Source organism: Thalassophryne amazonica, chromosome 6 (assembly GCF_902500255.1).
Source record: "Thalassophryne amazonica chromosome 6, fThaAma1.1, whole genome shotgun sequence".
Classification (NCBI taxonomy): domain Eukaryota; kingdom Metazoa; phylum Chordata; class Actinopteri; order Batrachoidiformes; family Batrachoididae; genus Thalassophryne; species Thalassophryne amazonica.
In genome coordinates this window covers 48,644,865-48,856,137 of record NC_047108.1, presented here as the reverse complement: position 1 = coordinate 48,856,137, position 211,273 = coordinate 48,644,865, and the positions used below count along the sequence as shown (strand labels likewise).

General features: G+C 42.1%; 2 protein-coding genes across 2 annotated transcripts; one reads left to right on the top strand and one right to left on the bottom strand.

Annotated features, from left to right (window-relative positions):
• Positions 1-12,936: 12,936 nt before the first annotated feature.
• LOC117512163 (transmembrane protein 81-like) lies at positions 12,937-16,515 on the bottom strand. Its single transcript, XM_034172141.1, has 5 exons — positions 16,297-16,515; positions 15,977-16,122; positions 15,620-15,735; positions 14,540-14,724; positions 12,937-13,184 (listed from the first exon to the last, which is right to left on the bottom strand). Exons 1-5 carry the CDS (start codon positions 16,513-16,515, stop codon positions 13,089-13,091), a joined length of 762 nt encoding a protein of 253 aa, XP_034028032.1. The 3' UTR covers positions 12,937-13,088.
• A 15,145-nt stretch (positions 16,516-31,660) lies between these two features.
• On the top strand, positions 31,661-197,931 carry LOC117512161 (collagen alpha-1(XX) chain). The gene is made up of 42 exons (XM_034172138.1): positions 31,661-31,858; positions 48,975-49,085; positions 55,589-55,693; positions 64,455-64,598; positions 78,448-78,618; positions 88,055-88,234; positions 90,673-90,840; positions 95,988-96,107; positions 96,246-96,410; positions 100,940-101,098; positions 103,755-103,927; positions 108,577-108,706; positions 114,627-114,772; positions 114,925-115,054; positions 123,752-123,891; positions 128,285-128,411; positions 136,286-136,425; positions 136,526-136,658; positions 137,572-137,717; positions 142,879-143,008; positions 145,389-145,505; positions 145,621-145,767; positions 145,923-145,979; positions 146,409-146,447; positions 146,548-146,686; positions 160,906-161,048; positions 163,547-163,656; positions 165,732-165,890; positions 166,133-166,210; positions 178,906-178,992; positions 179,094-179,147; positions 179,269-179,364; positions 179,909-179,962; positions 180,150-180,203; positions 180,327-180,380; positions 182,012-182,083; positions 182,185-182,220; positions 182,357-182,423; positions 182,568-182,756; positions 182,917-182,994; positions 184,915-185,076; positions 196,704-197,931. Exons 2-42 carry the CDS (start codon positions 49,028-49,030, stop codon positions 196,730-196,732), a joined length of 4,686 nt encoding a protein of 1,561 aa, XP_034028029.1. The 5' UTR covers positions 31,661-31,858; positions 48,975-49,027; the 3' UTR covers positions 196,733-197,931.
• The last annotated feature ends 13,342 nt before the right edge of the window (positions 197,932-211,273 follow it).

Here is a 211,273-nt window from a genome sequence, read left to right as displayed (position 1 = left end):
CACACCGTTGAACCTCGAGACCACGTTGAGGAATATGGCGGCGAGTGGTCAAGCTCTTACTGTAGCTTCCAGTCGAAATCAGTTAGCCCGGACTGATGGTTTAAGGGTTTTATTGATTTTTTGCCGTTCTCAAACCAACGTAAGAGCTTGTAGCCACTTTCGACCGAAACTAAACTTTCTCTCCCCGTTTGAGCTCCATCACGTTTCTCCTTACGTTTGCTCACCCTCCTCGTTTTTTACCTTGTGTCAAGTTACCTTCCGACACTGTCCTTTTCGATACACTTCCGGGTTGAAAGGAAGTACAAAAATAAAAGCACAATAAAACATCTAATGGAAATAAACTTTACCCTTGGGTCATCACAAGAGGTCATCCATGTCTTTATGTCTGTAAGACAATCCTGCAGTTTAGCTAATTGGTGTGTGTCCTCTGGCTTCATGGATAAATAAAGCTGGGTATCATCTGCGTAACAATGAAAATTTAAGCAATACCGTCTAATAATACTGGCTAAGGGAAGCATGTATAAAATTGGTCCTAGCACAGAACCTTGTGGAACTCCATAATTAACTTTAGTCTGTGAAGAAGATTCCCCATTTACATGAACAAATTGTAATCTATTAGACAAATATGATTCAACCACCGCAGCGCAGTGCCTTTAATACCTATGGCATGCTCTAATCTCTGTAATAAAATTTTATGGTCAACAGTATCAAAAGCAGCACTGAGGTCTAACAGAACAAGCACAGAGATGAGTCCACTGTCCGAGGCCATAAGAAGATCATTTGTAACCTTCACTTATGCTGTTTCTGTACTATGATGAATTCTAAAACCTGACTGAAACTCTTCAAATAGACCATTCCTCTGCAGATGATCAGTTAGCTGTTTTACAACTACCCTTTCAAGAATTTTTGAGAGAAAAGGAAGGTTGGAGATTGGCCTATAATTAGCTAAGATAGCTGGGTCAAGTGATGGCTTTTTAAGTAATGGTTTAATTACTGCCACCTTAAAAGCCTGTGGTACATAGCCAACTAACAAAGATAGATTGATCATATTTAAGATCGAAGCATTAAATAATGGTAGGGCTTCCTTGAGCAGCCTGGTAGGAATGGGGTCTAATAAACATGTTGATGGTTTGGATGAAGTAACTAATGAAAATAACTCAGACAGAACAATCGGAGAGAAAGAGTCTAACCAAATACCGGCATCACTGAAAGCAGCCAAAGATAACGATACGTCTTTGGGATGGTTATGAGTAATTTTTTCTCTAATAGTTAAAATTTTGTTAGCAAAGAAAGTCATGAAGTCATTACTAGTTAAAGTTAATGGAATACTCAGCTCAATAGAGCTCTGACTCTTTGTCAGCCTGGCTACAGTGCTGAAAAGAAACCTGGGGTTGTTCTTATTTTCTTCAATTAGTGATGAGTACAAAGATGTCCTAGCTTTACGGAGGGCTTTTTATAGAGCAACAGACTCTTTTTCCAGGCTAAGTGAAGATCTTCTAAATTAGTGAGACACCATTTCCTCTCCAACGTACGGGTTATCTGCTTTAAGCTACGAGTTTGTGAGTTATACCACGGAGTCAGGCACTTCTGATTTAAAGCTCTCTTTTTCAGAGGAGCTACAGCATCCAAAGTTGTCTTCAATGAGGATGTAAAACTATTGACGAGATACTCTATCTCACTTACAGAGTTTAGGTAGCTACTCTGCACTGTGTTGTTATATGGCATTAGAGAACATAAAGAAGGAATCATATCCTTAAACCTAGTTACAGCGCTTTCTGAAAGACTTCTAGTGTAATGAAACTTATTCCCCACTGCTGGGTAGTCCATCAGAGTAAATGTTATTAAGAAATGATCAGACAGAAGGGAGTTTTCAGGGAATACTGTTAAGTCTTCTATTTCCATACCATAAGTCAGAACAAGATCTAAGATATGATTAAAGTGGTGGGTGGACTCATTTACATTTTGAGCAAAGCCAATAGAGTCTAATAATAGATTAAATGCAGTGTTGAGGCTGTCACTCTCAGCATCTGTGTGGATGTTAAAATCGCCCACTATAATTATCTTATCTGAGCTAAGCACTAAGTCAGACAAAAGGTCTGAAAATTCACAGAGAAACTCACAGTAACGACCAGGTGGACGATAGATAATAACAAATAAAACTGTTTTTTGGGACTTCCAATTTGGATGGACAAGACTAAGAGTCAAGCTTTCAAATGAATTAAAGCTCTGTCTGGGTCTTTGATTAATTAATAAGCTGGAATGGAAGATTGCTGCTAATCCTCCGCCTTGGCCCGTGCTACGAGCATTCTGACAGTTAGTGTGACTCGGGGGTGTTGACTCATTTAAACTAACATATTCATCCTGCTGTAACCAGGTTTCTGTAAGACAGAATAAATCAATATGTTGATCAATTATTATATCATTTACCAACAGGGACTTAGAAGAGAGAGACCTAATGTTTAATAGACCACATTTAACTGTTTTAGTCTGTGGTGCAGTTGAAGGTGCTATATTATTTTTTCTTTTTGAGTTTTTATGCTTAAATAGATTTTTGCTGGTTATTGGTGGTCTGGGAGCAGACACCGTCTCTACGGGGATGGGGTAATGAGGGGATGGCAGGGGGAGAGAAGCTGCAGAGAGGTGTGTAAGACTACAACTCTGCTTCCTGGTCCCAACCCTGGATAGTCACGGTTTGGAGGATTTAAGAAAATTGGCCAGATTTCTAGAAATGAGAGCTGCTCCATCCAAAGTGGGATGGATGCCGTCTCTCCTAACAAGACCAGGTTTTCCCCAGAAGCTTTGCCAATTATCTATGAATGGGGGTGATGTGCTCGTGCCTGCGCACCCTCATCAGCACCCTGGCAGCGCTGTTTTGGACATACTGGAGCTTTTGAATGCTCCTGCCAGAGATCCCGATGAGGACTGCATTGCAGTAGTCCAGCCTGGAGGAGACAAAGGCATGGATGAGCTTCTCTGCAGCAGGGAGGGAAAGAGAAGAGCGAAGTTTGGAGATAATACTTTAAAACTGACTTACTTTTTACATTTCTCCATGTAATGTGGAGTTGCGTCAGGAAGGGCATCCGGCGTAAAACTTGTGCCGATTCAACATGCAGATCCACCTTGGATCTGCTGTGGCAACCCCGAGTGCAAACAAGGGAGCAGCCGAAGGGACTTACTTTTGCATATGATTCCTGCTTCATGAGCACTTAATGCGCAATTCAACCAAATTCGCAGTATGTGTGAAGGGGCTCTAATGGAATATTAATCACACACACTCATCTTCAACCGCTTATCCAAGATCAAGTTGCCGGGGGCTAGTGCCTATTCCAGCAGTCACAGGGCGTGAGGCGGGGTACACCCTGGACAGGATGCCAGTCTGTTGCAGTGCCACATATGGACAAAGACGTACACACCCCCACGCACACCTACGGACAATTTTAAAGTTTCCAATCCAGCTAACTTGCATGGCTTTGGAAGTGGGACAAAGTCAGAGCACCCGGAGAGAACCCACGCAGACACAGAGAGAACATACAAACTCCACACAAACAAGCCACAGGTGGAAATCGATCCCATGACCTTCCTGTTGTGAGGCAACAGTAAGCATAATCTTGGAACATATCACTTTAGTGCAGCAGATAGGCAAAACGATTGTGCATCCGAAAGAACTAGATCGCAGGTACAAGCGGCTAAAATGGTCTTCCTTAGGAGGGTGGCTGGTGTCTCCCTTAGAGATAGAGCGAGAGTTCGGTCATTTGTGGGGAGCTCGGAGTTGAGCAGCTGCTCCTTCGCCTTGAAAGGAGCCAGCTGAGGTAATTCAGGCATATGGTAAGGATGACCCCTGGGCGCCTCCCTAGGGAGGTGTTCCAGGCACGTCCATCTGGAAGAAGACCCCGGGTAAGACCCAGGACTAGGTGGAGAGATTATATTGCCACACTATACTGGGAATGCCTTGGAATAGACCAGGGAAAAGGAAGCTTGGGGTCCCCTGCTGGAGACGTTTCCCCCGTGACCCGATCTCAGATAAGTGGGTGAAGATAAGTGAGTGAATACAAAATGTAAATAAATGAGTGCTCAGATTTACCCTTTATTTAGTGTCATTTATGTGACCTTTACAGAAGTTCTGTTTAAAAGGAGTGCTGCTCTCGTTGGCGACACACGGCCACTCAGTTGTTAGCACTGCTGTCTCACAGCAAAACAGTTCCAGGGTCCGTATTCACAAAGCATCTCAGAATCCTCTCAGAGAGCTCCAAACTTAGCCTAATAATTCCTAGCAAGGAATCTTAGTGAGTGATCAAGGAAGTGTCTGAGAGCAACTCTGAGCAAGGAGTGCACAAAAATAAATGGTAAATGGACTGCATTTATATAGCGCTCTTCCATCTTCATCAGATGCTCAAAGCGCTTTTCAAATAATGCCTCACATTCACCTTGATGTGAGGGTGCTGCCATACAAGGCACTCACTACACACCGGGGCCTGTATGCTCGGTGCATCTCAAAGTCCTCTCAAAGAGCTCCTAACTTAGCCTAAAATATCCTGGCAAGGACTCCCAGCCTAGAGAGACCCAAGAGGTGGTCTGAGAGCAACTCTGGGCAAGGAGTTGACAGAAACCCCTATCTTAGTGAGGAGGCGGGGTTGACCCCATTGCTAGGTATGGTGTGGTCCTGTAAGAGCTGTGATTGGCTGTCACAGAAAGGGAAGAGGAAATAAAATAATAATGCGCTCAGCGCTCCTACATATGAACAGTAAAATCAACCGATCATATAATTGCTAATTAAGAAATGCGTAATCGTGAAAATAACTTAATGTCATGATGATAACACTCAGCATAATTAATTTGGAGTGATTGCCGGGCCGGTCGCTAAACCTGTAAATTCTTGTGCTGCAATGCATTATGGGATTTCTGGGTTTGGGGTTTTAAATGTTGTTGTGGTTCAAGTTAATTTAAAACTGTTTTTGTTGTTTTGTTGTTAAAATGTGTTGTTGATTTATTGTGTTTTTGTAGTTCAATTGGCTTAGTGAGTTAAGTGTCACCCTGTTGTCACCATTAAGTGTATTGTGTTTGATGCTGCCCCTTCACCGTCTGTGTTGTTTTATGTGAAAAAAATATATATATGCAGTTTGTCAGGATATAATATATATATGCAGTTTGTCTTAGGAATTCTCTTGAGGTCTAAGATGCTTTGTGAATAACTTTCATCTTACTGAGGGAAAATTCTAAGAAATGTCTAAGAATTCGAGGAATTCTAAGATGTTTCTTAGAATGATGTCACTAAAATAGCTGCTTTTAGCCTTAGGGTGCTTTGTGAATATGGGGCCAGGTTCTCTTCTGACCTGGTCCTTTCTGTGTGAAGTTTACATGTTCTCCCCATGTTTGTGTGGGTTCCCTACAGGTGCTCTGGCTTCCTCCCACTTCCAGAGAAGCAGTGGCGGCGTCAAGGCGAAGCTTGGGGGGCTTTAGCACCCCCAATAATTAGCCAAGCCCCCTCAGCCCCCCAAGAATTCTGCCAGTAATGTGAATAGCGACTGATATATTTATGGATCTCAATTTCAGTTTTGCGCTGAGAATGTCTCAATATTGCGTAACTGAGCAAAGTGATGAATGTGTGTGTTCAGTGATCCACCAATGCTGAATCACCCTTCACAAACAGAATTTTCATTTTTTTGCAAATAAACATTTATTTGTAAAAACCCCACACATGTTACAAATCAGAAATTTGTGTTTGTGGATCACAAAGCACGTGTATAAATCAAAGGATATTTGTAAATCACCCTCTGTGCATTTGCAAGTATTAATGAGACAATTTAACTCCATACTCCAAAAATTTAGGTTTCCCTAAATATTTATTATGGTCCTACTCTTAAAACTTCACTACACTAAGTTTCTCAGGCTATATCTTTTACTTACTTTTATTGAATCGTTATGACCTCGGTGTTAATTGGGCAATAAATCTTTGACATAGACGATTTGTGTAAGGTTGATTCCATGCATTGTCACTGAGCACCCATTTCAATGAATTCAGTTTGTATACCTATGTGCAAGTTTACTGAACTTGCAATCATTCTAAATGATGTTTGTGTGCATTGATACCACATTTTAGAGGAGCATGGGTGACTTAAAACATATACCTTAGTATTTATAAAGCAATTTACTATATATTGTCATTTCAACGACATTTGTGGAGCACCTCCAACTTTTCCCCCAGCCCCCTTAGCCCCCCCAACAAACATTTTCTGGGCGCCGCCACTGCAGAGAAGTGCAGGTTTTGGTGAACTGGCTTGATGGATGGATGGATGGAGCTCTCGTTTTCTGTCCTGAAACAAGTTTCTGCTGTGCAGTTACTGTGATCCCAAAAGCTGCTCCAGCAACTCACAACCAGGGGTAGGTATTACACTTGTCTGTACACATAGTGAAGGTTACAAATGATCTTCTTATGGCCTCAGACAGTGGACTCATCTCTGTCCTTGTTCTGTTAGACCTCAGTGCTGCTTTTGATACTGGTTGACCATAAAATTTTGATTACAGAGATTAGAGCATGCCATAGGTAGTAAAGGCACTGCGCTGCGGTGGTTTGAATCATATTTATCTAATAGATACAATTGTTCATGGTAAATGGGGAATCTTCTTCACAGACTAAGGTTAATTATGGAGTTCCACAAGGTTCTGTGCTAGGACCAATTTTATTCACTTATACATGCTTCCCTTAGGCAGTATTATTAGATCGGCAGATTGCGTAAATTTTCATTGTTACACAGATGATACCCAGCTTTATCTATCCATGAAGCCAGAGGACACACACCAATTAGCTAAACTGCAGGATTGTCTTACAGACATAAAGACATGGATGACCTCCTAATTCCTGCTTTTAAACTCAGATAAAACTGAAGTTATTGTACTTGGCCCCACAAATCTTAGAAACATGGTGTCTAACCAGATCCTTACTCTGGATGGCATTACCCTGACCTCTAGTAATACTGTGAGAAATCTTGGAGTCATTTTTGATCAGAATATGTCATTCAATGCGTATATTAAACAAATATGTAGGACTGCTTTTTTGCATTTACACAATATCTCTAAAATTAGAAATGTCTTGTCTCAGAGTGTTGCTGAAAAACTAATTCATGCATTTATTTCCTCTAGGCTGGACTATTGTAATTCATTATTATCAGGTTGTCCTAAAAGTTCCCTGAAAAGCCTTCAGTTAATTCAAAATGCTGCAGCTAGAGTACTAACGGGGACTAGGAGAGAGCATATCTCACCCATATTGGCCTCTCTTCATTGGCTTCCTGTTAATTCTAGAATAGAATTTAAAATTCTTCTTCTTACTTATAAGGTTTTGAATAATAAGGTCCCATCTTATCTTAGGGACCTCATAGTACCATATCACCCCAATAGAGCGCTTCGCTCTCAGACTGCAGGCTTACTTGTAGTTCCTAGGGTTTGTAAGAGTAGAATGGGAGGCAGAGCCTTCAGCTTTCAGGCTCCTCTCCTGTGGAACCAGCTCCCAATTCAGATCAGGGAGACAGACACCCTCTCTGCTTTTAAGATTAGGCTTAAAACTTTCCTTTTTGCTAAAGCTTATAGTTAGGGCTGGATCAGGTGACCCATGAACCATGTCTTTTTCCTGGTTCTCTCCCTCAGCCCCAACCAGTCCCAGCAGAAGACTGCCCCTCTCTGAGCCTGGTTCTGCTGGAGGTTTCTTCCTGTTAAAAGGGAGTTTTTCCTTCCCACTGTCGCCAAGTGCTTGCTCACAGGGGGTCGTTTTGACCATTGGGGTATTTACGTAATTATTGTATGGCCTTGCCTTACAATATAAAGCGCCTTGGGGCAACTGTTTGTTGTGATTTGGCGCTATATAAATAAAATTGATTGATTGATTGATTGACATATGAGGTCTGCGAGAAAAATAACGTACCTTGTTATTTTTTCAAAAACTATATGGATTTGAATCACGTGCGATTACATCAGCCAACCTTGAACCCTCGTGCGCATGCGTGAGTTTTGTCACGCCTGTCGGTTACGTCATTCGCATGTGGGCAGGCTTTGAGTGAGGAGTGGTCCACCCCCCTCGTCGGAATTCCTTTGTCTGACTTCTTCCTGAGAGACTGGTGCTTTGCTTTATCAAAATTTTTTCAGAACCTGTGAGGCAGATCGAAGTGGACACCATTCAAGCAATTCAGCTGGTTTTCGGTGAAAATTTTAACGGCTGATGAGAGATTATGGAGTCTTACTGTCGCTTTAAGGACTTCCCATGGAGCGGGACGTCGCGCCGCGCTCTGAGGTGCCGTCGTCAGCCTGTTTCGAGCTGAAAACCTCCAAATTTAAGCCTCGGTTGACCCAGGACGTCGTGAGAGAACAGAGAAGTTTCAGAAGAGCTCGGGATCAGCAGTTTATCCGGACATTCCACTGTTAAAGGAGATTTTGTAATGAAAGACGTGAGGATGGATTGGCTGCCGGCGCGGCGCGCCGCCACAGGAAAAACACCTCCGTGTTGATAACCATTTGTAAAAACCAGGCGGCTTTTGATGGCTTTCAGTAGAGTGAGTATCTGAGAAATTGTTTAACAGCTGGACATGTTTCAACTTGTCCTTAAGGCTTCCAACAGAGGTGTTTTTCCTGTGGCGGCACGCCGCGCCGGCTGCCTGCCGACGCGCCAATCCGTCCGCACGTCTTTCATTACAAAATTTCCTTTAACAGTGGAATGTCCGGATAAACTGCTGATCCCGACCTCTTCTGAAAGTTCTCTGTTCTCTCACGATGTCCTGGGTCAACAGAGGCTTAAATTTGGAGGTTTTCAGCTCAAAACAGGCTGACGACGGCGCCTCAGAGCGCAGCGCGACGTCCCGCTCCATGGGAAGTCCTTAAAGCGACAGTAAGACTCCATAATCTCTCATCAGCCGTTAAAATTTCCTCCAAAAACCAGCTGAATTTCTCGAATGGTGCCCGCTTCGATCTGCCTCACAGGTTCTGAAAAAAGTTTGATAAAGCAAAGCACCAGTCTCTCAGGAAGAAGTCAGACAAAGGAATTCCGATGAGGGGGGTGGACCACTCCTCACTCAAAGCCTGCCCACATGCGAATGACGTAACCGACAGGCGTGAAAAAACTCTCGCATGCCCACGAGGGTTCAAGCTTGTCTGATGTAATCGCATGTGATTCAAATCCATATAGTTTTTGAAAAAAATAAAAAGGTCCGATACATTTCTCACAGACCTCGTACATCTGTCTTCACTGTCTTGTTGAACTTACACTTTAGAATGTTACAACAGGAAAACTAGTATTTTTTGTAAAAGTGATCTGTTGTGATTATGTTTTTTATTGGTAATTTTTTTTTTTTTTAGTTAAAAAGAAGCTCAAGTCCTCCTGGTGATTGAAAATAAAAGGATTAATAAATGGAATAGTTTTGACTGTGTTGAATGCTTCGTCTCCAAAGTAAAGTTCTATGACGTATGACATACGAGGTCTGTCAATAAAGTAATGGTCCTTTTTATTTTTTTCAAAAACTATATGGATTTCATTCATATGTTTTTACATCAGACATGCTTGAACCCTCATGCGCATGCGTGAGTTTTTCCACGCCTGTCGGTGACGTCATTCGCCTGTGAGCACGCCTTGGGAAGGAGTGGTCCCGCCTCCTCGTCGGATTTTCATTGTCTGGAAATGGCGGAATGAAAAGGACTTTTTTCCATCAGAATTTTTTCAGAAGCTGTTAGAGACTGGCACCTGGAAACCATTCGAAAAATTTATCTGGCTTTCGGTGAAAATTTTACGGGCTTCACAGAGAATAAGGTCTGTTACTACAGCTTTAAGGACGGTTTTAAGGACGCTAGGCGCGCCGCGCTTCGAGCTGCGACAACGCGGCACAAGCCACCGGACCATTTCTAAATGGATGGCTCTGTGGATACGAGACCGTCGTGTGCTCTTTCTCTGGTTATCACAAGAGCTGGATATCAGCGATTTTCCAGCTGATTTCACTTTTAACAAGAGATTTTGTCATGGAAAGCCGCGCGGAGGCTTCGCGTGTAAAGACCGATTCGCTTTGGAAGCGAGACAAAGGAACACCTCTGTTTCTGCATGTCAGAGGACAAGTTTGGACATGTCCAGGTCTCCACAATTTCACTGATACTTACTGGATTGGTAAGCATTGAAAGCCGAGATAGACATGTCCAAACTTGTCCTCTGACACGCCGTAACGGAGGTGTTCCTTTGTCTCGCTTCCAAAGCGAATCGGTCTTTACACGCGAAGCCTCCGCACGGCTTTCCATGACAAAATCTCTTGTTAAAAGTGAAATCTGCCGGAAAATGGCTGATGTCCAGCTCTTGTGATAACCAGAGAAAGAGCACACGACGGTCTCGTATCCACAGAGCCATCCATTTAGAAATGGTCCGGTGGCTTGTGCCGCGTCGTCGCAGCTCGGAGCGCGGCGCGCCGAGCGTCCTTAAAGGGGTCCTTAAAGGGGTCCTTAAAGGGGTCCTTAAAGGGGTCCTTAAAGCTGTATTAACAGTCCTTATTCTCTGTGAAGCCCGTAAAATTTTCACCGAAAGCCACATAAATTTTTCGAATGGTTTCCAGGTGCCAGTCTCTAACAGCTTCTGAAAAAATTTTGATGGAAAAAAGTCCTTTTCATTCCGCCATTTCCAGACAATGAAAATCCGACGAGGAGGCGGGACCACTCCTTCCCAAGGCGTGCTCACAGGCGAATGACGTCACCGACAGGCATGGAAAAACTCACGTGTGCGCACAAGGGTTCAAGCATGTCTGACGTAAAAACATATGAATGAATTCGATATAGTTTTTGAAAAAATAAAAAGGGCCGTTACTTTATTGACAGACCTCGTATGTTACAACATCATAACTAAGCATGACAGATGGTGCAAACTATTCCTTTTAAAAATGCTATTAACTCAACCAATAAATTGCATCATTTTTTACCAAAATTGGAGCAACTTTAACTTTTGACCCCTGTACACACTGAAACTGACCTTTGTCATCATTTTTGCTGTTTTTATCCCATAACTCCATGGAATTCAGTCTTAGATCGTCAAAACTATACGTTTTTTGAAATGATCAGACAAATAATGTGGTATAGTTTACAACATGATTGGAGCATTTTACATTTTGACCCCTATGTAATTCTTTGTTGACCCCTGTAGCTCATTAGAGGTCAGCTCCAGGATGTCTCCATATCTGAAAGTAAACAGTTAATTTAGAATATGTGTGCCAAATTCCATGCTTTTTATCACAAAATGATCATTTTTTATCATCATGTTTTTTGCCTTCTTGCTCTCGGTCGGGACGGTCGCATTTTTCTTTCCTCCTCCCTCCCCAACTTTCCTGCTACTGTAGCGTGTTTGTCTGTGAGGCTGCCAGCCCTGCTCCTCTGGAAAACGGCAAAATGGATCTGATCAAGTGGTCTCTGAACACAATTGACACTATTTTTTCTACAAGACACTCGGGAGCGGAGGACCCGACCTGTCCTGCTGGGACACATGTGGCGGGTTACGTGATGGACAGTTGATGGAGGTGGCAAGTCATGTGCCTGTACACGTTGTCTGTGGAGGACGTTGAAGATGTTTACTTATTTGGAGCTGTGGTGACCAGGTTTCTGCTGTGTTGAGCGGCCATAGCACTGGTTTACTGGAAAATTAAGAAGGTGGAGGCGACATTAATTGGCCCGTCCAGGCTGCCCCACATGATTGATTCGATTGGAAGGGCAGTGTCAGCTCAGTCGGCGGGTGTTAACCGCACATTGGAATCCATCTCGGGGAGAATGGCTGCACTGGAAAACCGCTTTGATCGTCAGTAATGACCACATCTCCTCTCCTCTATTCAGATGTATTTGGGAGCCACTCTGAAGTTTCAGACGGTGGAATCTTTCAGGCGTCTGTTAATCTGGATATCTATTTGGTTTCCAAACACCAGCTGCCCTTCAAGGCCGCTGGGATAAAATCCTCCCCCCGAGGAACACTCCTGATGCCTCGCTCCTCGTCTCCCCCACCTCTTTGTCTTTTCCCTCCTCCCAGTCCTGAGATGTTGACTGTGGGACCTTGTGGACTGATTCAGGACTGGGATCCCCCCCAGGATGGACAGACAAGGCCTGTCGATGGCGCCAAAGGCGGCCTCCCGGGCTGTCTGTCTGAACACTGGACACATTCAAGTCTCGGCTGTCGTCTGTTGTCCGCTGTGATTTCTTTACTGTTTTCCTGTGCTATGAGTTTTTTTCTCCAGTGCTGCTGCGTGAGTTCAACACAGCAGCAATGGAGGTTTTTCTTTTCCCAATTCTTCCCTTGTGTGTGCTTTTATATGTGTTCATGTACCGGGCTGGCTTATGTGTGTTGTGTGTGTTATGTGTGTGTTGTTGTTTGTTTGTCATGAGGCCGGTCAAGGTTTGCTCAGCCCTGCTCGTGACCTAGGGCAGGAATGTACATCTGGAGCTGGTCCCTGGGCGCCCCCAAAAGGCGACCTCTGCTCCTAACTGGCAATTAGTATGGGTAAAATGCAGTAAACACATTTCATTGTGCAGGGAACATGTTCCTATGTGCATATGACAATAAACTTCTTTTGAATCATTTGAATCCTTTGAATTGAAATTTTAGCTAAGGTGCTCCACTACAAAGCTCTAGAGATGATAAGTTTTCTACAGCCAGGTGGAGTCATGCCATTTAAGCACAGGACGTCTGTAATATTTATGGGTTAGGGTTAGCTTTAGGGCTAGGTTGATGTCTAAATGTCTTTAGGGTTTATGTCTAGATGTCTTTAGGGTTAGGTTGATGTCTAAATTCTAGTTTGTGTTCAGTTAGTCATCCTCTCTGGTTGGGAAATGACAAAGTGTCATGATGTGGGTGTATTGTGATGTTACGGTGATGCATTGTTCCATGGCAACTTTACACTTTCTATTCTGTCACTGAACAAAGAACCCTTTGGTAAGTTTCATATTTTTATTCACACTGTTATTGAACTCATTGACATTTTCACATGTGGTGGAGAACAGAAATGAAGAAATAAGTCAACTGAGTTTGGTGGAACCTTTAGCTTTACATTTCTTCAGTCCTCCAGCTGGAACATTCAGGACACTGGTCCTAATCTTCTTGATCATCTGGTCCGTTTCAGCAGCCGTCTGCTCATCCTGAACAGGAGCAGGAGGACGAGTCCGGCTGTTGTTCCAGCGATGACAAAGCTAATCACCACCTTTATATTCACACACAAAAACATGCACTGCTGCTGAGTACTCTGGTTACTTTTACACATAATAATAACAATAATAATAATAAGAATAAATAACTAATTATCCACCACATTTTAAAAAATAATAATTGCTTTCACCAAGTAAAATTGTAAAGACAAACAAACAAACAAACAAAAAAATCCATGAGTTATTAGTAAAATGGGATTGATTTGAATCATGTTGTTAGCTGTTACATTTATTCAGTGATGTCCATCACTCTATTTGAAATAATATGATCATCTGGATTTTGTCAACAGAGTGTTTGAAATTATTTCAGTTCCACAAATGAACAGTTTTTGTTCCCCACAATCTGAATTCCACCACAGAAAACATGTCTGGACTTGTTGTAATTACATATACTGGCCACTTCTTTGAACCTACCGGTGCTGGACATGGCCACCTATGGATTAAAGACCCAAGATGGACTGCTTCTTAGTTTCAATTAAATACTCTGTTTTTGTTGCTTTTCTGTTAAGAAATTCTTGTACAATCTGTAAAAACCTTGTAACTGTTAGAATTACCTAAACAGTGGGTCACCCTTCTTGAGTCTGGTCTGCTTGAGGTTTCTTCCTCATTATCACCAGAGAGAGTTTTTCCTTACCACTGTCACCTGTGTGCTTGCTCGGGTTTGTTAATATAGTACTTTGATTTTCTTTGTTTCTTTCTTTTTCACTTGTTTAAAATTTGGATAGTGAAAACAAAACACTCTGAGGAGCAAAAACCTCCCACAACTCAGACATTCAGCCTGTTATGAGGACTCACTTTATGATATCATTCATGATTTCAAAAGTGGAAAATATCCTCATTTTAAAACACATTGATAAGGTGATAGTGAAAATGCTCGATCCATCACTGGATGGGAGACCAAATCACGTTTTTGTGTGCCCAAATCTGGCACCCACTTCCAGAGGTGTGCTGCGCCTTTCTGGAATTGGACCAAGACTTTAATGTGATGTCTCAGCGAGCTTGCAATTGACTTTATCATGTTGTGGTTTAATTTTTTAGGAATGCACAAAAATCCTTGAAATTTTTAAAGTACATACTGTACAACATGATCCAAAGTTCCCGAATTTCATGTGGCAACTTCGAGAACCGTACAATGGCTTTGCCAAATTTTGAAGTTCTGTGCAGTATCAATTTTGTGATAATGGTCTGGATACATTTCAGAATTGGATCAATTATGATATTGCGTGCAAAAAAAAAAAAAAAAAAAAAAAAAAATCAGTTAATTCACCGGCCTAAAGTCCTCCTGACAGACTGAGCCTCAAACAATCAAGAAGGATGACAGTAATCTGAAATAATTCAAATTAAAATGTACCACTTTAAGTGCAGTTCTCTCCTTGTGTTGCTGGGTTGAGCTCACAGTCTGGTTCTGCTGGTCCCAATCATCCTGAGAGCTGCCGTACTGCAGATCCACAAACCCGACAGGCAAAACCCGGATCCCCCAGTCGATCCTCTTAACCCTGCGGAAGGCGGTGTCCTGCAGAATACAGCGATAGGTACCTGAAAGTAACAAGATCGATTTTTAGCAAACAGGATGCTGTTCAGTGTGTGTGTGTGTGTGTGTGTGTGTTTTAGCTGTTGAATTTGAAGAGCGCCACAGCAATATTTCAGTTTGTATAATTTGTTGTGCTGCCAATCAATTAAAGTTTTGTTAGTTGTGGTTAATTGCATGATTGTCTATAGTTACTCACACTGATTTATCGACAGTCTTAGCCACTTATTAATGTTTGTAATCATTATTTACTTTTAAAGCAACTAACGAAACAGGGGTTTGTCTCATGAAGTCCACTTTGTGCAGAATTGTAGTAGTAAAACACTGAGTCAGAGCAACTGAATTATATTTTTAGTTGTGAAAAATAGATTAAAAATATATTAAGTGTCATTGTAATTATTGTTATTGTTGTTTTGTTACTGCAACGGTGGGGGAGGGAGGGGTCAGGCCCTTTTGACACCTCTGTGGCTCAGCACCTGTGTGTTGTCGATGGTGAGGAAAAACTTTTTAATTTGTTTGTGGAAATCGGTAGTTGATTGGCCAGGAAAAAGGTATAGTAATATGACCAGAAAAGTTTGTTTCTGCTGCCATCCACACTGTTACTGTTGCGTGGCTCCCTGATGTCCAAAGCTGACACAGGCTAAGGGTAACAGGAAGGTGCTTGCTTAAATGTGCGGCAAAAAAATTAGTGGCCTTTAGGAATTTGAGTTAACACATTATTATCATTTTGACAGCCCAAATAATTTGAGATTAAACCTACCCCTCACACCCGTCAACATGTTGACAACAAGGCCTCTGACAGAGCATCAGTATTTGAAGGCTCCAAGTGACAAAGTGCTGAAATTGAACTGTCTGCTGAATGTGACGGCATGAGTGTGACTGTGCACCTCTATGTGTATTTACCTGCATCATTCTCTCTGACTGGATCTAGAACCACCCGGTCTATCAAAGGAGCCTTCAGACGAGCAAACAGAGCATCCTCCGAACTGATTACCCCTTTTGCAAAATGCCAAATCACCCTGAAACAAAACGTCACATTGCCCTGAATAAAACATCACATCACACTGAAAGAAAAGGTTACATCGCCCTCAGAGTTTTATCCTTTTATCTTTCTTTGTCTTTTGTGTACTCACTTTATAACATCACAAAGGATAAAGATGGGATAAAGACTGAATTCTCTGAGTGCCCTTCAAGTTTTGAAATAAATTGTAGTGAAAAGACACCACTGCATCCTTCCATTCATCTCCTCTCAGACCTTACCTCCAGGAGAACCTCCCCTTGTCTTCTGAGGCCTCTTCCAGGCATTTGAGCTCCACTCTGTCTCCTGCAGTCACAGTGAACGTCCTGAGTCCACACTGCCATGTCTGCAGACATTTCACCTTACGGATCCGACACTTGTCTGATACCTTTGTTCCAGATATTTCCACAGCAGAATTAGTCATGAGGAGAAACAAAAACAAGGTTTTCTATTATAGCATCATTAAAGTCAATAATAATTCCATCCTTATGTTCCTGGGCCAATTATTGCCATGAATTATGATCAAATGTAAGAATGAAAAGTGCAGAGCTTTGCGTCAGACCTTAGGTTCACTTTGACCTCCTGCTGCATCATGGAGGACTTTCTCTCCACCTGTGAGGAAACACAGCGTCTCAGTTGTAAGCCCCACCCCACAGGTGGCACTACAGGGTGTCCTGCTGACCACGACCTCCATGTCCACCTCCTTTGCCTCCTTCAGGCCAGCTGAGCTCAGAACATGAAGCAAGAGAAGGAGACCAAAGCTCACAGGGACACGAGACATGTTGATGTATGATAATCTGTGGGGGAAAAACAGGGTGCAATTAATAAACATTTACATTTGAATAATTATACGTGTTTGTTTGAGTCACAACACATGATGTCATGAAGTAAATCTGCTGTCTTAAGATGCTTTTAATATCATGAATGACTCAGAGGATACAAATCTGTTACTTGCATCTGATCTGTGAATAATCTATTAAATGTATTATTTATCAATCTGGATGGAAATATAAGTACTATCTCAAGACTATGACTTGTAGTAAATTGCTATATTTGACGCTGTGTCTCATAACTCTGACTTAATGTGAGTAGTTTTATATTTTCATGTCACATTCATCAGATTTCAAAACCTTCATGGAGCAAATGTCTTTCTATACTTGTCATATAACTAAGCTCTGACAAATGAAACTGTTTCCTGAAACATCAACTCGGATAATATTTGCAGCATTAATTTGCAGAACACACTCACTCGTGACTTTCTGATTGGCTGCACCTGCGCTGCCTGACCAGCAGGGGAGCAATTCAACCGCCTTTGTTTGCTAATTAAGGCAACAAACATCACACACTGTATGCTCTGGAAATCTCTGTATGTACTGTATTCTGGAAATACAGTAAGTCTTCCGTTGAGACTTTTTTGTTTACCCATGTTAAATAAGAGAACCTCAACCTCATACCATTCAATGAGGTGAAGCTGAGTTGAATAGTGTGTTCCAGCTTTCACCTCATAAAATATTCATACCATTGAACTCATGAACATTCATTATTTGTGTGTATATATATATATATATATATATATATATATATATATATATATATGGGTTTTTAATTTTTGTCGGGTCAAGACAGCAGCAAACTAATTGTCTCCTACTGTCAATCATTCAGTTAAACGCATTTGTCCACTAGGTGCAGAAAGTCATTTTAATAACCTTGTGATATGTATTTGTTCAAAATAAATAAATAAATAAATAATAAAAAAAATTCAGTTCACTTTGACATTCAAATCTTTTGTTAAAATATAAATACTTGACAGAATATCCAGCCCAGTGTAAAATCAATGGATAATCAAATGAGAACAAACTTATCGGTTTTCTCTTCAGACTGTTTTGATTCGGCTGTTCTGCTCTGATGAGATTTATTGGAGCTGTTGATTCTCTGCGTGTTGTTGTGCTTAAATGTTGTCAATCTTACAAACACAATGTCTATGTTCTTTGTGATGAAAGATAAAGCTCTTTATGTTTGTGCCTTTGCCTACATGGGCTTTATGACGTCATCAGGCAGGGAGTCTGGAAGGTGGGTGGGTGGGGTCTATGTTGAGTAATACTGTGGGCTATTGGTTTTTGCCCTATGGGCACAGACCAGTAACTGCAAGGCAGGAAAGTTTACTAAACAAATGATTTTTAAAATGAAATTTTCTTCTGTTTTGATTGTAAATCCACTAATCACTATTATTATAATATTTTCTTTTCTTTTCGTTTTATTACTTTGTATTTTCTGTGCTGTCTGTCTTGGTGGTTCTCAAACGTTTCTACTTTAAGACCCACCTATTCAGCCTTGTCAAGGGCCATGAAACAAAGAAAAAAGATCCGCAATTAAAAGGAAAGCAAATTAACTGAATAAAACATCATTCCCTGGAACATGGGAACCCAGGAATTGAATAAATAAATGAAAAAAAGCATACACCCCCCCCCCCCCCCCCACACACACACACACACACATAATCTGGATTTGCAAAACTTTAGTAATTTTAGATAAAATAACATTGTTATTTTTTTCCACTTCAGGAACTTTTCGTGCTCTATCCTCCTGACATCACAGTATTGTACATTCACTTGTCAATCTGAAAATCTCAATTTGATTATGGATGAAACTGAATGACTCATTCATTATTTTCTATACCTACTTCCAGTAATCAAGGGCCGCTGGGGGGTTGGAGGCTGTCCCAGCAGTCAGAGGGGTAGAGGCAGGGTACACCTTGGAGAGGATGCCAGTCTGTTACAGCACACACGCACGCACACATCTGGTCAATTTAAAGTTCCAAGTTCAGCTAACCTGTGACAGACTGGCGTCCTGTCCTGGGTGTACCCCGCCTTGCGCTCTATGACTGCTAGGATAGGCTCCAGCCCCCCGTGACCCTTGATTGGACTAAGTGGTAGAAGATGAGTGTGTGTGTGTGTGTGTGTGTGTGTGTGTGTGTGTGTGTGTGTGTGTGTGTGTGTGTGTGTGTGTGTGTGTGTGTGTGTGTGTGTGTGTGTGTGTGTGTGTGTGTGTGTTCAGCTAACCTGCATGTCTTTGGAAGTGGGAGGAGCCCAGAACACCCAGTGGGAACCCGTACAAACACAAGGAGAACATGCAAACACACACATAAAAAGGACCAGGTAGTCTTCTTGCTTTGAGGCAACAGTGGTAACTACTAAGCCACTGTGCCGCCACAGCATTTCATATGAGGTTATTATATCATATCTCTCCATGCCATAAGACACACAGGGCTTTGACATTCTCTTTCCACACAGTACGATTTGCTCAAGGGCTCTGATATTCGCCCACAACTGCCACCTAGCTGTTCATCTTTCATCTTCAACCAGCCTCCTCCATGTTGTTTTTGCTCGACCTGCTCTTCTTCTCTTCTGGCCTCCACTCCAAGGCTATGATGCAATGTACCACCCTGTCTTTCCTCATTATATGACCAATCCAGTTCCATCTTCGACGTCTGATCCAGGTGTTTTCCTGGATTTGTTGGTAGGAGATGGTCTGGGACCACCTATTCTTAGAATCCTCTTCATGAACTTGTACTGGAAACTGCCCAGCTTCTGTTTTCGGAAGTTTCCAAGTTTCACAGCCATACATCAAAATTGAGCTAACAATTGTACCTTCATCTTCTTGCCTATCTCACTGGTGTCCAAAATTCTTCGCATCCTATAGAAAGCCTGACTGGCTTTACTTAGCCTATGCTGTATGTCCTTGGTCGTTCCACCTTCTTTGTCCAGCAATGCGCCTAAGTACACAAACTCTTCCACCTCATCTACCTCCTCACCATTTATCTCTATTTGGCATCCACTCGCATGACTTTTGACTTCTTTGCATTGATCCTAAGACCAGTGGTTATTGGTTATTATATTATAGCCAAGATTTTCTGTCAGATTTTGACCAAATTTTGACTGATTTCCAGCATCTCTGTTGATTAAGACAGTTAAGGGCTTAAAAAGTGAGTAGTAAATTATAGTTACAGTCTATAAATAATTGAACATGTTAAATTTACCTTTTGGCTCTGTGCAATGCATTTGAAATAGAATGTATATTTTTTTTTAAGGTGGAAATGTTTTTCTCAATGTGAAGATATTTATATTAAAACAGATGGAAATGTGCAGGAATTAGAGTAATTTATAAATTAACCCTCCATTTGAATGGACAAAAATAATACAAGAATCTAAACCTGTAAATTGCCAGTTTTAAAATATTTTTTCATCAATAATTTGCAGCCAGTGTATTCTGGAACATTTAAACATCATCATAAACATTGCCCTGCACCACTGAAATCCATGTTGAGTTGAGGTCAGGTGACTGAGTTGTTCCCAACTCAACTTCTTTGTCTGTTGCAATTTGGATTGTTGTGAGTAAATAAAAATAGACAGCATCAATAAAATATTTTTTCAAAGGAGCAACACACTACTGAAGTGCTTTAGGTTTATGTCAAATACCACACAATGATCACATGTCATACTGAACTATTCTACCTTGAATTCCCACATCAGTGAGAAGTTATAGGTCCATAAGTATTTGAACAACAGTGCTAAATTTATTTTGTTGCTTGTGGAACATCCAAATGGATTTGAAATAAAAAGTGTGCGTAGGTTTTTTTTTTTAAGTCTCGATTTTATTCTATTTTTCTGTATGAAAGCTTTTGGAAATCTCTGATCTGTGCTCATTTTAGCACATGCTGATGCATGTGTTTATGTTGTTTGTTTGTTTTTTTTTATCTGTGATTTATTTCTAGATTTTAAACAAACATAAGTACAGGAAGGGCATCCAGCATAAAACCTGGCTACCAAGAGTGAAAACAAGGGAGCAGCTGAAGGGTTTTACTAACTCAACCCCTCATGCTGAAATGTGTGTAAAATACAGGACAGAGAACACTGATAAAACTGAGAACTCAGTCAGGAAGTGCAGGTTAGTGGGGTGGTTTCTCTGATTTCAGCTGGTGGGAGCTACACTCAGCCTGAGTGAGCAAACATGCTCCAGGAAGGGTTGTCATATTTCTAAACAATTTTCAATTTGAACCATTGAGGGAATGTTTGATTTTCTTCCATGTCATGAAAGGCAGTACTACATCTTTTATCCAGTGGGTATGCGAGGGAGGCTGAGGATTGTTCCAGTGCATCACAATAACCTGCCTCATTAACAGTGTGAGAAAGAGATTTGTTTTTTTAATTTGTTTTTTTTCACATGTATTCATTCATTAATGTTGTACTGCTCTAGCAAGGGTGGTTAGTCCACTTGGTTTCAGTCCGGAAGTTTCCCAGTTCAAACCCCACCCCTGCAACATTCCTTCATCTAATGTGGAGTTGTCAGGAAGGGTAACCAGTGTAAAATTTCGGCTGATTCAACATGCAGATCCACTTTGAATATGTTGTGGCAACCCAGAGTGCAAACAAGGCAGCAGCCAAAGGGACTTATAATGTTCTACTGCCCTGCAATAATCTGGCGTCCTGTCCAAGATGTACCCCGCCTCATGCCCTGTGACTGCTGGGATAGACTCTAGCGCCAATGGTACACCTCTGTTTATTTAACTGCACTGAATTCAGTGTAAGATTCTGACTTTTAAGGCTCTACATGGTGAATTACCTGCTCAGATTGGTGAGGTTTTCCAGCCGTACGTCACCACGCGGACTTTGAGGTCCACTTCCTCCCATTTCCAGAGACATTCACAGTTTTGAATTGGGAACTTTAAATTGACCATAGGCCTAAATGTGGCATCCTGTCCAGGGTGTACCGTGCCTTTTGCCCAATGACTGCTGGGATAGGCTCTGGCTTCCTTGTGACCCTTAATTGGAGTATGTGGGTATAGAAAAATAATGAATGAATAATTAATGCATTTATTGTGGCTTGACCTCCTGTTCCTCCATCTCCTGAGGTGATGTTTGCTGCTGTCACACAATGTGTCAATTTCACTGAATTATAGTACAAGATCCAACAGTAACAATAATGTATGATTTTGGGGATTCCAAACATTTTTGACAGTTAAATTTTATTTTAAAAAGTTCTGGAAGATAATTGTTCCCAATAGTATCCCAGGTGCAACACACCCAGAACTGTCCGCAGTTTGCATGCCGGGCAGGTGTTGGTGTGGAGGATGCCATCCTCTACCTGCTACACAGAGTCCACTTGCACCTGGATAAGGGAAACGGCACAGTGAGGATTCTCTTCCTGGACTTCTCAAGTGCCTTCAACACTATCGAGCCCCTTGTGCTTCAGCACAAACTGAACATGATGGAAGTGGACCCCTGCCTGGTCACTTGGATCTCCGGCTACCTCACCGACAGGCCACAGTATGTAAGGCTGAGGGACACCACGTCTGACAGTGATCAGCAGCACTGGAGCACCCCAGGGCATGGTGCTGGCCCCTTTTCTCTTCACCTTGCACACACCTCTGACTTCTGTTACAACTCTGAGCTGTGTCACATCCAGAAGTTCACAGATGACACAGCCATTGTGGGATTGATGCATCAGGGATGACAGAGAGGAGTAGTACAGGAGCCTAATGAAGGAAATTGCTGTCTGGTGCCACACAAACCATCTACAGCTCAACACCTTGAAGACAAAGGAGCTGATCATTGACTTTTGGAAGTCCAGACCAAGACCGTGATTCATTCTGATCGAGGGAGTTGAGATCGAGGTTGTGGATTCCTACATTTACCTCTGACTGTGACTGGACAGCAAACTGGACTGGACAACCCACAACAACCACCTGTATAGGAAGGGACAGAGCAAACTGCACTTTCTGAGGTGGTTGAGGTTGTATAACATCTGCAGGAAACTCCTGTGGCTGTTCTAGCAGTCCGTAGTAGCCAGCATCCTCTTTTACACTGTGGTGTACTGGAGGGGTGGCAGCACAACCGAGAAGGACACATCTAAACTGGACAAACTGATCAGGCGGGCTGGCTCTGTGGTTGGCATGAAGCTGGGTTCTCTGGAGATGGTGGCACATTATGGACAATACCAGTCACCCTCTGCACACAGTCATCAGCAACCAGAGGAGCCTCTTCAGCCACAGACTGCTCCTTCCCAAGTGCAAGACCAACAGACTGAAAAAGCTCCTTTGTCCATCAGCCTGCACAACTCCACACTTAAGGGGAGGAGTAACAGGAAGACAGAGGATGGGAAGGAGAGGAACAGTAGTAACCAGTACTGATCAGTAGGTCTGGTATTTATATTTGCAAAGTGTTCTGTTTTGTTTTAAACTTTTGATACTCTGTGTGCTGCTATATAATGCTGCTGGAACCCCAATTTCCCTGAGGGAGTCTTCCCAAGGGATCTCTAAAGCTCTGTCTAATCTATAGGTTTTCAAAGTTGGTTAAATGGTTTATCTGATCTAGCTTCACTAACATGAACCAGGCTGCTTTGATCACTATCAACGTGCAAAATATTAAAGTATTTGAACACACCATTTTCATGTTATTGATGTAAATCTGTGCATTTTCAAATGTGTTTTGCTGTGAATTCTTCAATTTCATTTTCCCCATTTGAGAAAAATGGATTTACAGTGTCTTGCATCTAAACACTTCAGTTCAGAGTAATAGTGATATATATATCAATCAATCAATCAATCAATTTTTTTATATAGCGCCAAATCACAACAAACAGTTGCCCCAAGGCGCTTTATATTGTAAGGCAAGGCCATACAATAATTATGTAAAACCCCAACGGTCAAAACGACCCCCTGTGAGCAAGCACTTGGCTACAGTGGGAAGGAAAAACTCACTTTAACAGGAAGAAACCTCCAGCAGAACCAGGCTCAGGGAGGGGCAGTCTTCTGCTGGGACTGGTTGGGGCTGAGGGAGAGAACCAGGAAAAAGACATGCTGTGGAGGGGAGCAGAGATCGATCACTAATGATTAAATGCAGAGTGGTGCATACAGAGCAAAAAGAGAAAGAAACAGTGCATCATGGGAACCCCCCAGCAGTCTACGTCTATAGCAGCATAACTAAGGGATGGTTCAGGGTCACCTGATCCAGCCCTAACTATAAGCTTTAGCAAAAAGGAAAGTTTTAAGCCTAATCTTAAAAGTAGAGAAGGTGTCTGTCTCCCTGATCTGAATTGGGAGCTGGTTCCACAGGAGAGGAGCCTGAAAGCTGAAGGCTCTGCCTCCCATTCTACTCTTACAAACCCTAGGAACTACAAGTAAGCCTGCAGTCTGAGAGCGAAGCGCTCTATTGGGGTGATATGGTACTACGAGGTCCCTAAGATAATATGGGACCTGATTATTCAAAACCTTATAAGTAAGAAGAAGAATTTTAAATTCTATTCTAGAATTAACAGGAAGCCAATGAAGAGAGGCCAATATGGGTGAGATATGCTCTCTCCTTCTAGTCCCCGTCAGTACTCTTGCTGTAGCATTTTGAATTAACTGAAGGCTTTTTAGGGAAGTTTTAGGACAACCTGATAATAATGAATTACAATAGTCCAGCCTAGAGGAAATAAATGCATGAATTAGTTTTTCAGCATCACTCTGAGACAAGACCTTTCTGATTTTAGAGATATTGCGTAAATGCAAAAAAGCAGTCCTACATATTTGTTTAATATGCGCTTTGAATGACATATCCTGATCAAAAATGACTCCAAGATTTCTCACAGTATTACTAGAGGTCAGGGTAATGCCATCCACAGTAAGGATCTGGTTAGACACCATGTTTCTAAGATTTGTGGGGCCAAGTACAATAACTTCAGTTTTATCTGAGTTTAAAAGCAGGAAATTAGAGGTCATCCATGTCTTTATGTCTGTAAGACAATCCTGCAGTTTAGCTAATTGGTGTGTGTCCTCTGGCTTCATGGATAGATAAAGCTGGGTATCATCTGCGTAACAATGAAAATTTAAGCAATACCGTCTAATAATACTGCCTAAGGGAAGCATGTATAAAGTGAATAAAATTGGTCCTAGCACAGAACCTTGTGGAACTCCATAATTAACTTTAGTCTGTGAAGAAGATTCCCATTTACATGAACGAATTGTAATCTATTAGACAAATATGATTCAAACCACCGCAGCGCAGTGCCTTTAATACCTATGGCATGCTCTAATCTCTGTAATAAAATTTTATGGTCAACAGTATCAAAAGCAGCACTGAGGTCTAACAGAACAAGCACAGAGATGAGTCCACTGTCCGAGGCCATAAGAAGATCATTTGTAACCTTCACTAATGCTGTTTCTGTACTATGATGAATTCTAAAACCTGACTGAAACTCTTCAAATAGACCATTCCTCTGCAGATGATCAGTTAGCTGTTTTACAACTACCCTTTCAAGAATTTTTGAGAGAAAAGGAAGGTTGGAGATTGGCCTATAATTAGCTAAGATAGCTGGGTCAAGTGATGGCTTTTTAAGTAATGGTTTAATTACTGCCACCTTAAAAGCCTGTGGTACATAGCCAACTAACAAAGATAGATTGATCATATTTAAGATCGAAGCATTAAATAATGGTAGGGCTTCCTTGAGCAGCCTGGTAGGAATGGGGTCTAATAACATGTTGATGGTTTGGATGAAGTAACTAATGAAAATAACTCAGACAGAACAATCGGAGAGAAAGAGTCTAACCAAATACCGGCATCACTGAAAGCAGCCAAAGATAACGATACGTCTTTGGGATGGTTATGAGTAATTTTTTCTCTAATAGTTAAAATTTTGTTAGCAAAGAAAGTCATGAAGTCATTACTAGTTAAAGTTAATGGAATACTCAGCTCAATAGAGCTCTGACTCTTTGTCAGCCTGGCTACAGTGCTGAAAAGAAACCTGGGGTTGTTCTTATTTTCTTCAATTAGTGATGAGTAGAAAGATGTCCTAGCTTTACGGAGGGCTTTTTTATAGAGCAACAGACTCTTTTTCCAGGCTAAGTGAAGATCTTCTAAATTAGTGAGACGCCATTTCCTCTCCAACTTACGGGTTATCTGCTTTAAGCTACGAGTTTGTGAGTTATACCACGGAGTCAGACACTTCTGATTTAAAGCTCTCTTTTTCAGAGGAGCTACAGCATCCAAAGTTGTCTTCAATGAGGATGTAAAACTATTGACGAGATACTCTATCTCCCTTACAGAGTTTAGGTAGCTACTCTGCACTGTGTTGGTATATGGCATTAGAGAACATAAAGAAGGAATCATATCCTTAAACCTAGTTACAGCGCTTTCTGAAAGACTTCTAGTGTAATTAAACTTATTCCCCACTGCTGGGTAGTCCATCAGAGTAAATGTAAATGTTATTAAGAAATGATCAGACAGAAGGGAGTTTTCAGGGAATACTGTTAAGTCTTCTATTTCCATACCATAAGTCAGAACAAGATCTAAGATATGATTAAAGTGGTGGGTGGACTCATTTACTTTTTGAGCAAAGCCAATAGAGTCTAATAATAGATTAAATGCAGTGTTGAGGCTGTCATTCTCAGCATCTGTGTGGATGTTAAAATCGCCCACTATAATTATCTTATCTGAGCTAAGCACTAAGTCAGACAAAAGGTCTGAAAATTCACAGAGAAACTCACAGTAACGACCAGGTGGATGATAGATAATAACAAATAAAACTGGTTTTTGGGACTTCCAATTTGGATGGACAAGACTAAGAGACAAGCTTTCAAATGAATTAAAGCTCTGTCTGGGTTTTTGATTAATTAATAAGCTGGAATGGAAGATTGCTGCTAATCCTCCTCCCCGGCCCGTGCTACGAGCATTCTGACAGTTAGTGTGACTCGGGGGTGTTGACTCATTTAAACTAACATATTCATCCTGCTGTAACCAGGTTTCTGTTAGGCAGAATAAATCAATATGTTGATCAATTATTATATCATTTATCAACAGGGACTTAGAAGAGAGAGACCTAATGTTTAATAGACCACATTTAACTGTTTTAGTCTGTGGTGCAGTTGAAGGTGCTATATTATTTTTTCTTTTTGAATTTTTATGCTTAAATAGATTTTTGCTGGTTATTGGTGGTCTGGGAGCAGACACCGTCTCTACGGGGATGGGGTAATGAGGGGATGGCAGGGGGAGAGAAGCTGCAGAGAGGTGTGTAAGACTACAACTACTATATATATATATATATATATATATATATATATATATATATATATATATATATATATATATATATATATATGTTGGGCTTGAGTCCAGAAGATCATGGGTTCAAATCCCCACCTGACTGGAAAATCACTAAGGGCCCTTGGGCAAGGCCTTTAATCCCCTATTGCTCCCGGTGTGTAGTGAGCGCCTTGTATGGCAGCACCCTGACTTCATTATGTTTGCATTTTCTTTCATCTATATTACAGGAAATGTCACCATGTGTAGCTATGGTTTAATTAATTTAAAAAATTAGCATTATTGTTGTTGTTGTTGTTATTAAGCCATGGTTTAAGGAAAATAGTGATGTTATTGTTGTTTATTCCTATATATATGAAAACTGTTGCTTATCAGTAGCAGAAACACACATATGCTCATGTATTTATTGCAGCTGTTTTTACTGATTACTTTTCCTCTTTCTGTTCATTCACTCAATGTCACAGTTAATCATAATTACAAATCAAAAACTGCAGTTTCATAATTTATGCTGCCTCATCATTACCAGTAGAGGGTGCTGTTTATCTAATTGTATTCGGACTATTTGCAGTGAGTCAATCGACTTTCCACATTCCTTCCCTTCTCATTCTGTCCTGCAGCCTGAATAGTGCAGCAGATAACTGAAATAATCGTTCAAATGGTGAAGTAAGATCCAAATTCAGCACAAATGTTCCTTAGACATTTTGAAAAAAACCCACTGGCCACTTGAATTTTCAATAGGGAGCCAGGTAGGGGTCAATTGAGGAATTATACAGGGGTGAAAAATTAAAAATGTTCCAATCATATTGAAAACTATACCACATTATTTGTCTGATCATAAATATTCCAAAAAGGTATAGTTTGGACTATCTACAACTGAATGTTCTGGAGTTATGGGGTAAAAACAGCAAGAATGGTCACAAAGGTCAGTTTCAGTTTCTACAGGGATCAAAAGTTAAAGTTGCTCCAATTTTGGTCAAAAGTGATGCAAATTATTGGTTGAGTTAATAGGGTTTCAAAAAAGGAATAATTTGGAGCATGTGTCATGCTTAGTTATCATGTTACGGGTTGACATATGTGACATGTCATAGAATCCAATGGACGTTGAGCTTGTTTGACCTTTACTTTGGAGATCATGCATTCACCACTGTCAAAACTATTCCATTTATTCATCCTAGAGTTGTTTAGAGGCTCCCATGTTGCCACTCATTAGAATAGATGCAAAGAGGAGAAACATTTGCAAATGGCCACCTTAAATACCCTTTCTCATGATTGGATTCACCTTTGTAAGGAGGTCAAGGGTCAGTGAGCTTACCAAACCAATTTTGTGTTCCAGTAATTAGTGCTAAATGTATTCAAATCAATAAAATGACAAGGGTGCCCAAATTTATGCACCTGCCCAATTTTGTTTAAATAATTATTGCACACTTTCTGTAAATACTACAAACTTCATTTCACTTCTCAAATATCAGTGTGTTCATCTACTATATGATATATTTAACTGAAATTTCTCATCCAGACAACCAAAGATTTAGAACCCCAGTTCCAATGAAGTTGGGACATTGTGTGAAATGTAAATAAAAACAGAATATAATGATTTGCAACTCCTCTTGAACCTATATTTAATTGAATACACCACAAAGACAAGATATTTAATGTTCAAACTGATAGACTTTTTTGTTTTTGTGCAAATATTTGCTCATTTTGAAATTGATGCCTGCAAAGACATTTCAAAAAAGCTGGGACAGTAGCAACAAGACTGGGAAAGTAGATGAATGCTCAAAGAACACCTGTTTGGAACAATCCAGTGAACAGGTTAATTGGAAACAGGTGAGTGTCATGATTGGGTATAAAAGAAGCATCCCCAAAAGGCTCAGCCATTTACAAGCAAAGATGGGGCGAGGATCACCACTTTGTGAACAACTGCATGAAAAATAGTCCAACAGTTTAAGAACAATGTTCCTCAATGTTCAATTGCAAGGAATTTAGGGATTCCATCATCTACAGTCCATAATATAATCAGAAGATTCAGAGAATCTGGAGACCTTTCTACACATACGTGGCAAAGCAGAAAACCAACATTGAATGCCCGTGACCTTCGATCCCTCAGGCGGCATTGCATTTAAAACCGACATCATTGTGCAAAGGATGTTACCGTGTGGGCTCAGGAACACTTCAGAAAACCATTGTCAGTTAACACAGTTCATCGCTGCATCTACAAGTGCAAGTTAAAACTCTACCATGCAAAGTGAAAGCCATACATCAACAACATCCAGAAACCCTGCCACCTTCTCTGGGCTCGAGCTCATTTGAAATGGACAGACGCACAGTCGAAAAGTGTGCTGTGGTCTGATGAGTCCACATTTCAAATTGTTTTTGGAAATCATGGATGTCGTGTCCTCCAGACAAAAGAGGAAAAAGACCATCCAGATTGTTACCAGCGCAAAGTTCAAAAGCCAGCATTTGTGATGGTATGGGGGTGTGTTAGTGCCCATGGCATGGGCAACTTACACATCTGTGATGGCACCATCAATGCTGAAAGGTACATCCAGGTTTTGGAGCAACACATGCTGCCATCCAAGCAGGGTCTTTTTCAGGGACGTCGCTGCTTATTTCAGCAAAACAGTGCCAAGCCACATTCTGCACATGTTACAACAGCGTGGCTTCGTAATAAAAGAGTGTGGGTGCTAGAATGGCCTGCCTGCAGTCCAGACCTGTTGCCCACTGAAAATGTGTGGCGCATTATTAAGCACAAAATACGACAACGGAGACCCCGGACTGATGAACAACTGAAGTTGTACATCAAGCAAGAATGGGAAAGAATTCCATCTACAAAGCTTCAATAATTAGTGTCCTCAGTTCCCAAACGCTTATTGAGTGTTGTTAGAAGGAAAGGTGATGTAACACAGTAGAAAACATACCACTGTCCCAGCGTTTTTGAACGTGTAGCAGGCATCCAATTCAAAATGAGCAAATATTTGCACAAAAACAATAAAGTTTATCAGTTTGAACATTAAATATCTTGTCTTTGTGGTGTATTCACTTGAATATAGGTTGAAGAGGATTTGCAAATCATTATATTCTGTTTTTATTTACATTTTACACAATGTCCCAACTTCACTGGAATTGGGGTTGTGTAAAGGAAAATCATAGAAATTATCAGGGGTGCCCAAACATTTGCATACAACTGTATATGGTGCACTAAAGTAGGTTACGTAATGTTACAAACATGTGACAATTAAACCCATTTAATTATGTTGAATTACCATTATTTGTTGATCTTCAATTCAACAGATTTATAGACAACAGTGCTGAATCTGTTTTTTTTAGCTTTTTGAAAGTATATTTATTTGCGAACTTTAAAATCAGTTTAGGGATGAAATATACACCATAAAATAATATAAAGAGGTTCAGACTAGTGGACCAGTGGACCCTCCCCTTGCAGAATGGAGCACAGGTAGTTTGGAACGGGGATGATTTTGTTTTGGAAACAAAGACACTGCTTGCACCACCAAAAGTCCCTGTCTGTGAAAGGGTGCTGATAATTCTTAAATGTATATATTTTATGTCTCTTTATTATTTGGCAATATGGAGGTGTTTTTTTTGTTTAATAATGTATGACCTTTTATTAAATATTCTGATTTTGCAAAATATTTTAAATGCTGTACTTAAAATACAAGTCACATATGTGTTATTGCACAAACAGAGCCTATGCCGACTGTAGCCATTCTGTTACATTTCAACCAGCCCAGTCTCACGTTTTTTTGTTTGTTTGTTTGTTTATTCGTGCTCCCATGACAAAATTAGTCAAATTTTTGTGACAGGGTTTTTTTTTAAACTCACTATTCCTAACCCTGCTCCTACCCACAACCTGAGGCGCTTTTCGTCACAATATCACAAACCAATAGATTAATGTATATTTTGTGCTGCTGAATCATGACTTGCTGTGAGACCAGGTTGGTTTCAACACCAGAGAGACAGGAAAATCAGCATCCACCAACCATCCAATATGTGTCAGACATATCTGGGGGATATTATGTAGGAAACAAAGTTGCTTTTTTGGTTGATCTATTGCATCAAAGTAAACCAAAGTATAATGACTTAATCCTCATAATATTATCATTAAATATGGTAAGTTACAAGATGATAGCAGTTTTTATTTGTGAGTTACTAGTGGCTGAGACTGACAAACACCCAGTCACCTAAATTTATGCGGTATAGAGTTTATGATGTTACCATAGTGGGGAATACGGGTGCCAGTATGGGGTAACAGATTCAAGACACAATCGCTGTATTCTGGCCTCTGAAGGCAATTTCTATGTAAATAGTGTCTAGTTTACCTTTCGCAGTTGCGGCGCCTAATGATTTTACTTTATTTTGGACTAAAAAAAATATTCACTGCATGTGATACTTTGTTTTTACCCACCAAAACAGCGTTTGCTACAAAATGAACTTGGAAAATCATCATTAAACTCATGACCGATGTCCAAAAAACTGAAATAAAACTGGCATTGTGGTTCTTAAAACCTGATATTAGAATTCTTTTACTGAAGTTATGACTGATAATACTGTCTTTTGGCATATTATCATGCTAGTGTTCACTAAAGCGCTAATGTTGTCACGTTATTAGCATAGTTCACCTGCAATTTGAGCTAACATTTGCTAATTATGCAACAGAAAATTCTGAAGATTTTTATTTTCCTATATTTTTGTTTCTGGGGCTGAACTGGACAGACATAAATTTCCAGTAATTATGCCGGTTAATAATGAAAATGAAGATAATGTGTTCTTTGAGCTGACTTGTATTTTGGCTTTGTCTGCTCTGAAGAAGGTTTTTATAGAGTTCTTCAGACTCCCACACCCTTGCAGGGGCAGGAGGAGGCTCCTGTTTCCAGGAACGTGTCAGATTTCAGACTGAGGTCTGGTTCAGATAGGACCTGATTTTGGGGGGAGCTGGTTGCAGAGTTTAGAGGAACTGGAGCAGACTGACAGTCCCCCTCCGCAATGCTCTTCGCTCTTTGAGGGATTAACATCGATTCACCCCACAGACAGGTAAGAGCTCACCTGAGCCATTTAAGACTTTGCTCTCACATAGTTTTTCACCATTTCAGGTTTGTTTGTCAGGAAACATTAAAAGACATGAGAGTCCTGAACTGCCACAGGCTGTATGTGGAGGTTGGAGACCTGAGGTCGACACACCTGTGTGCGCTTCACTGACGACATTATAACGTTGATAACTCACTGCCAAAATCAGCTTTTGTAGTAAGCTTAAGCATGCAGGGCTTATTTGGAAAAATATAAAAGTTAGAGCAGGTCCACAGGTAGTTGGAGAGTGGAACACTTTTTGTAATGTTGCCTCTGTAGTCCACTGCAGTGGAACCATCAATATCCTGTAGGGTGCTTCCCACTAGTCCTAGGGTCCACTAGTGCTCGCATTAAGGAGATCATGTTGAAGTTTTTACATTTGTGGTAGGCTATATCTTGCACTAAAGTAGGTTAAGTAATGTTACACAAATGTGACATTTAAAAAACCCCATTTAATTATAGTGAATTACGATTATTGATTTTCAATTCAACAGATTTATAGACAGCAGTACAATTAAAGGAGATTAATGGATATGTCAACAGAATCATATGTTGAACAAAACTGGATCTAGTATGTTAACTATTTGGAAGTATTACATTTATTTGTGAACTTTAAAATCACTGTGGGTTTGTAATGTACACCATCAAATAGTATAAAGAGGTTAGGACTAATGGACCCTCCCCTCTTGTATTGTAGACTTTTTGCTTGGGGTTTAACAACACACCCAGGACAACTCCTTAGGGGTTTGATTCTTCTCTGGCTGTGGTTATTGCACCTCAAGTCACAACGTCATGGTGGTGTGGAACAGAGGAGGACTTCTGTAAAACAAAACACATCAGCTCTGGGCTTCAGCCTCTGTTGTGCCTTCTGGTAAACTGCAGCATTTCAATTATTATCTTGAAGAAAATCCTTCTTGAAGCTGTGTAACTGGTGATGCAGTGGACAAAGTTGCAACGTGCACAGTTTCTACAATTACAGCTACAAAAGCCTCCTCAGAACTTTTTCATTTTGTCATGGGTGTCTTGGTGGCTTCCCTCACTCATCTCTTTATTTGTAGGATCACTCAGTTTTTGAGATCTACCTACTCCAGACAGATTTTCCACACAGTACCATGCTGTTTGTATTGACTGATGTAAATGAAGGCCAAGACATATTTCGTAACTTGGAAATATTCATGTATCCATCTTCTGACTTCTCTAAAGAAAACTGGATGTAAAGGTGATGACTTGCATTTACAGTCATTCGTATTTTTTATTTTATGGGGTCTGAAAACAGAATAAGTATACAAATAGCTGTAATTCCTAAATAATTAATGCAATATTTTTGTTAAATCCCTTGAACTAAAGCCAACAGTCTATGCTACAGGTATAGCTTGATTATTTCATTTAAATGGTCTTGTGATGGTCTGCAGACACTTGTATTATATTTGTTAGTAAACTACACACACACACACACACACACACACACACACACACACACACACACACACACACACACACACACACACACACACACACACACACACACACACACACACGATATATGTATATATAGTTGTATAATTATCTAATCATATACAACTACATCTACATATATCACCTTGGCTAAAACTGAAACACAGACAAAGTCATTACTCTAAAATGAACATTAAAATACCTCAGAAGTTCAGAATGAAGGCAGGCTTTGGTGACAAGAACTCTCTTGAAGGGGGACAATGTCACATTTCTTTCTGATACTTCCACCTCCTTCATTGATTTCTTACTTATGATCCTGAGGTTCTTGTGAATGTTTACAGCAAACGTTTAATTCCTGTTTGTCAATTTGGGACTCCTTCCTCAATAACGTATTGCAAAAGTATTCGGCCCCTTAGTATACAAAAAGTAAATCAGGCTTCTCAATATAAAAATTTGTAAACTTCCTTAAGCTCAAAGCAAACCTCTACAATCTGATATAAATTAATTAAAATAAAGTAATCGGCCCCTTTGGTATAACACCTGTAAATAAACAGTTTTATTGCCAGTTTTCTTCAGATGTAAGGGGATGGATATGTGATCATTTCCAAGTCACTGAATATGTCTTGGACTTCATTTACATCAATTATGAAGAAATGCAAACAGTATGACACTCTATGGTAAATCTGTGTAGAGTGGATAGTTCTCAAAAACTGAGTGACTGCGCAAGAAGGAGAAGAGTGAGGAAAGCCACCAAGACACTTAGAAGTTCTAGGCTTCTTTGGCTGTGATTGGAGAAATTGTGCGTCGTGCAAATTTTGCATCACCACTCTTAGCTTCATAGTGTAGTAGAGCAGAGAATGATACTCTTTCACCAAAACAGATCAAATATAGGTTTGCATCTCAGATGTACCTTCTGGCAATTTGTAGCTGAACTTTCAGGTCTTCTTTTTAAGAAAAACCTCCTCTATACCACTTCATCATGAAGCTGTATAACTGGGGATACCTGGGAGAAACCTGATTGACTTTTTGCCTTTGAAATGGTATAAATGAATGAAAATGCGTGAAAGGGGCCGAATACTTTATATAGTAAAGGTCCATGAATATTTTTGAGCTTAACAACCATGATTTGTAGATGTCAAAATCTTGTAATTCTTTCACTTTTATACATTTATTTTTAATTAATTTAATTTCTTTATTTTGTTTTTAAATACAAGAAAGGCAGTGGCTCTAAAGCTAGGCCAGTCAGAAACAATTGTCCAGTTAACCCTCAATTATGCAGTTGGACATTGAGATGCTTTTACAAATAATTCTATCAATTTGGGAATCGTCTGTTATCTTTCATGCTGTTTTCAGTTGACATTGATTCATCTTGGTCTATATAAACCGCTAATCCACTGAAAGTCTGATGTAGTGGGAAAAGGGAACACTGTAAATCTACCTTGTAACTGTTATTTTTAAATACCTTTATGAAATTAAGCAGACAGTGACTTAAGACATTTTTTGATGAATTAAAAATGTCTTAATTTCTAAATAGCATTCAGTGCCAACTATTGTCACGTAGTAACTGGGACACACTGGTTTCATGCCAAAGAAGTCAAACACAAAGTTCATTCTCTCTGTGGGTACTCTTAAAAAACAAACGAACAAAAAACACTAAATATTAGCAGGGCTTGTTTTTAGTCTATGTTGAGTTATTTTTTTAGTATTTGACTTCACTGATTGCACTGCTTTCTGGACTCCTTTAGAATTTGTGGGATCCCCACGACATTGCTGTTCATCACTGACCTGTACACTGTTAATCTTGAGTGATGTGCACAATGAAACCAGAATCTCTGATTTCTTCTTATTAAACTCTGAGGTCCATCAAGGTGTGTTCTGGCACCGACTCTGTTCAGTTCAACGCTTGCACTGACTGGGTGCTTGGCAAGGTCATAGAGTCCAGTGACCTGGATGACTTTGTGAAAGAGGAAAGGCTGATTGATTTTGAGTTTGCTGTGGTGTTTTTTTAAATCAATGGATGCCCTGGTTGTAGCATTCGAGTAGTGAAGTGTCTTGGTTTGTGACTCAAGATTAAGGGCCCCTTCACACATAGTGTGATGTATGGATGAAGTGCGCACTTAGTACGCATGACGTGGGAATCGTGTGCAGCCGTGTATATCGTCCCTGTCGCCAACACCTTGTACAGTAGTGTTCAGAATAATAGTAGTGCTATGTGACTAAAAAGATGAATCCAGGTTTTGAGTATATTTCTTATTGTTACATGGGAAACAAGGTACCAGTAGATTCAATAGATTCTCACAAATCCAACAAGACCAAGCATTCATGATATGCACACTCTTAAGGCTATGAAATTGGGCTACTAGTAAAAAAAAGTAGAAAAGGGGTGTTCACAATAATAGTAGCATCTGCTGTTGACGCTACAAACTCAAAACTATTATGTTCAAATTGCTTTATTAGCAATCCTGTGAATCACTAAACTAGTATTTAGTTGTATAACCACAGTTTTTCATGATTTCTTCACATCTGCGAGGCATTAATTTTGTTGGGTTGGAACCAAGATTTTGCTAGTTTACTAGTGTGCTTGGGGTCACTGTCTTGTTGAAACACCCATTTCAAGGGCATGTCCTCTTCAGCATAAGGCAACATGACCTCTTCAAGTATTTTGACATATCCAAACTGATCCATGATACCTGGTATACGATATATAGGCCCAACACCATAGTAGGAGAAACATGCCCATATCATGATGCTTGCACCACCATGCTTCACTGTCTTCACTGTGAACTGTGGCTTGAATTCAGAGTTTGGGGGTCGTCTCACAAACTGTCTGTGGCCCTTGGACCCAAAAACAACAATTTTACTCTCATCAGTCGACAAAATATTCCTTCATTTCTCTTTAGGCCAGTTGATGTGTTCTTTGGCAAATTGTAACCTCTTCTGCACATGTCTTTGACAATGTCGGACTCTGTAGTTTTCTCTGGGCCCCTCCCCAATCGGACCGGGAGTGACATGTTTAGCCGCATGTTCTCCTTGAATTGCTGGCTGTCTGAGTGGTGTCCAAAAAATGAGGTGGGCTTCATAGATAATTGGCAAAGCTTCTGGGGAAAACCTGGTCTTGTTAGGAGAGACGGCATCCATCCCACTTTGGATGGAGCAGCTCTCATTTCTAGAAATCTGGCCAATTTTCTTAAATCCTCCAAACCGTGACTATCCAGGGTTGGGACCAGGAAGCAGAGTTGTAGTCTTACACACCTCTCTGCAGCTTCTCTCCCGCTGCCATCCCCTCATTACCCCATCCCCGTAGAGACGGTGCCTGCTACCAGACCACCAATAACCAGCAAAAATCTATTTAAGCATAAAAATTCAAAAAGAAAAAATAATATAGCACCTTCAACTGCACCACAGACTAAAACAGTTAAATGTGGTCTATTAAACATTAGGTCTCTCTCTTCTAAGTCCCTGTTGGTAAATGATATAATAATTGATCAACATATTGATTTATTCTGTCTTACAGAAACCTGGTTACAGCAGGATGAATATGTTAGTTTAAATGAGTCAACACCCCCGAGTCACACTAACTGTCAGAATGCTTGTAGCACGGGCCGGGGCGGAGGATTAGCAGCAATCTTCCATTCCAGCTTATTAATTAATCAAAAACCCAGACAGAGCTTTAATTCATTTGAAAGCTTGACTCTTAGTCTTGTCCATCCAAATTGGAAGTCCCAAAAAACAGTTTTATTTGTTATTATCTATCGTCCACCTGGTCGTTACTGTGAGTTTCTTTGTGAATTTTCAGACCTTTTGTCTGACTTAGTGCTTAGCTCAGATAAGATAATTATAGTGGGTGATTTTAACATCCACACAGATGCTGAGAATGACAGCCTCAACACTGCATTTAATCTATTATTAGACTCTATTGGCTTTGCTCAAAATGTAAATGAGTCCACCCACCACTTTAATCATATCTTAGATCTTGTTCTGACTTATGGTATGGAAATAGAAGACTTAACAGTATTCCCTGAAAACTCCCTTCTGTCTGATCATTTCTTAATAACATTTACATTTACTCTGATGGACTACCCAGCAGTGGGGAATAAGTTTCATTACACTAGAAGTCTTTCAGAAAGCGCTGTAACTAGGTTTAAGGATATGATTCCTTCTTTATGTTCTCTAATGCCATATAACAACACAGTGCAGAGTAGCTACCTAAACTCTGCAAGTGAGATAGAGTATCTCGTTAATAGTTTTACATCCTCATTGAAGACAACTTTGGATGCTGTAGCTCCTCTGAAAAAGAGAGCTTTAAATCAGAAGTGCCTGACTCCGTGGTATAACTCACAAACTCGTAGCTTAAAGCAGATAACCCGTAAGTTGGAGAGGAAATGGCGTCTCACTAATTTAGAAGATCTTCACTTAGCCTGGAAAAAGAGTCTGTTGCTCTATAAAAAAAGCCCTCCGTAAAGCTAGGACATCTTTCTACTCATCACTAATTGAAGAAAATAAGAACAACCCCAGGTTTCTTTTCAGCACTGTAGCCAGGCTGACAAAGAGTCAGAGCTCTATTGAGCTGAGTATTCCATTAACTTTAACTAGTAATGACTTCATGACTTTCTTTCCTAACAAAATTTTAACTATTAGAGAAAAAATTACTCATAACCATCCCAAAGACGTATCGTTATCTTTGGCTGCTTTCAGTGATGCCGGTATTTGGTTAGACTCTTTCTCTCCGATTGTTCTGTCTGAGTTATTTTCATTAGTTACTTCATCCAAACCATCAACATGTTTATTAGACCCCATTCCTACCAGGCTACTCAAGGAAGCCCTACCATTAATTAATGCTTTGATCTTAAATATGATCAATCTATCTTTATTAGTTGGCTATGTACCACAGGCTTTTAAGGTGGCAGTAATTAAACCATTACTTAAAAAGCCATCACTTGACCCAGCTATCTTAGCTAATTATAGGCCAATCTCCAACCTTCTGTTGTATGGCTGGGGGGCCTGGCTGCCTTTTTGTTTCTGTCTTTTGTTTTTCCTTCCAGGTGGCTTGCATTTGGAACTGAGTGGCTGTGTTGCTGAGTTTATCAGGACCTCACCCTGATCACCTGAGGCTGATCACCTGCGGCTCATCAGGACTCACAGCTGTGGTGCATCTGCATGGATTGGAACATGGTGGCATTTAAGACTGGAGTGCACAGTGTGTATTTGCCAGAGACTCGACCTTGTGACCAGACGGGTGAGATCGTCGTCTCGGGAGCCATCTCATCATCAGTGGATGCAGAGAATGTCCAGGTTTGATGCACGGTCTGTGAAAGAGGAGGGGGTGAGGTCTCACGCTCGTCAGCACACTTCCTGAGGTACGTTAGATTTTGTGACTAACATTTATACAGTCAGTAAATGTGGTGTCCCTCACACCTTTATTATATTGAGCTGTATGTTAGTCATGTATCGGCTTCCACTGCAGTGGAGTTTTGTGAACTGGATGTTCCATGCCTGCAGGTTGGGAAGCTGATTAGTAATCAAGCCAGGAAGTGTTTGCTGTTTGTACACCTTTAAGTGTTCTCTCTGTGTGTAGAGTGTGGACTCACATAATGGTTCCTTCTTTCACAGACTCGGTTTGTTGCGGCCACCTGGGGGGTGTCGGCGGGGTCCTTGGGTCCGAACAGCTTCTGGCTCCGGACCGTTAGCGCTGCTGGGAGCGCACCACGCCAGACCGCACTTTTTGTTATTTTTGTATCACTGTTATGTATTAAATTCAGTTAGCCTTTGTACCGTGCTCTGCTTATTTCATACTGGGTCCTTCAAACGCTGGTCGGTTCTCCGAGCTGCGTCCGACACATAACACCTTCCTTTTCTCTCAAAAATTCTTGAAAGGGTAGTTGTAAAACAGCTAACTGATCATCTGCAGAGGAATGGTCTATTTGAAGAGTTTCAGTCAGGTTTTAGAATTCATCATAGTACAGAAACAGCATTAGTGAAGGTTACAAATGATCTTCTTATGGCCTCGGACAGTGGACTCATCTCTGTGCTTGTTCTGTTAGACCTCAGTGCTGCTTTTGATACTGTTGATCATAAAATTTTATTACAGAGATTAGAGCATGCCATAGGTATTAAAGGCACTGCGCTGCGGTGGTTTGAATCATATTTGTCTAATAGATTACAATTTGTTCATGTAAATGGGGAATCTTCTTCACAGACTAAAGTTAATTATGGAGTTCCACAAGATTCTGTGCTAGGACCAATTTTATTCACTTTATACATGCTTCCCTTAGGCAGTATTATTAGACGGTATTGCTTAAATTTTCATTGTTACGCAGATGATACCCAGCTTTATCTATCCATGAAGCCAGAGGACACACACCAATTAGCTAAACTGCAGGATTGTCTTACAGACATAAAGACATGGATGACCTCTAATTTCCTGCTTTTAAACTCAGATAAAACTGAAGTTATTGTACTTGGCCCCACAAATCTTAGAAACATGGTGTCTAACCAGATCCTTACTCTGGATGGCATTACCCTGACCTCTAGTAATACTGTGAGAAATCTTGGAGTCATTTTTGATCAGGATATGTCATTCAAAGCGCATATTAAACAAATATGTAGGACTGCTTTTTGGCATTTACGCAATATCTCTAAAATCAGAAAGGTCTTGTCTCAGAGTGATGCTGAAAAACTAATTCATGCATTTATTTCCTCTAGGCTGGACTATTGTAATTCATTATTATCAGGTTGTCCTAAAAGTTCCCTAAAAAGCCTTCAGTTAATTCAAAATGCTGCAGCTAGAGTACTGACGGGGACTAGAAGGAGAGAGCATATCTCACCCATATTGGCCTCTCTTCATTGGCTTCCTGTTAATTCTAGAATAGAATTTAAAATTCTTCTTCTTACTTATAAGGTTTTGAATAATCAGGTCCCATCTTATCTTAGGGACCTCGTAGTACCATATCACCCCAATAGAGCGCTTCGCTCTCAGACTGCAGGCTTACTTGTAGTTCCTAGGGTTTGTAAGAGTAGAATGGGAGGCAGAGCCTTCAGCTTTCAGGCTCCTCTCCTGTGGAACCAGCTCCCAATTCAGATCAGGGAGACAGACACCCTCTCTACTTTTAAGATTAGGTTTAAAACTTTCCTTTTTGCTAAAGCTTATAGTTAGGGCTGGATCAGGTGACCCTGAACCATCCCTTAGTTATGCTGCTATAGACGTAGACTGCTGGGGGGTTCCCATGATGCACTGTTTCTTTCTCTTTTTGCTCTATATGTACCACTCTGCATTTAATCATTAGTGATCGATCTCTGCTCCCCTCCACAGCATGTCTTTTTCCTGGTTCCCTCCCTCAGCCCCAACCAGTCCAGCAGAAGACTGCCCCTCCCTGAGCCTGGTTCTGCTGGAGGTTTCTTCCTGTTAAAAGGGAGTTTTTCCTTCCCACTGTAGCCAAGTGCTTGCTCACAGGGGGTCATTTTGACCGTTGGGGTTTTACAATATAAAGCGCCTTGGGGCAACTGTTTGTTGTGATTTGGCGCTATATAAAAAATTGATTGATTGATTGATTGATTGACTGTAACAATGAAGGTACGCATCATAATCATCTTCCTATGCCTGTATGTGGTTTCTTGAGCTAGCAGACTGGGCTTAAGAAATCTCTTCACTCTATCTCAGACAAAAACACCAATTATAAAGCACTGTGCAAGCATTTGAGCATGGTGGAATAACATCTCAGGCATATGGAATCTGCTTGAAGTTTCTTCCTGTAATCAAAACGCTGCAGGTGTTTTTCCTTACCAGTGTTGCCAATGTGCTTGCTCAAGAGGTGTATGGTCAAGACCTTACTTGTGAGTAGCTCTTTCTCATTTATGTCTCGTGTATATAACTATGTAAATAAATTTTGAAGAGTAAAATTTACTCTGCTAGGATAACATTTGGTCCCAGTCTAAATAGAGTAAAATATACTCTATCACAGGGCTAAATCAACTCTGTCACAGTGTAAAATCAACTCTTATTGGAGTAGAAACACTTGATTTGACAAGACGGTAGAGCTGATTTCACTCTATAATAGAGTGTACTTTACTCTATTTCGACTGGGACCAAATGTTATCCCAGCAGATTAAATTTTACTCAGCAAAATTTACTGTGTATGTAAATTAGAAGGAAAAAATGAAATCCCACCGTGACTGGTTTTGTCAAGTACCTGTATTGCATAACAATATTCTTCTTATGTCTGACAGGTAGCCAGCTAAGTATATAAGACATATAGCTCAAGTGTAAAGTCAGACTTTGCAACATTCAGGCAAGCAGGTACATGTGAAACATGGGACACAGCAAGAGCACATGTTTACATCAGATTCTTGCTGTGCTTCTGATTATCTGCAGAACTCTGAAGCAATTCACATGGTTATTTGAAACAGTCTTCAGGGGTGGTCTGTCCAGTCATAATTTCAAGGTATATCACGTAAGTGATATACCTGTTTCAGTGCAAACAGGCATTTTTATCATCACAAAAGGATTGATATTGTAATGTGAGAGAATAGATTTAATATGAGAGTTTTCTGTAGCTATAAGGAAATTGCAGTAAAATCTTGGATGACAGCTAATATGCCAAAATTATTCATTATGTAGCCATTACATAACAGTTTCACTGAGCAAAGGTTCATTTAAGGTTCACTTAGTAGGGGTGGCTACTTGTAAAAAAAAAAAAAAAATCTAAAGCAAGCTTTGCAACATTCAACTAGTTTCAACAACCATGTCGATTGGAAAGAACAATGGAATTTAAAAGGCAAGAAGCACTGCAACTTCTGTACTATTCTGAGTAAATTTGAATAATTGCACACACCATACCATTTGCAGTATATCGTGGTTGAACACCCTGTGGTGAGTCTGATGAGGGTTTTTAAAATACATGGACAAACATAATACTGGAAAGCTGTGGTGGTGTGTGTGTGTGTGTTGTGCTTGGCTAATGTAGTAACTTGCTCTGTGTTGTATTTTTTGACTAATCACATTCACTCCCCTCGGGATGCAAACTCACAATCTCCAGCATGGGAGGTGGACGCTCTGACCAGTCGGCTAAAACCAGGGCTCTGGTCTGAGTGGCTACAGCATCCTTTTGCTGTTGAGGGAGTGAGGCCCATTGACTACTATTGCACAGCGACTCCTGTTGGGCTCCATCACACTAACTGGAAGTTCAACTTTTGTGCTTCTTCCATTTGTCATGAGTGGCTGTTTAAAGTGAAATTGAAGTTCTTCCTCCCACACAGCTTCCAACACTTCATGTTTCAATTTTGCCCCATTTGTGGTGACAGTCTCACAGCGTTCTGTGTCCATGTGACATGCATAGACATTATAAATGTTATGTGTCGACGCGGGTTGAGGAGCGGACCTGCGTCAGACGGAACCCAGCGCTAAAATAACCAGAAAGTGGTTCCAATAACAAAAACAATTTATTTATTTCCCCCGCTGGTGCATAATAAAGTGTAAAAACTAAAATAGCGTCCTTCTGGTGGAGTGAAGGCTGGCACGCTCTCCAGCACCCAAAAGGATCGAAGCCCGGCGCTCCTGGACTCACCACTACCGCCAAACACCCCCCAGGTGGACACGACAAACCGACTCTCTGCGAAGGATAGAAGAGGTGAGGTAAGTCAGCAGTTACAACTAATATCCTTCAAAAGACACACACTATCAGCAACACATTCAGGTCTGTATTTTAAGCTTTATGCAAATGAGCGGCTTCTCACAACAGGTGGAGGATCACTTGTCCGCACACCACAGCAGTGAGAAGCAAGCTGCACAATTCTCATCACAATTCAAATATACTGCGTAACAAAATACCAAGTTACTATCAACAATTAGTCAAACACTTAATCACCTCTGATGTGTGCTGACAGCATGTGTCCCTCACCCTTCCTCCTTCACGGGCTCGATGTGTCAAACCCAGGCGCGGTCCTCAGCGTCTCACAAACGAACATCACAAGGTCGAGTTCCCGGCAGTTCTGCTTGAATCACACATGACTTAAATGCAGAACGCCATCCAATTATCTGCTTCAGCTGAAAGTCTTTAAGGCTGCACGTGAGCACCATTCACAGGTGCTGCACATGATGTTGATGAGGGTGAAGGACTCTTCAGCCAGCACCTTCTCCACAGACAAATCAGTTCTCATGCCACCTGGAGAGCAAAGAAAAGAAAAGAACACCAAAATGTCCAGCCACATCCCCCAACACACAACAATAAAGAGTAGACGCCGCATCAATCGCATCTGCCTATTAGCGCTGAGGAGCCGTGGGGCCTCCATCTTGGACCGGTCACCCGACCCGCTCCATTCAGTGCTGTTCAACAGGCACAGAGTATTTAATCCATCGCAACTCTCTGAATACTAAACTGATTTTCACGTGTTTTTTTCTGCGAACATCATACATGTAGCTATGATACAGGACAAATGGTTCGTCATATTTTAATATTCATAGAGGCATTAACAGTAATAGAATATTCTGATATAGCCTAGACTGTAGACAGGTATTTTGCAAACACTGTAAACACAAAAATAAATAAATTACGAAGCAATGAGTAAACAAACTATCACAAACACGAAACAAAACCTGAAGCTGACTCAAGAAATAAAAGCAGAGAACTAAGGAACTCAAAAATGGATAAAGTGTGAACGAGGGAAAAGCCACATGAGACAAACAACAAAACACAGAGACACAGAGTACAGATCAAAATGAGGACAGACCACCAGGAGGTCATACAGGAAAGACAGCCACAGAAGGACACACACTAAACACACACAGAGTGACAACCAAAGAAGGTATGAGAAACAACCAGGACAGAACACAAGTGCACCTGGGCTCCACCACACACACACACACACACACACACACACACACACACACACACACACACACACACACACACACACACACACACACACACACACACACAGTCATACACCTCCTCCCACACGCCCACAACAGACTAAACCACACACCTTCACCCACGTATTCTCACGCAGACATCCACAAACACAACCGACAGGGGAAAGGGTGTCCAACACGCTCAGACTACAAAACCAACATAGGACTCAGGAATTGCTCAAATGCACCAGGAAGACACAACACCACTGACAGGTGAGGATGCAAAGGTGGAACACTGGGGAAAGACACACAATTGCAAATGACTTACACTCACAGACACGGTGAGACAGGACAGGTGAGAGAGATGAAAGGGCATTGGTACAAACCCACATACAAAGAGCCCCAGAAACACCTAAAACTAATCAAACCCCAACATGGTATCCTTTATCGACTGACAAAATTTGATCCAGATTACAGATTTTGTGGCCATTTAAATTTAACATTGAAAACTCCATTTAATGTATATTTTACATTATATCTTAATTAAACAGGCCTCAGTCACACTCATATTTGATGAGGTGCAGACTGGCACTCACTATCATCTGACAAAGGTTGATCCGGATTGTGGATTTAATATTGAAAGCTCATTTTGTGTACATTTTGCATTATATTAATCAAAAGTGCCTCAGTCACGGATTTACCTGCTCCACCAAAATTCAAACACACATTATACATACACCCACCCACACACACACACACACACACACACACACACACACACACACACACACACACACACACACACACACACACACACACACACACACACACACACACACTAATGGGAGTAAAGTCAACTATTTTAGTAATTTGAAGAGACAATATATGATTAGGCTACATATAAACATTTACATACATAAACAAAATACTGACTAATTAATACATTACATTTCTATATAAAACATAAAAATAGATATGTTATCAGAGAAAATGAAAATATCTATAGAGTGTGTGTGTATATATATATAATACTCCAATACACCACAAAGACAAGATATTTTAATGTTCAAAATGATAAACTTTATTGTTTGTTATTCGTTTTTGAAACGTGTTGCAGGCATCCTTTTCAAAATGAGCAAATATTTGCACAAAAACAATAAAGGTTATCAGTTGAACATTAAATATCTTGTCTTTGTACACCACAAAGACAAGATATTTAATTCAGTTGAATATAGGTTGAAGAGGATTTGCAAATCATTGTATTCTGTTTTTTATTTACATTTTATACAACGTACCAACTTCAATGGAATTGGGGTTGTACTACTACTAATAATGAATTATATTTATATAGCGCTTTACACAGTGCTAAAAGACGCTTTTCAGAACACGGAAAATAACACAGAACAAAGCAACTTTATTATAGAAAGATAACAAATAAAAATAAATAAGAATATAATATTAAACCTTCACTGTGCGTTGTGATGGAATCACTATGATGACCGGTCCAAGATGGCGGCCGCATTTCTTGCGCCTCAGCAACCAATGCAGCGTCTGCTCTTTATAATGTCTATGGTGACGTGCCTTCATGTTACACTTGCACATATAAAGTGCATGTATAAAGTGCAGCTGTGGACGTCTTTGGTTTCTCTGTGTCCTGTCCAGCTCCACATGTAATATGTCCATAGTTGTCCTACCATTATCCTTCAGGAAGACTTGACCCAGCCAGCAAAGGCAACAACGTTGGTGGAGTAAGGTTTACCCCGATTTGATGAACTTCTCTTGCCAGGAGATTCCCATGATGCAGCACAGGCATCTCATTTGGAAGGATTGGGAGTTTCCTTTCCTCTGTGGGGGCTCTCTACCATAGAGGAGTCCTGTGCTCTCTAGAGGTGGCACCGCCCTGGTTTTACAACCATGAAGATGGAGATTATAACATCCCATGCAGGCAGCATCAGTAATGTTAACTATGACACTGTTTGTACAGAAATGCTGTCACCCTTTTCTCCTCATATTTAATCTTTGGAGAGACTCATAAAGGACACCTCACCACAAAATTAGATCAAATGCAGGGGAGTCACATGATCAGCTAAAGTAGCCAAAGGCCCCCGCAGGCTCATCAAAACAAGAAGCCATCGCTTAAACTTGGTTGTCATTTGGGTTCTTTACATGTGGTGTGATGCAATTTTCTATCTTTTTTACATCTCTCAGCAAATAGAAGGAAGCAGGAAGTAGATTGGGGTTATGCTGTGAATGTTTTTTCCAAAGTCCTTGATAGCGAAGTACACATTAAGATTAGATTAGATGGAACGTTATTGATCCCTTGGGAAGACTCCCTCAGGGAAATTGAGGTTCCAGCAGCATTGTATAGCAGCACACAGGGTAAGAAGTACACAGAGTATCAAAAGTGAAAGTAAAGAAAACGTTTGCAAATATAAATACCAGACATACTGATCAGCACTGGTTTACTGACTAACACTGTTCCTCTCATTCACGACGTCTGTCTTCCTGTTACTCCTCCTCCCCCTGAGTGAGGAGTTGTACAGTCTGATGGCCTGAGGTACAAAGGAGCTTTTCAGTCTGTTGGTCCTGCACTTGGGAAGGAGCAGACTGTGGCTGAACAGGCTCCTCTGGTTGCTGATGACGGTGTGCAGAGGGTGACTGGCATCGTCCATAATGTCCAGCAGTTTATTTAGTGTTCTCTTCTCTGCCACTGTCACCAGAGAGTCAAGCTTCATGCCAACCACAAAGAACATTTGAGAACATTTATATAATGAGAACAATTCAGTCAATCAAAATTTATGCCAATCCATTCACAGGAGTGGCAGCAGTGTGTTTGGTGAATAAATCATACGTGTTCGTCAAGGATGCAGGCACAGTGTGGCTGGAGACAAATGCAGGACTCAGGGACACAGACGTTGGAGTAATAAAAGGCTTTATCTTTAAATACTGCAGAGGTACGGTACACAGAATGGCAGGTAAAGAGGTGGAGGTACAAACAGTCCAGAGGCAGAGGTGTGGTCCAAAACAATCAGAGGTTAAAAAAAAAATGCAGTGTGGAAGAGTACAAGGACAAAGACAAAAGCATAATCCAAAAAATACAGAGTAAGGTCAAAATGCTGTGAGACAACTGGACAGGAACGGCTGGAACAGGCTAACAAGATCAATGAGCTGGCAGCGGAGTGAAGAAAGTGAAGGGCTTAAATAACCAGCAGGATAATCAGGGCGTGAACGAAGAACAGGTGTAAGGAAGGTTCTGTAAGGGGCGTGACCGAGAAACACAAAGGTCGGTGCAAGAGCGTGTGGTGGTGAGAGGAAAAACAAAGCAAAACAAAGCAGACCAAAGCAAGAGGAGTAAGTGATAGAAAAAACCAATGGTGAGAAAGACCAACAAAATAAACGTGAACAAAGCAAAAGGACAAACTAAGAAATAAAGTGACCTACCTACCCATATGGAAAAGATATAGATAAATTTTATAAAGTTTGTATATGTTCTGTCTGGAACTTGTAAGTAATGCATGTGACAGCCAAACCAGATATAAGATCCTTAGTAAATTTGTACAATATGTAACTTATATAAATTGGGAACTTAAAAGAACAATATATGACAGTAATTCCACATACAGAATCCTTAGTAGATATGTGTAATATCAAACTCAGACTTATAAGAACAACACATGCCAAACATAAAGATTTATTACTGGAATTGATGTAACTTCTTGTAAGTTTTTTCTATTTCTTTTCCATATGGATAAAGGGAGAACAACAAGAAAAATATAAAAGACCATAACCAAAACGAGACCAGAACTGAACATGGCTGAAATGTACAAGTAACAACATACAATGATAATAAAATAGCAAAACAAACTATAGGCTAAACAGAAAATAAATGACAAAACAACACATAAGCGATAAACCGAGAACAACACTGATGACAACAGAACATAACTAGATAATAAAACACATAATATAACATAATAAAACAGATAATAAAGATAAATGAGAAACAAAACATAACACAAACCAATGAAAACAAATGGGCAAAAAGGAGGGTGAAAGAAGGGGAGACAGATGCCAACAGGGGACAAATACGTACATAAACTCGACCCTGGCCAGGGCAAAACCTGACAGCGTTATGCTCTGCTTGCAGGTGCATATTGATCAGTCTTCTGTCTGTGTCCTCTTGCTTGTTTGAAATGTCCCTCACTTTGTTACAGGATTCGTTCAGCAGCTCTGTCTGTAACTCCAGTTTGAGTTTTTCTTGAACAATGGTCGTATTCACAAAGACTAAATGCCAAAGTCTGTGCCCTTGTCTTCCAAATTTATCCTGCCTACAGAATTTTTTGCCATCATTTTATACACGTTTGGTCAGTGAGTCAGAGCAGATACAGGGCCAGTTGTAGTGTACAGTCAGTTAGTGGGTCTCTTAGGCACAGATGTGTTACATTTGCAGCTTCTTAACCCTCAGGAGTCCAGAAACAGAAAAAAAACAAAACAAAAAAAACATTGCTTTGTACTTGCTGGAGAGTCCATGGGCCCCAGAGGGTGAGTACAGAGGTGTGCATGCGTGTGTGCATGCGTATCCAGGGTTGCCCATAAAAAAGTTGTAGGAATGACCTTTTAGCAGGAAGGTGGTTGCATGCAAACATGTCATAGTAAAGAACTCCTGCTGCTCGACTTTAAACGTGCATGCACTGTGATGTACATGAAAATATCAGTTATCAAGAGTAGCTTATGGCAATGAAGCTGATATATTCTAATATTCATGTAACATTTTCCTGTTTCCAGGCCCCAGGGGTCTCCTCTCCTTCAAGCTTCATCATCGGCATCATTTTTCGCTAATGCTGTGTTTACTCTTCAGTTTGGTCCTGCTACTGGCCTCAGGTGTCCATATGCAAGGTACAGTGCATTTCATGTCCAGTACAGTATTGATTTCTAGATACCTTTATATGCATTGGGTTGTCAAGGACCATTGAGGGTCGAACTGTTTCAGATTTACAGGAGATGCAGAAGATTTTCATTTAATTTTTTTTAATGTCCCATAAATACAGTGCATCTGGAAAGTATAAAGATTTATCCTGAAGGAAATTATTTTGCCAGATCACAGAAGCAGTAAACAATGGTTCGTTAAATATACAACTGCAGAAAGTGTTAGTAGTTAAATAGAAAAAAAAGCCAACAACAATACAAGTTCAAAAAGCAAATGTAGTATAGTGTCTAAAATAATAAATAAAGTACAATAAGTACAACAACTTTATGTGAAATAACTGGAAGATATATTGCAAATGTTTGAATAACTCTGTTCATTATGTTCGTTATGCGGGGGGGAGAGTTATACAGTCTGATTGCCACAGGTAGGAAAGACCTCCTCTGTTGTTCTGTGATACAACTCAGAGGTCTCGGTCTACGAGTGAAGGTGTTCTGACAGGATCTCAGTGTGGCGTGTAGGGGGTGGGAGGTGTTGTCCAGGATGCTGAGCAGCTTCCTCAACATCCTCCTCTCTGACACCTCCACCACATACTCCAGCTCAACCCCCAGGACAGAGCCAGCATTCCTGATGAACTTGTTGAGTCTGTGTGTGTCAGCTGCCTTCAGCCTGCTGTCCCAACACACTAAAGCAGGGGTAGGCAACCTGTTCCAGAAAGAGCCATGAGGGTGCAGGTTTTCTTTGCAGCCACTGACTCCACCAGGTGATTTCACTGATTAACTGATTCCATTCCATCCTTCCCACTGTGGCCAAGTGCTTGCTCATAGGGGGTCGTTTTGACCGTTGGGGTTTTTCATAATTATTGTATGGCCTTGCCTTACAATATGGAGCGCCTTGGGGCAACTGTTTGTTGTGATTTGGCGCTATATAAGAAAAAGTTGATTGATTGATTGATCTGCTCAAAGTGATATTAATCAGTAAAATCACCTGGTGGAGTCAGTGGCTGCAAAGAAAACCTGCACCCTCATGGCTCTTTCTGGAACAGGTTGCCTACCCCTGCACTAAAGTGTAGAAGATGAAGCTGCAGACCACTGAGTGATAAAAAATCTGCAACGTGTTTCTGTAGACATTGAAAGATCGGAGCGTCCTGAGGAAGTGCATTCGGCTCTGACCCTTCTTATACACAGCATCTGTGTGTACAGTCCAATTTATTCTCTATGTGGACAATCAGGTACTTATAGTAATCCACAATGTCCACCTCTGTTCCACTGATAGTAACTCGGTTCGGATGGGTTTTCTGTCTTCTGAAGTCCACCACCAGCTCCTTCGACTTAGATACATTGAGCTACAGGTGGCTGAGTCCTCACTACTCCACAAACCTGTCCACCACACTCCTGTACTCAGCCTCCTGATCCCTGCTGATGCAGCCCACAATGGCAGAGTCATCTGAAAACTTCTGTAGGTTGCAGGACTGTGACCAGAACCTGAAGTCTGAGGTGTAGAGTGTGCACAGGAAAGGAGACAAGACCATCCCCTGTGGTGCCCCATGCTGCTCATGACAGTGTCAGATGTAATGTCCTGAAGGCGGCCTGTGAGGTAGTTGGTAATCCAGGCCACCAGTGGAGCATCCACCTTCATGTTCAATAGCTTGTCACTGAGCAAGTCAGGCCGGATGGTGTTGCACGCACTGGAGAAGTCAAAGAACATGACTCTCACAGTGCTGCCTGCCGCTTCCAGGTGAGCATAAGCTCTGTGCAGCATGAAGATGATGGCAGCCTCCACTCCCTTGTTAATCTGGTATGCACACTGCAGGGGTCCAGCAATGGTTCAACGGCTGTGCAGAGGTGCCTCAGGACGAGCCTCTCCAGTGAATTCATAGCATGTGATGTTAGGGCCACAGGTCTGTGGTCACTAAGTGTGTTGGGGTTCTTCTTTTTGGGCACAGGGACCAGACATGAGGTTTTCCACCACTCAGGAACAACCATCTGGCTCAGGCCGAAGTTGAAGATGTGCTGGAAAATCCCACACAGCTCCACATCCCTTCAGCACTCTGGAGCCGAGGCCGTCAGGACCCACAGCCTTTCTTGGACACAGACTACTAAATTCTCTTCTCACATCCTCAGCAGTGATGGTGATGGGAGAGGATGGAGAAAGCCCCGGTTGAGATGGGGGTGTAGGGGGGCTGATGTGTCTGGTTATGAGCAAGTGGAGGCATCGAGGAGAATCAGAGTGTAGGCGAGGAAGGGGAGTGGGTGCAGGTTGGAGGAAGGAGGGGGGTAGTAATAACAGCGGTGTGAAGTGAGTGCACAGGGGAGGGGTGCAATGGGAGGAGCTGGGTTAGGGTGGGAAGCATCCATGTAGTCAAATCTGTTGAAGAACAGGTTTAGCTCATTGGCCTCATGTAGCTAGGTCTCCTTCCATCGTCTGGTCCGCCTTCTTACCATGACCAGTGATGGTTCTCATCCGATTCTACAGCTTCCTTCTGTAACTGTTCTTTCCCTCTGCGATCTCCCTCTGTTCAAACTGCACGCGCTTCAGCTTCTCTCTGCCTCCACTCCTGAATGCAGCCTTCTTCCTGTTCAGTGTCTCCTTGATGTTTGTAGCACTTCACTTTTTCCATATGTCACAGTGTTATTAGTATTCACAGTGTTTCCCATGGCACTCAGAATTGTGCCCAGGTGCATCCTGTTTCTGCAGATCTTCCTTGATATGTTTCTACAGCTTAACTGTAGTCCACCTGGGGTAAATTCAGTTGTTTGGACATGATTTTGAAAGGTACACACCTGTTTACATATATGCTTTGAAGGTTGCAGTGAGCACAGTGGCCTTCAGAAGTTTGGATCCACCAGGAGTCAGGACTCTTCGTAGAGCTGGCCACCCATCTAAACTGAGGGATCGTGGGAGAAAGGCCTTAGTCAGGGAGATGACCAAGAACCTACTGGCCACTCTTTCAGAACTCCAGAATTCCTCTGTGGTGAAAAGAGAACCTTCAAGGAGTACAACCATCTCTGCTGCAATCCACCAATCAGGCATGTATGGACGGAAGCCATAGCATCCCACATAGTCATGGCATCCCACCTAGAGTTTGCCCAAAGGCACCTGAAGGACTCTCAGACCATGAGAAATAAAATTCTCCAGTCTGAAGAGACAAAGATTAAACTCTGTGGTGTGAATGGCAGGCATCATGTTTGGAGGAAACCAGGCACCATCCCTACAGTGAAGTATGGTGGTGGCAACATCATGATGTGGGGATGTTTTTCAGTTCAGGAACTGGGAGACTAGACAAGACTGAGGGAAAGATGAATGCAGCAACGTACAGAGACATCCTGGATGAAAACCTGCTCCGGAGTAACTTGCTCTTGACCTCAGATTGGGGCAACGGTTCATCCTTCAGCTGGACAATGACCCAAAACACACAGTCAAGATATCAAAGGAGTGGCTCCAGGACAACTCTGAATGTCCTTGAGTGGCCCAGCCAGAGTCCAGACCTGAATCTGATTGACCATCTCTGGAGAGATCTGAAAATGGCTGTGCACTGACATTCCCCATCCAACCTGATGACACTTGAGAGGTGCAGCAAAGAGGAATGGGCACAACTGCCCAAAGATAGGTGCATCAAGCTTGTGGCATCATATTCGAGAAGACTTGAGGCCATAATTGCTGCCTAAGGTGCATCAACAAAGTATTGAGCAAAGGGTGTGAATACGTATGTACATGTGATTTCTAGTTTTTTTTGTTTGTTTTTTTCCGAAATTTGCAAAAAACAACTTTTTCATGTTGTCATTATGTGGTGTTGTGAGTATAATTAAAGCCTTATTCCATTTTGGAATAAGGCTATAACATAACAAAATGTAGAAAAAGTGAAGCGCTGGGAATCCTTTCCGAATGCACTGTATGTACATGGCAAAAGATGTACAAGATGCCAGTGAGTCAAAGCTAGAATTTGAGCAGTATGGTAGGTCAAAATTCATATTTTATTTACATGGCATAAATAAGTGTGCAGGGAGCAAAAGCATTGTTTTTCACCACCTAATTAGTCATAGCCATGTTTTGGGTGTGACATGAAATAAAGTAATCAGATTATCTTCTGTCATCATCACCTTTAAGTCACAAGTGCACCTGCATCTATCACATTGCTGTTTAGATGGCAAACTCTGAAGTGAGAGGTTTTCTGGTGAGGAAATGATTCTGCAAGTGGAACCAGCAGTACAGCGATGTGGGCAACACAAAATTTCCTGTCAAAGTACCACAAAATGCTGGAAACCGTGCCAAGCCTAGTGATTGTTTTGAGACTTAGATAAACACTTGGTACATCCACTGCAATGTATGAAAATACAATGTGAGTATTGTGGAATGTCTTCATTGACCACCATCACCCCATGCACCAGGTCAGGTCAGGTCTGGGAGGATGCCCTGTTATAGTCATTCCTTCCAATACTCAGAACTGCCTTGGATCCTGGATGGCAACCACCTGGGCAGACAGCCAGTCCATTCCCACCTCTCAAAAGGAGCCATCTACCTACTGTAGCCAGGTGAAATGTGGACATCCCGTGGTTTTTTCCAGTTGCTGAGGTCCTCACCACTGAGGCACTTGCATGCTGGATCATGTCCAAAGGAATAGACCACATGGCTGCGTTGTGGCAGCTGATGTTCTGTCACAACATAAGAGGTTGTCTTTGCGTCTCCCTATGTAGCTGTTTGACAAAAGTCATTCCTGTGCTATGATCCTCAAAAGGGGCATAGTATCAAAGGCATTCAGTTTTTGTCTTCAGCCACTGATTAGCATCCGAGTATCACAACTGTACAGTGAGCCGACACAGGACCCTAAAAACTTGGGCCTTCGTTTACTACAAAGGTATCACTATCATCAAACACGTCTGTCCAGTGACCTCATGCCTCCATAAGTTCTTCCCAAATGTCCTTTAAGAAATAACTGCATGAAGAAGCTTGATTTGACAATGATGGTGCCAATCATCATTGGCACCATCATGTATTTACTCTGTCAGAGTAAATACATCAATCGTCACATTGTTAAATTTGCTGATGACTCTGTCATTGTGTCACTTTTAAATCATGAAGACCTCGAGCATGGTCCTGTTTTATCAGATTTTATTGACTGGTGCAACACATCCTTTTTAGATATCAATGTGACCAAAACCAAAGAAATGGTTATTCATTTTGGCAGGTCACTTTCTGTTCTCCTTCCAGCTCGCATAAATGACCATTGTGTAGAGCGGGTCCAGGAGTACAAATACGTGGGGACCATCATTGATGATAAACTGTGCTTTGAGCCCCAAGTGGATGCAGTTTGTAAAAAAGCCAACCAGCACATGTTTTTTTTACGGAAACTTCGGAACACTTCCTTTATGAAAATATTTTATTCATGTTTTATCGAATCTATTTTAACCTTTTCTTACATTTGGTGGTTTGATTGTTTGTCCATCAAGCAGCGAAATCGTCTTATGGACATTGTGAAGGTGTGCTGTAAAATCACCAGAGGCTCACTTAACGATCTTAATGAAATTTTTATGGTCACATGTCTTAAAAAAGCTAAGGCTATTATAGCTGACCCTTCTCATCCTCTTTGGCGTGAGTTTTCACTGCTCCCATCTGGCTGCCATTATGTTGTCCCTCGGTGTAGAACTAACAGGTTTAAAAAGTCCCTGATTCCAAATGCTATTCGTTGTCTCAATGCACATTTGTAAATGTTTTAGTTGTACTGTTGAGTTTGTAACTGCTGCTGCAAACAAATTGCTCCACGGGGACAATAAAGAAACCTTGAACCTTGAACCTTGATTGTTGTTATTTATTGTATTCTTTTCGATTTTGTGTCATTAAAAGTAAGACCAAGGACAGAGTATTTTTATAAGCACTGTACATTTGAGTAAGAGAACATCATTCTGTTGAGCGCTGAGGATCATGCGGCAGCAGTAGAGATCAATGGTGTCTTTCATGCTTCCATTTTTCAATTTTCCCTTTTACCCTCATCTTCCTCTTCTTCGATTGCCCCTCCACAAAGTACAGACAAAATGTACCACACTGTAACACATCCTCTGACCCAACTTTTAACCTTTCAGCCTCAAACAGTTTCCAGTTCCTGTTTCTATACCCGACTAGGACAAGGCATGCTTTGATGGAAGGAGGAGCAGCTGGAGAGGGATGTGGATGGAAGGAAGGAGATTCATTAAGAACATTGACTGCAATGGGATCATGAAAGACAGTGCTTGTTTAGGAAAAACCCTGCTTGAAACTGTGGTGATGAATAAAAAAAGATGTATGAATATAATTTGAGAAGAAAATTAAAGCATAATTTTCTAGACTAGGATGGATCAAGAATATTGCACTGATTTAAGAAGAAAGAGATATACTGCATCTCAAGTGTGAAACTTTTATTTTCTGTTGACATAATTCAGACGTTTCTGACACACACTTCCCTTGAAGCCTGAATTGTTACTGTTTTTGTCTGAATGCAAAGGTCGTCTGAAGCTAACAGTTTTGTCAGAGGACAGACTACAGATGAAATGGAAGGAGGCCGACGGACCCATTCAGGGTTACAAAGTCCGAGTGAGACCTATCTCAGGTGAGATATCCACAGCTGTAGTATTCAAAGCTCTGCTCTGTGGGATCTACAGATCATACTGTTTCAGTGTCATTTGCTTTCTTTTTGAGCCTCTTCCAAGAGCTAATTCTTGAAACCACTCAACACCCTTTTCAGATAATGTTTTAAATAATTCAAAGTTGCAGTGACGTAGTTCTTGGTTCTAGATTTCACAGCTTTGCAATTACAATCCAAAAGTGATTTTAATGACAACTGTGCAAGACATCACCCTGCAGGAGCACACAATAGAGGACAGACTTTGGGATGACACAGTAAACTGAAATGGAGTAGCAAAAATATGAACACTGGACAGATGAAAAAGGAAGGTAATCGATGACATACAGCAGGACACCGAAAAGCATCACCACCAACAATGATACAAAGACGACATGAAAATACTAAGAAAAATCCAATACTCGTGCATGGATAAGTGATGAAACCCCACTGCAAAGATCAGACAGACATATGAATTCTTTTGCCTCACTGACTGATTTGGTATCAGCCTTTTTCACTGAGACAAGTCTACACCTTGATGTTCTCTTTTCAATTATCCCATCAGTGGGAATGTTGGGCTATATGTGTTTTTTTTTTTTAGCTGCAACATTTCTGTCATTGCCTGTTCTGTCAGTAACCTCAGCAAATGGTCACCTCACTGACTGGTTCACTTGAGGTTTTTCCTTATCACCTTTGCCGATGTGGGTGCTCACAGTACAAAAGCCCTTACTCATGTATACCACCTTGAGGTAATTCCGCCTATAATTTGGTGCTGTATGGAGTAAATACGCGTGAACTGAATTGAGACAAACAGAAAAGACAGAAGGGGAAGAAAGATTGAGTAAAGAAGTGACTGGAGAGGAAACCAAAACTTAGAGACTTTATTTGCCATTTGTACTTCCTCACAAGGTTTGGATACATAGGAATGTTTGTGCAGAGCTCTTGAGTACATAAATATAAAAAATACAAGGTATAAAATTATATAAGGTATTACCCGATGCTCCTAAAAATATATATTACAAAGTACCAGGTTTATGATGATTGTGAATACCAGTTGTTGCAAAAACAATCAGAGTTGATGCTGACCACCAGACGAGGCCAAACAGCACTTGAGTGGGTGTACATTTAACAGACAACAGAAACACAGGGTTCAAAATACAGATCTAAACACCAAAACTAACAAAATACATAAAAAGGCTAACACCACTTACACAGCGGGGCATACCATGATGATAGATCTCACACTACTGTCCCACAGTAGTACTGTCTCCCACTCACAACAAAGGAGGTTGTGGGTTCTTGGATGAGCGGAATGCTTTTTAGTGTGTGTGTGTTGTTCAAAGTGAACCACGGATGAGAGCCCGTTCCATAAACTCCACCTGTGCTCTGAAAACTGTTAAGATAGACACACACAGAAGTTATTGGGTGCATTAAAATCTACAAAGGAGTAGCATCCTAATTTGAGCTGTTCAGCCTCTCTCGTGTCATGTATCTGTGGTTTCATCCTGCTTCAAACCTGCCATGATTGTTTTGGTTGAATAACACCAACACACATCATCAGTAAGTGCTTTGAAAGACATGCAAAGGATTTCATTAACCTCCGCCAAGGAGGTTATGTTTTCGGTCGCGTCCGCTTGTTTGTTGGTTGGTTTGTTAACAGGATTACTCAAAAAAAATCCTCAACGGATTTCAATGAAAGTTTTACCAAGGGTGTATCTTGGGCTAACTTAGAAGTCATTAAATATTGGTAATGATCCGGAACACGATCCGGATCCAGTAATTTTTTAAGGATTCTTTATCATTGCAGGATAGGGCCAGTTTCAACATTTTTGCATCTAACTTCATGAAGACGGGTCACAAAGGCTGAACAAAAATTAAGTTACGACACAACAATAATTTAGCATTTGTTTCTCCTCATTGAATAAACTTGTTATTAGAAAATTTTAAAAAACGTGTAGTTCATGCAGTTTCTCTTTATAAATACATTTGCTGAAGATCTAAGGGTTTAACCCTCTGGGGCTGACGCCGTTGTACGAGGGCTGTCAATAAAGTTACGGTCCTTTTTATTTTTTTCAAAAACTATATGGATTTCATTCATATGTTTTTACGTCAGACATGCTTGAACCCTCGTGCACATGCGTGAGTTTTTCCACGCCTGTCGGTGACGTCATTCGCCTGTGAGCACTCCTTGTGGGAGGAGTCGTCCAGCCCCTCGTCGGAATTCCTTTGTCTGAGAAGTTGCTGAGAGACTGGCGCGTTGTTTGATCAGAATTTTTTCTAAACCTGTGAGACACATCGAAGTGGACACGGTTCGAAAAATTAAGCTGGTTTTCAGTGAAAATTTTAACAGCTGATGAGAGATTTTGAGGTGATTCTGTCGCTTTAAGGACTTTTCACGGTGCGAGACGTCGCGCAGCGCTCTCAGGCGGCGTCATCAGCCTGTTCAAGCTGAAAACCTCCACATTTCAGGCTCTATTGATCCAGGACGTCGTGAGAGAACAGAGAAGTTTCAGAAGAAGTCGGTTTCAGCATTTTATCCGGATATTCCACTGTTAAAGGAGATTTTTTTAATGAAAGACGTGCGGACGGGTCCGCGCGTCGGGACGCAGCCGACGCAGTGCGGCGGCACAGGAAAAACACCTCCGTGTTGATAACCATTTGTAAAATCCAGGCGGCTTTTGATGGCTTTCAGTGGAGTGAGTATATGAGAAATTGTTTAACAGGCAGGACATGTTCCAACTTATCCTTAAGGCTTTCAACAGAGGTGTTTTTCCTGTGGCGGAGCGTCGCGGCGGCTGCGTCCCGACGCGCGGACCCGTCCGCACGTCTTTCATTAAAAAAATCTCCTTTAACAGTGGAATATCCGGATAAAATGCTGAAACCGACTTCTTCTGAAACTTCTCTGTTCTCTCACGACGTCCTGGATCAATAGAGCCTGAAATGTGGAGGTTTTCAGCTTGAACAGGCTGACGACGCCGCCTGAGAGCGCTGCGCGACGTCTCGCACCGTGAAAAGTCCTTAAAGCGACAGAATCACCTCAAAATCTCTCATCAGCCGTTAAAATTTTCACTGAAAACCAGCTTAATTTTTCGAACCGTGTCCACTTCGATGTGTCTCACAGGTTTAGAAAAAATTTTGATCAAACAAAGCGCCAGTCTCTCAGCAACTTCTCAGACAAAGGAATTCCGACGAGGGGCTGGACGACTCCTCCCACAAGGAGTGCTCACAGGCGAATGACGTCACCGACAGGCGTGGAAAAACTCACGCATGCGCACGAGGGTTCAAGCATGTCTGACGTAAAAACATATGAATGAAATCCATATAGTTTTTGAAAAAAATAAAAAGGACCGTAACTTTATTGACAGCCCTCGTATACAACGGCTGAGAACAAGCTTTACTAAATTATAAATAACTTTTTAATGATATGAGATAAAAACTTACTTTTGTTTTTGCTGAAAAGTTAAACTCTGCCGACTTTCGAGCCACCGTCCACCATCTTTGTACTCCTCATAGAAGCTGTGTGATGACGTGAGCAATGTGAGTGTCCAATTGGAATTGGTTCACCGTCACATGGTTTTCCAAAATCCAATCGTAGGGCAGATTCACCTCACGTGACACACCAAAGATTGTTTTTAGGAGTGATGTGTTACTAGTTGGCCCGCTTTAATAGCCCCCTGGCTGCTCCAATGCGCCCTGCGCCATTACGCACAGCGAAAGTGAAAGTGAGCAGACGGAGCAGACGGAAAGCCTCTCATACAATCTCACGTGCTCAAACAGTGTGTGAATATCAGGACTGCTCGACTAGTTTTCCTGTGAATGTTACTGGATAAGGCTGTGGCAAGCTCTCTCGCTCCGGCGAAAAGTACTATTTATCATATCAATGGAGCAAGGGGGAGGGGCTGCTCCTCAAACTGAATGAGCCTCAAAGTGTGAATGTTGCTTTCAGAGCAAGAGAGAACAAACACACAGTCAACTTCATAGTAGAAGTCTGTGATGTGACCTTTGTGTAATAGCAGACAAAAATTGCTTTGAGATGAAGACAAACACAACGCATAGACCATTTTGTATATATTGTTCAAAATGTGCATTTGTGTTTATTGTTTGAACCTTTTTGTTGTACAGACTTTCACACAAGAGCAAGAGCGGGGTAATTTGGGTAAACTATGAAGGTAACCTTTATAGTTTGCTGTGTGTTTTGAATAAATGTGTGTGGAAAATTATTTCTGCTTTACTTTTTCCTTTCTTATTTCTGATTGTAAACCTGTATTTCACTGATAAAACACAACTATAGCATATTTATTTTGAACGTACAGGTTGTTTTGAAAAAAAGAGACATACAACTTTATTGTGGTATGCAGGGAGAGCTGTTAACAGCAATAATAATACATTTATGCCAGGCGAGTGAACTGTCCAAAAAATGCCCTCAGACCCCAGAGGGTTAACCACTGAATCTGAAACATGACGGTAGATGCATGAAATGACGTGGAATAAGTCTCTTTGCCAAAGGGTATTCCATGTGACGTCAGTGACCCTATGGCCTTGGCGGAGGTTTGCGCTCCCCGAGTGCTTCTAGTTTGTAATGAGTTACCCATCACTCAAGAGTTCTTCAATTTTAGGAAAGGGGCAACAGCTCCACAGATGATGCCTTTCTGTGGCACTCCACACTGCACTTGCGCACCTGAGGAAAAACTAACATTTGTATGAGAATGCTCTTTGACTACAGCTCAGCATTCAATAACATAATTATGTCTAGACTTAAGCTCAAAGAACTTGGACTCAGTCTTATCTCCTGATCCTCCTATCAAGCAAAAACCAGAAGGTGAAAAGGGGGACTGTCACCTCAACCATTGATCCTTGTTAGAGGTCCCCCTAGGCTTTATGCTTAACCTTCTCTTCTACTCACTTCACACGTCTCACACAGTTTCAGCCTGGTGATTTTTTTTTTTTTTTTGCTGGTGACCTGACAGGCTTGGGCCTGATTGCTCTCCTGTGAAGATGAGTCGGCCTACAGGAATGAAATTCACACACCCTGACACGTTGGTTCAAACGGTGCAATGTAAAAGATTAGGAATCTAAAACAAGCAAAGAATTTAAAAGGAACGAATGTATATATAAATGAATACTTGACCAAGAAAAATTCAGATTTAGCAAGACAGGCACGATTTTTAAGAAAACAAAACAAGATACAGGCTACATGGACATTTAACTGTAAAGTTTATATTAAATTAAATGGAACACCTGAAGAAGCTAAAACCTTATGGATTAAAGATGAACATGATCTTAGTAAGTTTAACTGATGTAAGTTGTGAAGTAATACATAAAGAAATGTACTGGTTGATTGTGATGATGGAGGAAAATCTGTATATAATATAATGAACACGGTTAATAATCAGTTTATTTCTGCCAAGGAGCTCTGTTTGGAAACATTTAATTATAGTCATCCTGCCTCTCGCCATTTTGAACTTGAATCAGATCCAGATTATTTTTTTAGTGACAATATCGAGCGACAATGTAATTATTTTACAGAAGAACAATTTAATGATTATAAAATTAAAGATGGAGATTTTTCAATAATACATTTTAATAGTAGAAGTCTTTCTCTGAATTTTTCAAGGATAAATGATTGTTTAGATACATCTAGAAAAAGTTTTTCAGTGATCGCTATATCAGAAACATGGTTAACTGATGTCAATCAAGATCTTGTACAGTTAGAAGGTTATCAATTGTTTCAGGTAAATCGACAGAAGAGAAGAGGCGGGGGTGTGGCATTATATGTAAGGTCTGATTACAACTGTAAATTAGTTCACAATATGTCATTCACAGTTGATAATATCATGGAATGTGTTACGGTTAAAATTACATCCATAAATTCAAAAAATACGGTTGTTAGTTGTTTATACAGAGCTCCCGGAGCAAATATTTATACTTTTGAAGAAGTAATTATGGGAATGTACAACAAAATAAATAAGAATTCACATTTATTTATCTGTGGTGATTTTAATATTGATTTTCTAAATCCTCACAATCATCCACAAACCACTTCATTTATAAATTCTTTATATTGTTTGGGAGTATTTCCGACCATCATTCATCCAAGTAGAATAACTGTGAATTCAACAACCCTTATTGACAATATTTTAACTAATGTCATATCTGGTAATCTCAGTGCGGGATTGCTGGTAAATGATATTAGTGATCACCTGCCAGTATTTACTGTTTTTGCATCACATGATTGAGTGTTTCAAAAGGATTGTAATAGATTGAGTAGAAATGTCACACCAATAACTGTTGATAATTTAAGGGTGGATTTATTATGCCAGAATTGGAATGATGTTTATGTTGATGATGTTGATGAATCTTATGATGGTTTTATTTCTATCATTTCTAAGTTATACGATAAACACTGTCCTCTTGTTAACAAGATATATACTAACCAATACAGCAATAAACCATGGATAACCAAGGGTCTTCAGAGGGCATGTAAAAAGAAGAACTTACTGTATAAACAATTTATAAAATCGAGATCAAAGGAAGCTGAAAGTAAATATAAAATATATAAGAATAAATTAATTCATATTATGAGATTTAGTAAGAAAAGATATTATAGTGACTTACTTGTTAAAAATAAGAATAATATAAAAAATACATGGAATATTTTAAATGAAGTAATAAAAAAGAACAAAAATGGTAGAGATTATCCTTCTTTTTTTCTTTCCAATAATACTGTGATAGAAGATAATGAGACCATTGCTGACCATTTTAATGAATATTTTGTCAATGTAGGTAAAAATCTTGCCAGTAATATTGATTCATTGAGCGTTAAATCTTTTGAAAATAAGATAACATTTAATAAATCTGTGTCAATGTTTGTTGGTGGAACAAATGAAAAAGAAATAATTGATCTGGTGCAGAATTCTAAAAGTAAGAAATCAAAGGACTTCAATAATTTGGATATGGCTTTGTTGAAAAAAATCATTGATTGTATAGTAAAACCTTTCACTTATATTTGTAATATATCATTAAGTTTTGGTAAATTCCCTTCACAGATGAAGATAGCCAAAGTAATACCTTTGTTTAAAACTGGTGACAAACACACTTTTTCAAATTACAGACCTATCTCACTTTTACCCCAATTTTCTAAAATATTAGAAAAAAAATTTGTAAAAAGACTGGATATTTACTTACTAAAGCATGAGATACTCTGTGAAGAACAATATGGATTTAGAAAATCTAGGACTACTTCACATGCATTGATGGATTTCGTGGAAAATATAGCGACTGCAGTCGATAACAAGCAATATACAGTAGGTATTTTTTTTTATTTACAGAAAGCGTTTGACACTCTCAATCATGAAATATTGCTAACTAAATTACAGAAATATGGAATCAGAGGATTAGCATATGACTGGATAAATAGTTATTTACATGGTCGGTATCAGTATGTTCAATACAATAACATTGATTCCAAACTTCGGGAAATTACGTGTGGGGTGCCCCAGGGTTCGGTGTTAGGTCCTTTGTTATTTATTTTATATATAAATGATATATGTTATGTGTCACGGGTACTGAGGTGTGTTCTTTTTGCAGATGACACAACTGTATTTTGCAGTGGTGATAATCTTGAACAGCTTCTGGACACGGTGGTAAACGAACTGGATAAATTTAAGGCTTGGTTTGATGCTAAGAAATTGTCACTTCATCTTGGGAAAACCAAATGTATGATTTTTGGAAATAAACTTGTGCCTAAATGTAAAAGTGTAACCATTAACAATATGGAAATACAGATAGTAACTGAGAACAAATTTCTAGGTGTTATAATTGACAATAAACTCAGCTGGAAACCTCATATAAATTATATAAAATTTAAAATGTCAAAATCTATCGCTATCATGTACAGGGTCAAGGACATATTGTCCCAGGATGGGCTACTCAGATTATATCATTCTTTAATTGTACCATATATGACATATTGTATCGAACTCTGGGGTAACACTTACAAATCAAATACCAATCATGTATTTCTTTTACAAAAACATGCCATCAGAATCATCTGTAATAAACCTTATCTTGAGCCAACGCATTCTCTGTTTATGACTTTAAATTTACTGAAATTTAGAGATTTAGTGGATTATATCACCATACAAACTTTGTACAAAGCTAATAACCAGGCCTTGCCACTTTATGTCCAGAGCCTGTTCAAGATCAGGAAATCTGAATACAGTTTACGAGGATGTATGGTTTTTAAGAAGCCTCCCGTACGTACTAATGTCAAGGGTTTTTGTGTTTCAGTTAAAGGGGTGAAGATTTGGAACAAATGTCCTGTGGAAATTAGATTATGTAGTTCTTTAGTCTGTTTTAAGAAACATTATAAGAAATTAATAATTTCTGGATATAAAGAATCTGGTAACGGTCTCCAGGAAGCAGGGATATTGGATTTGAAAAGTGCATAATCTGGGTGTGGGTGGGGTCAAAGCAGACCATGGAGGATAGAGTCCACTCTTGAGAGGTTCAGCAGGTTCAGGTTCCTCAGATTTGACATAACTCACAACCTGACCTTGGATAGGCACACTGACTGATCCTAACCTTCAGCTGGAGTTTGTCTAAATCTTATCTTCATTCAAACCCTGGCTCAAAGATACACATTCCTGTAATATTGGCTTTGCTTGTAGTTACTCCATCAGTAGAGGTATGAAGAGGTATGAGTTCTTACTGCCATTGTAGTTTACTTTGCCATATTTCTGTTTTCCAGAGGTGCCACAGCCAGAGTTGATGCTGACCACCACGCGAGGCCGAGCAACAGTAGCAGGACTGGATTCTCATCAGGAATACACCCTGCAAATCCTCATTCTCAATGGAACAATGGAGAAACTCCTTGCAAAGAGGCGATTTACCAGTAAGAACCAGTTAGAATTTAAGAATTTACCCCATTTTGAAATAAGGTTGTAACCAGTGGTGGGCACAGTTCCGCTAATCCACTAATTATCGAAGCTAACATTTTCATTAGTGGATTAGCTTTCCAGATAACTTTGAAAACCATCAGCAGACCAATTAGCTTCAGATAAATTTAGTTCTGATAACTTTTAGAACGCTCACATATTTTTGCGGGCATAGTGAATAAAACTTAACAGATAATCAAAGATTTCAGACATCCATGAATGGTAGAGCTCTATCCTCTGCAGGAAGAGGAGAGCTGACTACCACAGAGAAAGGAAGAGGGAGGGAAGAAAAAAATTAACTAATGTACCCATAATGCAATGTGCCATGTGTGTCTAAACGCTAAAACCTTAGTGCATTACTTTAAAGCTAAAACATATAGCTGATATTTTCACTTTGTAAAACGACAGACGCGATGTTCATTTCAATAGCTTGTCCATAATTAGTCTGTTTAAAATTCTAATCATAAGTCAAAACTGTCTGCCGGTGCAAGACTCTAGTGAAATGACCGGCAGGTCTGTATGGAAATTATCTTTTTTTTTTCCCTCTCTCTTTTCTGTCTGATCATCAGGTCTCTTTTGGTGAGAGAAGGCCAGTCTGAGACAGAAGCGCTGACTCGTTGTGTCAGTAGCTGCTGTGTACTGAAGTCAATACTGAAAGTTATCGGTTTAGCTTTTATCTGTAACTTCCGCTAAACCTTTTAGGGATTTATCAGTTCAGATTTATAAAAGTAAACTTTTCAGTTAGCGGGTTAGGGCTGTAACATAACAAAATGTGGAAAAAGTGAAGTGTTGTGAATACTTTCCGGATGCACTGTGGTCCTGGTGTTGTGCTCAATTTGTCCTGCTGCCATATTTGTCATGTCCTGCTGCGAAATCTTGTGAGGCTTTCAACACTGCCAAATAGCTTTGAACACTGCCAAAGTCATCCTCCTGAGTCCTCTATTGATCATGAAGTGAAGTAAAAATCCCCCCTATCCAAAGCAAACATTAAATTGTACGTACTTGAGCAAGGAAATGTAAACTCCAGTTCCTGTGCTAGGAAAGGTGACGGTCTAGTTGTTAAAGGACATGTCGCACCAAAATCATAACATTTTAGATTTAGGCTGTTAGCGACTATCCGATGATCCACCGGGATTAGTTTGTACACTTCCGTGTCCGGTTTCAAAGTATACGGCATTTGCAACAAACAGCTATGGAGACTTCTGGAAACAAAGTACTCAAGTGTTTCCAACAGCGGTGACATAGCTTTTAGAGATGTCCCAGCACACGCTTGAATGGACTATATCTGCTAACATTAAGAACTGAGCCACAGATTAATTCCAAAGTTTACATAAGTGTGATGTCATGTGATATGATGACTCGTTTTTAAGTGATAACTGTTACTTTTGATGCAGTCACAGTAAAAGCAGCAGCCGTGAGAACATTTGATGCACCTGCACGGCCATTAGTCATAAATGCAGCCTGTTGAAAACAAAACACTTAGAAGTGTTGTATATAACTGCGAAAATTCTAAAAATGTAAATTTGTGTGATCAGGCAGCCTGTGACAAATGTCACGGAGACATTCCACGTTCACAGCAGCAGTAAAACAGCTGAGAGGTGCACGTTAAAACAGCGTGCTGCGCCACACAAACACATTCCACATCAAAATTCCCACCGTCTCTCTCAAAGTAAAATAAAAATAAAACCAACCAGCTCCACTGAGGAGAACTTTATGACTGAACATGCCACTCACCCATTTGTAAAGATTTCCAAATGTAAGTCCACACCATCAAAGAAGCCTTGTGCGTGATCGCCAGTCTGAAAATGATAGAGGTCCACTGTAAGTCTTCACTCATGGATGGCCCGCCGAGAACATGTCCAGCTCCACTACAATTCCTCACATGGATCGCCAGCCAGAGAACATGTCCAGGTCCACAAGTCCTCAGGTACGGATCGCACGTGCAATCACCGGCCAGAGAATGTCCAAATGCAGCTCTACCTTCAGCTGAAGCTCTCACAATTGTGGCACGTTATATAAGAAGGACACTATGTATTTTGACTGTAAGAAATACATCTGCATGTCCAAGCAGCCTGTGAAAAACGTCATGGAGATGTCCCACGTCCATGTTCACAGCAGCAGTAAACCAGCATCCTGTCACACAAACTGCAGCATCACCACACAAAATCTTACAGACTCTACAAACGTTCAGAGTTTCAGGGTGAAGTGTGTCGTCTACTGTCTGTTTATCCTCTGTAAATCTGAGCCATCACTTTCGAATGACAGCTCAGAAGCTTTATCGGATGTAGCAGGTTTGTTTCAGTTTGTCTGCCGGTCATCAGGATGCTTCGGCTTTTACTAAAATGTACGTCACATGTCAAGAAATACAGAGAATTGCCAAACTAACTTTCCGGAAATGTACCTACTAATGCTCAGAGTGAGAAGAATAATTACCAACAAAAATTCATCCGCGACCACTAATTCTTAGTGTACGTGCGCAGAGAGACTTACAATCATGAGTACTGTTGTGTTGTCTTAACTGGGACGTTAAATAACGTACGACATGTCCTTTAAACATTGGGCGTCAGACCAGAGGATCCTCGGTTCAAAACCCAACCCACCAGAAAATCACTAAGGATTCTTGGGCGAGGTCCTTAATACCCTATTTGCTCCTGGTGTGTAGTAAGCGCCTTGTATGGCAGCACCCTGACATTGGTGTGTGAATAGGTGAATGCGAGGCAAGTGATCCTTGCTCGTTGTTCTCATTTCTCTGTTGTCATCATTACAAAAATTCCAAAACAATTGTACAGCACTTTGAGCTTCTGATGCAAATGAAAAAGTGCTATATGAATGCAGTCCATTTACTGGGCTGTGTTCCAAGCATTGTGCCACCTCAAAGACCATCAAATGAATCAGAATGACTAATCTGACGACTCTCCGTGCATACACATGAGATTTCGCCATGCGCAATACCAAATATCGGGACATATTTTGATGGTGACATCTGTGGCACGACATTGGGCCACACTGGATTACTTTCACCCCTGCTTCCATTGTTTGCAGTGTCAACCCAACCCAGCAGCTGATAATGCCTTTCTACATACACAATAAAGATCTCTCACTGCCCTTGATTAAAGGGCAGTGAGAGAGTAACAAAAATGTGCTGTATGTGCCATCCTTTTTTGAAGATGTGTTTGTCACTTTTATTATCACGGATTAAAACAAGAACACTCAGAGCACAACACCTTACATGTGTGACACATTCATGCATTTTCACTCTTTGTGATTCAGTAATACAGACGGTTGCCCAGTTCCGGATCACCTTTTTTAAAGTCCCGCTATACGGAGCCATAATGCAACTGAATGTACTTTATTGTGTATTGTTGTATTGGGTATTTGGATGTTATTTAGCTGAAAAAGTCTGGGTGGAGTAGCGCTTCTACTTAAAGTGTGAAGCCACTTTATGTGTGGTGCAAACATTTGCTAGAAACGGATCACTTTTGCCAGTTCCGGATCACAACACTCTGTGTCACTTTGGGTTCATTCCTGGCATCTGGCTGGAGCCCTTCTAATGCAGAATGTTACACACTGTACCCGAGAAAGTGTTTTGAACACAAAATGATAGAAATTATACTTATTAAATGAGAATTTACTTAGTTTCGAAAAGCGCCGTTATACATTTTTACGAGCAAAAAATGAAGTGTGGAGGTGAGATTTCTCACGAATTAAAAAGTAAAAGCCCCTACATTCATGCCCATTCGTGATTTTGAGATGAGCCCCAAAGTCCACAAGGCTCACAACTACAGACACGAGGCTGCTGCTTCAAGTGATCCGGAACTGGCAAATTTTTGCGTCGGAGATAAATGCGTGCAGAAATTAAATAGCAAGACATAACACACTGACATTTTTTACCCAAGTAAGTAAGTGTTTTCCCACTCTAGAACCAAAAACACCGAACGGCTAACTCACCTTTGCTAGGTTTTAGAGATCGTTACTTTAAAACTTGCAGGAATGAGTGAGTCAGAAAAAGCGCAGACACCGGGATGTTTTGATTCCTCTGCTGATCACAAGGATGGCTGGATCCGGTCGAGCTTGTAGTCGTTTGTAGACAAAACATCAATCTGTCCATTGGTACCAAGTATTAACTTATTTGTGTTGATAATGAGAAACGGCGGCACAAAAACTACAGCAGTGATCCAGAACTGGGCAAGTGACTGTACCATTAAGGCATGAATCTGCAGAGCCTTGATTTTCTTCAGTTGTGTCTAAAATTGAAATGGACTGCTTTTATATAGAAGGTTTCCATCTATATCAGAAGCTCAAAGCACTTTACAGTGATGCCTCACATTCACCCATTCACACACTGATGTCAGCATGCTGCCACGAAAAGCGCTCACTACACACTGGGAACAACATGGGGATTAAGGACCTTGAACTGCACGACTGTTTTACCATGTTTATTCCATATTAGCTCCAAACTGTACGAGTTAACCTGTTATCATCTTCAATTTGATGGTTCAAGGTCACCTAAGGTCAAAAGGTCAAGCAATCAATGGAAAGGTGATATGACTTTATATGCGATGTATTTGCAAAAACAAAAAAACAAACCAAAAAAAAAACAAGTTTTTTCATGTTGACATTATGGGATCTTGGGAGTAGAATCACATCATATATATATATATATATATATATATATATATATATATATATATATATATATATATATATATATATATATATATATAATATCGCCTTTGTTTTAGTCACACGACCTTTGACCTTAAAATTCCAAACTCGCTGATGATGGTGACTGTAAGAATGTTTATGAGTTCAATCATACAAATATTTACAATTGTACAAATACAAAGATGCAGCATTCAAGCTTTCACCTCCATGAAATATTTGTTACATTGAAAGAATGGAAAAACATTCATTATTTGCTTTATATAACGGCAAAATGAGAACCTTGTTATTTGATATTTTATTAATTTATAAACAACAGAAAAGGGACTTACATTTTGGTATTCCATTGGTGCTTAACAGTCTAACACAAACTTTAAATTGGAGTCCAAAATTGCGACGATGTCGTGCACTGACTTTGGGTACTTTAAAAAAAGACATTGTGTAGTTCCTCTGTACAGCGAAAAATCACACCAGACATTTCTCCAGCTTTTCATCCTAACAGCTCTTCATGCCTCCAGATGGCTTACAGTGTAGTGGATTTGTTTTTAGGTAGTCAATGTGGCAAGGGAAAGGGAAGTCTGGGTTCCCCTGCTGGAGCTGTTGGTCCGCGACCCGAACCCGGAAAAGCGGTTGAAGATGAGTGAGTGAGTGATTTTAAGTGATATTATTATTATTTTAGCAGCGTGAATTAGCTCATTCAAATTGTCGTCTGCCAGCAAAGCAAACTCCACCATGTTTAGCTAAATGCTGCCCCCGGTAGTGTGAACACACAGTGGACGGGGTATAAAATAGCACATTTCATATAGCACTAAATTGTTTAAAAAAGTCGTCTTTTTTTCCACTAGATTCAGTACAGAATCACATCACATTAAAAATATTATCAAGAAAAACTGGAATTTACTACAATATGATGCTTCTCTGGGTAATGTGTTTTTGGAACCCACTATATTCAGCTTTAAACGTGCGCCTACTTTGAGCGATAAACTTGTTCATAGCTACTTGCCAGCACCTTCAAAAAAATACTTGGCTTTCAGTCAAAAGGTGTGGCAGCTTTAAATGTGGCCAGTGTAACCATTGCTCTAATGTGGTTAAATGTAATACATTTTATGATACACATGGAGATAATACTTATGAAATACAACATTTTATTAATTGTAAAACTACTTTTGTGATTTACAAATTAGAGTGTCCAGTCTGCAATGTGTTTTACATTGGCAGAACTAAACGCCGTTTACAGGATAAAGTCTCAGAGCATAAGTATGCCATAAGAACTAAAAATGACAATTATCCTATGGCTCGTCATTTTAAGGATAAACATAATAGTGATCCTTCTACTTTAAGGGCTATTGGCAATGATCACATACCACAAACTATAAGAGGAGGCAATAGGATAAAACAGCTGAATCAACGCGAGACTTTTTGGATTTTTAGATTAATCTAAAAATCTTCATTGAGACCCGGGTCTCAATGAAGATATAAAATATTGCCATTTCTTTTAAAGAGTTTATTGTCCTAGTGATATGCAATGTATTTATATGTTTGACAGATTTTTGTATTGCTGGGCAGACACTAGGCCCATTTTTGGCCACTTTTTTTTTCTTTTTTTTTCCAGCTTTGAATACCCTTTATCTGACTTTGTTCTCATTGGTTAAGTGATGATCCAATTGTTCACACCTGCTGACCCACCTATTTTGAGGTTTTTAATTAAGACTTGTCTCAGAATGAGTGTTCACTTCCTGATGAAGGCTTCTAGCCGAAACGCGTTGAAGAAGTGCATTTTTTAATTATGATTTGCCCATAAAATAAAGGCATTTTAGCTTTTTTATTAGATGAGTGCCTTGGTATCTAATGTTTTCATTATCGGATTAACTTTTCAGATCATTTTGAATAATTTTTAGACCGCTAACATATTTTTGCAGGCGTGTTGAACAAAGCTTAATACTTACAAACATTTATGAAGTCTGATATCAAAGATTTGAGTTGTTAAGTTGAGTTGTAGGAGATGTACAGTTCTATCCTCTGCAAACAGAGGAGAGCTTGTTCCAGAAGAAACCGCTCTATCCTCTGCAGGCAAAAAGAACTGACAGAAAAAAAAAAATTCTTTTGACCCAATACTGATTTGCTGGCAATATCACCCAAGTCATCCATAGGCATACAGTTTTAACTTATGGTTAAAATTTTAACCAAACTGTTCGGACAAGTTATTTAAATCAATGTCACGTCTGAAGTTTTATAAAGTGAAAATATCAGATATATGTTTTAGTTTCAAAGTAATGCACTAATTTTGAAGGTTCTAGTGTGGACATGGTGTGTCTAGTGCATTATGGGTAATCTCAGTGCATTCACGACAGGAGAAATGCATTTGAGACGCTCTGATCAGGCTCCACACGGACAACAGTATTAAACCCTTTGTACATTGTGCCTAAAACTCTCATGAATATAATCCCTTTGACATCTGTCTGTGTTTGTTACAAAACTACAGAATTAGTACATTATTTAAAATTAAAAGATATGTGTTATATTTTAACTTTGTACAAATGACAGAATTGACATTAATGGAGTTATTCATCCGGATTCATTCGATTTGTAGAATAAAAACCATAAACGATGCTACAGACATACTGTGTGTGTGTGTGTGTGTGTGTGTGTGTGTGTGTGTGTGTGTGTGTGTGTGTGTGTGTGTGTGTGTGTGTGTGTGTGTGTGTGTGTGTGTGTGAGTGTGAGTGAGAGACTGTGTTTAATAGTCACCATAGGTGTATCTGCAACTAATTTCTCAAAATAGACATTCAAAATGGGTTTGACCTTTCAAGGTCAGCCAAAGTGAAAGATCATGTGACCAATAGAAAGGGATGTATTACTTCATATTAGTGTAACTATAAGTTTATTTATAACCAGTCCCTCAAATTAACATTCTAAATAAATTCTTTACATCAGTAGTCAGTTCAGAATTTGATGATGGCTTCTGACCTTCATTTAAGTGATATTATTATTATTTTATTTTTTATTAATTAAACCATTTTTTCCTTGTGTGAACCTCAGTAATTCCACTAAGAAGGGCTACGTATTTGTACATTCCTCGGATTAATAAAGCAAAGTGTACGCATGTTCCTCTTTTAACTGTGCATACAGGCTTCATCTTGATCTGCACTCCCACAGCTGGCCTTTTTATGGATGGTGGTATGCCCTGAATTAAGTACTTGCATATGAATATATTAGTTGGCTTCACTTATCTCTCAGTAAATACAGTGGCAAGAAAAAGTATGTCAACCCTTCAGCTATTGCACATCTGAATGTTGCAATGACATCAAATAAAGAATCAGGCTTCTGTATTAATACGTATATGTGGCGGACATGAATGAGCGGAGCTCTTCAGCATCTCACCATGTCATTTAGGGCCTTCAGACTTTTTTTGAGCAAATGCTTCAGGGGAGCATTAGCATGGCTAAAATCTTTCACCTTCAGTGGTGGGGGCTCCACCCCCCAGACCCCCCTAATTACAGCCCTTTTAACCCTCTGCCACTTTAAGCATTTTTTTAGATATAGATGTAAATTAATATTAAACTTTTCAGCTAGTTGACAGTAGGGCTGTATAATCTGGCCAGTTACCATATCTCAATATTGTCAGATCAATATGATATATGATATGACTATGATTTCACACAAAGTGCAGCACCAGTGAAAATTAAACATTCTTAAACAAAATAGTAATAATACCACACTCATTTAAACACTCATCATAAGGTTAGGAAACAGTGCCCTCCAAAAGTATTGGAACACTTGGTATTTCACACATTGGAATTTGTTTATGCAAATACAAAAAAATATAAAATACAAATACATTATTATGCAAGTACATTATATATATTATGCAAATACAAAAAATATAAAGAATAAAAATTTCTAAAATTATCTTCCTCAAACTCTGAAAGCAAATCTCTAAAATGTGATAATACCTGTAAATAATAATCAGTTTTATTGCCAGTTTTCTTCAGACATGTCAGGGGATGAAAACATGAACATTTCCAACTCACTGAATATGTCTTGAACTTTATTTACATCAATTATGAAGAAATACAAATGTTTCTTTCACCAAAACATCAAATCTAGGCTTTCATCTGAGATGTACTTTAGAGCAAATTGTAGCTGAACTATCAGGTCTTTTTCTTTTAAAGAAAATCCTCCTCTAAACCACTTCATCAGGAAGGTGTATTTTATATTTTTAATTATTTGATATCAATTTGTAGAGATTTGTTTTCAGTTTGAGTTTAAGGTAGATAGTTTTAGATTTATTTATCTAAATTTGTGTCACTCAGACAGCAACATTAAGACGTTATTTAAAAATAAGTTGCCCGGAATTAAAATGGCGACCATGCCTCCTTGCCGGGACATGGCTCAGTGCAACCGCGTCCTCTAGTTCTCATTTATTAACCTCTTTGGATGACGTCCAAGTGGAAAAACAGGGAGAACTTCATTAGTTTTTTTTTTCTTGACCTGAATATTGAGGTTTGCTGACTACAGTAACAGTTTCAGTGAAATTTACTTAAAGCAGCAGCATTGTGCTGTTATACTTGTTTTCTCTTACAAACCAGCGTATCACACTGGGATCAGTCCGGTAAACATTGTGCCTGATATGTGTACATAAGGTGCTAATGTTTTCACCACATCACCTTCTTTTCCAACATTCAAATTGTTGGTGGAAAACTGACCAAAATTGTTGCTGATTTTCCATGCACATTGTTTCCATTTGGTACGAATGTGTGGGAAAATGTGTAAAGAAATGTTTCAATTTTATTGATTAGCAGTGGGATTGGAACTTGCCTTTATTGTCCCTCAGGTGGTCTCAGATATTTCTGTCCCAAATATCAACACTCTATTGTTTCCTAAAGCAGACATTCAGCTCTGTCTCTCTGTTTGTGGGCTCTTTTGACTTTAACCGTATGATTGAGTGTTGCACAGTTCTGGGGTTAAAATGGGTTATCAGTTGCATAATGAGCGACTGTAGTGACTTGTAAGCGGCACAGGCGAGAGCAGTTTCCTGTGTGGAGTAAAGCTTGTCCAGGCAGGCCAGACATGTTGACTTGGATATTTGTAACATTGTGCGTCATGCTGCAGGGATGGCAGTCTGGGAATTCCTTCTTACGCTTTGATTTTACCCCCCTCCGGGGCCGCTTCTTATCTCAGACTGCTGTAGAAGTTGGTAGGTCAGTGTATTTCCTTGTACATTTTACCCACAGTTTGTAGTTTCTGACCTTTAACTCATGACCCCAGGCAAGGCTTTTACCAGTGTTTTTACAGTAAAACAGGAAAGGAAGGGAGTGATATGTTGTAGTAAGGGGATTCATGTTCAGTCATTACACCAGTGCCCAGCGGCAACACATACTGGCGTATTGATTTAGGGCCTGTGTGTCTGTTCTTCTGTCTGTGTGTGAACAAAATAACCCCAAGAGTTTTGATCCGATTTAGACCAAACTTGGTGAAATGAGTGGATTTTAGCTAAGGATGAAATTATTTCATTTTAAGAACTGAATGATTAAATATCAAGGTTGCAAGCCAAAGACAATATTTGGGCCCAATGCTTACAATGGGGGATATCTAGAATACTGATATAAATCATATATCGTCTTTGTTTTAGTCACGCAACCTTTGACCTTAAAATTCCAAACTCGTTGATGATGGTGACTTTAAGAAATTAGCTCAAGCTATGTTACTGTGCAGTCATATACCACAGTTCTGTTAATAACATGAATATTCTGTAAAAAAAAAAAAAAATACACCCCCCCCCCCCCAAAAAAAAACCAAAAACAAAAACAAAAAAGATCTGCCAGGGTATGTAAACGTTTGAGCACAACTATATTTATTTATTTATTTATTTATTTTTTACCTGGAGAAACAAACACAGCCCCTTGTGTTCCAAAGAGGTTTCCCATCCAAGTACTAACCAGGCGCCACACTGCTTAGCTCCTCAGATCTGACAGGATCAGGCTGACACAGAGATGAACCTTTGGTATATATTGAATGAAAACTTGAATATATTGAATGAACCTTGAGAATATTGAATGAACCTTGAGAATATTGAATGAATCTTGAGAATATTGAATGGAAGCTTGAATGTATTAATGAACTTTGAGAATATTGAATGAACCTTGAGAATATTGAATGAACCTTGAGAATATTGAATGAACCTTGAGAATATTGAATGGAAGCTTGAATGTATTAATGAACTTTGAGAATATGGAATGAAATCAAACTTGAAATTTTGTCTGAAGCTATATAAGCCTTTTGATCATTCTCATATCTATGACACTGCAACAAAGGACACGCGCCTAAAAATGTCAGCATAGGAAATATATCAGTACTTTATTGAATTAGGTTTTTTTGGCTGGAGCTAATCAGATTCCAGGTGATGTCAATACTTTAGAACATACAACACGGCAATTTGAAGATCACATTTCAGTAACTGCACTATTCCTAGTTATTGTGAGCAATCGAGCCCCACAAAATCTTGCTGAGATAACTTTATGTAGTATTCTTGAAGGTATTTATATGGCTAACACAATGGCCAGCAGGTCGTCGACCAAACAGAGTAAAACTTCTTCATCAGAAGAATGACATTCCGTTAAGTTACCTCTATTACTTTGGGCAGCGCATGCACTTACTAAGGTGTCTTCATTACTTAAGATTGCTGCCACAAAGTTGTCTGCTGAATTACTCTTTTTGCTGCCATGAACCTGAGCTGGCTGAACTGCAAACAGCAGATGGCAGGAGTGGGTTGAAATTTGGTTCCAAATTCACAAGTTTCATTCAATATACATTCAAGTTTCCATTCAATATTTTCAGATTTTCTTGTTTGGCATGCCATATATATATATATATGTGTGTGTGTGTGTGTAGAAACATGTCAAGGATGATCTGAGCTTCATGGCAAAGGGTGTGAATACTTGTATAAATGTAGTTTCTTAGGTTTTATTTTTAACCCTCTCATCACTCATCTTCAACTGCTTATCCGGGATCAGGTCGCGGGGGCAACACGTCTAGTCGGCTACCCCAAACTTCCCTTTCCCGGGCAACATTGACCACTTCTGACGGGGATCCCAAGGTGTTCCCAGCCCAGAGTGGAGCTGTAATCTCTCCACCTAGTCCTGGGTCATCCCCGGGGTCTCCTCCCAGATGGACGTGCCTGGAACACCTCCGTAGGGAGACACCCTAGGGAGGTTTGTTATTTATAACAATTTGCAAAAATCTAAAAAAAAACTTTTCACGTTATTGTTGTGTGTAGAAATTTGAGGAAAAGAATGACTTTCATCCATTTTTGTATAAAACTGTAACATAAAATGTGGAAAAGTGAAGGTGCACTAGTTTTCTATCTATCAGCAGATTAATATATAAACAAGATAATTAACCATTTGTAATAGAATGTTTCTTCTCCATTAAAGCTCCTTAACCTCCTAAAAACATGCACATTAGTGTCTGTTCCCAGGCACCTGACCGTGGCTGACCACTGCTCCTAGTGGTTGAATTGTGCCTAACTGTAATTAGGATGGACACATTTCATGGTATGTACAGTGACAATAAAGGCCTTTCTTACATCTGCAGGGCCGTATATAGGAATGTGAAAGGGAGGTTCAAATCCTTGAGTTGGGGGTCCAGTGGGCCGCAGGGCCCCCGGTGGGGTCGAGGGGCAACGCCCTTGTGGGGGGCTCAGGGGGGCAAAGCCCCCCGAAGCAGAAGCTTTTTGAGGATTTCGAGGGGTAAAAAGCTACATAAATTTCATTTGAAACCCAAAATGTATCATTTTAGGAAATACATTTTTATACACAAATAGTCCTTGCTTGGGATTGGATCAGTTGCCATAAGAACCACCCAGGAAGAACCAAGATAACATTAATGCAAACTTTATACCTGCCTGTCGGTTGCGAATGACGCAACCGACAGGTGTGAAAAAACTCACGCATGCGCACGAAGGTTCAAGCTTGGCTGATGCAAGCGCACATGATTCAAATCCATATAGTTTTTGCAAAAAATAAAAAGGTTGGATAGTTTTCTAACAGACCTCGTATTTAGCAGTATTAATATTCGCGTTTACATTATGAATATGTACGTATATGTACATTATGTATTAAAATAGCGGTATTTAATTTGGCGACCTTGTTTAACTCGCAAAATTCGCATAATAAATCCCACGCGAATATTTGCACCTTTACAGTATTTGCAACAGGAAGGAGAAACTCCCTTTATTTCTCAGCTTATACATACAAACATGTTTTTACAAACCAGAAAAGTGTAATTGTGTGTCTACATGGGTATTTACAAGCCTACTAATCTGTTTGATATCAGAGGAGGATAGGGACCAGGGAGCAAAAATTCTCAACCACCATGGGAAAAGTTTATCTAGCAGTTTCCCCTTTCATCACATAAGGGATTACTCTGGCAGAGGAAACTGAAACTTGAGGGTGTGTGATAATAGCTGTGTAACAGTTAGTGCTTGTTGCTTATTATCAATGAAAAGAAAATACAGAACATTGATATCCAGATCAGAAAAAAATCAGCAGAAAAAAATCAGCAGAATTCTCGGGGGGTGGGGGGGTTCGGTTGAACCCCCTGAACCCCCTCTATATACAGGCATGCATCTGCATCCCACATTTGTGTGGTCAAAGATGTTTCACATGAATTTTCGATATCTGGCTGGGAATCTTTGTTGCATGTCAGCTCTCTTTGTCTCTCCTGCAACAAAATACAGACATTTGACCACTTTGTTAATGCAGGTATTTCATCTCCCTTGTTTTTCCTTTTTTGTTACCACCATTTGTGAATACCTGCAAGCAGCTAGTATGGCAAAGTAAACTTCCTAACAGATCTCTAGTTGAGATGTGATTTTTATTTTTATTTTTTTTAGTCTGCATCATTGAATGTTCTTGACTTGTCCTCTTCAGTTACAGAAAACAGAAGTTACGAGTATGTGATTTGTAGTTTTTTTTTAAAATATTGTGGATATATATCCATTTGATTTTAGAAAAAAATCTAGTTTTTTTCCCCACAAACATTTGACTTTCTGTGAGGTACTAGACTTCTGCATCACAGACAGTATTAAAAGCATTATTGTGTGATTCCACCACTAAAGTTGCACCTTCTCTTGGTCTTCTCCAGTGAAGGGTCTGCGTGAAGAAGAGGTGATCCGTAGCGGTAGTCGAGAGCAGAGAAAGAAGATGCTGCCTGGTGCGTCAGGATCAGGAGACTTGGATGATGTAACAGAGGCTGTGATGGGCCTGCCAACAGTTATTTACGAGGACACTATGGTCACCACCACTACTCGTGCAGGTAGTGCACAGAAACAACCTGGTACGATTGCAGTGTGACTGTTTGGGTCAGTACAGCACAAGTTCACACCAAGCCTCATTCATGGTAATTACCAGTGACACAAATCAGTTTGTGTATAACTGCAGGCTGGATCAGGATGAATGGTCACATCCAGGAGTCGTTCATTGAGAAATAGCAGTTTGGGGCTTTAGGCTTCTGAAGCCCATAACTCTCCTGGTGCCATGTCAAGATTTGGAGCCACCAAGCTGTATTTCTACCAGACTGATGATAAGCTGAAGAGCTGGTTGTACAGAATGCATGCAGTTTTATGGTGCAAGTACCAGCTGAGTAAACCTTGCACACCGATCAGTACACAACTGACATCTGCTGCCAGTAGAATGCAATTCTTCTTCCCCTGGCTGAGGGTTAAAAGCTGCCAAACTGATAAGCTAAAAATGAGCTGGTAGACCACATGATCTCACCAGAGGAATCGGAATTTGAAATACAAACAGTCCTTGGCAATGGACATGGCATGCAGCTCACCAACAGCAAGGAGATAAACAGTATTACTAGACAACGGTCTCAGACTATTTTGGTCCAAGGGAGGGCAAGGGCCATAGGCATGCCCCATGAAGGCACTCATACAATGTGTGAGGCCTTAACCGGAAAGCATCTGTCAAACAACCGAAGGTTAAGGATGCCAAATAACCCCCCCATCCCCCAGCTGTGACACGAGATCCCAGGTACTCTGTGGAGAAGCTGATGAATCACAGGGAACAAAGGAGTATTGTGTGGTTCCTTCAGTCTGTCCTGTGAAGTGTCAGCATGAGCAATGGAAGAGGTGGGAAAGCATATATAGGACATTCTCGTCCTGTCGGTTCACATGATAAACTGTTGAAATGAACAAGGACATGTTTTCCATCTAAGAAAGGAAGAACATCAAATTCTCCTGGCTGAGGATCAAATTTAATGTGTCTAGCTCTAACACATTTATGTGCTGGAGCTTGTGTTGAAGGCCCCAGGTGCCCCTGACGGCCGTTTGATTCCACACCGCCACCCAGCCTGTGACATGGGATCTCGGGATGGATACTCATTTCAGATGAGTATCCGCTAGGGATAAAGCATTTTTGACGGGTACGAGCATGATACGAGTACTGTCTTCACACTTCTTCACACTCTGCGGTTGGCCAGTCACACACAGCGCCTGCCCCTCCCTACACAGACACGTCTCTCTGCAGCCTCTCGCACACACATAGACAGGGACTGATCTCTCTGTGCTTGACTCTATCTCATGTTGCTCTCTCAGTACTCCTTAAGATTTCTTCAGCTCGCCTCTTTTTCAGTTTGTATGATATTTAAAGTTACTTGATAAACTTGTTTTGTAATGTACGCGGTGCTTTTGACAAGACAGAGCTGAAAATGGGTTGTGTCGCGTCGGTCACAGCCTCCACTTCGGCCGGGTTTTGTATTTTTTTTTCTTTTTAACCATTTGTTTGCTCTTTGTTTTGTTGGTGATATAAAGTCAGTTGGAAAACTTTGCTCATACTGAACGCGGTACTTTTGAGAAGAATACAGTGAACAAGGCTGACATTTCCCTGTTTGCCATCACTGGATGTTTGCATTAATCACCAAGTTCACACAGATCATCAAAAAAATAGTCTTGTACTTACACACTTACACACGTACACACATATCGCTGAACACACAAAGTAGCCAATATTAATATTTTTATTGAATATGGCTGCATGCAGTATCTGACATTTTCTCACTGCAGTTCATAAAAATAAATTGGTCATAAATTGAACAACCTCTCTCCCTCCCTCTAACACAGTTACTCAGTCACACACACGTACACACGCAACACCTTAATCAATATTGTTTAACTTTGTGTGGAAAAAAATGCGAAGAACGTTAGGTAGTAAAAATAAATAAATAACTGAAAAAAAATCACAGTTTGATCATAAAATTTAAAAAAAAGTTGTGTTGAGACAACTTTTGTTCATGCATACTTAGTTCATAATTTCTGACGACATTGAATGTCAATTCTGAGGCTGTTCTGTTATTCATTCATACACTTAAGAATATTCATGTTCTGAGTTTATAAAAACAACTTGTTCCATAAATAGTTCTTTTACTTTTGTGATCAAAAACATTGAATGTCAATTCTGAGGCTGTTCTGTAAATATTCATTCATACATTTACGAATATTCATGTTCTGAGTTCCTAAAAATCTTGTTTTGTAAATAGTTCTCTTACTTTTGTGATCAAAAACATTGATTTGAATCACACTTTTGAGGCTGTTCTGGAAATAGTTTTCAAATAAACAATAAATATAGCAACTTCTGATCAATCCAAATCAATTTCACACTTAAAATAATGTACTGATTTAAGCCGCAGCCATTTTGGGTTAAATCATGCCCACTTCCGGTTTACGCTCCTCCTACTACGAGTACAGATAGGGATACAGATCATTTAGATGGTTGAAAAGATACAGATAAAGATAGTGGTGTACTTGCCCATCCCTAATGGCATCTGTTAATACTCTGACCCAACAGGAAGGACTTGAACCCAAGGGTACACTGCTGCACAGATACAGTATGCCCTGCTTGTCCGTGGATCTAGGGAATGAAGGCATTGGCTCAAGACTTTTACCTTCCTGTTCCAGTGTCTCTTGAGTTTGATGTCCCAGACTGTTGACTGAAAGGACCCTCAAAGGTTCACCAGTTGTTGTTGCTGTTAATTTTCCTAGCAACTGGAGGAAGAGTCTGGAGTTCAGCTGTTCACCTCTCTGAAACTGTGAGACAAGACTGAGAATGTCATCCATACTCTGGGGTGAGGGAAAGGTGCTCACTGATACCAAATCAAGGCCATCACAAATTACAACAATCTGCTGGGTGGGAACTATTTAAAGCACTTTTTATATTCCTAGTGAGTCCTATCAGGGTCATGTGGGTCAATAGAGCCATTGTGTCACAGACTGCCTGCTGTCTGGAGGACATACAGTTGTGGAGGGATGTTTCATAACACTTACCATGGGCATGAATGTCATAGTAATTTTGGGCTACTAATGATGTCCTTGACCTGTTCTTTTGTCAGGGTGGAATGATTGTACAGCATCTATAATATGTATATTTCGCGGACATGAACGAGCGAAGCTCTTCAGCATCTCACCATGTCATTTAGGTCCTTCAGACTTTTTTGAGTAAATGCTTCTGGGGACCATTAGCATGGCTAAAAACCTTCAGCCTCAACTGTGGCTCTCTTAACCCCCCCCCCCCCCCCCCCCAAAGCGTTTTTCTTTAATTACGTCTCACATGCCTGGGAAGTCCTCACCCTCTCACTTAGATAATTCAGTTTATTTTCACACTGTATTTAAGTCCTTCACACTTTATTTTCAATAAATGCTTCTGAGGAGCATTGGCATGACTAAAAGCCTTCAGTGAAGCTCCCCAGACCCAGACCCCCTGCCTACAGCTTTCTGCCATTTTAAGCATTTTTTTTTATGTGGATGTAAATTAATATTCAAACCTTTCAGCTCATTGACAGTTTGGCTGAACAATATGGGCAAATTATTACATCTCAGTATTGAAGCTAAATATTATATCTTCATCGATATGATATACGATATGACTATGATTTCATACAAAGTGTAGCAACAGTGAAAAATAAGCATTCATAAACAAAACACTAACAATACCACACTCATTTTGCACTAATCATAAGGTTAGGACACAGTGCCCTCCAAAAGTATTGGAACAGTTGGTATTTCACACATTTTAATTAGTTTATTCCATTTCAAATCCAAGAAATACAATTTTTTATTTTAATTAATTTATATCAAGTTTTAGAGATTTGCTTTCAGTTTAATTTTAAGGAAGAGTTGTAGATTTATTTATTTATTTTGTATTTGAAATAGCATAAACAAATTAAAATGTGTGAAATACCAAGTGTTCCAATACTTTTGAGGTTAATTGAGAAACACTCAGTGAAATGCATTGTCTTGGTGTCACTCAGAGAGCAAAATTAAGAGGTTATTTAAAAATAAGTCCTTCAGACAGCGAAATTAAGAGGTTCTTAAAAAAAGTCCTCCAGAGAGCAAAATTAAGAGGTTATACATGTTTTATGCAGAACAGAGGAGGAGTAAATTAGCTGTATTTCTTTCAGCCTGAGCATTCTTCACTTTATATCTCATATAAGCCCACAGAATCAGTTGCTGTGTGCTTGTTTTATTCATCTAAAATCTCCCGAGAGACACGTGTATATATAAGACAACCCGAAATAAAGAAGAAATGCCACTTTTAACAACTGGGACCTCATTTCTGGCATAAAATACTGTCATTTATTCACCAATGTAACTTTGGTGTCATTAGGAGTCCGTGGTTCAGACGATGTGTTTAGGTTCAAATCTGGCTTGAAGATTATTCTTCTTCTACTAAAGTGGATTCGAACTTCTTGTGGTACACAGTGCCAGTGACTGTACAGGAGGGACCTAGCAGTCAATATGTGTCACCCATTTCAAAATGCAGCTCTTTTCAACAAGACTTGCAGTGCCGTAACATGTCAATCATCTGTGTCCAATCAGAGGAGGCAGGGGGAGTCCAGTGCCACCCTGACCCTGGCTCTAGTGCTGCCCATGCCAGGAAGTGCTCGACATTTGATATTTCCTGTTTCACTGTGAACTCAAAATTTGACACTTCCTGTTTCAGTCTCAATTTGCCACTGAATTCCCATGAGATGCCATGAGATCTCAAGTGTCATCCAGGACATGTTCAACATTTAACATTTCTCTTTTTTTAATCACAAAAAGGCTACTTTACTTTAGCTAGCAGTGTAAAAACTTTTTATAAGAAAACATTTGACATTTCCTCATTCACTGTGGACTCAAAATTTGGCACTTCCTGTTTCAGTTTCAACTTGCCACTGAATTCACGCGAGATTCTATGAGTGTGGTAAGTCATCTTTATACGAGCGAAATGACGCGCAGCAGCGCGAAGCTCGCTCATGGTACACTGTGGCCCAAACAGGAAGTGCCAAATTCTTAATCCGAAGTGAAACAGGAAATGTCAAATGTCAAACACTTCCTGGATCGACAGATGAGATCACATGGAATCTCGCGGGAACTCATTGACAAGCTCACCGAGGTCCTCAGGGCCTTCTACAGCAGGAGAGTGTCCTGTCCTGCTGCCTCCCTGTGTGGTATGTTGGCTGCACGGTGGCAGAGAAGAAAGCGCTGCAGCGGGTGGTGAAGTCTGCACAGAGGACCATCGGATGCAGCTTACCACCCACTGGGGACATCAACATCTCCAGATATAGAGACAGAGCCACCTGCATCCTCCAAGACTCCACCCACCCTGCGCACAGTCTGTTCACACCCCTTCCCTCTGCAAGGAGGCTGTGCAGCATCCAGGCAAAAACATCCAGACTGAAAAACAGCTTCTACCCGAACGCTGTCAGACTGTTGAACAGTTCAACATCCACCACCAAACTGTGAACATTGCACTACATGCACATTGTCACCTTCTTAATACTCTAATGCTGCTGCTGACCCCGTGCCTTGTATATATATTCTATGGCCACAGGGGTGCGCATATTGCACATTGCAAAAGTTTATACTGCAAAAGTTTATACAATAGGTTAGGTTTAAAAAAATTCTCTCAGTTAACTACACCAAGACCTGGAGAAACTGCATTTCGTTCTGCCTGTAAGCGTCAAGTGACAATAAAAGTGAGTCTGAGTCTGAGTCTTAGACACTACACTTAAAAAAAACCAAACAAACAAACAAACAAAAAAACTGGCCTCTTGAATTTTTGATAGGCGGCCAGGTAGGGGTCAAATGAAGAATTACACAGGGGTCAAAATTTAAAAATGCTCCAATCAAATTGAAAACTACATCACGTTACTTGTCTGATTATAACGATTCCAAAAAGGTATAGTTTGGGCTATCTGTAACTGAGTGTTATGGAGTTTTGCGGTAAAAATGGCAAGAATGGTGACAAAGGTCAATTTCAGTTTGTACAGGGGTCAAAAGTTAAAGAGTTGCTCTAATTTTGGTAAAAAAAAAAAAAAAAATACAATTTATTGGTTGAGTTAAAAGGATTCATAAATGGAATAGTTTTGACAGTGCTGAATGTTTGATCTCCAAAGTAAAGGCCAAACAAGGTCAATGTCCATTGGATTCTATAACATGTGACATATGTTACCCTGTAACATGAACTTAGCATGACACATGATGGAAACTGTTACTTTTTAAAATCCAATTAACTCAACTAATAATTTGCATCATTTTTTACCAAAATTGGAGCAACTTTAACTTTTGACCCCTGTACAAATTAAAACTGACCTTTGTCACTATTCTTGCTGCTTTACCTCATAACTCCATAACATTCAGTCACAGATTGTCCAAATGATACCTTTTTGGAATCTTTATGATCAGACAAATAATGTGCTGTAGTTTTCTATATGATTGGAGCATCTTTTAATTTTGACCCGTGTAATTCTTCAATTGGCCCCTACCGGGCTGCCGATTGAAAAATTCAAGTGGTCAATCAGTTTTTCCAAAAGAGTTCATGTCTATGGATTATTTGTGCCAAATTTGATGCTTGTATCATCATTTGCAGGATTCCACTCTAAATATTCTGCTGCACTATATATGAGATGTAAGATGCTGCTCCTCATTGTTTCTCAGTTGTCCTCAAAAGTATTGGAACACTTGGTATTTCACACACTTTAATTTGTTTATTCCATTTCAAATATATTTTTTTCTAAAATTATCATTAACTCAATATTAACTCAATCTGAAAGCGAATCTCTACAACTTCATATAAATAAATTAAAAACATAAAATCCAACTTCCTGGTGAAGTTGTGTTGAGGAGGATTTTCTTAAAAAGAAGACCTGAAAGTTCAGCTACAATTTGACAGAAAGTACATTTGAGATGAAAGTCTAGATTTGATGTTTTGGCAAAAGAAACTTTTATATTTCTTCATAATTGATGTAAATAAAGTCCAAGACATATTCTGTGACTTGGAAATGTTCATGTTTCCATCCCCTGACTTGTCTGAAGAAAACTGGCAATAAAACTGATTATTATTTACAGGCATTATCAAATTTTAGAGACTTCCTTTCAGTTTGAGTTTGAGGAAGATAATTTTAGAAATTTTATTCTTTATTTTTTGTATTTCTTGTATTTAAAATGGCATAAACAAATTAAAATGTGTGAAATTCCAAGTGTTCTAAAACTTTTGGAGGGCACTGTTTCCTAACCTTATGATGAGTGCAAAATGAGTGTTATTACTGTTTTGTTTAAGACTGTTTCATTTTCACTGGTGCTGCACTTTGTGTGAAATCATAGTCATATGGTATATCATATTTGTATTACAATATTGAGATATGATAATTTGGCCATCTTGTACAGCCCTACTGTCAACTAGCTGAAGACTTTGAATATTAATTTACATCTACATTAAAAAAAATGCTTAAAGTTGCAGGGGTTAAGAGGGCTGTAATTCGGGGAGTCAGCTGAAAGGCAAAAAAGAAAAATGCTTAAAAAGGCAGGGGGTCTTAAAGGTTTTAGTCATGCTCATGCACCCAAGAACCATTTTACTGAAAAAAGTCTGAAGGACGTAAAGGACATGGTTAGATGGTGTGGAGCATATGAGAGGCAAATAAAGAAAAATGCTTAAAAAGGCGGTGGGGGGGCTCCAGAAGCTGAAAGGTTTTAGCCATGCTAATCTCCCCTGAAGCATTTACTCAAAAAAAGTTTGAAGGACCTAAATGACATGGTGAGATGCTGAAGAGCTTCACTCGTTCATGTCCATGACATATACATACTATTAAAAGCGTGAGTGATTTTAAGTTCAATATATGTACATAATGGGCAGCACGGTGGCTTAGTGGTTAGCACTGTTGCCTCACAGCGAGAATGTCATGGGTTAGATTCCTGTGGCCTTTCTGTGTGGAGTTTGCATGTTCTCCCCGTGTTTGCGTGGGTTTCCTCCGGGTGCTCCGGTTTCCTCCCACATCCAAAGACATGCAGGTTTGGTGGATTGGAATCTTTAAAATTGTCCTTAGGTGTGCGTGTGGGTGTGTCTGTGTTTGTTTGTCTATTTGTGGCCCTGTGACAGACTGACGTCCTGTCCTGGGTGTACCCCGCCTCATGCCCTATGACTGCTGGGATAGGCTCCAGCCCCCCGCGACCCTTAATTGGACTAAGCGGTAGAAGATGGATGGACGGATATATGTACATAATATAATTGGAAATGTGTTAAAAATACATGGATGAGACAAGAAAGTGAAAACACTTCTTTCCATTGTGGTCTATTTAAAAATCTAATGACAAAATAGAAGTAGAAATGAAATAATAATAGTGTATATGATAATAAGAACCAAAACAATTTAGAAATACATTAAGACAGTAAATTAAATTTTAAAATTACATAATTAACAGGAAATAAAAAGGTTGAGTTCTTCTAAAAATTCTTTAGCTCTAAAGTTCTAAAAAACACACACGCCATTCCAACTCATTATACAAGCTTTGCTTAATTTATTACCAACCTTACCACAAAAATATCATCTACCTATTTTATAAATATAAAATACTACCCAATCTACAACCCATGGATCCCCACGGGCAACACACTAGTACATCATTAATGACAAAAAAAAAAAAAAAGAAATATTTATACCTGTGTGTGTGTGTGTGTGTGTGTGTGTGTGTGTGTGTGTGTGTGTGTGTGTGTGTGTGTGTGTGTGTGTGTGTGTGTGTGTGTGTGTGTGTGTGTGTGTGTACAAACTACCTTTTTTTATATGTATCCACATTAAATGTTCTATATGCTAGCATAATCCAGTAGCAGTTGCTCTACAGATATTAAGTGAACAAGAAAGAGCACAGGAAAGTGAATAATGGTGCCAAGATTGAAGGATTCTGAAGAAAGTGTGCCTGTGTGCTGTTTTGATCCATGGAAGACAGAAAGATGATTACTTATGAGAATAATATTGATATTAGAAGACACCCCCCCCCCCCCCCCCCCCCCCACTCCCCAGTGGTGTTCAAGAGATAAACATAATCTAGTGTCAAATGGGTTAATGTCAGAACTGGATTTCCTGTCTTATTTGTCTTAAGTGAACATAATATTTGCTTAGTTTTGTTGGTGCGTACTACTTGTGTTCACGACAACATTTTGGCCATGTGGCAAGCTTCTCTATGTATGAGCCAGTGAACATGTGCCATAGTATTGAGACATCCATCAACTGGAAAAGGCCAAGGGAATGCTCTTGCATCACATGGCAGTCACAGGTACATGGCTACTTTTATAAGATGATGAAGCACCGGTTGGCTTTCTGGTGATTGGCATCCAATACCCAAGGCGATTCCATAGTGGGTTGGTGACACACTGCACCAGTGCATGCTCTCATACCTGACCTGAAACCCAACTATCTTCTAAATGTCTTACTGCAGAGTCTGCAATGACTGAAAACCACTCTCAGTTCCCTGAAGATGCTCCAGACAAAACAACTCGAGAGAAGAGAAAAAGAAAGAAAGAGCGGGATCGCCCAAGAGTGGATAATAAAGAGGAGCAAGGGATGGCACAAGAGGAGAAACTCCAGAAAACCTCCGTCTCTACACACCCAGTTACAGGTAACTTTGATTCCCCAGTTTCATCTTGGCATTACATTCTGAAATAATGTGACTTTGTCATTTTCCTTCACCACAGAGCAAATTTATTGAACCCAATCCTAGTGGTATAGTAAGGATGACTAACAGTTAAGATTCCCCTGCATTTAAGCAGGACATCATACAAGTTATTTTAAAGAACATCTGGCACCTAAGATGTTCTCTTCTTTTGATGAGAAAAGGAAGAAGTGCCTTGAGAGGAGTAAGTGTTCCTTTGAAGTGCAAAAATAATGATTATACAAGGAAAGGACATGGAAATGAAAGGATAATTACAGGGCATTGTTTTCAGCTGCAGGCTGCTACCTGCCATTTTGCTCTAAAATTCTGGAAAAGATGGTTTCACAGCAGCTTGTGGACCACCTTACTGAGAATAATCTTTTTGAGCCACTGCAGTCTGCTTTTAGAAAATATCATTCCATACAGACGGCTCTCACTAAAATGGCAAATGATTTTCTGCTTTCAATGGATCGGACACCACTACGGTTCTGGTGCAGTTCGATCTTAGTGCTGCGTTTGATACCGTGGATCACCATATTCTACTCAATAGGCTGGAGAGTCATTTTAGGATTACTGGGAATGCCCTTGCATGGTTGACATCATACCTGACCAGTCGTTCCCACTGTGTTTTGTACAACACTACCTCTAACCTTAGTGACATGAAATTTGGGGGTCCACATGGGTCAGTCTTAGGCCCCCTGCTTTTCTCCCTGTGTATAGCACCCCTTGGGGACATATTGCAGCGTTTTGGGATTACCTTTCATTGCTATGCTGATGATAGTTACACATGCTGATAACTGCTGGTGATCTCATCCACATAAAATCCTTAGACGATTGCCTTGCATCAGTGAAAAGCTGGATGTCTAGTGACTTCCTACTTTTAAACTCTGACAAGACTAAAATGATGGCTCTTGGGCCAGTGGGACATCAGCATCAATTTGACCAGCTAACGCTTAGCCTAGGCTTGTGTGACATACATCACACTGACAAAGTGAGGAACCTTGGGGTAATTTTCAATCCTACGTTGTCCTTTGATCTCCACATTAGAGATATTAGAGAAGTATAGCAAAGATTCATCCCATCCTGTCTATGGCTGATGCTGAGACCCTGATTCATGCATTTGTCTCTTCTAGACTGGACTATTGCAATGTTCTTTTTTGTGGTTTACTGCAGTCCAGCATTAAGGGTCTCCAATTGGTCCATAATGCTGCTGCCAGACTTTTGACAGGAAGCAGAAAGTTTGACCACATTACACCTATTTTGGCATCTCTTCACTGGCTTAAAAGGTCTGTGGGTCACAGAGGTTTCTCTTATTGTGCATCTGTGAGAATTTCAAGTCCAGACTTAAAACGCACTTATTTTCCTTTTTGTATGGCTAGCATAGTGGCATAGTATGTTACTATGGTTTTACCCTTTTAAATTAATTTTATTAGTAAGCAGAGCGGACCACGGCCTAAAGTCTATCTAAAGTCTGTGTCTTTTAGTGAAGCTTAGGGTTAGTGGCCGGCGATCACCATAGCATTTCTTCTGTTTTTCTTTTGCTTAATACTGACAAATTATACTGTATTTGTTGTCTTTCTGCCACCTGATTTTGTTTTTTCTCTCTGTTTGAGGTGCAGCCCCATCCAGAGATGGGAGTGGGTGTCTTCTTCTGCAGGTCTCCCGTCCTGTGCACCAGGGACTCCCAAAATTTCCTGTACATTCATATTGCCAATTGTGTCAGTAGCATGGCCCAAGCAGATGGTCACTCCTTTGATTCTGGTCTGCTTGAGGTTTCTTACTCAAATCATCAGAGGGAGTTTTTCCTTACTACTGTCACCTGTGTGCTTGCTCTTGGAGTTGGTAAGGTTAGAACGGGGGTCACCAACCCTGTTCCCAGAGAGCCCCTGCCCTGTATGTTTTCCACATCAACCTCCTCAAGTCACACCTGTTTTTTTTAAGTGGTGTCTTCCAGCTGTTGATTGGCTGAGCACACCTGATAGAGTTAATTGCCTGAGAGTAGAACAGGGAGAGTTAGAAAACATGCAGGGCAGGTGCCCATCCAGGAACAAGGCTGGTGACACCTGGGTTAGACCTTACTTGTGTGAAGCACCTTGAGGCAACTTTGTTGTGATTTGGTGCTATATAAAATTAAATAAACTGAACTGAACTGAACTTGGTTCATATGCTTCATGTTGGCACATACGCAATTTGCCTGTTTAAATGTGTAGAGCCAACTGCTTACTGGTTATTGGTTTGACACTTAGTGTGTGCTCACTTTTATGCAGTGCAGCATGTCATCTTTTCGTTTGTAGCTGACTCCGTACCCCTGCACACATGAGTACATGTGCTTTCACACATTTGACCACCTACCCCCTATTATTCCTAATCTTAAGGCTGTTTGCTTTTTACATTTGTGTATGCAGGCATATCTCCAAGGAAACCAATGGAGTGTGACAGCAGTGCTGCAGCAGACATTGTGTTGTTGGTGGATGGCTCGTGGAGCATTGGGCGCACCAATTTCAGAAGGGTCAGAGACTTTTTGGAGGGCCTGGCGACATCCTTCCACATTGGGCCGGAGCACATACAGATTGGTTTGTACTCACACTGATATAGTTCTAGAAGGTGTATTGCAGGGGTCACTGACCCTGTTCTTGGAGCATCCCTGCCCTGCATGTTTTCTAACTCTCTAGTCTATCTTCATCTCTTATATATATATATATATATATATATACAGTATGTTGAATCATATAAATTATTTTGTTTTTCTGGCTGTTCTTCACATGGTGACTACTGTCTTTAGTTGAGTCTCTGTAACACCATTATTCCACAGTGTGATGTTTTAATATGATCATCCACAATCCAAAAATGTGTAAAAATGGGATGAAACTGTTACAGTTGGGAGATATAGCAGAATCAGTTCGAATGCCAAAAGCAAGGAACCGGGGACCAGGAAGTGTAGATGCAAAAGAACCACTATGCTTTAATTAACCAATGTGGAACAGACTTCAACATACAGAGACACGGTGGATGACAGAGGAAGGATCCAGGAACAGATTACAAGGAACATGTGGCAGGAACACAGTGGAGGATAACCAAACTGACATGTACTTATAAACCAGGAAATCACCCGATGACACAAACGAACAACCCTTAACAAAACATCAGCATTAAAACACAGGCATAGGTGAGGTACAACCCCAATTTCAATGAAGTTGGGACATTGTGTGAAATGAAAATAAGATGAGATGAGATATACTTTATTGATCTCATAGTGGAGAAATTATGTTTACACTCCAGTTACCTCAGACAGCAATTAGTCCACAATTATTACTTGTTTACCGTAATAATGGCACACATCAGAATTAAAGACACCACATACACATTTGACATTGTTTATGTGCACTAAGTTTGAAGAAGTCCGTTATCCGAATTGAGGCAAGTGGGTGAAGGTCACGCAGCAACCCTGAGATGCGCCACCGTCAGCTTGGGGGGAGGAACGGGGGCCAGCTGTAGCTAAAACTGCACTGCCCCTGCAGAAGGGGGAAGGAATGACGTGAACAGAAGCCGGAGTGGGGGATGTTTGATGGGGGGTAGGAGGGGGGGGGGTAGAGCATGCTTCAGTCCTATGAAAACAGTTTATTGTCTTTGTGAGTTGAGATAAGAAACAGCTAAATGTTCCCCAGACCGAAGACATTCCTCTGGAGGAAAACAGTCGGGAAATTTGACCTTCAGGCTTGATAAGCCTGTAGTGTTGTGGTTTGAGCAATGAAAAACACTTTTAACAGTTCCACTTGAACAACCAAATCCCAATTATGAATTAAGAATATTCCCAATTATGAATTAAGAATATTCACCAGCCTCTGAAATCTTCAACTTCACTGCAAGGCACGCATCTGCTCCAAGATGTCATCCAATTTGAGTCTGAGTTCAAGAGTCATCGCAGTCTGAGAATGCACTGCCTTACCAACCTTGTTAAACATGACAAGTGAGGGGCCGTGGTTCTTGATGCCGCCGTCTTGCCAATTTTCCGGTAGATCAGGGTGGCACATAAGCCAGAAAGTACCAACCCTGCTACCATAAGACCAAAAAATGAATAAATCCTCGAAGTCCTCAACGGAGAAAGGCGCCAAGCATGCAATATGCCAAGACCTCCAGGAGTCGAGAACATAGCCCGCAGGATGCGTTCCATCTGGCCAGGTAGGATACCCCGGTCCTGACCTTCTCGTAGAAAAAATGGTGTCAATAGCATACAGAGACCAGCTGATCAATTCCATGGTTAATCCAATAGCAGTCCAATAGATCCAGTATCCAATATAATTTGAGGAATTCACAGTCTGGTGAAGTAGGGACTTGAAGGTTAAAGCAGAGAACAGAGATAAGGGAGAGTGGAGGACATGCGACCGCCCTCGTCAGAGTCCCAAGCCAAAATGCCAAAAGCCAATGATTTGCAAATCCTCTTCAACTTGTATTTAATTGAATACACCACAAAGACAATATATTTAATGTTCAAAGTGATAGACTTTTTTGTTTTTGTGCAAATATTTGCTAATTTTGAAATGGATGCCCGCAACACATTTCCAAAATGCTGGGACAGGGGCAACAAAAGAATGGAAACGTTGATGAATGCTCAAAGAACACCTGTTTGGAACATTCCACAGGTGAACAGGTTAATTGGAAACAAGTGTGTGCATGATTGGGCATAAAAGGTGCATCCTCAAAAGGCTCAGCCGTTCACAAGCCAATATGGGGCGAGGATCACCACTTTCTGAACAACTGCGTAAAAAAAATAGTCCAACAGTTTAAGAACAATATTTCTCAACATTGAATTGAGGGGAGGTGATGGTCCTGTGGCTAAGGCATTGGGCTTGAGACCAGAAGATTCTTGTTTCAAATCCCAGCCTGACTGGAAAATTACTAATCCCCTATGAGCGCCTTGTATGGTAGCACCCTCACATCGGGGTGAATGTTAGGCATTATTTGTCAAGCGCTTTGAGGGTCTGATGCAGATGGAAAAGCTATATAAATGCAGTCCATTTACTATTTATTTGCAAGGAATTTAGGGATTCCATCATCTACAGTCCATAATATAATCAGAAGATTCAGAGAATCTGGAGAATTTTCTACACGTAAGCGGCACGGCTGAAAACCAACATTGAATGCCCGTGACCTTCGACCCCCCCGGCGGCACTGCATTAAAAACCAACATCATTGTGTCAAGGATCTTACTGCATGGGCTCAAGAACACTTTGGAAAACCATTGTCAGTTAACACAGTTCGTCGCTACATCTACAATTGCAAGTTAAAACTCTACCATGCAAAGTGAAAGCCAAACATCAACAACATCCAGAAACGCCACCGCCTTCTCTGGGCCCAAGCTCATTTGAAGTGGACAGACACAAAGTGGAAAAGTGTCGGGAGGAGGAGGGTTTCCAGTTTGGTGGGCACAGGATCTCATCACTGCTTTTTGCAGATGACGTGGTCCTGTTGGCTTTATCGTCCGGTGACCTCCAACACTCACTGGATGGGTTCGCAGTCGAGTGTGAAGTGGCTGGGATGAGGATCAGCACCTCTAATTTTGAGGCCATTGTTCTCAGCAAGAAACTGATGGGTTCCCTGCTACAGGTAGAGAATACGGTCTTGCCCCAAGTGAAGAAGTTCAAGTACCTCGGGATCTTGTTCACAAGTGAGGTGACAATGGAGCATGAGATTGGCCGGAGAATCGCTGCAGCGGGGCGATGTAGCATTCACTCTACTCTACTGTTGTGATGAAAAGGGAGCTGAGCCAAAAGACAAAGATCTCAATTTACTGGTCAGTCTTTGTTCCTACTGTCACCTATGGTCATGAGGTTTGGGTCGTGACTGAAAGAACTAGATCCTGGGTATAAGCAGGCTAAATGTGCTTCCTTAGGAGGGTGGCTGGTGTCTCCCTTAGAGATAGGATGAGAAGTTCGGTCATCCGTGGAGAGCTTGGAGCAGAGCCGCTGCTCCTTCGTGTTGAAAGGAGCCAGCTGAGGTGGTTTGGGCATCTGGTAAGAATGCCCCTTGGGCACTTCCCTAAGGAGGTGTTCCAGGCACATCCATCCCTGAGGAGTCCCCGGGAAAGACCCAGGCCTAGGTGGAGAGATTACATCTCCACATTGGCCTGGGAATGCCTTGGGATCCCCCATGCAGAGGTGGTCAATGTGGCATGGGAAAGGGAAGTCTGGGGTCCCCTGCTATAGCTGTTGCCCCCACGACCCGATCCCGGATAAGCGGTTGAAGATGAGTGATGAGTGAGTGAGGATTCATTAAGTTCATCATAGAAGACGGTCACCAAATGTGGTACAACTGCAAAGACAACAAACACCAAGATGTAGTTGTCTTCACTGTCAGCAGTGAGATGGTGAACTCTGTCTTGACCTGCACACCTGTCAACAAGAGAATACTTTCCATTTGTATTGCTGCATGGCCATGTAGCATTATAGCCACTCAACTGCATGGTCCCACATCAGAGTAGAAGAACTCATTGATTAATTGCAAGCTGTCATCAAGAAGATTCCAAAGAAAGAACCTCCCATTGTCGTGGCCGATTAGAATGTTAGGATAGGAATAAGAATAAGAACAGTTGGACACTTTGAACTTGAGGAGCTCAACAACCATGGATTGAGACTGCTGGAGTTTGCCAGCAGCAACAAACCCCTCCTGGAGCTGACACTGGGAGTTACCATGACATGGTTTGGATGACTTTAGAACTGCAGTCCTAATCGCCCCATGTCAGATTCAACATGGAGAAGCTTCAAAACTCATAGGTCACTGCAGTATTTCAGTCAAAAGACAGTGCAGCAGTGGTCCCCACCTACTAATGACTCATTAGTTGGTGGGGACCACTGCTGCACTGTCTTTTGCAAGATGATATTAACACCCTCAGGAATGGCATCAGTTTGATGTTACAAGAGGGAACAACAGGGATTCAAAGGAAGCGCATGCACAATGCCAGTCATTGATGATGTATTGGGCCTATTTGGCAACCTTATGGAACTCAAAAGGAAGAGAAAAAAAAAACAGACCAGCAGTAGCTGCACAGTACAGTCCACTCAACAAAAAGTATCAGATTCAAAATGAAGGCATCCCAAAAGAACTATTTACTGAGCAATGCAAAAGTATCAACAAAGGCATGAATAGCAAGATAGCCTTTGAATGTGTCCCTCCTTTCTGACAAAAAAGACTTTGAGAAGATTGACTGTATGCAGCCAAGAACTGTGAAACTACAAGCGAATGTCATATATAAGCTTCCTGTAGAACAAGCTCAACACAAACTGGAATACAGGGGACATACCAATACTGCTGGAAAAAGTAAAGGAAGCATTTTGCTTACTGAAGGGAGACAGAACACCAGGTGGTGACAATGTACCAGCAGACATCTTGAGACTGAGAGGCCCTGAATTCAAAAATGGTCAACCTGCTATCTGTCAAAGAATTTGGGAAAGGAAGAACTGACTGAAATATTGGACCTGATCTTTAATCATCTTTATAAGAAAGAACCTGAGACTCTGCCAGAACTATAGAATAATCAGCTTGGACACCCCAGTAAAGTGTGCTTCAGGTTTTCCTGAATCTAATGCACTGGCAGCCAGTGAAGTGATGTCTGGACTGGAATGATGTGATGTCATCTGTATACTGCTGGAAAAATTATGTGAAAAGTTCTAAGATGGATGCAAGACAACATGTTGCATAATTGACTTTAAATATTTTTTCTCAGGTCTTACCCAGTATAGTGGAGATCCACGGACAGAGTGGCACCTCAACAGTTTCACCACCAAGGACCAGTTATTGGAAGCCATAAGGAATTTCAGGTATAAAGGAGGAAACACTTTTACAGGTAAATGCACTTACATATTGTACATTTGGTAATGTTTGTGTCTTATATGTGTTAACATATCCCAAGAATATACACAAAAAGCCAATTAGTTCCTCTGTGTTTGTAGAGTGTATCACCATGTATCCATCTGTCTTATAGGCCAAGCACTGTTACATGTCATGGAGGAGAATATGAGGACGGAGTCTGGTGCCAGACCGGATACACCATTTTTCTTGGTCCTGTTGACCGATGGCAAATCACAGGATGATGCCATTGCTGCAGCAACTCGGCTAAAGAATGCTGGTGTGGAGATCATCGCTGTAGGTATGGCTGGCAGTAGTGGGGGGGATTAATTCTTATACATGTCAGGGGTAGGAATGTGGGTGCTGGCTACCATTAATAAACTCTTTTAATGTACTTTATGTAAACCTGGATTTCTACTTTTGACTCTAGTAATTTTTTGAGCCTGTAACGTACTTATTACTTAAGTATGTTTTGCCATACAGCTTAGATATAGAGTGAAAATGTGTAGAATCTGATGGTGACAGTGTGTGGCGCAGCTGCAGGTGCTGAGATGCACTGAGAGATGAAATGGAAAAACTACCTGTTTTTGGACTATGATAAATGTGACACACCACAGAACAAGAAGCATCTAGTGACAAATTGTAGCTATATCTGAACGCCATTTACTTCAAAATCTAAAACCAGACAGTTATGCGATTTTCCAAAGCACTTGTTGTGCCTCCAAAGAAAATCACTATTTTCAAAATTCTTCACCCTCCACCAGCATCTTTAAATGTTCACCTGTAAAGGCCCCTTCACACATAGTGCGAATATGTACAACTCCAGGGCGACACCCGTTGGAGCAGCAGGTATGTGCACACCACGAAACATCGTGCCGACGGGCAGGTGTGCACACTGCTGGTGTGACGGTTCAGCAGCTTTCCCCAGCAGCTGCAGCAGCTGAAAAAAAAAATACATGTCACTCATGGGATTTGAACCCGTGCCTTCCAAAAGCTCTGATTGCAGACAGAAACTTTACCAAGTGAGCTACCATTACTGTCCTGTAAAAGCTTCTGAACACTGCCTTATATCAGGAAGCACATGGACGTATTTAAAAAAAGTCAAAACGACGTACCATATAAAACATTGCATTGTATTAAATCCCTCTCATGAAGCAGGCTGTTGTGAAAGTGTAGTGACACGGACCCACAACAGGGGGCGCAAATGAACGGCCAATAGAAATATGATCCGTTTTATGATCCATTTTATATGATCTGTTCCTCTGTAGATGACTCGTGGTCACTGACGTACAGTCATGGAATCACATGAATGAAAAGCAGTTTGCTCATCTCATTCCTGCCAGCCCACGCGCATCTTGCCGACACGTGTCTTGTGGACGGCGCGCCGCAGGACACCACATCATGTGGAATAGAGCTCACGTGGGTGATGTGAAAGTCAGATCGCCTGCTGCGTGGTATGATCTGATGGTCTGCTTCAACGTGGGGCCAGCCTGTCCCTGTGCACGCCATGCGCGTGCGTGCTCGCTTGCCGCAGCCGTCACCACAGTGATATATGTTTTTATTTTTGTCCACTTGATGACAACAAAACACACGCATGTCAAAGTGGTCAGTTGTTACTCCATGTCCATCCAAACACAGTACTGTTTAGCTGGGATGTCCAGAATGACAGATCTCCACAGCCGCTTCTGTCATAGCCACACCTCCTGTCAGTTCAGTGCACACACCAAAGCCACACTCGTGGGGCACTTACAGAAATTTCACTGAGAGTACGACAGTGATTGTCTGCAGACGTCTGTGCCAAGAGTGCGAATGGCCACACATTTTCTAAGTGTCATGTGAGCGGTGTTAAATGTTCGTGTGTGTCACCTGGAATTTGGCCTACACCTGCCGTGAGAGGGTTCAATGGGCTCGCACAGCCCACACTCTGTCAGGCACTGGTGTGCACAAATAGTTGTAGCAACAGGTGTACGAGGTGTTGGAAGCAGCTACGAAATTACACAGTTTGCATACGATTCCTGCTTCATGTGCACTTAATGCGCAATTCGACCAAATTCGCACTATGTGTGAAGTGGCCATAAGCAAACTAATAATCTGTTTCATGAAGGACAAAGAAAGAAGCCAACTAGATTATTCTGCACAAAATGTTAGGCTCTTATTATCCTGCTATTGTTCATGTGAATAGACTGTAGAAATTGCCCCAGTGTTGCCAATAATGGCAAAATAACATAAATGATAAGAAATAAACATAATATTAAAAATAAATTGCATAAAGTGCACTCACCGGCTTGCAGAATGAGAGATGAGATGAGATGAGGGAGGTGATGGTCTAGTGGTTAAGGCATTAGGCTTGACACCAGAAGATCCTCGGTTCAAATCCCAGCCTGTCTGGAAAATCAGTAAGGGCCCTTGGGCAAAGTCTTTAATCCCCTATTGCTCCCAGTGTGTAGTGAGCGCCTTGTATGGCAGCACCCTCACATCGGGGTGAATGTGAGGCATTATTTGTAAAGCCCTTTGAGCATCTGATGCAAATGGAAAAGTGCTATATAAATGCAGTCCATTTACCATTTAACTGAGAGAGATGAGATGAGATTCATTGTCATTGTCATTACATGAGTGCAACAACAACAAAATTATGTTTACACTCAAATTACCTCAGACAAAATACAGCAATTAATCCACAATTATTACTAGTTGGATGTAATAATGGCACACATCAGAATTAAAGACAATCAATCAATCAATCAATCAATCAATTTTTTTATATAGCGCCAAATCACAACAAACAGTTGCCCCAAGGCGCTTTATATTGTAAGGCAAGGCCATACAATAATTACGTAAAACCCCAACGGTCAAAAACGACCCCCGGTGAGCAAGCACTGGCTACAGTGGGAAGAAAACTCCCTTTTAACAGGAAGAAACCTCCAGCAGAACCAGGCTCAGGGAGGGGCAGTCTTCTGCTGGGACTGGTTGGGGCTGAGGGAGAAAACACAACACATATACATTTCACATTGTTTATGTGCACTAAACTTGAAGCAGTCAAGTCATCCAAACTGAGGCAAAGTGGGTGAAGGACACAGCAGGAGGGCCTGCACCGCTCAGCTTTGGGAGTTGAAGGCTGCAGCAGTAAAAACTGCGCTGCCTCCAGGGTGGCAGGGAGGAAGCCAGGGTGAGGGGAGTGGAGAGACACAGGGGGGTAATAAGAATGGAGGGAGGGAGACATGCATCCTGTGCAGATGAGTAAGTTTGTGTCAGTTTCTGTCCGTGTGTGCATAAAGTCTGATGTTGCTAGGGCAGCAGCAGGCTTGGGGGGGGGGGGGGGGGGTAGATAGATAAGAAGGGGGAACCGAATTCCTCACCAGGCCGTCAATCCTTCGGGGGAAGAGCAGGGCATTTGACCTTCAGGAGCCGATAAGGCTGCCATGTTGATGTGAGGCAGAGAGATAGCAGATTCCATTTACTGCACCTCTGATGGATGGTGAGATACACGTGGTAGTTTCAGATGCTAAGCTGCGTTGTGATCTAGGCACGTGGAGGAGGACAGGCTCAGAATGAAAAAGACTTAACAGGCTCAGGTCTGGGCTGTGGATGGGTCACTCAAGACATCCACAGGGTTGTCCTGATCCCCCTCATTTGACATCTTGGCTGTTTTGCTCCGGGTCATTGTCCTGCTGAGAGAAAAACCGTCGCCCCAGTCTGAGTTTAAGAGTGCTCTGGAGCAGGTTTTCCAGGATGTCTCTGTACATTACTGGATTCATCTTTCCCTCAATCCTGATTCGTCTCCCAGTTCCTGCCACTGAAAAACATCCACATAGCATGATGCTGCCACCCCCATGCTTCACTGTAGGGGATGGTGCCTGGTTTCCTAGAAAACATGATACCTGGCATTCACGCCAAAGAGTTCAGTTCTTGTCTCATCAGACCAGAGAATTTTGTTTCTTATGGTCTGAGAGTCTTTCAGGTGTCTTTTGGCAAACTCCAGCACAAACTCCAGGCTGCCATGTGCCTTTTACTAAGGCGTGGCTTCCATCGGAGCTCTGACAGCTCTGAACATCAGGTTCTTGGTCACCTCCCTGACTAAGGCCTTTCTCCCCAGGTTGCTCAGTTTAGATGGGCGGCCAGCTCTAGGAAGGGTCCTGGGGATCCGTGACTTCTTCCATTTACGGATGATGGATGCCACTGTGCTCATTGGGTTTTCTGTATACTTCCCCAGATTTGTGCCTTGAGACAATCCTGTCTCAGAGGTCTACAGACAATATCCTTTGACTTCATGCTTAGTTTGTGCTCTGACATTGCACTGTCAACTATGGGACCCTTATATGTAGACAGATGTGTGGCTTTCCAAATCATGTTCAATTAACTGAGCTTGGCCAAAGCTCCAGGTTGTGAATTCAGCACAAGGGGAGAGAGGACAGACCTAATTGAAGACAAAGACAGTGCAGCTGTATGTGTGTATCTGGATGTGCACAAATGCAGTGAGAAAGATGATCTAGCCACATTGGCATTCAGATGTTAGACGAATCCCACTAATATCTGGGCACCCCGGGCGGAGTGTGCTATATCTGTCTGCATATATGTCGTTCTGGCCAAATATGAGCTCTTTGTGTTGCATGTGGAAATATGACGTTATCCATCTATCAAAGCTCCACTCCACAGGAGACCAGGTGATTAAGTGATATTTGCCACTGGACAATTATTCAATCTGTTACTAATCAGTTTACTTGAACACTCACAGTGTGAGAACACCTTCAAACACTGGCTCAGCAACCAACTATTAATTTCATGTCAGTGTACTGTAAATAGGCTTTCATAAATTTGTGTTCCTTATTTAGGGTGTGAAGAATGCTGATGAAGTTGAGTTGAGGCAAGTGGCATCGGATCCAGTGGAACTGAATGTCTACAATGTCATTGACTTCCCCGTACTGAGCAAACTAGTGTCACGGCTGGTTCACATTCTGTGCAGGAGGATAGAGGACCGTGGCATTGCAAAACGTATTAAATGTGTTCTACATCTGTTGATATTTGTTACTTTTCTTGTAAAATTGTCATACAGACATAATTACACAATGAGCTTGGCTACAGTCCAGGTGTAATGGGCCTTTCACACTGAAAGCATTGGAAGCATCAGAGGCATCAGGAATCAGTCTAAAAAGCATTATTTTCAATGAGACGCATTGCTTTTTAGAGGCGTCAGAAGCTTCGCGTCAAAAGCTGAGCTAAAGCGACGCTTCTGACGGGAGCGCGCATTGCCGCTTTTCGGCAGGCTGACGCGGTCAAAATTCAACCCAATCCAACTTTCGACGCTCTGAGCTGTGACGTATAGCTTCGCGTTGTCCAATAGGAATGACGCGTCAGGCCAAAACACGGAAGACTAGTGGCAGAAACCACTGATGTATACAAAACAGAAACATGCCACAGGATTGCTCATTTATAGAGCAATTTTCTGAAGAAAAATCCTTGGAAATGTTTTTTTTTTTGTTTGTTTGTTACCTCAAAATTTCTGATTACAAAAAAAGTTCAGAACACTTTTAATTCAAATAGCTAAATACATCAATAAATGGTTCTTTAGAAACCTTTCATCTGTAAATTAAAACCACCTGTTATTTCAGATTAGATAATTTCTTAACATAAGGAACCTTGGACATTTATTTTTAGACAAATAAAATAACATGGAAATTTGTACATTTTTAAGTCTGGTAGATTATTTATATCTCATTTCAACCAGAAAAACAGACACTGTAAATAAATACAAATGTTTATTATAAATGCAACAGGAAATAATTTAACAATTACTGCAGTGTGATTGTAAAGTAGGATTTCTGTAACATAAACCTCACGATGATTTTTTTTTCTAGTCATTTCAACTTGTAATTTCGTTAAAATATGTAATTGCCTTTAATGTTGTTATCAGGACAGTCATTTCTAAAATATGAATTTGAGCACAATAAGTGGAGAGCGTCTACCTGTCTACAATGTCTTTTGACTTTGATTTCGTGGACATTTTTAATGATCCATTTATTGTTAAAATATAGAATGAAACAGCTTTTAAAAAATAATAAAATAGTTGCTGTTGAAAGAGCCTTTTATTTAGAAGCAGGTGATGTTCTGCTGGATTCTCGGGACCAGATGAGGGTCTCTTCTGCAGCTTTGAACTCTGGTGGTGTTGCTGAAGACACTTTTGTCCTATTTTGAAGAGCAGAGATGTTTTCTTTCGACTGGACTTCATGGTGTTCAGCTCATCAATGGAAGTTTGGTTGTCTGCACAGCAAATGTGCCTGATTGGGACAAATAAAAATATTTCTTAAAATATAAAGAAACACTAAACAGTTTATACATAAAAAAGAAAAAAAAAAGAAAAACAGGATGGAAAAAAAAAAACACTGAAAAAAAAGTTATTTAAAGTTGAGCTTTTGTGATCAAACTGGGACTTCGCATATATCCAAAAAGTGGGAGATTCGGACCTGAGTGGAGTTGCTCCATCAACCCCGGCTGCCTGTATTGCTCTGCCCAGTGATGATGCCCCAAATCCTGGCATCTCCTTGCGGGGCCAGCCCGCTGTCGCGGTTTGATCGATATCCCGCCAAATCGTCAGTCCTCCCTCGGTCGGCGTCACTCCGAAAAGTAGCTGAAAAAAGCTTCTCCCTGCAGGGTGATGGGAGAATCGTTCTACTGCTGTTTTTTAAAAACTTTTTTGTGGTTCAGGTGACGCAAATTCAAGATGGCGAGCGCTCAACCTTTTTCGGGTTGTGGAAACAGCTAGAGTGTGACGTAGCAATTTCCGCCCCCTTGACGCTTCCGAAGCGAAGCAACTGACATCAAAGAAATGCATCGGCCTGGCATTACGATGTGTTGGAAAGCTTTTGACGCATCGGCCTGACGCTTTCAGTGTGAAAGGGCCCATAAGAGTATGCTAAAAATTCAACTTTAATGAATTATTATTTTTCTATGTCATAATAATTCTCAAATGATATATTTATAGGAATTAATTGCAATTTTGAGTGTCCGAGTCAGAACTTTTGTACTTATGAAGCAATTAATTCATGCCAGGTGTACTGTAAATAGGCATTCATAAATTTGTGTTCCTTATTTAGGTGTTTATATTTACAACATATAAGGTAGCATAAATTAATCAAATGTATGTTTTGTGTATACTGCAATAAATCACATTTAGGCCTCATACTATAAGCATAAAGGCTTTCAGCTTTTCTTACATCAACATTTGAAAAAATGAACCTCCATAACTTGATTTCTTTTTTTACATTTTCAATCATATTTCCCATCTGAATAATAACTGCTATTTGATGATGTAAGTAATATAATATCCCTCTCAATCTGAATGACATCCCAATGTCCTCACTGTATGTCGTGGTGGTGGGCGTATATTATACTTGCACCCGCACCCTCCCCAAATGGTCATATCAAAGTTGACGTTTACACAGTAGTCAAAATTTTTGGGGTCCATATATATATAACACCGGATCATGTAACTTTCACACCTGATTGTAGACAAGCTGAAATGTCACCTTTTTTTCCCCAGGTGATCCTTTAATTAATTTATTTTTTAAAACCTAGTATTTTGAATGGAATCCATGTCTAACTGAGAAGCACTAAAAACTGACTTGCCTATCTCATGTTGCTGTTCCACTAGGAATGGACACAGAACCTACCACTGACCCAGTCCTCATCTACCCCAGTCCAACTGACCTGCGCTTCTCTGAACTGAGCTCAAAAGAGGTGAAGCTCCACTGGACCAACCCTGCCCGGCCTGTCCAACAATACAGAGTGGTTTACCACAGCGCCGAGGGTCAGAGTCCACAGGAGGTCAGGCATAAACCATCATTTTAATTTCACAATTTAAGTAAAACAGTTTTCTTGTCTGTTAGATCAGAGCATGCACTGGTGTTGTGTATTGCAGTATCTACCACCCTATGGAACCACACTCTTTGCCACATGTTCTTTTTCATCACTTTCTGTAAAGCACAAACAATTTGATACATTTTTTCTTCATGATTTGATTTGGAATTGAATGTGCAAGGTTCCCAGTGCATTTCTGTGTATGAAAATAAAATTATTATAAGGATTTTGAGGCTTACTCACTTTTTTAAAGACACTGCTATTGTTTGAACACATACATTTTGAATACATAATCAACCTCTCTCGTATATGTGTATGATTAAATAAGTCAGTTTCATTTTGGACATTGTATTAAGCCATGGTCTAGCATGGTCCTGCGGTGCACCCCCCCCAACCCTATACATTTGGTATCATTACAAATGTTAGGAATGTCCACATTACCAAAATAACTAGAAACAGTAAAAATATTGTGCTCACTTGACATATGAGCACTTTCAATTGACCAGCCAAATGAACATGTCCATTATAGAACAGCTGATATTTTTTTCTGCACAAGTTACCAAATCATCATCTTTTAAGCATATGGACATATAAGACAACCAAATGGAAGCTGTCTTTGTATAGAATCGACAACATTTTGAATTATGTGCACAGCTTCTTGTTCAGAATCAGAGGGTACAAACCCCCATGTCAAAGGTTGTAATGACATACTCTTGACCTACTTCAAGTGTGGCCTCTTCTGCTACTCGCAGGCATTCTTTGATAGTTTTGTATTCCGTAATGGGGTGGTTAATGACACTGTAGCAATACATTATTGTCATATGTCATAGTGAGGCCCAGTATTTTTACTGTTACCAGTTACGTTTGTAATCTAGACATCCTTAGCATTCAAACTAATGATACCAAATTTATAGAGTTGTTGGTGGGGGTGCACATGGGACCATGCTGGCCCATGGCCTATATACAGACTTGTTTTTAGTCTACCTTTACAGTTTCATATGGTTGGGATGTTATGCTAAACTTCTTCAAAGTTCCTGTTATATTCAAAATGAATGAATGAATGAATGAATGAATGAATGAATGAAAACTATTTGAATGAAAACTATTTATTTCGAACATTTGATACAACAACAATTACAAGATAGATCAGTAAAGACAACAACAAAAAAGTTCCTACTGTGTACCCAACATGTCCGAAAAGGGGTAGGGTGAAGCATCAGCTTATTTATCCCTACCCCTTCTTCCCCACAACCAGTAATACCCTTTGCCACATATACACATAGATTCCTACACACCTAAACCGATATCAATATATATCAATATATATAAATATATATATATATATCAATATATCAATATATATATATATATATATATATATATATATATATATATATATATATATATATCAATATATATATATCAATATATATATATATATATATATATATATATATATATATATATATATATATATATATATATATATGTATCCATCAACATACATACACATATATATACATATATACACACATATACACACACATATACATATATATACATACACACACACACACATATATATATATATATATATATATATATATATACAGATATACACACATATACACAAACATAAATATACACCTACACATACCTACTTACATACAAAATACTATATATTTACAAAATTAAGACTTAGATTAGATTAGATATACTTTATTGATCTCACAATGGAGAAATTACTTTTACACTCCAGTTACCTCAGACAGCAATTAGTCCACAATTATTACTTGTTTACCGTAATAATGGCATACATCAGAATTAAAGGCAACACATACACATTTGACATTGTTTATGTGCACTAATTGTGAAGAAGTCTGTTATCTGAATTGAGGCAAGTGGGTGAAGGCCACGCAGCAACCCTGAGATGCGCCACCGTCAGCTTGGGGGGGAGTGACGGGGGCTGCAGCGAAAACTGCACCGCCCCCGCCGAAGGGAAAAGGAATGACGATAAGCAGGCACCAGAAAGGGTGGGTGTTGATGGGGGAAGGAGGGGGTGGGGGGGGGGGAATGGAACATGCTTCAGTCCCGTGAAAAAGAACAGAGATAAGGGAGAGTGGAGGAGATGCGACCGCCCTCGTCAGAGTCCCAAGCTTGAAATTAATTGTTTTAGGGCGGCACAGTGGCTTAGTCATTAGCACAGTTGTCTGACAGCAAGAAGGTCCTGGGATCACCTCCCACCTGTTCTTTCTGTGTGGAGTTTTCATGTCTTCGTTGTGTTTCTGTGGCTTCACACTGAATGCACCGGCTTCCTCAAATATCCAAAGACATGCAGATTAGGTGAATTGGAAACTATAAATTTACTGTACGTGTGAGTGTGTTCGTCTGTCTTTATGTGAACCTGTGATCAATTGGGCATTACAGTCTCGTTTGAGGGCAGGTGCTAAAGGGTTAAAATATGACGCATATGACATAATTCCTCTACTTCCGGGGGCAGAAACATGACACTTTCTCTGAGATTTCGGGCAGATTACATGCAAAATGAAAATACAAAGAAAAAGTGACGATGCAGTGGAAAGTAGATGTGTTGCGGTTTGTTTATGACCTGGAGCTCAAATGTGTCAAGGCGGTTGTGCAGGCGAGAGAACATAGCTACTCTGGTTAGCTGTGTAGGCAAACACTTGCTGACACAACATCTTCCCTTCTCCACCGGCAACTGAAAAAAACCCCTGCACTTTTCGCGACTGCTTCAGTGATTGCAGCTGAAAACAAAACGGTACACCAGAGTGGCTGTCCCATCAATTTCTATTCACTCACTAGATGGAGGACCAGGGCCATCCACTCATTCGTTGGCTGTTGCCAGAGTGCCGCCATCTTGGTTAGTGTTTAATAACCAGACATCAAGAGAAATCAATGTGGACATGATCAATGTTTTTAAGAGAGAGTTTCACCATAAGTCTGCATTTTTCGTGCTATTATTATACTGTTACATTTATTCAAACTCAGTCCCACATTTGTACAGCCACTATTTGTCAAAACAAATACAGAAGAGGATCAGACTATTTATATAATAGACTTGAATTAATTTGTTCGTCCCGGTCCAGATAAAAAATAATACCATCAGTTTGTCAAACACATTATGTCTGCCCCGACATGAGATACTAGTCTGATCCTTAATTAATTTCATTATGAAGTTAAGTTAAAGATGGGAAATAATCAGGGATGAAAGTAAGTTTCGCACACTTGCATCACATCAAAGATATTAATATTAAAGCCTGCTCTTAACCCACCTGCGGCGCAGCTTTTACAGAGCGCTTCTCCACAAAAATTTCAAATAAAATAAATAAAATGAAACAGCCACGCCAGCCAGGGTGAAAGTAAGATTATTCAATCATTTCTAGACCAAGTTGAAAGAAATCTGAAAACACTACACTGGAATATGGAGTGTATATCACAGAGAAATTAATCTCATTTTTGTATATTCTTATATTCATAAAATATACAATGTCAAAGTTACCCACCAAATTGAGTTAATTCCATTCTATGAATTTGTTCTGACAGAATATCTCAGAATGGAAAACTTGATGTGAAGAAAAAACCGAGGCTAATTAAAAAGGGATAAATTGAGACTTATGAAAGTGAGACTTCTAATTGAATCGCTAAATGAATGATGTGATATTTATCACGACAAAGCATTCAGGCAGTAAAACTGAAGTCACTACTTTACAGAATACATATTGACACAAAATAAATCATTTTCTGACCTTTATTCAGCAATTTTAGTCATTTCCTCAGATCATTAATGTTACATATAATACACACTTATGAAAGCTCACTCCACAGTCCTTTGTCAGCTTGTTACTGCACCCGAATGCTGCACAAAACAGCATTTTCAGATCACTTTAACCCAAGTTTAACTTGGCGCATCATCGATTTCTTTTTAATTTAATGTTTGACGACGCGTAATAACACTAAGAAAGATGGTGGCTGCCTGGCAACAGCTCAGAGGCCGCGTCTGCCATCTAGTGGATTAAATAGAAATCAATGGGCTGTCCCCATAAGTGGTCAAATCCCACAATATCACACAGGGTTCAAACGAGACTGCACTGCCCTATTAGCAGACAATCTGGGGTGTACCCTGCCTCCATTGGGTCAGTGCTTATCTCTGACTTTCGTGGTGTGCAGGGACCGTGAGTCCACAACTCCACCTGGATGGACTCAGGTTCATTGCAGGTTAATACCATTTACAGCTGCATGGACTGAGACAGTACATATAAAGTGTCTTGTCCAAGGCATGAGCGGGATTCAAACCCATGTCTGTGTACATATTTGCAGGCCGGCTCCTTATCCACTGAGCTACCTGCTCTGTTTAGTTTGAATAAGTAGGATATAAAGTGAATGATTGAGTTGTTTTAAAATTCTGTTAGATATGTAGTGTTCAGTGAGCCACTTTATTCTTTGTGAAATACATATGGTTTGACTGAACAGGAAGAAAACCCTGTACCATTTTCCTCTTCTTGGTCAAGTCATTCATGCGCCGGTATTGTCCCTTTACTCTAAATTTTGAGGAAAACAAATGAAATGTTTGAGTTTGTATGTATGTCTGTCCCCAGGTGGTGGTTCCAGGGTCGGAGTCCACTGTGCTGCTGGAAGGGCTGTCCTCTCAGACACTGTACCATGTGTCCATCTTTCCTGTATATGAGCACAATGTTGGCCTGGCACTCAGAGGAACTGTCACCACACGTAAGATACATAAATGTAGTATTTAGAAATGTGTTTTACAGGATATAATGCTGAGGAAGTGTCAACCAGCTGTTGTGAGATTGTATGGTAGTGTTCATTTGTTTGTTTGTCTGATGAACAAACAATCACTGATGATCAGACAGTGATAGTACATTGGAGGTAAAGTCAAGTCCATAATTATTTGACAGTGAGATAATTTTAGTACTTTTGCGCCTGTACACCTCCACCATAATGGAGTTGAAACAATGAAGATGCACAAGTACTGTCAGTTTACTGTATTTTCAGTTTTAATTCAAGGTGTTTAAAAAATATCACATTAAACTTTTAGGAACTGCAGACATTTGAATACATAGTGCCTCCATTTTCAGAGCCCATACATAATTGGGCACACTTATATCCCCTTCTGGCAGAAGGCTTTTACTCCTTTAGTGCCAGCACTTCAAATTCAGGTACCTTATTTTCCAAAGTATAAATCACATATTTTTTGTTTTGTTTTGTTTTTGTTTTTTTGTCATTTGGAGGCCCTGCGACTTGTGCGGTGTGTGACATACTCTAAAAATATGGTAATCAGATTTGGTCAGTTTGATGTTCTTCCTTCATGTTTTCATCAAATTTCAGTTTGACCGCTTTCGTTCTTTGTCGTCAAGGCTTCAACAATTTTACAGTGACCATGTCTACTGAAAGTTTGTTCCAGAGTGGCAGCTTGTGGACAGAATGAGTTCTTCCTGATGTTCAATTTGCAGAACTGATGATTAATTCAGAAATAAAGAATGTTTTTCTTTTCTTCTAGTTTTCTTGAGACAAGGATGGATACATTAACATTTCTATGTCACTGAATATACCTTGGTCTTCATTTACCCCAGTCATGAAGAAACATTATGGTTCTGTATGGTAAACCCATTTACAGCATGCATTTATCAACAACTGAGTGACTGTGCAAGAAGGAGACAAGTATTTTGTTTAAAAATAAATTCTGACATATGAACTTTGCAAAAATGGCACTCTATGTGCAGACTGAGTATGATCTATTGCTGGACAACAAAGTGTACTTTAAAATATTCTTTACCATCTAAATTAAGGTAGTATTGCTGTATGATGTAGAAATTTCACTTTGTATATTGAGTTTTTTCCCCTAATATTTTAGAATGCAGTTGTAATCCTGGGATATTACGTTTCATATCTGGAGGTTCTCTAAATATCATCCAGAGAAGTCGTAGTGCAGGGCTTGATGGAACTTCTAGGCTCTATTGGAAGCAGAGAGAGCAGGCTGTGATGGCCCTGAAATGGGAGAAGAAGCCATTTGTTCGAGGAAACCTTAATCAGATAATTCAGCATCTGTTCTTAAGTGATCCTTGAACTGCTTACAGAAGAATCAAAGCACTTTGTTCCTCTCCACCTACACCTCATCCCACTGCAGCTATGGTGGAAGATGGTTCAGTCCTGACAGATGCCCCTGCTGTCCTGTCACCCTGGGCCAAATACTTTGAGCTGTTTGAGCAGGAGATGATCCTCCTGCTGGAATGTTAGATATCTCCAGCACCAGGGTTCATTTGGCTGCTTCTCCAATCAACTATGAACCACCAAATGTTGGTGCATTTGTAAAGGCCATGAAATTGTTGAGGTCTGAGAAAGCTCCAGGTGGGTGGAGATGCTTTTCTGAAACATTCTTTGTTCCGACTGGAGACGTGTATCATCCCTACAGAGTGGGAGAAAGGACTTGTTGTCCCTGTCTGGAAAGGAAAGAGTGAGCCCATGGATTGCAACAACTATAGGGGTATTACACTACTCTCTGTGCAAGAGAAGGTGCTTGCAAGGATTATTCCACCTATTTGCTACTCTGCACTGAAACAATCGAGATTCTATACTATGAAGTATGAAAAACCATCAGACTGCATTCTAGTTCTGTGAAAATCGGAGAATGCAAGCATAAATATGGGCAGCTTCTTTGCAGCCCATGTTGATTTTCACAAAGCATTTGATTCAGTTGTTCAGACTGCTTTCTGAGAAATCCTTAGAATTTATGGGATCCTCAAGAAGTTGCTAGACATCATAGTCAGTTCATAAATGTGTGCTGTTACTAAGGCAGAGAATATACAGTAAGTCTTTTCCATTGAAATTGGTGTTAGTCAGGAATGTGTTCTGGCTCTTGCACTGTTCAGTCCTTGCATGGACTGGGTGTTGGGTAGGGTTGTGGAAATAAGTGATGTAGCTGCTTTTGTGAAAGGTTTAATGGAGATGCTGTGATCTTTGCAAAATCAATGGATACCCCGATTGCAGGATTTACAATCACTTTAAAAAGTGTTAAACAAAAACAATCCTTATATTTAGTTTGTCCATATTTTTATGGTCTCTGAAATTGGAACAAGTATGTTTGCAAATCAATCAATCAATCAATCAATTTTTTTATATAGCGCCAAATCACAACAAACAGTTGCCCCAAGGCGCTTTATATTGTAAGGCAAGGCCATACAATAATTATGTAAAACCCCAACGGTCAAAACGACCCCCTGTGAGCAAGCACTTGGCTACAGTGGGAAGGAAAAACTTCCTTTTAACAGGAAGAAACCTCCAGCAGAACCAGGCTCAGGGAGGGGCAGTCTTCTGCTGGGACTGGTTGGGGCTGAGGGAGAGAACCAGGAAAAAGACATGCTGTGGAGGGGAGCAGAGATCGATCACTAATGATTAAATGCAGAGTGGTGCATACAGAGCAAAAAGAGAAAGAAACAGTGCATCATGGGAACCCCCCAGCAGTCTACGTCTATAGCAGCATAACTAAGGGATGGTTCAGGGTCACCTGATCCAGCCCTAACTATAAGCTTTAGCAAAAAGGAAAGTTTTAAGCCTGAATTGGGAGCTGGTTCCACAGGAGAGGAGCCTGAAAGCTGAAGGCTCTGCCTCCCATTCTACTCTTACAAACCCTAGGAACTACAAGTAAGCCTGCAGTCTGAGAGCGAAGCGCTCTATTGGGGTGATATGGTACTACGAGGTCCCTAAGATAAGATGGGACCTGATTATTCAAAACCTTATAAGTAAAAAGAAGAATTTTAAATTCTATTCTAGAATTAACAGGAAGCCAATGAAGAGAGGCCAATATGGGTGAGATATGCTCTCTCCTTCTAGTCCCCGTCAGTACTCTAGCTGCAGCATTTTGAATTAACTGAAGGCTTTTTAGGGAACTTTTAGGACAACCTGATAATAATGAATTACAATAGTCCAGCCTAGAGGAAATAAATGCATGAATTAGTTTTTCAGCATCACTCTGAGACAAGACCTTTCTGATTTTAGAGATATTGCGTAAATGCAAAAAAGCAGTCCTACATATTTGTTTAATATGTGCTTTGAATGACATATCCTGATCAAAAATGACTCCAAGATTTCTCACAGTATTACTAGAGGTCAGGGTAATGCCATCCAGAGTAAGGATCTGGTTAGACACCATGTTTCTAAGATTTGTGGGGCCAAGTACAATAACTTCAGTTTTATCTGAGTTTAAAAGCAGGAAATTAGAGGTCATCCATGTCTTTATGTCTGTAAGACAATCCTGCAGTTTAGCTAATTGGTGTGTGTCCTCTGGCTTCATGGATAGATAAAGCTGGGTATCATCTGCGTAACAATGAAAATTTAAGCAATACCGTCTAATAATACTGCCTAAGGGAAGCATGTATAAAGTGAATAAAATTGGTCCTAGCACAGAACCTTGTGGAACTCCATAATTAACTTTAGTCTGTGAAGAAGATTCCCCATTTACATGAACAAATTGTAATCTATTAGACAAATATGATTCAAACCACCGCAGCGCAGTGCCTTTAATACCTATGGCATGCTCTAATCTCTGTAATAAAATTTTATGGTCAACAGTATCAAAAGCAGCACTGAGGTCTAACAGAACAAGCACAGAGATGAGTCCACTGTCCGAGGCCATAAGAAGATCATTTGTAACCTTCACTAATGCTGTTTCTGTACTATGATGAATTCTAAAACCTGACTGAAACTCTTCAAATAGACCATTCCTCTGCAGATGATCAGTTAGCTGTTTTACAACTACCCTTTCAAGAATTTTTGAGAGAAAAGGAAGGTTGGAGATTGGCCTATAATTAGCTAAGATAGCTGGGTCAAGTGATGGCTTTTTAAGTAATGGTTTAATTACTGCCACCTTAAAAGCCTGTGGTACATAGCCAACTAACAAAGATAGATTGATCATATTTAAGATCGAAGCATTAAATAATGGTAGGGCTTCCTTGAGCAGCCTGGTAGGAATGGGGTCTAATAAACATGTTGATGGTTTGGATGAAGTAACTAATGAAAATAACTCAGACAGAACAATCGGAGAGAAAGAGTCTAACCAAATCCCGGCATCACTGAAAGCAGCCAAAGATAACGATACGTCTTTGGGATGGTTATGAGTAATTTTTTTCTCTAATAGTTAAAATTTTGTTAGCAAAGAAAGTCATGAAGTCATTACTAGTTAAAGTTAATGGAATACTCAGCTCAATAGAGCTCTGACTCTTTGTCAGCCTGGCTACAGTGCTGAAAAGAAACCTGGGGTTGTTCTTATTTTCTTCAATTAGTGATGAGTAGAAAGATGTCCTAGCTTTACGGAGGGCTTTATTATAGAGCAACAGACTCTTTTTCCAGGCTAAGTGAAGATCTTCTAAATTAGTGAGACGCCATTTCCTCTCCAACTTACGGGTTATCTGCTTTAAGCTACAAGTTTGTGAGTTATACCACGGAGTCAGACACTTCTGATTTAAAGCTCTCTTTTTCAGAGGAGCTACAGCATCCAAAGTTGTCTTCAATGAGGATGTAAAACTATTGACGAGATACTCTATCTCCCTTACAGAGTTTAGGTAGCTACTCTGCACTGTGTTGGTATATGGCATTAGAGAACATAAAGAAGGAATCATATCCTTAAACCTAGTTACAGCGCTTTCTGAAAGACTTCTAGTGTAATGAAACTTATTCCCTACTGCTGGGTAGTCCATCAGAGTAAATGTAAATGTTATTAAGAAATGATCAGACAGAAGGGAGTTTTCAGGGAATACTGTTAAGTCTTCTATTTCCATACCATAAGTCAGAACAAGATCTAAGATATGATTAAAGTGGTGGGTGGACTCATTTACTTTTTGAGCAAAGCCAATAGAGTCTAATAATAGATTAAATGCAGTGTTGAGGCTGTCATTCTCAGCATCTGTGTGGATGTTAAAATCGCCCACTATAATTATCTTATCTGAGCTAAGCACTAAGTCAGACAAAAGGTCTGAAAATTCACAGAGAAACTCACAAATGTATACAAACATATACACACACACACTCACACATCTTCAACCGCCTATCCAAGAGCAGGTCGCGGGGGACTGAAGCCTATCTCAGCAACATGAGGTTGTGAAGCAGTGTACACCCTGGACACGACGCCAGACTGTCGCAGGCCCACATGTAGACAGACAAACACATTCACACCTGCACACACACTTACGGACAATTTAAATTTTCCAATCCACCTAACCTGCATGTGGGAGGAAGTTGGAGCACCCAGAGAGAACTGACGCAAACATGGGGAGAACATGCAAACTCCATACAGAAAGGTCACATTCGGGAATTGATCCCATGACCTTCTCACTGTAAGGCAACAGTGCTAATCACTAATCCACTGTGCTGCCCCAAATATATACATATGTAGATAAAATGAGATAAAACGAGTTACAGACAGCACACAAAAAGGAATGCTTTTCAGATGCTTTTCATTAGCCTTAAGAGGCTAAACTCAATTGGACTTTCTAATACCAACAGGCAAACTATTCCACAAAATGGGAGAATGATATGCAAAGGCTCTAAAGTCTGCCAACGTCTTCTTTGCTGCATTGAGTCCCACTTTTACTGATAAACTCCAGCCAGCCTTAAATCTGTCATCCTCTCTCCACAGTACCTTTGGCAATGCCTACCAACCTGCAGGTGAGTCCGTCCTCCTATAACACTCTGCGCGTGAGCTGGGGTGCAGCACCAGGCACCACACAGTACATGATCCTTTACTCAGCCCTCAACCACGGAGAGCCTGATGATGCCCAGGAGGTGAGAAGAAGTGTCTCTGTGCACGATGAGAGTCTGTGGAGACTGGCTGCATGTCTCTATATGACTTTTGTTCCACCCACTACCAATTTGGTTTTATAAAGCAGAATTATTAGTGAACCAACAATTTCTTTTTTCTCTCTCTCTCTTTTTAGGAGACGTTCAGTGCAGATCAGACAGTTGTGGAACTGTCAGGATTGCTACCAAGTACAGACTATTCTGTCACGCTCTATGCGCTATTTGACGAGGATCCCAGTGACCCCGTCACTGCCGTTGCCACCACATGTAAAGCATTGAGCATACTCAGACCTTTTCAAACTACTTCTCCCTTCTTCTTTCTTTTTTTATTGTATCTCCAAATTTCACATGTATGTAGTAATCCAGGCTTGTTTTCATTCTCAGCTCAGCTTAATGTCACCTGACATACTCATTCATTCTTCCTGTTGATAGTACAACCCCAATTCCAATGAAGTTGGGACGTTGTATAAAATGTAAATAAAAACAGAATACAATGATTTGCAAATCCTCTTCAACCTATATTCAGTTGAATACACCACAAAGACAAGATATTTAATGTTCACACTGATAGACTTTATTGTTTTTGTGCAAATATTTGCTCATTTTGAAATGGATGCCTGCAACACGTTTCAAAAAAGCTGGGACAGTGGTATGTTTACCACTGTGTTACATCACCTTTCCTTCTAACAACACTCAATAAGTGTTTGGGAACTGAGGACACTAATTGTTGAAGCTTTGGAGGTGGAATTCTTTCCCATTCTTGCTGTCAGGATTTGGCCCATTCAGAGGCCTGGTCATGGTTTTATTATTTTGCCTCACTTCTGGTTTTGATTATTCTGTCTGTGGTTTCTGTTCATCTTTATGTTTTGTGTTTTATCATCTTGTTATGCTCTGTTTATGATTAGTTTTGTTTCATTTATTTTCTTTGTATCACCTGGTTGACATGTATTTAGTTTTGTCTTTGTTCCTGTCTGATCTGTACTTTGTTTTCTTTATTTCTCATTGTGATGCATTTGCATTATTTTACTCATAGTCCCTTTACTTACTTCAGTCCCAGTTTAGTTTTTGTTTATCACATTTATTGCTTTATACATTAGTCACTGGTTTTGGTTGGTATTTATTTTCAGTATTTTCTTCTGGTTGTGTTCCTTTAGTTATTTATTGCTTTTGCTGGTTATTTATTATTCTGTGTTGTCCTTTATTGTATTCCTTTGTCACTGGTTTAGTTTTGTGTCTTTTATTTTTCTGGTCAGCTGGTAATCAGTTATTGCATTTACTTTCATACTTTAATCTGTATCAGTTCTGTTCTAGTTTAGACTTTGGTTTTATTTTCTTGTTGTATTTGCACTCTGTCTTGCACTATAATCATTAGTTGTTTTTCACTTTATACTTTAGCCACACGGTGAGTTCTGTCTTAGTTAAGTCTCTGCCTTTTATTTTCGGGGTCCTGACACAGGAGCACATTAGTTTGTGATTTTCAGTTCTTTTTATCTCTGTTGGTTGAGGGTGTGTCACTGGCACTTAGTTGTTTTGTCTGTCACACCCACCTGTCTTGTCTGGCCACTCCCCTTCCAGAACCATCCCCACATCTGTTTTACGTCATGCCCTGATTACTCCCCTTGTATTTAAGCTCTCACAGTCCCTCACTTCCCTGCTAGTTTGTTGATTGTGTGTCACATCCCTGCCTTTTGTCATAGTCTGTTTGCCTCGTTTTTTTGACCTTGCTTGTTTGCCTTGATCTCCGCCACGCTGTGAACCTGACCCCAGCTTGTGAACTGAACTTCGAATCTGCCTCTCCTCTGTCTGTACCGCCGCCCTGCTGACTGCCTTATTGTGTACCGAGCCATTGCCTGCTTTTTTTGATAAAGCCTATTTTTACCTCCACACCTCAGCCTGCAAGTCTGCATCGTGTGTCCTACCACTTTCTGTGCCACGCCACAGCCAATCATGACACTTGCTTGATGTACGACTTCAGCTGGGTCTCTGTTGTCATATTTTGCACTTCAAAATGTGCCACATTTTCAATGGATGACAGGTCTGGACTGCAGGCAGGCCAGTCTAGTACCCGCACTCTTTTCCTACAAAGCCACGCTGTTGTAACATGTGCAGAATGTGGCTTGGCATTGTCTTGCTGAAATAAGCAGGGACGTCCCTGAAAAAGACGTTGCTTGGATGGCAGCATGTGTTGCTCCAAAACCTGGATGTACCTTTCAGCTGATGTACCTTTGATGGTGCCATCACAGATGTGTAAGTTGCCCATGCCATGGGCGCTAACACACCCCCATACCATCACAGATGCTGGCTTTAGAACTTAGCACTGGAAACAATCTGGATGGTCTTTTTCCTCTTTTGTCCAGAGGACACAACGTCCATGATTTCCAAAAACAATTGGAAATGTGGACTCATCAGACCACAGCACACTTTTCCACTTTGCGTCTGTCCATTTCAAATGAGCTCAGGCCCAGAGAAGGCGACGGCATTTCTGGATGTTGTTGATGTATGGCTTTCGCTTTGCATAGTAGAGTTTTAACTTGCACTTGTAGAATTAGTGACGAACTGTGTTAACTGACAGTGGTTTTCTGAAGTGTTCCTGAGCCCACGCGGTAAGATCCTTTACACAATGATGTTGGTTTTTAATGCAGTGCCGCCTGAGGGATCGAAGGTCACGGGCATTCGATGTTGGTTTTCAGCCTTGCAGCTTATGTGTAGAAAGTTATCCAGATTCTCTGAATCTTCTGATTATATTATGGACTGTAGATGATGGAATCCCTAAATTCCGTGCAATTGAACGTTGAGAAACATTGTTCTTAAACTGTTGGACTATTTTTTCATGCAGTTGTTCACAAAGTGGTAATCCACACCCCATCTTTGCATGTGAATGGCTGAGACTTTTTGGGATGCTCCTTTTATACCCAATCATGAGTGTCCTCAGTTCCAAAACACTTATTGAGTGTTGTTAGAAGGAAAGGTGATGTAACACAGTGGTAAACATACCACTGTCACAACTTTTTTGAAACGTGTTGTAGGCATCCATTTCAAAATGAGCAAATATTTGCACAAAAACAATACAGTTTATCAGTTTGAACATTAAATATCTTGTCTTTGTGGTGTATTAGATTGAATATAGGTTGAAGAGGATTTGCAAATCATTGTATTCTGTTTTAATTTACATTTTACACAACGTCACAACTTCACTGGAATTTGGGTTGTAGAAGTTTGTATTATGAATACCTGCACAGTGACCTGCAGGACCATTTAACAAACCTTAAATGATTTTTAAAATAAGGAAACTGGTTTAAAAAAAAGGTTGTCAGATAATTCTTGAATGCTGACTTGTGTTTTACTACAGACAATCATTCATCTTTTTCCCAGTGAAGGGTCACGGGGGAGCTGGAGCCTAACCGAGCTCAGCTGTCGTGCGAGGGCGGGGTACACCCTAAACAGGTCTCCAGTCTATCACAGGGCCACTGGCCAATGTAGCTGAACTATCAGGTCTTCTTTTTAAGAAAATCCTCCTCTGCACCACTTCATCAGGAAGAAGAATTTTATATTTTTTAATTAGTGTATATCAAGTTGTAGAGATTTGCTTTCAGTTTGACTTTAAGGAAGATAATTTTAGATTTATTTATCTAAAGTTGTGCAACTGGTGTGTCACTCAGACAGCAAAATTAAGAGGTTATTTAATCAACAGCTGCCTGCTCAACATTATTTCATTGCTTCTTTACGTGTCTAATGCTGCAGTCTGTCACATTAGGGTGCAACAATACCAAGTGTAATTCTGTAAAATATGAGCTAACCCCTCATATTTTACAGAATTACACTTGGTATTGGAAGCTTGATTCTGCAGCTGTTTTGTTTTTTGTGTGAAGTTGATTATAAAAAGGCACAATTACAACCCCAGTGTTAAACTGCTTCAATAAAATTAGTAATTTGACAGCAGGCCATCATAGCTAATAAGTAAGCACTTGCTGTCCACAAAGGCAGTGGGTTTGCATTATCTAATGTAGTCTTACAGCTCTGGAAAAATAGGAGTCCATTTTGAGAGTAGTTTAGTCAGCCAGCGGATCCCTGAGGTCAGCTTTGTCAACATCCATATATTAAAAGCGAAGTGACCTCTGTGTGCATGTGTGTGTGCATGTGTAACTTTGATCACAGAGAAACTAGGGAAAGCTAACATTTGCCATTTGGTATCCATATTTATTATATGGCTACAACCCCTGGCAATAATTATGGAATCACCGGCCTCGGAGGATGTTCATTCAGTTGTTTAATTTTGTAGAAAAAAGCAGATCACAGACATGACACAAAACTAAAGTCATTACAAATGGCAACTTTCTGGCTTTAAGAAACACTATAAGAAATCAGGAAAAATAATTGTGGCAGTCAGTAATGGTTACTTTTTTAGACCAAGCAGAGGGAAAAAATATAGAATCACTCAATTCTGAGGAATAAATTATGGAATCACCCTGTAAATTTTCATCCCAAAAACTAACACCTGCATCATATCAGATCTGCTCATTAGTCTGCATCTAAAAAGGAGTGATCACACCTTGGAGAGCTGTTGCACCAAATGGACTGACATGAATCACAGCTCCAACACGAGAGATGTCAATTGAAACAAAGGAGAGGATTATCAAACTCTTAAAAGAGGGTAAATCATCACGCAATGTTGCAAAAGATGTTGGTTGTTCACAGTCAGCTGTGTCTAAACTCTGGACCAAATACAAACAACATGGGAAGGTTGTTAAAGGCAAACATACTGGTAGACCAAGGAAGACATCAAAGCGTCAAGACAGAAAACTTAAAGCAATATGTCTCAAAAATCGAAAATGCACAACAAAACAAATGAGGAACGAATGGGAGGAAACTGGAGTCAACATCTGTGACCGAACTGTAAGAAACCGCCTAAAGGAAATGGGATTTACATACAGAAAAGCTAAACGAAAGCCATCATTAACACCTAAACAGAAAAAAACAAGGTTACAAAGGGCTAAGGAAAAGCAATCGTGGACTGTGGATGACTGGATGAAAGTCATATTCAGTGATTAATCTCGAATCTGCATTGGGCAAGGTGATGATGCTGGAACTTTTGTTTGGTGCCGTTCCAATGAGATTTATAAAGATGACTGCCTGAAGAGAACATGTAAATTTCCACAGTCATTGATGATATGGGGCTGCATGTCAGGTAAAGGCACTGGGTGTTGTGTGGGCCGCCAGAAGAGGAGGTACTGCTGGCCCACCAACAGAGGGCGCCCTGCCTGAAGTGCGGGCTTCAGGCACGAGAGGGCGCTGCCGCCACGGACTCAGCCGGGAGTGACAGCTGTTACTCATTACTTCCTGACAGCTGTCACTCATTCTTCATCACCTCACTCCATAAAACCCAGACGTCATCTCCACCTCATCGCCGAGATATCGTACTTCATTGAAGGTAATATCCTCAGCCTTTTTGTGTTTATCTGTAATCTGTACATTGTGAGTGTTTGCAGGCGTACCGGTCCCTTGTTTTGTGGAAGCTGAGTGAGTGCAGGACGGCACTCTTTTTCTCTGAGGGATCACTGCAAACACATCAGCATATTGAGTGAGAGGTGGAGGTGGCATTCCCACCGTTGTTGTTACTGGGTGTACACACACCCACACTTGACTGTCTTTGTTCTCGCCAGCAGTACCAGATACCGACAGTCGGAGACGGTGATCACCTGGGAATTCGGGACTTGGCGGCTCCAGTATTCACCAGGTTCGGTGGTGGCAGAAATCGTGTGGTTCCTCGAGCCTGCCCACATGTCACCTTTGTAATTTGACTGTAATCATATTCTGAGATTGTCTGTATATTCGTTGTGCACATTTCACAACATTAAATTGTTCCTTTTTGGCTCATCTATTGACCGTTCATTTGCGCCCCCTGTTGTGGGTCCGTGTCACTACACTTTCACAACACTGATGGCTGTCATTACATCATCAATAAATGCACAAGTTTACATTGATATTTTGGACACTTTTCTTATCCCATCAATTGAAAGGATGTTTGGGGATGATGAAATCATTTTTCAAGATGATAATGCATCTTGCCATAGAGCAAAAACTGTGAAAACATTCCTTGCAAAAAGACACATACGGTCAATGTCATGGCCTGCAAATAGTCCGGATCTTAATCCAATTGAAAATCTTTGGTGGAAGTTGAAGAAAATGGTCCATGACAAGGCTCCAACCTGCAAAGCTGATCTGGCAACAGCAATCAGAGAAAGTTGGAGCCAGATTGATGAAGAGTACTGTTTGTTACTCATTAAGTCCATGCCTCAGAGACTGCAAGCTGTTATAAAAGCCAGAGGTGGTGCAACAAAATACTAGTGATGTGTTGGAGCGTTCTTTTGTTTTTCATGATTCCATAATTTTTTCCTCATAATTGAGTGATTCCATATTTTTTTCCCTCTGCTTGGTCTAAAAAAGTAACCGTTACTGACTGCCACAATTTTTTTCCTGATTTCTTATAATGTTTCTTAAAGCCAGAAGGTTGCCATTTGAAATGACTTTAGTTTTGTGTCATGTCTGTGATCTGCTTTTTTTTCTACAAAATTAAACAACTGAATGAACATCCTCCGAGGCCGGTGATTCCATAATTATTGCAGGGGTTGTATGACGGTACGTGCGCTCTGATTGGCCGATTTCCGGTCTGATATTTTCCCATATCAGACTGTTACCATGGCAGTCAGTCTGGATTGTGTATCAGATTTGCGACATTGTTTACAATTTTCATGGAGTGAAATAAAACAAAACAAAAAGTGAACAAAAGAATGGAGGAATTAACAGCAAATGAGCTCAAGGTGGACGTGCAAAGACCAACAAGATGAAAACACAACTCCAAACAGTCAAGAACAGATTGAAAACAGACATGAACATAAATGTGGGTGATTCTTTAACTACGGGCACTATTGGCCTTGTAAATGTAATTTACACCACACCATTGCCTTACAATATAAAGCGCCTTGGGGCAACTGTTTGTTGTGATTTGGCACTATATACATGTGCTCTGATGTCACTATTTATCTCCATAGAAACTACCCAAACAATCTTTCATACAAACTGTTTAAAGGGACATTACAGTGTTGTGGTGGAAATTACGGCAATAGTGTGGGACAACTACATTTTGTTTAAAAAAATCACAACAGTTGTATGACATTGAATACCCAATTATGTTTTGATTATTTTACTGATATTTTATTCAGAGATATTTTAAAACATTAGAAAAAACGTTTTATATTTGCATATAATGATGCTGAAAAAAGGTGAAAAAGTCATCATAGACTACTAGAACAAATTTCTTAACACACTTTCATTGTAAAGATAACTATAAAGTGTGAAATTTCCCCTTTTTTCTGTTTTTCATGCAGTATGATCAAAGGACATAAGTGCCCGTAGTCTAAGAATCACCCATGTATGGTTTTCTTCAGGGTGTATAAAGCCATATTCATTGGTAAAACAACTTGATAATGATTTTATCATGTACCTATAAATGATAAATGCACGCAGAACACAATGCGCATGTTCTCCCTTCGCTCACTGCCTCTGGGGTACAGATGCGGAACCCGCAAAGAATCCAAGTCATGGCCACGGAGCTCTGCGGCTGCGGTTACCGAGACCATGCAGCGGGCGCTGCGCATCAAAACAGCGAGTGTAGTCTCTGGACATGGTGCTGCATGCAGCTTGGCACAGCAGATAGGGGGGCAGTGTGAGTGGCCCGCTGCGGTGCTTACCGAGCCCGCAGACTCAGTAAGCGATTCGGAGGCAGCGAGAGCAATCGCCCGTCTGATAAGGACGCAGAACACAATGCGCTGTTAAAAAAAAAGAAAAAAAAGAAGAAGCAGCAGCATGCAAAATTGCACTAAAAAAAACTGCGAAACTGTGAGGCCGCGAAAGGGAGTTACGTTCTAAAAATAACCCATGATAGGCGAAATCCGCGAAGTAGTCAGCTTTATTACAATTATTATAAATGTTTTAAGGCTGTAAAAACCGCTCACTACACACTTTATACACTTTTCTCAAACAGGCATTAACATTTTCTCACTTTTCTCTCCTGTGTAAACACTCAAAGTTCAAACCTTAGTAGAAAAAAAATAGAACATTTTCCTATAAATAATTATGATGGCTTTTAGAACTAACGAATTCAATTTTAACGATCAACCTACGAGGTTGGACATGTAAGAAATTATTAATAGTGACTCACCAGTATTTCACAGTTCCTCTGACGGCGCCTCTTCAACGTGGCGCCACTCCGCTGTCCGGATTGGCTGATTACTCGGGTGGTATGAAAAATATTACCCGTCCGCAAAAAGGGTGTATTGCTATTTATTCTTTAGTGTTTTATCCAATCATATTGGCGTATCATTTGTAGGCATATGGTAACATCATTAATCAGTCCCTGGTAACGAGACAAGCTCTGAACAAAGGAAATATATCAGCCTGGCCAGTTGTAAAACAGAACATCAACTAAATGTGCCAAATAATAAATACAATTACTCACAAAACATTCTCATTTTAATTTCCTGTACTTTCAGTTAAAATCATTCTACAAACTTTGCTTAATTTATTACCATTCTAGAAAAATCTCAGCTACCTGTTTTATAAACACTACCCAATCTAGAGCCTGTGGATCCCCACGGGCAACGCGCGAGTTTGTGGAACAATAGCTACGTTTACATGGGCACTTTATTTCTGATCTGATTGAATTCTATCCGATTGGTGGATCAGATTGTCCTGTTTACAAGAATGTGCCCTAAAATGATCCGCTTGCTGTGCGTGTTTACATGCACCGTGATTACGATCAGATAATTTTGACATCTTCCTTCCTTGTTCTGTCTGCCTTCAGAATTTGCTTTTGTAAACCCAATGGCTTGGGAACACACTGAAACATTATTGTTTATTCTCCTTCTCCTTTTCCATCCTTGTTGAATTTTCTCCTGTCTCATGAAGTCCCACTCCCACCTCCGGTGAGCATTCAGTTCCCTCTGGTCACCCACAGTATGCTGAGGGTGAGCTGGATGCCTGGAGCCACAGACGTCCCCAGACACAGAATCACCTACAGCACCAACCACGGCAGTGTTGTCAAGCAGGTAACTCAAAGTTACATTTCAATTTAAAACAATGCTGTCTTTGCAAGGTTTAGACAAACATTCATGAACAAACTAGAGCACATGGTTCAATGCTTCCTTTTTTATCTGTCCTTAACCCTTAACCAAGTTAAAGTGCAGGTGTTTGGGGGGAAATGTTTCACTGCAGAAAAAAAAAAAACCATGAAAATTAAAAGGGTACCATCATAAAAATAATATGTATATGTCACAGACATGAACAAGTGAAGCTCTTCAGCATCTCACCATGTCATTGAGGTCCTTCAGACTCTTTTTGGGCAAATGCTTCAGGGGAGCATTAGCATGGCTAAAACCTTTCAGCTTCTGGAGCCCCCCCCACCGCCTTTTTAAGCATTTTTCTTTATTTGCCTCTCACATGCTCCACACCATCTAACCATGTCCTTTACGTCCTTCAGACTTTTTTCAGTAAAATGGTTCTTGGGAGCATGAGCATGACTAAAACCTTTAAGACCCCCTGCCTTTTTAAGCATTTTCCTTATTTTCCCTTTATAGGGGATAATAGGGGATCTGGGGGGGGTGGGTGGACCCCCCCCAGATCCCCTATTAAAACAGCCCCCTTAACCCCCTGCCACTTTAAGCATTTTTTATGTAGATGTAAATTAATATTCAAAGTTTTCAGCTAGTTGACAGTAGGGCTGTACAATAAATCATCATCAATAAATGCACGTTTATGTTGATATTTTGGACAATTGAAAGGATGTTTGGGGATGATGAAATCATTTTTCAAGATGATAATGCATCTTGCCATAGAGCAAAAACTGTGAAAACGTTCCTTGCAAAAAGACACATAGGATCAATGTTATGGCATAGGGTCAATGTCAACGAGCAGATCTGATTTGATGCAGGTTTTAGTTTGGGGGATGGAAATTTACAGGGTGATTCCATAATTTATTCCTCAGATTGGTGATTCCATAGTTTTTTTCCTCTGCTTGGTCTAAAAAAGTAACCATTACTGACTGTCACAATCTTTTTTTCTTGATTTCTTATAGTGTTTCTTAAAGCCAGAAAGTTGCCATTTGAAATGACTTTAGTTTTGTGTCATGTCTGTGATCTGCTTTTTTTCCACAAAATTAAACAACTGAATGAACATCCTCTGAGGCCGGTGATTCCATAATTTTTGCCAGGGGTTGTAATTTTAATTTTCTAATGGATTTGTTGCCCATCTTTGCTCCTCAAAGACTCAGACTTTTGCTGCTTTAGAACCAAATCATGGTTACAATCACCTGTTGACATCACCTGTTTGAAAACACCTTATTTATTTATTTTAACTTCATTACTAGCCTTAAATTGCCCCGTCCCAACTTTTTTGGGAAGTGTTGCAGGCCTTAAATGCATGAAAGGATGTATATTAACAAATCAAATGAAGATGGCCACATAAGACATGAAATATGATTGAGTTCACACTGTCTGCAATGAAATAGAAGTCATATTCAATGTAAAAATCACTGCCGTGTATACCGCCCAATTGTTTAAGGAACAAACCATGAAATCCTTTGAAGAACTGAGAAAGGAATTTGATCTAAGAGCTCATGACTTTTATAACTATGACACTATCTTCAAAAAACATGAGTGGGAATATCTTATAAAGATCCATCCAAAACTGGAGAAAATATTAATTACATTCACAGAAATGGGTTAAAAATGCATAACATTAAAAATTATAATACTTTCCAACATGAAAGAAATGAGAAAATAAAGATTTACAAGTCAAGTGGGAACTGGACACAAATAATATAAGACGAAAAATGGGAAGAAACATTCAAGTAGGCCATAGACTACAATTATCCCAACATGGAGGAATTTGAGTGGAAAAATAAAAACACACATCTATTACTTCAAAACACAGTAACACATCAGAAACTATGTTTGAGAGGGGGTGTGGATTGAGTTGGGACAAACACACACCTACTTGTGGGATTGTCCCAAAGCTTCTGAATTTTTGGAAGGATATTTAAAAGGAGATAAGAAGATTATTAAACAGATTCTGGTATCAATTTTGCTTTCGCTCCAGCACTTTACATATTAGATATACTTCCTGATTGTATGAGTGATGGAAAATTGATTTATTTGTCAAGAATTCTGCTTTTCACTGCAAAGAAAACAATAACTTGCTTCTTGGATGAAACCGGAAGCTCCTAGCATAATGACCTAGCATAATGTCACCATAATGACACGGGATAAAGAAGGTCTTTATTTTGGAGAAAATCACTGCAAGACTACAACTGCAAACAGAAATGTTTGCTGATATATGGGCAGTATTGATACAGGCAATACCAGAGCTTTAACCACCACTTTTATTTTTGTTTTCTTTGGTGCTGTTTGCTTTTTTTTTTCCATTGTTTTTTTTTTTTTCTTCTGTTTTCTGAATTCATTGGATCCCCAAGAAGTTGCTCGACATATCGAGCTTATACTATTGAAGTGCTCAGTGGTTGGGGCAATATCTGAATTTTCTCAATGAATAATGGTGTTTGTCAGGAATGTGTTCTACCTCCTACACTCTTCAGTGCTTTGCATGGACTAGGTAGGGTTGTGGATCCAGCAGCTTATGTGCCTTTGTTAGTAAGGAAATATTTGCTGACATTAACTTTGGGGATATTGCCAGACTGCGACAGGCAGTCAGGCTTTCAATGGATTTCTGGGTTTGGTCATCAGAAGTGTATTTGAAGAGTTCAGGTGCAAAACCCTGTATCTCCACCAGACCACTTTTGTTTTAAATAAGGATATTTACCTGATGGAAGTTGTACATCTCCAGGAATCATTCTTTCTAGTTATGATATGGTTATGGTGCACTGAACAAAATAGCAGAATCTCAAAAATCAACCTTGATTCAGAAATGTGTTAATTAGCAGCCTTTAAGATATTTGGCTGCAAAACCTGCTATCACCACCTTCAGTTTGTTTGCAAAACTCAGTAAGTCCATCACTTTAACGTACACTAGGATAGAGAGCCAAGTCGGCTAAAAGTTTCGTTCCAGTGCCCTCAGCACTCTCCTGCAGGTGTTCCACCTGCTGCGTGCCTGATGTTTAGGAAACGAGCGAGACCAGAGCCGCGTGAAGCCACACATCTGGCTCTTTCCATCTCCTCCTCCTCTCCGCGCCATTCCATGGCACAGAGCCCAACTAAGCATGCAGTCACAAAGTTCTTCTGCTGTGGAATTAAAGGAGCAAACTGGAGCGATCTGAATTGTTCATCAGCAGATGGATGAATATGGGGGTGTGTGTGGAGACAATTTGCCTCATTAACGTGACAGAACTTAACGATGCGCAGTTACGTGGTAACAGGTTGCAGCAGTTCCTAAGGATGCCTGACGCCTCTGCCTCAGATCATCACATTCGTGATCAGCAGCCAAGAATGTATACTTCGTGGCATTCGTGACATGCCGTCGTTATGTGTAAATGCAGCATCAGAGAAGCTCTCGTGGGCACTGCTGTCTTTGTGTCATGTGACCGAGATACATGCCAGTGAGTGGTGCGCTGTTCACTGTGTGGTTTTGCACACCAACTGGGATGGCGCATATGAGGTTCTGCATACAAACCGCATCCTAACTTGCATTTACCATAGGATTTATTGGGGTGTTGCAGCAGAATTTGATTTTGTTATCAGATACGAGCCTCGTAAGCTTTCACTTGCATGGTTTTCCTCATTTTCCGTGGGCGTGGCATTTACGGGGTTTGCACCTGAACACTTCATTTGTAGTGATGACAGTGTCAAACTTGTATAGACATTCACTTATTTGGCAGTGATATTCATATTTTAGGGTCCTCAGCATCTGTGACCCTAAGACCTCTAGGGCTGGACAGAGGTGTTTGGTGAAGTCAGTATATTTCCAGAAAAACAAAGATTCAAGTTTTTTGGATCCTGGTGCTTCCTGTCTTAATCTATGGTTGTGAGACTGGGACACTAACCAGTGACCTAAGGCAGTGACTGGGTGTCTTTGTTACACGGTCTCTTCAGAGGATCCTTGGGCACCATTGGATTGACTTTGTATCAAATGACTGCTTACTTCAGGAAACTCAGATGAGGAGTGTCAGTTTCATGTGAGGGAATGTCAGCTATGACATTTTGGCCATGTGCCATGTTTCAAAGGACATAATCCAGTATGCAGGTGTCTCAGTGTTGAGGAATCCAATGTCTGGAAAAGGCCAAGGGGATGCTTATGCTTCACCTGGGTGCAGTTGCCATCCAGCACCCAAGGTGGTTCAGTCGTGTGGTAGATGTGCCAACACGTTCCACGTTACCTTTTATTTTTTCTTGCACTTGTGTATGTACAGATTTTTGTAGGAATCATCAGTCAGAAGAAATAGATCTTGATGCTGCAGAACTGCAGTCAACCAGTCACATTCAACCTCTTTTTCAGGTGGAAGTGTCAGGAGTAAACACTGTCCTGGTGCAAAACCTGTCCTCTCTGTCCAGATACAGAGTATCGCTCCAGTCTCACTACCCACAAGGCCTCTCTGCACCACTCACCAGTAACATAACCACATGTAAGAGTATTTTTTGTTTGCTTGTTGCCAGTGGTGGGCACAACTAACCAAAAAATTAGCTTCGATAACACATAATCAGCGAACTGAAAAGTTATCTTTTATGAAGCTAAACCGATAAGCCACCCAAAAATTTATCGGAAGCTACAGATAACCGATAACTTCCAGTATTGTCTCCGGTACACTTGCAACTACTAACAAGCTGATTTTGAATTTTAACACCACGATCACTTCTGGGAGCATCAAAGGTGACTACAGACCCAAACAATGAGTCAGCACTTCTGTCTTTGTGCGCCCTGCCCACTGCTGGAAGCTTCTGTTTATTACATGGCTTCCAGCAGTGAAGCAGTTGAGAGGAGCAGCAAAGCTCAACTCTCAACTCAATAACAGCATTGCCGTGAGGCAGAGGTCTTGGAAAATAAAGCAGTGCTGACTTATGGTTTGGTGTATGAATAAAATTATTACTGATAGAATAACTCCATTAATGTCAATTCTGTCATTTGTACAAAGTTAAAATATAACATATATCTTTTAATGTCGAATAATGCACTAATTCTGAAGTTTTGTAACAAACACAGACAGATGCCAAAGGATCATGGGTAAAATGTGCCTCCGCTAACACTGATTGTTTGACTCATTCAATCTATGTAAACCAACACGTTAATGTGAGGTGTGTTGTGTCTTGGTGTTTACAGATAAATGTGTTTTTGTAAAATATGCCATTTTTTTTATTTGTAAAAAACAAAAGGGTCATTTAAAAAAAAAGGCAAGTTGTAATTAGATAACCATCTGATATAACTGGTGTCAAAATACAGTAGTGTTCAGAATAATAGGAGTGCTATGTGACTAAAAAGATTAATCCAGGTTTTGAGTATATTTCTTATTGTTACATGGGAAACAAGGTACCAGTAGAGTCAGTAGATTCTCACAAATCCAACAAGACCAAGCATTCATGATATGCAGACTCTTAAGGCTATGAAATTGGGCTATTAGTAAAAAAAAAAGTAGAAAAGGGGGTGTTCACAATAATAGTAGCATCTGCTGTTGATGCTACAAACTCAAAACTATTATGTTCAAGCTGCTTTTTTAGCAATCCTGTGAATCACTCAACTAGAATTTAGTTGTATAACCACAGTTTTTCATGATTTCTTCACATCTGCGAGGCATTAATTTCACGACCACCTCCTGATCGGCGATTGCATGGTCGGATGAAAATCAAACCTGTTTGATATGTTGTGTGGGCCGCTGAAGAGGAGGTACTGCTGGCCCACCACCACCAGAGGGCGCCCTGTCTGGAGTGCGGGCTCCAGGCACCAGAGGGCGCTGCCGCCTCACAGGAGCAGCCAGGGTGACAGCTGTCACCCATCACCTGAGACGAGACAGCTGATATCAATCAACAGGGAGGTATATCAGCAGGACGGCATCTCCACCTCATTGCCGAGATATCGCTCTACCAAGGAGGTAACGTATCCAGCCAAACAGATCATCTTTTGACCATTAAATACATTTTGCCTTTACACAGAAAGAGAAAAGACAGCAGGAGACTGTATTTTGGATAGTACTCACATTCCTGCACTCACCTGTATTTTCCTGACAAGAGGTGGAGGTGGTGTTTCCACCCTGTGTGTTGCTGGGTGCAGCCGCACCCACACCTGACTGTTTCTGTTCCTTGCCAGCAGTACCGGATCCGACGAGCGGAGGCAGTGGCCACCTGGGGTTCGGGACTTGGCGGCTCCAGTATCCCCGGGGTTCGGTGGCAGAGGAAATCGGGTGGTTCCGGTTTGACTCGGACAGACGTCTCCTATCGTCGAGCCTGCCCACACGACACCTTCGGAATTCGGTTACTGCTGTATTTGTAATCTGTTGTGTTTGTTGTGTGAATTCACAACAGTAAAACTTTGTGATTTGACTTTCTCCATTGTCCGTTCATTTGCGCCCCCTGTTGTGGGTCCGTGTTCCTACACTTTCCCAACATGATATTCTGGTCGGCCGCCGTGAGGGGATCCCGCTGTTGAAGCACTACAAGCGTCCAACCTCTTGCACTGTGCATGTGCAAACACTGATGCGGAATTAGAGAGAGCATAAACAGTGATCATCTCTTTGGGAGAGCAGCTTCTGTTTCTTTCCCCCCCCCCTTTTTCCCCCATTGAAAGTTTTTATAAAAATAAGAAATGTAAATAAAGTTTTTAAAAAACCTTCTGTTTACGTTTTGCTTCTGGAAAACGAGTCCAACGTGTGGTTTTGGAACATACAATGTGTGTGAGAACATAATTGTGCGCTCTGAACTTTTACACTGTGCAGTTTTGTCATTTGAGCTGGAGCCGAGTACAATGATTGAAAATATTGTACATTATTATCACTTTACCGAGGCGTTGCTAGGCTGGTAGCGTAGCTTTACGTCGACGCTACCTGGCTATACCCGCCCACTGTGTGTAAACAAATGACATCATAGCGCGCAGCCGAAGAACTGTCTGCGGAGGAAAAAAAAACTGTCCGCAGAGGAAAAGATAAAAAGGCGAGAAGTGTGTGTTGGTCCCAATATGGATATTCCAGATGATTTTCTCATGGATAGTACGACAATGAACAGCAGCCAAAGCAGCCAGCTTGATGAGGACGCACTGCCAAATTTGGAGAGCAGCGCGCACCAGCCAACATGACAAAAGTTAAAGTAAGCCAACTTTTTATGTACGCGTTACGTGTTGTGTATCTCAGTAAGTGATAATAATGCAAATAACATGCTGTTGTCGTGCGGTATGCATTTTCTGAGTCCCTCCGTCCACGCCCAGTCGCCCTCAGTGACAGATATTCACCCTCGTCTAACTCAGGCGAATATCTGTCATTTTGGACGACTGGGCATGGACGTTGGGCCTCTGAAAATGCATACCGCCCTCCAAAAGCATGTTATTGTATTATTATTATCACTTACTGAGGCGTTGCTGGGCCGGTAGCATAGGTTTACATTTATGCTACCTGTCTATACCTGCCCACAGTAGCTGTGCATAAAATGATGACGTCATAGCGCACGCAGCCCAAGAACTGTCCACAGAGGAAACAATGAAAAGTAGAGAAGTGTGTGTTGGTTCCAATATGGATATTACAGATGATTTTCTCATGGATAGTCTGACAATGAACAGCAGCCAGCTTGATGAGGACGCACTGGCAAATTTGGAGAGCAGCGTGGTATCAGCCAACACGACAAAAGTTAAAAATTAAACATGTTTGCTGGGTGTCGTGCGTTTTAAAGTGAGACAACTTTTTATGTATGCGTTTGCTGGGTGTTGTGCATTTTGAAATGCCATTAAATATTGTTAATGTGATTACACATGTTGTGTAACTCAGTAAGTGTTAATAATGCAAATAACATGCAGGTGTCATGCGGTATGCATTTTCTGAGTCCCTCCGTCCATGTCCAGTCGCCCACAATGACCGATATTCGCCCGAGTTACACAAGGGCGAATATCGGTCATTTTGGGCGACTGGGCATGGATGTCGGGCCTCTTAAAATGCATACCACCCTCCAAAAGCATATTATTGTATTAGTGTCTGCCCAGCTTTAGGGCGAATGCTGTCATGAACACTACTGGCCAGTAGATGGCAGTAGAGACTGTGAAAACTTGCCAAAACAAAATTCCAGATAATCCGTGTCTGCTACGTTTAAGATGCATGGAATTAATAAACGCAAACTGAATTTCAGACATCTTACATATATATTACTCTGGAACAAAGACAACAGACAGTGTCTGACATAAGCAGGACTCTAAATAACAAACAGTGATGATGCAATGATTCCAATTGAAAATAATGAGAAGCAACCTGAGCTGCTTCTGGCATTTTACACAAAACAAACACAAAAACACATCTATAAACCCAGAGACTGTATTCACAGAGTTTAGACACACTATACAAAGAGTTTAATACTGTTGTTCGTGTGGAGTCTGATCAGAGCGTCTCAAATGGCATTTCTTCTGTTGTGAATGTACTGAGATACCCATATGCACTGGGCACAGCATCTCCACACTAAAACCTTCACAATTAGTGCATTACTTAAAACTAAAACATATATCTGATATTTTCACTTTATAAAACTTCAGACGTGACATTAATTTAAATACTTGTCCGAAATTAGTTTGGTTAAAATCCATCCATCCATCATCCATTTTCTTTCCGCTTTATCCGAGTCGGGTCGCGGAGGGCAGCAGCTCAAGCAAAGCCGCCCAGACCTCCCGATCCACACACACCTCCCCCAGCTCTCCGGGGGACCCCAAGGCATTCCCAAGCCAGCCTAGAGATGTAATCCCTCCAGCGGGTCCTGGGTCTTCCCCGGGGCCTCCTCCCAGTGGGATGTGCCCGGAAACACCTCTCCAGCGAGGCGTCCAGGGGGCATCTGGAAAAAGATGCCGAGCCACCTCAACTGACTCCTTTTGACGTGGAGGAGCAGCGGCTCGACTCCGAGCTCCTCCGGAGTGACAGAGCTCCTCACCCTATCTCTAAGGGAGCGCCCAGCCACCCTGCGGAGGAAACTCATCTCGGCCGCTTGTACTCGCAATCTCGTTCTTTCGGTCATGAGCCAAATCTCATGACCATAGGTGAGGATCGGAACGTAGATCGATCGGTAAATCGAGAGCTTTGCCCCCCTACTCAGGTTCTCTCATTCACCACGACGGTCCGATACAGCCGACCATATCACTGCAGATGCTGCACCGATCCGTCTATCAATCTCACGCTCCATCCATCCCTCACTCGTGAAAAAGACCCCGAGATACTTAACTCCTCCACTTGAGGCAAGGACACTCCACCGACCTGAAGAGGGCAAAGCACCTTTTTTCCGTCAAGAACCATGGCCTCGGATTGGAGGTGCTGATTTTCATCCCGGATGCTTCACACTCGGCTGCAAACCGCCCCAGTGCACGCTGAAGGGCCTGATTTGATGAAGCCAACAGAACCACATCGTCCGCAAAACCAGCAGAGACGAGATTCTGTGGTTCCCAAACCAGACCCCCTCTACACCCTGGCTGCACCTAGAAATTCTGTGTCCGTAAAATAGTGAACAGAACCGTGACAAAGGGCAGCCCTGGCGGAGGCCAACGTGCACTGGAAACAAGTTTGACTTACTACCCGGCAATGCGAACCAAGCTCCTGCTGCGGTCATACAGGGACCGGATAGCCCTTAGCAAAGCACCCCCGGACCCCGTACTCCCGAGCACTCCCCACAGTGTGCCCAGAGGGACACGTCGAACGCCTTCTCCAGATCCACAAAACACATGTGGACTGGTTGGGCGAACTCCCATGAACCCTCGAGCACCTGATGGAGCATGTAGAGCTGGTCCAGTGTGCTGCGACCAGGTCGAAAACCACACTGCTCCTCCTGAATCCGAGGTTTCAACCATCGTCAGGAATTCTCCTCTCCAGTACTCTGGAATAGACCTTAACCAGGGAGGCTGAGGAGTGTGGTCCCCCTATAGTTGGAACACACCCTCCGGTCCCCCTTCTTAAACAGAGGGACCACCACCCCAGTCTGCCAATTCAGAGGCACTGTCCCCGATTGCCACGCGATGTTGCAGAGGCGTGTCAGCCAAGACAGCCCCACAACATCCAGAGACTTAAGGTACTCAGGACGGATTTCATCCACCCCAGGAGCCTTGCCACCGAGGAGCTTTCTAACCACCTCGGTGACTTCGGCCTGGGTAATGGAGGAGTCCGCCTCTGAGTCCCCAGTCTCTGCTTCCTCTTCGAAGACGTGATGAGGGGATTGAGGAGCTCCTCAAGTATCCTTCACCGCCCGACAACATCCCCAGTCAGGGTCAACAGCTCCCCACCCGCACCGTAAACAGTGCTGGTGGAGAGCTGCTTCCGCCTCCTGAGGCGTCTGACGGTTTGCCAGAATCTCTTCGAGGCCGACCGATAGTCCTCCTCCATAGCCTCCCCGAACTCCTCCCAGACCCGAGTTTTTGCCTCTGCGACCGCACGGGCTGCGGCACACTTGGCCTGCTGGTACCTGTTAGCTGCCTCTGGGGTCCCACCTACCAACAAAGATAAGTAGGACTCCTTCTTCAGCTTGACGCCATCCCTTACTTCCAGTGTCCACCACCGGGTTCGGGGATTGCCGCCACGACAGGCACCAGAGACCTTGCGACCACAGCTACGAGCAGCCGCATTGACAATGGAGGTGGAGGACATGGTCCACTCGGACTCCATGTCTCCAACCTCCCCCGGGATCTGGGAGAAGCTCTCCCGGAGGTAGGAGTTGAAGACCTCGCTGACAGAGGGTTCCACCAGTCATTCCCAGCAGACCCTCACAATACGTTTGGACCTGCCAGGTCTGACCGGCTTCCTACCCTCCCAGCGGATCCAACTCACCACCAGGTGGTGATCAGTCGACAGCTCTGCCCCTCTCTTCACTCGAGTGTTTCGAGACACATGGCCGAGGTCAGATGATACGACTACAAAGTCGATCATCGACCTCCAGCTCAGGGTGTCCTGGTGCCACGTGCACTTATGGACACCCTTGTGCTCGAACATGGTGTTCGTGATGGACAAACTGTGACTAGCACAGAAGTCCAACAACTGAACACCACTCGGGTTCAGATCGGGGAGGCCGTGCTTCTCGATCACCTCCCTCCAGGTCTCACTGTCGCCGCCCACGTGGGCATTGAAATCCCCCAGGAGAACAATGGAGTCCCCAGTCGGAGCGCTATCTAGTACCCCTCCCAGGGACTCCAGGAAGGTCAGGTACTCTGCACTGCCACTCAGCCCGTAGGCCGAGACAACGGTGAGAGACCTGTCCCCAACCCGAAGGCGTAGGGATGCGGCCTTCTCGTTCACCGGAGTGAACGCCAACACTTGGCAACTGAGCTGGGGAGCAATAAGCAATGCGACCCCAGCTCTCCGCCTCTCCCCGTGGGCGACGCCAGAAAAATGAAGCATCCAGCCCTCTCCAGGAGTTGGATACCAGAACCCAAGCTGTGCATGGAGGTGAGCCCGACTATCTCTAGTTGGTATCTCTCAACCTCCCGCACAAGCTCAGGCTCCTTCCCCCCTAGCGAGGTGACATTCCACGACCCAACAGCCAGGGGCTGTGAGCATGGACCGGGCCACCGGGCCACCCGCCCTCGACCGTTACCCAATCGTCTCTGCACCCGACCCCCATGGCCCCCTGTGCAGGTGGTGAACCCACAGGAGGGCGGGCCCACGTCACTCTTTCGGGCTAAGGCCCGACCACCAGGCGCTCGCGCGCGAGCCCCAACCCAGGTCTGGCTCCAGGGTGGGACCCCGGCTCCGCCATACCCGGCGACGTCTCGGTCCTTGATCTTTTACTGGTCATGGAGTTTGGTTAAAATTTTAACCATAAGTTAAAACTGTATGCCTCTGGGTGACTTGGGTGATATTGCCAGCGTATCAGTATGGGGTCAAAAGAAATGAGCTTTTTTTTTTTTCTCCCTATTTTCTTTTCTGTGACCAGTTCTCCTTTGCCTGCAGAGGGTAGAGTGGTTTCTTTTAGAACCAGCTCTCCTCTGTTTACGGAGGATAGAACTGCACATCTACTACAAAACATTTAACAGGTAGGTGCTCAAGTGATTTTAGATTTCATAAATGTTTGTAACTGTTCAGCTTTTTTTTTTACCACGTCTGCAAAAATACGTTAAATTATCGGACTAAAACTTATTGGAAGATAATTAGTCTGATAATGGTTTTCAAAGTTATCTGAAAAGCTAATCCAATAATGAAAACATTATCTTCGATTAGCAGATTAGCGGAACTGTGCCCACCACTGTTTGTTGCCATGATTATGTCTTCTTAGTTATTGTCTGGGTGTTCTACAGCAGAAAGCCAAATGTTGACTGACTTTTTGAGTTCCTCACATGTCTCATCTCTCGTAGTGAAGGTCCCTTCTCCATCAAACCTCAGAGTGACCAACTTCTCAGGCAGTGATATCACCATACGCTGGGAGGCTGCAGCAGATGATGTTGTTTCCTACCTCATCAAGTGGATCTCCCTCAGTGGGGGAAACCTTAGACAGGTGATAGAGATGGATGGTTTTAGTTTCATATTTACTTTTGGCTAGTGTTTGCTGTTATGTTCTGTGTTGTTAAATGTGATATTGTACTCTTTATTATTAGTTGAGAGTAAGTGGTGAGAGTGAAGGGGCCATTCTCAATGGGGTGGAGGATGATAAAGAATACCAGATCTCACTGTCTGCACTTTATGGTGATGGAGCACAGAGTGAAGCTGTGGCAATACGATATAGTACCTGTGAGTTATACACACTTGAATACACATTTTTTGTAGAGAGTGGGGGGGCTGTGAGACTGCACCCATGGAACACATCAGGGCCCCAAGAGTGGTGCAGAGCAGCTGAAGTTGGTGGGTGAGCTGGGATGGTACTAACTCTGGGTCCCACTGAATTGCAAAGTGTATTTGCAGATTATTATAAAGCCCTGTCTTTGGACGGACTCCAAGGTAAGTTGCAGTGACTGCAGGGAAAGATCTGCTGACTATAGGGAAAGTACTGCTGACACCCAGTTACGCCCTTGGGCAGTGTCTGCGTGGTATCTCTCTAGCTTACTGTACCTGTTCTCTTGTTGACTTTGTGTGGAGGGGGTGAGGGGGTCCCCTGTGTGCCTGCACCCTTGTAAAAAAAACCTGGAGCACCCTCTCTCACTATATGTGTATGGATTCAATCATCTTAAACTGCTAATTATTCACCCCTTTTTTCTTTTTTTTTCTCTTTTTTTAAGCTGGTCAATTATCTTGCAAACTACAGTGAATTAAAATTTAGGTGACTAAGTTTAGGCATTTTTTTTCATGGCCGGCTAATACAAGTAAAGCTAATACAAGTCAGCAGTCCAAAAAGCGCTAAGTGCCAGACATGTTCAGAATATCAGTGTCTGCTGGAGCCTTCGCTGGGCATAAGATTGTCCTTGTGAGACACCCATAACCCACACACCAATGTGTGTCTCCTATGAATCCAAATTAATTGATCAGCACAGAGATCTTCTGTCATATGAACTCAAAGCAATGCAGATGTGCTTCTTCGTGTCCTCTGATTTTTCTCTGACAGCTATATTATTAATGTTAGTATGTCATTCACAATGAAACTCGTCATGAAACAACCCATAATATTGTTTATTAATCAGTCTCTGGTCCCTGTCTTTTGTCCCTGCAGTGTCCGGTGGAGGCCCAACAAGTGTAACCGTCTCTGAGGAAACACCGATCAGGTTGTTGGTCAGCTGGGTTCCCCCGAACGCTCATGTCCTCCAGTATCGTGTCTCTTACAGTGCACTGAATGCAGCCGAGTCCGGGGACAGCACAGTGAGTTTGTAATCAGACTAGACTCAATGATAGTGTTCCTTCCAAGTCTCAGACATGTCCAACAGAAAACTAGCAGTCAGCTGGTGCAATGAGACCATAAAATGACCAGTGGTGGGCACAGATAACCAAAAAATTAACTTCGATAACAGATAATCAGATAACTGAAAAGTTATATTTGCTAAACATAAAATGATAAACCACCCAAAAATGTATTGGAAGTTACAGATAACCGATAAATTCCAGTATTGTCTCCGGTACACTTGCAACTACCCGTGGTGGGCACAGATAACCAAAAAATTTACTTCGATAACAGATAATCAGATAACTGAAAAGTTATCTTTGATAAAGATAAAGCGATAAACCACCCAAAAATGTATCGGAAGTTACATATAACCGATAAATTCTATTATTGTCTGTGGTATATTTGCAATTACTAACAAGCTGAATTTGAATTTTTACACCCACAATCGCTTTTGGAATCATCAAAAGTGACAAAAGACCCAAACAAGAAGCCAACACTCCTATGTTTGAACATGCTGCCCCCTGCTGGAAGCTACACAGCTACAGCACAGACGCACCCTGAGAGCAGCCACAAAGCCAGCTCTCTCCCAATCACAATGCTCTGGTCAGGCGGAGGTCTTGAAAAATAAAATCATACTGAGTTATGGTTTTGTGTGAATACTGATAGAATAACTCCATTGTCAATTCTGTCATTTGTACATAGTTAAAATATAACATATATCTTTTAATGTTGAATAATGCACTAATTCTGAGGTTTTGTAACAAACATAGACAGATCACAAAGGATTCTGGATAAAAGTGCCTCTGCTAAACACTGATTGGTTCAGTCATTCATTATGTAAACCAACACGTTAATGTGATGTGTGTCGTGTGTTGGTATTTACAGATAAATGTGCTTTTGTAAAATATTCCATTTTTTATTTGTAAAAACAGGCATTTTTATGGAGCCCTGAAAGTGTCATCGCAAAATGTTTTGCATGTGGAGAGAATGTGCGCACGTTTTATTAGTGCCATCCGCACGTTTTATGATGTGCGCACGTTTTATGATGTTGTAAACGTGCAGTCAATATTGTCTTGACACATAAATGTTGGTTTTACACTGCGAATTTTGGCCCTTTTTCAGATGATTTTTCATTCGTGCGAGAATTTTTTGGACCGAGTTTCAGATTAATCGCGCTTCCTGCATCGTGTAGTGTACATGGAGTAACAAGCTGCGTTCAATATCTCATGACCACCTCCTGATCGCCGATCATATGGTCGAATGAAATCAAACCTGTTTGATATTATTCTGTATCCTGCTCCTGAGGGGCTACAACCGCTCGCACTGTGCATGTGCAAACACCGCAGAGCTGTCTTGTAATGTTTTTGTTGTTGTTTTGTTTTGTTTTAAACTTAATTTGTAAAAAAAAAAAAAAAAAGCCATTTGCAAAGCCAAAAAGTTGATTTGACAACATCTGATATAACCGGGGTCAAAATAAGTAGAACACTGCCATCTACTGGTGCCCAGACGCTTAGTACTTAGAGCGAATACTGCCATGAACACTACCGACCAGTAGATGGCCGTAGAGACTGTGAAACGCTGCTGTCAGGCGGAGGTCTTGGAAAATAAAGCAATGCTGACTTATGGTTTGGTGTAAATAAAATTAATACTGATAGAATAACTCCATTAATGTCAATTCTGTCATTTGTGCAAAGTTAAAATATAACATATATCTTTTAATGTTGAATAATGCACTAATTCTGAGGTTTTGTAACAAACACAGACAGATGGCATTCTGGGTAAAATGTGCCTCCGCTAACACTGATTGGTTGACTCATTCATTCTATGTAAACCAACACGTTAATGTGAGGTGTGTCATGTGTTGGTGTTTACAGATAAATGTGCTTTTGTAAAATATGCCATTTTTTATTTGTAAAAAAAAAGGCATTTTCAAAAAAAAACAAAAAACGAAAACAAAAGCTAGTTTGTAATTAGATAACGGCCTGATATAATCGGTGTCAAAATAAATAGAACACTGCCATGATCTACTGGTGCCAGTGCGAGTTTTGGCCCTTTTTCAGCTGATTTTTCATTCATGCAAGAATTTTTTGGATCGCACCGAGTTTCAGGTAATCGCGCGTCCTGCATCATGTAGTATACATGGAGTAACGAGCTGCGTTTAACATCTCACATCCACCTCCTGATCGGCGATCGTATGGACGGATGAAAATCAAACCTGCTTGATATTCTGGTCGGCTGTCGTGAGGGTATCTCAAGGCTGAAGCACTACAAGCATCCAACCTCTCGCACTGTGCATGTGCAAACACCGCAGACCTGTCTTGTAATGTTTTTTTTTGTTGTTGTTTTTTAACTTTGATGTCTCCCATCGAGAGTTTTTGTAAATTAAGTTTGAAAAAAGCTTCTGTTTACGTTTTGTTTCTGGAAACATGAGTCTGGGGTGTGGTTATTGAACGTACAATGGGCCTCATGTATCAACGTGCGTACGGCAATATTTGAGTATATATGGGGTGTACGCCAAAATGGCTGCGCTACTTGGCATTTATCAATGTGGTTGTTGGCGTATGCTGCGCTGAAAATATACACCAGGTCGAGAGGTGGTGTAAATTATACACCAAAATGAACCAGCGCTGGAATCCACATAAAAATGTAAATGATCAACATGATAAACAGTGCCATTATACAAATCAATGCATATGTTACATAAATAACACTTTCCTGATTATACTACATAATAATCAATGCAAATCCCGCTTTTGCGGGATTGTTGGCCTATCGAGCACGATCTGTGGCCACAGCGCTGACTGCAAAGAAAGCGCTGCTCGCCTTTTTCTCCAGAGCCTGGAGCCAGAGCAGCGCTGAGCTTAACTTTATGTGGTGTGATCGTTTTAGACAATGAAATTGATAATTACAACTGTAGTGTTCTCATTCCCTTCGCCCGTGCTGCAATCAGGTTTTGTCTTCTCCATTCGTTTGTCACAATAAAATAAATAAAGAAATACATCTTAAGAATAAAGAAATCTGAAAAATTAGGCGTGTCTTATTAATTGAGCGAGCAAATGTCAAGAATTACTGACATGGGAAAAGAGAATACAGTGGTCCCTCGCTATAACGCGGTTCACCTTTCGCGGCCTTGTCGTTTCGCAGATTTCTTTAGTCCAATTTTGCATGCTTTTTTTACAGTGCACTGTGGTCTGCGTGTCTGTTTATAAGAATCTTCTCGCCCAGAAGAAAAAAGAGCGCCAACAACTACTCATAACTGTGTTTGTCACTCGGAAACAGACACCTGCAGCCAGGTGTGAGTGGAAAAAGGCACGGCGTCAGGACGAAAAGGCACGATCTGTGAAATACTGGTCAGTCACTATTAATAATTTCTTATGTGTCCAACCTCGTACGTTGATCGTTAAAATTAAATTCCTTAGTTCTAAAAGCCATCATAATTATTTATAGGAAAACGTTCTATTTTTATTTCTCAAACAAATGTTTGGCCTGAAAGCAGGTTGGTCTTATTTTTCTACTAAGGTTTGAACTTTGAGAGTGTTTACACACAAGAGAAAAGTGAGAAAATGTTCATGCCTGATTGAGAAAGTGTATAAAGTGGTTTTACAGCTTTGAAACGTCTATAATAATTGTAAAAAATAACGCTGACTACGTCGCAGTTTCGTGTATTACGGGCTATTTTTTAAAACGTAACTCCCGCGATAAACGAGGGACCACTGTAACACTTTTTTGATTATACTACAAAACAATTGATGCGACGGCCGCTTTTGACGCTCTATTGGCACGCGTCGTGATTGGTGGAGTTCTTTTTCTTTGCCGTCTTCCTGGCTTCCATGTCGTAAAATGAGGGTGTGTCTGAAGCGGAGTCTGAATATTTATGGGCGTGTTTATTGTAATTACGATTGTTTTCACCCACCGCATTTATCAAGGTCACGTCAGGCGTATGCTGGAAATGGGCAGGCGGGCACTGCTTGATACATGTCACGGCAACTTTGGTGTACTTCAAATTTACACCATAAATTTACGCCACAAGTGCGCAACTTTGATACATGAGGCCCAATGTGTGTGAGAACATAAATCGTGCACTCTGAACTTTTACACCGTGCGGTTCTGTAGTACAGTTTGAGCTGGAACCGAGTACAGTGATTGAAAATATCAGCCCAGCTTTAGGGCCATTACTGACATGAACACTACTGGCCAGTAGATGGCAGTAGAGACCTTGAAAACTTGCCAAAACAAAATTCCAGATAATCTGTGTCTGCTACATTTAAGATGCGTGGAATTTAATAAACGCAAATACAATAACAACGTCTATAAGCCCAGAGAATATATTCACGTGAGTTTTAGGCACTAGAGTTTAATGCTGTTGTCCGTGGAACCTGATCAGAGTGTCTCAAATGCATTTCTCATGTCGTGAACGTACTGAGACACCCATAATGCACCTGGACACAGCATGTCCACACTAAAACCTTAAAAATTAGCGCATTACTTTAAAACTAAAACATATATCTGATATTTTCACTTTATAAAACTTCAGACGTGACGTTAATTTAAATAACTTGTCCGAAATTAGTTTGGTTAAAATTTGAACCATAACTTAAAATGTATGCCTCTGGATGACTTGGGTGATATTGCCCACGTATTAGTATGGGGTTAAAAGAAATATTTGATTGATTGGTCAGTTAGTTCTTCTTTGCCTGCAGAGGATAGAGCAGTTTCTTCTAGAAGCAGCTCTCGTGTAGTTCTATCTTCTGCAAACAGACATCTGCTACAAAACATTTAACAGGTAGGTGCTCAATTGATTTTAAATTTTCTAAGTGTTTGTAGCTGTTCAGCTTAGTTAGAACTATACATCTGCTACAAAACATTTAACAGGTAGTTGCTCAACTGATTTTAAATTTTATAAGTGTTTGTAACTGTTCAGCTTAGTTTACCACATTAACGGTCTAAAAATTATCGGACAAAAATTTATCACAAGATAATTAGTTCCATAATGGTTTTCAAAGTTATCTGAAAAGATAATCCGATAATGAAAACATTATCTTCGATAATTATTGGTTATCGGATTATCGGAACTGTGCCCACCACTGAAAATGACACATTAGTTAAAGGTTTGACTTTGATCACCGTCGTTGTCTACAGGTGGTGGTTCCAGGTGGCGAGAAGCAGGTGGTGTTACAGCCATTACAGCCAGATACGCGGTACGGCATCCTGGTGACGGCTGAGTACCGCAACAGAGAAGGAGGCAGTGGTTCAGCACAGGGCAAAACCAGTGAGTCACACCCGAAGAAACCAATACACCCCGTTAACGCGCACAAGTTGGGGTCCACAACATCGGACTGCAAGTTAATGAGGTTGACCACTAAAACTTAGTCAATTATACAGTAGTCTAAGTTTCCACAAATCAACCACGAATAAAGCTGAAACGCAAGTCATGCATACGTGAGTTAATGGGGATTACCTGTATAAATGTTTGGGGGGGTTATGCATACGCGAGTTAATGGGGACTACCTGTATAAATGTTTGGGGGGTTATATAGAAATAACCCTGAATGACCATCCATCTGTCCATGAGCCTTGTAATTGCTAAACTATTTGGTGGATTTCGATGAAACTGAACACAACAGGAGCTCAACATGTGAAACTGTATCTCTGAAGGAAAATACATGCAGCCCAACATCTTGAAGTTGATGTCCCATTTACACTTCATGTCTGTAGCAAATTTCAAATTCAATAATATTCAATAATATTCAGTATAATTTCTATCGCGCCAACTCACGATGAGATCAATAACAAAAACAGAAAAAATGGAATAAAAAGTTAAAAACACAATAAAAAGACAATCCATAAAAGAGCACAAGAATAAAAACACATAATAACACAATAAAGCAAATGATAAGACAAAGAAAACAAATGGGTTTTCAATCTAGATTTAAAAGTTTCCACATTATCCATTTGCCGTATATGTGCCGGGTGTTGGGAAAGTATAGTGACACGGACCCACAACAGGGGGCGCAAATGAACGGACAATGGATGAGGTCAAATAACAACACTTTACTGTTGTGAATGGGCACAACAAATACAATCAGATTACAACAATAGACAAAGCCAAATCACAAAAGGTGTCGTGTGGGCAGGCTCGAAGATAGGAGACGTCTGTCCAAAGCAGAACCGGAACCACACGATTTCCTCCGCCACCAGACCCCGGGAATACTGGAGCCGCCAAGTCCCGAACTCCCAGGTGGCCACTGCCTTCGCGTGTCGGACCTGGTACTGCTGGCGAGGAACAAAAGAACAATTAAATGTGGGTGCGTCTGCACCCAGGAATCCGCACGGCAGGAAAACTACCTCCACCACTCGTTGGAAAAGGAGTCAGCTAAACAACTCCCAAAAGTCACAAAAGATCACTGTTAACCAGTCAGCTGAGCACGTTACCTTCCAGGTAGAACGATATCTCGGCAAAGAGGTGGAGGCGTCGTCCTGCTGATATTCCCCTGCTGATCAGATGATGGGTAACAGCTGTTGCAGGTGATGCGTGACAGCTGTCACCCTGGCTGCTCCTGTGAGGCGACTGCGCCCTCTCGTGCCTGAATCCCGCACTTCAGGCAGGGCGCCCTCTGGTGGTGGGCCAGCAGTACCTCCTCTTCTGGCGGCCCACACAACACCGGGAGATCATTCCACAGAGTTGGGGCATGGTAGGAGAAAGCTCTGTGACTGGCAGACTTTTTATTCACTCTGGGAACACACAGACATCCTGCACCCTGTGAGTGCAGGGTCCGAGCTGGTACATAGGGTTTGACAAGGTCAGCCAGATAGGGAAGTGCAAGTCCATGAACAATTTTAAAAGCCAATAACAGAACCTTAAAATCTGAACTTGCAGTGATAGGAAGCCAGTGAAGGGATGCCAAAACGGGCGTAATATGGTCAGACTTTCTGCCTGGCAGCAGCATTATGAGCCAGTTGAAGAGCCCTAATGTTGGACTGCAGTAAATCAGAAAATAGAGCATTACAATAGTCCAACCTTGAAGAAACAAATGCATGTATCAAAGTCTCAGCATCAGCCATAGACAGGATGGGATGAATCTTCACTATATTTCACAAATAGAAGAAAGCAGTGCATGTAATGTCTCTAATGTGGAGGTCAAAAGACAACACAGGATCAAAAATTACTCCAACATTCCTCACTTTGTCCGTATGATGTATAACACACGAACCCAAGCTAAGCGGCAGCTGGTCAAATTGATGCCAATGGCTCATATCCTTGGACAACACACTTCTACTGCATAGTTTCAGTCCACCCAGTTATAAATGGGCACTACTGGCATTGCCTGGGGAATTAACAAGAGATGGTCTGGAATCCGTCCAGATGCAGTCAAAGACTGTCATCTGGTTCACACTGCATAATCCAGAGATAAGCATGGGAACCAATGGGCCTGAGGCCTATACAGAACTTTCTTCTTCTTTAGACATCATGTTTGCAAATTATGTGTATAAACAGACATGTTGTGCCTTTCAACACAGAGGCTGACCGGTTGTTGATTCAGGTGTTTACAGCTCTACTGGTATCTGTACCGAGTGTAAATCTTTTTGCTTTCCTTTCTGTTTTTCAGCCTTTTTATTTTTTTATTTTGTTATCTGTTTCTCTCCCTGCAGCTAGTCTGCGGGTGAGCAGTGTTAGTGTGGTCAGGTCAGACCACTCCAGCATCTGTGTGTCCTGGAGATCCTTGTCGGCTATTGATGGATACCGCATCGTTATCCAATCTGTCAAAGGTGACATTCACAGACTGGCAGCTTATTAGTGGAAGTTCTGGGAGAGGTAGTTAGTGAATGGAGCGGTTTCATTTACACAAGTACTTTTGTTTTGTGTGTGTGTGTGTGCATGTAGATCAGCAAATAAATGAAGAAACTGTAGACAAGTCGAGCAGCAGTCACTGTTTCACGGGTTTGGAAGCACAAACACTATATCGCATCAGTGTGCACTCCATTCTGGGCTCAACGGAGGGCGCTGCTGTGTCCATTCTGCATCCAACAGGTGGGATGTGATCAAATCAACACTGTCAGAATTAATACTGATAACACTTAGTGATTTTACTTTTAACCAAATCTTACACACAGGTTGTGGCTGTAATTGTATAAACAGAGTGTGATTGTGGCCTTTTTGTTTGTAATCCCGCTTATTTTTTCCAGCCCCGGCTCCAGCCAGAATTCCCATCCATCCACGGATGTACCCAGTCCACAATGAAGGTGACTCCACATAATACTGCATTTTTGTTCTTCTCCAGAAATACTTCAGTTTGTGGTTGAATTAGTGTTTGGGAAATTTACTTCACTCTAAAACTGATCAGACATATTGTAGCAGCTTCTGACATCTTTGTCACCTTACAGCTCAAACAGAGGTTCAAAAATGTTTTAGGGATCCAAAGAGGTGCTTGTGAAAGCCCTCAGGTCACGTCAGGCCAGTACAGTGTCAAAATAAGGACTTAGTGCACATATACAATATTTTTGACAACAAATATCTATATAAGAACATCTTAACTTCACTCTGATAAGTCCTTAGTTAAATGCAAATGTCACTTGCGATTCTTTAGATAGACACTCGGGTGAGTTGAGTTTGTGTGATCCTTGAAGGCTTCTCTGTCTATGGTAACTCAGCACTGCCCTCTTGTGTTTCAGTCTGTCCTGAAGTAAACATAAGAAACAGCATTGTCAAAGGTGAGCTCAACTGTTTTATGAACATCTACAAGCTGTCTGGTAAAAGGCCTATTTTCCACATTGTCTTTTAAACTCTTGTCCTGATCTATTTCTGTTGTAGGGTTTGACATGATGGAAGCGTTTGGTCTGACTCAAAGAGCTCATTCATCTGTAGAGGGTGTGGCAGCAGAGCCGTTTGTCTTCAACACTCTCCCCACCTACACACTGTACAAAGACGTCCAGCTGACACAGAGCACTAAGTGAGACAGTCATCTTTTTGCTTTTGTCTTTTCTTTAATACACACACATCTCTGTATGAGCATGTGGTGGCCAAGGTCAAAATTTTATTCCAGTGTTGATATATACAACTAGCAATCCACGAGCTCTAGATGGGTAGTGTTTATAAAATAGGTAGATGATATTTTTGTGGTAAGGGTGGTAATAGATTAAGCAAAGCTTGTATAATGAGTTGGAATGGCGTGTGAGTCCAGAATGTTTTTAGAACCTTAGACCTCAACAACGTTTAGAAGAAGAACTCAACCCTTTTATTTCCTGTTAATTATGTAATTTTTTTAAATGTTAATTTAGTGTCTTAATGTATATACGAGGTGTGTTAGAAAAGTATCCAACCTTTTTATTTTTTTCAAAAACCATATGGATTTGAATCATGTGTGATTGCATCAGCCAAGCTTGAACCTTCGTGTGCATGCGTGAGTTTTTTCACGCCTGTCGGTTGCGTCATTCGCCTGTGAGCAGGCGTTGTGTGAGCAGTGGTCCACCCCTCTCGTCGTTTTTTTATTGCAAATAAATGTCTGAACGATTTGGAGCTTTGCTGCATCAATTTTTTTCCAGAAACTGTGAGAAACCTCCAGGTGGACACCGTTCGGAAAATTAATATGGGTTTCAGGGACGATTTTATGGGGATTACACAGATTAAGGAGTGATCCAGACGGTTTAAAGACCGCCCACAACTGCAGAGAGCGCGCCGCACTCTGAGCGCCGATCGACAGGCTGAAACCCTGCTGAAACAACCAGATCATTTCCAACGTGAAGGCTTTGTTGATCCGGGACGTCATCTGACTTTCACAAAAAGGCAGAAGGCGTGGATATCAGCACTTTTTCAGCACATTCCACTGTTACAGGAGTTTTTTTCATGGAAAGAAAAGCGGAGGGACGCGCCACGGAGCCGTTCATTACGTGGCACAAAACCACCTCTGTGTTGGTCTCACAGGACGGCTTTCAGGTGGATTTCAGACGGCTGTCGGTTGCTTTTCAGTTGTGTGATTATCCAAGAAATTGAGCATGAGCTGGACATGCCCCAACATGTCCTGTGAGGCTTCATCACAGCGTTGCTTTGCGCCATGCGGTTCCACCGCGATGCGCGGAATTCCGCTCCTCTTTCCATGACAAAAACTCCTGTAACAGTGGAATGTGCCGTTCATTTCTAAACTGGACGCTGTCTTGATCCGGTATGTCGTCTGACTGGCACAGGAATTGTGAAAAGACATGGACATCAGCACTTTTTCGGCACATTGAGACAGACGTGCGGAGGAGTTCCTGAGTGGACTTTGCCACCGGATAGCAGGATCCTGCTGAGCAGAACAGCGGAGAAACAGGAGCACTGCAGGATGCACGGTCTGCAGTCAAAGCGGAGCAAAGCGCAGGGGAGTTGAGCACCTGTCCCAGGGGACAACGCAGGAGACAACGTCAAACCTTTGACACTGGTTCTGTTCTGTGCACCACAGCAAGCAGAGGCACCTGCAGCTGCAGGGAGGGAGCGCCTATTTGCTAATTCCCCACACAGTGCTTTCTTAAGTATTGGTGCCACCCCCCACATCAAAAACTGCGTCTGACACCAAAGTTTGTTTGAGGCATTTCAATCCTATTTCAAATATGGTGGCCATCTTGAAAATCTCATATACAGTAAAACCCGCCAAAACCATCATTGTATAAAACAGATAGTCACACTCATCAGACAAAAGCAAAAGTCCCAGTGTTTTTGTATGGTTTTCCATGTAATAAACACCGTATATAATGGATTTTGTACAAATTTTCGCTCACATCGGACAAAACATCCTGTCCGATTGCAGTGCATTTCCATTAAAAGCCCCTTGCATAAACTGGACAGAGCAGTCTGGATGTGCCCAGTAAAAGAGGTACAAAATGAAGTTCAGCACTGACACTTGCCGATTCAAGGAAAGTGGGACTGCATTTCTGTTATGAAAAGGTCAGTCTTTTTTTTTTAAACCGTGCTCAGACCGGGCACCTAAACAAGGCAGAGAGTAATTCAAGGCTGGTGATTATTAACAAAATGTTGCTTGCTGCCTGCGCTTAAGTTTCACACATATACCTGGGTGTAACGAACCAACAACAACCACTTTAGATCCGAGCCCTCTGCGTGGCCGTGAACACTCCCCAGAGCCTGACATGGACCTGCTAAATCAGAGACCGCAAACAGCTGCCATTTGTCACTTTTACGTTTTCAGTACTTCCTCTCCTGTCATATTTTAAAAGTTTTTGCAGTGCGCCCACTAATTCCATTTCAATCATGTACATTTTACAGAAACGTCCGCAAATATGACCAACTTTACAACACAAAGTCGGAAAAAGATGCGCAAATGAGCTGCAATGTTTGATTTTAACTACTTGAGCCCCACTACCCCACTGACAAATCCATGGGGGCTGCCATCTTGGAAATCCAAGCACTTTGATTTGCTGTTAGCCCCCTACAGCTGAAAATGGGAACTAAGACAGTATAGTGTAGCCTCCTATTATCCACAGTCTAAACTAAGACTAAATGGTATGATTAAAAAGAGTTAATTAAAAACACTGGAACAACTTTTGATGTAGGAATTTTTTGAAAATTGCTGAAAATTACATTCTCTCTGAATTAAAAAAGAAATTAAGTTGCCCCTTAAGAGTCACTACGAAGTGACAAGATATAGCTTTTGCCCCATGGCCTAAATTTGTGTCCAGCCATTTCGGGTTACGAACCTGTTAGCTGCTGCTTTTGTAGCAAATTGCAATAAGACGTGACTGAGAACTTCAAAGGGTCACGCGCGCATCAATGGCATTGCATGGCCACAGAGTCACAGAGCAGCAGAAGCATAAAACAGGCTTAATGGCCCTGTCACACATAACATGACCGAGGCCGAATGGCTCACGAAGGAGGATTCGAATGCCACTTGTGAAAAATCGGAGCCACCAAGTACGCCTCGTACAGCAGTCGCCACATCCATTCGGACACAGTACATGCACTCTACATTTGTGTGTCGCTCGCACTGGAAACCCATTCGAACGGCGGGCAAGATGAGGTCGTGCTGCCATCTGATCGTGCTCACGACATTTGCACAGCATGTCAAACGCAGACATATCGTGCTGTGGCCGAGAGCTGCACAAAATCATCTGCCACGTCGAACCCTGGCCGAATGGCGAGATCGAGGCAGCCTTTACACCAGCGGCCAAATGATGATGAATGGCGTGCGAGTGCCCATTCGACTGACTCTCAGCCGGAGTTGGCCAGGAGTCATTCACAAACATCCAACACTAATCGCAAGGCACTTAGAATCGCTGTCCAGCACAGCGCACACATCTGGACGGCTGTCATGTCCATGCAGGAACAGCATGGACATGATGTAATCTTTTAATGCACTTAAGGCAGCCATTTTTTGTTTGTTTTTTTCTGGAAGTGGCTACTGCCACAGTACTGTGTCAACAGGCACTGCATTTGTCTATTGACACAGAGCCAGTCATATTCCACTTTACGTCAGGCGTAGACTGTAACCAATCCCAATCCGGTTACTCCACTGCCACAGTACTATGTCAATAAGTAGCACGTGCCACAGTGTGTCAAATCCGAAAGTGGATTTATGAATGAATGTTAAAAAAAATGGAACCTCTTCTCCGTTCTCAACCTATTCAACCTGTTCTCAAACTTTACATGGGGAAGACGTCAATAACAGACACAATGGGCAGAACGATTTATGTAGCAGAGTCACTTATTAGCACTGAAGAAATGGCAGCATCTGATTGGTGCTGTGTCAACAGACAAAAGGTTTCATTCATGACAAAGTAGTGTGACTTTAAAAACAAGAATTGAGTGCACAAGTTTGAATTTATTTTGGATCTTCTCTAATCCACACAGGCTCAAAATTATACATACAGGCTCAAATATATACATCCATTCACTTAAATCTTTTAATAAGTGGAGCTGAAGGTTTGACAACACATTTTAGGCCAAAGCCTGTTAACTCCTTGTTAGTGATAATGACTGACTACAACTGGTAGTTTCTCCTTGACAGCTTAAAATGGATATGTTTGACAACACTCATTGGACTGACCAATACTCAGAACAATAGGGAAGTCCAAGGAATTCAGGGAGGTCTAACAAGGATAATTGTAGATTTGCACAAGTTGGGAAGGTTTCTTGGAGTCATTTCTAAGCAACTGCACATCCCAAGATCATCAGTTCAAATAATTACATGTAAGTACACATTAGTTGGATGTTTCACCACTTTGCTAAGGTCTGGAAGAAGACATGATCTCTCAGATGAGAGAAAATTGATTTGAATATTCAGGAACCACCAAGGCTCAGCCTGCCATGAACTGGAAACTGCTGGAACACCAATGTCACTGTCCACAGTGAAGCGGTTTTTAAGTCACTGTGGACTGGGAGGGTGCTGACTGAGAAAGAAGCCCTTGCTCCAAAATTGACAGCTTCAAATTAGACTGGAATTTGCAGCTGCCCACATGGACAAGACAAATGCCTTCTGGAGAAACAATTTATGGTCACACGAGGCAAAGATTGAGTTATTTGGCTGCAATATTTAGAGGTATATTTGGATGAGGCTTTCAAACCTTGTACCAAAAGGTGAGGGTTTCAAAACTGTACCAGCTGTCAAGCAGGGTGGTGGTAGCATCCTGCTCTGGGGCTGTTTTGCTGCCAGTGGTATTGGTGCATTGTACAAAGTGGATGGGATAATGAAGAAGGAAGACTACCTCCAGATTCTTCAACCTCACATAATGTCAACAGCTATGGTTGGAACTTGGCCACAATTGGGTGTTCCAACAGGACCATAATCCCAAACACACATCAAAACTGTTTGTGGGTTGGATAAAGCAGGCTAACTGCTGTGAAAGTGTTGGAACACGGACCCACAACAGGGGGCGCAAATTAACGGACAATGGAGGAAGTCAAATAGCACTTTTACTGTTGTGAAATAAGCACAACAAGCACGACAGATCACAATAGAAAATAATAAAGTCAATTCACAAAGGTGTCATGTGGGCAGGCTCGAAGATAGAAGACGTCTGTCCAAAGCAGAACTGGAACCACACGATTTCCTCCGCCACCGAACCCCGGGGATACTGGAGCCGCCAAGTCCCGAACTCCCAGGTGGCCACTGCCTCCGCTTGTCGGATCTGGTACTGCTGGCGAGGAACAAAAACAGTTAGATGTGGGTGCGTTTGCACCCAGCAACACGGATGGTGAAAAAAACCACCTCCACCTCTTGTCAGGAAAATGTGAGTACTTATCCAAAAAAAGGGTTCAGTACAGTCTCCAGCTGCAAGTACTCACCAACCACTGTCAAAACACAAGCAACAAAGTCACTGTCTGAAAGACAACACAACGGCTGAGTTCGTTACCTCCTCGGTAGAACGATATCTCGGCAAAGAGGTGGAGATGACGTCTTGCTGATATACCGATGCAGATCAGATGAGTGGTGACAGCTGTCATAGGTGATGAGTGTCAGCTGTCACCCCGGCTGCTCCTGTGAGGCGGCAGCGCCCTCTGGTGCCTGGAGCCCGCACTCCAGGCAGGGTGCCCTCTGGTGGTGGTGGGCCAGCAGTACCTCCTCTTCAGCGGCCCACACAACAGGACCCCCCCCTCAACGGGCGCCTCCTGGCGCCCGACCAGGCTTGTCCGGGTGGCGGCGGTAGAAATCGGCCAGGAGGGCCGGGTCCAGGATGAAGCTCCTCTTCACCCAGGAGCGTTCTTCGGGTCCGTACCCCTACCAGTCCACCAAATACTGGAAGCCCCAGCCCATCCTACGGACATCTAAGAGCCGGCGCACAGTCCAAGCCGGCTCGCCATCGATGATCCGGGCAGGAGGTGGTGCCGGACCCGGAGTACAGAGGGGTGAGGAGTGATGTGGCTTAATCCGGGACACATGGAAAACGGGATGGATCCGCAGTGAGGCCGGAAGCTGAAGCCTCACCGCGGCTGGACTGATGACCTTGAGGATTTTAAATGGGCCGATGTACCGATCCTGCAGTTTTGGGGAGACCACTTGGAGGGGGATGTCCTTTGTTGACAACCACACTTCCTGCCCTGGCCGATACGCAGGGGCCGGGGTCCGCCGACGGTCTGCATGGGCTTTCGTCCTCATCCGGGCCCTCAGCAAAGCAGAACGGGCGGCACGCCACACCCGACGGCACTTCCGTAGGTGGGCCTGGACCGAGGGCACACCGACCTCTCCCTCAACCACCGGAAACAAGGGAGGCTGGTACCCCAGACACAGCTCAAAAGGTGAGAGGCCGGTGGCTGACGACACCTGGCTGTTATGGGCATACTCGATCCAGGCCAAATGGGTACTCCAGGTCGCCGGGTGCGCGGCCATCACGCAACGCAGGGCCTGTTCCACCTCCTGATTGGCCCGTTCTGCTTGCCCGTTGGTCTGGGGATGGTACCCGGATGAGAGACTCACAGTGGCCCCCAGTTCCCGGCAGAAGCTCCTCCAGACTTGCGAGGAGAACTGGGGACCGCGATCGGAGACAATGTCTGTTGGAATCCCATGCAGCCGGACGACGTGGTGGACCAGGAGGTCCGCTGTCTCCTGGGCCGTCGGGAGCTTCGGGAGGGCCACGAAGTGGGCCGCCTTGGAGAATCGGTCCACTATCGTGAGGATGGTGGTGTTGCCCTGGGACGGTGGGAGGCCCGAGACAAAATCCAGGCCGATGTGGGACCAGGGGCGATGAGGCACGGGCAGCGGCTGGAGCAGTCCCGAAGCCCTGCGATGATAAGCCTTGCCCCTGGCGCAGGTGGTGCAGGCCTGGATATAGTCCCGGACGTCGGCCTCTAGGGACGCCCACCAGAAGTGCTGCCGGACAACTGCCACGGTTCTTCGCACCCCTGGATGACAGGAGAGCTTGGAGCCGTGACAGAAGTCCAGGACTGCAGCCCTAGCCTCTGGTAGGATGTAGAGTCTGTTCTTCGGTCCAGTTCCGGGGTCCGGGCTTCATGCCAGGGCCTCCCGGACGGTTCTCTCTACATCCCAGGTGAGGGTGGCCACGATAGTGGACTCCGGGATGATGGGCTCCGGTGGATCTGACAACTCCGTTTTGACTTCATCTTCATGTACCCGGGACAAGGCATCCGATCTGTGGTTTTTGGTCCTGGGACGGTAGGTGATCCGGAAGTCAAAACGGCCGAAGAACAGTGACCAGCGGGCTTGCCTGGGGTTCAGCCGCTTGGCGGTCCTGATATACTCCAGGTTCCGGTGGTCAGTGAAAACCGTGAATGGCACGGACGTTCCCTCCAACAGATGTCTCCACTCTTCTAGAGCCTCTTTCACCGCAAGGAGTTCTCGATTGCCGACGTCATAGTTTTGTTCGGCCGGGGTCAACCTGCGGGAAAAATAGGCACACGGGTGAAGGACCTTATCGGTCCTCCCGCTCTGGGAAAGCACAGCTCCTATCCCTGAGTCCGAGGCGTCCGCTTCAACCACTAACTGGCGACTAGGATCGGGCTGCACCAGAACGGGTGCAGACGAGAAGCGCCGTTTCAACTCCTTGAACGCGGCATCGCAACGATCCGACCAGGTGAAGGGGACTTTTGGTGAGGTCAGGGCTGTCAGGGGGCTAACTACCTGACTGTAGCCCTTAATGAACCTCCTGTAGAAATTAGCAAAGCCGAGGAACTGTTGCAGCTTCCTACGGCTGGTGGGTTGGGGCCAGTCTCTCACCGCCGCGACCTTGGCTGGATCAGGAGCGACGGAGTTAGGGGAGATGATAAATCCCAAGAAGGACAAAGAAGTGCGGTGGAACTCGCACTTCTCGCCCTTAACAAACAGCCGGTTCTCTAACAACCGCTGCAGGACCTGACGTACATGCTGGACATGGGTCTCAGGATCCGGAGAAAAGATGAGAATATCGTCCAGATATACGAAGACGAATCGGTGCAGGAAATCCCGCAAGACGTCGTTAACCAAGGCTTGGAACGTCGCGGGGCGTTGGTGAGGCCGAACGGCATGACCAGGTACTCAAAGTGACCTAATGGGGTGTTGAATGCCGTCTTCCATTCGTCTCCCTTCCGGATCCGAACCAGGTGATACGCATTTCTAAGATCCAGCTTAGTAAAGATTTTGGCTCCATGCAGGGGGGTGAACACGGAATCTAATAATGGCAACGGGTATCGGTTGCGAACCGTAATCTCATTCAGCCCCCTGTAATCAATACATGGACGAAGTCCGCCATCTTTCTTGCCCACAAAAAAGAAACCTGCCCCCATCGGGGAGGTGGAGTTCCGGATCAGCCCGGCAGCTAATGAGTCCCGGATGTAGGTCTCCATTGATTCGCGCTCAGGTCGTGAGAGGTTGTACAGCCTGCTGGACGGGAACTCAGCGCCTGGAACCAAATCAATGGCACAATCGTACAGACGGTGCGGGGGAAGGGTGAGTGCCAGATCCTTGCTGAAGACGTCAGCAAGATCGTGGTACTCAACCTGCACTGCCGTCAGATTGGGAGGGACTTTGACCTCCTCCTTAGCCTGGGAACCGGGAGGAACCGAGGATCCTAAACACACCCGATGGCAGGTTTCGCTCCACTGAACCACCACCCCAGACGGCCAATCGATCCATGGGATGCCCAAAATCACGCGGGAGGTAGAAGTAGTTACAAAAAACTCAATATCCTCCCGGTGGTTTCCAGACACCACCAGAGTTACTGGTTGTGTCTTGTGTGTGAGTAAAGGGAGGAGGGTGCCATCTAGTGCCCGCACCTGCAATGGCGAAGGAAGCGCCACCAGAGGGAGCCCTACCTCCTTTGCCCATCTGCTGTCTAGCCGATTCCCTTCTGACCCCGTGTCCACCAGTGCTCGGGCTTGAAGGGTTAAATCCCCGCTCAGGATTGTGACTGGGAGTCGTGTGGCAATTTGTGTGTGTCTCACTTGAATGTCTTGACCCCCCCTTAGCCCAGTCTCTAAGGGCGAGTGTTGACGTTTTGGCCGTTTGGGGCAGTCTCTCTGTGTGTGCTCTGTTGAGCTGCAGAGAAAACACTCTCCACGGATCAGCCTTCCCATTTTGGCCCTGTGCATTTCCCTAACAACGTCAACAGGGGGAGCTGTTGCCCCACAAAGCGCTGCGGGGAGGGCGGCCCCTTTTCGAACCTGGAAGGGAGAGGGGCGGCGCGTATCCGGTCACGTCCTTCGCATCGCTCCCGACGGCGTTCCTCTAACCGATTGTCTAATCGTATAACGAGATCAATAAGCCCGTCCAAATCTCGCGGTTCGTTCTTAGCCACCAGCTGCTCCTTCAGGACCAACGATAGTCCGTTTACGAAGGCGGCACGGAGGGCAGTGCTATTCCAGCCGGACCTCGCAGCCGTGATGCGGAAGTCGACTGCATAGGCAGCTGCGCTCCGGTGCCCCTGTCTCATTGACAGCAGCACGGCTGAAGCGATTTCTCCTCTATTTGGGTGATCGAACACTGTTCTGAATCCCCTCACAAACCCATCATACATCAGAAGGAGCCGTGAATTTTGCTCCCAGAGCGCTGTAGCCCAAGCGCGTGCCTTACCGCGAAGCAGATTAATCACATAAGCTACCTTACTAGCATCAGTCGCGTACATGACGGGACGTCGTGCGAAGACGAGCGAACATTGCATAAGAAAGTCCGCGCACGTCTCCACACAACCCCCGTACGGCTCTGGAGGGCTTATGTATGCTTCAGGGGAAGGTGGGAGGGGTCGTTGAACGACCTGTGGAACGTCACTGTTGCGCACAGGATCGACAGGAGGGGGAGCCGCAGCAGCGCCCTGAGGGCGCGCTTCCACCTGCGCGGCGAGAGCCTCCACCCTGCGGTTAAGGAGGACGTTCTGCTCAGTCATTAGATCCAACCGAGCCATGAAAGCGGTGAGGATTCGCTGCAACTCTCCGATCATTCCTCCTGCGGACGTCTGCGCGCCCTGTTCTTCCATTGGCCGTTCAACAGCCGGTTGACGCCCCTCGGGATCCATGACGTGGCCGAGATATCCTGTTGTGAAAGTGTTGGAACACGGACCCACAACAGGGGGCGCAAATTAACGGACAATGGAGGAAGTCAAATAGCACTTTTACTGTTGTGAAATAAGCACAACAAGCACGACAGATCACAATAGAAAATAATAAAGTCAATTCACAAAGGTGTCATGTGGGCAGGCTCGAAGATAGAAGACGTCTGTCCAAAGCAGAACCGGAACCACACGATTTCCTCCGCCACCGAACCCCGGGGATACTGGAGCCGCCAAGTCCCGAACTCCCAGGTGGCCACTGCCTCCGCTTGTCGGATCTGGTACTGCTGGCGAGGAACAAAAACAGTTAGATGTGGGTGCGTTTGCACCCAGCAACACGGATGGTGAAAAAACCACCTCCACCTCTTGTCAGGAAAATGTGAGTACTTATCCAAAAAAAGGTTTCAGTACAGTCTCCAGCTGCAAGTACTCACCAACCACTGTCAAAACACAAGCAACAAAGTCACTGTCTGAAAGACAACACAACGGCTGAGTTCGTTACCTCCTCGGTAGAACGATATCTCGGCAAAGAGGTGGAGATGACGTCTTGCTGATATACCAATGCAGATCAGATGAGTGGTGACAGCTGTCATAGGTGATGAGTGTCAGCTGTCACCCCGGCTGCTCCTGTGAGGCGGCAGCGCCCTCTGGTGCCTGGAGCCCGCACTCCAGGCAGGGTGCCCTCTGGTGGTGGTGGGCCAGCAGTACCTTCTCTTCAGCGGCCCACACAACACTAACATCAAGCTTCTGGAATGGCCTTTCCAAAACCACAACCTCAACCCTATTGAAAATTTGTAAACTACACTTAAAAGTCAGATCCATCCCAAGAAACTAACCAATTTCAGAATCAGAATCAGAAGAAGTTTATTGCCATTGCCAGTGAACAGGATTCACAGACTAGGAATTTGCTTCGGTACAATGGTGCAACATTAAGAAGAGATAAAATGCTAAGATAAAATATAACATATGTGTCAAAATAAGATAAAATCTAAGATGAAAAAAAAAGAAATATGAAATATGAAAGGCTGTGTGCAACAGAAAAACAGAAAAAACAGTACAGTTTTCAGTGCAATTTCAATGAACTATACCAATTCTGCCAAGACCAGTGGTCAGATATCCAGCCAAATTATGCCAGAAGCTTATTGGTGGCTCCCAAAAGCATCTGGTCAAGATGCAGCTTGCTAAGGGACATTTATCCAAATATTACTGGGGGTGTATGTGTATATTTGAGCCTGTGTGTATAATTTTGACCGTGTGGATTAAAGATCCAAAATATATTCAAAGTTGTGCACCCAATTCTTGTTTTTTAAAAGCTATTAATGATGTCTGCAGTACAGTCATTCCACCCTGACAAAAGAACAGTTCAAAAGCATCATTAAAGGCCTAAAATTACCATGACATTTATGCCCATGATGACTGCACGTAAACGTCTGAACACAACTTCAGTATTTAAATGCATACAAGTAACAATGACTTACAATATGTTTTGTTGTTGTTGTGGGTTTTTTTTGTTTGTTTTAGCTTTGTGAACATTTTGAGATTTCTGGATTTCAGTGTCAAGTCAGAGTTCTATATCACATCCACTATTATACTTTACACTGAGAATCAGTTTTCACTCCTTACACTGCCTCATAACTATCTCTAACCTTAGTGACATGAAATTTGGGGTTCCACAGGGGTCTGTCTTAGGCCCCCTGCTTTTCTCCCTTTATATAGCACCCCTTGGGCACATATTGTGGCGTTTTAGGATTACCTTTCACTGCTATGCTGATGATACTCAGTTATACATGCCGATAATGTCATCCACATAAAATCATTAGAAGATTGCCTTGCATCAGTGAGAAGCTGGATGTTTAGCAACTTCCTGATAAACCCTGATAAGACTGAGATGTTGGTTCTGTCATGTACTGTGTGTCATCCGATTTTCGGCCATGCCTAGTTTAGGGTTCTGTTTCATTTCTGTGCAGTTCCTGCATTGTTGGAATGGTCTGATTAAGGGGATTTTGGTTTGTGCTGTATTTGTGACTTCTCTTGCTCGGTGTTTCCTGCTTAGGCTTTATCTGTCCCTATTTCTCTTGTCTGTCTCCCTTGGTGCTTGGTGGGGGGCGTCACACTCTGTTTAGGCCACACCCTGTTCTAGATCTTTCCACGGGTGTTTCCTATCTGTAGCTCATTACTTGGTGCATTTAAGCTTCACTGGTTGCACTGATAATTTGCCTGATCGTTGCACCTTGTGCCACCACTTCTAGCTCTGTTCCTTTGTATTATTCAAGTCCTGCTGCCACATTGTGTTTTGACCACCTGCCTGTTTATCCACCACGCCATTCGCCTGATGATTCTGATCTGTTTGCTCTGTTTGGATTGCCTCTCTGTGTACCGGACCTCACTGATTAATTCAGTAAACATCTCTTTGAACCTGAGCTACTGTGTCGAGTCCCGCATTTGTCTCCAGCCTTTCCTGTTCAACAAACCTGATAGGTTCTTGGTCCAGTGAGACATCTGCATCAATTTGACCAGCTAACGCTTAGCCTAGGCTTGTGTGTCATACATCACACTGACAAATTGAGAAACTTTGGGGTAATTTTTGATCCTACATTGTTCTTTGACCTCCACATTAGAGATATTACGAAGACTGCTTTCTTCCACCTGCAAAATATAGCGAAGATTCCTACCATCCTGTCTATGGCTGATGCTGAGACCGTGATTCATGCATTTGTCTCTTCTAGACTGGACTACTGCAATATTCTATTTTCTGGTTTTACCGCAGTCCAGCATTATGGGTCTCCAACTGATTCAAAATGCTGCTGGCAGACTTTTGACATGATGCAGAAAGTTTGACCACATTACAACCATTTTGGCATCTCTTCACTGGCTTCCTGTCCTAGTGAGATCAGATTTTAAGGTTCTGCTACTAACCTATAAAATTATTCACGGACTGGCACCTCCCTGCCTAGCTGACCTATATCAACTCTATGTACTGGCCCCGGCTTTGCATTCTCAGGGTGCAGGACTCCTTTGTGTCCCTAGGGTCAATAAAAAAAATCTGTGGGTCACAGAGCTTTCTCTTATTGTGCCCCTGTTCTGTGGAATGATCTCTCGGAGTCAATAAAACAGTTAGATTCTGTAGAGACTTTCTAGTCCAGACTTAAGATGCACTTATTTTCCCTTTCGTATGGCTAGCATACTGGTATAGTATGTTACTATGCTTTTTACTCTTTTAATTCATTTTATTAGTAAACAGAGCGTGCCGTGGGTTCAACTTTATCTAAATTCTGAGTCTTTTAGTGAAGCTTAGGGCTAGTGGCCAGCGATCACCTTAGTATTTCTTTTTTTTTTTCTTGTTGCTTAATGCTGACAAATTATACTGTATTTGTTGTCTTTCTGATGCCTGATTATGTTTTTTCTCTCTGTTTGAGCTGCGGCTCCATCCAGACATGGGTGTGTTATCTGTTTCTGAAACCCTCCTGTCCTATGGACCGGCAACACTTTCTGTATATTCGTTTTGTGAATTGTTTTGTAATTTGTGTCGGTAGCATGGTCCAAGCAGAGGGTCACGCCATTGAGTCTGGTCTGCTTGAGGTTTCTTCCTCAGAGGGTGTTTTTCCTTACCACTGTTGCCTGTGTGCTTGCTCTGGGGGTTGGTAAGGTTAGACCTTACTTGTGTGAAGCGCCTTGAAGCAACTTTGTTGTGATTTGGCACTAAATAAATGAAAATAAATTAAATGAAATTAAATAGAACTTTATTAATTCTTTGGGAAGACTCCGTCAGAGAAATTGAGGTTCCAACAGTGTTTGACAGTAGCACTCAGGGTAAGAGCACACAGGGTAGCAAAAGTAGAAGTAAGAAACAATTTGCAAGACGTAAATACAAATATAAACTAAATACCAGAGATATTGGCTACAGCTGCTCCTCTCCTTCCCGTCCTCTGTCTTCCTGTTACTGTTACCCCCCCGCGAGTGAGGAGTTGTCCAGTCTGATGGCCTGAGGGACAAAGGAGTTTTTCAGCCTGTTGGTCCTGCATTTGGGGAGGAGCAGTCTTTGGCTGAACAGGCTGTACAATTTCAGTACCATTTATTCTGTTCTCATCCACTCATCATGTCCAAATATGAACAATGTAATTTGTAGTTTTAACAGTTTCTTCAACTATTAAAGGTTTGAGTAAGTTCCCTGTGCATCTCTTTAAACCAATCATGATTCCTTCTGTCTTTTCAGGTTTATCCATGCAGCAGGTTTCTCTCCAGAGCACACCATCAGCATCGCCTTTCGCATGCTTCAGGACACACCCAGAGAGCCATTTGCTCTCTGGCAGCTCACTGACAATGACTTCCAACCCAAGATGGGTGTGGTGCTGGATCGTAAGTAACAATTCTGTTTCTGTGTTGTCTCTCACACTGCAATTGACATGACGTTACCTTGACTCTCACATTCAGTGATTACATCCAATTTTTTCCATCAGACAAAACAATATAGATACTGCATCAGACAACAGGAGGAGCTGAGGCGAATGTAATCATCATCAACTTTTAATATTCAGTGTTTGCTTCTCAAATAACAGAAAGGATTCCGAAATTTCACAATAACATAAAATTAAGCAGGCTTATTTTCCTTCAACAATATGTGTGTCTGAAAATGTCTTCAAAAGTTGGATTACTTCAGCAAGAAAGCAAGAGTTGACTGAATGAATATCTTGAAATCGGTTTATGTTTCCATCTCACATCTTGCAGCACGTGACTGGATGAAGTGAATGTAATTTGGCTTGGATGTGTTATGTGCCGACGCGGGTTGAGGAGCGGACCTGCGTCTGACTGAACCCAGCGCTAAAATAACCAGAAAGCGGTTCCAAAAACAAAACAATTTTATTTTCCCCCTTTTGTGCAATACTCTGTGTACAAACATAAAAGTGCGTTTATCTGGTGGAGTGAAGGACGGCGCGCTCTCCAGCGCCCAAAGGGATCGAAGCCCGGCGCTTCTGGACTCACGTTCACCGCCAAACACCCCCCAGGTGGACACGACAAACCGATTCTGTGAAGGATAGAAAAGGTGAGGTAAGTCAGCAGCTATAACTAATATCCTTCAAAGGCACACACTATCAGCAACACATTCAGGTCTGAATTTAAGCTTTATGTAAATGAGCAGCTTCTCACAACAGGTGGAGGATCATCTGTCCGCATGCCACGGCCATGAGAAGCGAGCTGCACAATTCTCATCAATGTTCAAATATACTGCGTAACAAAATATCACATTACTATTAACATTTATTCAGACAATCAATCACCTCTGATGTGTGCTGACAGCATGTGTCCCTCACCCGTCCTCCTTCACAGGCACGATGTGTCAAACCCAGGCGCGGTCCTCAGCGTCTCACAAATGAACATCACAAGGTCGAGTTCCCGGCAATTCTGCTTGAATCACACATGGCTTAAATGCAGAACGCCATCTCATTATCTGCTTCAGCTGAACGTCTTTAAGGTTGCACGTGAGCATCATCCACAGGTGCTGCATATCACGTTGATGAGGGTGAAGGACTCTTCTGCCAGCACCTTCTCCACAGACAATAAATCAGTTTGCATACCACCTGGAGAGAAAAGAAAAGAAAAGAACACCAAAATGTCCAGCCAAACCCCCCCCAACACACAACAGGATGAGCTCGACCTTTAGCTTCAGACTGTCTGTGCCCCATTTAGAAAAGATTTAACTCATTAGAATGCAATATCACTCTATTCTCAGAGAAAATGAAAATACAGATTGATGTAGTAACCAATAAGTGATCAAAATCTATGTCCATCAAAGGTCACATTGATTGGAACCCACACACACAACCTGTGTGGAATTATACAAACTGCATGCATTTCTTTACATTTACACAAATTACAACTTTTTTGGTAACTTGATTCAAAATCTATTACAAGCTGTTGTTTTTGCTGCAAGTCCCAGCCTGAGGTTGTCATGGAGAATGATGTGCTGGAGGATCGTCGGGAGCCAATAAATCAGGTTGACCATCAGCACGATGATCTGAGACAATCAATGAAAAGTTGATAATTGCGAAAAATTAACAAAAGGGATTGTCAACAAGAGCCACCGGGAGTCGGCATGAACCGCATAGCAGGACAGAACAATCTGGCAGAAGTGGAGCAGAAAGTGAGGGTTGATATACGGCAGGGGTCCCTCCACCATTTCTAAGCAAAGTTGACATATCGGCTTATTTGCGTTGGGTTCTCCTCACTCATTTGATTTCAGTCCGAAATGTTCCCACTCCAGAGCTGTGGAATTAGGCTTTCAAACCAAGTCCATGTACTCTTCAAAACTTTCTGGATGGAAACTTTCCGGACATAATTGTCCCGTTGACTCTGCCGGCTGTTTGCTGCGTCACGCTGTTCACTCTGTGTGTGTGTGTGTGTGTGTGTGTGTGTGTGTGTGTGTGTGTGTGTGTGTGTGTGTGTGTGTGTGTGTGTGTGTGTGTGTGTGTGTGTGTGTGTGTGTGTGTGTGTGTGTGTGTGTGTATAGCACACACACAGTGGGCTGAGCCCAGAGCCGCCACCTCCTGGCAGCAGGCTGAGAGGGACAAAAGAAGCTTGTATGTAATGGCCGATTTATTGAGGCCAGCAAAATGTTTGTGTTCATCTTTATATATCAAACGATAAGTTGTTGCAACAAACATGCTGAGTCTCAAGTGTGTCAACAGCCACAAGTGTCTCTAACCAAAAAAATTTGTCACGATCTAAATACTTATGGACTTGACTCTGTGTTACCTTGACATTTTTAGATCTTCTTTATTTTTGCGAGACACATATATAAAGTAAGGAATAATCTATTTTAATTGGTGTTTTTTTGTTTTGTTTTTTGTTTTCCCTAGCTATGACCAAACATCTGGTGTACTTCAGTCTGGACTACAGAGGAGAGGTGCAGGAGCTGACATTTGACCAGCCACAGGTCTACAAGCTGTTCTATGGCAGCTTTCACAAGGTGAGTTAATAATCATAATGGCTGCAGTGAAACAAAAGTTAAAGTAAAAATCAGTGCTTTTTTTTAATTTATGTTTTTCATACAGTCCAAACATTTTCTGATTTGGGGTTGTAAATGGTGCCTCATTATGTCACAAGCTATTTCAAAACCAGTTGACTTGCCCCTCTGGTATTAAAATGTAATAACACTGTAGTGAATGAATTAGTACCATAAGGTTTTGATTATCTATCTATCGGCATTTCACTCATTTTAATTTGTTTATGGCATTTCAAATACAAAAATTAAATCAGGCTTCTCAATATAAAAGTTTCTAAAAATGATCTTCCCTTAACCCAAAAGCAAAGCAAATCTTTACAATTGTTATGGTCTGGACGCAAATTGAGGAGCGGTCCAGCGTCTGACTGCACCCAGCGCTAAATAACCAGAAGCAGTTCCAAAAGAAACAAGTTTATTTTTTTCTTCCCCTGTGCAATACAAAATAAATAAGTCTGGTGGGGTGAAAAGGTGGCGCACTCTCCCAGCGCCTCAACGGATCGGAGCCCAAACGTTCTGGACTCAGGAGCTCCGCCGACACCCCCCAGGTGGCTTTTCCCAAGACTGTACTCTGTGAAGGAGGAACAGAGGTAAGGTTATTCAATACTTTTATCAAGAAAAACTATTTAGAGGCACACTTATCAGCAACACGTTCAGACTTAATTCAGAAGAACAGCTGCTCACAGCTTGTGGAGGATTATCAATCCGAACGCCACAGCCGCGAGGAGCAAACGAGACAATTTTCTTCAATACTTAAATTTAGCTGCGCAAAAATGCCACATTATATTCACAAATAAGCTTTTAAGGGGTAATCACCTCTGACGTGTGCTGACAGCGCTTGCCTCTCACCCTCGTCCTCCTTCACAGACGCAATGTCAGATTCTGGAGCGGCCCTCAGTGTCCTCAAACGGTCGTCACACGGTCGTATTCTCCGGCAATTAAGCCCAGATCACTGCTGGCTTAAATGCAGTTCTTCATCTCTTCATTGGTACCAGCTGAGAGTCCTCAGAACTGCACGTGAATGTCACAGGTGTCATAGATCGTCCTGATTAGAGAATTGCACGTGAGTGCAACAGGTGCAGCAGATCACCGTGACAGAGGTGAGAGACTCTTCTGCAGCACATTCTCCCCAGAGATCAGCCCCAAACCACCTTGGAAGGAAAACAAACACAAAAACCACAAAACAGTGTCCAGCCAAGCCCCCCAACACACAACAATTTGATTAAAAAAAAAAAAAAAATTAAAAATATAAAAGCCAAGATGATGGGTTGCATAAGTAATCGGCCCCTTTGGTATAATACCTGTAAATAAGCAGTTTAATTGCCAGTTTTCTTCAGACAAGTCAGGGGATGGATACATGAACATTTCCAAGTCACTGAATGTCTTGAACTTTATTTATATCAGTTATGAAGAAATACAAACAGTATGACACTCTATGGTAAATCTGTGTGGAACAGACAGTTCTCAAAAACTAAGCGACTGTGCAAGAAGGAGAAGAGTGAGGAAAGCCACCAAGACACGCAGACAACCCAGAAGAAGTTATAGGCTTCTGTGGCTGGTTGGAGGAATTGTGCACAGTGAATGTTTTGCATTTTGTATCCCCAGTTATACAGCTTTGTGATGAAGTGGTACAGTGGAGGGTTTGATTAAAAAGAAGACCTGAAAGTTTAGCTACAAATTGCCAGAAGGTACATTTGAGATGCAAGCCTAGATTTAATGTTTTGGTGAAAGAAAACCCTGGGAACTGTCTATATATATATCCATCCATCCATCCATTTTCTTCCGCTTTATCCGGAGTCAGGTCGCGGGGCAGCAGCTCAAGCAAAGCTGCCCAGACCTCCCGAACCACACACACATCCCCCAGCTCCTAGCTTTAAATGAGCTGGGTTGTCCATTCCTTTCATTTCTGAAGCCATCTCCGTTAGACACCAAGCTCAAAGATCTTTGTGATTAGTCTGTTAATTTGGATTTTTTTTAATGGCGTTGCCTGTGGTTACAGATCATTATTTAAGCGTGTTGACTGTCTCTCCTATGATTGGCAGGTTCACCTGTCTGTCAGCCAGGTCAGTGTGTCCCTGTCTGTGGACTGCCAGCGTGTGGGTGAGAGGCCGGCTCGTCCTCTTGGCAGCCTACCAACGGATGGATTTGAGATGCTGGGAAAACTTGTGAAGACCAGAGGACCAAATAGTGGATCTGCCCCAGTACGTTCTCATCAGTTCTGTAAACTATACTTCCTGAACATGTCTAAAGATGTTGGTCTCTTTTTGAGCTTTATAGCTGACATTGCGGTACACAGGTACAGGCCATATATCCTGCAAGAAAATGTTTTTTTTTTTTTTATTAATAACTATTGGTGTTACATATGTCCTACAAAGACATGCACCAGGCAGCAGTTGTTTTGAATTCTGCACTGTGGTCAACCTGTGTCCTTAATTTTCTCCAGTTCCAGCTGCAATCATTTGAAATCGTCTGTAACACCACGTGGGCCTCAGAGGATACCTGCTGTGACCTGCCCGGACGGGTTAGTGTCTTTGTTGTTTATTGCCTTTTATTATGTATTTACCTTTGTGTTAATTTTTGTAACAGTATGGAACTGATAACCTTCTTAATTGCTGAGCTCCTTAGCAGTTCTTTCAGGGACAGACAAGATTCCCTTAAAATTAACAGCCAGTATTTCAAAACCACATCAGGCTTAGTCTGGGAGCATGCACTGGTGCTGCTTGTTGACACACTGACCACATTATGGCCCCACCCTCGATTCTGGATGGGAACCACCCAGACAGACAACCAGTTCACCATCTCCTCAAAGTGGCCATGTGTCTGTCACAGTCAGTGGATATGTAGGCACCCCCTTGGCCTTTTCCAGTTGCTGGTCTCTTCAACAGTGAGGCACCTGCACAATGGATCATACCCAGAGAAAACAAAGAAGAGCCTTTGTCATTGTACATATACATACATACAACGAAATTTGTCATCTTTCAATCAATCAATCAATCAACATTTATTTATAAAGCGCTTTACAGCACCGACTGGTGTCCAAAGTGCTTAACATTAAAAACACAAAACACATATAAAATAAAATTTTAAAACAACACATAAAAAATAACATAAAAATAACAGAACATGTCACCTCCCCACTAAGTGTTAAAAGCCATTTTAAATAAATAAGTCTTTAAATTAGATTTAAAGTGCTAGGTCAGGAATAGTACATAACTCAAGAGGTAGCTCATTCCACGGTCTGGGGCCAGCTACCGCGAAAGCATGATCACCCCAGCATTTATATCTTGACCTTGGAACATCTAAGTAAAGCTGGCCAGACGCCCTTAATGTCCTACTGTAGGTGCACAAAGTTAAAATTTCAGACAAGTAGGGAGGTGCAAGGCCATAAATAGCTTTAAAAACAAACATTAAAATTTTAAAATCAATTCTAAAACGAACTGGAAGCCAGTGGAGTGAGTACAGGACAGGCGTAATATGCTCACGTCTAAAAGTGTTTGTTAAAAGACGAGCAGCAGCATTTTGCACCAACTGGAGACGTGCAAAAGACTGATTAATGCCCGAATAAAATGCATTACAATAATCAAGTCTGGAGCTGATGAAAGCATGAATGGCCATCTCAAGATCACGTCTACTGAGGAAGTGCTTTATTTTAGCCAAAAGGCAAAGTTGGAAAAAACTAGCTTTGACAACAGAATTCATCTGTTGATCGAACCTCAAACAGCTGTCAAATATCACTCCCAAATTCTTGACAGCTGGTTTTACATAGATAGCCAAAGCACCAAAATTTGGTGTTACTACATTTGGTATGCCAGAGCGCTCAAACACCATGATCTCAGTTTTACCATCATTCAGGTAAAGGAAGTTTTGGGACAGCCACTGCTTTACATCACGAATACAATTAAATAATGATGACAAAGCATCACTCCCATTAGTCCTCACAGGCAGATAGATTTGCAGATCATCTGCATAACAATGAAAGGACAGGTTGTGCTGGATTATAATTGACCCCAATGGCAGAATGTACAAAGAAAATAGAATTGACCCAAGGACAGAACCCTGCGGCACTCCACAAGACAGATGAACAGTTGATGAGGAGAGGTCCCCAATCATGACAGAAACGCTCCTTTCAGCCAAATATGATCTAAACCACTTAAGTGCAGTACCATGAATGCCAATAAAATGTTCTAACCGGGAAACAAGTACTGTGTGATCCATAGTATCAAAGGCTGCTGTGAGGTCCAACAGAACCAGCACAGCAGGATTCCCTGCATCCACTGACAAAGTGTTGTCATTATGAACTTTTAAAAGTGCTGACTCAGTGCTGTGTTGTGATCTAAACCCAGATTGGAATTTTTCAAGGATGAGATTGTCTTCTAAAAATGATTGTAACTGTAAAAAGACAACCTTTTCTAAAACCTTAGACAGAAATGGCAGATGAGACAAAGGTCTAAAATTGGATAAAACTGATGAGTCCAGGTGAGGTTTTTTAAGAAGAGGTCGAACCACAGCATGTTTAAAAGCAGCTGGAACAGACCCTGATCTAAGACAAGCATTGATAAAAGTTAGGAGACCCGCCCCAACAGTATTAAAAACCTCCTTCAGCACCTTAGCTGGAACATCTGAAGGACAACTTGTAGGTTTTATGTGTTTTACAACATCAGCGAGAGATGCAAAAGAAATGGGCTCAAACTGTTCGAGCACAGCAGAATGTGCACGAGGAGCAGACAACTCAACATTACAGCTCTGATCAGCGTTCTGTCTGACTGATGAAACCTTATCAATAAAAAACTGAAGAAACTCCTCACAAGTTGTGGTTGTAGCGTCCAACAAAACAGAGGTATGTGGATTTACAACTGAGTTTATAGTCTGAAATAACACACTGGGACGATGACAACTGCTCAAAATAATATGAGACAGATATTGTGCTTTTGCCTCCTTTACAGCCTTCTGATAGTCAGACAGACTGTCCCTCAGAAAGCCCAGAGACACCTGTAGTTTGTCCTTTTTCCATTTTCTCTCTGCCTGTCTGTAGTGTTGCCTGAGGGCACGGGTCGTGGCATTTAACCAGGGGTCGGATTTTGATTTCCTGGATTTGCAGTGCATCGGTGCAACAGAGTCCAAAATGACTGTGCATGTAGAGTGGAAAGAAGAGAGGATGTTATCTGGGAGTAATGGAGAAACCAGTCCATTCATGGCATAAAACTGAGAGTCCATGAAGGCAGCAGCAAAGTCGTCCGATGTCCAGGAGGTGACCAAACGGCGGCGAGAGACAGGAACAAGTGGCTTACTAGCAGATGGAGGAGCAATAAATTCAAAAATAACAGGAAAGTGATCTGAAATAGCAATGTCTGATATGTCCTTAAGGGAAACTGAGAGCCCAAAAGAAATAACCACGTCCAAGGTGTGTCCAAGATTATGTGTTGGTCCATCCACAACTTGTGTTAGACCAAAAGAGTTTAGGAGGCTGATTAGAAGGACAACAGATATGAATATTAAAATCACCACAGACCAAAAATGTATCATATTTTGCGATAAAATCTGCCAGAAACTCAGAAAACTCCTGAATAAAATCCTTATTAAATTTTGGTGGATGATAAACAACAGCACAGAGCACAGGACAGTCAAACTCCATCACAAACAACTGAAGTTCAAAAGTGAAGTAGACATTAGAAGATAAAAATCGGCATTTAAAGCTGTCTTTAAAAACCGTGGCCACACCACCTCCACGACCTGATGCTTGCGGGGAGCTGAAAAATGAGCAGCGGGGGGGGGAGGAGGAGGTCAGAGAAGGCGCTATTTTCACCTGGTTTCAGCCAGGTCTCCGTTAACAGGAGAAAGTCCACAGCACGACTGGAGAAAAAGTCATTCAAAATGAAAGTCTTAATTGTGAGTGACCTTGTGTTGACGAGCGCCACACGGACTGAGTGCACATCAGTCTGCTGGAAGACACGACTGAGCGAGTGCAGATTCTCCTGCACACAGCCCCGTCTGCAGCTCCTCACAGGACGGCGACGCGGAAGTGGAGACCCGGCACCCCGGACAACCGGCCGGAGCCACTGATAGCGAAAAGTCAGGGAACACCGCACGTCGTAGCCATCATATGGTGTGAAGAATCCGGCTATGAATTGTCGTGGAGCATGTTTGTGGGAAACAGCCAGGCACACTCTGAGCCGAACACGGACTCCTCCTCTCTCCCGCGTCCTCTGCGGCGCTTCGCCGAGGCAACACGCCAAGCAGCCGTCGTAGAAAGTCTGGTACGGACGCTAAGACGGGCGGCGGGGGCAGCCGCGTCTTTATTTAATCCATCCTAAAGGCCCTGTCACACTTTGACGATTTAGCCAGCATATGCCTGCCATATTAAAAACGCTGCCACATGCTGTCGTACGTCTAATACATTAATGCAGCTGTCACAGCTTGACGATTATCCAGCATCTGCCGACATCCCCGTTTCAACCCAGTGGTTCTGGTCGGTACTGCACAGTGTGATGCACATCAGAAACAGAGTAATTTAACATTATTATTATTTTTTAATTTTCATTTTTTATCTTGGTGGACCATTTTGATTGTGTACAGAATGCTGATGAGTGGACTGGCTGTGGTAAACGCTGTCGTGAATGAATGGAGGGCTGTCTCTATGTTGAAAGCGCCAGCTGCTTCCTGATCAGCGGATCTGATCAGATCTATGATGACAAATAAAAGCGCTCGTTCATTAGCATGTTTTCCATGACATGATTAAAAAAAAAACACCTGGACTGATACAGTGACTGCTGAATGCTATGTGCCCTGAGGTTCAGATGGTTTTTACATCAAAGTTGGGGGAAAAAATTAATCACAGGCCAGAATAACTATAAACAGGAGGAGGAGAAGGTAGCATCATCATCAAGTATCATTTGTTCAAGGAATCAAGGAAAAAACTGACCGCCCATCAAAAACTGCCACCCAGAGGTCATTTATTTCTGTATGTATATTGTACTGTTTGTCTTGAATGACCAAAAAAAATCAATCAAAATTATTGTAATATTCCATATATATGACTGTAGCTTGTGTCTTCTATTAATGAGTGAAATTAAATCAGAAAATAATTTTATATAAATGAAAATGGCATTGCCTCTCCGGGAACCATCACCTTATTGTGGTGGAGAGGTTTGTGTGCCTGTATGAACCTGAGAGCTGTGTTGTCTGGAGCCTTTGTGCTCCTGGTAGGGTCTCCCATGGCAAATTGGTCTCAGGCGAGAGGCCAGGCTAAGAATGGTTCACAAGACACCATGACGGAACGAGGCAGAGGAAATGTGACCCAGAGGAAGCACGAGGCTCACGTCTGGAGCCAGGCCTGGATGGAGGGCCCGTCAGCAGCCTGTTGGCTGGGCTTGCCACGGAGCCCAGTCGGGCACAGCCCGAAAAGGCAATGTGGACCTTCCATCTCCACCCCATGGGCTCACCACCCGCAGGGTGTCATGTGCGCTGTCCCATGGGTGGCAGTGAAAGTCAAGAGCCTCAGCGGACCAGACCCAGGCACCATGGGCTAGCTCTGGGGTTGTGGAACGTCACCTCGCTGTGGGGGAAGGAGCCGGACCTTGTGTGGGAGGTGGAGCAACACCAGATAGATATGGTGGGCCTCACCTCCACACAAAGCCTTTGCTCCGGAACCATTCTCCTTGATAGGGGTTGACCTTATTCTTCTCTGGAGTTGCCAAGGGTGTGAGGCACCGGGCGGGTGTGGGGATACTCACGAGTCCCCAGCTGAGCACTGCTATGTTGGAGTTTACCCTGGTAGATGAGAGGGTCACCTCCCTGCGCCTTCAGGTAGCAGGGGGGAAAACTCTGGCTGTTGTTTGTGTGTATGCACCGAACAGCAGTTTGGAGTATTCAGCCTTCTTGGAGTCCTTGAATGGAGTCCTGTATGGGGCTCCGATGGGGGACTCCATTGTTCTGCTGGGGGACTTCAGCGCACATGTGGGCAATAACAGAGACACCTGGAGAGGCGTGATTGGGAGGAATGGCCTCCCCAATCTAAACCCGAATGGTCGTTTGTTATTGGACTTCTGTGCTAGTCACGGACTGTCCATAACGAACACCATGTTCGAACATAAGGATGCTCATAAGTGTACATGGTACAAGAGCACCCTAGGCTGAAGATTGACTATCGATTTTGTGATTGTATCATCTGATCTGAAGCTGCATGTTCTGGACACTTGCATGAAGAGAGGGACAGAGCTGTCAACTGATCACCATCTGGTGGTGAGTTGGATCAGAGGATGGGGGAGGGCTTTGGACAGACCTGGTAAGCCCAAACGGATAGTGTGTGTGAACTGCGAACGTCTGGAGGTGCCCACTGTACGGCAGATCTTCAATTCACACCTCCGGCGGACCTTTTCTAGCATTCCTGTGGAGGTTGGGGCATTGAACCATAATCGACAATGTTCAAAGCTTCCATTGCTGAAGCTGCAGCGGGGAGCTGTGGCCTGAAGGTCTTGGGTATCTCAAGGGGCGGCACCCCTCGAACACTGTGGTGGACACCAGTGGTCTGGGAAGCCATCTGACTGAAGAAGGAGTCCTTCAGGGATATGTTATCTTGGAGGACTCTGGAGGAAGTTGCAAGGTACCGACGGGCCCAAAGGGCAGCAGCCTCTGCTGTGGGGGAGGCAAAGCAGTGGGTGTGGGAGGAGTTCAGCGCAACCATGGAGAAGGGCTTTTGGTTGGCACCAAGGTGCTTCTGGCAGGCCATGAGGCACCTCAGGAGGGGAAAATGGGGAACCAGCCAAGTTGTCTACAGTAAGGATGGGACTTTTTTGACCCCAACTGATGATGTAATCCAGTGCTGGAAGGAACACTTTGAGGAACTCCTGGATCAGACTCCGTAGTGGAAAACCCCGGGGGTTGATGAGATCCGTCCAGTAATGCTGAAGGCTCTGAGTGTGGAAGGATTGTCTTGGATGAGACGTCTCTTCAACAATGAATTGAGGTCTGGGACAGTGCCTAAGGAGTGGCAGACTGGGGTGGTGGTCCCCATATTTGAGTAGGGGGACCACAGATTGTGTGCCAACTACAGGGGCATCACACTACTCAGCATCCCTAGTAAAGTCTACTCCAGGGTGCTGGAAAGGCGGGTTCGGCCAATAGTGGAACCTCTGATTGAAGAGGAACAATGCAGGTTCCATCCTGGTCGCGGAACAACTGACCAGCCCTTCACTCTCACAAGTATCCTGAAGGGTGCCTGGGAGTACGTATGCCCATCCAGTCTGCATGTGTTTTGTGGACTTGGAGAAGGCATTTGAACGGGTACCCCGGGAGATACTGTGGTAGGTGCTGCGGGAGTATGGAGTGAGGGGGTCTCTTCTCAGGGCCATCCAATCTCTGTACTCACAAAGCAAGAGCTGTGTACGGGTACCCAGCAGTAAGTTGGACTCATTTCCGGTGGGGGTTGGCCTCTGCCAGGGCTGTGCCTTGTCACCGATCCTGTTTGTGATATTCATGGACAGGATATCAAGGCATAGTCAGGGAGAGGAGGGTTTCCAGTTTGGTGGGCTCAGGGTCAAAATGGGCTTCCTTAGGAGGGTGACTGGTGTCTCCCTTAGAGATAGGGTGAGACGTTTGGTCATCTGAGGGGAGCTTGGAGTAGAGCTGCTGCTCATTCACGTTGAAAGGAGCCAGCTGAAGTGGTTCGGAAATCTGGTAAGGATGCCTCCTGGGCACCTCCCTAGGGAGATGTTCCAGGCACGTCCATCTGGGAGGAGACCCCGGGGAAGACCCAGGGCCAGTTGGAGAGATTATATCTCCACACTGACCTGGGAAGGCCTCGGGATCCCCCAGTCAGAGGTGGTCAATGTGGCATGGGAAAGGGAAGTCTCGGGTCCCCTGCTAGAGCTGTTAACTCCCACACGGTGACAGAATCCCAGATAAGTGGTTGAAGATGAGTGAGTGAAAATGGCATTGCTTCTTGCACCAGAAAATTAATTAGGCTAAACATTGTAATTTTCTATACTCTGCTTGCCCTTTGATGGGCTACCAGTTCAGACATTAAAATCAACTAGTAATGCCAATTTAATGGAGGTAGAAAGTGTTGCAAGTGACCAATCAATTCTAGGCAAATAAACAATTTTATGATTGTTATATTGCAATATGAAAATATCTCTCAATCCACTGTAAACTAAGCAACTCAACTTGTATAGTTGTTGAAGCTTTTATTGATGAAAGCAAATGATGAGGATGAAAGGGCATCAAGTCCATGGTTATATAATACATTTAGCCAATGCATTCGTGAATTAAATTATTTACTCTAATTGTATTGAAATAATTGAATTCCATTATAGACAAAGGAATAAAGTAAGTCCTACATAGGCCCATTGGAGCCTGTGTTTATCTCCCAAGTCTGTAGTGTCAAACGGTTGAGAGTCTATGACTCCTGCTGGATGGGACGCCAGTCCAACACAGTTTCTTCCTCAGCTGAGGCAGTGCACATTTACAGCTGAGTGAACTGAGAGAATTAGGGAATAACCCTGTTGTGTCTAGCTTCTTAATAGGACTAGCTGTTAAAAATCCCAAATAATCAGCAAATCAATTGTTGGAGGTGCCCTCTTAGATGAGATGGGATCAATGATCACAAGGTGCCACCACCACGCTACATCTTCAGTTGTTTGCCCCGAACGTCATTGGGTGTTTCGGCCACTTACAACATGACACCCTCTGCCGAGGTTGGCCCATCCCAGGCTGATCAGACCAGGGCGTGCAGCTTATGGGGGGGGCACCTGGCGGTCATTTGGAAGCCCAAGTTGCCTCTTTGCATTTCAGCCACAACCAGTGACTGCTCCGCTCTGCTACAGTGGCAAGTTCTTTGATTAGCTTCCTTTGGGCCTGCCCTCTGATCCCTACTTCTTTCAGGAACTTTGTGGTGGATCTGGCTACAAAGCCTCTACAGCCGACCTCCACTGGCCACACCTTCACACTCCAGCCCCGCCCCTCTGCTTCAGCTGCTAGGTTGGAATATCGCAGTCGCTTCCTTTCAAATGCCTCATCGATGGCATCCTCCCATGGAACGGTCAGCTCAACGATGAAGACACGTCGGCAGGATTTGGACCAGAGGATCAGGTCAGGAAGCAGGTTGGTCGCTACAATTTCGGGTGGGAAGGTGAGCCTCTGGCTGAGGTCCACTTGCATTTCCCAATCGCGGGCTATGTTCAACAGGCCCGGATCCGGGGATAACTTGGTCCCTCTTTTTTCTCCTTCTCGAATGAAAATCTTGCGTTGGAAGGTAGGCTGGGGGTTTACGGGCATGGCATTGGTGGTTACCCTCCTGTTCTCAAGTTCAGCAGCCAAGCACTTCAACACCTGGTTGTGGCGCCAGGTGTATCTTCCCTGTGTCAGGCTTACCTTGCACCCCACCAGGATGTGTTTGAGGGTTGCCGGGGCTGCACACTGGACACAGGCTGGGTCTTCTCCATACCAGACATGTAGGTTGGTTGGAGATGGCAGGACATCATATGTGGCTCTAATGATGAAGCTTAGCCGGTTGGACTCCATGCTCCTTAGGTTGCTCCATGTGATTTTCTTCCTCTCCACGCCCTCCCACTTCATCCAGCGGCCTTGCTGAGCTTGGAAGACAGCTGTGGCACACCTGGCTGCTTCTTCCTGGTTTCTCACTTCTTCCACCACCATGTGCTGCCGTTCCGCTGGGGTAGCCTTTTGCCATGTGGATGCTGTTGCTTCCAGACCCAAGCCACCTCTGCCATGCTGGACATGGCCCACTATGTCCCGGTGTCTGAGGGCTGTCTTTGCCACCACAACTGCCACAGATGGTTTCCATTTCCTCCCCGTTGCTAGGGTTAGAGCAGCTCCTCTGGTGGCAGGATCACGGGATTTGGTAAGAGTCATCTCTAGCCTTGCTTTGGCAGATTTGTACTCCTCCACCAAGCTTGAAATCGGTAGGGAGAGGGCTCCATTGCCATACAAGCCTATGCTGGTAAGGCATTTAGGCAGTCCAAGCCACTTCCTCACTTGCGCACTCACCAGCCTCTCCAGCCTCTTGGCATGGGATAGCGTGACCTCATAGATGGACAATGGCCACATGAGACGGGACAGCAGCCCGAACTGAAAGCACCACAGCTTCAGCTTTCCAGGCAGATCTGTGTTGTTGATCGTCTTAAGGCCACTGATGGTATCCTGCCTGAGTCGCTCCACCTGCTTCATGTCCTTAAGCTCTGCGCTATACCAGCAGCCAAGGCTTTTAATTGGCTTCTCCAGAATGGTTGGTATTGGCTCGTTGTTGATGTAGAACTTCTCATTGGTGAGCTGGCCTTTGACAATGGAGATGCTGCGGGATTTACTGGGTTTAACCTCCATTCGTGCCCATTCGATGTTTCCCTGTAATTTATCCAGCAGGCGCTTGGTGCATGCTCCTGTTGTTGGTATTGTTGTCATGTCATCCATATATGCTCTGATTGGAGGAAGACGGAATCCGCTCTTCAACCGTTCCTTCAACCGCTCCTCCAACCACCCACCGGGACGCTCGAATAATGAGCTCCATTGCCATGGTAAACGCCAGTGGAGATATGGTGCAGCCCGCCATTATGCCAATCTCAAGTTGCTGCCAGGCTGTTGTACTAGCCTGTGTAGCAATGCAGAACTGGAGGTCTTGGAAATACGCTTTGACCAACCTTGTGATGCCTTCTGGGACTTGAAAAAAGTTGAAAGCTGACCACAGGATCTCATGAGGCACTGACCCGAATGCATTGGCAAGATCCAAGAATACCACATGCAAGTCTTTCTTCTCTTTCTTGGCCATCTGCACCTGGTGCCAGATGACATTTGCATGTTCCAGACATCCTGGGAAACCACTTATTCCTGCCTCCTGCACTGAGGTGTCAACAAGGTTATTCCTCTGCAAGAAATCCGAGAGCCTCTGGGCCACAACTCTGAAAAATATCTTTCCTTCGACATTCAGAAGACTGATCTGTCGGAACTGATCTGGTTGAGGAATTCTTCTCTTTGGGAATCAGGATCCCTCCTGCCCATCGCCATGCCTTTGGTATGATTTCTTTTTTCCATGCCACTTTCATTAGCCTCCAGAGGTACTTCAGGACTCCTGGCGAGTTCTTATAGAACCTATATGGAACGCCGCTGGGTCCAGGGGCTGAGGCGGTTCTTGCCCGCTTTACTGTGCTTTCAACTTCGTTCCATGTAGGGGGCCTTGTTTCCATCTGGTGCTCCAGTGGGTGGATTGGTGGCATGTCGTGTGGGATGCTGGCTGGCACATACCTCTGTTTGTCAGAGTAGGTCTTCCTCAAGTGCTCCTCTAGCTCCCTTATGGGTGCTTTGAGGGTCCCTGTTTTCTCCTTGACAAAGAGGTGTTTGACGAACCTGTAGGGGTCTCTGTAGAAGGCAGTCCTTGTTCGTCCCTTCTTCTTATGTTGCTTTCTCAAGGATTCTGCTCTTCGCAGTGTTGCGAGACGCTGTTTACTGTCGCCCTGGAGTGCCTCAAGTCCTTTCCTTTCCACCTCTGTGGCCTTCTTCCACTGTTTTCTCAGGGACCTTCTTTCTTTCACCAGTCTCTCAATCTCCTGTTGTCTTCTGGACTTGAGATGCGTCCCTGGTTCCTTCCATGCTCCAAGATTCATGCTCTTTATCCCGAATCTCTCTGCTCCATAGCTGTAGATGATCTCCCCCATCTTGTTCAACTTCCTGTCTACACGCCCTTTCAGACCTTCTAGAAGATGGACAATGTCTGTGTCTGTCGTTTCCCACTCCTTTTTCTGGCAGGATTTGGGCCACAAGATTTGAGGCTTCCATCCCTTCATCTCCCTCTCAACTGCCATCTGTGGCTGGATGGGCTCTAGATTCATATCCACTGGAGGATTCGTGCCTGATTGAGTTTCGACTGGGGTTCTGATACCCTGTGGACTGTGGTGTGTGTCCTGCCATTGGGCTTCACTCGACTGATTTGCCCTACCTCTAAGGAAGTAGTGGTCAGTGCGAGGCCCCTTGCTGAACTCTCTCAGGCATTTTTCCTTCCCTGGTGGATCTTGAGACCCTTCTCTGATGTAACTTTTTTCCAGCCACAGATGCAGCTTTGTAGCTTGTGTTCTAATGGTGCTGTTACTCCGTCAACTGCCGTGCTGATCACTTGATTCATTGTCGTTTCAGTTGCAAGGTTCGTTACCGTGTGGTCTGTCATTGAGTCATCTTGCGCCCCCGCTCTCACAGACTGTAGGGGTGTTTTTCCTTTAGAAATTTCTGTAGCCATAGCAGGGTGAAACCAAGTCACTATGATGATTTGGGGACGTTAATGCTGGATTTTACCGTCACAAATTGAGTTTTACCGGCGACGCATTAAAACAGATCTGATAGAATGAGTTGACAACCACTAAATGCAGGTGTGCAGTGCTTCTGCATGCAACAAGAAGTCAAACGGATAAAACTAACATCTACCTGATGTACACTGGCACGCTAAGTAACAAGACAGGACAAAACAGTAAACAATCTTGCAACCATGGGGAAAGCTCTCCGTTTGATGTCTGTTCAAAGTTTTGAGCATGCACAAAGCTTTCTGACAGACTCACCAGACATTAGCTGACAAGGAATGCATTTAACAAATGAGAAAAGGATTTGTGCAGGACAAAAACAGACACAAACAGATATCCAAATTTTGTATTGCTCATATGCTCTTCATTCCATCACAGTGTGACTGAGATTTAAGATAGGAAACACCAGGAGGCTCGAGACTTAGACCGTTGTCTTCCTGAAAAGGTATTGGCATCGCCAAACACCTCTGTCCAGTGACCTCATGACTCCATAAATTCTACCCAAGTTTCCCTCCATCTCAGATGCCTAGGACCCAGAGACATGAATGTCTTTGCTAAGATAAGTGAATGTTTCTGCAAGTTCAACAGTTTCACCACAGACACATACACTTCTCACTCAGTTATTCAACTTCCACAGTTAGGACATCATCAATTCCAAATAGATCACATCATCTACAAAGTTGAAGTCTGTGAACCTTACTTCACAAACAAAGGTGCCTGAGTTTCAACACCCAACACCCAGTACATGTATTCAAAACCAAAACTGACTGTATCTTCAAACAGATTTTTGAGTGAGAAGTACTCGAAATATTAATTTTCTTCAGCTTCATGGTTAAATTTATTTTTGTAGTCTGAGATTTTCTCCTATGGTAGGACTTTAATGCAGTGTTTTTAAAGTTGTTTGTGTATGTGTCTGCCTTAGAGAGATGAGGAGAGTTGTCCTGCCCCTGCATATGCCTGTACCTGTTCCTCTGATGTCCTCGGTGCACCCGGTCCCCCTGGCCCATCTGTACGTCACTACGAGGCCTCATTTTGTCAGGAGGACTTGTTGAATATAAGCATTGTGTTTTGACATGCTTGAGTAATAATATATATTGTTGTCTTCCTCAGGGAAAACCAGGTCCCCGTGGTGAGAAAGGGGAGAAGGGAGAACAAGGCCAAAAGGTCAGATGACAGTAACATGTTTTATTTAATCTGCTTTTTGTTCTGTTAAAAATTTGACCATTTTTGCATAACATGCCTGGGATTGCTAAATGTACCTTAAGTATTTTTCTCTGTATTTCAGGGGGAGGTCGGTCCTCCGGGAAAGCCTGGTATTGAAGGCGGCCTGGGGCCTCTGGGTAGTCGAGGACCCCAAGGAATTACTGTGCACGGCAAAGTGGTGTGTAACCTTGTTGTCATGAACAATAGCCTATATAATACGTATGGCTAAACAGTGGGAGTAGACAGTCTTGAAAAACTATTGACTTTAGTTTATCATTTAATGTAATTACTGTCTTTGTATATATTTATCCCACCGGTATGAAATACAGGGCGGGGGTGTATAGCAATAAGCATATCCATCTGTCCGTCCACCCATCCATCCATCTGTCCATTTTCTCATGTTAGCGTGATATCTCAAGAACCAGCTGACCAATTTAATTCATATTCAGCATAAGCGTGGACTTGGGTGATCCCCCACCACCAGTCGATTACGGTGACCTTGGGGTCAGTTTTAAGGTTACAGCAAGATATTCAAGACATTGTTATTGCCACCCTTGTTAGTGCGATATCTCGAGAACCAGCTGACCGATTTAATTCATATTACAATTCATATAGCATAAGGGTGGACTTGGGTGATCCTCAGACACTTTGTATTACTGATTTGTGGGGTCCAGGGGGATATGTTATCTCCTGATGGCTCTTGTTTATTTTATTCTTTTTAGGGTCCACCTGGTGCAAGAGGGGAAAAGGGAGATCCAGGAAAACCCGGAGTTCAGGTAAGTCTTAAGTGCATTAATCACCAAAATAGAAAATGAGAAAAAAACATTTATATCATGTGTCTTCTTCTCTGCATTGTTGTCTTTTCACTTAACTTTGAGCCTTGTGTTGCTTTTTTTCTACCTTTGTTGTGGCTTTCTTTTTATTTTTGTTCTTTCTCCTTTTGGCATTGCTCTTTCTCTGTAGGGGTCACCAGGACCTCCAGGTGCAAAAGGAGAAGTTGGTGCTCCAGGCCTTAAGGTAAGTAATTTGTTCCCAGCCCAACAAGAATGACACTTGTTAGGTGTTCTCCTTTCACTTGGTCTCTGGCAAGTAATCTTCACACCACTTCTTCTGTCCTCATTTCTTTGAACTGTTTCTCAGGGCATTAAGGGTGTTGAAGGAAACATAGGTGGCCTAGGGGCTACTGGACCCAGGGTAAGTTTGTACACCGGAAATATTGAAATATGAAAAATCTAATAAGTTTCCAGTATATGTGCATTCACATTAATTTGAAAGGTAGAGTTTCATGTAGTGTCTTCAGTATCATGGAAGTATGAGTTAGTTCAGACACGAGGGAACAAGATAAATTTTATGAATGGTTGTCATTCCAAAAAATATATCAGAATGAGGTTGTTTTTTCCCAAGTTTGTGTTTTTGTTTGTTTTATGTATTTATAAATTAATTTATGGTGAGGCACATTTAGGATAGTAAGTTATTAGCAGTTGCTTTACACATTTAACTTTAGTCCCTGGAGTAAAGTTAAATGTAACACAACAACAGTTAACAGACAATCACTGTCGTGCTGGCAGTGAAATTTGTCTAAGTGCCCCATGAGTATGGCACAGCTCCTGTCAGTGTGCTGAACTGACAGGAGGTGTGGTCGCTGACAGAAGCGGCTGTGGTGATCTGTCGTTCTGGATATCCCAGCTAGATAACACGTACTGTGTTTGGACAGACATGGACTAACAACTGCCCACTGTGACATGCATGTGTCTGCTTGCTGTCATCACGTGGACATAAATAAAAACATATATCGCTGTGGCGACGGGCTACAGCGAGCGAGTGCGCGCACACTGCAGCCCATGGACACGCTGCCCCCAGGTTGAAACGGATCATCAGATCATAACACGCAGCAGGTGATGTGACTGTCACATCACCCACGTGAGCTCTGTTCCACATGCCGCGGGTTAAGTCCTGTGGCGCGCCGTCCACAAGACACGCATGTCTGGCAGGACACATGCGTGGGGCCAGCTGGACGCCGCCATCAGATGTGGACATGATCAGAGCACACTGCTTCTCATTCATGTCATTTCATGACTGTACATCAATGACCATCTACAGAGGAACAGACAGATCATATTTGTATTGCCCGCTTGATAAATGCAGTGTTTTTATATGGTGTGTGGTTTTATTATTTTTAAAAATATGTCCATGTACTTTCTGATATCAGGCACTTTCCCACAGTTCTCACAGGACAGTAGCGGTAGCTCAGTGGTAAAGTTTCTGACTGGAAAGCAGAGCTTTTGGAAGGTGCAGGTTCAATTCCCGTGGGTGGCATGTAATTTCTTCACATCATACAGCTGTTGGCATTGTGTTCCCGCGTGCATGAACCGTCGCACCGGCATTGTGCACGCATGTTTCGTGCATGCGATATTTCGTGGTTCACTCATACGAGCTTTACCGTCGTGAGTCGCCCTGGAGTTGTACGTATTCACACTATGTGTGAAGGGACCCATAGTGATGTGCAATAAATATTCGTTTTAATATTGAGATTGATACCATAGTTTCAAAATATAACTACACCGATGACAAACTTTATATTACTTAGCCATTATGAGAACATGCTATCAAACAATTTTAATGTAATGGCATTCTGGTCTAATTATTGAAAATATTTTTAATTTTAATTCATTTTAATTTAATTTTTGAAATAAATTTCAATTGTAAAGTCGTACTAGTTCACATTTCATTTTTTGGTCACTTTAACTTGGAGTTCATCCATGTATGCAGTGTTTTTCCAGCTTATCTGTTATGTGACTGTATACTTTGAATTTATTCTTAAACAGGGTTTTCAAGGAATACCAGGTTACCCAGGCCCTATAGGAGAGAGGGGGCACACAGGACCTGTAGGACCTACGGTGAGAACACGGGAAAAAATGTGACATTAATGGTGATTGTATTCATGTTTGCTTATTTGTTTGTGTTGTTTTTTTGTTTTTTTTTTACTTTTGGGTTACAGGGTCTCCCAGGGAGTAAAGGAGAGAGAGGAGAGAAGGTTTGTCACACTTTTAATATCAGCAGTTCATTGCAGTTGCAACAGTGGGGAGTTTATGTTAAAGTTATCTTGTCCCAAACTGTTGTGTTTCTGTATGTACTGAGCTGGCACAAATCAGTATTTTAATGCATCACAGGGGGAACCTCAGTCCATGGCGATGATCTACCAACTGGTCACAGAGGCCTGTGAGCAGCTTGTGCACAGTAAGTACTTTGTGTTACTCTGTCTTATTATAGCATGAATTTAAAATGTGGAGCTTCTGCAGTGATGATATGTACAGCAAGAGAACAAAGTCACACACATACACACAGCCTCATATATTTTAACCAGAGTTGTGTGTTTTTCAGAGGAGGTGTTGAAGTTGGACAGGTTTATTCATGAGATAAGTCGTAAACCAGCACCAATTGAAGAGCCAGTGGGGCCCCCGGGGGAACCTGGAATACCAGGCCCTAAAGGTTCACCAGGCCTTAGGGGCACCCAGGGAAATATCGGCCCTAGGGGTCGACCTGGCAGGCCTGGTTATCCTGGAGAACAGGGTAAGAGTCCATCTAGTACATGGGTTGCACTAGCTGACACACACAAACCCAATTTTCATCAAATTAGAATTTGTACGCACATTAATAAGTCATTGTACCTTTTTGTATGTGTGTGTCAATTTAAGACAAAGTTTTTACTAATTTGTCTCTGATTTGTTAGGAAGAAGAGGAGTGCTGGGACATAAAGGTAGTGTGGGCGCCAATGTCCAGGGACCCCCAGGGGTCAAGGGATTTGCAGGTATTACCTGGTTTTCTCATGTTTTCCTTCTGTGCTGAAATATTCACCATCACCTTCATCATGTAGATAAGATATTAAGATTTTTTTGACCTGTCAAGCACATACTATCCTTTTTTTAAACAACCTAAAAATACCTAAAATACCTAAAATTTGATACTGTGAAATTGTAACAAAATGTAAAAATCAGTCAGTTCTCAGAGCATTTAACAACGTAACATTGGCTCTTGACAGTGACAAATGTAGCATCAAACACATGACAGGACAATGAAGTGGGATTACAAACAATGTTCAAGGATAGTTCATAAGTGCAAAGACAGAGGGCACACAGATTACTAGTTTCTAACAAATATGTTTGCCATATGTTGGTCTGGAGATTAAAGTGGTGGGCTTGTGATGAGAAGATCCCCGGTTCAAATCGCTGTCAGCCATAATCCCCAAGTTGGTCCTGATGTGCAGTTGAGTGCTTTGCATGACAGCATGCTTACTGTGTGTGTGTGTGTGTGTGTGTGTGTGTGTGTGTGTGTGTGTGTGTGTGTGTGTGTGTGTGTGTGTGTGTGTGTGTGTGTGTGTGTGTGTGTGTGTGTGCGTGTGTGTGTGTGTGATCACTGTGAAGTAGTACTTTGAGCTTCTGTATCATGTGGAAATGTGCTGTAGAAAAGCCTGTTTACTTTCTCTCATCTGTGTACTGACGGTCTTGAAATGAGGTGTGGTCAGGTGCAGTGTTGGTGCATTTTCTGTCGTGAAGAATCATAAAACTGTGGCACCATGGACCATCCATGTTCAGATTTTTATTTTATTTATTTATTTATTTTGCTGCTGCTGCTGCTGCTGTTTCACAGCATAATCCACAGATATGCCTCATATAGGCAGCTTCATGACATGCGTGCACTCTGTTTGTACTCTCAGGGATGCATATTATCCTCTTCAGTCACAGAACCAAAAGATTACACTATGTAACACAATTTTTGTTCCTGGCTTCTAAGTGTTATATTTCAACTGCTTATGTCTAAAGTATATGGAAAAATGACTACATTCAGCACAAACTTTGATTTTATTTTTTTAACATTCTAGAAAGTTCTAAAAGTTTCTTGAAATTTCTAGATAATTCTGGAAACTTCTAGAAAATTCTGGACAGTTCTAGCAGTTAAAGAATATTCTAGAAGACTACTCAGTAGTAGTGAAGGCGAATCAAGAATATTCTTGAAAACAGACAAATTTCAAAATATCATTGTCCTGATCACAGAAGCAAAGTTTCTGTGGAATAACAGCTATTTTCTATTTATTTAAGGCATACAGGTTAGGAAAACACACTGTGTACCCAGGAACAAAACAAAAATAAAAATTTGTTACATAGTGTAATTGAATTGTAAGCAGCAATTACAGAAGAAATAAAGATTAAAAACCTAATGAAAAGGAAAAACCTCCATAATTCTGGTTTATACCATGCTTTTAAGTTGGTTTTCTGTCTCCTTATGCCTGTGCCTGATGGAATACAGAGTAGACTGCAGTAATGAGGCACTCAGCTGCTTCACCTCAGGGAGCTGTGGTGGATGCTGCTCCTGTTACTGATCTGCTGCGCACTTGGAAGCTTTGCATGGAGATCCGTTCACTTGAGTCAGTTCTGTGACATTTATAACACTGTACCAGGGTCAAGTGCACACAGTCTTAAAAGGAATGACACATGACAATCCAAGTAGTGTAATTAATGTTACGCCCAATACACACCTGTGACTGAATAAACACAACCCCTCTGTGCCCTGTAGTACTTTACTTTGCACTCATATTACATGCTGTGTATGTTGCAAAGTGGAGTTGGACTCTCCCCAAATGCACTTGCATTTTGCTCTTCGGATCGTGCTTTATAGATTAAGATGGGGCCCTAAACCTTTGTGTCTTCATGGTGTGTGGGTGCATGTGCAGGTCCTGCAGGTGAATCCAGGATAGGAGCACCAGGTTCCAAAGGGGATGATGGTAAGATAGGACCACCAGGGATCCTTGGACCTCCTGGACAGCCTGGTGAGACTGGACCCCCGGGTGTGTGTGACAGCAGTGGGGGCTGCCACAGAGTTCCTCAGCAAACAGGTTAGACACTGTGAATGGGTCACTACCTGAAATGACACACAATAATACACTATGATGATCCAGGTTCATATACTCAACAAAAATATAAACGCAACACTTTTGGTTTTGCTCCCATTTTGTATGAGATGAACTCAAAGATCTAAAACTTTTTCCACATACACAATATCACCATTTCCCTCAAATATTATTCACAAACCAGTCTAAATCTGTGATAGTGAGCACTTCTCCTTTGCTGAGATAATCCATCCCACCTCACAGGTGTGCCATACCAAGATGCTGATTAGACACTATGATTAGTGCACAGGTGTGCCTTAGACTGTCCACAATAAAAGGCCACTCTGAAAGGCGCAGTTTTATCACACAGCACAATGCCACAGATGTCGCAAGATTTGAGGGAGCTTGCAATTGGCATGCTGACAGCAGGAATGTCAACCAGAGCTGTTGCTCATGTATTGAATGTTCATTTCTCTATCATAAGACATCTCCAAAGACGTTTCAGAGAATTTGGCAGTACATCCAACCAGCCTCACAACCGCAGACCACGTGTAACCACACCAGCCCAGGACCTCCACATCCAGCATGTTCACCTCCAAGATCGTCTGAGACCAGCCACTCGGACAGCTGCTGAAACAATTGGTTTGCATAACCAAAGAATTTCTGCACAAACTGTCAGAAACCGTCTCAGGGAAGCTAATCTGCATGCTCGTCGTCCTCATCTGGGTCTCGACCTGACTCCAGTTCGTCGTCGTAACCGGCTTGAGTGGGCAAATGCTCACATTCGCTGGCATTTGGCACGTTGGAGAGGTGTTCTCTTCACGGATGAATCCCGGTTCACACTGTCCAGGGCAGATGGCAGACAGCATGTGTGGCGTCGTGTGGGTGAGCGGTTTTCTGATGTCAATGTAGAGTGGCCCATGGTGGCGGTGGGGTTATGGTATGGGCAGGCGTCTGTTATGGACGAAGAACACGGGGACATTTTATTGATGGCATTTTGAATGCACAGAGATACCGTGACGAGATCCTGAGGCCCATTGTTGTGCCATACATCCAAGAACATCACCTCATGTTGCAGCAGGATAATGCACGGCCCCATGTTGCAAGGATCTGTACACAATTCTTGGAAGCTGAAAATGTCCCAGTTCTTGCATGGCCGGCATACTCACCGGACATGTCACCCATTGAGCATGTTTGGGATGCTATAGACCGGCGTATACGACAGCGTGTACCAGTTCCTGTCAATATCCAGCAACTTTGCACAGCCATCGAAGAGGAGTGGACCAACATTCCACAGGCCACAATTGACAACCTGATCAACTCTATGCGAAGAAGATGTGTTGCACTGCATGAGGCAAATGGTGGTCACACCAGATACGGACTGGTATCCCCCCCCCAATAAAAAAAAACTGCACCTTTCAGAGTGGCCTTTTATTGTGGACAGTCTAAGGCACACCTGTGCACTAATCATGGTGTCTAATCAGCATCTTGGTATGGCACACCTGTGAGGTGGGATGGATTATCTCAGCAAAGGAGAAGTGCTCACTATCACAGATTTAGACTGGTTTGTGAACAATATTTGAGGGAAATGGTGATATTGTGTATGTGGAAAAAGTTTTAGATCTTTGAGTTCATCTCATACAAAATGGGAGCAAAACCAAAAGTGTTGCGTTTATATTTTTGTTGAGTCAATTATTATTATTATTTATTTCTTTATTGTGCACTTGGTGCATGGCTGTTAGTCAGATTACTGTATGGACGTTATTTTCATGGGAAAGCAGCAACCGAGCTAAACTAATATGTTCATTATTTTTGTTCCAATGCACAGCCAACTGCAACAGTGGTGAGAGCAAAGATGTGTGAATGGTTTTAATATTTGAAATGGTCTGTTTGCATGAAGACTACAGCTTATAGCCAATCAATGGACAGAGGGGCGTAGCACCAAATTCTGGGCCCTAGGTACAAGCCATATTGAAGACCCCCCCTCCCCCCCAACTGTTATGTTCTTTTTTATTAACGCAAACACCAAATTTCGAATGCATAGTGAAACCAGGTCTATACCTTAGATCACACCTGGGAGTCAGAACCCTTTTTAAAGTTGGGGGAGCAATATTGAGTTGGGGGGTCTGGGGTACCAAATTGCACCATTTTCTAGAAAAATGGTGCAATTTGGTCCCCCAGACCCCTCAACTCAATATAGCTGGCTTTCAAGCTCACCTCTCTTTTCAAAGAATTTGGTTAGCAGCTGCTTTCCCTCATTTAGTTTTCTTTCCCTGTCCCTTTTTTCTCTTCTTTTTTGAAATCTGGACTTTCATTTTTTTAGAAAAGACATATTTTATTTCAGCCTAAACACTAGGGCTGCAACTAACGATTATTTTACTAATCAGTTCATCGGCCGATTATTTTTTCTATTAATCATTTTGGGGTTTTTTTTACTTACATGTGAGTTTTGCCATTATTTCTTTAAGTGAGTTATTATTAAAAGGGCTTTGTCACACAACATCAACGTTTGACCTTGTAACAAAGTTATGTTATATTCTCATCAGAAACATACCTGGAGTAGTGTTTTGTTTTATTTTGGACATACATACATCACTGACACACCACAAAGAGATTTCCATCAGGTTTCACCCGATTATGAGCATTTTTAGATGCCTACAGCAACTATCTCAACCACCAACAACATATTACAGCAAGAGTCCACAAAAGTATTTTAAAGGCCTGACGAAAGTGTAATATGTTATATTTAATAAGATATTTTCATGAAAAAAGACACAAATGTACAGTTTACCGCATTTTATTATTTTTTTTTTTTCTTGTGTAAAAACACAGCTTAGATGTGGTTTGACCGAAACAAATTGTCATTAAACTTAAATAAAACAGGGATGAAGTGGAGGTTTAAGAGTCACTAGGTGTTCACAGGAAACAGTTATTTCTATATTTATTTATGTTCATTGTTAGTTGGTTTAATCTTTTCTGTTTTGTTTTATCAGATTCTTTTTGTCCGTTTCTCTAAAACTGTATTGTGGCATTATTAGTTATTATTACTATTATTGGGTTAGGGTTAACTAATTGATGACTAAATTAGTTGACAACTATTTTAATAATCGATTAAATCGATTAGTTGTTTCAGCACTACTAAAGCACCTCCTCTTTCCATTAGGGGTGTGTGGGGGGGGGGGGAGTGCCGCCTGTGCGCCTGGACTAAACCATTGTACAACTGTGCAGGGGTGGGAAGGGCCCTCGGAGATCGTTCAATATTATGGTTAGAGCAGAATTATGTTTTGCAACATTTATACATTCATTCTAATTATATTCTTTTACAACATGAATTGTATGGATATTAATAATATGCAACACAAAAATGTATTTAATGCCAGTTTTTTGTGGGGGCCCCCCCATGCTTTAGACCCTGGGTACATAGTACCCTTTATCCCCCCAGTCCGACGCCCCTGAATGGACTGCATCAATGGACGTGCTTCGAATTCTGTCCCACATGTGCAGGATGTATGAGTCATACACTCATATGCTGGTATATATTGAATATATTGTGCATGCCCAAAATTTTTTGAGGTACTCGCCGTATTACGACATATATCAGCTTGCTTCAATGTGCTTCAACGTGCTCTTAACTTATAAAAACTTATCCATAACTTATTAGATGTATGCCTGAGTATGCCGAGGGCTAAATAGTCAAGGTGTGACAGGGGTATTACACCTTAGACCTCAACAATTTTTAGAAGAAGAACTGAACCCTTTTATTTCCTGTTAATTCTGTAATTTTTTTTAATGTTAATTTACTGTCTTAATGTATTTAGAAATTGTTTATGTTCTTGTTATCATAAACACACTATTATTATTATCATTATTCTTATTATCAGTATTATTATTTTTATTATTATTTCTATTTTGTCATTTGATTTTTAAATGGACCACAATGGAAATAAGTGTATCCACTTTCTTGTGTCATCCATGTATTTTTAACATATTTACAATTATATTATGTTCCTACAAATAAAATCAGTAAATAAAATTACACACACACTCATGCTACTAATATTAAGATGATTTATTGACCCCTGCTGGAATGGTGTGTAAGTCTAGAATGTAGTTAGCAACATCCATTGTTCAGTGTTGTTAGCTAATATCCGTAGTTTCTATGAAAATATTAGACCTATTAACATTCCGTTTTGGCGCCAAAATACATAAGCACACCAAATGGCAAATGTGAGCTCTCCCCAATTTGTTTGTGATCGAAGTTATATGCACGCACCCACGCAGTGCTTTTTGTCTTTTCTGCATTCTGCCACAAGCAGGTGCTTTTAATTTTAGACACGCACAAACAGAGATGGTGGTGGAAGACATCAAACGCAGTACAGTTTTCATTTATGGTAACAGCAACAAGACACTTAACTAATCTGACTAAACCAGTTGAAATACAAAAACAATAAACCAGTAACACTAACAACACTGATTTATACATTGATAATGTATTTGTTCAACTTTTCAGGAACTGTCAGATTTTCAATCCCCAATGAACTTTTTTTTAGATACATGTTTGTAGCTTTGTTCACGACATGTTTCCCATGTTCCCTAATTTACCTAATGACTCTGTTTTAGATGGGTTTCTGACACCTCTTCCAAATCTGAAAGGCTTAGTTTTGCATATTTACAGTCAAATTAATTTTTTGAGTCCAGAGCTACTGAACTCCATAAAGCTACTCTGGGAGACTAGACAGAGATTCTAAAACCTGTACACAAATGCTGTATTTGAACAAGACATGGTCTTATTCCGTGTAAAATAGTACACCATACCTACTATACGAAGGCTCGGTTGTCGAAGATTTATGAAGACATCTATATGTCTTATATAGATGTCTTCATAAATCTAGATGTATGCTCTCCATACATCTAGATGTACATATATATATATATATATATATATATATTCTTTCAGCTACTCCCATTAGGGGTCCCCACAGCAGATCAATCATTTCCATCTCACACTGTCCTCTGTATCTTCCTCTGTCACACCAACCACCTGCATGTCCTCCCTCAGCACATCCATGAACCTCCTCTTTGGTGCCTCTCTTCTTTCCTTGCCTAGTGGCTTCATCCTCAGCATCCTTTCCCCTATATAACTTGGGTCCCTCCTCTGCACATGTCCAAACCATCTCAATCTTGCCTCTGACCTTGTCTCCAAATCGTCCCACCTGAGCTGTCCCTACAATATGTTTATTCCTAATCCTGTCCATTCTCATCATTCCCAAAGAGAATCGCATCAACATCCTCAGCTCTGCCACCTCCAGCTGTGCCTCCTGTCTTTTTGTTATTGCCATACAGTATAGCTTGTCTCACTACTGTCTTGTAAATTTTACCCTTCACTCTTGCAGACATTCTCCTGTCACACACCTACTGTGCATCTCACTGCTGTCACACGATTATTGTACAAATCCTGCACTACTCTCACATACTTCTCTGCCACTCCAAACATCCTCAATACTACAACCCTTCTCTTGGCACCCTGTCATAAGCTTTCTCTAAATCCATAAACACACAATGTAACTCCTTCTGGCCTTCTCTATACTTCTCCATCAGTATTCTTAGAGCAAACATCGCATCAGTAGTGCTCTGTCTCGACATGAAACCATATTGCTACTCACAGATCTTCATCTGTTTTCTAAGCCTACCTTCTACTACTCTTTCCCATAACTTCATGCTGTAGCGAAACATCTTTATGTATCTGCAGTTACTGAAGCTCTGCACATCACCCTTGTTCTTAAAAATAGGAACAGCACACTTTGTCTCCTGTCCTCAGGCATCCTCTCACTTTCCATGATTTTATTAAACAATCTGTTTAGAAATTCCATTGCCATCTGTCCAAGACATTTTCATGCCAACGGAATAGCATCTGGACCAACTGCTTTTCCACTCTTCATCCTTTTCATAGCTGCCCTCACATCATCCTTACTTATCCCTTGTACTTCCTGACTTACTCTCTCCAGCCTTTTCTCTAGCTCTCATTTTCTTCATTCAGCAGCTCCTCAAAATATTCCCTCCACCTTCTCAGTGCATTACCATCTGCATATATTACCACCCAAACCTGCTGCATATCCTTTCCACCTCTGTCCCTTTGTCTAGCCATTTGGTACAAGTCGTAGTCTCCTTCCTTACTTCCTACATAAATAAAAAAATGTGTGTATATATATATATATATATATATATATATATACCAACTGCGCTGTAATCTGGCACCAAAGGACTTTTCTTCAGTCAGGACAAGCAATTAAATTATTTTCAGACCTCGATTTCCAAATGTGGATACGTTTTCATCAGACTGAAAATGATCTCACTGAAACGGACAGGTAAGACTATATACAACCCCAATTCCAATAAAGTTGGGACATTCTGTAAAATGTAAATAAAAACAGAATACAATGATTTGCAAATCCTCTTCAACCTATATTCAGTTGAATACACTACAAACACAAGATATTTAATGTTCAAATTGATAAACTTTATTGTTTTTGTGCAAATATTTGTTCATTTTAAAATGGATACCTGCAACACATTTCAAAAAAGCTGGGACAGTGGTATGTTTACCACTGTGTTGCATCACCTTTCCTTCTAATAACACTCAAGAAGCATTTGGGAACTGAGGACACTAATTGTGAGTGTCATGATTGGGACACCTGTTTGGAACATTCCACAGGTGAACAGGTTAATTGGAAACAGGTGAGTGTCATAATTGTGTATGAAAGCAAAGATGGGGCGAGGATCACCACTTTGTTAACAACTGCATGAAAAAATAGTCCAACAGTTTAAGAACAATGTTTCTCAATGTTCAGTTGCAAGGAATTTAGGGATTCCATCATCTACAGTCCATAATATAATCAGAAGATTCAGAGAATCTGGAGAACTTTCTATGCACAAGCGGCAAGGCCGAAAACCAACATTGAATGCCCGTGACCTTCGATCCCTGAGCTGGCTCTGCATTAAAATCAGGAACACTTCAGAAAACCATTGTCAGTTAACACAGTTCGTTGCTACATCTACATGTGCAAGTTAAAACTCTACCATGCAAAGTGAAAGCCATACATCAACAACATCCAGAAATGTCGTCGCCTTCTCTGGGCCTGAGCTCATTTGAAATGGACAGACACAAAGTGGAAAAGTGTGCTGTGGTCTGATGAGTCCACATTTCAAATTTTCAAATTTTTGGAAATCATGGATGTCGTGTCCTCCGAGACAAAAGAGGAAAAAGACCATCCAGATTGTTACCAGCACAAAGTTCAAAAGCCAGCATCTGTAATGGTAAGGAAGTGTGTTAGTGCCCATGGAATGGGCAACTTACACATCTGTGATGGCACCATCAATGCTGAAAGGTACATCCAGGTTTTGGAGCAACACATGCTGCCATCCAAGCAACGTCTTTTTCAGGGACGTCCCTGCTTATTTCAGCAAGACAATGCCAAGCCACATTCTGCACGTGTTACAACAGCGTGGCTTCATAGTAAAAGAGTGTGGGTACTAGACTGACCTGCTTGCAGTCCAGACCTGTCGTCCATTGAAAATGCGCATTATGAAGCGAAAAATACGACAACGGAGACCCCGGACTGTTGAACAACTGAAGTCGTGCATCAAGCAAGAATGGGAAAGAATTCCACCTGCAAAGCTTCAGCAATTAGTGTCCTCAGTTCCCAAACGCTTACTGAGTGTTGTTAGGAATTGGAATTGGGGTTGTATTTACGCCTTGTGTGAATGGTTTTAATATTTAATAATAACATGTTACGCTGTTAAGGTACAGTACACTAAGTGTATAACAAGATTTATTTTAAAAATAGCTGATGTTTTCAGTCCCTTGTATCATTTTCAAATTTGAATTGTATGTACCTGTTTATATACCAAAGAGCAGGCACACAAAAAAATGATCTTCTCCACCTGCATGCCGAAATCATCTGCATTATTTATTTATTTATTTTTTAATCACCATTTTGTGTTCTGAAATCAATATCATCACTGTTGTAAGACTGAAGGTCTTACTCCAAGGTTTAGTCTACCTCATTGTCATCTAAATAAGGCTCAAAACTATAAGGCTGTCACCCCCACAGGTTCTTCAGAATCACCTTCAGACTCAAGCTTGAACCTTTGTGCGCATGCTGAGTTTTTTCACGCCTGTCGGTTGCGTCATTCGCCTGTGAGCACGCTTTGAGTGAGCACTGGTCCTCCCCCCTCATCAGATTTTCATTGTGAGGAAAATGTCTGAACGGCTGGAGCAGCAATGCATCAAATTTTTCCAGAAACTGTGAGAGACAGCCAGGTGGACACCATTCGGAAAATTCAGATGGCTTTCAGGGACGATTTTATGGGCATCACAGAGATTAAGGAGTGTTACAGCCGGTTTAAAGACAACACACAATGGCGGAGGGCGCGCTGCACTCCAAGCGGCGATCGACAGGCTGAAACGACCAGATCATTTCCAAACTGAATGCTGTGTTGATCTGGGACGTCATCTGACTACCAGAGAAATGGCAGAAAAGGTGGACATCAGCACTTTTCCTGCACATTCCACTGTTACAGGAGTTTTTGTCATGAAAACAGGAGCGTAGGAATTTGCCACGGAGCCGCTAATGGCGCGGAACGAAAGCACCTCCGTGTTGGTCTCACAGGACATGTTGTGGCATACCCAGATCTTCGATAATTTCTCGGATACTCACTCGACTGAAAAGACACCCAAAGCCGTCTGAATCTTCCGAATGGTGGAAGAGCTGGGCATGTCCCGTGAGACTTCCAACACGGAGGTGCTTTTTGTTCTGCGCCATTACGCGGCTCCGTCCTGAAGCAGGAATTCTGCCGCACGTCTTTCATTACAAAATCTCCTGTAACAGTGTAATGTGCCGAAAAAGTGCTATGTCCACCTCTCTTGCCACTTCTCTGGTAGTCAGACGACATCCCAGATCAACACAGCCTTCACTTTGGAAATGATCTGGTCGTTTCAGCCTGTCGATGGCCGCTAGAAGCACAGCGCGCCCTCAGCTGCTGTGGGCCGTCTTTAATCCGGTTGTAATGCTCCTTAATCTGCGTGATGCCCATAAGATCTTCACCGAAAGCCATCTGAATTTTCCGAATGGTTTCCACCTGGCTGTCTCTAACAGTTTCTGAAAAAATTTTGATGCAGCAAAGCAGCAATCGATCAGCCAATTTCCTGACAATGAAAATCCGCCGAGGGTGCTGGACCACTCCTCCCACAAAGCGTGCTCACAGGCGAATGATGCAACCAACAGGTGTGAAAAAACTCACACATGCGCACGAAGGTTCAAGCTTGGTTGATGCAATCACACGTGATTCAAATCCATATGGTTTTTGCAAAAAATAAAAAGGTCGGATAGTTTTCTAACAGACCTCGTATTTTTAAAAGACAAGGCGCTGTGTTGCTCTCAGCCTCACAGAGGAAGCCTGGGGTACCAAAATAATGGACCGGGCACAGTCCTCACACGACCATTCATACAGTTCAACTGTTTAAAATATTAAAACCATTCCACACACTGAGTATGTTGGGAAAGTGTAGTGACACGGACCCACAACAGGGGGCGCAAATGAACAGTCAATAGATGAGCCAAAATATAACAATTTAATGTTGTGAATGTGCACAACGAACATACAGACAATCTCAGAATATCATAACAGTCAATACACAAAGGTGACGTGTGGGCAGGCTCGAGGATAGAAGACGTCTGTCCTAAGAAGAGCCGGAACCACACGATTTCCGCCGCCCCAGAACCTGGTGAATACTGGAGCCGCCAAGTCCCGAATTCCCAGGTGATCACCATCCCCGACTGTCGGATCTGGTACTGCTGGCGAAGAACAAAGACAGTCAAGTGTGGGTGTGTGTACACCCAGTAACAACAACGGTGGGAATGCCACCTCCACCTCTCACTCAATAACTTGCAGAGTACTGTGGATTCCTCAGGGGAAAAGAGTGCCTTCAGCGCTCTCACAGCTTCCACCGACGAAGGAACTGGTACTCCTGCAAACACTCACAATATACAAATATTACAATTACAAAACGGCTGAGGATATTACCTCCAATGAAGTATGATATCTCGGCAATGAGGTGGAGATGACGTCTGGTCTTTATGGAGTGAGATGATGTTGAGTAGATGGGTGACAGCTGTCAAGAGGTAATGAGCGACAGCTGTCACCCCCGGCTGTGTCCATGGCGGCAGCGCCCTCTCGTGCCTGAAGCCCGCACTTCAGGCAGGGCGCCCTCTGGTGGTGGGCCAGCAGTACCTCCTCTTCTGGCGGCCCACACAACAGAGTAAATATAAAGTCAATCTGACCTGTTCCATAGTTTCAATCTGACTCATCATCACAGCCTGACAATAAAACATCCTTGTTTTGGAAGAACGTCTGGGAAATACTTTAATTCCTTATCATGGAAATTACTGAAGAAACGCAATGTTTTTAAAGAAGTCCCTTGTCATAGCACTCCATTTAAGAAACAATAATTATTTAATTAAATTTACCCCAAGTGGACTCCAATTAAGCTGTAGAAACATCTCAAGGGTGATGGTCTGATGGTTAAGCATTGGACTTCAGACTGGAAAATCACGAAGGGCCCTTGGACAAGGTCCTTAATCCCTTAATTGCTTCTGGTGTGTAGTGAGCACCTTGCATGGCAGCACCCTGACATCAGCGTATGAGTCTGTCTGTGTGAAAGGGTGAATGTGAGGCATAATTGACTTTTTGACTAATCTACTTTTAAGATTAGGCTTAAAACTTTCCTTTGGTGACCCTGAACCATCCCTTAGTTATGCTGCTATAGACTTAGACTGCTGGGGGGTTCCCATGATGCACTGAGTGTTTCTTTCTCTTTTTGCTCTGTATGCACCACTCTGCATTTAGTCATTAGTGATTGATCTCTGCTCTCTTCCACAGCATGTCTTTTTCCTGATTCTCTCCCCTCAGCCCCAACCAGTCCCAGCAGAAGACTGCCCCTCCCTGAGCCTGGTTCTGCTGGAGGTTTCTTCCTGTTAAAAGGGAGTTTTTCCTTCCCACTGTCGCCAAGTGCTTGCTCACGGGGTCGTTTTGACCGTTAGGGTTTTTCTGTAATTATTGTATGGCTTTTGCCTTACAATATAAAGCGCCTTGGGGCAACTGTTTGTTGTGATTTGGAGCTATATAAATAAATAAAATTGATCTGATTTGATTTGATTTAATTGTAAAGCGCTTTGAGCGTCTGATGCAGATGGAAAAGCACTATATAAATGCAGTTCATTTATGATCAGTGGAAACAGGATGCACCTGAGCTTGATTTTGAGCTTCATGTACTTGTGTACATGTGATTTTTTAGTTTTTTTTTTGTTTTTGTTTTTTTTAAATGTGTGAAAATCTAAAAAAAAAATGTATTGATTTTTTTTTTTATAGAATATAGAAAAAAAAAACTTTTTATTGACTTTTGAGGGAAATTAATTTCATCCATTTTGGAATAATACTGTGGAAATAGTGAGGCGCCGTGAATACTTTCCGGATGCAGCATATGCGTCATCATTTTTGTACTTACGTTAATTTGCAGGTAGCCGAGGATAATGTTCTTGTCTATAGTGTTGACTATATGTGTTTTGTTTATGCAGAAGAGCCATATTACGGCTACCAGCCTTGAGAGGATATTAACAGCAGTCAGTGATGGTACACTGGTAACGGTAAGGTGCGACTGCCACCATCGCCCTCGTCTGTTTGAAGTGACTGGTTCTTCTGGAACAGAATGACAGACAGAGAATGGAGCGTGGAAAAAGCTTCGTTGAAGATATTTGATGTGTTGAACTTGACAGTGACTGACAGACATCACAAACTTCATCATGTTTGAGAAAACAAACAAAACAAAATCTTTTGTTACAATGTCCAATACACAAATATCTGAATACCAGATAATGATGAGTGTGCAGTAGGGGTGTAACGATATATTGTGTACCATGATAATTGCATTTTGGAGCCTGTATTATATTGTATTTTCAAATGAGTATTGTCCTCGGTCGTGGCCAGGTGGTTAGAGCACTTGGTATCGGTGTGGAAGGTTTCTGACACATTTCTCCATGTAATGTGGAGTTGTGTCAGGAAGGCCATCTGGTGTAAAACATTTTCAAATTCAACATGCAGATCCACCTGATCTGCTGTGACAACCTCCAGTGAAAATAAGGGAGCAGCTGAAGGGACTTAATTATATCATTAAAATAAACTACTCCCTGGATGAAATTACAAGTTGCATCAGGAAGGGCATCCGATGTAAAAATTGTGCCAATTCAACATGCAGATCCACCTCGGATTTGCTGTCACAACCCTGAGTGCAAACAAGGGAGCAGCCAAAGGGACTTCCTTACGTTGATGTAATAATTTATCTTTCTTTGTCAAATTGTGATGAGTAGTGTGATATGTATTGAATCATGACACTTGTGTATCATTAAACCCCTAGTAAGGAGGAAACTTTCTAATATAACGTTATGTTGAGAACCAAGACCAGAAATATATTCCCATTATATAAACCATCTTGGCACTGACACTGTTTTTTCTGTTTTTGTATTTATGCACTACTGTATATCTATGCCACGTAGGATGTAAGTGTGTTTTCAAAGCTATATCTTTATTTCTTTTACAATTTTAGCTGCTTCAAAACTGCTGAAAAGGCTCAGTCTATATTGTAAAAAATCCTCTGGTCAATGACATGAATGATACTGTGAGAATGTCCATGTATAAAAATGTGTATATTGTTTATTAGAATTACATTTACATTTACTGTATGCAGTTATTCATGTATATTTTGTGTGTGTTCTCAAAGATAATACATGTTTACATTTTGATTTCTTTCTTTGTGTGTGTGTGTGTGTGTGTGTGTGTGTGTGTGTGTGTGTGTGTGTGTGTGTGTGTGTGTGTGTGTGTGTGTGTGTGTGTGTGTGTGTGTGTGTGTGTGTGTGTGTGTGTGTATTGAGTTTAATTCCACTCTAATGAGAACATAGTTTTACAATCAGTACATTTTCAGAGATCTGCCTTTTCCATAATCTTGAAAGGGTTGACATGAGTTTAATTTGTTTCAAGGTGTGAGAATTAGGTTGGGAACACAATAACTCCTGGTATTTGGTTAAGGAAAGTGGACAGATCATTGTGGAATTGTTGTAATTCAGTGTTGAATCCAGGCCACATGGTCCTGATGTTCCAGGTGCCTATCTGTAGTATTTTATTATTCTTGGGAATTGCAGTTCTGCCTGTTGAGACAAGTGGCCACAGAGCTCAAGGCATGCTAGATTTTGCAGAATGTGGCGGAACCATACCGTATTGTTTGGAGTATTCCCAACTTTTGGCAGGTGGTACCGAAACAATATGATGAATACAATGATTTCTCACACCGTCTGAAGCAACCCATAGTGCCTGATCCCTACTCCAAATGAGAATGGCCTTATAACACATGACTGCTGCTTCCCATGTTGTATCCTGGCTGGGGTTAGCGGCCAAGCCAGAATAACCTCTCCAGTGCACACCTGCAAATATCCTGGGCAGAATGGGAGAGACAAAGTTGCCCAGCAACTGACTCTCCCTCTCAATCTCCCAGCATAAGTCCAGAGGTAAGACAAAGCCATTTCATCAGGAGATGGGTTGATTGCCATTTTCTGTCCGGTTTGTGTCCTTTAGCCATTGTCAAGGCCAGGGCCGGCCCTGGGTGATTTGGAGCCCCGGGCGAAAATGTAGAATGGCACCCCCCCCCCCCCCAACACATAAACAAACCCACAAATGTATATTTTTTTCCTTATTTTGTATTGATAATAACTGCACGTCACACAAAATATAAAAACTTGAATGATAAATACAGAAATAAAGTAAATAAACTAACAGTGCTGTTGTGTGTTGGGGGGGGGGGGGGGGGGGGTTGGCTGGACAAGGTTGGGTTGTTTTGTGTTTATTTTCCTTCCCAGGTGATTTGGGGCTGTTCTCTGAGGAAAATGTGCTGCAGAAGAGTCTCTCTCCTCTGTTACGATGATTGGCTGCACCTGTTGCATTCTCGTGCGGCTCTCTATCAGGACAATCCACGACACCTGTGATGTTCACGTGCAGATCTGAGGACTTCCAGCTGGTACCAATGTAGTGATGAAGAACTACATTTAAACCAGCAGTGAGTTGGATAAGATTGCCGGAGAATACGACCTTGTGACGACCGTGTGGGGACGCTGAGGGCCGTTTCAGAGTCTGACATAACGCCTGTGAAGGAGGACGAGGGTGAGAGGCAAACGTTGTCAGCACACGACAGAGGTGAATATTCTGAAAAGTTTATCCGTGAATGTAAATTGGGGTTTATACGCAGCTATAAGTAATTATTGGTGGAAATTGTTTGGCGTGCTCCTCACGGCAGTGGCGTGCGGATTAATGATCCTCCACTAGCTGTGAGCAGCAGCCTCTTTGAACTAAGTTTTGAAACCAGACCTAAACGTGTAGCTGATAAGTTTGCCTCTAAACAATATTTCGTAGTAATAAGTGTTGAATAATCTCATCTCTGTTCCTCCTCCGCAGAGTACAGTCTGGGAAAGTCACATGGGGGGGGTGTTGGCGGAACTCCTGAGTCCTGAACATTCGGACTCTGACTGTTGAGACGCTGAGAGAGCGCGCCGCCTTTTCACCTCACCAGAACTCTTAATTATTTAGTATTTCATGTATAGCACAAAGGGAGAAAAATAAATGTGTTTTCTTTTTGGAACTGCTTCTGATTATTTCATGCTGGGTTCAGTCAGATACTGGACCGCTCCTCAATCCGCGTCTTATCCATAACAGAATTCTCCGGCCAAACCAATATGGACCCAGCGGCAGAAGCAGTTCCATTTCAGGAGAAAGTCCAGAAGCACCTGGAGATGATTCGGGAGCAATAAATCATCACTGCTAGAATCCTTTGATGAATTTTCCCGTGAACTACGTTTGTTTTTTGATCATCCGATGAAAACAAATATCGTGGTTCAACGATTGCTGAACCTCCGACAGGGGCAACGAAGCGCAGCTGATTATTCTGTGGATTTTCGAGTCTTTTCCGCTCAGTCTGGTTGGAATGCTGCTGCTTTGAGGGGGGTGTTTGTAGACGGGTTGAATGACTCCCTGAAAGACGAGCTAGCCGTCCGTGATGAACCGAAGGATTTAGATGAGTTAATATCCTTGTTTATTCGTCTAGACGATTGGATTAGGGAGCGTGGACGAGAGAGAGGGTGAGTGTCCGAGCGGGGTGTTTTGTCTCGGGGTTTTCCCCGACATAAGTCCGGACTGCCTCTTCTTCGTTCCTCTGAGACTCCTCCGACGGGACCTCTAGCTCCTCTAGTGGACGAGCCAATGCAACTTGGAAGGGTCAGAACAGCCATATTGCCCCGGTCAAACGAGCATCAGGAGAACGCATCATAATATGGCTCCAGGTGTTTTATGGACATTTTTGTGGGATATAAATGGGAGTTTTTGTAAACCAGGTTTTGTGTATAGCACTTGAGGTAGTTCTGGTGGGGTGAACAGGCTGGCTGGTCGGAGTTCATTTGGACTCAGGTAAGTGTGTGTTTTTTTATTGTTTATAGTTATTTAATTTTGTTAGCGGAATGGGTCGTTTTATTTTGTTGGTTTTTATTTCCCTGTCCCCTAACCCCAGCCTCACACACTTCTGGCCGTTCGTCTTTGGTGTTGTGGGGTGGTGCAGGTTGGTTGCTGGGCATTCCCATGAGGACCTCTGCACCTGAGGGGGGGGGTCCAGGGCTCTTTTCTTAGATTTAGTTGTTTCCCGGTTCCTCTCCTGCCTCAGCGTGCCTCTGACCATTCGCCATTGGCATTGCTGAGGTGTCGGGCAGTGGGGATATACTCCAGTCGGAGTGGTGGGGCCGATCAGTGCCGTACGCCTTTTCCGCTGCCCACCCCTCCCGGTAGGCTGGAGTATAGTCGGGGGGTCGACACCGGCCGTCTTGCCGGTTTTCCCCTGCCCTTGGGGGTGGAGCTGGGTTGCGTTTTTCCTATTGGCTTCTCCGGCTTAGTAGTCCTGTGCCGATTGCCACAACGTGTTTCCCGATGGACCTGGAGGGTCTTTCGGGGTGCTGGGGAGGTCAATGGGGCTTTCTGTAGTTTTTGTTTGCTCCTGGGGTGGTTTTTGGAAATCCCTGGGGGTTTGGGGTTTTTGTTTCCTCCTGTTTCCCCCCGGGGTTTGATGGGACGGTCCTCTGGGGGGGAGGTTGACTGGGGCCGACCGGCCGTGTTGGGCTGGGGTGGGGTTCCTGGGTTGTGGGGGTGTCTCCTGGGGTTTGATGGGACGGTCCTCTGGGGGACGTTAAGGCTCCCGTGTATGCCTAGGGATTCCTGGATGGCTCCTGCCGTGGTCGTTGCTCCTGGGGTTGATGACGATGTCCCCTGGGGGAAGTCGGGCTCCACATGTTGGGGGAGGGCGTTATTTGTTTTTTCCTTTGACCTGTGTTCTACTGTGTTGGGGGGTTTTTGTTGGGGTTGTTGGGTTTGTGTGTTTTTTGTTCCTCCCCAGGGTTTGATGGGACGGTCCTCTGGGGGGGGTGTTGGGTTGGGTATTGTGTTTTTCTTTTGTGTTTACCCCGGTGTGCTTCCCTGGGGTATGTTTGTGGTACTCTCTGGGGGGGGATGCTGGGGGCCTTTTTTTTGTTTGTTTTGTGTTTGGGGTTGTTTCGGGATGTTTTTTTTTTTGTTGTTGTTTTGATGCCGGCCAGCCTTTCTACCGCATCTCCCGGCTCTGCTGCCTGCTGTGATCTCTGCCCTCCTCCTGCTTTGGCCTTTGATGTGTGGGGTTGTTTTTGGGTCTGGTTTGTGCGGTTGCCGGGAGGCTTCCAGTTGATGGGGGGGTACTGTTGTGTGTTGGGGGGGGTTTGGCTGGACAAGGTTGGGTTGTTTTGTGTTTATTTTCCTTCCCAGGTGATTTGGGGCTGTTCTCTGAGGAAAATGTGCTGCAGAAGAGTCTCTCTCCTCTGTTACGATGATTGGCTGCACCTGTTGCATTCTCGTGCGGCTCTCTATCAGGACAATCCACGACACCTGTGATGTTCACGTGCAGATCTGAGGACTTCCAGCTGGTACCAATGTAGTGATGAAGAACTACATTTAAACCAGCAGTGAGTTGGATAAGATTGCCAGAGAATACGACCTTGTGACGACCGTGTGGGGACGCTGAGGGCCGTTTCAGAGTCTGACATCGCGCCTGTGAAGGAGGACGAGGGTGAGAGGCAAACGTTGTCAGCACATGACAGAGGTGAATATTCTGAAAAGTTTATCCATGAATGTAAATTGGCGTTTATATGCAGCTATAAGTAATTATTGGTGAAAATTGTTTGGCGTGCTCCTCACGGCAGTGGGGTGCGGATTAATGATCCTCCACTAGCTGTGAGCAGCAGCCTCTTTGAACTAAGTTTGAAACCAGACCTAAACGTGTAGCTGATAAGTTTGCCTCTAAACAATATTTCGTAGTAATAAGTGTTGAATAATCTCATCTCTGTTCCTCCTTCGCAGAGTACAGTCTGGGAAAGTCACCTGGGGGGGGTGTTGGCGGAACTCCTGAGTCCTGAACATTCGGACTCCGACTGTTGAGACGCTGAGAGAGCGCGCCGCCTTTTCACCTCACCAGAACTCTAATTATTTAGTATTTCATGTACGAGGGCTGTCAATAAAGTAACGGTCCTTTTTATTTTTTTCAAAAACTATATGGATTTCATTCATATGTTTTTACGTCAGACATGCTTGAACCCTCGTGCGCATGCGTGAGTTTTTCCACGCCTGTCGGTGACGTCATTCGCCTGTGAGCACTCCTTGTGGGAGGAGTCATCCAGCCCCTCGTCGGAATTCCTTTGTCTGAGAAGTTGCTGAGAGACTGGCGCGTTGTTTGATCAAAATTTTTTCTAAACCTGTGAGACACATCGAAGTGGACACGGTTCGAAAAATTAAGCTGGTTTTCAGTGAAAATTTTAACGGCTGATGAGAGATTTTGAGGTGATTCTGTCGCTTTAAGGACTTTTCACGGTGCGAGACGTCGCGCAGCGCTCTCAGGCGGCGTCATCAGCCTGTTCAAGCTGAAAACCTCCACATTTCAGGCTCTATTGATCCAGGACGTCGTGAGAGAACAGAGAAGTTTCAGAAGAAGTCGGTTTCAGCATTTTATCCGGATATTCCACTGTTAAAGGAGATTTTTTTATTGAAAGACGTGCGGACGGATCCGCGCGTCGGGACGCAGCCGACGCGGTGCGGCGGCACAGGAAAAACACCTCGGCTGGAGCAGCGCTGCATCAAATTTTTCCAGAAACTGTGAGAGACAGCCAGGTGGACACCATTCGGAAAATTCAGATGGCTTTCAGGGATGATTTTATGGGTATCACACAGATTAAGGAGTGTTACAGCTGGTTTAAAGACGGCGCACAATGGCGGAGGGCGCGCCGCGATCCGACCGGCGATCGACAGGCTGAAACGACCAGATCATTTCCAAACTGAATGCTGTGTTGATCCGGGACGTCGTCTGACTACCAGAGAAATGGCAGAAAAGGTGGCCATCAGCACTTTTCCAGCACATTCTACTGTTAAAGGAGATTTTGTCATGAAAACAGGAGCGGAGGAATTCGCCACAGAGCCGCTAATGGCGCGGAACGAAAGCACCTCCGTGTTGGTCTCACAGGACATGTGACATGCCCAGATCTTCGACAATTTCTCGGATACTCACTTGACTGAAAAGCCACCCAAAGCCATATGAATCTTCCGCATGGTGGAAGAGCTGGGCATGTCCCGTGAGACTTCCAACACGGAGGTGCTTTTTGTTCTGTGCCATTACGCAGCTCCATCCTGACGCACGAATTCCGCCGCAGGTCTTTCATTACAAAATGTCCTGTAACAGTGTAATGTGCTGAAAAAGTGCTATGTCCACCTCTCTTGCCATTTCTCTGGTAGTCAGACGACGTCCCGGATCAACACAGCCTTCACTTTGGAAATGATCTGGTCATTTCAGCCTGTCGATGGCCGCTAGAAGCGCGGCGCGCCCTCAGCCGCTGTGGGCCGTCTTTAATCCGGTTGTAATGTTCCTTAATCTGTGTGATGCCCATAAGATCTTCACCGAAAGCCATCTGAATTTTCTGAATGGTTTCCACCTGGCTGTCGCTCACAGTTTCTGAAAAAATTTTGATGCAGCAAAGCGGCAATCGATCAGCCAATTTCCTGACAATGAAAATCCGCCGAGGGGGCTGGACCACTCCTCCCACAAAGCGTGCTCACAGGCGAATGACGCAACCGACAGTCGTGAAGCTTGGCTGATGCAATCACACGTGATTCAAATCCATATGGTTTTTGCAAAAAATAAAAAGAAGTTTAACTCACATAATCTAGCCTGAACACCCTTTTGTTTTCCCTTCATGTTTGCCCCATTGTCATATGACTGTCCTCTACAGTCCTTAAATTGAATGTTTACTTCTTTTAGTCTGTTGAGGATGAGTGCTGAGAGGCTTTCTCCGGTGGTTTCTTCTGCCTCCATAAACCCCAAAAAATGTTACTTTATTTGAGGAGTGCCTTCTACTGTTACTGTTCTTATTATCACTGACATTTGCTCCTTGTGGCTTAGATCTGGAGTACAGTCCAAAATAATGGAATAATATTTGCTTAGTTTAATTTGTGCCACAATGGAGTCCAAAATTTGTTCACCTATGCAATTTATTAGTTCATTCTGAATAGTTTTTCCGAGGTATGTTGTGTGGCTTGCTCCTCTATCCACCTTTTCAATATGCTCTTTGAGTACAGGGTCAAAAAGTGCCATGAGTTCTACTTCTTTCAGAAAATTTCCATTATTTAAATCATGCAGTTTGTCTGAGCTTCCCCGAAATGCAATATTTCATTCTGCCAATGATTGAATTATTGCCACCAACCTGGTTAGAACTTCTCCCCACCTTCTCTTCTCTGCATTTATTAGTGCCATTTCTGCCTTGTCTATTGTCTGGCCACTCTTAATACGGCTTTATGATGCCATGTTTTTGCAGTGTTCAGGGCTGGTCTCATGCATTTTAAGTGTATCTGAGCAGTGCTTCCAGTTATTGAAACCTTCTCTGCCTAATTAGAATATTTTTTTGTAAGAACAGTTTGCAACAGAAGCAGTATAAACTGTCATTTTTGGTGGAGTATATGAGCCATGTTCTCTTCATCTTCTCCCCATTCATCAGGTGCCTAAAGAAATAGTGATGGTGGAAACTTCTCCCATCCTCATTTTTTGGAAGTGTGAAGTCCGAATTGATAACAGGAGGCCCTTGGGTGACTAGCTCGGTCCTTACACCATCAGTCAGGCTGGGCCAATCAGCTGGGTCAATGGGCTCACAAACAACTGCTGAAGTGGCTGGTGTTTCTCCAGACTGATGGATATTAAGTCTACTGGTACTGGCTCCTTCCTCTGTAAAAAGAAACATACACATTGCAGCAATAATTAATTTCTAAAAAATAGTAGCCTGAGCATCCATGTGGAGAGATGTGCATACAGTTTTTCTGTGGACAATATATAGACTGATATAAAACATGAAGAGCTGCTGTTTGTACCAAATGCATGAAACACTCACCTGGATCTTGAAGGGCAAGTTGTGTCTCACTAATAGCACTGATGGTTGGAGTTTGACTTTCTGCTGATTCAGCTGTGCACAAAACACAAACCACCTATTATTCTTTGAGTGTGTGTTTTTACAGTATTATGACAAAAACAAAACTTTAGCTTTTGGAAAAAGTAAACAAAAAAATTATAACTGCTGTTCATAATTAAATCATGCATGCACTTACATTCTTCAGTTTGTGAAGTTGACACCAAAGGATTCTCTGCTGCAGCTTCTACAGGTGCTTGTTGTGACTGCAGATACTTTCTCAGAGCATCTATACAAAAAAGTAGGTTTACATATATTTTTATAGTTTACACTAGCCCGCAATTCTAATCTTGCATAAATTAACGTGGTTATGTGAAACTAAGGATGAGTGTATATATTTACAGGTATCTGTACATTCTGTATGTTTCTTTAAAATCCTAGTTTGTAGCTTGGCCCGCTGTTGTGTAGGAGCGTCATGGACTGATGGATATAATGGGGAGTCAACAAGCTAAGAAGCTAACGCTATTTTCATGTTAAATTGTGATGTAAAACAACTAATATACCTCTACCCTGGGCCCGTTTTTCCTCCTCCTCCTTTCGTCGCTTTCTTAGAGCAGCATCCGAGGGCTTTGACCTTTTCATTGTTAGTTTTTTTATGTCTTAATCAACAACACCTGTGTGCGTGACGTCCATCTATCAATAGCGCTAACATCGGGATGATGCGCGTTGCCCCCCTCCCCCCACTTTTCACTGTAAACAGCGGGTCAGGTTCAGGGCGCCAGGTCATGAGCTCTTGCTCTCACAGATTCAGATGAGGAGTCAAAATAATTTGTATATTATTATATGTAATGCATTGAAATGTATTTTATACATAAAACATGGCGCAATATTATCTTTATTTTATGATTATGATTTTTTTTTTTGGAAAGGGTTGCAGTTTGGCACCCTGCCCACTAGATGGTGTCCCGGGCGACCGCCCAGTTCGCCCGTGCCCAGGGCCGGGCCTGGTCAAGGCGGGCGGTTGCCCGACACCAGGAGCGGCTGGACCCGCGAAGCAGACTCCCAGACTTGGTGTAGGCGTGTGAGTAATCATGGTCTTTATTCCAGGCTCAGGTTTAGCCCACAGGTGATTAGTCAGCAGAGCAGAAGCACAATATGGGTTTGGCAAGAATGCAGTCATATTCAGGCAAGGTTCACAGGCACGAGCAAACAGAATTATCAAGGGTGAGGCAAAAAGTCGTGGTCGAGGAAAACAGAGCAAAACACGGTACATGGCAAGGCAAGAAATTAGGACAAAATACAGAGGCTGGGATGTGTGCATACAGCGACAAAAAACTGGCAGTGAGCTGTGAGACTGTGATGGTTTAAATAAGGAGCAAACAAATTAGGGTGATGTGAAGCAGGTGGGAGGAAGTCTCTGGAAGGGGGCGTGACCAGGGGAGCCAAAGGTTGTGCAGAGTACAAGATAGAAGGAAGGAAAGCACAGAGTGGAGTGAAGTAACAGACAAAGACACGTGAGCTGGAGCCAAGAGCGTAAGTAAGTGAGAACACAAAGCAGACTGGAACAAAGCGTGAGAGCAGGGCACAAAGCTAGTGGAGTGACGTGACAACACAGACAGAGATGTGAGAGGGATGAGAACAGAGCAGATGCAGGGCGTGGAGTGAAACAGAGCTACAACTGAAGACAAAATACACCAAACTGGAACATGACAAACTGATCAGAAAACATGGAGCATAGATAGCAAAGCAAAACTAAACAAGTATTAATAGTAAAATAAACAAGTGATAACCTAATTAAAACTGCATGAGAAAATAGAGATAAATACAAAATTAAACCAAAACTGACTTAACAAGGCGGTAAGACAAACCATAAGAAAAAACAGTGACTAAACAATAACAGAAAACAAATCCTGACATAACTGTACAACAAATATTACAAATGAGAGGAACTAGATAAAACAAGTGATAAATTAAACAAAAAACACAACTGACTGAAGAAAACTAGAACAAAATGTAAAGCCAAAGAAACAAGTAACAAAGAAAAAGTGACAAATCAAAACAGAACAGAGAATATTCACATGATGAAAATAAAATAACTAGTAAATCAAGACCGGGGCATGTGAAGGGGAAAAAAGAAAGAGGGAAAACCCAAATCAAACCCCAGATCAGGCCAAAATCGTGACAGCCATTAATTTACCGGGCATTAACTACATGGCAGCAGTTGTTTTCCGTAGGTGAGGTTCTCCCTTAGCCATTCATTTCCAATTAAATTCAATTTCAATTTATTTTCATGTATATAGCGCCAAATCACAACCAAGTTGCCTCAAGGTGCTGCACACAAGTAAGGTCTAACCTTACCATCTCCCACAGCAAGCACACAGGTGACAGTGGTAAGCAAAAACGCTGAGGAAGAAACCTCAAGCAGACCAGACTCAAAGAGGTGACCCTCTGCTTGGGCCATGCTACCTACACAAATTATAAAACAATTCACAAAACGAATATACAGGAAATATTGCTGGTGCACAGGACAGGAGGGTTTCAGAAACAGACACCACACCCATCTCTGGATGGAGCCGCACCTCAAACAGAGAGAGAAAAAAAAAACAGAATAATGCATCATATTTGAAAGACATTTGTATATTATTATATGTAATGCATTGAAATGTATTTTATACATAAAACATGGCGCAATATTATCTTTATTTTATGATTATGATTTTTTTTTTTTTTTGAAAGACAACAAATACAGTATAATTTGTCAGCATTAAGCACAAGAACAACAAAAGAAATACTAGCCCTAGCCACTAGCCCTAAGCTTCACTAAAAGACCCAGAAATAAGATGAAGTTGAGGCTGCGGCCCACTCCGTTTCCCAATGAAAAGAATTTAAAAGAAGCATAGTAACATACTATGCCAGTATACGAAAGGGAAAATAAGTCTATCTTAGGTCTGGACTTGAAAGGTTCAATTTATTTTATATATATTGCATGAAGTGAAAACAATACTGCCTCAAGGTACCTCACACGAGGAAGGTCTAATGTTACCAACCCCCCTGAGCAAACACACGGGCGACAGTGGTAAGGAAAAACTTTGTGATGATAATGAGGAAGAAACCTCAAACAGACTGGACTCAGAGGGGTGACTCACTGCCTAGGTTATTCTAACAGTTACAAGGTTTTTTAACAAGATTTTTCCAAGTTTTATAAGCAGGAAAAAAAACCCAGAACATCTTGTTGAGATAAAAGGCACGCAGTCATTGGTACAACAGGCAGGGCATGCTGAGGTCAGTGCGGGACCCTGAGGTGCAGGGCCAGCATCCATTGAAGGTCTCATCAGTGCCACTTTACTGAGAGCTCGCTCTGTGGAATGGTGCATTCTAAATGCAGACTGCAGTGGCTCAAAGAGGTTATTCTCAGTAAGGTGGTACATGAGCAACTGCAGCTCATGGACTACCCAATGTCCTGTCATGTTCCCAGTGTAACCTGTATGGCAACAGGGTTTGTGTGGAGTGCTCTCTCCTAAACAGATTGACATTCAAAGCTGAAGAACCCAGTCTGTTGTGTTATTTGTCTCATAACTGGGGTTTTTATGGAGTGTTCTCTCCTGGGCCGATGCCATCCCTCATTTGAGGGCACTGTTAGTCCTGCCTGAAAATGCCTCAGTACAGGGGGGACAAGTTGGTGAGTGCCAGGGCATGTCTACATGATAGTAGGACATGGACACAGCACCTTAAGGGGCCGTATCCTGTACAAACGTATTTGCGTATCGTGGGCCAACCCTCGCCATGGAACCATAATAACATAAGATCAACTTTATTTATACCGAAGGAAATTACTGTACCAGAGTACCTAAACAGTGAACAATTTATTTATTTATTGATTTTACAATAAGTACAACAAATTTATGCAAAATGACTGGAAAACATTTGCACAAGATGTTCGACAGTATTGCACATAACTCTGAGTCACTGAATAACTCTGAATAACTGTTGATTATGTATTCATCCTGCAGAAGGAGGAGGAATTATACAGTCTGATTGCTACAGGTAGGAAAGGCCTCCTGTGGTGTTCTGTGGTGCACCACAGTGGTCTCAGTCTATGATTGAAGGTTCTCTGACAGGATGTCAGTGTGGCATGTCGGGGGTGGGAGGTGTTATCCAGGATGCTGCGCAGTTTCCTCAACTTCCTCATCTCTGACACCTACACCTCAGACTCCAGCTCAACCCCCAGGACAGAGCCAGCTCTCCTAATGAGCTTGAGTCTGTTCATGTCAGTTGCTTTCAGCCTGCTGTCCCAGCACACTACAGTGTAGAAGATGACACTGGAGACCACCAAGTGATAAAACATCTGCAACATATTTCTGCAGACATTGAAAGATCTGAGCCTCCTGAGGAAGTGCAGTAGGCTCTGACCTTTCTTCTACACAGCATCTGTGTTTACAGTCCAGTCCAGTTTGTTGTCTATGTGGACACCCAGGTACTTGTAGTAGTCCACAATGTCCACCTCAGTTTTATTGATGGTAACTGGGTTCGGACAGGTCTTCTGTCATTCTGAAATCCACCATCAGCTCCTTTGTCTTAGATAAGTTGAGCTGCAGGTGGGTAAGTCCACACCATTCCACAAACCTGTCCACCACGCTCCTGTACTCAGCTTCAGACTACTTATCAGAGTCTCCTGGCATGGGATGACCTGCAGGGTAGGTTGGTGACTGCCATGGCATATCTACAGTAGTGTTCAGAATAATAGTAGTGCTATGTGACTAAAAAGATTAATCCAGGTTTTGAGTATATTTCTTATTGTTACATGGGAAACAAGGTACCAGTAGATTCAGTAGATTCTCACAAATCCAACAAGACCAAGCATTCATGATATGCACACTCTTAAGGCTATGAAATTGGGCTATTAGTAAGAAAAAGTAGAAAAGGGGGTGCTTGCAATAACTGCTTCATGCAATAACTGCTTCATGCAGTTATTGCAAGCAAGTACTATGGAACCAAATCTTAAGTGATATTTATTTGAAACTGTTCCAATATTGCTGCACAACAAGGTGACCTGATACAAAAGGTGCTATGTTCTGTGTTTAACACGTCTAGATGTAAACACCAGCAAATAAAAGCTGACATTCTAATCCCTCTTCTCTTATTCATGTTTTGATCTCAAACCCAAATGTCTTCAGTGTGTTTCAAAAACAAATTAATTGGCCTCATTGTTACAGTACTTTAGTAGGGGAACTGTGAGGATCCTCAGAAGCACACTAGATGGATGTGTATGTGTGTGTATATGTAAGAGTGACTGTCAATGAGAGTTAACTTCTTAATTTTATTTTGATCAATAAAGTCTTATTAATACATGTTTACATTTTTTGTTTGTTTCCAATAATAAAAATACAAACTTTCCTCTTGGAAGATCATGTTGTAAGCGTGTCTTTTGAAGGTCACCTGGGCTAAACAATAAATCAGCTCCGGGTATTCTGACCAAAAAGCACCTTCATAAGATAACATGAGAACAGAGAGCTGAAAGAAATATATGCATTGCACGGTGCATTGCTAACTAAACTGATTTGAGAATTGTTTGCAGTAATATGTGTAGTGTACAAAAAAGT

Bases quoted from the DNA above. Each gene is read 5' to 3' on its own strand.
- LOC117512163 (XM_034172141.1), bottom strand. From the start codon at position 16,515: ATGTCTCGTGTCCCTGTGAGCTTTGGTCTCCTTCTCTTGCTTCATGTT. The intron at 14,725-15,619 runs GTAAATACACAT...TGTTACTTTCAG, and splicing joins AGTCAGAGAGAATGATGCAG to GTACCTATCGCTGTATTCTG. The intron at 13,185-14,539 runs GTACATTTTAAT...GTGAATATAAAG, and splicing joins AGAGAACTGCACTTAAAGTG to GTGGTGATTAGCTTTGTCAT.
- LOC117512161 (XM_034172138.1), top strand. From the start codon at position 49,028: ATGCTGTGTTTACTCTTCAGTTTGGTCCTGCTACTGGCCTCAGGTGTC. The intron at 165,891-166,132 runs GTACGTTCTCAT...AATTTTCTCCAG, and splicing joins CAAATAGTGGATCTGCCCCA to TTCCAGCTGCAATCATTTGA. The intron at 179,963-180,149 runs GTAAGTCTTAAG...CTTTCTCTGTAG, and splicing joins CAGGAAAACCCGGAGTTCAG to GGGTCACCAGGACCTCCAGG.